This window comes from Argopecten irradians, chromosome 8, assembly GCF_041381155.1.
Source record: "Argopecten irradians isolate NY chromosome 8, Ai_NY, whole genome shotgun sequence".
Taxonomy (NCBI): Eukaryota; Metazoa; Mollusca; class Bivalvia; order Pectinida; family Pectinidae; genus Argopecten; species Argopecten irradians.
The window spans coordinates 5,983,632-6,271,439 of NC_091141.1; the positions used below are offsets into that span (position 1 = coordinate 5,983,632).

The window sequence follows — 287,808 nt, forward strand, 5'->3', positions numbered from 1 at the left end:
AGGTAGATGGAAGATATTGTCTCTCTTTTCCATTAAAACCTTTGATAACATAGGGTATGTCAGTCAATACTTTAATTCTGAGAAATAGCGGTAACCAGAATTTATGGAAGGACGGATGGACAAACCACGGATTACAAGGGATTTTAATTGTCACTAAGTACAATTTAGCACAACTGTCTTCTTTCTTTCGTTGAAGTGTCAAGAGCTCTAAGGAGAGAGTCAATTGACACTGTGATATCTCAAAATACATACAGTAGTTTTCTGCCAAATAAGGGGCCGCGGTGGCAGAATGGTGAAGATATCCCAATATATAACACAAGCCCTCTACCTCTGGTCCGTGAGTTCGAATATCATGTAGAGCAGTTGCTAGGTACTGACCGCTGGTCTGTGGTTATTCTCCGGGTACTCCGGTTTCCCTCCGCCGATATATCTGGCACGTTCTTAAATGTACATGGTTGTTAGAGAACTAAGAAAACTTTTAGCTAATCATAACGGCATATATCAAAGAATAGATAATGAAATTGTTCTTTTTAGCAAACACTATATTTATAAAACAAGATGTTTACATGGTTCTTTAAATGTGATGGCTTTTTAAAACTGTATTAAAGATTATTATTATGTTCAAAGATATATAGCTTATGGAAAAGGAGAAAAAACTTTTAATTTTTTTTTTACTAAAGATTGGAAAAAATGGATAAAGCTAGCAGAACTTACGAATCCCTGACAGTTGTACATATATTTTATTGAAATAGAATATATATTTATTTGTTGTCATACATACATGTGTCATGCTTGCTTTTGATCGGGATGTTGAACAGTAACTTTCAATTATCACCATCAAAAATAAAATGTCTATCTAGATTATTGCCTCCTTTTTTCTCTTTTTTTTTTCTTTCTTTATTTATCTATTTATTTATAATTTACTCGTGTTTTCATTGGTTTGTTCATTAGTTTTCATATAAGATTATAACTACAGTTAATTCTTACTCTTCACAATCTCTCCTTTCTAGTTCATCCCATTATCCATTCTTTCCTTCCCAATTCTTCGTTCTTTATTTTAATTTTTTCCCTCCTCCCTCTCTATAAAAAACCCAAACAATGTAATTATACTGATGAATGAAAGAATGGCAGAGTGAAAGATGTGCATGGAAGATAACTATATTCATGATTATTTGATTATTTGTAAAATTGATATATTGTTTGGCTAAAAAATATTAAAAAAATATAAAAAATAAAATTTTTAGCTGATTGCCCTATCACAACAATTTGATATCAATTTAGAAACCCGTGTCAGTTGGCCACTTACTGCGATGACGACGGACGGGATATTTCTAAGAGATGGGCTGCAGGGAACTAGTGGAGGCAGGGTATGATTATTCGTTCTAACTGGCCAACAGACCATATGTTACAATAGCACATTATCTCCCACTAGTTTGAGAAACGTAGAGACAAAATTTATCAATCCAAAATTTAGTGATGTTTTTAATAATCTAGAGACTGGTTACAGGGATCCGAGAAATGTACTGTAACGAGTTCTCAGATCCCTGTAACCAGTCTTTAGATTATTAAAAATAAAACTAAAATTTGATAAATTTTGTCTCTGGTGGGTCCATGATTATACAAACTGTAACCAATTCTCTGATCCCTGTGACACTGGTAGCCAGTCTAGATTTGCACCAAAACTTTCACCAACGCGGACGCCAGGGTGATTTTATAAGCCTAGTTTGATAAGATCCCAACCCCGCGCATTCTGTTTTCCTCATTCTACATATGTCAGAGTTAAATTGTAATACTTTCCATATACAATAAAATATTGCATCTAAATGAGTTTCATGTTCAAATTTCAGTGGCAACTTTGTTTGACCAATGAAACGCCTCGCCGAATGCTCGTTAACATATGATGTACTTATTTGGACATCCCCACTTTGAGATCATTTTACAATGGAAACTGTTACTTTATATTCAGAGATTTTAATACGATTTCAACAATTTATTTCCTATTGTTAATAATGTATTGCTTAAAATAAAAACACTGTGTTATGCGACCACCTGTGTATGCCGACTGTATATTCTTATTGCCGAAATCGACCCATATTGAACAGCAATAATTACGGAAAGTGTTAGACCCGTAAAGTACTACGGCACCAGCGACTTGTATAACGTACACGTATGTGATATAAGTTTACGGACGAATGGATTGATATTCCGATATCATTCACCGACAGACAATACAGTCATACGGTACAGTAGATTTTGGTTGATTTTATCATTGGAAACTATTCTATTTAAAACGGTACGTAGAGCTTACGAAGACACTCTATCGATCCGGGTCGAGATGGCACCGGTGTAAAAATTGCCCGCACACAGTTAATATTAAAGCTGCTTTTGACGTCAGGAACATCAATTATGCTAAAATCAGGCACTGGAATATTCTGCGTGCTAGCACATACACAACGCCCTGTCGGATCCCTCGCTGTTGGACGGTTTACAATGAGAGACATGTGTGGATCTATCCCATTGTATAACAGACAACGAGGGGTTCATTCCGGCCAGGTTTCGACCACAGCTGGTCACTAAGCAGATATACTGAACAGTTACACAATATCCGGAATAGTGTGTTGACATGAACATACCAAAATTAATTTTTCATGAAGATGTAGTGTATGACTCAACAGTGCTTTGTCAGTGAAGCGTGAAGTTGGATGTTTGTTGTTGACAAGTACAGTGATACTGTATATTGATTCAGCACAAGACTGGCCAGTACCCTTCTAAATTACAACATATGAGCTGCCGTTCTGTATTTTTTATAAAATATGTATGCCAGGCTGTCGTAGACTGGGAAAGCTTGATATACTATGATATCTGCCAGAGAATATACGGTGTAATAGACTTCAACCTCCATGTAATAACTATTGTAAAGTATATAGTGGATTAGGCCATAGTGTGAGAACAGTTACTGAAGCACTCTATACTGAAAGTAAAGTACAGATAAAGTGTGGAACGGCTACTATAGAATTACACCTATTGTAAAGTAAAGTCGGTTAGTCCATAGTGTGGGAACAGTTACTGAAGCACTCTAAAGTGTGGAGCTGTTACTGTGAAGTACAGATAAAGTGTGGAACTACTACTGTGGGAGTAAAGCTTTTGTGAAGTGGAACTGGTACTGTGGGAGTAAAGCTATTGTGAAGTGGAACTGGTACTGTGGGAGTAAAGCTTTTGTGAAGTGGAACTGGTACTGTGGGAGTAAAGCTTTTGTGAAGTGGAACTGGTACTGTGGGAGTAAAGCTTTTGTGAAGTGGAACTGGTACTGTGGGAGTAAAGCTTTTGTGAAGTGGAACTGGTACTGTGGGAGTAAAGCTTTTGTGAAGTGGAACTGGTACTGTGGGAGTAAAGCTTTTGTGAAGTGGAACTAGTACTGTGGGAGTAAAGCTTTTGTGAAGTGGAACTACTACTGTGGGAGTAAAGCTTTTGTGAAGTGGAACTACTACTGTGGGAGTAAAGCTTTTGTGAAGTGGAACTGGTACTGTGGGAGTAAAGCTATTGTGAAGTGGAACTGGTACTGTGGGAGTAAAGCTTTTGTGAAGTGGAACTGGTACTGTGGGAGTAAAGCTTTTGTGAAGTGGAACTGGTACTGTGGGAGTAAAGCTTTTGTGAAGTGGAACTGGTACTGTGGGGAGTAAAGCTATTGTGAAGTGGAACTGGTACTGTGGGAGTAAAGCTTTTGTGAAGTGGAACTGGTACTGTGGGAGTAAAGCTTTTGTGAAGTGGAACTGGTACTGTGGGAGTAAAGCTTTTGTGAAGTGGAACTGGTACTGTGGGAGTAAAGCTTTTGTGAAGTGGAACTAGTACTGTGGGAGTAAAGCTTTTGTGAAGTGGAACTGGTACTGTGGGAGTAAAGCTATTGTGAAGTGGAACTGGTACTGTGGGAGTAAACCTTTTGTGAAGTGGAGCTGGTACTGTGGAACTAAATCCATTGTGAAGTGGAATTGCTACTGTGGAATTAAACCTATTATGAAATACAGATAAAGTGTGGAATAGCTGAATCCCACTTCTTGTACATTACAATATATAATATATATATAACATTTAAAGTCTCAGTTACATAGTCTCCACATAGAGCTACTGACAGATTATCAGACATTTTCTAGAATATTGTTAATAATTGATAAATATCACCTGGATATAAAGTGCCTGAAGGGAGAATTATTGGATAGAAGATTGAATCTTTAACACAACAATCATGATGATACTTCAGTGGTACAGTGTGGTCAGTTATGTTGTACTTATACTCGTCTTCTTCATCCAGATGGTCAGTTTGGCCATTCTGTGTAAATGCTCCAGGCGCCTTATTGGCTTTCGATACCAACAGATGAAAATCCTGTTTGTATGGACATTACTGCAGTACCTTTTCCGTCTTATTTACGAAATCTGCTTCCATTTCCCGATTGAGGACCAGAATGTCCTGTGTTGGACTCTCCGGCTCTTTATAGAGGTGACAACATGTTTAGCCTGGATCAGGATTGCTATTATAGCTGGATATTATTACACAGTGCTGAAGACCAAATCGGACGGTTTAGGAGGACGATGCATAAGTTGTCTTTGTTTAATCAACTGGAGCGCTCCTGTTATGCCAATTCTTTTTTATGCTGTGTCATTTTATTCCCCTGACTTTTACAAATCCGATGAATGTTGGCGCGGAGGAACAGCACACATCCTTAATATATTTGAATTTGTGGATCATTCCTTCCTCTTGGTGGGGACAATATTCTTCCTAGGGGCAAATTACATGTACATGTGGTGGGAGCGTCCAGAGACCCTACTCATCCTCTCTGGACACGTGCCTAACATTAAAGAGAAAAATAATCTTGTAACTGGATTCATCGTTGTTGCACTGCTAGCACAAATTCCCATTTCAATTCGTGAATTCCAGCACAAGAGCCATGATCTTTTAGTGGTATCGTCTTGGGGTATGATTGGACTTGCAGCATCTATGTGTTTCTGCTTCCTTGACTCCGAGATTCAAAGAGCTTTTTTCGCCAAAGGTGACGGCAGTTTAGCAAGCTCAGCTGGTTCACAGGGCTCCGACATAAACCTTACCCAAGACGATGTCCTTGCTAACACAAAACCATCACCGATTGAATTTCCGGGAAAGTCAAGAAGGCATCCAGATTATTCCGGAGCAGGAACATTATCTCTTCGATCCTGGAGTTCTGATGAGGAAAGTTATGATAAATCTTATTAGTAAATTGACCAAACTCACAAATGACAACCAGTGACACTGTTTTGTATATGGCTACATTATTCCATCTTTGCATATCATAAAGTTATCTGCCCTTGGGAGTAGTCATCAGTTTGAATATCGTTTGTTAGGTTGCGAGTGAAATTACATCATTTTCTCTGCAATACCCAGGTATATGACATTATGCTCACGAACACAAGACGTAGCAATCAATACCTCTCCACAAGGACAGATAACTCTGTAATATTCATATACAGAATATAAATTTGGAGTAGCTTTGAATTTCCGTAAAGACCCAGTGTCTGACTGTTTGGACATGGTAGATTGGTCAAGCAAATTGCAGATCAACATCAGATGTAAATTATCAATAACAAAATGCTTATGCTTCGGCAATGTGGATGATTCTTTTCAATATGTACTTTTATACATGTAATATCTAGCCACAGTCATGAAAAATCAAAGTTCATCTGTAATGTAACTTATCAAGTTCTGGTACATTATATAAGCAGCTGAAGTTTATTAAAAGGAAAGATAATATTCACCACCAGTCTCTAACATCTTAGTATAAATTAAGTATGGCATGGAGATCTATGTTTATAAAATACTACATCCAGATTCAAACCAGGAGAGATAATAAATAATGTTATCAAAAACTTGGGATATAAAGAAAATTTATGTATTTTCTGTATACAAGTTGTAAAGTCTTTGAATTCTGTACTATATTTTGCCATTTTTCATATTATTAAAAAATACCATATTATGTAACCAAGAAAATTATTCCATCAATTCTCGCAGAAATAATGTAATATAATGTGAAGACCTCTAAAATGCTTGTTGAAGCTTGTTAATCAATAAAATATACTAAATACTTGCATTACAAATCACATTTAACATATGTAGATTGTAAAATCATTTAATCAAGAAAACCAATATCACAGTGTATGAAAGAAATTAGGAAATGTGTGTTTTCATATTCAATACTAATGCTTGCTCAAACTTTAATATTACTTGAAATTGTAGTTGTATGTACAATTTATGGGACAGACATGTTATAGAAGAAATTTTTTGTATAAAGCTTCTAAAGTTATATTGAAATTTGAAAAAAAATATGCATCTCTTCCCCTTCCAAATGGTAATGCTCTATTTCTAGAATTTTATACAGTTTGGAAAGTATGGTTGATGTGGAGACATTTGTTACTCAGCCACTGAATATTTTATGTATGACATTTCACTGACTAGTATGATATCATCCTCAATATTCAAGGGGTAACTAGCTCCTTGGTAACCTAGACGATATATATACACTGACGTTAATGTCAACATCCACCTCTGGAATTTGTCATAGTAAAACTGAATATTGAGGATAGTATGATATGTACTATCACCATCTGATAAAGTGACAGTTCATATATCATACTAGTTATGGAAACGTCACACAAAATATTTACTGGTTGTGTTAAAAATATCACTACAATAATGATTATGCTGGTGTTTATATATCCTCAATATATAGTATCAAATCTGCATCAGACGTTTGATTCTGTGAAGATCAATTTAATATAAAAGGGGGCTTATTTTGCTACTAAATGTTTCTAATTGTTGACTTATTTGTAGTCGGATGCTTATTTGTGTGTTTAAAAATTCTTTATGGTAAAGGAAATGTTTATGAAGCTAAAGCATCTGTATTCATGAATTAAAATTTTCATTCCTTCCCATTCCAGGATTATTCCCTTCAAACTTTTGTATAATTTTAAGACTTTAATACTACTACATGTATACCATTTCTAAGATTATCTCTTTTATTTAAGCAGAGAAGTTTTTACCATCATTCCCCGGATAAGCTACTTAATGGTGTCAGGCGGACAAAATTTTACAAAATATTGTCTACATTTTACAAGTTTTTATCATCCAAGAAAACTCCTGATTTTGATGTACATTCCTCTGAACGTTATTGTTCATTTACTTCTGTGTGTTTTGATGATCACCATTACTAGTAACATTGAAGTTTCATTATTTGCTCATACATGTTGTTTAAATATTCCTGATATTATGTATTCCGCCTTTGCATATTACATAGTTATCTCCCTTGCAAGAAGTATCATGATAGTGATGTCATTAATTTGCGAGTAAAACGTGAAAAATAGCGATGGCAGATAACTCTTGAATATGTAAATACAGAATACAATATACAAATGTATCATGATATACAGAGCCTCTCGATGTCAACTAATTACATTGTATTTTGTATTTGCATATTACATGAAGTTATCTGCCCTTGTGGGTAGTGATTATGATGTTATGTTTGTTGCAAGTGTAACATCATGCTTTCTGAGAAAATTATGTTAGTTCTGCTAAAATATAATGACATCACAATTATTACCTACCCGCAAGGGCAAATAACTGTAATATGCAACAACAAAAATAATCTGGTATCTTTTTTTCTAGACATATTGAACAAAGGGCTATAATAAGATAATGGTGTTGGATGGGTAAAAAGCATTTCTATATCCTATGAGACCTCTACTTCCTATAAGGTTTATTATATATCCTACGAGACCTCTACTACCTATAAGGTTTATTATAGATCCTATGAGACCTCTACTACCTATGAGGTATATTATATATCCTATGAGACCTCTACTTCCAATAAGGTATATTATATATCTTATGAAACCTCTACTTCCTATAAGGTTTATTATATATCCTATGAGACCTCTACTACCTATAAGGTTTATTATATATCCTATGAGACCTCTACTTCCTATAAGGTTTATTATATATCCTATGAGACCTCTCTACTACCTATAAGGTTTATTATATATCCTATGAGACCTCTACTTCCTATAAGGTTTATTATAGATCCTATGAGACCTCTACTACCTATAAGGTTTATTATATATCCTACGAGACCTCTACTACCTATAAGGTTTATTATAGATCCTATGAGACCTCTACTACCTATAAGGTTTATTATATATCCTATGAGACCTCTACTTCCAATAAGGTATATTATATATCCTATGAGACCTCTACTTCCTATAAGGTTTATTATATATCCTATGAGACCTCTACTACCTATAAGGTTTATTATATATCCTATGAGACCTCTACTTCCTATAAGGTTTATTATATATCCTATGAGACCTCTACTACCTATAAGGTTTATTATATATCCTATGAGACCTCTACTTCCTATAAGGTTTATTATAGATCCTATGAGACCTCTACTACCTATAAGGTTTATTATATATCCTACGAGACCTCTACTACCTATAAGGTTTATTATAGATCCTATGAGACCTCTACTACCTATGAGGTATATTATATATATCCTATGAGACCTCTACTTCCAATAAGGTATATATATATCCTATGAGACCTCTACTTCCTATAAGGTTTATTATATATCCTATGAGACCTCTACTACCTATAAGGTTTATTATATATCCTATGAGACCTCTACTTCCAATAAGGTATATTATATATCTTATGAGACCTCTACTTCCTATAAGGTTTATTATATATCCTTTGAGACACCTGCTACCTATAAGGTTTATTATATATCGTATGAGACACCTACTACCTACAAGGTTTATTATATATCCTATGAGAAGAAAATCTTACCACATCAGCCATCTAATTGAAAACAAAGTGCCTCCCAATCTTCACTAGTAGATAAATACATTATAGCCCCCAATACCTCTGGTTTTACTTCCAATGATTTAGGATCAGATAACAGCTGTGGTTATTCATCAGGTTTTGGTAATGGAGGAAAGCCAGAGAACCTTGAGAAAAACAATCAACCTATACAATCTTGCCATTGTCCCATATTTTGGCCTCAAACTCGAGACCCGGCCCGTGACCAGTAGAATAACCCAACACCATAACAACATTGCTGTACATATAATTATCAATTCAACATTTTTAAAAGTTATACATGTACTGTTTATATTATTTATATTTGTTAACCATGACTTTCAGTGTTTTTTACGTTGGATCAATATTGTTCCTGATGATGATGTATCAAGTATAATACTACAGCATGTAAACGTCCGCTCATACCCAGCAACAAAGTTTGGAGTGGTGACAGTTATTTCAAAATTAAACTGAATTTGATGTCAGAAATGTTTTGTTTTCATTTAGTTAATATTTGAATTAAATCATTGTTGTATTTAAAAACCTAAAAATTTTACCCGGACATTATAGTACACTAAAATACATACCTACATTTCTCATTTGCAGTCAATTTAGAAGTGGTAAAATTTTATACTCTTGGCAATCAATACACATAGTAGTCTCTATACATTAAACAAAACAATATAAAAACAGCAGAAGCCATATACAGTGACATGATTACATCATTTATTATAGGTCCTCGCTTATTATTACAGTAGATAAAAAGTTACCAGCAGTAACTGTAAAACCTGAAATGTATACAGGATATCTCCACCTCCATACCATATGTATCATGAAATGCTTGTTGTATACTAGTAGAAACCTTTGTTGTTTCCTTGGTAACCACAAAAATAAAAATATAATTACTCCTCAACACTATTTATATATTGTATCACTGTTTCATAGGAATATTTCTATCAAGAAAAACTGCTCTAACAAACATTTATGTTATACAGTACTGGTATATGGAAGCAGAACAGAACAAGATACAATGGGATGGCATACGGCTTTCATCCCTCTCTCCGTATTTCATGGCAGAGGCATAAAAAAGAACATTATCACTTCTAATATATCACTTCTAACATTGTACATTAGAAAATATAATTTTGTCTCATGACAATAACATCGCAGTCACTAATATTAACATTCAAATCTCACACTGGTTGAGAATAACACTTCCATTTATACATTTATAAAGTAGACTTGCAATCATCCAAATGCCAATTGTCAAGAAACATAACAACTCGGACAGAAATGTCAGAGAGCGAAATTTGGCATTTTGGAAATTTCACAATCCAGATGGTTCAAAGGCTGTGAACAAGTGGTGATTTTATATCAAGGGTTCACTACACCAACCTACCAAGTAGCAGCACAACAGGTTTACACTGTGGCTAGCTCAATCTGGTACTCAACATCTAATACTTTATCACAAAAATAAATATACATGTAATTATCATTCATGTCATCAATTTATAGGTTGAACAGAATGCTGATCACTCAAATGAAGGTCTATTATTCAACATAGATATTATGATTTTTATTAAAGATGCTCCACTGCCATCAGAGCATAAATTATATTAATAATTTGAACAATAATTGGTGTTTAATCGTGTATATATATGCCTGATTAACACAAAAAATATTATAAAATAATTTGTTTAGCCTTTGATGCATGCACAATCAGTACTTGATTCCATATAGGATATAGTGTCACGGAATTTTTTCGGGATGCAATTAATTATTTTTCATATTTTTAACTTGAAGTAAAATAAGAAGCTCAAACTTTTCAATGGTGGTAATGTTGTAAAGTAAGTAACTTTTGTAACTCAAGAAAAATCCTAAATCGTCTGCTCCTGTTTTTGATAGTGAAAAAATACCATTTGTCAGTGGTGGAGCATCTTTAAGGATCAATAATTAATCAAATATTTCTGATCACCCAGTGGTAACAAAATGACAAAAAACCATGCTTCTGAAAACAATTATCTCACATTGTGTACAACAACGCTATAATTTGAGATTTTTAACATGATTATTGGGATTACTTCAAAGTAAAATAAAATTTATCAAATATTCTGCATTTGCAATTTACAGGGTAACCTGCCTTTGCAGTGGGTACTACATTGTTACATGCTTTTGTGAGTGCAACTTCACATTTTGTCAGAAAACGTCGTAATATCACTAAGAAATTGATGACATCACAGTCAATACCTATCCACAAGGGCAGATAACTCTGTAATATGCAAAAACAATATGTCCCTGATTTACTGGCAAAAGTTTTTCAGGCCATGAAGTCGTATTTTTTGTACATTTTCTAATAACAGAACAGTGTAACTGTATTTACGATGAAAAATTTACAGGTCTTTAAAATGTCACAGCCTTATATCACCTAAAGGATCAGATTTCACCAGGGGTCAAGAAAGAAGAGAGGGTGCCTGATATTCCTCTAGTTTTTCAAACATCCGTTCTGTGGATAACAGTTTCATCTCAAACTTATCGGCACCTTCATCCAAATATCCATTCTGAACAATTTTCACATTTTCTGTATTTGCCTGTGAAAAAAATAAATAATTAAACATAGTTTTTATAAAATTGAACCAGAAACATTTTCCCCCAAAATTTTAATTGACTCATTTGCTTATGCCATGTCACATCCATTATAAGACACATGTGTACAACAATATTGTAACATCACCCATATTTCAAAGTAAGGGGCAGTAGTGGCCTAGTGTTTAAGATGTCCCTACATAGTACCACTAGCCCACCACTGCTGGGTCGTGAGTTTGAATCTAATATGGGGCTGTTGCCAGATACTGACCATTGGCCGGTCAGTTTTTTGTGGATATTCTAGGTTTTCTCTGCCCCCTAAATCTGGCATACCCTTAAATGATGCTGGCTGTTAATATGTGTGACATTTCCTAAATGTCATTCTATCAAAGCAATATTTGGCTTTTCATATAATACAGGATCTTAAATGATTGTTGATCTTATATGAAATTTTATGAAAGAAGAGTAAAAATCTTCCAGACAAGCTTCCCTTCACATTCCGTTTTCCTCGTGTATAAGATCCTACACACACTTCATCCGTACACGTATTCAATTAAAAAACAAATGCTGTAGATTTTTCACTCCACATATATAAAACATAAAAAGAAAATAACTCCTATAGATCTTACCAACATCAGAGAGGATAAAAATAATCTGCATATTTCAAATGATGGTTTTCCCTCAGCAATAGATTTAAACGGCACTTTCTTTTCTCTATTGAGATTGTCCAACACCTTCGTCCCGTATCTGTTAATGTCAAAAGCTTCATGGGAGTCCTGTAGGGAAACAATTACACTAATGACAACCAAAAGGAAAATCTTATGAATTTTGAATCACAAAACTGCACAAAGGATATATCTAAGTGTAGAGAGTGCAATGGAATCACAGCTATTAATTTAACCACTGAAATTTTACAGTTTTACACTGTATTTCCATTATTATATACTATAATTCGCTGGGAAGATTAAATCCCTCTGATAAATCAGATGTTAAACTGATTAACTGACAACTCACTGACATGACTGCATTCTTCTGTTTAAATCTCAATAAAATCTCAGGTTAACCAAAAGTAGGGTTTATTTGTGCGATAGAGTAACATGGAAACTCACTGAAATGTAAATGAGTTTTTCATACTACTCGTCAATGAGCGAGTACTCTTTAGTCAGACTTGTCAATCAGGTTTTTAATCTGAATTGTCAATGAATATGCAGTCTGACTTATCAATGAGTGGTTAGTCTAAATTTTCAAAGAGTTTGAGGTCTGAATTTTCAATGCCAACTTTTTTCAAAGAGCTATGAGTCTATGCAAGCAGATATCTATGGAAATGATACTGACCCCCTCCTGAAGTTTTGGTATAACTTTCTCTTCCCATTCTTGCACACGTTGTGACAGATCTGTTATCTGGGCATACTCCTGGGCACTAGCCATGTACTGCTCCTGAAATCAGATAAAAAGTTCATCACATTCAGACAGATATATAAACCAAAATGTTTCAGGTATAAGTACGAGTTATCAAAAATGTTATTATGATGAGACATGCTGAATACATTTGTATTAATGGATACAGAGGATCCTACATGAATGGCGATGTAATATGAAATAAAGGAGTTCAATTATTTGATATACCATGAACCTTTAGGCGAGTTTATTTAACTAGATTAATAATCTTATATTACATAGTCACGAGTGTAAGATTCTATTTATAACATAGCTATGGTGTTTATGGAAATATATATACAAAACATTAAATTTCATTTCTATGTAAAAGCGACAAAATCAGGCTTGAATTTGACATTTCTATCCACTGAGACAATCACATGATGTCATATTTCCGTTATAAGGTCATTATTACTTGTGACATCACAAAAAAGTTATTATTAGTATGTCTTAAGATATTTATGACATGGCTGAACGGGATAAAAATATTTCCCTTTAGAAGAAATTAGTTTAGCATAATTTTGCCAAGCAGAAAGGCATATCTCAATCTGAGTTTAAAGATTTCTGGCCTAACTTTTCCCTGAATCAACATGTCAGAAAACTGATGTTTTCGATATAAGTCTGTTTGACTTACCACATGGCGCCTGACAAGCTCTTCATAATCAGTAACTATTTCTCCAACCTCATATCCTTCTGAAATGTAAGTAGAGTAAAATATTTGTAGTGAAGGCTAACTCAATTTGCGCTCTTCTTATAAGAGAAGCCTCTTCTCATTGATGTTCTAGCTTATAGATGTAGGTAAAGCTATAACTGATCAGAAGTGATAGTCAAGTAGAGGAGGGCAAATCAAGTTAATAGGCTCAGTAGCCATTTGATCTCAACCACAAATGTGAAAAGGTCTCGTCATGAGGGTTTTCTCCAGGCCCTCTGGTTTTCTCTTATTCTAAATCCAATCCTGGACATTGGAAGTGCTTTGTATAAGTTTTGTATAACTTTTATTTTGCAATGAATGATCTATTTAAGGATTGTTCAAGGATGTTGAAGCCAACATGAAGTGTGTTGTGGTGAAATGGATACTTTACCTGATCGAGTAGGTGACATGTCTACAGGATGATCTGAAAAGGCTGATTCAATGGCATTAAAAAGGTTATCATCTACCAATGGTGCATCATTGTCCAAATCATCGTCACCATCATCTAACTGGTTTGTCCCTATATCTGAAAAGGAAACAAAACATTGTAAACTGGTTGTATAACTTAAAAAGTATACCTGGAAGATGTTTCCCTTTCCATATCAATTATCTAGTAAATGTTTCCAAGGTTTCAGGCTTTTGATCTCCACCATGAATAACAGAGCACCAAATATAGTTTTTACATCATATTTTCCTCTCTAAATACCAAACTTGGCATGATATTCCTCCAATAACTATATCGAAAATAAACATTTTAGATTAATGAAAATATGACCAAACGGTGAATATATTCAACATTTAGTAACACTAATCATTAACCTTCAGGCATCAAGTTTGAGGTCTGGTACTCTTTACGATTTTAGTATTGGCCTTTAGCAAAGTTCTAATAGTGTGATTTAGGAATATGAGAGCTGCCTCCAGTGGTCAACTGAATTTAGCTTACATTTGTATTTTCTTTAATATGTAACCAAGTAAAAGGTCTTTGAGCGAAGTCTGTTTTTATTTAATTTGTTTTTCAAAAACACAATTTGATCTATGCATAAAGACCACTTGGCTATAATTGGCTACCAATATGTATACTTTTTTTTATCCTTGCGTGGTCTTTATAGACAGATTAAACTGTAAGGAATTTAACACTGACCATCATTATCTGGCTGGTTCATGTCCTCTTCCTGTTCATCCTCCTCCAACACCTCACGGCTCTGTGTAACACACATATAGTACATTAAAGATGCTCCACCGCCGACATAGCATAAATGATATTCATTATTTGAATAATAATTGGTGTATTATAGTATATATATATGTCTAATTAACACAAAAAATAATATGATATAATTTATTTTGCCTTTGGTGCATACGCAATCAGTACTTCATTCCATATAGGATATAGTGCCACGGAATTTTTTCGGGATGCAATTAATAATTTTTCATATTTTTAACTTGAAGTAAAATTAGAAGCTCATTTTTTTAATGTTGTTAATGGTGTAAAATGAGTTACTTTTATAACTGAAGAAAAATACTAAATTGTCTTCTCCTGTTTTTGATAGTGAAAAAATACCATTTGTCAGCGGTGGAGCATCTTTAAGTAAAGTGTTGAAATTCTTATCATAAGAACCTTTATTTCAAATGTTATAAATAATCAGAAACAGTAAAAATACAAAATGGTACAGGAAGTGTGGTATAAACAAGTAGAGTCTGTTTTTCTTATGGATTATTTGCAGTAATTAGTAATACATGTTGGGTCAATTGAAAACTCATCCTGAAAAACTTCCTTTGAAATTTTGAAAATATTATCTCCAAATATTAAATCAGCTAAAAAGTATGTAAACATTATATTTGACTTTTCAGTGTTTAAGAATAATTCATATTTCCCATCAAGTTTATTTTTGGCCCCCTTTAAATGAAGGAATATATATTTAACCCTGGAAAATGCAAATTTGATAACCGTTTAGGTAACTAATGGCATTCAGTATGCTACATGTAAATGTAAAGAGATTCAGATACCCGTGTACCCAATAAGTACTGGAATAGGACTAGTTGCTAGGGACATGATCTTACCATAGCTTTTTTCTGTTCCCTTAGCAGTGATTGTCTCTTCTTGTACTCAATCCAATACTGCTGCTCAAATTCCACAAGCACTGGCACCTTCCTTGGATTCTTTGGAAACTTACTTTTATGCGAAACTATAATAAACACAACATATGTTTTGATTTAAAATGTACAGTTAGCAAATCAAAATCATAAAAGTAGATTTTCCTAAATTTCAAACCAGATGATTTATTTTATTCCTTCATACTTTTTAAAGATGCTCCACCGCCAACATAGCATAAATGATATTCATCATTTGAACAATAATTGGTGTTTACTCGTGTATATATATGTCTAATTAACACAAAAAATAATATAAAATAATTTATTTTGCCTTTGGTGCATGCGCAATCAGTACTTTATTCCATATAGGATATAGTGACACAGAATTTTTTCGGGATGCAATTAATTATTTTTCATATTTTTAACTTGAAGTAAAATTAGAAGCTGAAACTTTTCAATGGTGGTAATGGTGTAAAGTAAGTAACTTTTGTACCTGAAGAAAAATACTAAATCGTCTGCTCATGTTTTTGATAGTGAAAAAATACCATTTGTCAGCGGTGGAGCATCTTTAAATTTTGTTATCACATCTAATTGGAGAGATCTACATGTTTTGCATGTAGTTCTCGAATTAAGACAAATGGCTGCAGATGGTTTTCTTTTCAAAATTATTTCTTGACTCTTAATGTTGATTATCTACTACATCAGAAAATGCTACTTTTACATTGTTAAAACAAAAAATTTCAACAGAGTAATGATACACACTATTCAACATAGCATTTGGTCAACATCATCTGTCAACAACAAAAATTATTCCATGTGAACAACTATGATATAGACTAGTGTATGCTATACTAATACTAAATAACAGCACACAACACAATATATACAGATATTTGTACTATCGTAGGAATCAATTAAATTCATACACTACAAATATGCAATAAAGTTTTCAGAATCTACAACATTTTCTCTTACATGTGCCTATAATGAACTCTGACAAAGGTTGAAGTTTTTGTTTTTTCACGGATGACTTTCTTTTTCTTTTCTTGGAGACAGCATCTTGTACACTTTCTGGAACCTTGAATGTTTTACCTTAGAAAAAAAATCAGTATGATACTGAATATCAAAATATTGTTAAAACATCATCTTAGTTTACAAACTGTTGTAAAAGAAATATGGTCTGTATGAAATAAATGCCCCTACTATCTGATGTCAATGCAGGATAGAATGGAAATGAGGTAAAATGGATAACACCACATGAATATGCCCCCAATTTCATGGGTGGGGCATAAAAATGCATCATTAAGCAATACAATTGAATTTATATCAAAATGAACTGGTAGCTACTAAATTGGTCAAGATTCCAACAAATGATTACCCAGAAATCCTACTCAAAAAGTCATGTCTGTGATAAGCACATCATGTAAATAGTGAAACAATACATCAGAAAATCTTTGTACATTGACCTACTTTTCTTTAAAGGTTTTCCTGTCTGTGGGCCAGCTTCATGCGGGTCAAGTAACTCCCAGGCATTCACATCCTGTCAAAGATACAAGATACGTTTGAGCTCACATAGATACAATTCATCATGTTTCTATTGCCAATAGCCAATACAAGTTATATAGTAGAACTATACTAGTTTCTCATAAATACTAGTTACCCGGGTATATCATAAATACTAGTTACCCGAGTATGTCATAAATACTAGTTACCCAGGTATATCATAAATACTAGTTACCCAGGTATATCATAAATAGAATCTTACACTAGCAGCAATGTTACAGGAAATTTTATCACGCCATTGAATGATTTTTAAAAATGCTACAAGGTTTTCAGATAGTTGAACTTTATTCATGAAGTGAACTAAACTATGCCTAAACCATTAAGATTTCCTATTTCCCTGACTAATCTTCTTACAACCTGTATTAAGTTGTTCTGAACAGAAGCTACCTGTTTAGGAGGTACAGTCTTCACTGCCTTGGCTTGTCTCTCTGATCTTCGGACCTCCTCAGGTTCTGTAACCTATAATATACCCAACTCAAAGATTATAGTCAATGTACAAAAATGTGAAGTATAGAAAATAATTGAATTTGTATCATTTACAAAAGAGAACAATTCAAATATTTAAACCCTAAATTAGTGTAGTGGCCATGGAATTGAAAAATACAAAAAAAATTCCATGGAGATGTGCATATGCCAGATTCCTACTCAATTTGCACTCTTCCAAGAAAAATATCTTCCAGCTCATAGATAGAAGCTGATGGAAGTAGAAGAGAAGCAAATTGAGTGGTCAGAAATTATATTCTAGAAGCAGAGGAGGGCAAATCGAGTTAGGCACAGAGTAATCATGTTAAGTTTTCAAGCACAAAAATTACAACACCAGTAAACTATCGAAGGTAAGAGGAAAGTTCTCATTCGTGTCTAACAAACAACATCATCAAACATACTACGAGAGAAACAAAATCAGGGTCAATACCGTGGGTTCTGTTGGTAATGGAGGATCATCATTCTCTGGTAGGTCATCAAACATCGGCTCAACGTTGTCATCTAAATACAAATAAATGGTCAACAATAACTCGTTACATATCCACATCAAAATAATATAAACCGTGATAATCAACCATGCATAGTGACAAATCTGCTAGTACTTGTCTTATCATATCATGCCTGCACAGAATTTCTTGAAATGATTATCATTTTTTTTTTTTTTTTTTTTGAATAACAGATAAAAATAACCAATGAAAAATTATGGAAGACAGATAACTGTGCATATTCAGCTAAATTAAAATTGGTAGAATATCAATTTGATTCTGAAAAGTACAAAGATTCAACACATTTTTAGAAGAAATACCATCTTTACACCACATAGTGTACTATATCGTTATAAGCCAACATTCTTTTGCATGGAATTCAATTTTGTGATTTTTGCTATCAAAGTAATTCTGTGAAAAATTCACTTCCAAGAATTATTATCTAACTTAATTTCCATTGCAAAGTAATCAATCCAATTCAAATCTAATTTTGCAAAAGTTTTAGTAGGTCGGGTACGTATATATATATTCGTTCTATAGTTTTACTAATAAAATATATCTGCATATCCGAATTTGTATCATAGGCTCTCAACAAAGTTGATTGAAAACCAGAATATTACGAAAATCTGTTTTGTACAGTTTTGATCTTCGACCTTTCGACAATACTACTGCCATTTTTTTTTTTTGTATATCCACAATCCAGGCCAAAAGTTCCCGGTCAAAGGACAAGCTACATGGTAAAGCTTGTCTGCCCGACTATAAAGTTGCCGGTTACGGGCAAAAGGACAGGCATTAATTTCGAACGTGTCCTTGAGACCTTTCTATCCATGAAGAGTATTCGATTCTACCTCATCTGTGATTGGAGAAGAAGATCTTTGAAGTTTTAGCCTATTTGACCCCTTTGGCCCCTTCCACAGCCCTCTGGGGGTTGATGACCATATAATTGACAATTTTGATTGGCCTTATGCCTCAGAAGGTTTGTGCAAAATTTCATTGAAATTGCTTTAGTGGTTTTGGAGAAGAAGTCGAAAATGTAAATTGTTTATCGTCACACGACGGACGACAGAGGACAAAAGGCGATGATAATAGGTCACCATGAGACTTCGTTTCAGGTGACCTAATAAGTCGGTTTTAAAAAGTAGTAAAGAGGGGAAATATAGAACTACATGTACTGATCATAATATAGAAGTAAATTTAGTTTATAGAACAAACCTTCAACCGGATCATCCATAGCGACATCTTCAGTGACAGGTGATTCTGATTCTTCAGCAATATCTGCAAGGGGTGCTGTATCTGTAGGAGCAACAGTAAATATTACTATGGCATATTCACAGCAGTTTTCAAATTCTGTTCATAATGTTTAATCGCTATCTCTCAAACTGATAGTTCTTACTAGTCTGACTCATTCCCAAAAAAAACCATAGTGAAAATGGTCATCTTTCCTAGAACAAATCACAAAATACCAGGATTATGTAATTCACAATTTCTATGAAAATTGTTTGATTCTATATCTGCGAGTCAAGAAGATTTGATGTTACATTCCTGTACAAAATTAACTTTGACCATGCCTTCCTGTACAACATTAACATTTGACCATACCTACCTGTACAACATTAACATTTGACAACATTAACTGACCCTACCTGTACAACATTAACTCTGACCTTGCCTATCTGTACAACATTAACTTTGACCTTTCCTCCGACCTTACCTACCTGTACAACATTAACTTTGACATTGCCTACCTGTACAACATTAACTTTGACCTTGCCTACCTGTACAACATTAACTTTGACCTTGCCTACCTGTACAACATTAACTTTGACCTTGCCTACCTGTACAACATTAACTTTGACCTTGCCTACCTGTACAACATTAACTTTGACCTTGCCTACCTGTACAACATTAACTTTGACCTTGCCTACCTGTACAACATTAACTTTGACCTTGCCTACCTGTACAACATTAACTTTGACCTTGCCTACCTGTACAAAATTAACTCCAACCTTGCCTGCCTGTACAAAATTAACTCTGACCTTGCCTACCTGTACAACATTAACTTTGACCTTGCCTACCTGTACAACATTAACTTTGGCATTGCCTACCTGTACAACATTAACTTTGACATTGCCTACCTGTAAAACATTAACTTTGACCTTGCCTACCTGTACAACATTAACTTTGACCTTGCCTATCTGTACAACATTAACTTTGACCTTGCCTACCTGTACAACATTAACTTTGACCTTGCCTACCTGTACAACATTAGCTGTGACCTTGCCTACCTGTACAACATTAGCTCTGACCTTGCCTACCTGTACAACATTAACTTTGACCTTGCCTACCTGTACAACATTAATTTTGACCTTGCCTACCTGTACAAGATTAACTTTGACCTTGCCTACCTGTACAACATTAACTTTGACATTGCCTACCTGTACAACATTAACTTTGATCTTGCATACCGGTGCAACATTAGCTGTGACATTGCCTACCTGTACAACATTAACTTTGACCTTGCCTACTTTTACAACAATAATTTTGCCCTTGCCTACCTGTACTAAGACCTTGGCTCTGGAATGACTCGACGGCCATATTGATGGACTTGTCTATCAGAGTGAGGTGGTACATATCCAGTAACAATGTCCCGGACTGGTGGAGCGAACATGTGTTCATCCTGAAGTCGTTCCTACTGGCAAGGACTTCACCTGTTTTACTGTTCAAAAAAAGAAATACCGTATGTAATTAATTTTCAGTACTGCTGATAGTAGACAAAGGACTTCAAAAGCACACCAACTAATGTTCCAACCATTCTTTACCTACTTCATTTTGTTGTTTATTTATCAGGAATAAAATATGAATTCACATTGCTCAAATAGTCTAAATATTCAGGTACTGTGGGAAAAAAATAAGCAATTAAGGCAGCTATTTATGGTTTTAATACTGCTGAATAGTGAATAGGTCTTGTTAGATAATAAACAACAAGATATGATATCCCTGCGCTATTTTGACAGAAGTGTTGGTAAAACACACATATTGGTCATACCATGCTTTCGAGCTGAACTGACATGACGTAAGCAACTATTACTGAATGGTCATTACCAAGGGTAAAAACTATCCTCAAGAGTGAGTTACTTCTCTGAATCTCAGACAGACGTACCTTAGGAGTGGGTTATCTCCCTTCTCCCCATCCTCTAGGGGTATTAGACAAAGAGGCATATGGGGCATGGCCTGAACAAACTGTAACAAAACATTTGATATTGATGTAAGATAACCATCTTCAACCATTGTTCCTTTTATATAGGATATAGAGAGTTAAATGCAGTAATTCAATTCTTTTACATGTCTGTTTTGGTAATTGTCAATGAAATATCAGCAATGATTTAATTTGGCATTCTAATGATTAATTTAATATCAAAAAAGAATTAACAAACATCAGCACTTTATCAATTGTATCATTTTCAATTGTATTCTTGGTTAAAGTAAACAGAGTAACCAAGGATATAAAACAAGGTAGGGAGGAGAAGCACTGAGATGGTGGCACTATGATCAAGTTACATGTTCCACATGACAGGTATATAATCCGTCGATATCTAGACACCCGTCCAAGCAGAACTCCACATGACAGGTATATAATACTTAACTTTTTTCGTCGATATCTAGACACCCATCCAAGCAGAACTGCTTGTTTATTGACTTTTAATTATATACTGACAAGTATTACATTTCCATGCTTTTTGAAACGTTAAAAAGTGTAACACACAATCGTTAAGGAGTTTACCTTACCTTACAGCCATAATTGTCTTCCTTGAACTTGGTGTTGTTATGTTCCTGGATGTCATCAAGGTTAAGGAACTGTTCAAAATAACATGAAATAAATTACATTTCTCTGTTGTTTTCAATATTTGTTAAAGAAATAAAAGATACCATAAAGTTTTTAGATTTAAACTTTTATATAACTATTACAAAATCACAATTAGAAATTCATTCAACTTCCTGAATAATAATAATTTTGTTGTTGGGCTGATTCATTCACCATTGAAAATTCAAAATGAAATGTACCAGCTCCTTATGTATGAGGGATCAAATGTGTCTTCAAGGGTGAATGAGTTATTAAATTATGTGTTAAACAGAATACCTCCTCATTTCTCTCATTAAATTATATGTAAACAGAATACCTCCTCATTTCTCTCATTAAATTATGTGTAAACAGAATACCTCCTCATTTCTCTCATTAAATTATGTGTAAACAGAATACCTCCTCATTCCTCTCATTCTTATTAAAATTATGTGTGTTAAACAGAATACCTCCTCATTTCTCTCATTAAATTATGTGTTAAACAGAATACCTCCTCATTTCTCTCATTAAATTATGTGTAAACAGAATACCTCCTCATTTCTCTCATTAAATTATGTGTAAACAGAATACCTCCTCATTTCTCTCATTAAATTATGTGTAAACAGAATACCTCCTCATTTCTCTCATTAAATTATGTGTTAAACAGAATACCTCCTCATTTCTCTCATTAAATTATGTGTAAACAGAATACCTCCTCATTTCTCTCATTAAATTATGTGTAAACAGAATACCTCCTCATTTCTCTCATTAAATTATGTGTTAAACAGAATACCTCCTCATTTCTCTCATTAAATTATGTGTAAACAGAATACCTCCTCATTTCTCTCATTAAATTATGTGTAAACAGAATACCTCCTCATTTCTCTCATTAAATTATGTGTTAAACAGAATACCTCCTCATTTCTCTCATTAAATTATGTGTGTAAACAGAATACCTCCTCATTTCTCTCATTAAATTATTGTGTAAACAGAATACCTCCTCATTTCTCTCATTAATTTATGTGTTAAGCAGAATACCTCCTCATTTCTCTCATTAAAATCGCATCTCCTCATCATTCCCATCCTCATCAACTGAGGAAGCTTTAGCTTGCTTTCTGAGAACATAAAAATGATAAGCCATCATTGAACAACTTTATGCAGCACACATAATTTTTTTATATAAGGATTATGAAGGATTATGCTTATAAAGTAATTCTATTTGAGAAAAATGGAAATAACACATAAGTGAAAATGGTTATGATTGGTTACTATTTCGTTTTTACCTTGAACATTTTTGGTTATTTATGGATAACATTGGGCCATCTTTTAGTTTGTTTCTCCTCTATTGACCCATATTACGGGTAGGGTAGCCTCCCCTCCAATAAATAAGGCTATTTCATTGTGGGGGAATAAAAATCAGAATGATCAGCTATATAAAACATGCTCTTTGGTTCACAATAGTGGTAAAACATGTAAAGTATTAAACCCTCAAAGAACTTCACGACGGTGTGCAATAATGATCCATAATTTAATCAAAATGAAAATCAAACTATGATATGACTTCACTCTCATACTTACTTTTTATTGGCCATAAGGTCAAGAATCTGGTGTACTAACGTATACAGATATTCCACCTGAAATGATAATCACACAACATATATATATACATACATGACATAAAAGAAAACAGAAATTTTATTTTCTAGACAACCTATAACTATAACAAGAGGCCAGAGGGTGTATCAGTCATCTGACACATTTTCAAAATTCTCTACTTCCTGCAAGATATGCTTTTAAGTAAGTTTTCGTGTATATGGTAAATACATTATCAATGTAACATGGCAGACTAAATAAAATTGGCTGTAATCAGTAAGTTTAGCATAAAAAAATTGTATTGTTGTGTAAAAATTGGATCTAGAAATTAAAATTTCAGCAAAGTTCTCATTTTTAATAGAGCTCACCATTGTAGTGTTTTGTGTTTATTCAAAGATATTTTCTCATCTCAAATATATATATATTAACATATCAAATTAACATAATACCATTGCACATCTTCATCAGTTACCTTTTTACTGTACACACAGGCAGAGCCTTGGATAACCAAGGCAGCCTCTGCAAAGTTCATTGTGACAAGCCCTCCATCAAAGGTCACGATGACATTGTCCAGCTATACCAAACAACAAAAACAGGTACAAACTGACGCAGAAGAAAACTACACAGATACTTAAATGGGACAGAGCTATAATTTCCATTTTGGAAATGAAAGGAAAATGGTATATTAGTAGAATTTTAGGTCCCCCCCCTAAAATTTCTGGAAAATATATGATAAATTTCTAATGGAAACTGAGTCCATTATATATATACCAGCCCTCGTCATTATTAATAGCCCCTTGAAAAATTCCCATTCCTTTCCAAGACAATTTTGATGTATTAGCTACTTGCACATATAACAACATTTTGCTATAACGGCTGTTCCAGTAAAACTTATATGGCACCCAGGGAAGGCACTTAAAAAAAATTGTATGTGCCATGGTGGGTTCAAAATAAAATCCCTGCTATGCCACGGTGGTGGTTTGATAAAATCACTTCTGTGGGTGGGTCTATCTGAAGCATTTGTAACCTTTTGGCATGGAGAAACAATTGATTAGTTTTGGCAAAATATTGTTGTCATCATAATCAGCAGATCTTTATTTAAATTCAATGGTATTAAGTCAAGGAAAGAGTGGCAGTTCACAAGCAAATTTAGTAATAGATGCAATACACCAAACAATAGTTCACTGCACCATATACAATACAATTTTTGTCCTAGGACTCTTCAGTGATACTAGAAATCAAAAGATGTAAACCCAAAAAGGCTAAAATGTTGGAGCAAAATGAAAAATAAAATTATTTCTATGCCACAGTGTTGTTCACAAAAAACTAAACATGTGGGGACTCAACTGAACTAAATTGAAAATCACTTCTATCGGTGGGTCTCCCAATTTCAAAGTGCCTTCCGGATCCCCCCTACCGTATATGTTTTGCTGGAACAGCCCTAAGAAAATATGAATGTTATATAGTTGTAACTTGTTGTATATTTGTAAATTGATAAAATACTTCATCTAGGTAGTCCTCTAGGTTGCCTGCGATATCTACATCCCAATTCTTGGCGAGATCTCTAATAGGCTGCAGCATGGAACAGAACTTTGCATCCATGTTCTGGGCTTGAGATTGTTGGGTAGCCATGGTTGATTCTGAAGTAAAATATCACTGTGATGTTCAAAATTCAAAATATCACGCATCATTTTGCATACATATTCAATGCTATAAAAGTATTAAGAAGTCTAAAATTCATTAACAATTGGTGTTGGGAACTTGGAATGCTTGTCTATATCATTGTTACAACTGTAGCAGGATTGGACTGGAACTATCATAGCTGACCAGGTAGTTCAGTCGGTAGAGTACTTGGCTAGTGTTCAGAGCGTCCCAGGTTAGAATCCCGATCTGGCCGCTACATTTTCTACCCAAGTGCTTTACCGACTGCGCTATCTGGTCACCGATGATCGACCCAGTCCAATCCTGCTACACAAGGCACATATTTCCAACGTAGCCCTTACGGATTAGTTCTGCACACCCCTTTTATCTATATGATAGAAGAAAAATCACAAATCTAATCCCTTCACACCCTTGCACCCCTACAGATCACCGTGACATAATCGTCATTTTTTGACGGCGTTCATGTAAAGGGAAGAAGAGAAGGGTCCCGGGTTCGAATCCCGGCTTTGCTGCTACACTTAAAACCACCATGATGATCACAGTGTTAATTGCACACTAATTCTGAATATACGGAAGGAAATGATAGGTTACATTGAAATGCCTAACGTTACCTTGTGCAGTGTTCAATTCAGCTGGTGATACTGTCTAACGGTAAAACAATGTGATAATGCGATTCAGTTCATGTTCGAGCTTTCTATGAAAAGATGAAGTTATCATTATGGGCAACAATAGTTATTTGGTAATGAAGATTTTTTTATCATCAGAAGAGTAACATGAAGCATTAAATAAATATATGAAGGAGCGATGTACGTTTCTCCATCCCGATGTATCTGAATCTCGCGCGTTTTGTAAACAAACTTCTCTGAGTGCGAAAGGACAGTTGATTGGATAATTTCAACAAGAAAGTAGTCCCTTAACGAATTTACGCCAATCGAAAGAAGTGTAACAATCTGTAAAATTGAAATAAATTTTATATATCACTACGCCTTTTATCCATTCATTAAACTTTTTGAAACAGTCGTGTGTATTTTGAAAAAAAATAAAAATATTTTTTATTGGAAATGTGTTTGCAAAATAAGTGTTTTATATGTAGTTAATGTTGAAATAAAAATATTTTTTTTTATAGAACTACATGGCGTATTCATTTCCTGTCTAGGTGTTCCAAGGCACTTTTCACTCGGGGAGTTGGAGTGTTGAAAATGACTAGTGGAGTAGGCTATACAAGAGATGTGTTCCTCTGGGGCATATCTGGAATTTATCTCATGGCATTTGCATCTTTATATGTACAGATACCTGGTATGAAAAACACAATATTGAAAATTATCCACAAAAATAGTGTGCTACATCGGCCTCTTACGTGTAATGTTTGCTTGCAGCCTAGCACAGGTTGGGGACATGTGAATTTATTGTTATTATAGAGATATATAGCTAATATGAATTTAAGGCAAAGCCTCAGAAGAGCGCAGCTACATGTAAAAGATTATTACATCATAACTTTATATTGTCTATATTTTTCAACGAGATTAACAATAAAATATTTCTCTGACATGCACTTATTATCGATAGTTAGAAAGAATTCAAAATAATCCAAATGGAATAGTTCAATATAGATGTCTACTTCAATCTTGTTTTTATCAGATGCAGATGCTATCAAAAATATGCGCAAATCTGTGCCGTCATCTTTGGCGTCAGGTTTTGTGACGTCAATGCTGACAGTGCCGTTGGCTTGAGAACATACACAGTATATATTGGACCAGTACATTTGTTGCGTTGTTCTTGTATATATGTAAATTAAAACTACTTACAGCAATTTCAAAGTGTATCCCAATGACACATTTCGTCTAGTGCAGAAAATTTTAAATCTCGTCATGCTGATAACGAGAATTAAAACATGGCTGCCTACATGGAGGTGCGAGACTTTTCCCGCGGGACACAATTTCAAAGTCCAATGGGTACTGGATTGTATTGGAATCTATATGCTCACCCACATGTTATGGTTAGTAGAGCTTTGCTCTACGCGGCATTCGGCCGTGCAGAGAGCTACGCTCTTATAATAGCTATTTATACCTATACAAAACTGACGGTAAACAATATTTTTGAAGATAAAAATGCTTCCGCTCAAAACCGACTCCTGCAACTTGCAGTGGTTGTTTATAACAATCATTCAAACATATTGAAAGCAGGGACCTGTTTTCGTCATGTTTACAATTTTGCTTATATCTCATGAACTATCGCGTGATTTCATAAAAAAAAGTGTCGTCTGCCAAGGCAGATTTGATCAAGGAAGATTTGTCCTGCTTAAAAAAGATTGTGTGCTATAACCAAGTGATTTTATAAAACGATGTAGCAATATACCCCAAAATGAAGGTATTTTAAATGAAACTTTAAAAACCTACCGTCAGCGTTTGACTGTCAATGTGCACTGATCAGCAGTATGTCAACAAATTACCGGAAGTCATGTGTCTGATCATGTGATTCATAGCCCAGATTTTGGGTTATTACAAATAATTTTGGCGATTCAACTTACCCGAAATTTTCAGTGCAGTTCTGGTGAAAACATAACAATATTCTATGTAAACAGAGGTGTTCGCCACTTTCAATGACAAATAGGTTTAAAGATTTAAAATCGATGTAACTACAAGAAATTTTCAGCTAAAACACAATCTTGCAAATGCCTGCTGCTCATCATTTATTTGTAATGATCTCAATTTTCGTAATAAGTGAAACAGCCCCCCTGACGAAAACAGGTCCCTTTTGGGTCGGCCGTCACCCAGCGACCGATTTTAAGAAATCTTCCGTATTGCGATAGATAAATAACAAATTGATAGACAATTTATTGTACAAGTAAGACAAAATATTATATATTTATGTTGATAAAATTGGTACATTTTATTTCTAGCTGGTTTGTTGATATCCGAGGTTATTTAATTACCCTGACGAATATTGGTCCCCAAAGGGTATAATTAAGCTAATTAAGTTAAGTATTGCTCTTTTGTTTCGAACGAAAAGTGGTTGCATAGTGGTCAAATAATCCTTATACACATTCCCTGCAAGTTTCAGGATTCGGTTTTGAGCGGAAGCATTTTTATATCCAGAAATGTTGTTTTTCGCTAGTTTTGTATAGCTATAATTAGCTATTATAGTTATATATCTTTACAATAGCAATAAATTTACATGTGCCCAACCTGTAGCATGTTATACAGTTATAGTGTATCTTGAAAGAGGGAGAGAAATAGCTACTAGACCTATCAAATAAAGGCTGATCCTTTGAAACTAGTAATTACATGGTCATACATGATAAAACCAGACTATTACTGGTCTTGTTGCACTCATTCCTCTATTCTCAACACAAAAGAATACAAAAACCTGCATTATATACCTTCACCTTTGGCTTTCAGTTTCCTGTATTAAAAGATAAATGAGAAAATACTGTAAACTAAAAACCTGGTCACAATATGTAATGTAGGTAGTAAAAGGGAATAAGTTTGCATATAATGTACCGGTATGTGCAGACTTAGATGGGGTATTAGGTCTATGATGACACCAAATTCTCAATTCACATTATCAAGGAATTACATAGCCACATTAGCTGTATTAATGGATTCAGTTTTATTTGTAACTTAGCCTAGATTAAAATTTCATTTCAAAAATCAATAACAAAATTTTTAATGCATATGCAATGTATTTTAATAAGTTTATCTTTATCTGAAATTTCACTATTATTCAAATTAATTTAATTCTTTATTTATGTTCGCCTGTCGAAAATTGAAGCTCTGTTCCGGTAACATGTATGTAAGCAAAAGTACATACTGAGATCAATGACCTGCATGCATGGATGGTTAAAAATTTTCCGTACTTCCGGTTTAACCTGTTCCGGTTGTGCGTTGCTCCGGTACTGCTCTCCACAGTAAATATATTTAACTAATGCAAATGCATTAACAGGAATAATTATACAAATTTTTATTTCTTTTTATATATTAATAATAACGCTTTTGAAAATTAAAAGCTATAGAATACAGTTAAAATATCCACCAGGCGAAAGATGAGCACAAGGAATCATGACGTCACATCACGTCAACAAATGGCGCGAAATCATAGGATTTGCATACGCGGTACCGCAGGCCTGTGGCACTGCATGTGCACAGAAAATCAACGTTCAAATCCAAATCGTTGATCTCTGTTTAAATTGAAAGTTTTATTATGCTTGACAATCATTATGTCACATACTACTACAGGTCTACTTTAAAGTACGTCTTTTTATTTCTAAATTGTGTCCTCTAATATATTGAAATAAGAAAGAAAAAAGCAAGGAGAGCTTCGCTCTTCCCATGCCGTGCATGATTCATATTAGAGGGTTATATTAAGCCTACAGGCTACATGTTGTACAAATTGCTTTATTAATCAATTTTAACATTTTATATGGATGACAAGTCCAATACTGTCTGCTTCTTTACCTTAGCAAATAAATTTATCTACCAATCACATTTACCATAATCGACCTAATGAGTGACCATCTAAGGCTGTTTAAAAAAAATTTGAAAATATGAACAGGTGCTTACTGGTGATAAGACCAAATTTCAGCTAACATTTCAAAAAACTATTGCACAGAGTAAGACATTGATCAATATGCAAAAGGAAACTAAGTTGAGGTAAATGAAATTGAGGGCTCAAAAAGAAGGTAGAGTGCTAAAAGGGACAGGGGTTGCCTATTGGGTTGGATATGAATATATTAAAGCTATACTGTTGTGACTAACTACTTACTGAGATGAGATCCATTACATAAATATGGTCCGTTTTAAATATTTACAAACATTTTATTTGAGTTTTTGTTATGTCATGGCGCGGCGTCCGTCGTCCATCCGTCCGTCCGTCCGTCGTCCGTCTGTCCGTCAACATTTCCTTTAAATCGCTACTAGTCATAGAGTTCTGCATGGATTTTAACCAAATTTGGCCAGAAACATCCTTGGGGGGAGGGGAACAGAACTTGTATAAATTTTTGCTCTGACCCCCCGGGGACAGGAGGGGCGGGGCCCAATAGGGGAAATTGAGGTAAATCCTATAAATCGCTACTTGTCCTAGAGTTCTGCATGGATTGAAACCAAATTTGGCCAGAAACATCCTTGGGGGAAGGGGAATAGAACTTGTATAAATTTTGGCTCTGACCCCCCGGGGACAGGAGGGGCGGGGCCCAATAAGGGAAATTTAGGTAAATCCTATAAATCGCTACTTGTCCTAGAGTTCTGCATGGATTGTAACCAAATTTGGCCAGAAACATCCTTGGGGGAAGGGGATCAGAACTTGTATAAATTTTGGCTCTGACCCCCCGAGGACAGGAGGGGTGGGGCCCAATAGGGGAAATTAAGGTAAATCCTATAAATCACTACTTGTCCTAGAGTTCTGCATGGAATGTAACCAAATTTGGCCACAAACATCCTTGGGAGAAGGGGAACAGAACTTGTATAAATTTTGGCTTTGACCCCCAAGGGCAGGAGGGGCGGGGCCCAATAGGGGAAATAGAGGTAAATCCTTTAAATCGCTACTTGTCCAAGAGTTCTGCATGGATTGTAACCAAAATTAGCCACAAACATCCTTGGGGGAAGGGGAACAGAACTTGTATAAATTTTGGCTCTGATCCCCCAGGGGCAGGAGGGGCGGGGCCCAATAGGGGATATAGAGGTAAATACTATAAATCGCTACTAGTCATAGTGTATTGAATGGAATGTAACCAAATTTGGCCACAAACATCCTTGGGGGAAAGGGAACAGAACTTGTATAAATTTTGGCTCTGGTCCCCCACGGGCAGGAGGGGCGGGGCCCAATAGGGGAAATAGAGGTAAATCCTTTAAATCGCTACTAGTCATAGAGTTCTGAATGGAATGTAACCAAATTTGGCCACAAACATCCTTGGGGGAAGGGGAACAGAACTTGTATAAAGTTTGGCTCTGGCCCCCCAGGGGCAGGAGGGGCGGGGCCCAATAGGGGAAATAGAGGTAAATCCTATAAATCGCTACTTGTCATAGAGTTCTGCCTGGAATGTAACCAAATTTGGCCACAAACATCCTTGAGGAAAGGAGAACATAACTTGTGTAAATTTTGGCTCTGACCCCCTGGGGGCAGGAGGGGTGGGGCCCAATAGGGGATTTAGAGGTTAATATTAAAATTCCCTCAGAAAGGAAACAATGAACCTGTATTCAGAACATTACTTGGCATTACAAACCAGGTGAGCAATACAGGCCCTCTGGGCCTCTTGTTGTTTGCATGTTACAAATTACCATATATTTTCTTTTCTTTTTCCAGGTCTGTATGGAGAAAATGGTATACTACCAGCAAAACTTGTTCTTCAAGAAAGTATGTACAATTAATGTACCGATATTTTACTCGTTTAATTGTTGATGCTATTTTATGAAATATTAACTATGAAAATATAATATTAAAATATGATGGATTGATCAGATTTATGCTACAGGTAACACTAATAATACTGCCAAATTCAGAACAAAACTATAGTTTGTAATATTTTCTTTTCCCTAAATCTTTCTGATTTTGGATTATAGCTTTGTTATTGTGTCTGAATATTTGTTGTTTGATACGGCTGAGCTCAATTTGTTTTATTTGTAGAGATAGATTCAATTGAAGAACTCCTGGATGGAGCTCCAACTTTGATGAAGTTAACACCACGTCTTGGATTGAATGCTCAGGGAGGGATGGATCTGCTGTGTTTGACTGGAATGTTAGTTTCATTCCTCAGTCTGATATTTAGTGGGGCGCGCGACACTGTGGCCTACACACTGCTGTGGATGTTATACCTCTCTTTGTACCAGGTATGTATGGATATCTCTTTGTACCAGGTATGTATGGATATCTCTTTGTACCAGGTATGTATGGATATCTCTTTGTACCAGGTATGTATGGATATCTCTTTGTACCAGGTATGTATGGATATAGATGGTTATGTGACATGATACTTATATCTGTATAAAGTGTTTGAGAATGTGCTTCTTTTATGTAAACCTTGAAGATGCTCTACAAGACATAAACGATACCTATCATTTGAACAATAACAGATGTATAATAAAATAAGTGTTTATATGTGTCTAATTAACACAAAAATTCATATAGAATAATCTATTTTGCTTTTGGTGCATGCACAATCAGTACTTCATTCCATACAGGGCATTGTGCCATGGAGTTTTTTTCGGGACGCAATGAATTATTTTTAATATTTTTATCTTCAATTAAAATAAGAAGCTCAAACTTTTCATTGGTGGTAATGGTTAAAGTAAGTAACTTTTGTAACTGAAGAAAAATACTTATTCGTCTGCTTCTGTTTTTGATAGAGAAAAAATACCATTTGTCGATAGTGGAGCATATTTAAGTCTTTCCATCTCTACTCCATCTGCTGGAGGCCTTCAGTCCATTTACCTTGAATTTGAATAATTAATCAGGATATGACACATTAAGCTTACCATACTTCAGTTGATGAGTTTAACCATACTGTAACCATACTATTATATTCAATATTCATTTTATTTGTAAACATCGAACAAAGTCATACATATTACTGCAGTAAACACAAATTCTCTAGTAAAAAATCTGCCACAGAGAGTTATAAACAAAGTAAATATTTTGTATTTTTATTTTTTCATTCTAGGTTGGACAAACATTTTTGTGGTTCCAATGGTGAGTCTATCTTTTCCATAACTTTTTTTCTCCTCATATCCTTTTCATTCATATTTCATTTTCAGTTTTGAATTACAGGTCTGTTTCAAATCACAGGGACCTGGCACAATTTTTTTAACCAACATTATACATATATATATATATTATAGTATCATTCAAGGGTATGAACTTTGCGGTCAAGAAAAACGGACCTATTTTTTTTTAAAACAGTGATTATTTTAATAAACGGGCTCTATACACCATTGACGCATATCTTACCTTAAAGAAAAATAATTTATCGTTCCAGTGAGTGCTTGATGAACAAAATTGTCCAAGTATTGACAAAGTTATGGCTTGATGAATCATGAAATTTACGAAAATTATGCTAGGTAGACATTTCCCTGTCCAGTTGAAATGTTGTCTCGTCTCAAATGGGAACCTCAAAAACCAAGCCAAAATCACAAAACCTATGCTTGTGGTGGTAAACAGTACCCATAACTGTGTTCATCCACAATCTCCTTTGGAGGTGTCATGACCCGTACTTTGTAGAAACTCCTTTTAAACATCATGTAGCTCACTTACTTGAACCATCACCGCCATGTTTCATTTGTTCTTCGGTATGCTTCTCTATTTTACCTACAAGCACACCATTACATAATTTGCATACTGCAGTCACGATATGTAAAATAATATTTTATTCAAATATAGATATTTTATCTACTAGCAAGATGGATGAACCTCAGGAACTTGTAGAAAAATCGTTACCAAGTATAATTCTACTGAAATCCACCAAAAGAATAAGACACTACCTCTGGAGAACAGTTTCTATAAATTACCTGGATTTAGATGCTTCACTAACAATACTGAAGGTCGTGGAGTAGCCATTTATATTTCGGAACAAATGACAATTCAGCAAGTAAAATTTACAACAACCTTTGAAGAGTACCTAGTTGTTGAACTCAAGTTAAGTAATGGTGACAAGCTACTTATTGCAAATATCTACCGTAGCCCCAAAAGTACAGCTGAAAATTTCACCTACCTAACAAACTTAATGAGAGAAGTGTTCGCCAGAAACGCAAAAGACATTTTGATCACCGGAGATTTCAACTGAAAATAAATTGGACTGACTGGACAACATGTACGTCAGAAAATCATATATCTACTCGTAGGCAATTTAGAACAAGACACACATTATTCCTTCCCATGAAATGAACAAATAGAGAAGGTACAATGTGAGAAAGATTTAGGTGTACTTTTCGACAACAAACTTAAATTTAGTCAGCATGTTAGTCAAGCAGTTAACAAAGGAAATCGCCTACTGGGGCTAATATTCAGGACTTTTGTCTATATAGATAGTTAACAAAGGAAATCGCCTACTGGGGCTAATATTCAGGACTTTTGTCTATATAGATATAACTATGTTCTTAACCCTATACAAAAGCCTAATTAGACCTAATCTAGAATATGCAACAAATGTATGGTCTCCATTGCTAAAAAAGATCAGATCGCTCTTGAAAATGTCCAACAAAAAGCCACTAAAAGAGTTCACTCTATTGAAAATCTACCCTACCATTCAAGACTTAAAAAGTTGGGACTTCCCACCTTAGAATACAGACGTAAACGAAACGATGTGATCGAAGTCTATAAAATTCTGAATGGAATAGATAAAACAGATAAAGACAAGTTATTTACAATGTCTTCAGCTAGTACTAGAGGTAATAGTTTAAAACTCTTTAAGAAACAGAGCAGGACTAAAGTCACACAAAGTATATTTATTTAGTCGGCGAGTGGTAGATTCGTGGAACTCCCTTTCAAACTTTGTAGTAAAAGCCCCTACTCTAAACTCATTTAAAAACCGACTGAACACTCAATGGAAATCAGTACCATGCAAGTTTTATCCCAGTTTTTTATGGCACAACCGGACAACAACAACAATCTAGTAAATGAACAAAACGCGCCACAACTAGCTGGAACCAGCTAACTACAGTGTCTAAGAAGAGGTAAGAGGTAACAAAAAAGGAAGATAAATGAAAAGTGAATTTTCCACCAGTTAAATGTTATACTTATGATCAATGACCATGAAACATTATATTTATGTATGAAACCATTGTTCACAAACATTTAGCTTTGTACCATACTATCTTTCTAAATATTCATTTACAGGGATATCTTGCTGCTGGAAACCGGTTTTCTGGCCATCATAGTGGCTCCCTTTAATCTTCAGTTACCAAAGAAATGGAGGATGTCACCCTACCACCAACATGATAGTATTACGCTGTGGTTGGTACGCTGGCTTCTGTTTCGTCTTATGTTTGCTTCAGGAGTGGTCAAACTGACCAGTAAATGCCCAACATGGTGGGGACTTACAGGTTTGTATATGTAGTGAATACTAGTGATATATATAATTACTGTATAAAACTATAAATAAAATAGTAACCATGCATATATGGTAGTTGAATAATAAAGATGTCACAACACATTTCCACTAGCCCTCCACCTCTGGGCTGTAAGTTTGAATACCATGTGAGGCAGTTGCCAACTTACCGGTAACCTTGGACAGCTGACCCAAAAACACACAATGATTTCAATATGTCTATAATAATTGTCTCCTTTTCTGAACAGAAATACCGTACTTCATGATTTGATGAATGTCTATTGTACTTATTGAAGAGAATGTACACCTTGATTTTGAAATTATTTAGATATTGTTTTGATAAGAAATATATTCAATTTGTACTATCAATGAAACTAAGATAAAAAGTTGAAAGCCTGGGTAGAACTGTCTCCCTTCCACCTATTACTAGATTAAAGTATTACATTATTTGTTTTTCAGCTTTAACAGTACATTTTGAATCTCAGGTAAGTTGTAATGTTTAATTTCACCTTCAATCTAAGATTACAAAAATCAATAATTGATTTGATTAAATAACCTTTCCATATTTGCTACCATGAAATTTTGTCCTGATTTTTAATTCACCATAATCCTTATGTTATTTCACCCTGTATGTATTGTTTTAAGTAATCATAATATTTACTGGTTCATTACTTACATTACTGATTAATTACTACCTACATTATTACATATACTGCCATTACATTTCAGTGTATCCCGACACCTCTAGCCTGGTGGTGGCACCAGCTTCCTGTGTGGTTCCTCAAGCTCAGCTGTGTGGCTACCTATGTGATAGAAATTCCTATACCCTTCCTCTTCTTCTCTCCATTCAGATCCATGAGGATATTTGCATTTTACAGTCAGGTAAGTGATTCAGTTAGTGTTGATATCTGAAAGACAGCTCATATTGATAATCAGATGGTCCGGCGGTGAAGTGGTTCAATCATTCACTTTTCACCTATAGCTAGCAGGTCAGGATTTGATTCCTAGCCGAAATATAAAAAGGTCAAGGTCACCTGTTTGATCATTTGAGTTTTCTGTGGACTCTCGGGTTTCCTCCCACTCTGAGAGCCCTCATACACTAAATACGGGACATGGAAAGAGATACGTGGAAGATGTATATCTTATTTCACTTTAGATGGGAATACAATTAAGTTTTGTGGTTTTGAGCAGTATTATGTGTTTGTCATGAAGCCGTCAAAGTGTTGTAAAATGCTCAACAAAAAACATTCCCGATCTTCACAGCCATTTTGCCTAAATCTTTAATATCACTATGGATGTATTAAAGTCACGAACTCGAAAGTACCCGATAGTATTATTTCATTATTTGTTTGTACCCGATAGTATTTTTGTTATTCTTGTCTTGTTTACCCGATAGTATTTTATTCTTGTTTGTACCCGATAGTATTTTATTCTTGTTTGTACCCGATAGTATTTTATTCTTGTTTGTACCCGATAGTATTTTATTCTTGTTTGTACCCGATAGTATTTTCATTCTTGTTTGTACCCGATAGTATTTCATTCTTGTTTGTACCCGATAGTATTTTATTCTTGTTTGTACCCGATAGTATTTTATTCTTGTTTGTACCCGATAGTATTTTATTCTTGTTTGTACCCGATAGTATTTTATTCTTGTTTGTACCCGATAGTATTTTATTCTTGTTTGTACCCGATAGTATTTTATTCTTGTTTGTACCCGATAGTATTTTATTCTTGTTTGTTGAATATTAACATTTGTTGCAACTGTTACTACTTTGTATGAAGTAAAATATAATATAACCTTGTAGATCTTTTGACAGAATGTAAATTCGTCCAACATACTAGATCAACTTACATAGCAGTTGATTTTTATCAACAAAGTGATTTGTACAATTCAATAAAAGCAGCCTAGTCTTTTGTAATATCCAGGATCTTCTAAGGAATTGAAATTAATTATTTTTTTTCATTGTTGTTTTACCCGATTCATATTAATAATACAATTTTACCTTGTTGATCTACTTGAATACCACTGTAACATTACATTAATTGTTTCTTTCTCTTGTCAATTCAACAAACGTAGATAACAATAAATATTAAAGAAGAACACCAATGTTGACATTTCAAATCTTTTAATTTACTAGTTTAACATATATTCTACTATAAAACAGATCTACATTGTATAAAAAAGTTTCTCTATACAGTACTAATAAAAACAATAAAATGCACACTATGCACATAAGAAATTCTTTGTAAATGTAATCATTTACATGTATCACAGATATTAAAAAAGATAAATAAATCGTTATCTTAAAAGATATACCAGTCAGAAGTTTGATTTGCCATTAAATGGATTTATTAAATAAATAATACATTAGATATTGGAACTGACTATTATTCATTGTGAAATATCAAGATAGTGAATATTGATCAGCAATTCTATTTGCATCTTCAATAATCCAGGAGTTACTATCACTGTCATTATATCCACCCTTGGGATGTTACATAGTAATTGGTGAAGCATGTCATTGAAATAAGATATTATGTACATCAGACTTTCAATATCATGACACTGTGTAGCTTCATTGTATTAAAACAAGACATTACTATTCTCAAAACAAACTCGAAAGTACAAATTATATAGACTGAAGTTTTGAGTTCAGCCGTACATTTTTGTTTTGAGAAATCAAGGCCAGTTGGTATGATACACACAATTTGGCCATGAAAACAACAAATCAGCACTTTTTTAATCCTTCTTGTATAAATGCATCATTCTCCAGTTTTCCTAGGAATATTTTACAATGAAAAGAGAGATTTCGAAATTGATCATTATCTCTGTATCTAGTAAAAAGTTACACATCTGAATCTCTCATCGTATTACAACAGTAATTTAGTTTGTAGACCTTTGAGCATTACTTTTGTATAGCTATTCAAAGGCGCAAAATAGAATATCTTACATCAAACACTTGAGCAAATATATTAAATAAAATAGCTATGAATAAAAGAAAATAATTGCAATTATTGAAGCTAAATGCCTCATGGAAATATTTTGCATCTCAAAGTCTTTTAGACCTCTCTTAAATGTAGACATTTGTAGGCATTTAAAGCTTCTTTCTACCATATTTCTCTCTCAGATACACATGTTATAAGAACATTTTTAACATAGCTTTATTTTTAGTTCTTCACAAAGAAAGGAAAAGATATAGTCAGCCTCATTTCCAGATATTACTGTAACCAATGGATACACAGGCTAATGTACAATACTGTAACATCACGCTCAGTGAAATTTGCCAGACGATGGAACAAGGTCAAAATTATTATGAGAGACATAGTCGACTGATCAAGATTCCTAAAATTTCCAGAATTTTTCAGAATTAATATGAAATTTAAAAATAAGGTCAAAAGACAGAAAACAAGATCACTGAAAAAATGATGTTTAGGATGGGTATCTCTTAGGAATCTTTTTCAGTGAAAAGTCCACCATCAGATTTAGGAACATAAGAGAACAAGAATTAGAGATGTTTTATAATAAATGTTATAGACGAAAACTTCAGGCGAATTTCATAGGACTGAATAAAACATTATGTTAAACTTTAATCTTGTTGTTATAATATAAAAACAGTTAAATTAAGGTTAAACTCCGGTTTTGAATTGTGTTTACAAAGTAGTATGGTAAGCAAAAATTTGGGAGTAGGACAGAAAAATTAAATTTTGTTGAAAAAAGATTGGTACCTGCATATTAAATATATTTTAAAATGGATAACAAGTTTTAGTTGATGTCACTCAAGTTGCATTTCTCATAAATTCACTGAAAATATTTTATCCACACTTCTCATAATTTAATATCTCATACTTGCAAAAGAAATGAAACTTTGCCATACTTTCACAAGGATCAAAATAAAAGTAGTTTTCAAATACGATGTATTCTGTATTGCTTGTTACAAAATGATCTGTTCCTCATGGTAGGTATTGTTTGTTACATTGTAATCGTAACATCATATTTCTCAGAGAAAATATGTTATTATCACATGCGAACTAAATGTATTGACATAACAATCAATATCTCCTCTCAAGAGCAGATAACTCTGCAATATGCAAAGTCAGAATACTTCAGAAAGTCATACATCTGGGTACTTCTAATAGTACTTCAGATTATGTCCTCTCACTTATTATGATATACTGGGACTTGCACTTTAGGGTTCCTTTGGAAAGAGAGTGCCAGCAAGTATCAACGAGTGTCTCATGGTAGTTTCTCCAAGAAGACTTTTGAAAATAAAAAGTGTATGAAATGTGTGATTAAAAGTTTACAGTTTAAGTTACTTTTGACAACTTATTCTGAAATAGAGGTGTTTGTCCTTTTTAAATATTAAAAAATCAGTATTATCCAACAAATGAATAACAGTATAATTAAGGACATATCAACAAATGACGTTACCTTTGTATAGAACATTTTCAGAAAATATCTAGTACACTTGCTGTCACTTGTCCACACTTGAGAATTGATATAAAAAGAACCAACAAAGGTTCAAGGACAGACATGTATCATAGAGTTGTCTACCATTGCAAGTAGGTAATAATTGTGATGTCATGTGTTTGCAAGCGTAACACCATACAAAAAGTGACATGAATTTTGTTCACAAAATAATAACGTCACAATTGATACCCAACCATAAGGGAGGTAACTCCAATGATACAAAGATAGAATAGTGATAAAACAGATGAATAATGAATAATAAGCTTAGTAGTGAGTACAATAAATAAAAGTCACATAGTATGGATATCAATCTAGAAGAGCATGATTTCATATACATGCTACCATATTCACTTTGCATTAAGCCCAACGTAGAAACATACTTTGGATTTCTAAAGAATTCTGGCAATACCCATGTATTCATTTTATCTTTAAAATTGTTTATTTTAGATGAAGTTTCTTGTTGTCTTATTCTGTATTTGCATATTACGGAGTAATCTGTCCTTGCGGGTAGGTATTGATTGTGACATCATGTGTTTGCGAGCGTAATGTCACACGTTTCGGAGAAAACAATGTGAATTGTGCCCACAAAATAATGATGTCACAATTGATACCTACCTGCAAGGGAGATAACTCTGCAATATGCAAAGATGGAATAGTATTTGAAGTAATAACACAAAATTTCTGAATGTATGAGAAGGTTTGAGCTGGTAATTAGAACATTAGATGGATCACATGATGAATTGATACCAGACATGGGCTTTACTGCTGTATAAATTAGGTAGTCACAGAAAGACTGTTGATAAATTCACTTAACTGATGACCAAACAGATATTACAGGTATTATTTACTAAATTAGAAACTAAAAGAAAACAAAGTCAAAGTATCTTAAGTCTTATTTTTGAACACTTTCTCCAATCTGTGCTACGTATGTTTTGTACCGGTACATAGATACAGACTGCATTAGTTACTAGAAGAGGCATGAAGTGCCTGTGTGTGCGACGTAATCAGAAAAAGATATTTAATTTGACATCAGATTTAAATTAGTGTTCCTATTTTGATTTGTAAGGAAAAATTCTTTTGAATAATTCAGGTTAAAGTTTACTGACAAATCTGAATTTTGGAGAAAGATAAGTATTTTACAGTACATATTAATTACCATAAATCAAGGATAATTCACTATCACACATTGTGACCTAATACTATAAACAAAGAAGTTACCTCTGATCCAAACCTCCCTACACCATACTATGGAAGAATCCATATAGGAATTGCCTACGGTAGATATACATACTTACCTTACCTAGTCAGTCCCTGTCATGATTGGTTTACTTTTTGTCACCTAAGAATTAATCTCCAGGGACAGGTACATTATAATATCACTGATTTATGTTTTGACTATCTTTGACTTTGATTTCTTTGTGTAACAGATGTTATGGTGGTCCCACAGGTGTTGCTGAGCCCTGATTTTCCATGACAAACCCCGAATCCGTGACACAACATCCGTAATGGTTTGTGTTAAATCCCTAATGACCGATTCTACGCCATCAGAGTCATTTCCTTGGACGGTGACAGACAAAATGTCTGCTTCGGTTTTGTTGTCTGATCCAAGACTCAACAAAATCTTGTCATTTTCTGTAGTACACAAAATAGCATCCCGCCAGTCCGCTCGCGTAATTACGACTTCCTGCAATGCTGCAGATATCCGTTCAAATGTACCTTCAGGGAGCTGGCCTGGGAATTCATATGCAAATGACATGACCTTTGACCCCTGTGGGAGCATGTCTTGCCAGTGGTTGTCCAGGTCCTGGCCGGCCCATTTCTGGCTGTACCAGGGTACAACCAGGAGCGGGGTACAGGCATTGCTCCCCAAGGGGACCGGAGGTTCAGGCACGCTGTAGCATATGTCTAGGAGAGGCATCAGGACCAGGATGTCGTGGAACTGTTCATAGTCCAGCTGATGGTAGAACCAGAAACAGTTCAACATTGGTCGTGACACCTGTCCATGATTCAGAAATATCTCGACAGAAGCCTCAAAATGTTTCCTGTCAAAGTTTCCTTTGCTCATGAACACTTTGTTCCTATGGTAGTTAAAAAATGCGTCAAAGTCGTGGCGGTAGATAGTGGTAATAAAGTCGACGAGGAGTCGGGGTTTGTGGAAGAGAATCAGAGACATGCCAGGAATATCATGGAACCACAATACTTCTCCTATATCGTGTAAGTACATTAGACACTCTTCAAGGCTTTCACCTTTGATGTCAAAGGTCAAAGCCATGTCCTTGACCTCCTTCAAACGAAGGTAGTAGGACTTCTCCTGCTTGAGTTTGACCTTGAACTTGTTCCAATGGTCCGGTATGCGTCGCTGAGCATGAGGGAACAGTTTGGTATCGATGGCCATGAGTTCTATCTGGTTGATGAGACTGCTGACTCCGGGAAGTCCTTCCACAGAACTAATTACAGAAACTTCCCTGTCAATCTGTATAGGATGTTTGATTAAACCTTCTAGTTTCTTTTTCTCAGATTCTAGATGCTGCATAAGGTCATTTGACCCATTTTCCCCAATTTTGGATTTCTGGTTTTCAATTTCTGTCTGAATTTGTGCTAGCTGCTTTTGAAGATTTTCAAGGTGGCACTTCTGTTGTTTTTCCACCTCTCTTTGAACAATGTCACAAGTTGCCTCCTTAATTTCATCGTCCTCACAAAGGTCAGCCTTTGTACCCACGAGTTTGACCACTGCCCCTGGTGTGTGGGTGTTTAATAGCTCTAGCCACTGACCGACCATCTCGTGATGGCTGTCACTTGTATATGCACTATGATCATACATCACAATCACCATGGACTTAGAGTCCAGAAATATTGGAAAGCACATCTTGTAGGTAGGATCTCCCCCAAAATCGTTGATCACAAACTCCACCGAATTCTCTGTCCGCCATATTGTTTGTTCTATAAATCTGGTCTTGTCAAGCGTCACAGACACCTCACCATTTTGTACAACAAGTTCGTCTTCTTGCACTTCTTCTTTGCTTTTTTCAACAGGTGTAAAATCATCCAGGTGATCATGAATTGTAACATCCTTCTCATCGTTCTCGTTGATCTTCACCAGAGTTTTCCCATCACTGTTGATTTCCCTGATCTTTTCAGCTTTCTCTTTTGGTTGACCGTCTTGGTCCATTTTGTCCTTGATTTCTTTAATCTCTTTTAGAACTTTCTTATTCTTTATTTTTTCTTTTTCTTTCTTTTCCTCCTTCAGTTTTTGCATTTTCTTCCGTATTTTATCTCTCTCTTTCTCAGCCATGAGAGATTTCCCTTGGACAAGACCCCATACAAAGTCTGTCTTTCCACATTGAGATTCGCCCAGCACCAGCATTTTTTGCCTCTGTAGATTTTCTGTTTTGATGATAGCAAGTTTCTTCAGATATTCAAATATTTTTGCTGGCTTTTCTGTCCTCCATACTTCTGGCGGTGGCTGGACTAGCGGGTTGTTGTACAACCACAGGCCGCATTTTCTGAACTTGTCGTAGCTGTGAGCACAGGTGAGACCTTTGAGTTGGTGTAGCTTCATTGGTAGAACAGCGATGCTGTTACTTGTTGCGTCCAGAGTTTCCAATCCTGACAAGTCACAGATCTCATCGGGGAGTGTGGTCAGTTTGTTCTCACAAATAATTAGAGTTTTTAGAGTCTGAAGATAGCTGATTGACGACGGGAGGGTCTGCAGCTGATTTGCCCCAAGGTCAAGTTCAATGAGATTGAGCAACTGACCAATTGTTGATGGGATTTGTTGCAGCTTGTTGTTGCTAGCTCGGAGCTTGATAAGACTTTTAACGTTACCAAGTTCATCAGGAAGAGATGAAATCTGGTTGAATGACAGATCCAGAAAGACAAGATGGTTGAGTGTGTATAAACTCATGGGCAGTGTCTGTATGAAGTTATGGCTGAGATTAAACTCCCGGAGACTGATATTGTAAATCTCCATCAAATTGTTGATCTTTGTGTTCTCCAAGTCCAGACACCGCATGGCGGGAAGTTCAAACACAACCATTGGTATATGTTTAGACTTAATTTGTCCGGTACTAAGATAGTTCTCCATGTATGTTTGATCGACCAGCTTACAGAAATGTCTATAATCAAATGCCAATGTGTGTAGTTTGGGCATTTCTGGAAGGGTCTCGGGTAGTGTTTCAATTTCATTTCCCCACATTAGAATTTCTTCCAAGTCCTGACAGTAAGCAATCTCAGGAGGCAGAGTTGCAAGATTTGTGTGCTTCAGGTTTAGACTGATCAGGTTTCCAAGGTTACCAATTTCTGATGGAAGCATATTTATTTTATTACGACTAATATCCAAGACTTTCAGACTTGTTAAACGCCAAATCACCGGAGGAATATATGGCAGATTACACTCAGATATGTTCAAATCTTCTAGATTTGTGAGTTCTTTCATTTCCATTGGAAGTCCTGAGAAATCGTTTGGCCGAGCACACCGGATACCGTTCTTGCTTATGTCTAGTTTCTGTAGACTTTTCCATCTTTTGATATCTGGTGGTAGTGTCCTTAGATTGTTGTTGTTGAGGTAAAGCTCCCCGATGTTGGCTTCTGTTAGAGAAAAAAAACATTTGTGAGTACATTATGACAGATTTAGAATTACTAAGTTTATCTTTAGTGGTTGTGATATTTTCCAAATTTGGAAAGATATGATTATGATTTCTAAAATTTGATATCTGAAATAATAAGAAGTTGACAAAATATGTTGGATACTTGTTTTAGGTTAAAATCACCATTTTCTTACTCTCAAAATATTCTGCTGAATAGTATGTTTTTGGAAAAATTCCAACAAACAGACTTTTATGTACTTTGGCTAAGTATGTGCACATTGTAGTGTACCATATAAATTAATATACCTGATTAACAATGAGTTTAACAGTATAGAAAGTTTTGAATAGGCACAGATCCTTGTAAGTTCTATGTTTGCGATTGTTCAAATACCAGTCGACATTTTAATTTACCTCAAGGAACACAATTGTTCTTTATATAGATGGCCATTCAAACATTGAATCAATTGGAGAAACGTTCAAATCAGTTAATAATAAGAAATTCACAATTGTTAGAAATACATGTAATAAGTATCTGACATGCAGAGGAACAAAAATAAAGCTTAGGAGGATATGCAATCCTCGGTCATCGATCTTAGCTGTCTTGATTTAAAGTGATTAGTCAAACCTTCATTTCTGATAACTTCATACACATTCAGCGGTTCAACAATGGTAGCACAAGCATCATGTTTAAAGCTTTTAAGAACATCAATAGAAAATATCTCAAAACATTTTACATTTCTCAATAATCAATAGAAGGTAACATTTGACCTTATTTCATGCAGATTTCAGATATTACAGGTCAAGATCAGAAGAAAATGACATTGAATGAGGTCAAGGTTAGACAACTTGGAATTTGTTTTATAAATGTTTGTTACCAATAACAACATGCAGTCAGGATGATATTTGTTTGGTGTTTTATTCCAATGATGAACTGTTTTAATCTGAAGCCATTTCCATGCAGCATTTCTGTCAGTATGAATTACCTACCCTCTCCCAAAACATCAGTTGCAAAGGAGTTTTCTTTGGGAAGTAAATTTACAGGAAAAACATCATTCCAACAATGTATAGACAAATTTACAGGAAAAACATTATTCCAATAATGTATAGATAAATATTCTAAATTTGAATCCAGGTAAATTTACAGGAAAAACATCATTCAAACAATGTATAGATAAATACTCTAAATTTGAATTCAGATAAATTTACAGGAAAAACATTATTCCAACTAGGTATGAATAAATACTCTAAATTTGAATTCAGGTACAATTTTCTAGCACAATAACAACTTTAATAGTAAATACAGTTAAATCTATTTCACTCAAAGATGGATGTCCTATGATAATACTTTGAGTTATCTTAGTATTTTAATTAACTTTACTTTAATGAATATAGTGTGAAATTTTTATCGGGACCAACAAAACATCTTTAATAAATGGGACATTTGAATCGTAAGTTAATTCCCGTTACGGTTAAAAAACATTGTCAAATGAATTTGATTCGAAAAAGTATAACGGTGAATTCACTGTTTCTTGAGTAAAAGTCTAATGATTTCTCACATTATATCTCCATGGAGTTTAACAACTATAGCTGTTGATCTCTTTCTCTGAAGCTATTAAATTTCATATTTTCCATTACTCAGATAATAATATATTACAGTATATTTTGACTGTGTTCATTTGTTGATTACATTACTGAAGTTTAATTATTTACAGAGAAGTCTGCATTTCAATCAACATTGGTCTTAACATGCTCACCCCTAAAGACACATTTAGACTCTTCTAAGTCAAAGACAAGACAAGTCCATTATGAACTTTCAGGGGTGAAGGAGTTAATTTGTTCAATGCTTGGTCAAAAGATTTGGGGTAAAGCTTAAACCACTGCCCATGGTAGATATATTTGGCATATCTTTGTAATCTAATTTGAATCTTACTGGTATTTTTTTTAAAATAATCTAGCAGTTTCATAACAATTATACTGGATACCCACCGTGTAGAAGACTAACGGGGACTACAGTAAGTCCCTCGCCAGTGAACACCCTTTTCTTCAGTCCCGACTCGGTCAGGTCTGGCACCTTCATGGTGACAGCCTTCTTTTTCTTGGCTGACTTAGCTGAATGGTCTGAGGATGCACTCTTTTTGCTGCGTGATGGTGATGGTGATTTGTCGTTGCTCTTTTTAGAGCGACCTGATTTAGGGGGTGAGCCATGCCGTGCTGACCGTGGTGGAGAGATGCTATCTGAAGTTCTTACTTTGGCTCTCCTAGGCGAGTCTTTTCGTGGAGTGTCAGACTCGAAATCTGACATCTTTTTTGCTTTCTGCAAAGACAGAAATATATGGATTTTAGTAGATTGTTGTGAAAATGTTCTAAAAATGCATTTCAGACTAGTCTTAAGTTCAATCATAATCAAATAAGTCATATTTCAAAATCTGTACTTGATTTTGTGTGGATATACATGTATTTGCAAGAATTTAATGGAAGCAAATTAAGCAAAGGTGTCAGCACCACAAATAATTCCACTTTTACAGTATGCATGTACCTCATTTTCTCATATTTGGAGATTTCAATATGATATGGAAGAATGGTGATCTTGCCTCAGGTGTGTATGATTAAATATTTTTAGTGAACAAAAATCTCTTTGTTAAATATTGAAAAAAAAAATACTTAATCCATGCAACTTATCAAAGATATCTAATGTGTTCTGGCATTAAATGTTTTTCTTTTATGTAAAGCCAATCTGGTAAACTTGTATGGGACTGCAGTTCTACACAATAAAACACTTGTACATATTATGGTTTGGTGCACTGTACCTGCAAAAGTGTACTTTATATATTCCGAATATTAAAAAAAAAAAAAAATTGACACCTGAAGCAGACCTGAAATTTGCTGTACATGTATATTGTACCATACCCACAATGGGTCATGTAACCTTGTTTCACTAAATGGCAATGGCAGAAGATACTTTAAACACGCTTATTTTAGCGATAGTTTTATTTCAGCGATAGTTTTATTTAGCGAAAGTTTTATTACAGTTTACAGTGCTAATTCATGTACAGCACTGAATTTTGTAAAAGGATATTTCCAGTACTGAAGCACTGAATTGTGCTATTTTATATTCTCACTTATAAATCATAATTTACAGTTTTTCACATTTGACTGAACTAAAATAAGTACATTTACTGTAATCATTTGTGCCCCTTTTCCCTAGATCTTGGTCATATTTAAACTTAGATTACTAAAGATGGAAATCAGAGGGAAAAACTATTGTAGTACCTGTTGGTTGATGCCACTTGATCAACATATTAGAAACCCTGTATATAATGTACCACTGTATGGTGTCTATTTACTTGTGATATAGATTTTCAGGCACACACACCTGCCAAAACATTTCTGTATATTATAATAACTGTTTTGTATAATGAAGAATTGTTCACAGTTTATAAAATTTATACATGTAACTGTATCCATACTAAAATAATATATTTTTGTCTGGCTCCTGTATGGTTACATCTGCCATGCTATGAATTTTCTCTGCTGTTAAGAACCTCTCTACATGTACCTGTAATTATTTTATGTACCATATACATATCATATTGAATGTTATATTTGTACTTCATACAAGTTGGTAAACTCAATATCTCGAGTATGTATGATTCTTAAGGTTCTGTTAAAAGCATTCCAGTCTTTGATTACAATACAATAGTTCTGTGTTTGCCAATCCTAAGTAAGCAGATAAATTCATTTCACCTGCAGTTCAAGGTGTATATCAATATGCAAAAATAAATTCAGTTAATCTTGACTGGATTTCTTTAATCCTGTGCAGTTCTAGTTCTGTTGTGACAGTGTTATAAATGGATTACTTACTTCTTATAACTGTGCAATTAAAATGAAGAATTGATAAGAATACAACAAAAAGTACACATCCAAAGTGCTATTCAAATGTTAAGTTTGTTTAGTTTAACATCCTATTAACAACCAGGGTCATGTAAGGACGTGCCAGGTTTGATGTTGGATGAATACTTGAGTACCCGGAAAAAATCCACTGACCAGCGGTCAGTACCTGACAACTGCCTCAGATTGGATTCGAAATTTGTGACCCAGAGATAGAAGGCTTGTGGTAAATGTTGGGACATCTTAACCACTTGGCCACCACGGTCTGTTATTATTTGATTTTAACCTTTTTACTATAGCAAATATTGAAGACAACATGGGTAGGAAAACTACGTCCATATTGCATGTTTGGTGCTAAATGTCTCTGTCTTGCACTTTACTACTTTGGGCTTAATAAATACGCACGGACACATACCGGTAGATTATATTTTGAACATTCATTTGATACTTTGTGTTTACAGATACTGTCACATTTATCATTTATTCAATAAGCAGCTATACAGGTATGGATAGTATTAAAAGCAATGTTTCCCTGTAGCTTACTCTCAATGAAATGAGATTTCAACCTTCAGCTTCATAAATCAGCATATTGACAAATTGTCATGCATAACAGGGGGCAAATCCTCGTCTCCTGGGATTCACTGGTGAGAAGACGCAGCCCGTACAGAGCAGGGTCGGTTATTTATTCAGTGTGAAGTATAGAGATAAAGTCTAATGCTTTGGTGTGTCCTCACCCACGTCAATGCTGAGGTATAAATGGTTTTCTTAAATTTATTACTGCCAAACTAATATATCTGGCAAATAGATGGCATCATTTGGCATTATATGAGCAGTAACAGAAGTACAGTGTACCTGTACTGTATGTATGTTAACTCTGTGGTTATTAACACAAGGCAATATATCTTTTGCTTGGTTTATTAATCTAATGTTCTATTTACAGGAAGGGTCATTTAAGATTGTGCCAGGTTTGTTGGTGGAGGAAAGCCAGAGTACCCAGAGAAAAACTACTGGCCAGCTGTCAGTATCTAGCAACTGCCCCACATGGGATTCAAAATAACAACCCAGAGGTGGAAGGCTTGTTGTAATATATCCTGGCATCTTAAACACTCTGCCACTGTGACCTCATATATATCTTTTGTATTACCGTCTGTCACAATTTATTTTCAAATACAACCACCTCCACAAGTACTCGTCCTGTATTGGTTAATTTTACTTACTCCTATATTACTCATTCTATTCCCCTATCATTTTCACATTCTCCAGAAGTACCCATATTATACCCCTATCATTTTCAAATTCTCCAGAAGTACCCATATTATGCCCCTATCATTTTCACATTCTCCAGAAGTACCCATATTATACCCCTATCATTTTCAAATTCTCCAGAAGTACCCATATTATACCCCTATCATTTTCAAATTCTCCAGAAGTACCCATATTATACCCCTATCATTTTCACAAACGAAGCAACAAAATCTGATTGCAGGGATGTTTAAGAGAAATGTACAAATGACACCTTAATGTATCTTTTGGCTTAGTTTGGCTAATGTTCTATTAATACCCAGGGCCATCTAAGGATATGCCATGTTTAGGAATTAGAGGAAAATTGCAGGGTACTTGAGGAAAACCACCAACATGTCGTTTCAAACCCACTGCCCAGATGTGGATGACTAAGTAGGCCACCACAGCCCATTTGACATTTTATTGGTTGTTGTGACATATTGTTGTCATATCACATCTTGTGCTATACAACATACTTCTAACATTCTGAGGTCCATCAAGAATAAAACTTATAAACAGCTGTGTGATTATTCACTATCCTCCAATGTAATTAGTGGTGTATATTGTGACTGGGTGGGGTATGCTGTTCTATGTCTTTGGTGGTAGGCTACAGTGATATAACACTATACAGTACTGTGTGATTGTTCACTATCCTCCAATAGAGAAGGAATTGAAGTACACTGCTGTAATTAGTGGTGTATATTGTGACTGGGTGGGGTGTGCTGTTCTATGTCTTTGGTGGTAGGCTACAGTGATATAACACTATACAGTACTGTGTGATTGTTCACTATCCTCCAATAGAGAAGGAATTGAAGTACACTGCTGTAATCAGTGATGTATAATGTGACTGGGTGGGGTGTGCTGTTCTATGTCTTTGGTGGTAGGCTACAGTGATATAACACTATACAGTACTGTGTGATTGTTCACTATCCTCCAATAGAGAAGGAATTGAAGTACACTGCTGTAATCAGTGATGTATATTGTGACTGGGTGGGGTGTGCTGTTCTATGTCTTTGGTGGTAGGCTACAGTGATATAACACTATACAGTACTGTGTGATTGTTCACTATCCTCCAATAGAGAAGGAATTGAAGTACACTGCTGTAATCAGTGATGTATATTGTGACTGGGTGGGGTGTGCTGTTCTATGTCTTTGGTGGTAGGCTACAGTGATATAACACTATACAGTACTGTGTGATTGTTCACTATCCTCCAATAGAGAAGGAATTGAAGTACACTGCTGTAATTAGTGATGTATAATGTGACTGGGTGGGGTGTGCTGTTCTATGTCTTTGGTGGTAGGCTACAGTGATATAACACTATACAGTACTGTGTGATTGTTCACTATCCTCCAATAGAGAAGGAATTGAAGTACACTGCTGTAATTAGTGATGTATAATGTGACTGGGTGGGGTGTGCTGTTCTATGTCTTTGGTGGTAGGCTACAGTGATATAACACTATACAGTACTGTGTGATTGTTCACTATCCTCCAATGGAGAAGGAATTGAAGTACACTGCTGTAATTAGTGATGTATATTGTGACTGGGTGGGGTGTGCTGTTCTATGTCTTTGGTGGTAGGCTACAGTGATATAACACTATACAGTACTGTGTGATTGTTCACTATCCTCCAATAGAGAAGGAATTGAAGTACACTGCTGTAATCAGTGATGTATAATGTGACTGGGTGGGGTGTGCTGTTCTATGTCTTTGGTGGTAGGCTACAGTGATATAACACTATACAGTACTGTGTGATTGTTCACTATCCTCCAATAGAGAAGGAATTGAAGTACACTGCTGTAATCAGTGATGTATAATGTGACTGGGTGGGGTGTGCTGTTCTATGTCTTTGGTGGTAGGCTACAGTGATATAACACTATACAGTACTGTGTGATTGTTCACTATCCTCCAATAGAGAAGGAATTGAAGTACACTGCTGTAATTAGTGATGTATATTGTGACTGGGTGGGGTGTGCTGTTCTATGTCTTTGGTGGTAGGCTACAGTGATATAACACTATACAGTACTGTGTGATTGTTCACTATCCTCCAATAGAGAAGGAATTGATGTACACTGCTGTAATTAGTGATGTATATTGTGACTGGGTGGGGTGTGCTGTTCTATGTCTTTGGTGGTAGGCTACAGTGATATAACACTATACAGTACTGTGTGATTGTTCACTATCCTCCAATAGAGAAGGAATTGATGTACACTGCTGTAATTAGTGATGTATATTGTGACTGGGTGGGGTGTGCTGTTCTATGTCTTTGGTGGTAGGCTACAGTGATATAACACTATACAGTACTGTGTGATTGTTCACTATCCTCCAATAGAGAAGGAATTGAAGTACACTGCTGTAATCAGTGATGTATAATGTGACTGGGTGGGGTGTGCTGTTCTATGTCTTTGGTGGTAGGCTACAGTGATATAACACTATACAGTACTGTGTGATTGTTCACTATCCTCCAATAGAGAAGGAATTGAAGTACACTGCTGTAATTAGTGGTGTATAATGTGACTGGGTGGGGTGTGCTGTTCTATGTCTTTGGTGGTAGGCTACAGTGATATAACACTATACAGTACTGTGTGATTGTTCACTATCCTCCAATAGAGAAGGAATTGAAGTACACTGCTGTAATCAGTGATGTATATTGTGACTGGGTGGGGTGTGCTGTTCTATGTCTTTGGTGGTAGGCTACAGTGATATAACACTATACAGTACTGTGTGATTGTTCACTATCCTCCAATAGAGAAGGAATTGAAGTACACTGCTGTAATCAGTGATGTATAATGTGACTGGGTGGGGTGTGCTGTTCTATGTCTTTGGTGGTAGGCTACAGTGATATAACACTATACAGTACTGTGTGATTGTTCACTATCCTCCAATAGAGAAGGAATTGAAGTACTCTGCTGTAATCAGTGATGTATATTGTGACTGGGTGGGGTGTGCTGTTCTATGTCTTTGGTGGTAGGCTACAGTGATATAACACTATACAGTACTGTGTGATTGTTCACTATCCTCCAATAGAGAAGGAATTGAAGTACACTGCTGTAATCAGTGATGTATAATGTGACTGGGTGGGGTGTGCTGTTCTATGTCTTTGGTGGTAGGCTACAGTGATATAACACTATACAGTACTGTGTGATTGTTCACTATCCTCCAATAGAGAAGGAATTGAAGTACACTGCTGTAATTAGTGATGTATAATTGTGACTGGGTGGGGTGTGCTGTTCTATGTCTTTGGTGGTAGGCTACAGTGATATAACACTATACAGTACTGTGTGATTGTTCACTATCCTCCAATAGAGAAGGAATTGAAGTACACTGCTGTAATCAGTGATGTATAATGTGACTGGGTGGGGTGTGCTGTTCTATGTCTTTGGTGGTAGGCTACAGTGATATAACACTATACAGTACTGTGTGATTGTTCACTATCCTCCAATAGAGAAGGAATTGAAGTACACTGCTGTAATTAGTGATGTATAATGTGACTGGGTGGGGTGTGCTGTTCTATGTCTTTGGTGGTAGGCTACAGTGATATAACACTATACAGTACTGTGTGATTGTTCACTATCCTCCAATAGAGAAGGAATTGAAGTACACTGCTGTAATCAGTGATGTATAATGTGACTGGGTGGGGTGTGCTGTTCTATGTCTTTGGTGGTAGGCTACAGTGATATAACACTATACAGTACTGTGTGATTGTTCACTATCCTCCAATAAAGGAATGAAGTAACTGCTGAATTGTAAGTACTGGGTGGTGTGCGTTTATGTCTTTGTAGGCTGTAACACTTAGTACTGTGTGATTGTTCACTATCCAATAGAGAAGGTGAAGTACCTGCTGGTGTATAATGTGACTGGGTGGGGTGTGCTGTTCTATGTCTTTGGTGGTAGGCTACAATAAGATAATACTGTAAAATGGACAAGAGTTCTATTTATTACAGCCCTTCAAAATATACACACACTGGAACAGGCCACCACATAGAGGAAAGACTATCCCTAATGACTTGATCTGTTCATTGGACAGTAAAACACAACCAACCTAACTATAGAAAAATAATTTAAGTCAGTTGTGTGATAAAGAAACAAGCAACACAACCATGGCTAATATAGAGGTTTTTCTCCCCTTTTTTGTTTGGTTGTTTACAAAGTTTCCCTTGGTAATGTAAGATATAAACTAGTGCTGTTGGCTAAAGGCTTGATTTAAATCCGAGAAAACAGTAATACATTCTTTCTATAATTATTATGTGTGGATGTAGTTTCTATAGTGTCACATTACAATGAAGCACAGGTGTGTAGAGGATTTAATCAGCAGGTAGAAATCAGGCAAAACTGTCCTTCTTGTTCAGTTGTACTGTTAGGAAAATGTTTTGCTTTGTACAAAAAAAAAATTCCATATTGAAAAAGGTAGATTTTGCTTCTAAGGTAGCTGAAGGTACATTTAACTCAGAAGCGTTTATTTAGTCAAAAGTTGTACCCATATATGCATGGACATGATTTCTGATGATGTAGGTAAATTTTGAAGAATTTGGAGTGATTTTGTTGTATCAGATATCACTTAAAACAGGTCCTAGGGTATCATACTGGAACAATATATTCAAGATAAAAAAATTGTTTTAAATCCATCACAATACACGTACCAAAACTTTTATCAGAGTAAATGTCACATTAATCACAGTGTTACAGTTTTGAAAGTCATGATTGAATATTACTTGCAATACAATGTATGCAAATATTACCCAGAATGGTATTATATTGCAAATTCTGTGTTGCTATCATTATGAGATGAATTGAAACTGAAGTGTCAGTCCTGCTGAGAGTATGGTTTGAGATACTGATCATATTGTCAACACAAAAGTTTTTTTTACATACCTGAGATTTAGGACCTCCATTCTGGCTATCCTCATGTTTAAATGTAACATGAGGAGGTCTTTTAAACTTAGCACCTTTTATCATGTTTTCTGTTTTGTTAATCCTAAAAGGTTCCAAAGCATTAGGATACTATATTCCGTCTTCAAAAGTAATTTTCAACTTCCACGACAATTGAAGACACTAGGGAGGTCTAAGACACACCATGTGTTAGACAGAAGGTTCAGAATCATTCCCAGGCATCAATATTTTATCACTCTGATCACAATGTTATCTCCTCGGTGAAAATGACACAATGCTATTATGACCAGCTCTTGGCATGGATCATCAGCCAAATAGATGTAAAGTCCTGGCCGAGACTCCTTTTTGTATACTTAAACACAAAATCCATGTTTGAATGAACGTGTATTGGACGAAGGTATTGCAGGGTACTTTTACAAGATTAAGGCACAAGACTAGGAGAGGTCGCTCAGGTGAAATAAATCCTGCCCACCCCTATATTGAACATAGATCGGCCAATATATAATGATGGAGGTCAGCATTTAAAAGATAAGGGGTGAAAATTTGAAATTTGAAAGCTACTTATATATACAATGTATAGCAGTTTATTGTCGTGATTCATTAGTTAAATTGTAGATTGGTCTTGGCAAAGTGACATTATTTATGATTTAAATGTCTCAGGTAAATAATATCTTAAAAGGTTTTAAAGTATACTTAAATTTGAATTTCTACTGAATTCTGTTAACAAACTCCACATGTGTTTTATTAACATATCGCATGCTTGTTCAGCTGGTATTTTATATACAGAGCACAACGGTTTTTTTGATTAAATATTTTCTCAATATAACATCTGTTAGTTGTTGAGGTATGACTTGGAACATAAGTACAGAGTGGGTTTTGGATTTCATACCATGTAGATGTCAGTCATTCAGACAATAAGAGAATTATGCTTACTGTTAATCAGTTATATTCAAGGCTAAGGTATAGAGGAGACCTTATAATCTTCAGATGGTCACCATTTATTGTTCTTATAATAATAATTCCTGTACAACATACATTTGAGTAAAGAAAATAAATTACACTAAAAAAAATGCTATGTCATTAATAAATATAAACTCCGCTTCTATTTTAAACATAACTCACACCTTTTTTTAACATGTAGTAAAACCTGCCTTAGTGGTCAACTCTGTATAAAAACCACCACTTTTCTAGGGTCCCAAATGACCAGTTTTAATTTGTGTATAAAGACCACCTGTTTAATAAGATGATCTGTATATATACAGGTCAATTGTTGTCGAAATAAGCTCTTTGTGAACTCATGGAAATGGTCTTATTAAGGAGGGGATCATTTCACTGTCAATGACAACTCCTCTGAACTAAACCACTCCTAGCTTTAAGTTACTTTCTTCAAGGCTGTCACTGGTAAGTAAACAAATTATCATTGATGTATATGATTTGTGTTGTTTCACTCTGCATAGTTGAATATTTTTCTTTGATCACATACAACTTCACCATTTGCACCCCCTCTAGAGATTTTACATTGTATTCAGTGCCAGAGTTAGTATATGTACTTGTTCATATTACACGAGTGCATAGATTATAACTACTTCTAACAGTATTATTTTTTCCTAATTAATCCGACACAATAAAGGTCAGAATGGCTGGCCTAAACCTACCTGGTCTATTTCCTTGTATATGGCCTTGTACCAGGTGCCTGTCCCAGATCCCACAGTAGATATTATACCATTGTCATTAGTAATTATTATGTTGTGAATGAGAACTCATTAGAGGTATTGTAAGGGGCTCTTGTCACAGTGTAATTAATGATCTGGGGACATACAAGATGGGACACGAAACTGTACACTATACAAGTAACATTATATATATATATACTGGTGACATAGAGTTTACACTATTCACACCTAATTACAATTCAATTTAAATCTTTTAATATTTATTTTTCCAATTAGTTATTTTGTTTTCTTCATCCAAGCTTTTATGGTTTTTAGACAAAATGAATTCCATATTTATTAATGAAATGTGTGTCAAACTAGAAGTTGATTTTACTTTATGTACTTTCAATTCAGATGTTGTTACTTTGTACGGAATAGTTTATTTATTTTATGAAAGTTTGGGTTACTTTTGTGTCTGACTGTCTTGGAGGATTATAAACAACTTACTACCGTACTTATGTTGGCCATATCCCCCTCATGCATTGAAGACCTGTCTCAAATGTCCTTATCTTTTTACTGCCAATAACTCCATTATACCAATAGGAAACTAAAAAAATAGAGGTCAGGAGCGTAGCCAGGGTTCAAACAATGTGGATACAATGACATAGATAATTCCTTGCCTATAATTCTGGCACCCCCACCATAGGTACCATTACCAAAGATACCTAACAAAACAGGTAACAGATATAAATCCTCACTGTAAAGATTTCTGTGTAGGCTAAGATTAAAGTTACTTTCATTTGTTTGGAAAATATATTTTGTTTTAAATTTGGAAAATTCCAAATGAAGACATCAACATTTAAGCATTGATGTTTCTATTTTTTAACTTCATAGAGGTATGAAAGAAATTTACGTGAATTCACACAAAAGTTTGCAAACACAGTTTATTTCATAACCCTATGAAGTTTCAAAAATAGTTACATAATACTTAAGGATTAATTTTACATACTACTTGATAACATAAAATACGTATAAACGTATGATTCTATGGATTTTCCAATGGATTCTTTTATCTAAATCAATACACAACGTCAATGTCTCTATTGTGGAATGAGGAAAATGATTTGAATGCACAGGAGTCTATGGTAGCCCCTGGAAGTACTAGATATGAAAGGGACCCTAAGGACTGAAATATCTATAGAGAAATGGCAAACACAAAGATCAGTTTTAGCCTAGTTTGTACTTGGATAAGATTAGGATAGACTGTCGCAGACAAATGTTGTCCTAAGCTAGGCTGAGGGGATTTGTTTGTTAGGTTTATGTAACCAATACATAGCTATGATATTGACACTTTGTCTCTCTTTAAAATTTAATCTTGTGTAGCATTAGAGTATACCAACAAACTGTTTCAACTTCAGCTTTAATCTTGTTTGAAGTTCAGAGCGATCAAGTTCGTACATGGTAGATCTCCAGAAATCTCTCTCTGATTGCCTTTTGGATATATTTTTTTTTTCTGTTGTCCTTAAAACATTTGATGGAGAAGTATAAAGATTGATATGAATATAGATAAAACTACCTAGCTGTGAATATAGGGCTAGTTACAGGATCCAATTTGGACAATGTGTCAAAAATTTTGGTGCATGGATTTCGTTTGTGTTTTTACCACCGTGATCAGGTGTGTTGGAATTCCTACCTGTGGTATTTGGTCACACCTGATTAAACATTCTCTAGGTCGATCGAAGATTTAATAATACCAGACATTTTATGTGAGAATGATCCATTCAATAAGATATTTCAATTTCTATATCTGTACATGTGGATCGTGAGATATTGAGCCACGTTAGACTTGGCCAGGTACATGTTGTTGAGTTTATTGTGTGTACTACACTAGGCAAGCTATATTGATTCTGATGTTAATATCATACACAGCTAATCTCATTGATATATGAGTTTTATTTCATACCTCTCGGTTATTAATGTCGGAGTAGATTCTATCATAAATAAAGTCTCCTGGAGTATGGAAAGCACAGAATATTAATGTAAGGGAAGTGTGCCATTGATTTACAAGATATCTAATATACGGTAAACCAAGTTAATTGTATGATTTTTAATGCCCTTGTTATGACATGTAGGATGGGGAGAGGGGGATGTGTGTCTGTCCCATACTCTCCTGTCCTCTCCTGCACGTCTTGTACCATCCTGATTCAATAGGGGGAGGGGATTTATATCGTAGGTAGGTGTTAGGTTTTTTTTTTAATGCTGTTTCATTAAATGAAAAATGAAATAAGAAACTTTGAAATTTAAAAGATAGCAAAACAACCTATGCTTTAAAAAAGTCATTTTAACTGAAAAAGAAGGATAAGTAGTGGTGTTCCGATTAATCAAGTTCGTCGAGTATGATTGGTTTAAGGTGTTTGATCAATTCACTGAGTAAGAAATCTAATCGAGTTTTGTCGGATAAACCAAAGTATAAAGTTAGCTGATCAGTAAAACATGCCAAAAAATCATAGCCAACTTGTTAAAATCATTCCCTTGCATGTCACTCATATCATTTCAAATTTTAAGTGTCTAGACGAATTGAAAAGCGCATTCAGATGAGCATGATTTGTGAAGAAAATAAGCAACATAAAAACACACACACAGCAGAGAGAGAGGCCTCACGATTGTGAGCCTATGAAGGAAATTTTTTATATGAGACTTGTTTATACATCAAGGGATAAAATAATTGATTTTAATTGATCATTGTTTGGTAAAATAAAACTGATGATCGACCATGAAATTTCAACCGATTCCCAATACTAAGGATAAGTTTGATGGTTATACATGTACAAGTATCAGGTTTTGACAAGACATCTTATAAATTTGATTGGATCCATAAAACTTTTAGATTAATTTGTTTTATGTGTAGGCATGTAACTGAGTTTTAAGCCTAACAAGGTTTCTGCAACTTTTTGTGTGGCGTTATTTACTATCTCTAGCTGTATATACCTAGCTGTTCATACACATTGATTTATACTTTGTGTGGGGACTGGGGTTTGAAGTATATTGATTTATAAAGAGCTGTGCTGAAGGGGCCCCTTAGTAGGTTATCAATACCTGTAGGCCGGGTTAAGTGGAATTGACAGGTAGAAAGCTATTTTTTGGTCGACAGAAGACAAAATGTCTGGAAAATCAATGAATGTTGTCTGTCAATACGAAGGTCATTTCTATAGATACCCATTTGTTGTGAGTAATGATGACTATAGGTAGAACTTAATTGTTTTGCCATAAACAGTTATTCATCTAGGTATATACGACCAGTTGTTCTACTATAAACAATTTCTCTACTAGGTAATCAATCAACTGTTCTACTTTAAACAATTTCTCTACTAGGTATCCGGCCAACTATTCTACCATAAACAATATCTCAACTAGGTATTCGACCAGTTGTTCTACTATAAACAATTTCTCTACTAGGTAATCAATCAACTGTTCTACTTTAAACAATTTCTCTACTAGGTATCCGGCCAACCATTCTACCATAAACAATATCTCAACTAGGTATTCGACCAGTTGTTCTACTATAAACAATTTCTCTACTAGGTAATCAATCAACTGTTCTACTTAAAAAAAATTCTCTAGTAGGTATTTGACCAGTTGTTCTACTTTAAACAATTTCTCAACTATGTATTCGACCAGTTGTTCTACTATAAACAATTTCTCTACTGGGTAATCGATCAACTGTTGTTCTACTTTAAACAATTTCTCTACTAGGTATTGACCAGTTGTTTTACTAAAAACAATTTCTATTAGGTACCGGTATTTGATCAACTGTTTTACCTTTAACAATTTCTCTACTAGCTATTCAACCAACTGTTTTACCATAAACAATTTTTCTACTGGTTATTCGACCAACTGGTCTCCCATAATCTATTTCTACACTAGGTATTCGTTACCAACTGGTCTACCATAAACAATTAAACCCAATTTATTCCAAGAATTTAATTTGACTTGCCAAATGACTATCAAAACCTAAATTGAAATTTATTCAATTAATGCCAGTTTTCACTGATTGTTTAATTAAGAAACAATGAATTTTAGTTTTCACTTGCCTTACAGCCGAAGAATTTAAGGGTTTATAAAAAAAGTTACGATTGAATCTTGTTAAAGTAGAATCGGCTCAACTCAAAGACCATGTTTAATTAACTTCAAATTGTTTTGTTGGCCCTAACCAAACTTTTCACTTTACATGTACTTTTAACATGAGTAGATGTAATGAGATATTTTGAAGTTTTATAATAGTCTGCTGACGTCAAGTTTGAAAATCAATGGGGTTTGGCTGTACATGATTATTTTGATTTTATAGAGAAATCTGTTTTAGCAGACACCTCTATCTGTTTAGACCTGCCTAAAATGAGCCATAAACCATCTTTGCATCCAATTAACCAATTGTAACATAATTTGACCTGTGTATAAAGACCAACTGGCTATAAGGACAATTATGTTCTTTACTCATGGACGAAGTCTTAATAGGCATGTTTGACTTAGGAGTGAATTGAGAATTCACTTTCAATGGCTAGTATTTATATGTTCCATTGATATTTTCTTTATATCCTCTCAAGCAAACAACAAGAACTTCATTATCATCAGCGTAACTACATGGCTCAAAAAATGGAAGGATTCTGGTTACTATTAGTAACCATATATTATGACTCTTTGATTTTAGTACTTAATTGATATCACTGGATATTTCATAAGATATCTTTGTGTATTTCAAAGTAAAAAGTAGTTTTGTGGTAGTCAATCAGGTTTGGTTATGATTTTCTTCGGGGTCAACCAAAAATTTCTGTCATAATGTGTTGAAATGAGAAGTCATGATTATTTTGTTATGGCAAAGTAGATATGTTGCCACTTTCAGTAAATTCTTAGAATAGTCCCTACTCACAATGTAATATACATGTCAACCAAAATTAGAAGTAGCTGTGTTTTAATAATTTCCTCTTTTAAGTTTTTAATTGCTTTACCTTGAAAACAAGTAATTGACTTACCTCTTTAATCTGCTGAAAGGCAGCTGATTACAGGCTGATTACAGAGTAATTCCGGGTTAATCCGATTGTCCATTCATGTCCGTGGGTACGATGTCCACAGTCAGTTTGATACAATCACACACTAAGTTTCTCCAATAGAGAATCACAATCAATCATCCGAAATTCCATTCCCTGAAAAACTTGGTAACATTTTGATTTGAGTTCACAGTTTTGCTATAAATATCTCAACCACAATGGTAAAAACCTGGAATTCTGATCCCTGATTGTTCGTTAATGGACATTGTTTGGTGCCAGTGTATTAACCTCTTGGGTAGTTTGTGTACTATGTACTATCAGTAGTCAAGTCGCGACCACTCGCGGACACAATACATTAGCCGTTCTAATCTTAACTAATCCAATAGGTGTGTGTTGGATGTGAGGGTTTCCACACAAACTTTCCACCTTAGCTTCCTTTACTTTTGTTGACTAGTGCTCAGATAACCATCAAAGCTATATAACCATATCTGTTATTCATACCTAAACTGCCATGAACATTACAAAATATTACATCAATTTATTTACCTGTGGGTAGGCTATTCATGTATACAAGATCATGAGTGTATTATGTACTGACAGTGCAATGTGCCTCCTTTATAAAAATATGGATTTTATTACGGTATTTCTTTGTAATACCGACCTGTCAGAAGTTTTAAAGTAGAGGTGTCAATGTCTTAGACAATTAAAGTTATTTCAGTGAGTGGAACTTTAAAACTGGTTTGTACTCTATCTATTGATCTGACAGTGGCTTTCTATTGACAGTTAGGGTTATTGATAGTCGGGGTACTGTATGGGGGAAATTGTGTGTTTCTAGGGGGGTTGGGGTGGGAGAGGGGGTTGTACACTTAATGAGGCTTTCAAGGGGGTATGGAGGTTTTCTGAATTAGTTGGGGAATCTAAAAGAAAAATCAGGAAGTTTTCTTATTCCTCTGTAAAAGGAGAGTAGAAATGTAACCGAGATTCAAACCCAGGACCACTGAACACTAGCCGAATGATATATTGCTGAACTACCTGGTCACCAATGATTGACCTTGAGACTTCCCTCCTTATTCAAAGTGTTTACCCTTGAAGACATACCAGACCCTTATACCACCACTAGGGGTATTTTAGTATTTAGTTTATTTGTAACTGGAGAGGAGAAAATGTAGTCGCCAGATGGGGATTCAAACTGGGGACCCTCCGAACACTAACCAAGTGCTCTCTCTATAGAGCAGAGTATTCTCCTAAGATTATTTGACGATGATTGTATAAGTGAATTGTACAAGGGAGAAATCAGATGTTTTCTATAATAGGACTAACAATAGAGGAGGACATATTCCCCACAATCATCAAGACAAGAAATGTTCTGAATACAAAACCCATCCCCTAGCCAGAGATACATTAAAATTTGAATTTTCATATCATATATATATAACATGAAATAATATTATAATCAAAATTTTATCATATTTACACCTGTTCCATGTTACCTTATACAGCACCTACAAGATAAAACATGAACATTTACACAATCAAAGTACAGCTGTTTACAGTACAGCTGTGATACAGTATACCTGTTACAGTACAGCCATGTTACCTATTCCAGCTGTGTACAGCAGTACAGCTGTGATACAGTATAGCTGTGACACAGTACAGCTGTGATTTATACGTGATACAGCAGCTGTGATACAGTAAGCTGTGATACAGTAAGCTGTGATACATATATAGCTGTGATACAGTAAGCTGTGATACAATAGCTGTGATCAGTATAGCTGTGAAACAGTCTAGCTGTGATACAGTATAGCTGTGATACAGTACAAGCTGTGATACAGTGTATATAGCTGTGATACAGTATAGCTGTGATACAGTTAGCTGTGATAGCTGTGATACAGTACAGCTGTGATACAGATACAGTATAGCTGTGATACAGTATACAGTATAGATACTGTGTGAGTACACTGTGTATAGCTGTGATACAGTAGCGTGAACAGTATAGCGTGATACAGTATAGCTGTTTTAACCATTTTTTTTTTGTAAATTTACTCTGATTGTGAAATCTAGAAAGTAAATCACACACAAAAGAAAGCTTGTTTCCAGTAATGTTTTCAATTCTGATACATTGGCACCATCTAAATGATCTACTGCATTTCATTTCAACAAAATTTTATTTCAAATAAATTGAAATGGGATCAAACACCAGGCAGTGCCTATGTAAGTTCTCTCTACTGCATGTATGTAACAGTTAATGATATCAGTTTTTCTTGTCACCAGAAATTCTTTATGAAAGTTTTATAGTAAGATAATAAGAATGCAAGAAAAAAGCTGTCCAATTGAAACTTGATGTTGGTTTTCTAGTAAGTAATTAAAATGTACTTGGGACAGAGAATCCCTCGTCATGCCTCAGACTTATCTATATATATGTGTTCATAGAGGATATTTGTCCAGTAATTATACTGTAGAATTGACTGGCTATGATAGGAGATATAGGTAAGACAGGTGGTTCTGATAGTCTCCGAAGGTATGTGAGACGGGGGATGTTTACTCATGTCACTCCAACAGACGACAGTAAACACAACAAGTTTGTGTGGTGTTATTAAGGATGCCAGTCAAATCTGTCAAATATTCAGCCAAACCTGTCTAAAGAGGGCACCAAGGGGATAAATAAATAGCCAAACCTGTCTATAGAGGGCACCAAGGGGATAAATATACAGCCAAAACCTGTCTATAGAGAGCACCAAGGGATAAATAAACATCAAACCTGTCTATAGGGTCACCAAGGGGATAAATAAACAGCCAAACCTGTCTATAGACGACACCAAGGGGATAAATAAACAGCCAAACCTGTCTATAGAGGACACCAAGGGGTAAATAAACAGCCAAACCTGTCTATAGAGGACACCAAGGGGATAAATAAACACAGCCAAACCTGTCTATAGAGGGCACCAAGGGATAAATAAACAGCCAAACCTGTCTATAGAGACACCAAGGGGATAAATAAACAGCCAAACCTGTCTATAGAGGGCACCAAGGGGATAAATAAACAGCCAAACCTGTCTATAGAGGACACCAAGGGGATAAATAAACAGCCAAACCTGTCTATAGAGGGCACCAAGGGATAAATAAACAGCCAAACCTGTCTATAGAGGGCACCAAGGGGATAAATAAACAGCCAAACCTGTCTATAGAGGGCACCAAGGGGATAAATAAACAGCCAAACCTGTCTATAGAGGGCACCAAGGGGATAAATAAACAGCCAAACCTGTCTATAGAGGGCACCAAGGGGATAAATAAACAGCCAAACCTGTCTATAGAGGGCACCAAGGGGATAAATAAACAGCCAAACCTGTCTATAGAGAGCACCAAGGGATAAATAAACAGCCCAAACCTGTCTATAGACGACACCAAGGGGATAAATAAACAGCCAAACCTGTCTATAGAGGGCACCAAGGGATAAATAAACAGCCAAACCTGTCTATAGAGGGCACCAAGGGGATAAATAAACAGCCAAACCTGTCTATAGACGACACCAAGGGGATAAATAAACAGCCAAACCTGTCTATAGAGAGCACCAAGGGATAAATAAACAGTCAAACCTGTCTATAGAGGGCACCAAGGGGATAAATATACAGCCAAACATGTCTATAGAGGACACAAGGGGATAAATATACAGCCAACTGTCTATAGAGGGCACCCGGGATAAATATACAGCCAAACCTGTCTATAGGGGTCACCAAGGGGATAAATAAACAGCCAAACCTGTCTATAGACGACACCAAGGGGATAAATAAACAGCCAAACCTGTCTATAGAGGACACCAAGGGGGTAAATAAACAGCCAAACCTGTCTATAGAGGACACCAAGGGGATAAATAAACAGCCAAACCTGTCTATAGAGGGCACCAAGGGGATAAATAAACAGCCAAACCTGTCTATAGAGGGCACCAAGGGGATAAATAAACAGCCAAACCTGTCTATAGAGGGACACCAAGGGGATAAATAAACAGCCAAACCTGTCTATAGAGGGCACCAAGGGATAAATAAACAGCCAAACCTGTCTATAGAGGGCACCAAGGGGATAAATAAACAGCCAAACCTGTCTATAGAGGGCACCAAGGGATAAATAAACAGCCAAACCTGTCTATAGAGGGCACAAAGGGATAAATAAACAGCCAAACCTGTCTATAGAGGGCACCAAGGGATAAATAAACAGCCAAACCTGTCTATAGAGGGCACCAAGGGATAAATATACAGCCAAACCTGTCTATAGAGGGCACCAATGGGGATAAATAAACAGCCAAACCTGTCTATAGAGGGCACCAAGGGGATAAATAAACAGCCAAACCTGTCTATAGAGGGCACCAAGGGGATAATATACAGCCAAACAGGCCCAAGGAATATAAACAGCCAAACTGTCTATAAAGGGCACCAAGGGGACAAAAAAGTCTGGATTTGCAAGTGGTTTTTTATGTGCAGGTTAAGTATGATGAATTTGACCATTTGGGACCACAGAAAGTGATCTTATTAAGCAGGAGGCTGATATAGAGAGATGGTCATTAAGATGGGAGTTCCTGTATTTGTTTCCATAAATTTTTAGCCCACCATCATCAGATGGTGGGCTATTCAAATCGCCTTTCGTCCGTGGTCCGTCGTCCGTCCGTCCTTCCGTCCGTCCGTCCGTCCTTCCGTCCGTCGTCCGTCGTCCGTCCGTCCGTTAACAATTCTTGTTACCGCTATTTCTCAGAAAGTACAGAAGGGAGCTTTCTCAAATTTCACATGTAGGTTCCCCTAGGGCCCTAGTTGTGCATATTGCATTTTGGACCAAATCGTCAACAAGATGGCCCGACTGGCGGCCATCTTGGATTTTGATAGTTAAAGTTTGTTACCGCTATTTCTCAGAAAGTTTTTGAAGGGATCTTTCTCAAATTTCACATGTAGGTTCCCCTAGGGCCCTAGTTGTGCATATTGCATTTTGGGACCAATCGGTCAACAAGATGGCCGACTGGCGGCCATCTTGGATTTTGATAGTTAAAGTTTGTTACCGCTATTTCTCAGAAAGTACTTAAGGGATCTGTCCCTCAAATTTTCACATGTAGGTTCCCCTAGGGCCCCTAGTTGTGCATATTGCATTTTGGGACCAATCGGTCAACAAAGATGGCCGACTGGCGGCCATCTTGGATTTTGATAGTTAAAGTTTGTTACCGCTATTTCTCAGAAAGTTTTGAAGGGATCTTTCTCAAAATTTCATATGTTGGTTCTCCTAGGGCCCTAGTTGTGCATATTGCATTTTGGGACCAATCGGTCAACAAGATGGGCCGACTGGCGGCCATCTTGGATTTTGATAGTTAAAGTTTGTTACCGCTATTTCTCAGAAAGTTATGAAGGGATCTTTCTCAAATTTCATATGTTGGTTCTCCTAGGGCCCTAGTTAGTGCATATTGCATTTGGGACAGATCGGTCAACAAAATGGTCGACTGGCGGCCATCATGGATTTTGATAGTTAAAGTTTGTTACCGCTATTTCTCAAGAAGTTTTGAAGGATCTTTCTCAAATTTCATATGTTGGTTCTCCTAGGGCCCTAGTTGTGCATATTGCATTTTGGACAGAATCGGTCAACAAGATGCCGACTGGCGGCCATCTTGGATTTTGCACCAACAGCTATAAGTGGTTTGTGGTAATATGTTGAGACAGCATTACCATCTCGGCAACCATGGCCTCTCTTTCCTATATACATGTAGACCACCTTTCACCATTCTCTTGATGGGAAATTTTTTGTCTTAATATTTAAGTAAAAACCCAGCTATGTTCTTATGATAATGAGTCACAAAACACACGTCTTTGGCACTTCTAAACAAAGCAATATCCTAAAACATGTAGGACAAGTTGAAGAAATCAAATTGATTTATATATGAGGCATGGGTCTTGGTTTCAACTTGTACCTCAGTTTGATATGAAATTATCCTTCTGCACAATTGTGCAAGCTTGAATTATTTGACATATTACATGACCCCAGGTTGTGGGGCAAAATCTGCACTATGAATGGTCCAAGGGAGGTAACCATCCAGACAAATAAATACATTTAGCATAGTATAAAGGGAGGTAACTGCGTAATACCTATCTAGCTGTGTATTGTTCTTCGTACCTGTTGATGCTCAAATCCTCTGCACTATAGACACTGGTAAGGTCCTTGCTTAAATCCTTCTCTGAAATTCATATTTTCGATGTGAAATCAAAATAATGTACTAAGTAAAGACTCTAGTTCAGAAATAGTCTGTAGAACTCAATAATGACATTCAAAATATATGCTTCAAATGACACATTAAGTGATGTTCCCAGTATAGAGGTTAATGTAAGCATCTTGCCTAACTGATTACAAGAAAATAAAATAAAAATTAATAATTTCTTAGTAATTAGTCTAAAAAACAAAATGCATATATATGTTATTGCTTACTTACATAGTTAGCTCACATTACCAAATACAAATTGTGTATCCAGTACATTTGTGTAGTGTTGTTCACTCTGCTGTTCCGTCTAGTTTCAATCAAACACACGATATGGAGGTTTAAATCGCAGGATTATTGACATTTTACCACTATTGATATGATAATTTCTATTTCATTCAATTTGTAATCCACTTGCCTTTTGTAAATAAAAAAGATGTTTGAACATTGTCTGTTCATCTTTACCTAGATGTTCAGTGACGTAAAAGGGTCTTGTGTATTTATGTAAATAGTGGAAAATATAGACAGTTCAGGTAAAATGGCCACTTTTTTGTGTACCTTAACGAGAAATATTGAAACATTGTCAATGATCACTGATTTAGATTTTTGGATTTAGATTTTTGGAATTAATTAGTTTTCATATGCTGCACTGTATATGTATAGAAATGATATATAATCCTTTACACACAATACTGCTATATGTCACTTTAGATATTTCATTGCAATTTTTTCCATCTCACCCAATATCTAAATCATTCATAACATCTTTTTGTCAAAATTTCGCTGAATGTCTATTCAATCTGTCAAGTTAGGTTTACAATTTCATTTTATCAGATAGATACAACAGCTCATACTTACAATGTTTAATTTAGATTTATTTTGTTATCTGTTCTATAAGGTTATAGTAGGAAACTAGAGGTGGAATACCCCCCCTCCTCCAAAAAAAAAATTAATTGATCTTAATTAGCAATTACTTGAAAGTTTAATCATTTAAATGGATCCAATTATTCTAAGATAAAAAAATCCGATAGAGGCAATCACTCCTACAAATGATAAAATATATCCTTTGATTTATTGTACTATAGTTCTTTAGAATCTGTTTCATCATTTGATTAAGACATTGTAACTTGTAAGGTAAGCGAGTCTGTAACACATACTTACTGTTAAATACTCAATTAAAATGGTCTCTATAACTATCAGATATTTGGGTTCTTGGGTATGCAGTTGTACTATAGATACAATGTGTATAGTGGTCTGTGTATAGTACTGAACAGGTGTTTGGTGTCAAATTGGTTTGGTATGATATTGCTTTGATGTATTTAATAACCTATGAACAGCCAGTGTTAGTTAAGGCCATGCCAGGTTTAGGAGATAGAGGAAAGCCAGAGTACTTGGAGAAAAACTACTAGTATGAGGTCAGTACCTGGCAACTTGCCCCTCATGGGATTCAAACTTGTGACCCCAAATTAAAGCTAAGGGCTTGTGGTAAGAATTATACTGGACCACTCTGACACTACAACCTCACCTTAACTTTCTAATAATAGTTATGGTCATTTTAGGACGATGACCTACATGCGTATTTTTGGGAACTTTTTAACGGATCAAAATTCAATATGTCGTCTGAAGTTTTAAGAAATGTTTGTTATACGTAGTTTGTAAAGTACAGATGTTATAACAGTTTTAGATGGCTGCCTAGATTATCTGGGCTGCCAGCACTACAGCTCTGACTCAACACTTCAAACACTTGTATCATAAAGGAACTTATCAAAAGTTTGCACATACCTCTGCATGCTGTAATAGATTTGTAATTCCTCAACTCTTTAGTGCTACATTTATCAAGTTAAACCACAGATGTTACAGTTCTGCTGGTATACAATTCAACCTATCGCTCCTAGTGAGATAAATTTCAAATAACTATTTTTCTCTGCATTATACAGAAGATCCAATAGCAAAAAGAGAAATCTATATGTGAATGTATTTTGTTTCATTTTTTGGTGCTTGATTTATGACAATGCTTCAGATATTTTTTATGTTTCAGTAATCAAAAGCCTATTTCTTTATATGAGATTTCTTCTTGAGAAAGAATTTATCAGATTTCAATAAAACCTTATTTTATGAAAATCAGGACTCTGCTTGGAATTGTAACTTCTACATATATTTCCGAAAATGTGCCCCCAAAATAAGTTTGAAAATATACATGTACATGTAGTTTCAAAATGATTTAAACCTTAATTATATCCGCAAAATAAAAAAAAGGAGAGTTCTGTTGAATGAGAATTTTACCAGAAAAGATGAAGAAAAAAAATTGTATTGCGAGAATTTTTCGTCTGGAATGTAAGAAATACACGAAATTATAGGAGAGTTTGTAATGTAAGAGATCAAACCTTTTGATCTAAAGGTATTTTACCTGAATTGGAAACCATGGTAACATTTATCCTAAACTTGATGGTTAACATTCACCTGATGATAATAAACTGATGACACTGATGTTAATCCATGAGAATATTTCTGCTTTTACCAGAAAGTTATTCACATTCGATATACTGGCGGACAATCAAGTTATGTGGCACCATTATAAACGAACACAAATCTCTGTTTAGTACTATAGTACCACTTGTGGGTGAACACTTCTTGCTGAAATTTGGCTCTGTGAGTGAGTGATTATTTCCCATGTACCTATAGATGCTTATAGAGATTATGTACCACATAAAGATAGTGCCTCGACAAAAATCCTTGACTATATAAACTAGCCTACCTGTACACAAATGACTTATTCATATTTTGTTAAGTGCTGTATACAAATAGTTAATAAATAAACTTACCAGAGTTATTGAATAAAGCCAAATATCATACACAATCCTTGTTTGTACTTGGGTGAGTACCACTAACGGGTAATAATACAGAATTGGCAGAAGTCATTGAATCTACCTCCAGTCCAAACACTTTTTTGTTTGTTGTTTTTAAAATACCACCATGTGATTTATTTACTGAAGACAATATTTGTTTTGGGCTACTTAACGGTCTTTACTGGTAATTCCAACTTGTCTGAGAAGCGATTTTGAATTTTGACACATTAGAAAATTTATACTAAATCCAACCTTCTGTTCTGACTTCTTGACGTTGTTTTTTTATCCAATGTTATGGAAGCCAGTTTATCAAGAAAACAGCATTGAATCTGCCATTTTATAGAAGCAGTAGTAATTCAATATGGTCAGGGAATAAAATTTTTATTACAGCTTTTTGAAGCGTAGAAATCCTGACTCATGGGAAAATAAATCTTATTCCACCTTTTTGAAGCATAGAAATCCTGACTCATATATGAAGCTTAGAAATCCTGACTCATAAATGAATCTTAATTCCAATCTGTGGGAAAACAAATCTTATTTCTGATCCATAAGAAAACAAGTCTTAATACTGGTCCATGGGAATACCAATCTAACTAAAATTAGACTTGTAATTCCGCTCCCACTATGATACTCTAAGCGATGCTCCATTCCAATACAAGTCAAAATACAAACTTAATTTTGGTTCTTTGGGAAAAAAAATATCAATTTCAATTCATTGTAAATCAGTTCTTAAATTTGATCCATGGGAAATCAAATTCTGGTCCATCAGAAATATACCATTAAAATGTCCATTCTTGGAAGAAGTTCGAAAAAACCTTAATTCCAACAACCAATCAGAGAAGTAATCCAAAATCATCAATTTTACCAGCATATTGGCCTGTAAGATTATCACATGAAAGACTTGTTACAGTCGTACACATTTTACATGATAACCTCTGGTTATCAGAACACACCTTTTAAACAGTGTAGTTAAATAGTCAATATACTATTTATAATACCTTTAAAACATGCAAGCCAGTGTAAAATAGTCAATACTATTTATATGTATATATATATATATAGTGTTCCTCTGTGAGTATCGTTCTCACATCTCCAATCTGATTCTACGCACCCAGTGACGGAGTTGAATAGATACCCTTCTTATGTTACTACTTTAAACGATTTATATGGTCCTGAAAGGTGTGTGTATTTCTAAATTGATTTTTATCAATTGTAGAATTTCAGATTGGAAGATACCTTTCAAATTTTCAAATAAAATGACTTGGGTATCATGTTTAGTTATTAAATGTGTATGGTTTTGAAGGTTAAATTTAATTTGATTATCGTACCGGTCATGGGAATAGTCACATTACTTCAAAAGCATTTACGTAGACATCAAGATTGAAGTTCTTTCTGACTTTAAACATTTGTAAATGTTATAATGTATACTTTGTAGATTGTGTATCAAATAACATCAATTAGTGGTACATATGTAATTATAACTGTTATGTAATATTCTGTCACTAAATATCCCTTATTAGTGACAACTGATACTATCATTATACGGTATATATCCCATTACGATACAGACATGTCTTCGTTAATAATGTCCCTGCATGCTAATTTTACAAAGACATTGTAACTTTTTGTATAAGAATTTCTCAGTAGAAGTTGTCAGTCCAGATTGCTTTTCATATCATTTTAACTACAGTCGAACCTGTCTTATAAAGATCTACCAAGGGACATGAAAAGTGGTCTCTATAGTCAAGTGGTCCTTATACACAGGTCAAATTGTGTTAGAAGTGACCATTTGGGACTTTAAAACTGTGATCTTAATAAACAGTGAAATGTTCTTTACAGCCAATTGGCCTTTATACACAGGTGAAATTGTGTTGAAATTGACCATTTGGTACCCTAAAAAAGTGGTCTTATTAAGCATGTAGTAAAGTTGTCTGATTAAGCAGGTGGTCTTTATACAGAGGTTGTTGCTAAGGCAGGATTGTATTTTGTTGTGCGTATCAACAAGTCAGCCCTCTCCATGAAATACTTGGTTTCAATTGTACTGAGTATGTCATAAGTAAAATCTGTTACAAGATTTAGTTGGTAGAAGTCAAACTTTCTTCAGAAAAATTGACTTGGCCACTATTGGCCCATGAAAAAGAATGGGGTCAAAGGTTGATACTGTATCTGTTTTGTAGAATCAGTTATAATCCCAATATTACCAACAGGATTATCAGATTATCCTGAATCCATTAAATATTGAATTCTACCTTGCTAAGCTTATAATAATCATGAAATATCTTGAAAATGCAGCTTGTATCTAGGTATTGCTGTAAAATATATCAGATATATTTCAACATTGATATGTAATGAGTGTGTGTTTCTCAGTATGCTTCTTTCTTCTGATTGTTGTCTTCTAAATAAAGATACCAGAATTCAGTGATTTAGCCAAGCTACTACACAAAAGATGAAAGGTCATGGCAGGTTGTTCTTCTATTATATTAGTGGAGATATATTGGTAATATTAAAGCCACACTATATGTAACTATCAACAAAAAGTCAAGTTAGATTTGACCCCAATATTTTAGTATTTGTAGTAAAAATTAAGTTATATCAAGAATATTTACAATTATTTCTTAATAACTTTGGTACAGCAGTTGTTGAAATTTGATACTTATAAACATGGCTTCATTTCAAACTGGTCGCCATAGAAGTTATGATTATTGCCGAACAGAAGTCGGAAAGTTCATGACCCGTTTTCGAAAGAGTTTGGACAGACACAATAGTCACATGATATTCTCAGCAGTGACATTACAATGTCGTCTAACTTCAGTTTGTTTGACTAAATGGGACCCACCTAGCGATGTTCAATATTTATTTGATCTTTATCAAAAGTGTCCGAATCATTATCGCTCATCTTGACTACGATTTAGTCCTGTCTCTGCATTATTTACAACGGGATTTTTTTCAACATTCTTCTAAATCATGAAAAAATAAGGCAGATACGAATATTGCGACTTGAAGAAATAGGTGTACAGTATAGATCTATCAGTAAAACACTTGGCAGAAGTTATTATAAATATTTAATAAAAAAAAATGTATGGTTGGTACTTTTATATTGTTTCTTTTGTTGTTAGCACAACTGAATTAATAGTATCAACTGACACTATTTCAAATAAAACATTTTCATATTTGCCTGATTTGTGTGACCTTGACCTCATTTCTGTTTAAGTTGACTGAATTGGTCATTATGATGGGGTAACATAAACACATATTATACAAAAGGTTCAGTGTTGTGTGAAATATGTCTCCCACACAATCTGTCCTGATCTGTTCTGACTTAATGTAGCCTATGGGTGATAACACAGACTTCGTGAATGCATGTTTTGTTAGACTTACTGCTATAAGCTATGAACCTATAGATCTACATTCATAAGTATGTACATCTTAGATGATCTACATTCATAAGTAATATGGTCAAACTTTGTACCTATATATGTACATCTTAGATGATCTACATTTATAAGTAATAAGATTGTGGCAGACGTGGGGTGTCTTCCGAGGCCTAGAACTATAACGGGTTGATGTTGTGATAGTGTGTCATCAGATCTACTCTGCAAATACCACAACCGCAAGATTATTAAAACAATTATTATTACTTCAATAATGAAAAAACTATTGTCCGCTTACTATTTTTGTTGTTGTCCATTTCATCCTGTTTTGTTCAATCTGATATTCAGGACACATAGATTTCCAGTTCATAACCATCAAGTTTAGGAAATAATACCTATCTCCCCAAACCAATTCTCTTTTGTTGCTGTCATTCCTAAAAAATCTAAATGTTTGTCTGTCTTTTTAAATCAATAATAGTAATTGTGTAGCGAAATTTGACTTAATCTATCTTTGGTGACAAGGTAGATTAATCAGTTGAGCATCAGGCTATTGTTCAAAGGTCTCGGATTCCAACCCCAGTTTGGTCGCTACATTTCTCCTCTCTGTTACATCTGTAAATTTGTAAGTAAGATTTGATGTCTATAACATATGGTAAGAAGACAGAATGAACTGGTACTCAGATATTCTTGTAAATAACCAGTAGTTGTATTTGTCTGTTGTAGCTGATTCTCCAGATCCTAATTATACTGACAGGGAACTACAACTTCTTTAACTTGCTCACGATTGTCCTCTGTATATCCCTCCTGGACGACGAACACTTCAAATACAAAACAGGTACGGTTCATTCGAATTCTTTATCTTAGGCAAAAAAAAATGTCTGTTTAGGGTTACATTGGCAAAAAATAGAGTTGGTCGGTCAGGAGGATTGTTTTTTTAGTGTCTTTCTCTCTAAAATAATGGCCGGAACCGGAGTCTGAGATCGAAATCCTGACTTTTAATTTTTTTCCTTAAAAAAGTGAAGAAAAGAAATAAGGGTCAGGCGTAAAAAATTAGGGTCGGTTGGGTAACTCTAAACAGACATATTTTGTTGTCTTGCCTTACTCACGATTGTCTTCTGTCTATCTTTCCTGGGCAACGAACATTTCAAATACAAAACAGGTATGGTTCATTCTGAATCTTACTCACAATTGTCCTATGTATATCTCTCCTATACGACGAGCACTTCAAATACGAAACAGGTATAGTTCATTTTGTATCTTACTGACAAATTGTCTTCTGTCTATCTCTCCTGGACGACGAACATAACAAATACAAAACAGGAATGGTTCATTCTTTATCTTGTTCACAATTGTCTTCTGTCTATCTCTCCTGGAAGACGAACACTTCAAATACAAAACAGATATGGTTCATTCTCTATCTTAATTATGATTGTTCTATGTATATCTCTCCTGGACGACAATCACTTTAGATACAAAACACCTATGGTTCATTCTTTATCTTGTTCACAATTGTCCTCTCCCTATCCCTTCAATCAAATTATTTCACATGGACTGAAATATCCCTTCTAAGTTTTGACAATGTTTAATGTGTATTTTACAGAAAGACAATCATCATGGCTGGTCAGAATAATAAACACACTAGCATCAGCACTAGTGTATGGTTATATCGGGTACCAAACATGTCATCTGTTCTCCCTCAAAATCAACCTGTCGCCCAGCTTCTCTGTGACCTCTAGTACAGGTAAGTATGTAAAACCTGCCATAGTAACCACCTCTGTATAAGGAACACCTGTTAAACAAGACTGCGTTCTTAGGGTTCTAAGTTTGGCCTTTTATATGATGACCACTGGACTATAAAGACCTTTGTTTCTGTGACTTTATAATCAGGCTGATATTATAGGTCCAGATTCGGTATTTTACCATCTTTGCTTACCAAGAGGTACCTGGTAGGTTTCAATCCTAAATTTGAAAAGAAAAGCACCACTAGTAATCAAAGATTTCAGGTATCTGATTGTAGAAGGTTTTTATCAACAAAGTTAAGATTGCAGTCACAACAGGTGCTGAATACATTGTCAGAAAAATGTGACCTGGTGTCTACATCTCCAGCTGTACGCTCCAGTGAGTCAGCACCATACCAAATCATACACAAACCTACTATGTGCATTCTTCAGAAACATGGATAGCTGTCCCTGTTTGATGATGGGGCATTTAACAATCTAAACTAAAATTAATAGATAAGTTAATATGGTGAGCACCAAACCAAAAAGTACATGTAGATATAAAGCTAAGCTTAAGATAATTATCTTAACAGTATATTGTCTGAAAAGCTGGACAGTGGCAATTTTTGCCTTGCCAAATTCTCCTTCATTATAATAATATATGATTTTAACTTTATCAAATTCTGTTTCTTTTATACATTCTGTACATGCATCTATCACTGTTTTATTGTTTTGTTTCAGCGTTTTCCCAGCCCCAGTTTACAGCCTGGTTAGACTGGGTAGTCCCCTGGACCATGACACTGGGGGCCGTCTCCCTTGGTTACGAGGTCATCATGGCAGTTTATCGGTAAAAACATCAGTTCATTGTACAATTCCTTACATTTGAAAAGATAGAAATCATTTTTTATCCATCAGAATAAAAGCTAAGACTTCAAAGCAGGTCAACTGAAAATAAGGACATTACATTGTACTTTAAAAGTCAGTTATTTATGCAAATTCATATTTCGAAAATTACACTAAAAACGAAAAAGTCCAAGTGTAATTACCAGCAATTATTTTAAAGCATTTAAGCTATCAGGTTAGAGATAATTAATACATCATATTCTGTTTTGTGGATTAGCTTTTGTGACCAAGTTAAGATCCTTTAAAATCACAATATATAGTGTCGTCCTACAGAAGTAACTGGCTGTACAATATAAAAAAAAAAAATCAATTTTTGATAAGGATAAGTTTAACAAGCAACTCCCAAGCTGCCAAGCATTCTATGAAATGGATGATACTGATAAATGTATAATGATTGACAGGTGTATGATGGAGAAGAAAGCCATGCAGTGGAGACTGGTATCTGTGGTCCAGTGTGTCCTGTTTGGGGCTGTATCAGCTGGGATGTTAGGCATCAGTATGGTCAGGAAGTATTCTCTATTCTATTTCATTCTCTGCTAAAATTCTCTACCCATTTTTCTACTTTTATGAAAAAAATTGCCATAAATCTATACAAGATACTGTCTATATATGTATTGGTATAGAGTATGATGACTCTATCTGGTTAATGAGTTATCTCCCCTTAGTTCATATTTTCATTGTATTGCCGAAATATCATTTCATTTATTTGAACCATATTATAACTTTAGAAGTCTGTTTCAATAGATTATGTTAACAACAGAAGTCAGTTTTTGAAACTAAGTAAATGTAAATTGTCTGTCTAAAGTATTCTCTATCAAAAATGACCAAAAAAAAAGATTATCTTAATAGATGTCTGCTGGCTTGGTGGTTACATATGTATTGTTGATTTTAAAAATGGTATCCACGTTATCAGAGTCTATGAACAATGCCTTAAAAATCTAAAATACATGTACTTACAGAAGCTAGATCATTTCTGAAACTCAGACTGCAGCATGTGCTAACCGTGGCTAATATACTTGTACCTATCTCTGGTGTCTTTGTTGCGCTGAGTGTAATGTATATGAACTTTTGAATTTGTTGTGAAGTACTGTATTTATGTTGATTTCTGTCTTAATGTCATATCTTCTGACACATAGTTGCTTCCAGAATACTCTTAGGAGGTTCTTTGAACCTTCCACATCAATATCTCTCTAAAGACTTATCCACAATATTCATGTGCATGAAGAAAAAACTGATATTTTCACACTAAAGCTTAATTCTGCTTTAAGCCAGAGAGCTGTATTCTTTATAACAAAATGTCACAAAATTACTTGAACTGAAGTTAGAACATTAATGGTAATCAAGCATGATTTTAACTGTAATTTTGTTATAACTATTACTTTATAAATACTTTACAAGAAGCCCATTGTTGCTACACAGAAATAACATACATTGGGCTGAGTAGATACAATTCGGCACAGTATAGTAGCAATGTAAAAAAGTAACAAGATTTTATACACATGATATGCATCAAATGGATTAAACATCAGGCTACACCTATTTAAGTCCTTTCCAATTTAATTTTAACATATATACATTCTGCTTTCATAAAAAATATCAGATATATATACAGACAAATAAGATTATTTATATGGTTAATAGTTAAAAGGGAAATAACTCCAACTTGATTATTCATAATGATAAAGAATTAACAAAGCGCTCTGTTTTGCCTGTAGGTTCCTCATACAGTGATCAGTAAGCCAGCCCAGCAGTATCTCCCTAGGGCTATCTTTTCCTATAGGTCTACACTACAGCCGTTCCATCTCACCAACTCCTATGGCCTTTTCAGAAGGTACCACTAACTCTTACTAACAAAGCTAGTTGCATCTGAAGGAATACAGCTCTAATACTTGCTATCGCGATTCAGCAAGAGTTACTCCCCTTGTTTGTTACTTGCTCAATAGAGTTGAAAATCTCGAATCTTGTAGCTGTAATTATGATCTGTCCACAAGGATCTCACTTTTCCTAAGATCTTTATAAGATATCTCCAGTATGGAGATTTTGTTTTAAACTTTATGTCTGCAAATACTATTAACCAAATTACTTTTACAGCAACTTAATTAATTTCGCATTTTCTTCCCCAACAGTGTTTTCATGTCAATTTTGTTTCATGATTTACAGATAAAACATTGTATTGTACTTGTATTTGAATTGTTGAATTGCGGCAACTAAATTTCGCAAAATTCTAATCAGTTGTGAAATACCACACACAAAATTAATTGATAACAAATTCTTTTGGAAAATGATGAAGAGAGAAATGTTTTCTTCAGATGCAGCCATAAGCTACATATATATACATGTACACATACTTATCTTATTAGACTTGCTTGCCTTGCAAATTATTTAGTATTTCTTCTTGATCTTGCAATGGTGTGCTTTCCATTATTTTCAATGATTTTGTGGTGATGTGTGTGGATACGTTTTAATGTTGTAGTTAAAATAGAATTTTACATTCCGGTGAAGTAAAGCAAAAAGTTCATTCCTCAAGACACAAATACTGGGATTGACTTGAAATATTTGAAATACTTATAATCTACAAAATTAGAGCATCATCTAAATGGATGGTTGAAAACAAAAACTATGTGACAACAATTCATCAATATATCTTAGTTTATGTGATCCCGAGCAATTTCACTTTCTATTTAGGAATCAAACCATTGGATAGCTAATTGACTACATTTTGTTAACGTGATTGTGCATCATTGTACAATTTAGTGTCCATATCTTCATCTTCTGTAACACAGAGTCTGTTTAGTGCTTTGTCAATGTAAATTCAATGTTGTAATGCTTTTGGTAGCTTTGATGTTTATGCCAGCACAGAAATGAATTAATAAACTGATCTTTTAGGTGTCCCATTGATAAATTATCCATGCATGCTGTGACAAAAGGAAGCCAACCCAAAAATTATTATCTTTAACAAAATCACTTTGATCTACATGCCTTTAAAGGCCCAATATCCGTATCTTTCTTATTTTTTCATGATTAAGAAGAATGTTGAAAAAAATCCTGTTGTAAATCATGCAGAGACAGGTTTAAATTGAAGTCAAGATGAGCGATTATGATTCGGAATGTTTTGATAAAAATCAAATAAATATTGAACATCAATCGCTAGGTGGGTCCCACTTAGTCAAACAAACCGAAGTTAGACGACATTGTAACATCGTTGCCAAGAACGTCGTGTGACTACGGTAACTACATAACGTCTGTCCGAACTCTTCTGAAATCGGGTCATGAACTTTCCAACTTCCGTTCAACAATAATCATAACTTCTATGGCGACCACTTTAAAATGAAGGCATGTTTACATGTATCAACTTTCAACAACTGCTGTACCAAAGATATTAAAAACATTATAGATGTTCTTTAATTTATCTTAATTTCAACTACATCTACAAATACTAACAATATCGGAGTCAAATTTAACTTGAATTTTTGTTGATAGTTACATATAGTGTGGCTTTAAAGTCACATTATTTATCAAGGCTCGATGAACCAAGTAACAGCAATGTCTTGCATTTGAAATGGAAAACTTTAGTGGTAATCCTCAAATTGATGTTTTTTGATAAAAAAAAAATTCTTTCTTACAAAAATGAGATATTTGCACAACTGAAGTTAGGACAGTCATCAACATATTGTAGCCACCAGCCATGTTTTTTTACAGCATATAAACATGTTTAATAAACAAATATATCTTTTGTTTGAAGTTCCAATGTCATGATCACTTTCTGGTTTGACCTTTAGATAAGGGACTACAGTGTGTTTAACCTTTGACCTGATTGGTGTGACATGATATCATTGCAGGTTCCCTTATCCTACCTATCCAATTCCTCCTACTCTAGTGTTCCCACCGTCTTCAGGAATGTGCACGCAAAGTTTGAGCCTTTCCAGATGACTAGCTCTTATGGATTGTTTAGGGTGTAAGGATCCATGTGTTATGTTTTGATTTTAATAATTTTTGTACTGTCACAGCAAATCACTTGAATTTATATTAGAACTATGAAATTCTAATTATACTTCTGGTGGTACTGCCAATTCACAGGAAAGTAAAAAGCTATAAAAATGTTTTCATAAATTTTTGGCCTTTTAGCTTTAAGTCAGGTACAGAAAATCAACAATCAAGTAAAATACATCTTGAAATTCCAATTGCTATGACACCAATGTTTGATAAAGCTTATTATACATGGATTCTACAAAAGAAAAAGTGATTTGCAGTAACAGCAGTTAAAGTTATATGTGTTTGGACTGGCTTGATCATTGGTAGCTCAGCGGTAGAGCATCCGGCTAGTATTCAGAGGTTCCAAGTTCGAGCCCAGTCTTACCATGACATTTCCTCCTCTCCTGTTACATATGAGATTTATTAAGAAAGCTTGGGAATGGGATTATGCATTAATATAAAGTTTTTATGGTAAGAAGTAGATGCAGGATGTTCTGCTCCCCTATAACAATTAGCTTAACATGCTCTCTAACCCCATTTTCCATAAATACAACTATCTTACCATACATATTATTAACACTGAAAATTCACACCTAAACAACAGCATCAAAAATACATGCTACTGTTTATTTGAATTGAATATTAAAACAAATAGCACAATCCCTTTTACACCAATGTTATTTATTACGTGTTGGACTAATTAACGTTTTCATTAAAAAAATGATATAATTGAACTCATCAAAGACCTGGCTTCTTATGTAATGTGTTGTTGGTTGTTCTACTATAGTAATTTCAGCCTAGCCATTGTAAGAAATCACTTACAGCCTAGCCATTGTAAGAAATCACTTACAGCCTAGCCAATGTAAGAAATCACTTACAGCCTAGCCATTGTAAGAAATCACTTACAGCCTAGCCAATGTAAGAAATCACTTACAGCCTAGCCAATGTAAGAAATCACTTACAGCCTAGCCATTGTAAGAAATCACTTACAGCCTAGCCATTGTAAGAAATCACTTACAGCCTAGCCAATGTAAGAAATCACTTACAGCCTAGCCAATGTAAGAAATCACTTACAGCCTAGCCAATGTAAGAAATCACTTACAGCCTAGCAAATGTAAGAAATTACTTACAGCCTAGCCAATGTAAGAAATTACTTACAATATCCATGTTCTATGGTATACCACTGTACTTACCTTGTATTTGCTAGTCATTTTGGTTTGCTTCAGTAAATATAAAGTGTACATAAACTATTACAATTGGTTCCATTTTCTGTAGACAATGAACATTAGACAATGATCATTAAGTTATTTTCAGGTTCTGATTTTGATTTCTTTTTACGAGGTCTACATTAACATTTATTTTATGAAACATTAATATTACAACACTATACTGAAATATAAATCAAATGCAGAATCATAACCATTTTGAAAACACAATGGATGCATGTACATTTATAACATTTTAGAATGACAGGAGTTGGAGGTCGACCAGAGGTCGTTGTCGAGGGCAGTGACAGCCTGGAGGGAGACTGGCAGGAGTACGAGTTCATGTACAAACCAGGGAACCTCTCCCGTACACCCCCTGTAGTCGGTGAGAATTTTGTCCTATTCTGTATTTGCATATAATACAGTTAATCATATTAGATATTAGACATAGTAGATGACTTTATGATATATAGGAAGATAAGATATTCCAGTTACCAGTAGTAAAATCTGACCTTTGACCTCTTCTCAATAGTCAAGGTCAGTTTTGTTCTTTGTAGCTGATATGACTTTGCAGAGTTATTCCCCTTTGCTGCACTTAATCAGATGATTTAGAAATGTGTTTGGCGGCAAATGGGACAGAAAATGCCATAATTCTTGATTGACAGTAAAATTTCTTTCGGTAATCGACAACTTGTGTGAAAGCTAACAGGTACAGTAATGTATTTAAATGTTAGTAACCAAGTAAAAAGCTCTTATTTGTATTTTGCCAGCCCCTCATCAGCCACGCCTGGACTGGCAGATGTGGTTTGCAGCCTTAGGAAGCTATCAACATAACACATGGTTTGTCAACATGGCATACAGACTCCTTCAAGGTCAACCAGAGGTCTTACAGCTACTCCAACACAACCCGTTTCCAGGGCAACCACCAAAATATATCCGAGCCACATTGTATCATTATCACTACACACAAAACAATGGGTAGGTTTAGGTTTATAACATTTTAATAATATCTTTTTTATTTTTTGTTTATTGTATTCAAAAAATCCTGTACAAGTTTGAGTATCATGTCAATTGATAGCATGCATGTTTTACATTTGTTTATAAAAATTCGAAAATGAAATGAAAATCAGAATAAAAGAGATCGTGATTATTTAAGAAGCTTTGTCAGACAAGAAGAGATGTTGTAGTTTGGTACAACTAAAATTAACACAACTACTACCTGTGTAAATGTGCCTAAATCGGTAATTAAAAAATTTCAAGAGTCTAGATAAGATTTCTTTGCTCCAATGAAACATTTACTAAATCCTTTACAGACAGGAGTGGTGGGTGAGAGAGAAAAAGAATGAATACTTCCCACCTGTGGAGAAAGATAACCCCTCCCTGGTACAATATCTCAAACATGCAAAAATCCTAGAGGATGATGAAGATACAAAGGTGAGTTTAATAGAGTTATCTCCCTTCAATTGCCTCATCTCTGATATTTCTAAGTGCAATGACTTCACTTTATGGCATGAAATATGATGAAATGAATTAAACATTGTTTTGTAAAATTATTCACCAAATGAAAGAAAAGAAAGAGAAAAAGAAAAAGATTTGAAAATATCTATACATTTGAAAAGATATTGAATTAGTGTTCAGTTTTATGGTTAATCATACATGTCCTACTTTGTACAGGTTCATGTAAAGATCAGGCAGGAGGTGATATATAATAGTCACCAAAATTACTCATTTTAACACCCAAAAAAACAACTCGCATAGGTGAATGAAAAACACAAAAGTTTTCTTGATAATCAGTTTACTTCATGTACACGGTGCATTTGAAATACAAATGCATATCACCAAGGGTGACGGCTGACCTAATCAAGTAATTAGGTTTACATCAATAAGATAATTAATTTGTGGTCAATAAAACAAGTGTTAAGTATCAACAAATACCCGGTATTTATAAAACTGTTCTTTGTGGTTTTTAATGTGTTTTAAACGATTTTTTGATGCTGTGAAACCGCATTCTTCGGTACGCTCGGCGAGCCTGTGCACATCAAAACAATGAAACCACTCCGCGATGAAAATTAAAAGTTGTTTTGTTCATTTCACTTAATACTTGATGGTATGAAAAATAAAACCCCAATATTCAAAACCACACACATTGAATTTGTACATACATATACACCATGGATGGAGTGTTTTAAGTGTTCAGTTGGGACTCTATGATATTGGTATTACTCTGAGATTGTAGTCTCCCGAAAATCACGAACAACACCTTCTTCGCTGTCCTCCTCCGTGGCAGACTTTCGGTGGATTTTGGATTGTGTATGTTTATTTAAATTTTACGTAATTCATGCTACTGATCAATTATTGTAATCAAATGTTAGGAAGGTTAATACAAAAGAAAGTTCTTATAACGCTTATAAAGATTTTTTTGTGTTGGTTGCATTGACGAACTATGTCCGATGATACACTGTATTATTGCGCAGTAAAAGTTAATAGTTTTGAGTATGTGTCTGTCACCGGGAGTTGTGTCTTTTGTTTATCGACAACTGCGTCATATTGAAAGGGGAAAGGTACCAAATTTATCAACATAAACTTACAAAATATAATGATGATATAGATCTATATATGTACAAACATTTTAAAGTGACAAATAAACTGATATTGCCGTATAATGTACGGTAGCCTTATGAATACTTTCTAAAGTCCGATGTATTGTATGAAGTTTTCTTGATGTTAGCGTTATGAATTCAAAAGAAATTTGAGTGTTATAAGTAACCAAATAATGTACCTTTTACTTGGCAAAAGTATATGGCCATGTTTTATTATGAGTATTATGAGAACCAGTTATTGTTAGGCTTACGAAGACTTGCTAAAGTCCGGTAGCCTACATTACATGAAGTTTTCTTGATGTTAACGGCTAGCGATCTTGTGAATTTAAAAGAAATCCGAGTGATATACGTAATGGAATAATGTACCTTTTATTCGGCAAAAGTATCTGGCCATGATTTATTAGTCAAAAGTTGTCAAAGCAACGTTAACCCATGTAAGTTTTCTAAAAAGGAAACCAAAACTTGTCCAGAAATGGTAATATTTCTAATGTTATATTTTTCCGAAAATATTCTTCAATGTTAAGTGGATATTAAGATACGGATATGATTACTTATTATTTTTTGTCTTTGAAGAGACATTGATGAAATTGATAATTTAGTAATTAAAAAAGAATTATTCAAAATGATACTCAGATTCTGAACGGTTACATTGGTGTCGAAATCGTTATTTCAGAAATAATTTAGATACAAAATTTATTACAGTTATTTCAGGAAAATGAGTTATTCAACTTATTATTCTTGAAAAACTTTGAATATCATAAAATAAATACGGTATACTGTAAATATATTTTGTTAAACTCTGAAATTCAACACTGCACACTTAAAGTATACTAAATTCAATATTTAAATGAAAAACCAATTTCTTTATTATTTGGTTTGGATCCTTCAATCACAGCATCTATGAGTGGCCTTGGCACTTTGATTTATAGTAAATGTTTGTGGTTCACCTTGGTGACAATGATTCAACTATTGTAACAGAGGATTCCGCTTATTAGCATAGGACATTTTTCCAAAGAAAATATGCAAATAAACCCGGAGTATTCGAAATAGCGGAGATGACATTTTACTTTTACACATGTGCATATGAATTTGTACCTTATTTAACTTAAAAACGAACCACAAGTAATTATTTTGGCGGCAGGTGATGAAGCCTAAATGCGTTCACTCGACCTAAACAGGAAATGTCTTTTGAGAATCATTCTCCCTGTATTGTTGATCTATGCTAGTAGTGTTTACTTACACCTGGCGAATAGCTAGTGATAACATTCGTTCACTCGACGCTAAATTAATGCATATTCAAGTATGCGAAATAATGCATATTCAAGTCGCAATTAAACAATATTAACGTTGCAAGTATCTTTTGTATCCTAAGCTTACATATTGTAACTAAACTTGCGGTAGAACATTGCACTCCGACTTTGCATGCTTTTATGTCCTCGTCAACGAGACGCTTGATACGCACATAGTAGTATCTGTCGTAGTCACAAGACTCTGGTTCAACGAGACTTACTCATGAATGGCGATTTTTGTAAGGAAGCATGGTTTCTCCAACCGATCGCGAACTAAGGTACGTTACGTTAATCAAGGAGCGTATATGAGAAAGGTAGGTCTCACTGGTTTTGGGCAAAGACAGCGCAGGCAGCTTTTGTGTATTGTGCACTGACACGTGACGTTGGACGACGACTGAATGCCATATAGATATCCTGCCGACGTCAGCCTTTGAAGAATCATGGAGGGGGGAGGGGTGCCGAGGGGTTACCAGCTCTTTTTTTCTGAAGCGTTGCTGCCATTTCATGAGCGAGTCGTGTATTCTTAACGGATAGATAGTTTAAGATCATTTCTTCTAAATCTTTCATCTTTAAAGCAAGTTTATAAACGTTGTAAAATTTTATTTACTTACATTGGTGTTTCGTTTGACTCGATGGAGACAAAGTATTCTGTTGGGTAGTGGGGGTGGGGGGAGGACGTGGGGTGGAGAAAAACGTGTATTTCCGGTTAATAAGCGTCTCGCCGTTGGTGCTTTTAGTAATGTAAAGAGACAGAACACGAATCCTTCTTCACATTTAAATCCTTGCGTAATGATAATAAACATATTTGAAAGTACAAATGTTTTAATTAGATGTTTGAGTATATAAAAAATTCATTCATTAGGCCATACTATAATGATTTTTGTATATCCGTAGTTACACAACAACAACCGTAGTTACACAACAACAATGGAAAACAAAGCTACAGAATAGAATGTTATAATTTTTGTTTTAATTCCTACAGGGCAAGCTAGAAGGGAAAAAGAGACCCAGACAGTCGTCCTACACTCACCGATTTGTGACGTTTATACGAATGTTTATAGGTCAGCCAGACGGATTTAGATTTATAATGTCATTACTGGCAGCCGCATTACTCATTAAGATATACAACAAGTACTTTTGGTAAAGTACTTCTGATAAGTACTCATCAGAGTTATTTCTGAAAGTTAGATTACTAAAATGTAAGTCGGGTGGTTATAATGTACAGTGTAACCTGTTTACACCAGATATCACAGGGACCAGCATATTTGGTTGGTAGAGACAGGTTCAGGATTATACAGGTTTGAACAACTATGGTAATAACCTATAAATCAAGTTGTAATGAACACTGGATTAGACTGGTTATACTGTAATAAGAATATTGAGACTATTTTAACACCTCTACTGATTAATCTGATGGTAGCTCACATTTGCTCAATGTAAACTATCTGTTGCTGGGGCATCATGCTTGGTTGAAGTGGTTTCACATATCGTAGAATAATAATATTTAAGTATTGACTGTTTGGGGATATGGGTTTTTCCTTTGGATAAAGTTTTGATTTTTTTTTATGAAAAATTAGCCATTTTCATTCAAATTATACTGCTGTATATATTTTTTCACAGTAAAAAATATATATTGCTTTAGTGATACAAAGAGAAAATCATATTTTTGATTGTTTTAGGAATTTGAGTTCTGTTTAAATATAAGCAAAACCAATCAAGATAATAACTTAAATGTATTCTAATCCAGGGGAAGTAATTATCTTGATGATACTTACAAACTCACTTTTGTTTTAATTTGAAATCCTAATGAAAGGGGCCTCTAGTTAATGGAGTTACCTCCCCTCTGATAGTGTAAGAATGTTTATTATGAAATATCTGTTAAGTCTATGTGTTATATGTTGTATCCTCTGTTTATTTTTTGAGAGTTTTGTGAAATACTTTTAACAGCAAGCATTAGTACGTCACTTGATACTGGTCAAGGTTTTCAAAAGTTTTTTGTTTCATCTTAACTCATCTCAATCTGATTAAAACCAGATTTTTTTTATTAAACTCTGATACTCTACGCTCCGGTACGATGATGAATAAGTTTACCTGAACGGCATGGGAATCAAAATGTGATTTAAATCAGATTAAAATCATATGAGTGAAATATTATCAATACCAGAGATAATCTACTTCATTGATTTCTGTTTTTAGGGGCACACAACATTCCTGGCTTTGTCATTTTTATTGTTAGCTCACCTGGTCCGAAGGGAAAAAGAAGAAAGGGGGGGGGGGGGAGGACCGAGGTGAGCTTTATGGGATACCGCAGCGTTCCGGACGTCCGTCGTCCGGCACCGGACTCCCGTCAACATTCGACTTCTTCTCCATAACCGCTGGTCGGATTTCACAAAATTTGACTGGTAGCATCCTTATGGACTACTAACTGAAAATTGTACAAATGATGGGCCTGATCCCCCGGGGGCCTGAGGGGCGGGCCAAAAGGGGTCAAATTTGGCTATTACCATAATATACGGGACTCTCTTCACTGAAAACTCAAGCATGGGATATCACCCATAATGCAATGGTAGCAACCTTATAGGGTATGGTATTCAAAATTGTACAAATTCATGGGGTCTTGACCCCCCGGGGACCTGAGGTGGCGGAGTCAAATGTGGGTCAATTTGGCTATTTCCATATAAATGACTTCTTCTCTGAAACCAATCATGGGATAGCCCTCATCAATGCAATGGTAGCATCCTTATAGGGTGGGGATTCAAAATTGTACAAATGATGGGGCTGACCTCCCGGGGACCTGAGGGGCGGGGTCAAAAGGGGCCAATTTTGGCTATTTCCATATAAACAACTTTCTTCTCTAAAACTAAGCATGGTATAACGCAACCATAATACAATGGTAGCATCCTTATAGTGTGGGGATTCAAAATTGTTGTCCAATGATAGTGGCTGACCCCCCGGGGGCCTGAGGGGCGGGGTCAAAAGGGTCAATTTGGCTATTTCCATATAAATGACTTTTTCTCTGCAACTAAGCATGGTATAGCACCCATAAATGCAATGGTAGCATACCTGATAGGATGGGGATTCAAAATTGTGCAAATGATAGGTCTGACCCCCCCCCCCCCGGGGGGCTTGAGGGTTGGGGTCAAAAGGGCCATTATTTGGATATTTCCATAAACAATACGACTTCTTCTCTGAAACTAAGCATAGTATTAGCACCCATAATACAATGGTAGCATCCTTATAGTGTTGGGATTCAAAATTTGTGCAAATGATAGGGCAGACCCCCCGGGGGCCTGAGGGGCGGGGTCAAAGGGGTCAATTTGGCTATTTCAGATATAAATGACTTTTTCTCTGCAACTAATGCAACTTTTAGCAAAGTTTTGTCTGTAATGGGGTTCAAGTTTCCATATAAATGACTTTTTTCTCTGCAAATTAACATGGGATTCATGCAAACAATTTGGGTGACCCCCCAGGGGGCGTGACAGGGTTGGGGTCTAAAGGGGTTAATTTAGTTATATTTACATATCAACGACTTCTTCTCTGCAACTAAGAATGAAGAGCACTTTTAAAAGCATGGTAGCATCCTTATAGGGTTGGGGATTTGAAATTGTACAAATGATCATAGGCAAATAATGTTGTTGCAGAGGCAAAAAGGTCAACATATAAATTACTTTGTCTCTGACCCATATGTTAGCTTCATTGTATGGTTTTTGGGAAAAGTCCATTTTTGCCTTTTTTTCTAATTTGTAAGAGTCTTGTGATGATAATTACTAAAAAAATATTTAATTTGATAGGATTTATCCTGATTTTCCTTCAATACTACCTTACTAAGTCGTGGGACTATTTCAGTGTTGAATGATGTCTAGATATTGGATACACTACTGATACTGATTCTACTTACAACTTTTATATAGCAAAGTTTTGTATGTTCATAAAGCTAAGAAATGTACTTTCATTATCCCTCTATTTAACCCCCTCCTCCATCACTGTTGCCCTTCAAAACCCCCTCCCCTCCTATTACCTCCCATTTAGATTAAAGTGTGTATGTCTGCTGCGGGCTTACAAGTTGAATGGTATGATATATAGTTTAGTAAGCATAAATGGCCATTTTAGGCTGAATTCTGTTTGAGAGATCTGTAGCTCATGTTTTAGTGATTTATAATGGTAGTGGAATGTTTGAGAGTCCGTCAGATTTTGGAATATTCCTCAGTAATATACTAATGTCCTCAGTATAGTACATTGACGGAATTGATATTTGCCAAATGAATTTTTACGCTATATATCTTTAGTATATGTTTACTGCATGCATTTACGTTACAAGTCCTGTAACATACAATGTAACATTATATAAATGAGTTTTATGAGACAATGTTTACCTGTGTGCAATCACAATTTTTATTTTTCTCTCGTGTTCCTTGGTAGATAGGAATGCACTTTATAGAATGAGGTACTGAGTGTGCGGACAATAACAGCAAAATGAATTATTTCATATATTTGTGTTAATTAGACACAATATAGTAACACACAATTAAACAATTTAAAGGATGTTTTAATTCTGCTTAAAATGTTTAAAGGTTCATTGCCAGACTGAGTGACCTTTTCCACTGGCATACTATATCTATTCATATTTACATGGCAGCTATTTATGGCCTCCCTCAGTTATATAGCTTACCGTATACATGTGCTGTTAGTTTTATATCCAGTTTAGTTAGCTGTGATAACTTGTATATGAAGAGCATTGTGTCTTTTCATGTTTGCACTGCTTATTTTGCTTTAATGCTAGTCAGAAAATAAGTTGTCTCTGTCCATATATAGACACAAGGAATTTATATCTTCTCAATTTATACATATACCAAAATCAAGACTTTCTTATTAGCTTTCAGTGTTACGTGATGAAAATATTTTATGTTCATATTTTCATTATTCTGAGTTTTACCAGCTGTTGCAAGTAAATATTGATTGTAATATTGGATTCAAAATACCTGGTAATGATATACATGTATTGACTAGAATGTATAAACAAGAGTAGACAACTCTTTCGTGTTTCCCCTACAATGCAGCTCTGCTTAGCAATTTGTCATTTGACTTCCAATTTTTTTAAGTAATTTCATATTGTACTAAGTACATTGAGATATATGTAACGACTTTGTGTTTTTGAATCAGGCAAGAATATAGCAGTTTTTTGGAGAGGAAAGCAAATGTCCAATCAACTTGATCAATACATGTACCTTGAACTCACAATCCAGTTATTTCATAAAGTGAACTTGTTAAAGATAACATGTGTTAGTTCTTTGATGTAGAAGCTTTGCTCAGTTCCTGACCTGTTGTTACATACCTTCTCCAGTGTTATCTGAGGTATGGTGCTTTCAGGTGTGGAGATTTGGAGGATTAGAGGGGGTGTACTTTAAAGTTGTATTGCTGCTAATTTCACTGTAACGATATGTAACTTAAACATTTGATATTTAAACATTGACATGTAACTTGATGATTTCGCTCCCCAAAAGCATATGTCGGCCTATAAGAGAGCCGAAATCTAGGAATCATATATTCCTGGTTTTGAATAAAGCGCCTTCAGTCACCGCCATGTTCAGTGACTTCGGGTTTTGTCGGATTCCTAATCGTATCACGTGACTGACGTTCGACACCACCTGTACGTGGTGAGCCAGGTAACTAGCGTAAGCACACATGTGTTTGTTTACGTTTTCTTTCTGGCCTTTATGAGCAAATCATGCTTGTATATGTCCACAGATTGAGTATTTGAAACATCCAATTTACATATTACCGTAAAATGTTGTGTGTATCAAATATTGTAATGTGCAAGCATTATTTTCTTTGTAGATAGAGTCTGATGAGGTCGACCACATATTTTGTTTATGAAAAATTATTGATATTTTCTCTTGGTTTCACAACTCTCGTTTTACTTCGAGATTGTCGCGACGATGTTCGGAAGAGTTCGGAATGATTCGGCATCTTTCGAGCCTATTTTTCACGTGTACACGTTCAAAAGATTTTTTACTTTTATAATTAAAGATACTTTCAGTGCCGCAACTTTATAAAAAGTGGTAAAATTAGAAAGTTTAAACCTCAGACAGACGGAATAAAATATGTATAACACTTAAACAGTTTTCACTATGACAAAAAGAGCGAAAGTTATAGACCATACAACTTTAAACTTCATCCTTATACATCTGCAGTTATGTCATTTGTTTTTAACAATCATTGAAATAATTTTGCAGCAGTATAAAAATACCTCTGCCCCTTCCCTTTCACCTTCCTCTAGATCTGCCTCGTGGTAACCATCCATTTTTTTGGAAATTGAGTGAGTGTGTTTACAGAAATTGATCTATTCTATTATACATGTATGTAGTTGTTAGGTCAAATGTGGCTACCTGTTAAACAGATTGAAATGTTTTACTAAAAGGGTAATCATGTTGATTAGAACCCTGTTAAGCAGATTCATTTGTTAATTAGAACCCTGTTGAAGAAACTCATAGACCATTCTCATGTGTGTAACTGCCTTTGATATTTAGTTGATTTATTGTAATACTTCATAATTCAAGTGTCTTATTCATTAATAAGGTGTGAGTGATCTTAGTTTGGTGTTAAACCTGGTTTTAAATCATGTACAATGTATCTTTAAAAAATAACCCACTCATCCCTGAAGATTTAGATTCTTCTAGTTGATCAAAGGCAGGAATAGTCCATTTTGTATTTTCAGGGGTAAATAAGTTAACAATAAATGAGAGATGACATAAAATTTCAACATTACATTGTGTATTTATTTTATATAGTCAATACGTGTTGTATACATGTATTTAAGTTATGTACACTACTTCAGAAGAAGGTGATATACATGTACTTAATTCAAGCTATATTGTACCATACACTTATGTCATACTAGAGATACAATACTGGTTTATCCTATGCTACTATGCAATACACAAATTATGTCGTCTGAAGCTGTATTACTTAGCTACCTATGTAATACTATACAACTTCCTGACGTCATGGAGACAACAATAAAACTTTCTCGAAAAAATTTGAAAGCCAATTTTAGGAATAATAATAACATTGAGATATGAGAGAAAAATACCCTTGCACATGTAGATATGAATATATAGGGATAATCTACCCTCGGGATCACAAAATGTTGTAAAACAATCAGGAAGCCTATGATATTACTACATACATTGTATTTTGAACCTGATAGAATAACCCTATTTCCTTTTTACACATGAAAGATTCAATTATCATTGCATGTGATGTGTCATGGAAGATCAAAGTTCTTTTGTGGATGGATTATGTATTTGAGATAAAAGTTTATGAAACATACTTATTTATCTCTGTGAATTATAGATGACATCCTCATTCTATGATGTGTACGAATGTCCCCGTATTTGTTGTGTTAGCTGATGTGTGTGAGTGTCCCCGTTTTGTTGTGTTAGCTGATGTGTGTGAGTGTCCCCGTATTTGTTGTGTTAGCTGTTGTGTTTTGTATGTGAAGTGATGACAAGGTCATCCTTAAAACTGCTGCATGCATTGTGTGTATCTAATCCATGGTATTTAAGCTTTTATCTTTTAGGATGCATGGTAATTTCTACAAGAAAATGAAAATAAACACCTTTGATAACTTCTGTATTTGTTTCCATTTATTTGAGAAGCCTGATATGCTTATCTTTCTGGTACTCTCTGAAGAAGGGAGCCGAGTGGTTTAAATGTCCCTACATATTACCAGAAGCCCTCCACCTCTGGGATGTGGGTTCAAATCCCATGTGGGACAGTTGCCAGTTGACCACTGGTCGGTGGTTTTTCTCTGGGTACTCTGGCTTTCCTCCACCAAACACCTGGCACATCCTTACATGACCAGGCTGTTAATAGGACGTTAAACTAATAAAACCAAAAACAGAAACTGATGTCCAGGTATCAGCAACATAATGGTCCTTAGGTAAATCAAACGAAAACTTAAATGACACAACATATTTTACCAATTTGCAACTTGCTTTAATCATATGTCATAACATCAGCAGATTTGAATAGCAAAAGATCACAGGGATCTGAGAATAAGCTATATACAGGTGATATATTATTAGACCTATTCATAAATGGCCGGTGGTTTTTCTCCCGGTACTCCGGCTTTCCTCCACCAACAAACCTGGCACGTCCTTACATGGCCCTGGCTGTTAATAGGACGTAAAACTAAACAAACATTGGGTTACTAACCCAACTCGCTTTAGCGGCTAAAAAACATTTCTAACGCATCTTCATAATAAGCAAGACCTCTACTATTGTTGGAAAACCTGAGCCGGCGATGATTTTCCTTTCAAAATCATCCTACACATCTATACAAAGTGCCGTCACTAAGACGATTGCAGCCCCATTGACAAACATTACTCAAAATTCTTCACAGTGTTAGAAATGCGGGTTTTTTAGTCGCTCATTAGGCGGGGTATGTATACGTTTTGTGTCTGGGAACTTTCCACCTTTTGTAGGATTTGAAGATCTACATTTATGATTTTACCAATTTTTAATCTTGACCCTAAAATGGCCTTAGGGCACTCTGGTGGGTCTATAATTATATAATATGTAACTAATTCTCATATACTATGTGGGTCCAGGTATATCATATAGATTCTAGGACAAAAAAATGAGTTATTCACTTTCTTGTGGCATAAGCTTGAAATGAGATAGAGTTTTACCATCGGCCATTTGAGGCATTGCATTACATTGATGAATGGAAGTTCTACAGCCAACCTTTGTGTAAAACCGGAAACGGGTTCCACAAGATATAGATATATCTATATAGATCTATACAGATCGAGATTTCCACATGATGGATTTAGGTGTCTGCTCTCTGCAGTAGACTAGATCTATAACATTTTCAACAGAGTTTAACATTTTGTTTTTTCGATTGACTTTATTGGAATTACATCTATTTGCAGAAAACATTTGGTCTTTAAAAATCTTTGCACAATTTCAGTACTCCAAACTAAAAGAGCACCCTACCGCAATATCACTTAGGCCTAATAAAATATGCCTACGGTTGTGCTGCAGACCCAGTGATGTAATCCTAATATTCCCGCCAATTTTCTTTGTTTCGGACTATATAAATGTATTCGTACGCACGCCTCAATTAAGTAACCCAGTGAAAGAGAACACCAGAAATGATTATTATTGGTTTTGGTGTTTTGTTATGTAAATCTGATGCATCCATGCCAAATCCAAAGTATTAAAACTGCTAGGTTATTTAATTACTGGTGGACCTATTTCTTTTATTTCCGAGTATAGTCGTTTCCGGAAGTGGATATTTCGTCTGCTAACTTCGCGTCCGGGTAAAATTTGATAAGTGAACTATGCCTCCTTCACGGGCTCAAAAGAAGAATCACAGTGCTTCTCCTATTCAACAAAAGCAACAGCAAAAGTCGAAAATTGGATTAGAAGATCATGATGATGACGACGATATAGAATCTAGAGAACACAGTGTAGACAGCAGCCCTGCAAGAGGTTAGGTAGTCAGAAGCACAAATTACAACAAGTAACATCTTGAAAATATCTAGGAATCACAATACAAAATAACGATAAACTCACAACATATAAAAGAACATGCTTACAAATCCATAGTCAGAATTTTTTCCTTGTGAAAATGACATGGACCTTATTGACTCAACTGCTATTAAAATTTCAAGTTAAGATAAAATATTGTTGGATTTGGTGAGAACCAGTAAGACATGCTAATCAGTGCCAAGGACGTATATCTCACTTATAAATCCTTGTCAGTGCTAACAGCCTAACATACTACCAGTACCAAATTGACCATCCTCGTTACTCGAGGACAGTAGGTCTATCTCGTAGTAAAACTGGAGGTAAGTTGCTTGCCTATGATTGGTTCAGATTTTTTCTTCTGAGCTGCCTTCAGTTTTACTATGAAATAACTCAGGGTTGTGGAGATTGTAAGTGATCAAAACCCTTTGAGTATATTGAGGATGGTCGCTAAGATGTTTTACTAAAGCTTTATTGAAAATGCTAAGTATGCCTACACTAGGCAATAGTATACATGTTTTTTTCTTTAGATGAAACTCCAATGATTCCTAGACAAGGGAAGAAAAGAGCTGCAGAAGATCATGGAGAGTTCAAGTAAGCTAATGGAGTCATTGTTTTCTTTTAAAAAGTGCCTTCTGTAATTATAGTCAGTATAATAATAAATTAATATAATATATAACATTTAATATTATAAGGGCACAGCCTTTCGCACCCTAAGGGCACAAAACGCGAAGCACTTCTAAGGTAACACACACATGAAAATATAAGAAAAAACACAATCTTTCAAATTCAATCCTACACAATGACAGCTTCAGTTTGCGGCCGCCATTTTTCCCCACTGTTAAAAATCCAATCAGCGTGAATGTGATGCTTTGAAGTCAGCTCATTATATAATCAAGCAGTTCAAACGCTTTTATGATTTGATCCAACAAACGTATCCTTCATCTGGCAGAAGCTCAGTGCTATTGCTCTTTATTTGCATAATTTTGCAAGCACTCAAGTGATAAACCATCTTCCAATATAATCAGCTGGCCAAAAACGGAATATCTCTTCTTCCTTTTCTTATGTGGATTTCCTTCTCAAATAAGAGTTTGAGGTGTGAATATATGAATATATGAATAAAAAATAAACAGAAAATTCAGCTCGGTTATTTTCATTAATTGAACTTTTAACATTGCATAATTAATGGTTACCGAAACATCTGGCTGCGCCCTTTAAGGCCTTGCCCTCAGTCATATTACAGTATAATTTTGATGGTGTTTGTCACATAAGCACCCCGCCTCCCATGTCCCCACAAGAACTAAAGTATAGCCTGGCATCCCTTTCCTTTTGTTTTTATGTCCATACAATGATTATAGTGGAGTGGGATGAGGCAATGTTACATTTCTGTGGAATACTACAGAAGTACATTCCTGGTGTCCCAACAAAGACTCCAAAGTAATGCCACTTTGTCCTTTGACATCACTTTCATAATTCAGACTCTAATCGTTTAATGCTCTGTTTTATTCAGTTTTGTGACTTTTATCTTTTTCCTTTGCAGTTCTGAGATGCAAAAGATGTTGGAGTGTTTTGGAGGTAATGACTACATGTGATTGAAATTGAAGCACGTAGCTTGACTTCTTTCTATATATATGATACTGTGAATTAATTATAAATATTATAATTATATACATTACTGCTTATATAGCATCAACAACACAAAAGTTGATTTATTAGACTTAAATAAAAAACAAGGGATCCCAGAGGGATCTTGGCGCCCACCAAAGAATGATCTATGTCTGACAATGGAAAGATGGATCTTTTCTCTGCTTTTCAAACTTTTGCAAACATACTACATATAAAATTTGAGACAGATCGCTTCAGTGCTTTCAGAGAAATAGCAGCAACAAACTTCAACTATCAAAATCCAAGATGGCTCCTTGGTGGCCATCTTGTTGATCGATCGGTCCCAAATCGAAATATGCATAACTATGGCCATAGGGGAACCTATATATGAAATTTGAGACAGATTCATTCAATACTTTCTGAGAAATAGCGATAACAAACTTTAACAATCTGGCGGCCATCTTGTTGACCGATTGGTCCCAAAATGCAATATGCACAACTAGAGCCATAGGGGAACCTACATATGAAATGTGAGACAGATCCCTTCAGTACTTTCTGAGAAATAGCGATAACAAGAATTGTTAACGGACGGACGGACGAAAGGACTGACAAAAAGCGATTTGAATAGCCCACCATCTGATGATGGTGGGCTAAAAATTTAAGGAATTATTTCTCTCAATCTCTATGTTAACAAACTTTCATAATTGTTTAATTGAAGTCTGAAAAAAATGAAAGATGTTCCACCTCTGACAATTGTAAAAAAACAAAACAGGAGCAGACAAATTGGTATTTTTCTTCAGTTAACAAAAGCTACTTACTTTACACCATTACCACCATTAAAATTTTTGAGCTTCTAATTTTACTTCAAGATAGAAATATTAAAAATAATTGTACCACAAAAAAAATCTGTGGCTTTATGTCCTATATCACTATGTCTATGGAATGAAGTACTGATTGCGCGTGCATTAAAAGCAAATTAATCATTGTAAAAAAAATGTTTGTGTTACATAATCATCAAACACCACTTCTTGTTCAAATGAAGAGTATTTTTATGCTCAGTTGGCAATGGAGCATCTTTAAATCTTGTTTAATACCTGCCTATGTCTAAGTTTCAAATTACTTTTTTATAGCTGATATTACAAAGACATTAGTTAACAAAAGAAAGCGTCTGGAACAATTCACACAAAATTCTCTAAAGGCCAGTAATAAGAAAGTTGAAGACATCTGGAAAATGCAGCAACAGGAAAGGTGATTTTTCCCCCCCAACAAGACCTATTGACTATTAATTTGATAATGTCGAGTCCGTTCTATCTGTATCAGTCTATCACATCCTCGATACTCCAGCGGATACTATCATTGTCGTTATGACAGTGATAGTAACATCAGGAATATTGAGGACTGGTCTAGCTATCACGACATGATCACAATAAAATGCTCTTCTATCAATGAAATCAGTTCAAATGTGTCGGGTGAGGATATTCAATTCACAAAAACATTTAAACGTGCTGGTATTAAAATTAACTGGTCAAATTTCCCATTTTCAAATAGATATTTGATTGAATGTTAAATTCAAACATCAAATTTTGATTCATATCACATATCACTCTGAAGCATAACTGTTATGTCAGACATAGAGCTAGAATGATAATTTTTAGTGAATCTTTTTTTTTTTGTTTTTTTTGTAAACCATAATTTCAAATGGTGTCGATGGAGTTTAATCTAACACCAGGTCATATGACTCGTATCATTGTCCTGTGTAGACCTATAATAACATTTTGTTCGTTACAGAAACTGTGATACAATAAAATAGTTAATGAGTGACTGTAATAAAACCTGAGTGAGGTGAGTCACTGATACCTATAATATCTGACTTTTACTTTTCATTTCATCTAACCACATTTAGAGGCAAGCTGCATACTGAATACTGCAGACAGGTGAACACTGTTTTCAATCAATGGGAAGCAGATCTTGAAAAGACAAAAGAACAAGAGGAAAAACTTGTTGTAAGTAAATTGAAAAGTGAAACAGCCATAATCAGAATCTAGTGTCATAAACTCTTATACTCATTATATGTGTTGGTTCATAAAATTTATTGAATTTTACTGACTTTACATATGAATAAAAAGAAAAATTTATCTCTTTATTTAAACTATAGCCAGTATTGATAGTAAAAAAAAGAAAAGAAAATCAAAGCTTCCTGGTATAGTCTTACAAATCTTAATTACGTTCAACATATTGTTGTCTCACTCAGAAAGTTAAATTAGGATGAACCATAAGTTGAGTGTGTACTTTAACTTAAATATGTGCGTTTTTTATTTCCAGACACTTTTCAAACAGCAACAAAAGCTTTTCCAGCAGGCACGGGTGGTCCAAAGTCAGAGACTAAAGACTATCAGACAACTCCATGAACAGTATACAAAGGTAAAATTATATAAATTGAAAAATTTTGTTCACTCAAATTTCACTTTATTTAGTTTTAAGGTCACCTGCCTGAGACAAATTCTCATATGTCTTGTTCTAATCGCCTTTTTTCTTTCATCTTTTGTTTGTCTGTAAACAATCTATATTTTCTATATTCTATTCAAATCGTATTTTGTCCATGGTCTGTCCGTCCGTCCGTCCGTTAACAATTCTTGTTACCGCTATTTCTCAGAAAGTACTGAAGGGATGTTTCTCAAATTTCATATGTAGGTTCCCCTAGGGCCCTAGTTGTGCATATTGTATTTTGGGACCAATCGGTCAACAAAATGGCCGCCAGGCAGCCATCTTGGATTTTGATAGTTAAAGTTTGTTACCGCTATTTCTCAGAATGTATTGAAGGGATCTTTCTCAAATTTCACATGTAAGTTCCCCTAGGGGCCTAGTTGTGCATATTGCATTTTGGGACCAATCGGTTAACAAGATGGCCGCCAGGCCGCCATCTTGGATTTTGATAGTTTAAAGTTTGTTACCGCTATTTCTCAGAAAGTACCGAAAGAATTCTTCTCAAATTTCATGTACAGGTTTGCCTAGGGCCCTAGTTGTGCATATTGCATTTTGGGACCGATCGATAAACAAGATGGCCGACAGGCCGCCATCTTGGATTTTGACAATTGAAGATTGTTACAGCTATTTCTCAGAAAGCACTGAAGGGATCTGTCTCAAATTGCATGTGCAGGTTTCCCTAGGGGCCTAGTTGAGCATATTGTATTTTGGGACCGATTGATGAATAAGATGGCCGACAGGACGCCATCTTGGATTTTGACAATTGAAGTTTTTTTCCACTATGTCTAAGAATGTACTGAAGGGATCTGTCTCAAATTGTATGTGCAGGTCCTTCTAGGGGTCTAGTTGTGCATATTGCATTTTAGGAACGATTGGTGAATAAGATGGCCGACAGGTAGCCATCTTGGATTTTGATAATTGAAGTTTGTTACTGTTATATATCTCAGAAAGTAGTCAAAGGATCTTTCTCAAATTTCATGTGTAGTTATATGTAGTAAAAGCTTGAAAAGCAGAGAAAAGATCCCTCTTTCCTTTGTCAGACAAAGATTGTTGTTAGGTGGGCGCCAAGATCCCTCTGGGATCTCTTGTTGACTTCTCCAAAACTACTGTCAAGCAAAATTCAATAAAATTTAACAGAAACTTTCTATGGCATAGACCAAACAAAATTCCCACCCCAGCAGGTTGTGAGAAGGAGCAAAAGCCTAGGGACTAATGAACTCACAGATATGTGATTGAATCAAATACTTTACATAAAACTTGGGCAAAACTGTCTGTAGTTGTCAAAGGAAGCCTCTGTGACTGGTCAGTTATTTCTTCTGAACTGCCTTCAGTTTGACTATAGCATAATCCATGGGTAGATATAATGACAGTGATTATAACCTCCTTGAGTAACAAAGATGATTTGTAAGTGTGATTATTGTTTATGACGTATTCACTTAAACTTTAGATCTGCTTTCAACTTTATATCATGATACAATGTACCCCCCTTATTTTGTTTCTCTAAATAGCAATTAATTTTGTGATTTTACGACATAGTCATTGTTTTAACAAGAAACAGAGTGCATGATATACATGTAATTTTCAACAGGGAATGGAGGATCTTGGGACATGTCACAACTCTCAGCAATCTAATGTTCAATCAGAATTGAAGAAAGAGATGACACTTCTGCAGAAGAAAATACTGATGGACACAGTAAGTTTTTTTTACAATGATTATTGTAGTAGTCATAGGTTTCTTCAATTAGTCTGTGGATTTTATACCAGAAGCAGAAATAACTATCTTATTGTAACCTTCATCTATACTTTCAATTATTTTCAATAAACATATATTTTCAAACTTTAGGAATAAGTTCATAGATATGGTATATAATTAAATTTCAAGTGTCAAAAATATGCAGTATAGTTATATATCATTGACAGGCAACATTTAATCATATTAATATTGTTAATATTTAACTGGAAAATTTTCATGAAAATTTGTGGATAAATATTAAATTACTTTATCTTATTATGTATCAAGATACCTTGTGTATCATGACCTAATATAGTAATAGTACTAATATGTATCATATTACCGGTATGACACTTTTTTTTTTTTTTTTTTTTTTTGCGATATTCAGCCCCTAAATGTAGATAAAGAGAAGCAAATTATTTGTCTCATGTATTATGTTATGCTTTTAATATGAGAATTGTAGCAATTTCTTTCTTAATTCTTCTTACAGCAACAACAGGAGATGGCCAATGTTAGAAAATCCCTACAGACAATGCTATTTTAGAATCATACATTATGGAACATTTACATGGACAATATTACTTTGATACAAGGTACATACAAAATCATGTTGGTTGAGTGTCTTCTAATCAGACATGTGGTTGAAAAACATTAAGTAACATTTATTTATTATATTTATGAATTTGATAACTAACACTAGTGCATTGACTACATTCAAATAAAGAATGTAATGATATGATACTTTGACTAGAAATTAATTTTTTTTCATCAACTTTAAAGTCCTCAAGAATTCTCAAATAGTTATTCCAAAAGGGAAAGTTTTCCTAAACACAATTGGCAAAAGAGATGGTAAATATAATTAAGATCAGTATATATTATAAAGAAAGCAAGCTTTAGTCTTTAACCATTAGATATGCTTTTGGCCAAATACCATGTTAATAAAGACTCAAGTTTTTAGTAAAAATAATTACATTGAAAGTATGTTAATAGAGCATTATCAAAACAAGAGCTAGTTACTGTTGTGTGTGCTATCTTTTCTGATATATCATGATCAGTAGCTAAGTAATGGCTCGATTCACTGTGATGGGGCCCAAGTATGAAGAATTTGATAAGTTTGCCCTAGTGAATGTCCTTGATTACTATTATATGATCCAAAATTTTAGAAAGCTAGCTGCTCTATTTCAGCTAGGATTTGTGCGGCGATAGTGGCATATTTTGCTTCAGCAAAGTGCAATACTCAGTTTGGTTGTTTAAATCTTGTATATCCACCCCGGGACTATGTCTTTAAGGCATTTCGGGGGGGGGGGGGGGGGGGGAACGACCAATCACAGGCTAACAGAGACTTTACACAAAGAGTGATGCCCAAATTAAAGCCATACAGTGAAGTCTGTGCCTGGAGTTCAAGGTACCAAAATGGCGTCATCATGCTGAGGGACACTACATACAACAAGGTCAAAGAACCGAGGTTTACTACAGGGATGGAAAGGAAGTGGGTCTCCAAGCAGGCCTTTGTAGGAAGCAGAGTCAAGACTCGACACAGGGATATAATTGGGACATTGGCATCAGGGTGTCTTGGCTCAGAAATACTCACAAAGCCAATATGGGTAAGTGTGAACCAATAGACACAGGGCCATGGCACATATATAGATGATTTGATCAGATCAATAAATGAGATGAGGGGCTAGGCAGATGAAGGCAGTGAGTATCAGACAGCAGGGTAGCTTGATTCACTGAGAGTAAGGAAGCGAAGGATATTCTGGATTGACATGGCAGATGAAGGACCATACATGTACCAAGTTCAGTTTCTTGCCCAAGTCAACATATGATCTACTGCCAAGAAAAGCCCAACCAACTTGTTAACCTTTGGCATCAAGGGCATCGCAAACTTGCATGTACATGTCCTCACGTTTTGCTACGTTGCACTCTCAGACGAGATTTACAAATGGCGCCATGACCAGGTCCTTAGAGAGATTGCATCAAGCCTTGACTGCGCAAGAAAGAAGAAGTAGACATTATCCAAGGGGCCAAGATTGGTCACCTTGGTGAAATCCAGAATTCGTGCTGGGTTTTTCTACAGAAGTGGCATCAACACCACTCTGTCCACACATCGTGTTGTGATCACACATGACTTAACTGTGCTGTGGGAAGGCTCGATGGTGGAAGCAACAGGAATGCCAACAGCTGCTCAATAAACGTCACAAATGGGATAGAAGACATGTTGCCTACCTAATTATCCCCCGCTTTCTCCGAAACGGGGGATATTAATTTGGGTTTGTCGTTCTGTCTGTCTGTCCGTCTGTCTGTAACACTTCGTTTCCATGCAATAACTGTAACAAATGTAAACCGATTTTCTTCAAACTTGGTGACAAGGTTAAATGCCTCAAGATCTCAGCCAAGTTTGATCGCGACTGTCAATGGACCTTCTTTAGCGAAGTTATTGCCCTTTGAATTACTAAAAACTTAATTTTCTGCCATTTCCATGCAATAAGTTTAACAAATGTAAGCCAATTTTCTTCAAAGTTAGTAACAAGGTTAAATGCCTTAAGAACTAGGTCAAGTTTGATCGCGACTTTCAATGGACCTTATTTAGCCAAGTTATGGCCTTTGCTTAAATAAAACAAGAGATCCCAGAGGGATCTTGGCGCCCACCAAAGAATGATCAATGTCTGACAAACGAAAGAGGGATCTTTTCTCTGCTTTTCAAACTTTTACTACATATTACTACATATGAAATTTGAGAATGATCCTTTGAGTGCTTTCTGAGATATATAACAGTAACAAACTTCAATAATAAAAATCCAAGAACTTTATGAGAAATAGCGGTAACCAACATTACGATCTCTACACCCCTGGACTATCTCATAGTAAAACTGGAGGCAACAGAACAGGTAATTTAGTCGTTTAATGTACATCAAAAGAGCCTTATAACGATACATTGTAGTTGACTGTGTGGCTTTGAAGTTGGGCGTCGCTCTTTCTAGTCTTCAGAGGAAATCTTTGCTGGTCTGTGATTGGTCAAATGTTTTCCGCTGAGCTGCCTTCAATTTCACTATGAGATAGTCCAGGAGTGTAGAGATCGTAAGTGATCGGAACCCCTGGAGTATCGAGGATGGGTCAAACCGTATAATCAAAAACAGCCAACGTTACACCGGACCAACCTAGTCGGCACATCTCTGGAAGACGTCGTGAAAACCGCCGAATCGTCTAAAGGAGGATCCACCTGATGAGGGGATCGGCAAGCACCGGAAACATCTATCATGTTAAGGTACGTGTTAGTAAAATTCAAAATTTGTTTATGTACATCAAATAAGTAAATTACATCTACCATCTGTTGTTGGACACAGCCTTCAGTTTTGCTATGACATTCAGACATTGTCCAAGAGTTGACATAACAGTGAAAACTAACCTCTAGAATATCGAGGATGGCTTCTCAATTTATTAAAAAGAATTTGTTTAAATGTTTTTGTTCTTTCAATTCCGTAAAGGCCCATTACCTTTCCGAGACAAAAAAAATCTTCATAACAATAACATTTAATTTATGTAAATTAAAGTGTTCTGAAGGCAATGATAAGGTTTGTATAATCGGTAAGGTAATAACTTTTGCAACTATACAAAATTACCAATTTCTTTATACATTTCCATTGTAAAACATAAAAGCTGTTCGGGCATTTAAGACTTTTAATGAATGTCAAAGATATCCATTTGAACAAATCTGGTAGCCATTCACCAAGGTATACTACTGGCCAATCTCCAGGTATAAAGCTTCCGGCGGGCTGGAGAACTTAACTTGGTGCCACTTCCTGTGTGGGCAGATCAAGAGCTTTTGAAAATTGCATGGGTTAAATTAAGCAACTTCTTTTCAGTAATAATAACCACAGATAACTGATTTCATTCAGGAAATAAAAAAGAGACAAATGTCAAAAGTATAAAGTTATTTACTTATTCTTACTTTAAATAAATAGATACAAATGTTACAAAATACAATTTTACACGTAAAAAAATTAAACGATAATTTCACCAAACAAAGTGCGGCAGTATCGCTTTTAATACTGATATTTTATGAGCAACTCTAACAATCAACATTAACACTGTATCATGACAGTGCACTATATATATATATACAAACAGCATACACTTTATAAGATTGAAAGCATGACGTCTGTAGTTAAAATAATTTAAAGACCACAAGATTAAAATAAAGTTATGCAAAGCTTATCTGTCCAATTTCCGCGGGCCATGTTCATGTGGAATCACAGACATGTATTTCAGATTAAACATTATTTAGAAAAAAGTTTCATTATTAAAACTATTAGCCTCGTAGGACTAGTTCCAGCTGTCTTAAACTGATTCTTTTTAAATCCATATTCCATGTAAAAACTAATTTTCATTTCGTGATCACCAGAAAGCAGGTGTTGTGTTGTTGAACCATGTGCGAGTGTCTAAAACGATTTTCTCAAAACCAATGTAATGAATATAACCACTTTAGAAATGTTAAGTAATGGCTGGAAGGCTTATCAATGTGACAGACCTTGTACACATGTCAGTTAAATATAGGCTGACGTTTGACAGATAAGACAAGTCGGCGAAAGGACGTTTTAAATCTGAAGTTAACAAAGTCGTTACTTCAACATTTCTGACACATTTCCATTTTATGACATATTTTGTTTTGTTTTCAAAATTCAAAAAGATAAATATATTTGATACAGATTTGTATTACCTTTGTTCTTTCTACGCGAAATATAGTGAAGTCAAAATAAATGATCATTATTCAACTTTCATACACTCATATCACAAACCAGCTTTATAGAGAACTTCGTCAGAAATGTTTATTTTGACGAAAAAAGAAAGTCATGAAAAATATATAACATCAAAACTATTAATGTAGTCTAAATTCACAACATACAAAGTGAAATATGTCTCACAAAAACGTCGTCAGTCAGTATAACACTTGACGAATTTTTAATGGCCACCAATGCAATGTCAACACGAAACATAGTTAGACAACATTAAACGATTCGTTTCATCGTTATGGTAACTTTGTTTTCATTAAACGGTTCATCATTGTGATAAATAAACATAAAAATAACGCAATAGAAACAGATAGAAAACAACAAAACACGGGCAAAACAATTCAATGATCATCTAGAATTATCATTACTTAAGAAATACTGATATTTTCACATACAATTCAATTAGTGATTAAGTAAAATGCAACACCCTGACCAGTTCAAGTTTTCAAGAGCAATCCTTCTATCAAAAGTGATGGACCAATTTCAGCTGCACATACTTAAATTGAGAATTTCATGGGGCCATTACTTTCTAAAATTTCCTACTCATGAGGGCCAAGTATGTACTGTCCAGAATACGTAGGAACTACGTCCCTATTCCCTCTTTCAATATACGATAAAGATTAAATGGAGAAAAATGCAACGGAGAGCGAAAGTAATAATAATTCACGATGACCAAAATTGTATATTTCTAAAAGACTTGGTTTCGTAGTGAGATGGTGGAAATGTAGAAAAAGTAATTACTACATTGTCCAAAAAACTAGATTAACAAAACGCCGAGAAACACAATAAAGCAGAATAATCATTGACTGAATGGAAGAAGATATATTGATACAACTACAGGGACCTGGCACTATTTTTTAAACAAACAGTATACATATGTATATATTATAGTATCATACTATTGGTTAAACCTTTTCGTGCCAGGTCCCTGTGGATACAACAACCTAATATTGGAGAATTCCAGAAGGAATGTAAGATTTTATTTCGATCTTCGAGATTTGTTGTTCGCAAATAAACAATAATTATGGATATAGGCAGATATATACCTACGTGTAAATAATTAATTTTGAAGTCTATAAAACAGTGATAGGAAAATCACATTCATTCTATACTTCAGGTTAACAATACACGATATGTCGATATGTAGTTTTCGGAAGGTTTATCATGTAGTGGAATATATATTTACAATCTACCTTCATTTATAAAATATCCCGTTCTTGTTTGCGTGAAATGTCTTATATGCTGACGTTTTGATCTATAAGCTAAAATTGAGCAGGATCAGTTATACACAGTGGGACTTCCATTTGCGTCCATATATGCTGAATTGTGTCCATAACAATACAGACTTGGGGGGTACTTAGGGACTGGTTCATAGCTATTCTCCTGTACCTGACATTTAGTACCATTCTCAGTTTTATTTGCTTGTTCGGTCCCGTTTCTATCCGTCTTAGTGCTTGCCTCGTTGTTGCCATTTAGTTGTGATAACTTGATATTCTGACGATATTTTGGCTGCTCCCATGGCCAGGGAGGGCGGTTCATGGGACGTGACAGTGGAGGGTCCACATTCTCGGACAACCACTCGGGATGCACGATAAAATTAGACCTCGACGAAAAGGCATTCTGAAAAAAAGTGTTTGGTGTTAGCTTTAGTAGATAATATCAAAATAATAGGATTCAAAAGTTTTCTTTATCGTCAAAAGGTGTTGGTAAGCAATTTTATATGACCGGCTTATTATACAGACAAAGCTGTGTTCATTGATTATCGTTACTGAAGCGTAAAGACGCTTATCCTTCTAGCACACATGGTATATGAACACCGTGTTACTCCGAAATATATTGTTTTGTTCATGTGTTCAGTTTGATTAAATTACCAAGACATGTAACCAGTTTTAACGCATAGTTCCATGAAGTAATTCCGGATCGTTTTTAATACCGAAACTGCTAACGTTTGTCGTGATCAATTTTGTCGTTGTAGTATCAAGAGCCACTGAATAAGCTGAAATTTCTCTATAGGTACTTAGCTCGTTGTAACAAATATATGGATATATTAGTATAATAAAATGAAATAAATATCAAAGACACCCAACTTAACAAAGCATGACAAGTTATTGACTCGTGCCCTATCCGGGCCTCGAACTCACGATCTACGGCACCCAATCGCCTAGCCAAACATACCTGCGCCTAGCTGCAATATTGTAGCTCAAAAAACTTTTTGACAGAAAATCGTGTCGCCTTTTGCTAATGGAGCAAAGTAATGATTATGCAAACAATTATAAAACGTTTGTTTGCATTTTTATCGTACTTGTTTGATATCGCTTACCTACAAGGTAATAAAACTGAACCACATAAAATATCAAATTCTTATCGAGGCATTATTTTTTCACATAATACATATGAACGTCTTTCTGAAGGGAATTTATACGGCAAGTCCACACATTGTGAGTGAGTTTGACGTCTTGTGAGCGGTACGGTAGATATTAAGAATGGTAGTAATGTTTGTTTTGGACAAAAATAATATGTAAATGCATGTATACGCATAAAATAATTGGAAACCTACAAAAAGTGTATAGAAAACTATGCCCGAGTGATTTTCGGAGGCACTGCTCCACTACGACACATAGGGACCAATTCGTACCCGGCCTACTAACCTGCGCCTTCTACCACTGCGCCACATCCACGTCCCAAAAAAAGGCGTTTCTATGACGAAGTGATAGTCGGTTCGATATGCGGACATGATCACTGTGGAAATTGTCAAATTAAATCTTTGGATCAACAACACATAGTGTATATGATACATAGTGTTTAGTAAATATTAAATATCAAATAAACACATTTTAACAAAGCATGACAATTTATTGACTCGTGCCCTATCCGGGCCTCGAACTCACGAACATATTTTGTTAGTCCGCTAAAGCTGCCTATATTATTAGGTTTATTTTATTTTTATTTTAATGCCTTATGTATATATATATATAGGCAAAAATTTTTTAAAAAGCCCAATAATATAGGTAGGTTTAGCGGTTGGTAGGTTTAGCGGACTAATATTTTGTCAGTGAGCTAAAATGTACACCTGTGATATTTGACCACATCCAAAACATCTCAATTTACGTCCAAAATGTCCCAATCTACGTTACTATGTTGTTATACTCTATCGGTCTTGTATTGATTCTGACCGATGTGGACAATGACAAATTATATAGTTGTTGTTGTTTTATCTCTAATGTTATTACCAATAAAAATGAATGCTATCAACACTTGTCGTTTGTAAAGTACAAAACGGACGAAGGATAAGCTAAATCTCGTACAGGTTGTTTGGGGAAAGTCCAACAAATAAACTAAGTCTTTCAATATGGCTATCACCAAATATTTCGATAACAACTGTGATTAATAGATTAAGCAGACCAAAGGTCGAAGTACTTTAGTTAGGGACCGACGACAATGGGATAGATTACTTATATACTTGGGTATAGGGAACCAACGTAACGCATAGAGTACCAAGTACGAACGGTTTATATATTGGAATTAAGTGTAATCAAATTGACGAGTTAGTCTTTTGCTTTCCATACCTTCCATACTGTCATTCAGATAAACAAACGAACCAATGTTTTACTTTATTAATATGTTATATAATTAAATATTCAGAAAAGGCCAACAACAAAGAATATGGAAAATGCCATAGATGATTTTCATTCGACATTTTATATTTTGTACATAACAGATGCATTTTGCATTGATATCAGATGTTATACATGCTATAGCAAACGTTAAGATAAATGTGTGAACAATACAATAGTATGGCATATAAAGGCCTTCAATGGAATAAACTCTAGTAACATTTTGTTTTACAATTATGAATACTATAGGACAAATATGGAGTTAGGAAACCTTTGTTCTAATAATTCTCAAGTAATTACGTGGATGTAGCTTATATCATATCGCAAGTTCATCAAAATGCTCAGAGAAATAGTTTTCTCCGTTACACATTTTTTTTCAATAATTAATCTTATTATACAATATAAAATCCACTAGCTTCAAAATATTTACTCAGTGAAAATGAGATAAGATAATCGACCATTTGGTTAAGTGTATCGCATTAAGAAAGCTAGATTAGTACAGGTTTTAAATAAATTCTTTAAGTGTTTATAGCAATGATTGTGGGGTTAAGCTTAGTCGTAATGTAGATTTCAAGTAATTCTTTGCATCTGACATCCGAATTTCACATTTGGTTGGGACAGTGTGTACATACAAAGATTTAAAGTAAACAAAAGTTAAGACCTATTATAGAATGCCGATGGGTTTGGTGAATGAAATGTTTAATACCCTAGTTCGGTTGATTGTGTTTTAATGGCACTATTTAATATAAGTGTACACTCACCCCGAATAAACTGTCTTGGTGACTGTAGTCCTGTGTCGGTGGACGGAGCTCCCTACAAATAATAAACAATTCTAAAATAATTCAGCCATCAAAGTCAATATGGAATAAATACATGACGCCATTATCGGATATCTGCGACTGATTATGATCACTGCAGCGTATCGTAGTGCAATCAGTTGTGGATCTACAACATTGTCTTTATTTCCTCCAATATTGAAGATTACATAAAGAATGACATGAAATCATTAAACAAACAGCAAATATATATTTACAGCATATGTACAAATCATTTCCTAATTTGAAGCTTTCTAGACTAAAACTATTTGAAAAATAGAATAATATAGAATTCTTTACCCAACAAAGTGTAACATTTATAAATCCTTTGATCCTGTCATCACAGTTTTGATGGCTGACAGAGCTCTAAAAGATATTTACAAATGTTTGAGAACATTTTATAAAAGACTTGATATTCGTATGAATGTTTAGGTATGCAACAGGCATCCTGTATCATCAAACGGCATAATGAAGGTGCCCCGTGCGATCCAAAGGTGTAGAAAATGCGAACGTACATTATTGAACCCAGAATCCTTAGAAACTACTCTTCAATCGTAACAACAAACCAGCCATGTCTGCAAAGTCTGGGTAATTATCCCCATACAGTACATGCAATAATTATAACCCTATAGCCATATTCATGCTGAATGGGAACTAGTTAACATCCCTGGCTTATATCGTGTAACGTGTAATTACTCTATACAGCATTAAAGATACATTGACCAATCACAAAACACTATTCAGCATTAAAGATACATTGACCAATCACAAAACACTATTCAGCATTAAAGATACATTATCACAAAACACGTGTTGTCTGGCACACAGGGACCTGGCACGATTTTTTTAAACTAACAGTATACATATATATATATATATTAAACTATAATATATATATGTATACTATTGGTTAAAAATTTTCGTGCCAGGTCCCTGTGGTCTGGCATAAAACCAACACCATGCCACGTGGTTCAGGTTTCGTAATTGATGCATTAACAATTCATCTTAGGCATAACTTTACACCTGCTTCTATTTATATATATATCTCAATCACATCTTAGCTGATATTTCTGCCAATATTATATTGCAACACCTGCTTTCTTAATAATTCCATCCTATGTGGCTGATAGATACTAATGTCTAGTGCAATTTTGTTATTGGGTCACCTTCATTCTGTGTCCGAGCTAAGGTGACCATAGGCCTCTTGTTTTATTTTTGTGTGAAAAAGACGTCGTTTAATAAGGCGAAGAACATAACAAGAACAAGGGTATGAGATTACATATATCATCATACTTTCTTTTTTGTCATATTTTTAGTTATTGCAATATAATATATATATATACATATAATATTTTAGGTACAGCTTCACGCTAGCGGTAATCTGAAACTCCAAATAATCAACATCACACCGAAATACAATGCGGTCACACACCTGAACAAATATGTCTAAAATTGGTCGTTCATCATACGTAAACAAACTGAAATCGTTATGGAATTTCAACTTTCACATATCGGATCAACACAGCGTGAGCATCGATTGAAATATGTTCCTAGCGCGTCAGTACTAATGCGATATAATGGTCAGAATAGTACAGGGCTATAAGCAGTGACTAATTTTGTGACTTTCCTCTATTTCTGTCATCGACAGCTCTGATTTCATGGTAAAATTAGTAAATTTCCTTCAAAAGCTGAAGTGTTAAACTTCGAAATAACCAAACAGCGAATTCACGTTGAAATAGCAGATTTGTGCTCATCCGATAAAAATGTTATTCATTTAAATGTTGCTATCTAAGTAAGCCAGAAAACAAAAATAGCTCAGTGAATAATTGGTTGTGAACTCAACGTATAGCTCAGTTGCTTTCTCGACTTTTGAAAACAAAGTTACCCTATTTGTTTTGGCAGTTCCTTATGGTAACCTTGATTAAGGAAAATGATGTGCTCTTTCTCACTTCTGGTCTGAATGTTAGTCAAATAATAAAGATGAACATATTTTGTGCTTTACTCCCTTATGACCGATTGGATGGAGTTGATCTTGTTGGGTTCGTTTTCGTTCCTTTCTAAGATTTCATTTTCATTTGTTTACATCATGAACTCGCTAGGTAGATCTCTGTATATGGGTTGGTCAAACATGGCACTAAATTGCAAAGGGCTTATTGTCATACTAACTTAGTAAGTACAGTATTGTTAAATAAGTCAACTACAGGCATAAAACGAATTCCTTTGGGACTGATGTTGCACGTACCCCAAGTGCTTACATTCAGATGATCCCATAACATGGCTTGCTATTTGCAGGAAAGCATTTGACCACTTTTGAAAAAACGCATTTTTTTGTTGAAGTACTTTCATGTCTTAGATAAAGTAAAGAGTCGCTGAAACAGATCATCTTGATAATTTCTCTTAGACTGTATATGTGTATATTATATCAGGTAAACTTATCTTCATTGTATCACCAGTGTTGGTGAAGTAGGATGAAAATCACAAGTACAACAGCAAGTTTTCAACTACCCTCTAAACTGAGTAACCTCCAGTACCAGAATATAGTCTTCATTGGCGATTAACAACGATAGTGATGATAGTATCGAGTCTGTGTTACCAGGAATAACTTTAAACACGAATGCTTGATATATCTCGTACCCGTGAGAATTTTTTTCCTGTTACCATTAACCAACTGATCCAGAGAAGGCTAACAATACCGACTGGGTCGATATGACACATATGTAATATATCGACTGTTTTGTTTTTACCAGACGATCTGCACTGCTGCTCACAATACACGATAAGAGGCCTTGTTTCAAGGGGAAATACGTACCTAAAATTCGTTTTGAGTAAAGTTTGAAATATTATGACCTAAAATGCTGCTATTTGCAAAAACCAGCAGTGTAGTGAATTTGAATGTATTCACGAACTCCAGATTGTACCTGCATTGTATTAGGTTACATTTTTCAATGGTATTGAAATGGTATTGTATTCGGGACATGTTTTGTATTTGCTTATGAGACCCCTACTGTGTCCATGGCATAGTGACCCCGTATATCACTTTAACTCCAACCCATCGAAAGTTTTGACACTTGTTACTCATGAGCCCAAAATACAACAAATGTCAGATATGAAATAGATCGTAAATATTTTCAGTTCAATTCAAAATTTATATACTTGTTCCAATAGACTATTGTCTGAATGTCTTTATTTAAGGCAGAGGAAGCTTAACTTTCATCACCCAAATCTCCGTTTCATTAAATACTAGGATGTCTGGTATGAGCTGAATATTACCACAATATTGTAGTGTGACTCAGCAAGCATGTTCAGTCGTTCAATATCAACTCCACAATTATTACATAGTCGAATAGCATTACTTTTATGTCAAAATTAGGGAAAAAATTAAAGTTATATGTGCCGTATTTTTCATACTCCCGAATCAAGATAAGATTTTAATATGTTATCCATCACCAAAAGTTACTAAAATATTGAAAATAACAATACTTTCAAAACATTGGTTTTAATTTTACAACTACAAATTAGAGCAGAAAATGATTTTTAGCAGTTCTGCCAAAAATCATTGTATGTACATCTATAGTGAATCGAAACGAGTACCCACAGTCAGACCATGAAGCCAAATTGTGGTCTACAATTTCATGGCACATTTTTACCGTGTTATTAGTAATTGTAAAGTGATTTCTGCAGGAAAGATTCCATCTAAACATGCATAAGGTATAAAAAAACAATAATTTTAACTACACTATCATTTCTGTGATGTTTACTAGCGTTTATAAGGCATCTGAAGCCATTTGAATGATTTTCACTACTTAATTTATCAAACCTTATGGTTTTCAATAGATTAATGAAGTAGAATTAACATGCAAAAATTTTCGCCCAGTTACGACACATATAGCTTTATAGAACAGGAGGATGAGAAGAAGGAAGAAGACGAAGCTAATGTCAATAACAACATACAATAGGTGAAATTTATGTTATAGAGAGAATGGTTACAAACTTTGGATAATAACATATAATCCTAACATGGTTCTTTGTATAGGTTTCCCCCGTCGGAGGGAGCCGGAACCGGTTTGGGATTTGGTAGTTTACATTTACAAAATAGCAGTTTTGTCGTCTCTCGTAACGTAAAGGTTACAGACTTTAAAACAAAATAAGTTTTGGCAGCATACTTGATAAGGAAAATGATCCAATGTTTCTGAATAGTCATAATATTTGTGCTTATATTACATTTTTTTTAATTTAGCGGTATTTTCATCATAAAATTGTTAATGTAAATATAAGGATAAATTGCAAAGGGCTTATTGTTATCTTAGTAAAATTTTGTTGTCTTGCATTGACTGATGAAAGTAAAGTTAATCAGATGATCCCATAACGTGTGCAGGAAAGCATTTGAAACGCATTTTTGTTGAAAATGTAGTTCGCTGAAAACAGATCATCTTGATAATTTTGAAGTACATGAAATTTACTTCATTTGCACGAGATATTAATTTCTTCAATTCAATATTAACAACGATAGTGTACCAGAATATAGTCTTCATTGGCGATTAACAACGATATGATGATAGTATCGAGTCTGTGTTACCAGGAATAACTTTAAACACGAATGCTTGATTTATATCTCGTACCCGTGAGAATTTTTTTCCTGTTACCATTAACCAACTGATCCAGAGAAGGCTAACAATACCGACTGGGTCGATATGACACATATGTAATATATCGACTGTTTTGTTTTTACCAGACGATCTGCACTGCTGCTCACAATACACGATAAGAGGCCTTGTTTCAAGGGAAATACGTACCTAAAATTCGTTTTGAGTAAAGTTTGAAATATTATGACCTAAAATGCTGCTCTTTGCAAAAACCAGCAGTGTGGTGAATTTACCTGCATTGTATTAGGTTACATTTTTCAATGGTATTGAAATGGTATTGTATTCGGGACATGTTTTGTATTTGCTTATGAGACCTCTACTGTGTCCATGGCATAGTGACCCCGTATATCATTTTAACTACAACCCATCGAAAAGTTTTGACACTTGTTACTCATGAGCCCAAAATACAACAAATGTCCGATATGAAATAGATCGTAATACTTCCCTTTGATTTTCAGTTCAATTCGAAATTTATATACTTGTACCAATAGACTATAGTCTGAATGTCTTTATTTTAGGCAGAGGAAGCTTAACTTTCATAACCCAAATCTCCGTTTGATTAAATACTAGGATGTCTGGTATGAGCTGAATATTACCAATATATTGCAGTGTGACTCAGCAAGCATGTTCAGTCGTTAAATATCAACTCCACAATTATTACATAGTCGAATAGCATTACTTTTATGTCAAAATTAGGGAAAAAATTAAAGTTATATGTGCCGTATTTTTCATACTCCCGAATCAAGATAAGATTTTAATATGTTATCCATCACCAAAAGTTACTAAAATATTGAAAATAACAATACTTTCAAAACATTGGTTTTAATTTTACAAATACAAATAAGAGCAGAAAATGATTTTTAGCAGTACTGCAAAAAATCATTGTATGTACATCTATAGTGAAGCGAAATGAGTACCCACAGTCAGACCATGAAGCCAAATTGTGGTCTACAATTTCATGGCACATTTTTACCGTGTTATTAGTAATTGTAAAGTGATTTCTGCAGGAAAGATTCCATCTAAACATGCATAAGGTATAAAAAAACAATAATTTTACACTACACTATCATTTCTGTGATGTTACTAGCGTTTATAAGGCATCTGAAGCCATTTGAATGATTTTCACTACTTAATTTATCAAACCTTATGGTTTTCAATAGATTAATGAAGTAGAATTAACATGCAAAAATTTTCGCCCAGTTACGGCACATATAGCTTTACGAAGGCCTAATATATTGGCAGGTTTCATGAGCTAATGTCAATAACAACATACAATAGGTGAAATTATGTTATAGAGAGAATGGTTACAAACTTTGGATAATAACATATAATCCTAACATGGTTCTTTGTATAGGTTTCCCCCGTCGGAGAGAGCCGGAACCGGTTTGGGATTTGGTGTTACATTACATAAGCTTTTGTCGTCTCTCGAGAAAGGATACTAATATGTAAGGCCTGTACTGTCTCTTAGATCCCTATCTAACGACATAAAGACGTGTAAGCCCTAGACCGAGATTGTCACTTCAATATCATTTAGATTATCATTAATGTCTAGTCATCGATACCAATATATAAAAGATATTAGTGACCCGAACTCGTCTATTATATTCTTCGAATGCGATGTAAATATATACTGTATGAAAATATATATCTGTAAGTATGATGGTCGGATTGTACTTATATATTACCTATATAGTATATAGAGAAACGTCCAACAATAAATAGGACTAAGACCCGTAGTAATAAAATCGCGGGACCGAGTCCTTTTTTAATCAGTTTGACATCTGTTGAATATATTGCCAATACAAGTGTCAGATTAAATAGATAACATCAAATCGATTAAATGTCCAATTTTTATCTACTGTGTATTGCGTAATACTAACAAAAGGATGGCCCCGAATAATCAACGGTAGACTGCTTCATTGTAAATCATTTGAACAGAGGTGTATAGCCCTGTAAAACCTTACTGTCTGTGTCTTTCGATCGAAGGAATACTTTAGTAAAAATCGATGGTATTAAACTTTCATGACAGGGGCTGAAATGTACGTACGTTTCCTTGTTATATTGCATTAAGAGGAAATAAAGCTTTATAAAGAGGTTAAAAAAACAACGGTTTTGAATTCATTTATTCCTATACCAAAAATTTGTATATTCTTTCCCAAATTATATCTTGCAAAACTTTGAATAAATAAATTCAATCGATCAATACGGGCGTAACCCGTTTGCCTTCTTATTATTTGACTTCCACAACTATCAAAAGTCCGATGCAATTCCAACGTTTCATCGTAGTAATCCACTCCAATATGCATACACCAAGGCAAAATAGACATATTACACCCTCTCCCATGTCACCCTTAAAACCTATTACATCCCCCTAACGACACCATTAGACATATTACACCCTCCCTCATGTCACCATTGGACATATCATACCCTCCCTCACGTCACCATTAGACATATTACATCCTCCCTCACAACACCATTAGACATATTACATCCTCCCTCACGTCAGCATTAGACATATTGCACCACCTCACAACACCATTGGACATATCATACCCTCCCTCACGTCAGCATTAGACATATTACACCCCCTCACAACACCATTAGACATATTACATCTTTCCTCACGACACCATTAGACATATTACATCTTCCCTCACGGCACTATCGACATATTACACCCTCCCACATGTTAACATTAGACATATCATACCCTCCCTCACGTCACCATTAGACATATTACACCCTCCCTCATGTCACCATTAGACATATTACACCCTCCCTCACGACACCATTAGACATATTACACCCTCCCTCACGACACCATTAGACAAATTACACCCTCCCTCACGTTACCTTTATACATATAACAACCTCCCTCATGTCACCATTGGACATATTACACCCTCCGTCACGACACCATTAGACATATTACACCCTCCCTCACGTTACCTTTATACATATAACAACCTCCCTCATGTCACCATTAGACATATTACACCCTCCGTCACGACACCATTAGACATATTACACCCTCCCTCACGACACCATTAGACATATTACACCCTCCCTCATGTTACCTTTATACATATAACAACCTCCCTCACGACACCATAGACATATTACACTTGTCCTCACGACACCATTAGAAATATTAAACCCGCCCTCTCGACATCATAGACATATTACACCCGTCCACACGACACCATTAGACATATTACATCCTCCCTCACGACACCATTACACATATTACACCCTCCATCATGTCACCACTAGACATATTACACCCTCCCTCATGTCACCACTAGACATATTACACCCTCCCTCATGTCACCACTAGACATATTACACCCTCCCTCATGTCACCACTAGACATAATACACCCTCCCTCACGATACCATTAGATATATTACACCCTCCGTCACGACACCATTAGACATATTACATCCTCCCTCACGACACCATTACACATATTACACCCTCCATCATGTCACCACTAGACATATTACACCCTCCCTCATGTCACCACTAGACATATTACATCCTCCCTCACGATACCATTAGATATATTACACCCTCCCTCACGACACCATTAGACATATTACACCCTCCCTCATGTCACCATTAGACATATTACACCCTCCCTCATGTCACCATTAGACATATTACACCCTCCCTCACGACACCATTAGACATATTACACCCTCCCTCACGACACCATTAGACATATTACACCCTCCCTCACGTTACCTTTATACATATAACAACCTCCCTCACGACACCATAGACATATTACACCCGTCCTCACGACACCATTAGACATATTACACCCTCCCTCTCGACATCATAGACATATTACACCCGTCCACACGACACCATTAGACATATTACACCCTCCCTCATGACACCATTAGACATATTACACCCTCCATCATGTCACCACTAGACATATTACACCCTCCCTCACGATACCATTAGATATATTACATCCTCCCTCATGTAAACAATGGCCATATTACACCCTCCCTCATGTCACCATTAGACATATAACACCCTCACCCATGCCACCATTAGACATATTACACCTTCCCCCAAGACAGCATTAGACATATTACACCTTCCCTCACGTCACCATTAGACATATTACACCCTCCCTCACGTCAGCATTAGACATATTACATCCTCCCTCACGACACCATTAGACATATTACACCCTCCCTCACGTTACCTTTATACATATAACAACCTCCCTCATGTCACCATTAGACATATTACACCCTCTCTCATGTCACCATTAGACATATTACACCCTCCCTCACGTTACCTTTATACATATAACAACCTCCCTCATGTCACCATTAGACATATAACACCCTCCCTCACGTCACCATTGAACATATAACCTCCCTCAAGTGACCATTAGACATATTACACCCTCCCTCATGTCACCATTAGACATATTACATCCTCCCTCACGACACCATTAGACATATTACACCTTCCCTCATGTCACCATTAGACATATTACACCCTCCCTCATGTCACCATTAGACATATAACACCCTCCCTCATGTCACCATTAGACATATTACACCCTCCCTCACGTCACCATTAGACATATTACACCCTCCCTCACGTCACCATTAGACATATTACATCCTCCCTCACGACACCATTAGACATATTACATCCTCCCTCACGACACCATTAGACATATTACACCATCCCTCACGACACCATTAGACATATTCACCCTCCCTCACGACAACATTAGACATATTACACCTTCCCTCATGCCTCCATTAGACATATTACAACCTCTCTCATGTCACCATTAGATATATTACATCCTCCCTCACGTCACCATTAGACATATCACATACTCCCTTACGACACCATTAGACATATTACATCCTCCCTCACGTCACCATTAGACATATTCACCCTCCCTCACGACACCATTAGACATATTCACCCTCCCTCACGACACCATTAGACATATTACATCCTCTCTCACGACACCATTAGACATATTAAACCCTCCCTCACGACACCATTAGACATATTACACCTTCCCTCATGTAACCATTAGGCATATTACATCCTCCCTAATGTTACCATTAGACATATAACACCCTTCCTCACGTTACCTTTATACATATAACAACCTCCCTCATGTCACCATTAGACATATAACACCCTCCCTCACGTCACCATTGAACATATAACATCCCTCAAGTGACCATTAGACATATTCCACCCTCACTCATGTCACCATTAGACATATTACATCCTCCCTCACGACACCATTAGACATATTACACCTTCCCTCATGTAACCATTAGGCATATTACATCCTCCCTAATGTTACCATTAGACATATAACACCCTCCCTCATGTCACCATTAGACATATTACACCTTCCCTCACGACACCATTAGACATATTACACCATCCCTCACGACACCATTAGACATATTACATCCTCCCTCAGGTCACCATTAGACATATTACACCATCCCTCACGTCACCATTAGACATATTACATCCTCCCTCACGACACCATAGACATATTACATCCTCCCTCACGACACCATTAGACATATTACACCATCCCTCACGACACCATTAGACATATTCACCCTCCCTCACGACAACATTAGACATATTACATCCTCCCTCACGACACCATAGACATATTACATCCTCCCTCACGACACCATTAGACATATTACACCTTCCCTCACGACACCATTAGACATATTCACCCTCCCTCACGACAACATTAGACATATTACATCCTCCCTCACGACACCATAGACATATTACACCCTTCCTCACGACACCATTATACATATTACATCTTCCCTCACGACACCATTAGACATATTACACCCTCCCTCACGACACCATTATACATATAACACCCTCACCCATGTCACCATAAGACATATTACACCTTCCCTCACGACACCATTATACATATAACACCCTCACCCATGTCACCATTAGACATATTACACCCCCTCACAACACCATTAGACATATTACACCATCCCTCACGTCACCATTAGACATATTACACACCATCCCTCACGACACCATTAAACATATTACACCTTCCCTCATGTAACCATTAGACATATTACACCATCCCTCACGACAGCATTAGACATATTCACCCTCCCTCACGACATCATTAGATATTACACCTTCCCTCATGCCTCCATTAGACATATTACAACCTCTCTCATGTCACCATTAGATATATTACATCCTCCCTCACGTCACCATTAGACATATCACATACTCCCTTACGACACCATTAGACATATTACATCCTCCCTCACGTCACCATTAGACATATTCACCCTCCCTCACGACACCATTAGACATATTCACCCTCCCTCACGACACCATTAGACATATTACATCCTCCCTCACGACACCATTAGACATATTACACCCTCCCTCACGACACCATTAGACATATTACACCCTCCCTCATGTTACCTTTATACATATAACAACCTCCCTCACGACACCATAGACATATTACACCCGTCCTCACGACACCATTAGAAATATTAAACCCGCCCTCTCGACATCATAGACATATTACACCCGTCCACACGACACCATTAGACATATTACATCCTCCCTCACGACACCATTACACATATTACACCCTCCATCATGTCACCACTAGACATATTACACCCTCCCTCACGATACCATTAGATATATTACATCCTCCCTCATGTAAACAATGGCCATATTACACCCTCCCTCATGTCACCATTAGACATATAACACCCTCACCCATGCCACCATTAGACATATTACACCTTCCCCCAAGACAGCATTAGACATATTACACCTTCCCTCACGTCACCATTAGACATATTACACCCTCCCTCAGATCAGCATTAGACATATTACATCCTCCCTCACGACACCATTAGACATATTACACCCTCCCTCACGTTACCTTTATACATATAACAACCTCCCTCATGTCACCATTAGACATATTACACCCTCTCTCATGTCACCATTAGACATATTACACCCTCCCTCACGTTACCTTTATACATATAACAACCTCCCTCATGTCACCATTAGACATATAACACCCTCCCTCACGTCACCATTGAACATATAACCTCCCTCAAGTGACCATTAGACATATTCCACCCTCCCTCATGTCACCATTAGACATATTACATCCTCCCTCACGACACCATTAGACATATTACACCTTCCCTCATGTCACCATTAGACATATTACACCCTCCCTCATGTCACCATTAGACATATAACACCCTCCCTCATGTCACCATTAGACATATTACACCCTCCCTCACGACACCATTAGACATATTACACCCTCCCTCACGACACCATTAGACATATTACATCCTCCCTCACGACACCATTAGACATATTACATCCTCCCTCACGACACCATTAGACATATTACACCATCCCTCACGACACCATTAGACATATTCACCCTCCCTCACGACACCATTAGACATATTACACCTTCCCTCATGCCTCCATTAGACATATTACAACCTCTCTCATGTCACCATTAGATATATTACATCCTCCCTCACGTCACCATTAGACATATCACATACTCCCTTACGACACCATTAGACATATTACATCCTCCCTCACGTCACCATTAGACATATTCACCCTCCCTCACGACACCATTAGACATATTCACCCTCCCTCACGACACCATTAGACATATTACATCCTCCCTCACGACACCATTAGACATATTAAACCCTCCCTCACGACACCATTAGACATATTACACCTTCCCTCATGTAACCATTAGGCATATTACATCCTCCCTAATGTTACCATTAGACATATAACACCCTCCCTCACGTTACCTTTATACATATAACAACCTCCCTCATGTCACCATTAGACATATAACACCCTCCCTCACGTCACCATTGAACATATAACATCCCTCAAGTGACCATTAGACATATTCCACCCTCCCTCATGTCACCATTAGACATATTACATCCACCCTCACGACACCATTAGACATATTACACCATCCCTCATGTAACCATTAGGCATATTACATCCTCCCTAATGTTACCATTAGACATATAACACCCTCCCTCATGTCACCATTAGACATATTACACCTTCCCTCACGACACCATTAGACATATTACACCATCCCTCACGACACCATTAGACATATTACATCCTCCCCCAGGTCACCATTAGACATATTACACCATCCCTCACGACAACATTAGACATATTACATCCTCCCTCACGACACCATAGACATATTACATCCTCCCTCACGACACCATTAGACATATTACACCATCCCTCACGACACCATTAGACATATTCACCCTCCCTCACGACAACATTAGACATATTACATCCTCCCTCACGACACCATAGACATATTACATCCTCCCTCACGACACCATTAGACATATTACACCTTCCCTCACGACACCATTAGACATATTCACCCTCCCTCACGACAACATTAGACATATTACATCCTCCCTCACGACACCATTAGACATATTACACCCTCCCTCACGACACCATTAGACATATTACATCTTCCCTCACGACACCATTAGACATATTACACCCTCCCTCACGTCACCATTAGACATATAACACCCTCACCCATGTCACCATTAGACATATTACACCTTCCCTCACGACACCATTATACATATAACACCCTCACCCATGTCACCATTAGACATATTACACCCCCTCACAACACCATTAGACATATTACACCATCCCTCACGTCACCATTAGACATATTACACCATCCCTCACGACACCATTAGACATATTACACCTTCCCTCATGTCACCATTAGACATATTACACCATCCCTCACGACAGCATTAGACATATTCACCCTCCCTCACGACATCATTAGACATATTACACCTTCCCTCATGCCTCCATTAGACATATTACAACCTCTCTCATGTCACCATTAGATATATTACATCCTCCCTCACGTCACCATTAGACATATCACATACTCCCTTACGACACCATTAGACATATTACATCCTCCCTCACGTCACCATTAGACATATTCACCCTCCCTCACGACACCATTAGACATATTCACCCTCCCTCACGACACCATTAGACATATTACATCCTCCCTCACGACACCATTAGACATATTAAACCCTCCCTCACGACAGCCTTAAAACTTAATACACACTCCCTCATGTCACCATTAGATATATTACACCCTCCCTCACGACACCATTAGACATATTACATCCTCCCTCACGACACCATTAGACATATTACATCCTCCCGTATGTCACCATTAGACATATAACATCCTCCCTTATGTCACCATTAGACATATTACACCCTCCCTCACGGCACTATCGACATATTACACCCTCCCTCTCGACACCATTAGACATATTACACCCTCTCTCATGTCACCATTAGACATATTACTCTTTCCCTCACGACACCCTTACCATACACCATTTCTCCGTCTCCTTTTAAACAGTATAGTTATGTAATCATTTCATTTATAGAACTGTTTCTAATTTTGAAACTTAATGACACAATAGCACATACATGTCACCCTCCTGTCCACGCCCCACGGGCTCGGGCTCAATCTCCTCCATTCTCTTACTAGACACTGGCACACACGAAAACTAATATTTCTAATATCTGATTGAAATGTGAAAATTGTGATATATGAAAATGTCATTACGGTACTTGATATTAGTTAGAAATTCCATTGTGATATGGATTTAAATGTCTGTACAGTATAGCCATATCCAGTCTGGTTGTTAGGACTTTAATTACATACATGGTATTTGTATACACACTCGTGTAAAGTAACTGTGCACCAGTTAAATAGATACGACCTGTCACACAATACACACACGTATAGAATTAGCAAAACAGATATAGTAAATAGAATTGGTCAGTGACAAAAGAATTCGATACTTACTCGACAGTTTTCTGTTTTTCGTCCAGAGTGGTCATTTTTGAGCATCTGACGGGCTGTTTGGTGTTAATTCCCTGGTGAACAGGACACTTGCCAATGTACGACTGCAGTCGACCGCCTCCTAATCAGATCTGGCGCAAAAACCAAGTATAAGCAGATCAGGTCTGTCGACATGGTATCGTACCGTAATAGTGGCGCTTACCATTACCGTAAAGAACTAAAATAGTATTATCGCCACTGGGTAGCTAACACTGTTGGTACTACCGTATTTACCACCCATTTATAGCATAGACCCCATCCACTATTGTTATATAGCCGGATTAACTGTCTCCATTGCGGTTATTTTGATTCCAGTTCACACCTTACTGATGTTACTTCATCCCTTTTTTGTCATTTGGGGACATGTCAGGTTTAGGAGGTGGAGAGAAGGCTGAGGTTTCCGAGAAAATTCACTGCCCACAGTTAGTACATTTAGTAACCAGTTTCTCATTAAGGATTTTATAGGAGTTATCGCCCTCTCAAGATGTTACCGCCTTGTCCCGGCGTAATCAGTCTCTCCTCCCCAAGTAAGCTCTCATGATCATTGGGGTACTGTCCTCTCAGACTTGTGTTACTATGGTAAATAGTCGCTCCTCTCATTGTTGTGGTACCGTCCTCTCAGACTTGTTTTACTACGGTAACCAGTTTCTCATCTCATTTCTCCGCCTTGTGTTACTATGGTTACCAGTCTCTCCCCTTATTATTGGGTTACCGTCATCTCCGCCTTGTGTTACTATGGTTACCAGTCTCTCCCCTTATTATTGGGTTACCGTCATCTCCGCCTTGTGTTACTATGGTTACCAGTCTCTCCCCTTATTATTGGGTTACCGTCATCTCCGCCTTGTGTTACCATCATCAGATGGTGGGCTATTCAAATCGCCCTGCGTCCGTGGTCCGTCGTCCGTCGTCCGTCGTCCGCCATCCGTCGTCCGTCCGTAAACAATGCTTGTTATCACTATTTCTTAAAAACTGCTGCAGGGATTTTGTTCAAACTTCACATGGAGGGTCTCCTTGGTCCATATTTGTGCCATACAGATTTTGAGGCTGATCAGAAAAACAAGATGGCCGCCAGGCAGCCATCTTTGATTTTGGCAGTTGAAGTTTGTTATCGATATTTCTTGAGAACTACTGAAGGGATTTTGTTCAAACTTCACATGGAGGTTACCCTTGGTCCCTAGTTGTGCCATACAGATTTTGAGGCTGATCGGAAAAACAAGATGGCCGCCAGGCAGCAATCTTTGATTTTGGCAGTTGAAGTTTGTTATCAATATTTCTTGAAAACTGTTGAAGGGATTTTATTCAAACTTCACATGGAGGGTACCCTTGGTCCCTAGTTGTGCCATACAGATTTTGCGGCTGATCGGAAAAACAAGATGGCCGCCAGGCAGCCATCTTTGATTTTGGCAGTTGAAGTTTGTTATCGATATTTCTTGAGAACTACTGAAGAAATTTTGTTCAAACTTCACATGGAGGTTACCCTTGGTCCCTAGTTGTGCCATACAGATTTTGCGGCTGATCGGAAAAACAAGATGGCCGCCAGGCAGCCATCTTTGATTTTGGCAGTTGAAGTTTGTTATCGATATTTCTTGAGAACTACTGAAGAAATTTTGTTCAAACTTCACATGGAGGGTACCCTTGGTCCCTAGTTGTGCCATACAGATTTTGCGGCTGATCAGAAAAACAAGATGGCCGCCAGGCAGCCATCTTTGATTTTGGCAGTTGAAGTTTGTTATCGATATTTCTTGAGAACTACTGAAGGGATTTTGTTCAAACTTCACATGGAGGTTACCCTTGGTCCCTAGTTGTGCCATACAGATTTTGAGGCTGATCGGAAAAACAAGATGGCCGCCAGGCAGCCATCTTTGATTTTGGCAGTTGAAGTTTGTTATCGATATTTCTTGAGAACTACTGAAGGGATTTTGTTCAAACTTCACATGGAGGTTACCCTTTGTCCCTAGTTGTGCCATACAGATTTTGAGGCTGATCGGAAAAACAAGATGGCCGCCAGGCAGCCATCTTTGATTTTGGCAGTTGAAGTTTGTTATCGATATTTCTTGAGAACTAATAAAGGGATTTTGTTCAAACTTCACATGGAGGTTACCCTTGGTCCCTAGTTGTGCCATACAGATTTTGAGGCTGATCGGAAAAACAAGATGGCCGCCAGGCAGCCATCTTTGATTTTGGCAGTTGAAGTTTGTTATCGATATTTCTTGAGAACTACTAAAGGGATTTTGTTCAAACTTCACATGGAGGTTACCCTTGGTCCCTAGTTGTGCCATACAGATTTTGAGGCTGATCGGAAAAACAAGATGGCCGCCAGGCAGCCATCTTTAATTTTGGCAGTTGAAGTTTGTTATCGATATTTCTTGAGAACTAATAAGGATTTTGTTCAAACTTCACATGGGGTACCCTGGTCCCTTTTGTGCCATACAGATTGACTGATCACAAGATGGCCGAGCAGCCATCTTATTTGCCCTTGAAGTTGTTATCGATTCTTGAGACTATAAAGGATTTGTTCAAATCACATGGAGGTTACCTTGGTCCCTAGTTGTGCCATACAGATTTTGAGGCTGATCGGAAAAACAAGATGGCCGCCAGGCAGCCATCTTTGATTTTGGCAGTTGAAGTTTGTTATCGATATTTCTTGAGAACTACTGAAGGAATTTTGTTCAAACTTCACATGGAGGGTACCCTTGGTCCTTATTTGTGCCATACAGATTTTGCGGCTGATCGGAAAAACAAGATGGCCGCCAGGCAGCCATCTTTGATTTTGGCAGTTGAAGTTTGTTATCGATATTTCTTGAGAACTACTGAAGGAATTTTGTTCAAACTTCACATGGATGGTACCCTTGGTCCCTATTTGTGCCATACAGATTTTGCGGCTGATCGGAAAAACAAGATGGCCGCCAGGCAGCCATCTTTGATTTTGGCAGTTGAAGTTTGTTATCGATATTTCTTGAGAACTACTGAAGGGATTTTGTTCAAACTTCACATGGAGGTTACCCTTGGTCCCTATTTGTGCCATAAAGATTTTGAGGCTGATAGGAAAAACAAGATGGCCGCCAGGCGGCCATCTTGGATTTTGATAGTTAAGGTTTGATATCCCCATTTCTCAAAAAGTGCTGAAGGGATCTTTCTCAAATTTAATATGTAGGTTCACCTAGGGCCCTTGTTGTGCATATTGCATTTTTGGACCAATCGGTGAACAAGATGGCCGCCAGGCCGCTATCTTGGATTTCGATAGTTAAAGTTTGTTATGGCTATTTCTCAGATAGTACTGAAGGAATCTTGGATTTTTTATATTCAAAGTTTGTTATCGCTATTTCTCAGAAAGTATTGAATGGATCTTTCTCAAATTTCACATGTAGGTTCCCCTAGGGCCCTAGTTGTGCATATTGTGATTTGGAACCGATTGATCAACAAGATGGCCGCCAAGGAGTCATCTTGGATTTTGATAGTTGAAGTTTGTTACCGCTATTTCTCAAAAGGTACTGAAGCGATCTGTCTCAAATTTTATATGTAGTATGTTTGAAAAAGTTTAAAAAGTAGAGAAAAGATCCATCATTCCTTTGTCAGATATAGATCATTCTTTGGTGGGCGCCAAGATCCCTCTGGGATCTCTTGTTATTGGGTTACCGTCATCTCCGCCTTGTGTTACTATGGTAACCAGTTTCTCATCTCATTACTGGGGTACCGTTCTCTCCTACTCAAGTAAGCTTATTATATTTTTCAATATAACCCCTTTAAAATCCATAACTTTTGAAGACAAATGTTAATACAACATAGATATGAAAAATCAACACTATACATACAGGTTTAAAGGTTTAAAGCCGCAAGGTCAAATAAAACTAAAATTTCGATTTTTGATGTGCTACATCTCCGCCATTTTGAATCATATGACCTTGAAATTGGTCATTTTATGTGCCTGAGAGCATGCTCTGGCATATGCGCCCTCTAAAACTTTTCTGTGACAAATTTCGTTTTTGACTTTTGCTTGATCCCGTTGCGACTCTTGACCTTGACATAATCTCTGATAACATGGCATGAGAAAAACACGCGCAATGTCTGAATAACTAAACGTGGACGATGTAAAACTAGTTATGAAGTTATGAGCGTTTAACGTTCGTTCAAAAAATTTTTTTTTACGTCTGTAATCTTGACCTTGAACGTTATTGTACAAAATCGAACGTACCTTTCAAGCACTCATGTACGTACATAACATGTCCAAATTTGAGCGTCGTACCTTGTTCCGTTCGTGAGAAAAAGTGTTAAGAAGGTTTTGTGGAAATAATAATAATAAGAAGAAGAAAAAACAGAACAAAAACAATAGGGATTTCCATCCGTATGGAAATCCCTAATAAGAAAAAAAACAGAACATAAACAATAGGGATTTCCGTCCGTATGGAAATCCCTAATAAAAAGCACGTTCAGCTGCATTAAGTAGTTATATACCTCGACTTTAAACATTGAAAAATTTGAAGAAGAAAAATCGGAGCGTTGGCGAATTTTGCAACCCCACCTTTGGATTGATTATTTTGTCTCTACTACATATCTGATTTAAACTAGGGGGTGATAATCTTGTAAAGAACTCTGCTGAGAAAATCTTATCAGCAACTTAGGGTCTGGTAGTCAGTCTAGTCAGTCTAGCCAGTCTACAACGAGTAATATAATGTATATATATATATATATTTATTTAAAGCGACATAATAGAGTCTGTTATGTGTTATCAAAATATTGGCAAAAAATATTGGCAAAATACAATGTAAATGAAAGATTCAAATTGAATAAATGTTCGGAGCGCGAGAAAAGTGACACAAAATCCGACTCATTTCGACTAGACTTTATGCTAATTGTATACTAGTGGTTACAAACCATGTTCAGACATTTTTTGGGCCTAAATAAAAAAACGATTAACAAAATATTGAATACTTCACAAACATGCTATGTTCAATTTACTAAACACGTTAAAAAAATAATATGATATAATCCAAATTTGTGTAAACTGTAACTTATTCTCGCGTCCCTGTGAGAGCGATATTGTCGAACCGTGCATGGCTACTGCGGAGTTAGTACAGAGGCAAGTATAAATTGAGGTCAGGCGAGAAGGTGGTGTTGGTGGAGAGGGGGAGGGAGGGGGGATAGCATTTAAAAGGTGCCTTTTAGTCTACGGTGTCAATCTGTCAAGGAAGATCTGGACTGGCTACACTTTTCAATTTCACTTTTGACTACATTTAGTTGACAGCTTTTGTTGGCGTTGTGTACCAACAGCCAATCGTATTGATTTTAGAGGTTGTACGTACGAGGTCGTATAAGATGACCGTTCCTGGTTTTACAGAATGCCATAACAGGTGACGATGCGATGGGTCAACGTTTACTCATGTAGTAAATGTGCTAGAGAAATGAATCTAAAAACACATGAACAAATAGTCTCGTGCGTAAAAGTTTGGCCAATGATAAGTATATGCGACACTGGTGGGGAATCGAGGTTCAAGTACTCCTGGTAAGATTGTCCAAATTTTGGAAGTTATGTTTCGGTTGTTGTATCCAACGCAGAAAATTGTGTATCAGTTTGATATATGGATAAAATTAATGAATTCTACTTTAACTTTTTTATCTTTTGGTGCCTTGCTCTATTTAGAGATTTAGATGTAGTACTGTCTAAATGCTTGATCTAAAACTGTTTATATCGGTCTGTTGTCATCGGAATTTCGGGAGACTTTTTTTTTATTAAATGGTGCGGTGTATAACTTTAATATACGATCTCCCTAAAAAGGTCGACTGATTTGTTACTTTTTCTTTTTTTTTCTCGTTCTTTTATTTTCTTTTAATCAATTGCCAAATATCTAATTATTGCAATATACACAGAAAACTGTCAGTGATGTCTGTGTCGAAATCAGACAATTTTAGAAGTTCTAGACTAACCATATTTAGTATCCTGCTAGCTGAGGATCTGTTGTCAGAGCTATATATTATTCATGTTGTAATGTATGACCAATTTAAAGTTTTGGCTTGCTGCTGACTACTGCCGCTACCCTACTCTCTACACCCGTGTTGGTGCAGCGTACCGCGGAGGTTACCATGGAGGTCATGTATATTTCATCGCGTAATCGATATAATTCGCCATAGTTTTTATCTCCCATTGTGACCATAGAGAAATCTATATATTGACTGTTAGGGTTCTACACACCCCTTACACTACTAAAGCTACACATAAACCGAAATGGATGTTAAATTTCAAAAATGTAAATGTAAAATGATTGGAAATTTTATACGGAGTCCTAAAAGTTGTCAATGAAAACATTCTCAATCAATTAAAAAATATGCTATTTAATATAGTCTGATCTTTCTTGGCATCATAATATGTCGTGAAGCAGATTACACCGTGCGACAAAGCAACAAAACATATTTTAGGTTTTCGATGAACTTTTTTTTTTATTTTTTTTTCAATTCATTTGGAAATATAGCACTTTGATTGTACCGATCTTGATTTCATTAGATATCACTTGATTTCAGAACTACTAAATGTTCCTGGTGAAATATTTCACCCAATCATAACGTAGAACTTATCATTTGGTGAGACCGAACTGCGAATATTAGATAAAAAAAAACCTGGCATTTCAGTTGTTATCTTCTTTATCCTTATTATTATAATGTAACTTTAATCTTTTTAACCAATATACTATGCTAATAATTTTCTTTTTTAGTAGTCCTACTATGATACACGTATCTAATTTTTAGTTCTTCAGTGATATTTGCATAATGTTGATCATACAAATAGAATTGCATACACTTAGGCATTTAGAGTACGATTTTCACCGAGGACTCTGGATGACCCGGACTAGGTGTGGTATGTCGTCGTGGCCGAGTGGTTAAGGCGATAGACTAGAAATCTATTGGGGTCTCCCCGCGCAGGTTCGAATCCTGCCGACGACGCTTGTCTTTTCCATTTTATCGTACCGAAATGAATTTCAGATATAAAACACTAATTTCAGACGATTCCAAGTTTGTTTTATTTGATTATAAATGATATTTTATTGAAAATTGACCATTAATATTAACACAAAAAGGAAAAAAAAATATAAAACGTCGTCGGCAGGATTCGAACCTGCGCGGGGAGACCCCAATAGATTTCTAGTCTATCGCCTTAACCACTCGGCCACGACGACTACGCCTTTCCTGACAAAAAGATCGACCAGAATTTAATTTAAAGCGGTCGTTTACAAATTAACATGTTTTAGGACGCTGCTAAAACTTTTTTACTTTAAAATCATTCATTTGTACTGTTAGTGATGCATAGTCCAAATACCGACGCGCTCTCCCCTTATATGGCCTCAAAGACATGTTACCGAGCATGCTTTTAGCTGAGCATGTATGAAGGGGGACAACTCTAAATAACATTCCGGATTTCTACATGTTTTTACACACTGAAAATCTATATTGAAGTTTTTGTAATACATACAAGAACTTTTCGGAAAGTGTTAAAGTACTCTGAAAGTTTATTTACATACCCCTTTCTTTTACAAAAATGGATTATTTCTTCCTGCTATAATTGGTGGCAGCGGTGGGATTACAGTAAGCACTCGGCAAATCGGCAGACCTGCTGAGGCTTCTCTAGATGACTATGTCCACACGATGTTCTGTTTCTCTTATCTGAGTAGGGGTCGCCAAGACTATGGTGTATGGACTGGCGTTTTCAGCGACACCGGACTCGATATAGAGGCACCCTGCTGCGACACTGAGCGGGACCGAAAGAGAATGTACACAGGAAAGACAAAGTCGATGAACGAAGGCCAGATCGACCCAAAGAAATACAAAGGCTTACCGTTACTTATCTTCTTAAAAATCTTATGTTAATTTCCGTCGTCCTAGCTGGTAAAGAATCATAAAGTTCTCATGATGTGCGCGGTCGACGGTAATAACCACGTGTTCGCGGAATCGCCCATGGAAGGTCAACAATTACATAATTAATATAGAAAATGGTGTTCGTGTAGTTTGCGCACACAAACTTTTGACGAAACAATCTGCACCTACTTGGCCTCAAGACATTTCAATAGACAATTAAACGATTTGAAGTTCAAAATTTATTAATGTTATGTGTCCACTAAGAACGCCATAGATATTTCGTTCCCTCACTGAAAATGCCTAATGTTCTAGTTGTCTTCCCGCATAACGATTTTGTTCGAACATTCTATTCCCGTAAATTAATTGCTTTTGGTCGCAGTATTTTACGCTCCCATTTGCGTTTCAAGCATTTTTCTTCAATGTCCACGACTTTTATCAGAAACATATATACATATATATGTTTCTGCTTTTATGTGCTGATTAAGTTTGCATTTTTGCATTTTCGATCATCGTCAGGAAATAAACATGCCAACGAAGGTCTTCTGTAAGTTCTGGATGAAACGCTGTCGCCATGACGTCACCTTGTTGCACGGCAACGATGACGGAGTCTTTCTGTTCTGTACGTTCTAACACTGCAAGCACTGTCACTTCGGAGCTCGTTGTTTTCAGTACGGCAGGTGCCCGTATGAAGACGCCATGGCACTCTGTGCCGGAGGTAGAGAGCGATGGCGATTTGATTGTCACTTGTGCCTCAAAGCTGTGAACCTGGCGTCCAAAAAAGTTCCTAGATACGACTGTGTCAAGCATTCCAAGCTGGAAAAGATAATATAATTACATTTTTTACTTACACTAAATTATAAATACATATCAGTTGTGGACCATTGTTGAGGTTCATATGGTATTATATTACCGAAGTAGAGAAATATCAAATGTCCGGGACAATGTCATTATTTCAAATTCTACAAGGATGATATAACAACATTAGAACCGAAACAAATGTCCTTAATTTCAATATCAGATATTTCGTTTCCTTGACAAATGTCAAAAAACAATTTCTAATATGAAAATGAATTATAAGAAAAGCGTTGGTCAAAGAACGGCACCCTGAAGAATACAGCGTCTTTGCAATGACGTTCACAAATAGGTTATAACCTACAGGGTGGCAGGGGAGTAGCTCCGACAGCTCGTTTGACGTAGTGGTAACATTAAATTAATATTGTAAAAATCTGCAGCGAGATCTGTCTCCACATTAAATTTTTTAGGTGAATCTAAATGACTGATCTAGGGATAGCAAAACTAGTTTTAATTTTTCTAACCTACTATCAATTATAATAAGAATTTAGCAACATATGTTTCCTGTTACAAAGAACCACATAACGTGAAAGTTACACGCGTGTATCATATATCAATAGCATATTCACTGACGATATAAAAATTACTATAACCTGAATATATACTTTTTTTTAATCTCAATTTCATTTTACATGTGTAGGTTTCAAGTGGCATAAAAAAACTTATTCATACATGTAGAAAGAAGACAATTGCACAAATAAATAGTTTGTATTCTGAATTACATACATGTTCATGAATATATAGTTATGGAAGCTGAATAATAAATGTTGGCTCTCTACATTTGCATGCGAGATGGCCGTTGATATTAAGATACGTGACTTACTTAATTCTAATACAATATCGTTAGAAAAAGAACCACAAGTATGCTTACCAGACCCTAAACAGAACATTATCATAACGAAACATCGATTTGCGTCGCAAACACGTGTTCAATATTTGGCTTGAAACCGCGGAATAGAGATGAGAAGTTTCAGATAAGATGTGTTATAAACACTAAATTGGTGTAAAATTTATAGTATATATCACCGTTCTAGCTAGTTAGCGAAATGCTCATGCCGTAAGTCCTAATAGTCATTAATAAATTCGGTCAAACACCGCCTACTCGAAGTGTAATACGTCTATCAAACGTTTGTTATCAAACTTGAAATTACATATCACTAATTGGTCAACCAATCTTAAAAAAAATTGCCGCCGACCAATGTGGAACATCAAAGGGATAGAAACTAAGTATCGTTAATGGGGTTGTATACTCTGACAATCTTTCCTATCCTAGCTATGTATAGTCATAAGTCGGTTATCTGTTAATTATGATCCGTGTACTTTTAAATCATTTTTATGATATTACAAGCTGTAGCAATGTTTGTCAAACATCATATTAAAATTGATATTCAATTATATACCGACATTTCGATATCATGGTAGTTCACTTTACAGTTTGTACGTCTTCACTCTAAAATTACAGTAGTCCACGTGACAATGCCCTAGTTCGCGTGTAACCCTGTGTTTTGTCACACGGTTAACTCTAAAATTACAGTAGTCCATGTGACAATGCCCTAGTTCGCGTGTAACCCTGTGTTTTGTCACACGTTTCACGCATAGGGATTTGAGAATTAGTTACAGTTTATATCGACATAGACACACCAGAGTGTCCGTCGACCATTTTTAGACGTTTTCAGAGTCTTACATAGTACTGTTCACCAGATGGAAAGCTCCATGAGACAAAACATATGGTGTATAGTACTATGTAGAATACGAATTTTTAATACTAATTTTTGATCGAGACTCCTAAATCTTCTAAAAATGGTAAATATGTACTCGGGTGGGTCAAAAGTGATATAAACTGAAACTAATTCTCAGATTCCAGCGGTTTCACATAGCATTGAGTTTTGGCACACTATTGTTCCGTTTCACTTGGCCCTGTGTTTTGTCACTGTTCTGTTTCACGTGGCCCTGTGTTTTGTCACTGTTCTGTTTCACGTGGCCCTGTGTTTTATCACTGTTCCGTTTCACGTGGCCCTGTGTTTTGTCACTGTTCTGTTTCACGTGGCCCTGTGTTTTATCACTGTTCCGTTTCACGTGGCCCTGTGTTTTATCACTGTTCTGTATCACGTGGCCCTGTGTTTTGTCACTGGTCTGTTTCACGTGGCCCTGTGTTTTATCACTGTTCTGTTTCACGTGGCCCTGTGTTTTATCACTGTCTCATTTCACGTGGCCCTGTGTTTTATCACTGTTCTGTTTCACATGGCCCCGTGTTTTGTCACTTTTCTGTTTCACGTGGCCCTGTGTTTTATCACTGTCTCATTTCACGTGGCCCTGTGTTTTGTCACTGTTCTGTTTCCCGTGACCCTGTGTTTTATCACTGTCCTTTTTCCCGTGACCCTATGTTTTGTCACTGTCTCATTTCACGTGACCCTGTGTTTTGTCACTGTCTAATTTCCCATGACCCTGTGTTCTGTCACTGTCCTTTTTCCCGTGACCCTGTGTTTTATCACTGTCTTTTTTCCCGTGACCCTGTGTTTTGTCACTATTTAACGTGGCCGTGTGTTTTGTAACCACCTGTTACACTAACTAATGTACAAGATAGAATCTTCAATATTATTAATGTTAATGTTATAAATGTAATACACGTATGTCGTTTTAGAAACAACGATATCATATATTGTTAGGCGTTCTAATTTAAACAAATCGATATCTAGTTTGCAATGAAACCCGCCTGTGCACTATAATAAAAAAAGCTTATCAATATACAGATCGGATGGATTCAGCGGACATGAAATGTGGTGTACATGTATGTATATCATTTTGATTGCGTTAAAGGTGTTGTAAACGCATTTGGATACAGACAAATTCAATGTAGCGCGTTATACACTTACTGTTGGTTGTCCGCCGTCCTTTTGATTTTCGGTAAACTTTGATAAAAGGATCATTCCCGCGCATGTCCCCCACACTGCATGGCCTTTTGTTTGTATCCAGGTCCGGAGAGGTTCTTCCATTTTGTTTCTCTTCAGGAACAAGCTGATGGTGGTACTCTCTCCTCCCGGTATAATGAGACCGTCCATGTCTGACACAAGATGGTCAGGGTGTCGAACTTCCATCACTTCAAGTTCTATTATCACATCCAAACATGCCTTGGCCTTCATCAGAGCTACCTTGTGTTCCTGAAAGGCACCTTGAACCTCCAGAATCCCAATTTTACGGAGGCTGGGTTGGTTTCCCGTGGGTGGCATATTTGTATCCTATTTACCTTAAATTAATGTAAAAATTCCATGTATCAAAATGGATTTCACCTAGCTTTTCTTGTGTGTCTATGTAGCTGAAGATGGCCAAGAGGCCGAAAATTTGTGCAAGAGAATTTAAACTGTTTCAATTACGAAAAACATAGATTATTTATCTTTCGCGTTTATCCAACATTAATTTCATACAAATGTACATTATACTGTAAACATACTAATTTTCGCGGTGAATTGATTTCGCGTTTTTGACTCATTATATTCTAACGTGCCTATGTTCACGGATTTTCGCGTTGATGCCTTTTTGCGATTTCTAGTTGTCCGTGAGATACGTGTCCGCGAGAGCCGCGATTTACGTGTCTGTAAAATACATGTCCGTGAGAGCCGCGAGATACGCATCCTCGATACTCCAGGGGTTCCGATCACTTACGATCTCTACACTCCTGGACTATCTCATAGTGAAAATGAAGGCAGCTCAGCGGAAAACATTTGACCAATCACAGACCAGCAAATGTTTCCTTTGAAGACTACAGAGAGAGCGACGCCCAACTTCAAAGCCACACAGTCAACCACAGTGTATCGTTATATACGGCTCTTTTGATATACATCAAACGACTCTATTACCTGTTCTGTTCTGTTGCCTCCAGTTTTACTATGAGATAGTCCAGGGGTGTAGAGATCGTGAGTGATCGGAACCCCTAGAGTATCGAGGATGCGAGATACGTGGTGTGATATGAGTCCGCGACAGCCGCTATAAACGTGTCCGTGATATACGTGTCCGCGAGAGCCACGAGATACGTGTCCGCGAGCTCGAGATACGCGAGATGATACGAGTCCGCGAGTGTTCGTATCAAGGGCATGAACTCGGCGGTCGAGAAAAACGGACCTATTTTTTAAAAACCGTGATTATTTTAATAAAAAGGTTCTATACAACATTGACGGATATCTTACCTTAAAGAGAAATAATTAATCTTTCCATTGAGTGCTTGATGAACAAAATTGGCCAAGTATTGACGAAGTTATGGCTTGATGAATCTGGAAATTTACGACAAATATGCTAGGTAGACATTTCCCTGTCCGGTCGAAATGTCGTCTCGGCTCTAATGGGTACCTCAAAAACCAAGCCAAAATCACAAAATCTACGCTTGTGGTGGTAAACAGTACCCATAACTGTCTACATCCACAATCTCCTTTGGAGGTGTCATGACCCGTACTTTGCAGAAACTCCATTTAAACATCGTGTAGCTCACTTACTTTAGCCGTCACCGCCATGTTCATTTTTCTCTCGGAACGCAAATTTTTTTTCGTAAATTTCCCGATTCATCGTCAATACTTGGCCAATTTTGTTCACCAAGCACTCAATGGAAACTGAGATAAATTATTTTTCTTTAGGGTAAGATATCCGTCAATGTTGCATAGAACCCATTTATTAAAATAATCATGGTTTTTAAAAAATAGGTCCGTTTTTCTCGACCGCCGAGTTCATACCCTTGATACTATAATATATATATGTATGTATACTGTTTGTTTAAAAAAAATTGTGCCATGTCCCTGTGGTCCGTGAGATACGTGTCCGTGAGAGCCGCGAGATACGTGTCCGTGAGAAACGCGAATTTTGATTCATCAAAAGTTGCAGTAATGATTTGAAGCTTGCATGTACCCATCCTCGATACTCCAGGGGTTCCGATCACTTACGATCTCTACACCTGGAATATCGAGGATGGCTTGTACCGTCCCTTGCACTGATCATGAGTTCTCCGCAAAAATACATAATTTTTCCTTTATAACAAATTACTATGAGCTCTGTATGTAAATCCAAATGAAACATGTTTTTAACCACTTACAGCCAAGATTAAGTCACAGATCTACATTTTTTTTTCAAAATATTTTTTGTAGCTCGAACGCACCCAAAAAAAAATCAACGTTACATGCATAATTTAGGCTATAGTACACTTGCAGGTATAGATTATATTCATAATGAACAATACTTGAAAGTTTTACGATACTACAGCTAGATTACCTTGAAATCCGAATGATACAAGTTCCCCATTACAAATATTTGAAGCTTTTACTCACCAATTGTCTCCCTTTTGAAGCTCTTTCGTCAGATTACAAAAATGAAACTAACATTACCTCAATATGCACGTGGTTAAGCTATGTTTCATCACTTCCATGAAGCTTAGCAATAAAACATTGTGATTACATCAAAAAATGATATGTTAGCCTAATTCGGTCACCGAGATGACATTTCCATCTCTTCGCTACTGCAATGATTTCAAACAAAATCAACAAGTCTAAACGTATAGCGCTTATTACAGACTTAAGTACACTATTGAGAATTAAGTGTTTTATATACACATATATACATATAATGAACACATGTACTGTATATATCCTAAATATAATGAACCACACATAGTGTCAACAAAGTCAAATCCAAGCGTCGAAATCATGAATTATGAAAGACAGAAAACTTGAATTATGTAATTTACAATATATTGTTATAAAACATACGTTACGAAACTTCCCAGAGTCGCCAAACAAACAGGTCCGCTATACGTACGTTGCCCTTAAAAGCCCTAAAGGTCACCGTCATTCGACTAGGTTGCACTCGTGGAGAAGAGACAGTTGGAGTACTAATATAACATTGCGTCAGAAATCTACTCAAGCAAAGGCCATTTATGAGGTTGACAGTATAAAAACTAGTGTGCAGCCGTGTTTTGTTTAGAACGCTGTCTGACTGACACCGTATATAGAAATTCAACACATGATTAGTAAGTTCCGGTGATTGACTTCACATCAACAGACTTACCAGTACAACGGGATCTACACATATACCGTGTAGTCATACATTAGCACACAGAAGAATGGCAGGGACGGCCAAGCTTGCAAACGGTGAGTAAATAATACTTAACAAACAGTAATAACAGTACTTCGGGCACCACGTGCACCCCAGACACACTTAAATTACTACATGCTAAAAGTTATTACCGTCAGCCATATTTTGATGATGGTTATTTTATACTTATATAACCAGACTGCATATTGTATAGCTTATGTAACATATTCAATGCTTCATATTAACAGTGAAACAAGTAGGCATGAAAAAGACAACTGATAAAATAAGGTTAGAATGTGATTTATAGGTATACAAATTCTAACGTAGTATCATGTAGTCACAAAACCTCATAACTACATGCATATCACATCACAATCCTCAACCAGAAAAGTCGCATCACATCACAAACAATGTAGTCACATCACAACCAATGTAGTCACATCATATCACAAACAATGTAGTCACATCTTAAGCAATGTAGTCACTTCACATCACACCCAATGTAGTCACATCACAAACAATGTAGTCACATCACAAATAATGTAGTCACATCACAAACAATGTAGTTACATCACAACCCATGTAGTTACATCACAACCGATGTTGTCACATCACAAACAATGTAGTCACATCACAAACAATGTAGTTACATCAGAACCGATATAGTTACATCACAACCGATGTAGTTACATCACAACCACTGTAGTCACATCACAAATAATGTAGTCACATCACAAACAATGTAGTCACATCTCAAACAATGTAGTTACATCACAACTGATGTAGTTACATCACAACTGATGTAGTCACATCACAAACAATTTAGTCACATTGCAACCGATGTAGTCACATCACAACCAATATAGTCACATAACAAACAATATAGTCACATAACAAACAATGTAGTCACATAAACAAACAATGTAGTCACATAACAAACAATGTAGTCACATCATATCACAAACAATGTAGTCATATCACAAACAATGTAGTCACATCATATCACAAACAACGTAGTCATATCACAAACAATGTAGTCACATAACAAACAATGTAGTCACATAACAAACAATGTAGTCACATCACAAACAATGTAGTCACATCATCACAAACAATGTAGTCACATCACAAACAATGTAGTCACATCACAAACAATGTAGTCACATCACAACCAATATAGTCACATAACAAACAATGTAGTTACATCACATCACAACTAATGTAGTCACATCACAAACAATGTAGTCACATCATATCACAAACAATGTAGTCACATCATATCACAAACAATGTAGTCACATCATATCACAAACAATGTAGTCACATCACATCACAACTAATGTAGTCACATCACAAACAATGTAGTTACATCACATCACACCCAATATAGTCACATAACAAACAATGTAGTCACATCACAACCAATGTAGTCACATCACAACCAATGTAGTCACATCACAAACAATATAGTCACATCACAAACAATGTAGTCACATCACAACCAATGTAGTCACATCACAAACAATATAGTCACATCACAAACAATGTAGTCACATCACACCCAATATAGTCACATAACAAACAATGTAGTCACATCACAACCGATGTAGTCACATCACAACCAATGCAGTCACATAACAAACAATGTAGTCACATCACAAACAATGTAGTTACATCACAAACAATGTAATCACATAACAAACAATGTATCACATCACAAACAATGTAGTCCATCACAACAATGTTCACATCACATCACAAACAATGTAGTCACATACAAACAATTAGTCACATACAAACAATGTAGTCACATCACAACCAATGTAGTCACATCACAAACAATGTAGTCACATCACAAACAATTAGTCACATCACAAACAATTAGTCACATCACAAACAATGTAGTCACATCACAAACAATTAGTCACATCACAAACAATGTAGTCACATAACAAACAATGTAGTCACATCACAAACAATGTAGTCACATCACAAACAATGTAGTCACATCACAAACAATATAGTCACATAACAAACAATGTAGTCACATCACAAACAATGTAGTCGCATCACAAACAATGTAGTTGCATCACAAACAATGTAGTCACATCACAAACAATGTAGTCACATCACAAACAATGTAGTCACATAACAAACAATGTAGTCACATCACAAACAATGTAGTCACTCACATCACACAATGTAGTCACATCACAAACAATGTAGTCACATCACAAACAATGTAGTCACATCACAAACAATATAGTCACATAACAAACAATGTAGTCACATAACAAACAATGTAGTCACATCACAAACAATGTAGTCGCATCACAAACAATGTAGTCACATCACAAACAATGTAGTCACATCACAAACAATGTAGTCACATCACAAACAATGTAGTCACATCACAAACAATGTAGTCACATCACAAACAATGTAGTCACATCACAAACAATGTAGTCACATCACAAACAATGTAGTCACATCACAAACAATGTAGTCACATCACAAACAATGTAGTCCATCACAAACAATGTAGTCACATCACAAACAATGTAGTCACATCACAAACAATGTAGTCACATCACAAACAATGTAGTCACATACAAACAATGTAGTCACATCACAACAATGTAGTCACAAACATCACATACAAACAATGTAGTCACATCACAAACAATGTAGTCATCACATCACACCAATGTAGTCAATCACAAACAATGTAGTCACATCACAAAAATGTAGTCACATCACAAACAATGTAGTTACATCATATCACAAACAATGTAGTCACATCACAAACAATGTAGTTACATCACAAACAATGTAGTCACATAACAAACAATGTAGTCACATCACAAACAATGTAGTCACTTCACATCACACCTAATGTAGTCACATCACAAACAATGTAGTCACATCACAAACAATGTAGTCACATCACAAACAATGTAGTCACATCACAAACAATGTAGTCACATCACAAATAATGTAGTCACATCACACCCAATGTAGTCACATCACAAATAATGTAGTCACATCACAAACAATGTAGTCACATCACAAACAATGTAGTCACATCACAAACAATGTAGTCACATCACAAACAATGTAGTCACATCACAAACAATGTCATCACATCACAACTTGATGTCATTTTAACCATTTGTCCCATAAAGCTAGGTTGTTATTGATATAAGTGGTGATCTTTGTTTCATATTAATTTGATATTTACCAGGTGTGACCTGTGACGTCACTAATCTCACAATGAAGGATGCTGTATCAAAACAGACAGGTATGTTCAGGTGTGAAGACCAGGCCCCGATTTCTCGAAACAAACTTAAGTCAAAAACTCACTTAAGTCATACATTTTCATATAAGTTACATAAGGAGAAAAACTTAAGTTTTGACTTAAGTCTGCACTTCAGAAACTTCAAGAAACTGAGGCCAGGTAGGTAATATAGGTAATTAGGAAAAGCATACTCCTGCAAAGTCTTTGTTTTAAACTTTCTAAAGTGTTTTGAAATATAAATTGAAGAAAATGTTTAGTTAATCAATATGACCATATATACAACATGCCGAAAGGGCCTGTGTTACTTCCCTTGCATTTCTGAATCTAATTTATCATTTTTGAATTTTTAACTGCATAAATCCTTAAAGTAAAAGCAATGTTGTGACTACAGATTAAGTGTTTATTTCCTGAAGGATTTTACAAATTACATCTACTTCCCATTATAGGGCCCTCCTCTCCTGTCCAAATGAAAGGGCATCTGAGCTGGGATCTAAGCCAAGATTCTCTGAGGATTCTCTGACCAAATTTGGTTACAAATCATGCATAACTTTATGACAAGTAGTTATTTTAAGGAATTTACATTTATTTTCCCCTATTGGGTCCAGCACCACCTGCCTCTTGGGGTCAGCTAGTGTAGACTAGATTTATTCAAACTCTGTTGGAACCCTTCCCTCAAAGATGTTTCTGGCAAAATTTGGTTACAATCCATGCAGAATACCTTGACTAATAGTAAATTAAAGGAATTGCCTCATTTCCCCCTCTGTTGGGTTCCGGCCCTTCCTGTCCCTTGGGGTCAGAGCAAATGTTTATACCAACTATAAATGTATATTTCTGTTTGCAGGCACATTTAAAGTTAAGGCCGGTCTAGCTCAGATGGCCAAAGGTGGCATTATAATGGATGTCACTACACCAGAGGAGGCTAGGATCGCTGAGGAAGCAGGGGCAAGTACAGCCAGTTACCCCCCCCCCCTTATTTCACTCCAGCTATAACAATTCCGTATTTCCAAACTACAGAGTTATCTGCCCTTGTGGCATCCTAGAAACTCCAGGGGTTCCCATTACATATGATCTCAACACCCCTGGACTATTTCATAGTAAAACTGGAGGCAACATACAGAACATGCAATTTTGTCATTTGACATATACCGATGGTTGGTACAGGATGGTTGACTGTTGCTTTGAAGTCTCTGTATTTCAAAGAAAATTTTTAGTCCAGGGGTGTAGCAATCTGATTAAAATACAGATTCTTTTTATCACTACGTTGGATAAGAGGATCTGAGAACATCCCATTGGGGGTCACGTCATGATGACCTTTTGAAAAGGCCAATCATATTGGCACTGCCAGAATCTTGACTGGGGACGAAAGAGTTTGAAAAAGCTGTCCAAATTATTTTCGTTTATGTAGTCATCTTGCCTGAAATGCACAACAAAGCTAATTGCATATGTATACTGGGGTGAAAAGACGAGTACACGTGGTATAAAGGTCATCTGGACGTGACCCCTTATGGGATATTGTCAGATCCTCTATTGAACGGAGTGGTTATAAGGATCTGTGTTATAATCAGATTGGGGGTGTAGAGATCGTAAGTGATTGGAACCCCTGGAGTATCGAGGATGCACTTGCGGGTAGGTATATTGATTGTGATGTGTTTCAGAGGACAACATCTTACTTTCAGAAAGAAAACAACTTTAGTTTCGCTCACCTAATAATTATGTCACAATGGATACCTACCCGAAAGTGAGGCAACTCTGTAATATGGAAAGATGGAATAGTTTACATGGGAAAGCTATTTGATATTATTTTGCATCTACAAAGTGAAAATTTTGCTATACATGTACCTTTATTGTAGTATAGTCAAACTATATGATTACCTGCACATACATACTGTATTTCATAATTTTTAGTTATATAGTAATGCATCAATGAAGTACCTGATGTAATTTTTTAATCGATTTAGGATGTTGTAATGCATCAATAAAGTGCCTGATGTCATTTTTTAATCAATTTAGGATGTTGTTATGCGTCAATGAATTGCCTGATGTCATTTTTAATCGATTCAGGAAGTTGTTATGTTTCATTGTCTGATGTTGTTTTTTGAATCGTGATCATTACGAGTTTCCTTCCTGCCATATTGGAATATAATGTACATGTATAGATATTATTATAAACAGGTACATTATATTAATTATATGACAACACACTATACTATACACATGACACAGACATTTCCTACATCATGGGTGCATACAAATAGCCAGACAACCAATTCCTGTCAGGATGTTTCAAATAGGGCTAAATGGTCCTAGTCATTATTCTATAAATAGAAGCCTTCATAATTACATGTGTATTACAACAGCACAGTATACAAAACAACAATACAAAAACAGAACAACAAATCAAAATAATAATACCAACTTAATTCTGTGGCCACTGAATTTTTATTATGTAAAAGGCCATTTTCATGCTGATTAGGTACATGCATTATTTCGTCAAGTGTGTTGTATTTAATGTCCGGCATAATTGTTAGACATCTGTGTGAAGGCAATGATGTAGTATTAGGAGTTCATTAAATTAAAGCACACTTAAAATTGTCTCAAAAACCTTTTTAAAAAATATTTTGTTTGAATTAAAAAGTTAGATTCTAACTTCCATATTCCCACAATCTTTTCAGGCTTGTGCAGTCATGGCACTAGAGCGTGTCCCTGCTGATATTCGAAGAGAAGGAGGCGTGGCTAGAATGACGGATCCAATGAAAATTAAAGGAATTATTGCTGCAGTGACCATCCCTGTTATGGCTAAATCAAGGATCGGCCATTTTGCAGAGGCCCAGATTCTGCAAGCTCTTGGAGTGGACATGGTAGACGAATCAGAAGGTAGAGGATCAGAGGTTTAGTCATCCTTGATACTCCATGGGTTCTTATCACTTACTATCTCTACACCCCTGGACTATCTCATAGTCATCCTTGATACTCCAGGGGTTCTAATCACTTACTATCTCTACTCCCTTGGACCATCCTCGATACTCCAGGGGTTCTGATCACTTACATTCTCTACACCCCAGGACTATCTCATAGACATCCTCGATACTCCTGAGGCTCTGATCACTTACGATCTCTACACCCCTGGACCATCCTCGATACTCCAGGGGTTCCAATCACTTACGATCTCTACACCCCTGAACTGTCTCATAGTCATCCTTAATATTCCAGGGGTTCCTATCACTTACGATTTCTACACCCTTGGACTATCTCATAGTTGGACTGTCCTACTATATAACAGTTAGATTTGATTAGACTGTAGTACTGTATAACAGTTACAATTGATTGGACTGTAGTACTGTATAACAGTAAGATTTGATTGGACTGTAGCTAGTACTGTATAACCGTTAGAATTGATTGAACTGTAGTACTGTATAACAGTTAGATTTGATTGGACTTTAGTACTGTTTTACAGTTAAATTTGATTGGACTGTCGTACTGTATAATAGTTAGAATTGATTGGACTGTTGTACTGTATAACAATTATAAGGACAATGGAGTTCAGATATCCAGACATATTACCACAAGCTCTCCACCTCTGGGTCATGGGTTTGAATCCCGGGTGTGACAGTTGCTGTCAGTGGTTTTTCTCCAGGTACTCTAGGTTTCCTCCAGCATCTATACCTGACACATCTTTATAAGACCTTGGCTGCTGATAGGGCTTTTAAACTAATCAAACCAAACCAAATCACACCCAGGACAAATTTTTTGTTGTAGTTTTAACGCCAGCAGATGAAGTTAACCATATCAACAAACATGATTTTGATGTTCCATTTGTGTGTGGAGCTCGTGATCTCGGTGAAGCGTTGCGGAGAATCTCTGAGGGCGCTGCTATGATAAGGACAAAGGGAGAGGCAGGTACAGGTAAGGATCTCTATTTTAAACATATTTCATTGCCATAATTGTAAGAGGATCGGACAAGTTACTAGTAATTCTTGGTACAAACTCCATTAAAATTATAATACACATAATAAAGGATGTTTATCTTATGGTTTCACAGGAATAGAAAATGTTATTATGTTTTAAATCTTTATTGGGAACATTTTATTTTTAAAGGAATTGCTATTTATAGCCACTATTTCTATTTATAGTAAATATTTCAGTGTTGATTATGTCACAAGGAATCTAAACAGTCTTTATCAAATCAAAATTTGTAATTATGGAGATGTTATTATGCTTCATTGCCAACAGAGCATGAAAAATAATTATTTAGACAAACTTAGATGTTAATCAATGTTTAATCATGAATATTATATATGTCTATATAAACACAAATTTACATGAAAATAATTTGGTTTGCTGTTGTTGTCTATGCAATCAGTACCTCATTCCATATAGGGCTTAGTTTCGTTGAATTTAATCGCTTTTTGTCCGTGGTGCGTCTTCCGTCCTTCCGTCTGTTAACAATTCTTGTTATCGCTATTTCTCAGAAAGTACTGAAGGGATCTTTCTTAAATTTCATATGTAGGTTCCCCTAGGTCCCTTGTTGTGCATATTGCATTTTGGGAACAATCGGTCAACAAGATGGCCACCAGACAGCCATCTTGGATTTTGATAGTTAAAGATTGTTATCACTATTTCTCAGAAAGGACTGAAGGGGTCTTTCTTAAATTTCATATGTAGATTTCCCTAGGACCCTAAAGTTTGTTATCACTATTTCTCAGAAAGGACTGAATGGATCATTTTCAAATTTCATATTTCATATGCCCTAGGGCCCTAGTTGTGCACATATTTCGATTTGGGACAGATCGATCAACAAGATGGCCGCCAAGGAGCCATCTTGGATTTTGATAGTTGAAGTTTGCTACTGCTATTTCTCAGAAAGTACTGAAGCGATCTGTCTCAAATTTTATATGTAGTATTTTTGAAAAAGTTTGAAAAGCAGAGAAAAGATCCCTCTTTCCATTGTCAGACATAGATCATTCTTTGGTGGGTGCCAAGATCCCTCTGGGATCTCTTGTTTTGAATGCAATTGTAATTGTTTTAAATATTTTTATTCTGAATTAAAAAAAAACTTAGTTTTTAAAGATGGTAGGCCTAATAGTGTTAAGTAAGTAACTTTTTTCACTGAGGAAAAATATGAATTTGTCTGTTCCTGTTTTTAATTGATGAAAATTACCATTTGTCAGCGGTGGAGCATCTTTACAATCGTACATATATGGTGTTGTACATTCTCACTTAGCCATCTCACCCATTCACCTCTACTGGTACTGATTTATTGTTAATATTCTGGAACTCCAGCTTTCCTCTGTCAACAAAATCAGAGTCACCATAAAGATGTTACTAGTATTTAGAACTAACTTAAAACAACAGCCAATGTATCTGTAATTGAAGTAACCTTTCGTCTGAACAGGGGATGTTTCTGAAGCTGTCAAACATGCCAGAACCATCAACAAACAAATAAAGATGGCGAGTGCCTTGGACTCAACGGAATTATACAACTACGCCAAGGAGCTCAGAGTACCACATGACCTACTCAAAAAGACAGCGGAGCTAGGGAGACTTCCTGTTGTCAACTTCGCAGCAGGTGGACTAGGTAAATAAGTTGTAAAAGTCCATTAAAATCATCTCTGTATCTTGTTATACTTTTTTGGTAGTAATTGAAGTGGTTAGGAAATGGAGGGCATTTAAAAATACAGAAGAGATTGTGTTTAGTTTACAATTGAAAGAATTAAGCATTTTGAAGAATTTTGTTTTGAATTGGAAATTTCTATCCGAAATAGAGGAGGGAGTGTTAGTTATATTATGACCATATATATATATAGTTAAATGTTTGTGAATATGGTCATAAGACAACCCCTGTCCACAAGCATGTATTTTGTGATAGTACCTTGTGATCCAAAGACTCTTGGTTTCATTATGTAGGTACCATCTCTAAGGATTTTATTTCATATGTAAATTAGGAGATCACATCCTGTGTAGAAATGTATTTAAGAGTTCTAAAATCAGTGATGGAATAACTCTGATGATGGATTGCAAGTTTTCAGTGTGTTAAAGAAAACGTGTGTCTTATTACAGCGACTCCAGCTGATGTATCCTTACTGATGCAGCTAGGTGTTGACGGTGTCTTCGTGGGCTCAGGAATTTTCAAAAGTTCAAATCCAGCAAAACGTGCTGTTGCCATGGCACAAGCTGTAACACACTACAAAGACCCTAAGATATTGGCCGAGTTGAGCTCGGACCTCGGCGACGCCATGTTTGGCGTTCCCCATGGCGATAAATCGGCTGATAAATGGGCAAAAACACAGAAGTCTGTCGGCGTGGACAAAATGAAAATCTGGGACGCAACACTGGGTGATCCAGCCAAAATCAATGGAAAGAAGTAAAGTGTGAACTTTGACCCCTCTTAACAAATTTTTACTCTTCCAATTTTAAAGCTGGAAATACTCTTTTAAGTGATTTTTTTTTTCTGTGATAGTTTAAATCACTGGCTGCTTGCTTGTGTTTCCAGAATATTAAACCTATGAATAATTCAAAGGATAATTATCATGTGTGTGATGGGATTGTCCAGTTTCAAAATGGAGAAAAAATTGTACCCGATCTTTGATTGTACTGTATACATGAACAGATGTTTATATGGAAGTGTAAGTTTGTAAGACAAAAGTCATAATTTGTTATACTCTGCAGTATCTACAGCTGTTGTATTCCCAGTTGTAGCATACATACATTAATTAACATTTTAAATGAATTGTTAATTAGCATAATATTGATCCACTGTTGAGCAAAAGAAAAAGTAGACATAGGAATTTAATAGTGGACCACTTTAAGTCATAGAATAGAATGATCTTGTGACTGATACAAAATAAGAATAAAATCACAGCAATAGTAAAACTGACTTGGTTTTCTCTTGTTGTATTGATTTATTGAAAACAAGGACAATTCAAGATAATTTTCTTTGGTTTTATTCAACAAGCATACAAAAATTTAATGACATGAAAATAATGTACACATAAACAGTTTATCAAACAACATCTTTTTGGTTGACTCTGTGCTGGTTAATTGTGCAGATGTTAATATATGTTTAAAGATGCTCCACCGCCGACAAAGCATAAATGATACCCATCAGTTGAACAATAATTGGTGTTTGATCATGAATATATATGTCTAATTAACACAAAAAAAATATATGAAATAATTTATTTTACCTTTGGTGCATGCGCAATCTGTTCTCCAGTCCATATAGGATATAGTGACTTGAAATTTTTTCGGGATGCAATTAATTATTTTTCATATCTTTAACTTGAAGTAAAATCAGAAGCTCAAACTTTTCAATGGTGGTAATGGTGTATAGTAAGTATCTTTTGTAACTGAAGAAAAATACTACATTGTCTGCTCCTGTTTTCGATAGTGAAAAAATACCATTTGTCAGCGGTGGAGCATCTTTAACAAAAGATCGTTCAATATCTGTTTTAAGTCTGATCTGGTAAAACTAAATGCACAATGTTATTGAGATATCAAATTACAGACTAAAGGACACAATAGAGTTTAATAACACACAACCTTACACACTAATTAATTAACACCTCCCATATCACATATTAGTGAGTGAAACATGCAGAAATAGACATACAAATGTACAAAAATAACAAAAATATGACTAGATTTTTATTTTAATAAATAAATATAGTGTACTACAGATACCAAAATGTTGGCTATTTTTGTTTATTTGGAATAACCGGATCCACCGTTTGTTAAACTATTATTTCAAGTATAAATCCTGATGGACCTGCAATTTTGGAAACAGGCTTGTGAAGGCTTCGACAAGGCTGGTCTGAAAACAATATAAAATCACCATCACCAGATACGCCTTTAATTCATAAACGAACGACTAGGTCTATTTTGGATACAGGCTTGTGAAGGCTTCGACAAGGCTGGTTTGAAAACAATATAAAATCACCATCACCAGATACATCTTTAATTCATAAACAAACGACAAGGTCAAGCCATATAAAACAAACGGCCCTAGTAAATAGACAGAATGTGGAACACTCTAACAACTTAGTTTGTCTAGTTTCATTGTAGTCCATTTTCAAAAATGATAAAGAAATACACCCTGCTACAAACCGATAGGGCATGGTAAAAAAAAATCTATGTGCGAAGGGCAATAACTCCAACAAAAACATTGACGAATAGGTGTTGCAATACATTTGTGACAGAAAAACAAACTAGTGACATCTTTTTCACTAATTATAAGTTACTCATTTGAAACAGAAATTGTTTATTTTTTTTATTGGTCTGAGGGTTTTTTTCTCCTTTCCCTGAGGTCGACTCTGATTTACATGTACATACATCCAAGTACATTGTAATTACATTGTATTTATGAAAACAAATTTATATTTGCAGAAACTTATTAATTTTGCATTTTCATGTTTAACAATTTTTTCATAGTGCTTTAATTCAGCTCTATTAAACTAATCATTTTTCTTCTCGTAATTTCTAATCTTTCATGAAATACACAAAATTTTGTCCCTTACAAAAATAGATGGGTTTTACAATACATATTGTACATGCATTTCTTTTAATCAATTCACTCTCATTTGACCTTTGGCATTTGAGTACATGTATTTACAGTGCTTTACTCACAGTGCACTGTACACCAGCTTTACATGTACCTGATACAATTACACAAGTTTCCTCAAAGTAATTCAATATGTGGGAAGCTTTGACCATAACAAGAAGGACCATGCAGGGCCTAGTTTTACAAACGATCTTAAACTTTAAAGAATTCTTAAACTTAAAATTTCCCATAGGAAAGCATTACAGAAGTAAATCTTGGTAAAAGATCCTTCCTTAAAATCTGTAATGTTTTCCTATGGAGAATTTTAAGTTAAAGAATTTCATAAAGTCAAGGATTGTTCATGAAACTGGACCTTGAATTAGCTGCACTAATTCAGTATGTATTCTTTGATCTGAGATTAGACTGTAATCATACACTCAAATCAGAAACTTGACCCTTGTGTCTGAGGCTACTGACAAGGTTTTAGAAGGACTTGGTATTTCCTGTTTCATCTGTAAGACAGTTGTTTCCTGTTTAACATTTGTTTTTTGGTCTAAATCTGTGCCAGAATTGGCTGGAAACGGAATTGGAATGATGGAGAATCCGTGGTCAACAAGAGTTTGAGCAGTCACATATTTTACACTTTGTCGACTCCGCAAGCCATGAAGACTCCAGTGATCAGTCATTTTGTTTGTAGAACGCTTCTTGATGACTTTGCCTACCTTTGTGGTGGCCATGAGGTATTGTCCTGAAGTATGAAACACAAGTAATTGTATTACTGATGTAAACAGGAAATTTCTATTGTGCAGAAATTTTCATGGTTTTCCTGGTTGCTATGTAATCGTGAACATAACAAGAGGTCCATGGGCCTTAACGGTCATCTGACTATTAGCACAATACAGCATAGTCTTTAAAGATTTTAGCATCTTTGACCTCTGTGACCTTGAATCAAGATCAAGGTCATTCATTTGAACAAACTTGGTAGCCCTTCATCCCAGCATGTCACAGGCCCAATATCAGGTCTCTAGTCCTCCTAGTTATTCTCAAGAAGTCATTCAAAGATTTTAACCTATTTGACCCCTGTGACCTTGAATGAAGGTCAAGGTCATTCATTTGACCAAACTTGATAGCCCTTCATCTCAGCACGCTGCAGGCCCAATATGAGTATCCCTGGCATTTCGGTTCTTGAGAAGAAGTTGTTTAAAGATTTCAGCCTATTTGACCTCTGTGACCTTGAATGAAGATCAAGGTCTTTCATTTGAACAAATTTGGTAGCCCTTCATCCGAGCATGTTACAGGCCCAATATCAGGTCTCTAGGCCTCCTTGTTATTTTTAAGAAGTCGTTGAAAGATTTTAGACTATTTGACCCCATGACCTTGAATGAAGGTCAAGGTCATTCATTTGATCAAACTTGGTAGCCCTTCATCCCAGCATGCTGCAGGCCCAATATGAGTATCCGGGGCCTTTTGGTTCTTTGGTTCTTGAGAAGAAGTTGTTTTAAGATTTAAGCCTATTTGACCCCTGAGACCTTGAATGAAGATCAAGGTCATTCATTTGAACAAACTTGGTAGCCCTTCATCCAAGCATGTCACCGGCCCTATATCAGGTCTCTAGACCTCCTAGTTATTCTCAAGAAGTCGTTTAAAATATTTTAACCAATTTGACCTCTGTGCCCTTCAATGAAGATCAAGGTAATTCATTTGAACAAACTTGATAGCCCTTCTTCCAAGCATGTCACAGGCCTAATATCAGGTCTCTAGGCCTCTTAGTTATTCAAAAGAAGTTTGTTTAAAGGATTTTTAGCCTATTTGACCCCTGTGACCTTAAATGAAGGTCAAGGTCATTTATTTGAACAAATTTGGTAGCATTTCATCCCAGCATGCTGCAGGCCCAATATGAGTATCCTGGGCCTTTCGGTTCTTGAGAAGAAGTCGTTTAACATCATTTTTTGTAAAAAAACTAATGAGGTAACAATCAAAATAATATGTTCACTGTCAGTGCTGCATTCCGATTGATCAAAAGCAAGTGAGTGAGCATAATGAAGTGAAGTACTATATCACTTTTATGTTCATCGTAAAACTTTATATCTCACTGCGGAAAAGGCCCTATAGGCCAGGATCACACGCCTGCTATCTGATTACGGATATTACTTTTCTGCTGTGTGTTGACAATGCTACACTCATCTTCTATCACATATTTGAAGGACATTTCAAAATGCAACTTTTCAACAATTGGATGGGACAAACTCGCTGAAAATGTGGCAAATAAGGCAAGAATTATGAATACAGTAGACTGTAGTATTTGATGATCAGAATCTATATACCTTGTGTTACACCCAGACAGTCATTCTTGTTGGCCTGATCAAATTCAAGATTCCTCTTTCTCCTTGTTACAAAAGAAGCCTTCTTTTCTGCATTGTAGCACTCTACCTCAATGAGTCCAACCCGAGACATCAGATCGGTGGCCAGCTTATCACTCTATAGCAGCAAAACAAACATAAACTAAATAGTCAAAGCATAAATGAAAATTTTCTGAAAGTAAATCTCGCACGAAAGCAAGGTGGATAAGGATTTAGAGTAGCCAAAAATTTCTGTTAAAATGGAGAATTTCATCTTACTTATAACATAGTTCAAGGTCAATCCACTTTTATTCTTTTATCAGAGCAAAGAAAATTGGCCAAATGATATAACTATGAGTACTAGAAGGTTAATTATAATACACATGTGTGGGGGGACTGGGCTGGATTGATCATTAACGACCAAGTAGCTAAATCTGTAGATCATCTTGCTAGTGTTTGGATAAGGACATGGCCCCGACTTCTCGAAAAAAAGCGACTTAAGTCATAAATTTTCATATAAGTTACATAAGGAGAAAAACTTAAGTTTTGACTTAAGTCTGCACTTTTGTTTCCAGAAATTAGGGCCTGGGTTTAAACCCCATTCTGGTTGTTACATTTTCTCTACACTTGTCACAGACTTTGGGCCCAACAAAGTACCCATGGTTGTGGTATAAGGGTCTCATATGTCTTTGAGGATGAAGACTTTGAGAATGAAAGGACAAGTGTGGAGGGACTGGATTTAGTGAATCATATCAGTGAACAGGTAGCTCAATATGTTAAGCATCCAGCAAGTGTTTAATGGTCCAAGGTATGAGTCCCAGTCTGCTACTCTTTCCCCTTTCCTCTGGTACACATGTATGCAGTGTAGTTTAGATATGGCAAATTCTTTAATACAACAAAGCAGATAGAATTAATATGTAGCATACAAACCTCTCCGTGACAGAATCTTGGCAGAGAAAACAGGAATTCTAAACAATTATTTCTATCTCGGAATCCTGACACAAGCCTGAAAAACAATACATACAAATAAATCTAAACAAATATGAAAACATATATATAGAAAATAATAATGGTTGCCAGTCTGCGATTTTAAGTTCTAGTCCGATGCCCACAACTAGTAATTTTGCAGCCGAACTAGTGCTCATTGTAATGATCTAGTCTGATTGGACGAGTAGCTTCCCTCCCAATTAAAATCATTTTAAAACACTATATCTGCAGTGGTCAATTGCATTTTCAACATATTTTGAGTGCAATCTGTATACGATTACTTCAGTCTGGATGCATCTTTTTGTTAGAATTTGCCTTCAGACTTTACTTTGGGTAACAAATAGTAAACTGATGATGACCGAAGTGCTGAATCAAAATGGCTGTATATTTATTTTGGACTAGTGTTTAAATAGCCAGACTAGTAAAATTTTGGGGTTTATTGGTCCGAAGGACTAGCAGTGAAAAAAGCTAATGTCACAGACTGGGTTGCTTACTAAACAAAATGAGAAGATTTAGAGATTTAAGATACATTGATCAGGTTGATCCTGTAAGCTTTTATACAGAGTTGTGTGCCAATTTGATCACAGAATCCACTACCATACGTATGATGTATACAAAGTCACATATACTGAATGTATAGACGGTTATTACCACAAGTCACAAGTCAAACTTTTTCCATTCTGAACTAAAAACTAGAAAATTAAATTTCATTGGTTTTGAATTTTTTGGCTTTACCTGTAACAAGGTTACAAAGAGCTTTAACGGTCATCTGACTATTGGCACAATACAACATAGTCGTTTAAAGATTTTAGCCATATTTGACCCCTGTGAATGAAGATCGAGGTAATTTTTTTTTTAAAACAAATATGGTAGCCCTTCATCCCAGCATATGTCAAAGGCCCAATATCAGGTCTTTAGGGAAGGCGGTCAAGGTCATTAATTTGAACAAACTTGGTAGCCCTTCATCAAAGCATGCTGCAGGCTCAATATGAGTATCCTGGGCCTTTCAGACTTGAGAAGAGTCGTTAAAAGATTTTAGCTTTTTTGACCTCTGTGACCTTGAATGAAGGTCAAGGTCATATATTTGAACAAACTTGGTAGTCCGTTATCCCAGCATGCTGCAGACCCAATATGGATATCCTGGGCTTTTTGGTTCTTGAGAAGTCGTTTAAAGATTTAAGCCTATTTGACCCCTGTGACCTTGAATGAAGGTCAAGGTCATTTATCCCAGCATGCTGTAGACCCAATATGGGTATCCTTGGCTTTTTGGTTCTTGAGAAGTCGTTTAAAGATTTAAGCCTATATGACCCCTGTGACCTTGAATGAAGGTCAAGGTCATTTATTTGAACAAATTTGGTAGTCAATCATCCCAGCATGCTGCAGGCCCAATATGGGTATGCTGGGTCTTTCCGTTCTTGAGAAGAAGTCGTTTAAAAGGTTTTAGCCTATATAACCCCTGTGAACTTGAATGAAGATCAAGGTCATTCATTTGAACAAACTTGGTAGTCTTTCATCCCAGCATGTCACGGGCCCAATATCAGGTCTCTAGGCCTCTTAGATATTCACAAGAAGTTGTTAAAGGGATTTTAACCTATTTGACCCCTGTGACCTTAAATGAAGGTCAAGGTCATTCATTTGAACAAACTTGCTAGGCCTTCATCCAAGCATGTTAGAGGCCCAATATCAGTACCCTGGGCCTTCTGGTTCTTGAGAAAAAGTTGTTTAAAGATTTTAGCCTTTTTTACCCTTGTGACCTTGAATGAAGGTCAAGGTCATTCATTTGATCAAACTTGGTAGCCCTTCATCCCAGCATGCTACAGGCCAAATATCAGAACCATGGGCTTTTCGGTTATTGCGAAGAAGTCGTTTGAATGAAAAGTCTACGCACGGCGCACAGCGACAGACAGTCCATGATGACAATAGGTCATCCTGACTCTTTGGGTAAGATGACCTAAAAATGTAATCCATCCTTTTTTCATGATCATAACAATGTCCTGCAAAAAAGCAAAATGATCCTGCGAAAACAACTGGCTACATTATGGTATTAGGCTATTTCATTCAGGATAGAGCAAGATGATATTATGAGTCAGGATGAACATGCTAATACAATCAGGTGAATAACTTCATTAAGGGGTCTAGAGGCTGTTGGTTTCAGTTCATACCTGGTTTTACCCGGTGGAACACTCATCTTTTTTACCACCTGTCCATCAACGTAAACCCGATAATATGAATGTGGAGTGGCAGGATTTCCACGAACAGCAATTGTAAATGGTGTCACAGGCCATTTCTGGATTCCAAAAAATAAAAATTGGTATAAATTTTGCGTAAATACTGAGTACAAAAAAGCTCTGATTTGAGATATAACAGATATAAAACATGTTGTTGTCTTCATATTTAGAATTTCTTACTTGCCCCATATTAACTATTTGAAGTTTTTTTGCTGTTCTCTTAATTTCATAACTATAACAAGAGGAACAGCTCATTTTATATAGATGTGTATGTGTGACCCACCATTTCATACTAACTGTGTGGATACTTTATTCTAATTTAGATTTCTTTATCAGGTTTAGCACAATTCAAATCAGAACAAGAAAATTTATTTGATCAGAAGTACAGTTGAAGGTCATCTGAACATGACCCCTTACGTGATGTTGTCAGATCCTCTAAGGAACAGAGTGGTTGTAATGATATGTATTTCAATAAGATTGCAATATACTAGATTTAATTTCAAACATATCATGATAATTATTTTATATAATTAAGTATTTTATGATTTGGTAATGTAAAATTATCATGGTCTGTTACTCATACTCAGTCACTAAAACCAAGTTCAAAGAATTTTTATCTACTTTTCCTTTTTTCACAGCTTGCATATCTTCTACAGAAATTGGGTTAATTTATACCGGGCTCAGAGTGGTTACATGTTTTGACACAAACATCATCAATTGTTAGCCTCTACCTTTGGGTTTCAAGTTTGAATCCCACATGGACCACTTGCCAGGCCCTGACTGTCGATTGGGTTTTTTTTCTTTAGTACTCCAGCTATCCAACACATCCTTTTTACGTCAGTTTTGAGAGACCAAAGGTCATGTGTAAAGTAAGATTTACTTTTAATTGACCTGATTTTTGTGACGTCACTTTAACTGGAAGGTGGGACTAGGTACTCAATGGTAAATTGAAATTTACCCACGCTGTTTTGGTATCTTGAAACCCAGTACTGTCCTTGGCTGTTAATAGAATGTAAAACATAAACCCAAATTAATAAATGCGAACAAATCAATAATTTGTCATACCTGTTTTTCATGTTCCCCTTGAATGACCTCAGTATATTCCTGCTTATAACTAAATGGTGTGAACAAGTTGCTCTCCACATAATGGACTCCATCTTTGTTGTATTCTGGCAGTGTGGTGTCCCCAACACGAACCGATAGGGTAAAATGTTCGTTTGTTGGCATGCTATATACTGGCTGGTGTACTGTTAAACCACCTTAATGTCCCTTAATGAACAAAAATTACCAATTAAATACCTTAATTATACACTCTTTGTATAAGAAAAAAACTTCTAATTAAGGTCACTCAAAAAAAAATTGTGTTTCCGGTAACCCGATCGACCCTATATCTATAAAATCAGTGCCTACTCAAAAAGTTTTTATCAGTTTTGTCCTCAAGCAAACAAAAAAAAAACCTTAATTTTTGCCGGTTTTGCACAAGATCTTGAATTTTTGTACAAACTCTATAGATTTTAAATTTTTAAAATTTTATTTGGCCTAAGTGTATGAACAAAAATTACAAATTAAACAACCTTTTTTTTTTAGGAAAAAGCTTTCTTATACTTAAGAAAATATCTACCTGGTAATCGACCTATTTCATCGTGTTGAACTTCATCTCGGTTTATATATGTTTATGCTACATGTAGAATATATATACTATGATAAATAGTCCGCTAAACCTGCTCATATTGAAGGATTGATCAGACAGAACTTCAAACTCCTGTGACAGAAACGCGGGAAACTTGTATCTCTGTATTAACTGTATTATCCTCGTCGTTCTGAAAAAAAACAGTGTCATTGATGAACTCACAATTTGAGACTTTTAAAAAACTGACTTACCGTAAATACCGTAATAAGTAATTATATAAATGTAGATTCTATCTGAGTGAGTACGAACGTACCATAGGCTTACTTCAAATTTCCAATCAAACCGAAAGTAGTTCGGAACGAATCCCAGTTAAAACGGCCCCACTGTAAAAACGGCCCCAGGTCAGAACGGCCCCACTGCAATAACGGCCCCAGTCAAAACGGCCCCGTTACAAAAAAAATGTTTAAAAAAGGAACATATGTTTATTTCAACTTATATTCAGCGTTGATTTTGTTTATTTTATTTATAAGAATTTATATATTGTCTTGTACATTATAATGATAGAAAAATACGAAATACGGCACCAAGGACTTATATGAGACATATAAATCCTTGACGGCACTAATTTGTAACTAATCATTTCATTATACATGTAGAATTTATGCCTAGATATTCTACAATGCTTGTTACAGTGAAATTGTTTAATATCTCAGATAGGTTTTCTTGCTGTGTTTTGTTCTTTCTTTTGTACAACGTATTTTTTTTCAAATTGGAAACTGTTTATTTTAACAAAACTACATTGTAAATTATACACCTCTGTAAAACATTTCTTTGGCAGAATAAATGTTAAATTATGGATACTTTTGTTTCTGATATTTCATTATTAGATCAACGAATGATCAAATTGGACGCAAATAGCCGTGAAATTGGTCACGGTTCTAGCGATGTACATTTATATAGTCTTTTAATATAGTCAATGAAATATACATGTTTATCACGGAGACTAAGAACGGACTGTGGGTCATAGACACAATCATATTTCATTCGAAAGATTTAATTTTATTTTTCCATAGCCTCGGTAAGAAAACAAAAACTTTAATACAGATGGCTTTTGCTGGAAATACTTTCGAATTAACTTCATACAAACATCTTATTATTGCATACATCTCGGTTATCTGCATAAGGTGTAAATATATATAGAAAGGAGAAGAAATCAGAGAATATTGAATTTTGCAATAACGATAGTGAGGGTGAATTTTATTTCCTTAAAAGTGCAAAGTGTATGAAGATTTCATATTAGAAAACCATTTTTTGTCCGATATTCCAACGTGTTTAAGTTGGTTCAATTACTTAATGCACAAAATATGAAAGAATAAAATAATCTTTGTAACTATATTTCATTAGCCCTAGAAAAGAACATTACTGTAATTAAGATTAAGACCAAGTTTTGTGCTCTCTTTCTCTACTACAATACATTTCAATTTTATCAAGAATGTATGTTTTTATCAAAGTTGTGTGAGTGTGGCGTATATCGTCACTGTAAACCCAAAGCAAATAGAGAATCTGAACCCATAACAAGTTATGATTGACAGTTGTCACCACAAGAGGAATTAGCCGTGGTCAGTGTATACCTAATTATATGGTAATTATATAGTGTATACGGTGTAATTGTAAAGGCGCTGTACGGGAAAGAACAAATCAAATCATGAATATAAGTAAAACAATACATGTCTATATATAAAGGATACAATTCAATTCTGCCTCATACATTCTGTTGGTCTCATGTAAAACTCAAGCCGTTCTCTTCGAAATTTCAGTGCATGTTATCATAATTCACATAATTAAAACTTATTTTAACGTCTTTCATAACTAAGAACAATACAATTGCTCAAATTCACTAAATTTTTGACACTTGTGCATTTGATTTCTAATAGTTTAACAAAATGTTTCACATACTATTATTTGGACGTTTTCTATTTAATTAATGAGAAAGATAATCTATTTCTTGTAATTTCTTAGATACTGATATGTGAGCTACATGTAATTCGTTTTGTAAGATAATGTTACAAGCAAAACTTACCACATATTTTACAGTGAACATTTAGAAGACAAATGTATATAATCAACACACTGAACATATTGAAAAATTTTGCAACAATTAAAGATTTGAACATATTTATTACTTTAACTGCATTCTCAATATTTTCCGTTTGTCAAAATATCAAAAACTCCTACCTAAACAAGTACAAGTAATTTCCGAGTTAAATGCTAGCACTTCCCTTTTCAACAATATCTTCGTCTCAACCATACATGAATCGATGAGAAATCAATACTAAAAGTATTTTGAAGACATTTCAAATTGATTTCTTACTTGAATATTAGATCTATCAAACGCTGCTAGAGATCGTGAACGTAAAAAAAAAAAAATCAGTCATCATTTGCAACCTCATTTACTTGTAAATGTAGGTATACATTATTAACCTAACCAACCATCTTTAATAAGATAGACAACAAACATGTTCATTCATTTCAATTTACTTTTAATTAATCTCAATGTGTTCCGTCATAAGCTTTGTCTTATATCTGCCTATATAAAAGTGAGGCCGTTCCGACTGGGGCCGTTTTAACTGGGGCCGTTATTGCAGTGTGACCGTTTTAACCGTACTCCGTTCGGAACACATCGGCATTTGAGATATTAAGCGAAACAACATGCACATGTACGGTGTGTTCCGAGTAGATATTTAATAAAAGTACTGAAAGTACTGTTAATGTTATACCTGGCTATAATATAGGACACATGTGTGGTATTAATCAATAAGTGACCGTCCTCTTCTTGTTAATTGCAAACTTTCAAAATTATGTTAATATGCCATGCGCTGTTTTTAAAAACTGTTCTGTCTTCTGCTCAAATCATACTGTCTGTCTTCTGCTCAAATCACACTGTCTGTCTTCTGCTCAAATCACACTGTCTGTCTTCTGCGCAAATTACACTGGTTTGGTTTGTGAATATTTATCATAATATTAACAACCAGGGCCGTTTTCGATTATACGGTTTGACTGGTTGGAACTAGTTGTTCGTTTATTAATCAAAGACGGACTTGGTGATTTTATATTGTTTTCAGGCGAGCCTTGACACACTGTCTGTCTTCTGCTCAAATTACACTGGTTTGGTTTGTGAATATTTATCATAATATTAACAACCAGGCCCGTTTTCGATTATACGGTTTGACTGGTTGGACCTAGTTGTTCGTTTATTAATCAAAGAAGGACTTGGTGATTTTATATTGTTTTCAGGCGAGCCTTGACAAAGCCCTCATAGGCCTGTATCAAAAACTGCAGGTCCGTCTGGATTTATACTTGAAATAATGACTTTAACCATTGGTCGAACCGGTTGTTCCGAATAAACGAAAACGGCCCTCGATCTCGAAAAGTTCTCTCACCTCTTCTCAAATTACACTGGTTTGGGGTGTTTAGCTTAACGTCCTATCATTTATAGAGGTGTCAGCGTTTAAAGGTAGTGGAAATTAAGAGTGCCCATGCAGAGAAAAACCACCGATGTGTGGTCTGAGTACCTGGTAATTGCCGGTACCCCATGGGGCCACATGGAACTCTGGAGCCAGAGGTGGATAGCATGTGGTAATATGACAGGTTAAAATTATTCCGACTTACTACCACAAGCCCTCCACCTCTGGGTCCAGTTTGAATCCTATGTGGGAAGATGCCAGGTACTGACCACTGGTTGGTGATTTTTGTCTGGCACCACTTAACCAGGCACATCCTTGACAGTTAATAGGACGTTAAACTAATCAGACCAAACCAGCTTTTGTATAACTGTTAGTTTATGAAATGTTCATATAACCATATTTTCAAATGGCAGTGTTTAACACTTTTAAAAGGATAAATGTATCATCCTTGGTAACCCACTGTCAGCAATGTATCGTTTATTAACGTTAGTGTATATATCGTCTGGGTTACTGAGGATGAAAAGTATGAGCTTTAATGGAAACAGCATAACAAACAAAAGATATGCACTTTCAGACGTGACTTTATTTGGATTTTATATGACCACATTCTCACAATAAATTATAATTGAAGCTAACATAAGATGTCTTAAACTATCACTTCTTTAAAATAAATGCCGACACATCAAGGAACTGTATAGTTCTTTAATTCACTAGGGATTAACTTTCGCTATATTCCCAGTTAAGTTTATTAACTTGTTATGCCTGTGAATAAATATGAAAGCATGAGATAACCTGTAAAGCATATATCACTGTCACTTACCGTAAATTGGGATATTTTGGATGTGGTTATATTTTGGTGTTTGGCATGAAAGCGCCAAAATTTAACACACCAAAATTTTGTTACGTATTTATTTGTTTGTATATAATAATACATCTAAATGCCATTTATTAGGTATGTGAACACATACTCTCGGATAAATTGCTTGATCCTGTTACATAAACATACATTTAAGGTATGTGCTGTCAACCGGAAAAATAATGTTACCTGCACGAGTCTTTCTCTTGTGTAAACATGTATATAATTAGATGTGTGACTTTTCATCATTTCCAATATTTCAAAGGGTTGTCTATGTATCGAAAAGGCTTCAAAACTAATAACAATGGGTTTTTTCATTATCACAAAATCTATGTGGATAGACAAAGTAAATCTTCAGACCTTTTTTTATTTTATCAAATCAAGTTAATGCCAAAATTATATATGGCAAAGAGAAACGCCAAATTTAAATGCATCAAAATTTAACCACCCTATTTTGATACAATAAAGGCCAAATTTTCCTGAAGCCAAAATATCCTAATTTACGGTATTCACAAACTCGCAAACATTTCTCCCTGCAGATTACAGGGTAACATCAAAGAGGAGACAATCTATTCAAAAATAAGACTTGTAATTCCGCTAAACTATGATACTCTTCATTATGCATGAATACAAGAGCATATCGTAGAACATCATAGTGGAGTGGAATTATATACAAGTCTGGTTTTAATTAGTTTTTCCACTGCAAATCAAAACAACTATAGAGTACAGTATATGACAATATTAGCCTATTAGCTCCCATAACACTATCTTGACATACTTCACTCACAGGCACCAAGGAGCATGTTTTTTATGATTTTTTTTTTTTTTCTGATAAACTTTACTTCTTAACACAATAGTGACAACTTCACAGAAATAATATCTAGCTACTTTTTACATTACATGTCCTTTTAAAGTCAAAGTTCAACACAAAATAAATCTTTAAGCCACAAGCAGATGTTAAGTTAGTGGAACAAACATTTGAAGCACCATGTTTAAATACTGGGTTTGATTTCAAAGGAGAACTTTTGTTAGCATAATAATTAATTTTTCTTTGTTTTCATACCAAATCTGGCTTTCTGATTGGCCAATATTTTTTTTGCATACCACTATGAAAAAAAAAATCCGAGAATGGAGCGAAACCCCGACGTTATTGTGAAGTCACAATAGAGACATTGATGTTGCGTATTGATTCGGAAAAAAGAACCCTTGAAAAACCACTGTAATGTTACATTTAAACATACTTCATTTGATCAAATAGAGTATAAAATTAATTATAAGTATTGATGTCACTATTTTTTAATTTTATCGGGGTATGAAAAAAAAAATTGTTTGCAAACTTTCGTGAGAATCCGCTACGCGGATTCACACAGTTTGCAAACAATTTTTTTTTCATACCCCGATAAAATTAAAAAATAGTGACATCAATGCTTAGATGTTTTTAAAAGTTGAAAGTTTTCATTTTTAGTTACATATATACCCTGTTGTAAACATAGCATGCAGAAACCTTTCCATGAAACACTTCTTTCGAAGTTACATTTTGAATTCATGAACTTGTACATTATGCAATTGTATACATACCCGGTAATAGTAATGCCTACCTAGCTCAGATGTGTGATCTGAACTAGTCACAATAATATATACCATAACATAAATATATTCCATTTCTCTGACAACTATTATACTGCACTTTAAGCAATACAGTAAAATAGCTTTTAATTTTTGAGGACAAAAATGTACAAATTTGTTGCCCTCTGAAAAAAAGGCTTAATGTATTTCACTTTGAAACCGTTACTTTACAATGAAAAATATTATGCATCAAAAAGATGATTGATATTGACATACTGTCTAACCTCGTTAATTTCAAAATAGATGGGACTACAGTAATGCTTCAAGTTATTCAAGTTTTCATATCAAGCTCACTTAAATATAAAATGAAAATTTAAGTTGAGGCCAACGTAATATGTTGAACGCAGGGTCTATAAGATCTCCTACTTTCAGCCAGGCTGACAAGCCGACGATTAGGTTTGTATGAGTTAATTTATTTTTTTTTCAGTTTCATAGCCTATCAACAGGTCATTTAGGGCTAAACTATTTCATTTGTATCTTCAAAAAGTAAAATAGATTGAATTAATAAGGTTTGACAGTATTTAAGAATTCTTATGGTCCATAGATCATTGCTCCACTTTCACATCTTCCTTATACTCATGACATATACTAGTCCATTCATACAGGCTCATGGATAAAATACCACTAAATGCACTTATATAACAGAGCTAATAAAACAGCGATCCAGCATGTGATTACCCTTCCCATGACCTTGATTTGTGAGTAAATAATGTCTTCTCATGAACTTCGAACAAAACCATTGAACATCTTCTGATTTATCCGAGGTACTTTCCTTTGTTTAATACCATTACCTGGTAGTTCTGTAACGACGCAAGATGAAGGGAAGTACAATGTCACTCTGATAGATCAGAATGCACATTTTTTACTGGCCTTTAATCAGGGGGAAAAATCAAAATAATTTTTTAGTTGAATAAATGATTAAGTGTTGTTATTAATATGCAATCAAAGTATAGAGAATTTTAGAATGGAAGAAATTCATTATGACTTGTGCTAGTCAATGGTTTGACTTGATGACACTTTGAATACTGGTAGAGTTAATTGGTAATTAATTGGCGATCGGTAAATCAAAGTCTCCCCACATCACAGTATGGACCCTATACACCAATATATATGTATAACACTAACAACAAGTAGCATATCTTATAGATGAAACATTAACACATCAAGAAGTAAAAATGGAGATCTAAATCATCAATGGTCTTCAACAAAAATATTGAATATTGTAACCTAGGACAGGAAAACATGTTCACAGACATTTTGGAGATGTCTATGTGACATGTATCCACAAGTTGTGAAAATGTATATATAGAAGGATTTTTTCTACAAATTTCTACATGAAATCACATATCAACATAAAGTAATAGCGATATCTTAATCAAATCCTCATGAATAGGTTTTATAAAGCTTACATATAGCTACTATGTGTATGGCATCATAGCTACATTTATATTCTGTGGTCATAAACATGTATACATCTACACAACAATATATATACAATTGTCTACATGCTCTAGCAACGGCCAGCCATAGCAACAGCAGGTAGTCATAGCAACAGTAAATGATCATAGCAACAGCCAGTAGTCATAGCAACAGCCAGAAGGCATAGCAACAATTAGAAGACTCAACAACATTCAGTTGAAGAAATGGCCAGTAATTGTAGTAATATGTCACAAGTCCTAGCAACTGTCAATGAAAGCAACCCAATATATATGTAAGGTTGACCAATATAAATCTAGAGATAACTTAACAAGAAGGACAATATTATCAATACATTCACAGTACAGAAAACCTGTGCAATAAGACAATCTTCCATAATTGTGTTAAGTGGTACCTTATCATAACGACTCTCACTGCTACAACATAAATCCTTCATATCTGTACAGTTACAATTACTTCAGAGGAAAAACAAACAGAAACAATAAAGATTATGGGGGCTAAGACAGATCGGGAAGGGATGTACATACTGGTACTTCGAAAATAGATGTATCCTTCAATTCGTAGAGATCCAACATCAACAAAGTACATAAAGATTCAAGTACCTGCTACTAGTAATATTTTTTCAAAATACATTAATCATGAATTTCCACACTATTCTTTGAAATTTCTCTAGCATCTTTCACTGACGGTCTAGTCCGAGCATACACACTGGACATACTACAGTACTGTTACTATGCTTCGGGTCTGAATCTTTTCCCTTTGCTATTCTTTTGACTAGTTCAATCCATGATAGAAATATTGATGTAAAGTGTTTGGTTCCTAATCATATTCTTGACTATACACAGGCACTCAATAGAAAGTCTCATTTCAAAAAAGTCATATATTTTCTTTGCAGGATGTTTCATGTAGATACATGCTCCTACTTCAGAAGTGATGCTGAGAAAATTCTGTTCAGATTGTGTGTTAGCACTGAACAGAAAATACAAACATTTTGTTGGTTTGTGACATCACATCAGCATAACGAGAATAATATGAGAATTCAAAATTCTCAATAAGTTCAGTCTTATGAGACTGGAGCCTGAGACCGGTAGGTAAGAAAGTACTGTACTAAATAAGGTTTTTCTGCTTGACTTATCAAAAATACTTTGTGATAAAAATACCTTGGTGATTTAGACAGTCCATCCTAAAATCAAGACTCTGAGTGTACATTGTTAGAACAAAATAGATCGGGCGATAGTCCTATCGTATCGTTTCCCTATCTCACACATCCTGTGACAATGTCACATACTGATTCTGGTATTAAGACCTTTTACCACACCTTAACATGGTGATTGAGTGACAGACAATGTTTTCTAATTGAGATTAAACTGCAAATGAAAATATACTGAAAATTAATTGCTGGATCTTTTTTTTTTAAATCAATTTCATATTCATTTTTTGAAAATCAATTTCCGTCAAAATTTGTATGTATACCAAGGTAAATTTTAAAGTCCAGAAATAAACTGCTACAAGTACTTTGATTTTATTAGCATTTACCATATTTCTTTTGTTAAAAATACAGTATACCTGTATCTATAATATAATTTTGAGTCAAACTCATAAACATCAGAATATATACCGTATTAAATTTTAATATGTTGATTTCAATATGTTTTTATTATTGTCAACCAAATTTTGTTGATTGGTTCAATTTCAATAAATTGAAATACAATTGAACAACTTGCTATCCCTATGTAAGTTCTCACCAATTAGTTAGATCCGTATCATCCAATTGTCTTCCTATTCTAATTAATTTACACATTTCAGGTAGTGTTTACAGTATTCATCAGTTCTGGATGTTCCAAGAGCAGAAATGAACATGAGTTTGCAGCATTTTAATTCTTGTGAACCAAGATCAGATCTCCGGGTTGTCAGATCTAAACACAACACAATGTAGACTATATATATATATACTTCATACAGAATATCCATCCCACAGACATAGTGGATTTCCTCGTACATAACCTGCAAACAGATATTCCGTATCTGCCAATCTGCGTAGTTACAGTTTCTGACAAATCTTTGCCATAAGATACAGGACAAGTTCGTCATCAGGTTCTGAATTCCAGCTTCAAACCGTCAACACCAAAATTGGCAAGATTGTGACCTTGGTATATAAGGAGATATACCAGTCATCTGTCTTAAGAGAGAGCAGATGATAAAATACCCGTCATGGGCCTCTCATATCAGGTAACCTGTGGGGGCCCCCTAATCCAGATCTTCCTGTTCCCCAGTTGCTCCGCTGGGGTTGGTCATATTCTCCATCAGTTCCAGGACATGTTCGACCGGCTGAGGACGTCCAGACTCATCGACACGACTCGGCTGTATGATTCCCTGGCTGTGAAGAGTCAAAGAAAACATTTCAAAGTATGAAAGGTATCTATGGTGGCACATTCAGTATACGCATTTTACAGAATTATCTGCTCTTGTGGGTAGGTATTAATTGTGACTTCACATGTTTGCTAGTATTAAGTTGTACTTTTCAGAGAAAATGATGTGAGTTGTACTTACAAAATAATAATGTCACAATAGATACCTACCCTCAAGGGGGGAATTTTTGTAATGTGCAAAGATGAAATTAATACATGCATGATAAATATATTTTGAAATTGAATTAATTAATGTGTCTTACAAAATGTATGACATGGCTAAACAGGCCAGTTATATGACCAATTTAATTTATAGTCAAACTGTCACATAAGAGCAGACATTGTAGTCATTACACACTGAAATCTGTCTATAAAGAAAACCCATGGAACACGAAAGATATGGTCTATTATAGCAATGTGTTTATAATTTAATTTGTATAATCTCTGGCTAGGAGAGGACTTATGTAGGCCTAGCCTGTTGCCCAATCCTATTGATTTATCAATACAAGAGGCCCAGAGGGCCTGTATCGCTCACCTGGTTTGTAATGCCAAGTAATGTTCTGAATACAGGTTTATTGTTTCTTTTCTGAAGGAATTTTAATATTAACCCCCTATTGGGTCCCACCCCTCCTGCCCCCAGGGGGTCAGAGCCAAAGTTCTGTTCTCCTTACCCTAAAGATGTTTATGGCCAAATTTGGTCACAATCCAAGCAAAACTCTAGGACAAGTAGCGATTTTTAGGATTTACCTCTATTTCACCTATTGGGCACCACCCGTCCTGCCCCCGGGGGGCCAGAGCCAAAATTTATACAAGTTCTGTTCCCCTTCCGCCAAGGATGTTTGTGGCCAATTTTGGTTACATTCCATGCAGAACTCTATGACTAGTATCAATTTAAAGGATTTACTTCTATTTCCCCCTTTTGGGCCCTGCCCCTCCTGCCCCCAGGGGATCAGAGCCAAAACTTATACAAGTTCTGTTTCCCTTCCCTCAAGGATGTTTGTGGCCAAATTTGGTTACAATACGTGCAGAACTCTATGACTAGAAGCGATTTAAAGGATTTACCTCTATTTCCCCTATTGGGCCCCGCCCCTCCTGCCCCCGGGGATCAGAGCCTAAATTTATACAAGTTCTGTTCCCCTTTCCCCAAGGATGTTTGTGGCCAAATTTGGTTACAATCCATGCAGAACTCTAGGACAAGTAGCGATTAATAGAATTTACCTCTATTTCCCCTATTGGGCCCCGCCCCTTCTGCCCCCTGGGACCAGTGCCAAAATTTATACAAACTCAGTTCTTATTCTCCCAAGGATATTTCTGACCAAATTTGGTTACATTCCATGCAGAACTCTATGACTAGTAGCGATTTAAAGGATTTTACCCCTATTGGGCCCCACCCCTCCAGCCCCCGGGGGCTAAGAGCCAAAATTTATACAAGTTCTGTTCCCCTTCCCCCAAGGATGTTTGTGGCCAAATTTGGTTACAATCCATGCAGAACTCTATGACTAGTAGCGATTTAAAGGATTTACCTCTATTTCCCCTATTGGGCCCCGCCTCTCCTGCCCACAGGGGGTCAGAGCCAAAATTTATACAAGTTCTGTTCCGCTTCCAAAAAGAATGTTTGTGGCCAAATTTGGTTACAATCCATGCAGAACTCTATGACTAGTAGCGATTTAAAGGATTTACCTCTATTTCCCCTATTGGGCCCCGCCCCTCCTGCCCCCAGGGGGTCAGAGCCAAAATTTATACAAGTTCTGTTCCGCTTCCAAAAAGAATGTTTGTGGCCAAATTTGGTTACATTCCATTCAGAACTCTATGACTAGTAGCGATTTAAAGGATTTACCTCTATTTCCCCTATTGGGCCCCGCCCCTCCTGCCCCTGGGGGATCAGAGCCTAAATTTATACAAGTTCTGTTCCCCTTCCCCCAAGGATGTTTGTGGCCAAATTTGGTTACAATCCATGCAGAACTCTAGGACAAGTAGCGATTAATAGAATTTACCTCTATTTCCCCTATTGGGCCCCGCCCCTTCTGCCCCCTGGGACCAGTGCCAAAATTTATACAAACTCAGTTCTTATTCTCCCAAGGATATTTCTGACCAAATTTGGTTACATTCCATGCAGAACTCTATGACTAGTAGCGATTTAAAGGATTTTACCCCTATTGGGCCCCACCCCTCCAGCCCCCGGGGGCTAAGAGCCAAAATTTATACAAGTTCTGTTCCCCTTCCCCCAAGGATGTTTGTGGCCAAATTTGGTTACAATCCATGCAGAACTCTATGACTAGTAGCGATTTAAAGGATTTACCTCTATTTCCCCTATTGGGCCCCGCCTCTCCTGCCCACAGGGGGTCAGAGCCAAAATTTATACAAGTTCTGTTCCGCTTCCAAAAAGAATGTTTGTGGCCAAATTTGGTTACAATTCATGTAGAACTCTCTGACTAGTAGCGATTTAAAGGATTTACCTCTATTTCCCCTATTGGGCCCCGCCCCTCCTGCCCCCAGGGGACCAGAACCAAAATTTCAACAAGTTCTGTTCCCCTTCCCCTAAGGATATTTGTGGCCAAATTTGGTAACATTCCATTCAGAACTCTATGACTAGTAGCGATTTAAAGAATTTACCTCTATTTCCCCTATTGGGCCCTGCCCCTCCTGCCCCTGGGGGATCAGAGCCAAAATTTATACAAGTTCTGTTCCCCTTCCCCCAAGGATGTTTGTGGCCAAATTTGGTTACAATCCATGCAGAACTCTATGACTAGTAGCGATTTAAAGGATTTACCTCTATTTCCCCTATTGGGCCCCGCCTCTCCTGCCCCCAGGGGGTCAGAGCCAAAATTTATACAAGTTCTGTTCCGCTTCCAAAAAGAATGTTTGTGGCCAAATTTGGTTACAATTCATGTAGAACTCTCTGACTAGTAGCGATTTAAAGGATTTACCTCTATTTCCCCTATTGGGCCCCGCCCCTCCTGCCCCCAGGGGACCAGAACCAAAATTTCAACAAGTTCTGTTCCCCTTCCCCTAAGGATATTTGTGGCCAAATTTGGTAACATTCCATTCAGAACTCTATGACTAGTAGCGATTTAAAGAATTTACCTCTATTTCCCCTATTGGGCCCTGCCCCTCCTGCCCCTGGGGGATCAGAGCCAAAATTTCAACAAGTTCTGTTCCCCTTCCCCCAAGGATGTTTGTGGCTAATTTTGGTTACAATCCATGCAGAACTCTAGGACAAGTAGCGATTTAAAGAATTTACCTCTATTTCCCCTATTGGGCCCCGTCCTCCTGCCCCCGGGGGTCAGAGCCAAAATTTATACAAGTTCTGTTCCCCCTCCCCCAAGGATGTTTGTGGCTAAATTTGGTTACATTCCATGCAGAACTCTAGGACAAGTAGCGATTTAAAGGATTTACCTCTATTTCCCCTATTGGGCCCCGCCCCTCCTGCCCCCGGGGGGTCAGAGCCAAAATTTATACAAGTTCTGTTCCCCCTCCCCCAAGGATGTTTGTGGCCAAATTTGGTTACAATCCATGCAAAACTCTATGACTAGTAGCGATTTAAAGAAAATGTTGACGGACGGACGGACGGACGGACGGACGGACGGACGACGGACGCCGCGCCATGACATAAGCTCACCGGCCCTTCGGGCCAGGTGAGCTGAAAATTGGTCAAAATCTCTAACACTCTTTCTTTTTTCTTCTAATCCTGTCTTTGACTCCTTTCCTTAATATTCAGTACAATATAATTTTTCTCCTCATCTCCAAACTCCTAATTCGTATAATTTTTTTCTACGTATGTACTAGAAATTTAAGCTTCGTATTTGTATGTATGTGAATGTATACTGTATGCATGTGTTAAATATATGAGTGTATTTTTTTTTAAAGAAAGTATGTATGTGTTTGAGAGTCTATTGAGTGTATTTGTATATTTAATTGTACTGAATGAAAATCATGAATAAAAAGATAATTATAAAAAAAAAAAAATTGGTCAAAATGAAAATGTGGTCTTTACATATATGTCAAACTGTATTAAAATTGCCATTTTGGGACCCTAAGAAAGTGGTCTTTTCCAGCAGGTGGTCTTTTTACAGAGGTGGTCACTAAGACAGGTTTGAACACCTTTAAATACATACCACTGAAGTTTGTGCATCATGTTGACTAGCTTCATGGCCTCAAATTCTTTTTGTTCTTCACTCATTCCTTCAAATGGATCTGGTTTGTCTTGCTCCCATCTTCCTGTCACAGGATTAACCCTAAAACAACAACAGACACTATTTATATTCATTATCAACAAAATCCTTATATATTCTGTTTACTTTTTTCTATTGTCTTTTTTTTAGGATTTTTTTAAATCTTAAACTTGATTTTTAATCTTGGTATCCTTTAGATCATGAAACTTGAGTTCACTACTACAAAAGGTTTGTTGTGTGGAATGGATCCATTGGAACTGGACTAATTGCTGCTCACTATATAACCATAATATTCTTATAATAAAGATAATGTTTTTGCCATTTTGCAGGACAATATTGAGGTTGTGAAAAAGATATTATGGGGAGGGGGGGGAAGTAAATTCATATGTACTCTTATAGAAGACTGAGAAATTCTAGTTTGTGAAAATTTAATTTTCTTGCAAATAGTCAAAATTATAAAAGTTTTGACCATGGAAAATAATTTACAGCATTGTATGACACAATGTATGAGGTATTCTAAGCTTGTTGAGCAGTTCTGTACTTACTGTACATATCAACATTAACAGAATTTCCTCACATATGTCCCAAAGCATAAATCTTTAAGTTTTCATCTTAGTTGCCAATGAATTTTCACTTACTCAAAGAATATTTCACATAGTAAATAAGAAATTATTTATTTACATGTCTTTCGCATGACTACTGACATTTCAATCTTAATTGCCCCAAATTCTTTATTTACTCAAAGATTATTTCCAATTGTATCAAAGAAATGACTTATTTACATGTCTCTCAGCTGACTATACTCCTCTGTGTCCGAGTCATCAGAGTTACTGGAGTAATCTCCCCCTGTCTTCCCTCCAAGCAGCAGACCTCTGTTGGCTAACAAGCCTGCACTGTTCCCATAGCCTGTGTACTTCACCATTCTATTAACTGAGGGGATATAACAGACAAGCATTAGACATCACAACAAGAAGAGGGAGGGGGAATTATTGCTACATTTGTTTCATAGCTTGATAAAGTTTAAAAATGTCAAATCTTACATTCGGAGTCATTTTATCCTAAAAATACAAACTGGTAAAGTTATGACTAGGAAAACATTTAAAGTTCAGAGAAACTAGCAACATTTTCTTGTGTTTCTGAGTTGTCATTTTGTCCTTATCTGTCAATATCATATTAACATTACACTTCTGATACTGTATAATAGGATTTGTGACACTTCACGCATTAATCTATGTTCTCAGTAAAATAGATCCTTACCACTCTCTTTGCACAAGACGAACAAGAAGTCAGCAGCCAACTCCTTTACATCTGTGACTGGTGATGTGAGCAGCTTACATAGCCTATAAACACACAGGACAAAGTTTATAATACTAAATATAGATACAAACTTTATAATCCCTGTAAGTATGCAATTTTTATTACAAATATTTCACCCATCCAATTACATACATTTCATTGTGATTTTGTTGTTGTGGTTCTTCTTTCTTTTCTGAATTCACAAGTGATGGAAAAAGAGAAGTGTTGTAAGGGAGATCACTCACATATTTCTAAAGCAGAACTCACTTTTTTCTTTTCTAAAGTAGAAGTGATGGATAGGAGATAAAGTAGAAATGATGGATGGAAGAAAACTCACATATTTTCATAGCAAAAGTGATGGAAGGGAGATCTAGATAACTTACTTGTTTCTTTTCTAAAGTAGAAGTGATGAAAAGGAGATAACTCACCTGTTTCTAAGTGTATCACCATCCTCTGGCAATTTCTTCACTTCATCTTTCAGAGGTGGCAGCACCTGTAATGGATATTTAAATTGATTTTTAAAATGAAAATGTTCTTAAAACAACTACATAAAAAGTTAAGTAAAACCTCAGAAGGATGATCTTGTGTTTAAGATACATTGGACTGTAAGCATCATGATCATATAAGTGGTGAATAAAATCATGATAAACACAAAACAGTTCTTGATTTGGCAACAAATACTATTAAAAAGTTTAAAAGTTTTTGTATCTAATAAGTTGCAATCAACATGATAAAACATTAACTTGATATTTAATTTTGTTGTGCGTCTGGTGAAAGGATACCAAGTTTGTCTGAACAGGGAAAGACTTGCATAAGATGTCTACTGATGATATGAGTATCTAAAGCTTAAGTTCTGTAATTTGGAAAAAATAACAGTTGAAATTGTTTCTGAAAATGTCAAAAAACCATCCTAATTTCACTATACCTTGGAGCGACAGAACTTGCGGATAGCTCTGTTAGCTCTACACGTCTCACACAGGCAGTGTAGAATGGGAGCCAGACTTTCTTTCAGGGATTTCATCGGCTGCAACACAAATATAGAAACTAAAGCATTTACAGGTACATTTCAGGTATGAAAATCTTTAAGTTATTATAATTCAATTTCGCTTGTTAGGAGCTTTTTTATTGGCTTAAAAATTTACTTTATCAGCCCATCCAAGAAAAAATGGCATCGCCGTTTGTAACGTTGCTTCTGATTGGCTGAGATGACAGCGTAATGATTTCATAGACAAAAGAGTCCCAAAATGAATTTTGAATATTGAAGAGATTATCTTTAGTAAATTGAATTATAAGGATTAATTTGAAAAGATTTTTTATCTTATGGAGATATCTCACAAAAATCTGAGTGTACTCTCATGATAAACTGCTGAGAACACTCAGATTTTTGTGTTATATCTCCATAACATAAAAAATCTATTCAATTTAATCCTTAAACAAAGCCCTACTACATTTCCAAAGTTAATCAATATTTATCATAAGATAAATTTACAGCACCAAATAAATGCCAGATTCCCTTTATAAATAAACTGTAGGCTAATAACCCTAATTTGTTTTGTGCCATAGTGATAGTCAATTACTGGGTGTAACTATGACGATGCTAGGAAAGACAACTCACCCTATCGGAATTAACATTTATATATATTTCTTAAAGTTTTGGTGAAGCAATGACAGCATTAATATTAATAACGTTTGGGACATTATGTAAGCTTAAAGATGCTCCACCGCCAACAGAGAATAAACAATACTCATCCTTTGAACAATAATTGGTGTTTAATCGTTTATATACATGTCTAATTAACTAGAAAAAAATAATAATATTTAAGGTATTTAATTTTGCTTTTGGTTCATGTGCAATCTGTACTTCATTCCATTTAGGACATAGTGTCGAAGAATATTTCGAGATGCAATGAATTTTTTTAATATTCATCTGCCCTTGTTTGGATAGAGAAAAAATACCATTTGTTAGCGGTGGAGTATCTTTCAGGCTATCTGTGATCATTATTTATCCATTGTTGAACCAAATCAACATTAAAGTTCTCGAAGATCCAATTATTATTACCACATCTAGCCTGTTGTAGAGGAAATCGAGAAGAACGATGACTGCCTCCATGTTTTTCCCATCAAACTCGACATCTTTGTTCTCCATGCCGCTGACATCTATCTCATTGAGAGGGATGAGCAGCTCTTCGTAACAGTCTCGTGGGATGTTTGTCAGTAAGTTAACTGTGTGACTAAAGAACAATACAAAATAGTCAGTAATGGAGCCTTCACATTGTATTAAAATTGGTTTTAATAATTTGACTTTTATTTGTATATTAAAAGATCTATAGTTTCATTAAATATTATGACAATAAAGACTTACCGTATTCGACCCAATAAGCGCCCATGTCCCTATAAGCGCCCCTCCCCTTTTTTGAGGGCTCAATTTCAATTACCCAGGCATAAATAAAGACCCAAACTACACAAAACTGTATAGATTTGCAATAATTTCGTCTGATTAGCACCTTTCCATTTTTTTTCAATTTTTTAAACGCCCTGGGCGCTTATTGGGTCGAATACGGTACTCATATTTAAGTTATCATTAATATTTTCACAAAAGACCACCCCAATTTTTTTCTCTTTATAACTAAGTGGTTTCTATTAATTGTGCTGAAATTTGCCATTTGGAACCCTAAGCAAAGTGGTCTTTATAAGCAGGAGAGGTGATCCCTACAGGAAGTTTTGACAGTAAAGATGTAACAACCACCTCTAATCTTTTATATGTCAAAATTATAAAATCCTATGGGCCACAGTGGCCGGGTGATTTACATAATATGACATATCACCACTAGTCCTGCACCTCTGGATTTCCAGTTTAATTCACACATAGGGCAGCACCACAGGTTGTGTGTTTTCTCATGGTACAGCAGCATTCCTGGTACATCCTGAATAACGCTAGCTGTCAAAATAATGTAGGACATAAAACAAAACAACCAATGATTACCTGGTATTATTAACACAAGACAGGATAACAGGTCTTACCTCTGAAGTTCCTCCTGACGGTCCTTACTCTGTGTCCTACACATCAGTAGGTCTCGCAGGACGCTGACCAGCCGCATAAAGTGGGCCTCCTCTTCCTGTAGGGATATCACAGTAGTTTTATCATCTACGCACTACATCACTTTAGAGAATTACACAATCAAGAGATTAGAAGCTAATTTTCAGAACAATTTACATTGCATCAATAATATTTTGTCATTCCTATTTTATAATATTTTACTTGCCTTACCACATTTAGTTTATCATTTTATTGTGCATCCTCTTTTTATATTTTATATATAATCTATCAATAGTTTACAATTCAATCAACGTTAAGTTTTCAAAGGAAGTAACTGAAATGGTTCCTTACAAGTTTGTCAATATAACGGTATCATATAACATTGGGACTTAAAAAAAGTAAATTCATAACCGATGACAATGGAATTGGCCAAAAACCATCGTTGAGATACTTTGAAGTTAAACAAGAGCTCTCTTTTTTATGAAATTTGGCTTCCTCACCTCGTCTAAAGCATTTTTATCGATTGGGACTGTGATGTTGAAGAGAATTTTGAGGATTTCACAACAGAGGTCAACCTCCTGCTCTGTCAGTCCAGACTGACGAGCATCGGCATCACGGAGAATTAAATCAACAACCTCCATCAGGTATGTGAATCCATGTAACTCGTAACGTATCAAGGGTCTGAAAGGTAAATAGAAAACTATGAACAGTATATCCAAAGGTTGAAAATAACACTGTACATAGAAAATTAGAAATGTGAATGTATGAAAAGTTTCTGATGCTTTGTAGGAAATTTTCACAACACTAGTGTCACACAAAAATCGTGAAAATATCATATCCAAAAAATTACCAGATTTTTAATATTTTGTTACCTTGTCTCAGCACACAGGGCGGTCAAGAGGAATAGCATCCGCATATCAAAGAACTGTCAACAAAAAAATCACAATTTATAATTATATTACTGTATTGTTAAAGGGATAATTTAGTCTAAAAGAACATTAAAATTAGCATATATATCCAAAACAAACCAGTTCTAATGGAAATTAGATTAGTTGGTTTTACTGTGATATGCCAGAAAAGCCCATGGTAGTGAAATGTACCGGTATACGAAATGTTCAAACTCGCTTGTTTTCTGCCATTACACATTGTGGTCGGACGTCTTGTATGCCGAACCCTGGCCCTTGCCAGTGTAGTCAAGATTTTCTTTCTCAAATACTTGACAGGGTTAACGTTATCCCGCGGATGCTAGGGAAAAGATAATTCTGTCTTTTACTGGGGTAGGGAAAAGACAGCTCATAGGTGCTAGACAATGATGTGACGTCATGATTACATGCGGGGACTATTGTCGGCGACGTCATTACTTTTGACGCATTGCAACTTTCCTATGATGGCAGCGCTTTTGAAATGTTTCTTTATGACTGCATTTTCATCATGTTTCATTAAAGTATGGGAGAAAATAAATCAAACATGGGTCTGTCAGGTGGACAGGGATATCTCAACCCTCCTGAAAGATTTTGGTTGTCAACCCTCGGCAAGCCTAGGGTTGACCAGCCAAAATATTTCACTCGGGTTGAGATATCCCTGTTCACCTGACAGACACATGTAAGATTCTATTAGTCTAGAACTATACTCAAATCGCTCTTACAGTAGTGTGTTTACGCATGTTCTTGTCTAAATATAACTTCACCAACTCCTCAGTGGTTATGTATTGTATGATTAACGTACGTAACTTTGGCTCAGTAAGGATTATGACTACAGCATACATTTTATGTATTGATCAACCATTTGGAATTTCAACTGTGTCAACTAAAATCCTTAACATTGTCCTGGAATTTGTCAATACAGTCAAACTCGGTTAATACGAACTCGAAGGGACCACGGAAAAACTTCGAGTTATCCGAGTGTTCGAATTAAGCGAGTTCTCAAGTCAAACTGTCAATCTCTTCACTAAGTATACACACATGTACTAGTCTCACGTCGTAAGCAAGGACGGTGTCAAAATCTTATATGTACAGTGGAAACCGCTTATATTGAAGTCCTTGGGGAATGGGGAATATTTTCAAAATTATTGAGATTTCAATATAAACCAAAGAAAAAGACGATGGAATATTGTGAATATGGAATAAACAGTATTTCAATATTGAATTCACCGGTAATCGATTTCAATATAAGTGGGTTCCACTGGGTCGCAAAGTTATAACTATAAAACAGAAATATATCTTAATATTTTTTAATGAAATCACAACAAATTATTCAAACATACAAAAAGAATGTAACAGAATCATATAAATAGCAGAAAACTTACGTTTACCGAGACACATGTGTTGACAGGAAGTTACAATGTACAGGAAGTAAATCTACGCATGTCAGCTTAACATATCAGTGTTTTATCACTATGGTGGATGGTGAACAGCGCAAAGTCTATTTTGCTGAGTAACACGTTCAAAGCACTAACATTGATACAATTGTAATCGCACTATTCGGTTTCACAAGAATAAAGTCTTTGAATAAAATTTTAAACATCTGTCTCGCGTTCACACACAAAGTCACTGAAATAGTCTGCTATCTTTGTCTGAGTCTTGGCGTTGCACTGTGCGACGAGATCTTCGCGGATGAGTTCATCGGAAATCCGGAGGAGAGTCTCAATCTGTGTCGACTTGTTGGGGCGGGTTTCCAATACACGGATAAGTAGGGCACACGCATCAGTAGCCATGTCGGTAGTTGGTAGTGGTGGTACAGGTACAGTCTCAGAAGTACTGTCAACATCAGTATCTTCGTCCGTGGTGGCGTTTCTGCGTTGAATGATGTCGTCGACAATGTCATCGTCTGTCATGGTAGCGCTGGTGGGGAGGTCAGAATCAACGGAGGCGTACGTATCAAAAGGAACGGGGAGGTTGATGAGATGAGCGAGGGGAATGTCATCGTCGTCTTCGCTGTCGCTGCTGGGGGTAGGACTGCTGTCGGTCTTAAAGCCTGCGTGGTGGAAACAGTTCCTAATTGTTGTCGCTGTCACACATCGCCAGGATACGGCTAGAAGTTTCATCGCATCAAGAACAGTGATCTCTGCTGTCTGCTGTCGGTCGATTGCTTTAATGTGACGCAGTAGTAGACGCTTTCTGTAGTGAACTTTGAGGTTTTGAATCACACCTTGGTCCATCGGCTGTGTGTTGCTGGTGGTGTTCGGAGGCAGGAATATGAGTTTGATGGCTCGGAGATCATGGATTTGTGGATGGGCGGGACAATTATCAATCACCATAGCAATGCGGCGTTGCTGGTTGGCGAACTTCCGGTCAGCTTTGCGGATCCATTCTCTGAAAATATCACTGGTCATCCATGCCTTGCGGTTTGCTGTGTATTCAGTCGGGAGGGTGTGCACGTTCTTGAAACATCTTGGCTTTGCTGACTTTCCAATGATGAATAGAGGGAGTTTCTCGGTACCAGTCATGTTGGCGCAAACCAGGGCGGTGAGTCTCTCTTTGCTGCGTTTTCCTCCGTGGCAGTCGGTACCTTTGAAGTCCAGGGTACGGTCAGGCAGCATTCGATAAAATATACCAGTCTCATCAGCATTGAAGATATCGCTGTGGTTGTACTGTGATAGGAGAGTATGGAGGTCGTCGGCCCACTGCACCATTGCGTCACTGGATTTGTCTACGGACTTTGCTTCACCACAGATTTTCTTGAAGCAGATACCATGTCTGTCTTTAAATCGATCAATCCAGCCAGTACTGCAGTCGAAGCTAGGCTCTCCAATTCTTGCGGCAAGTTCGTTCGCTTTTACTTTAAGCATCGGGCCGGAAATAGGGAGATTTTGATCTCTGGCATGGGCGAACCACTTCAGAAGGGCTGCTTCAATGTCTTCAAATTTCGCTGTACGCATCTTCTTTCTTGCTGGGCTCGTTCCGTCACTGCTAAAAGCGGTCTTGATTTTTTCTTTTGACTTCAGCCATGTCGACAGGGTATTTGGTGGTATGCCGAATTCTTTAGCAATCGCCGACTTTGACCTGTCTCCCCTTTCAACAGCTAAGATGGCCTTGTATTTCGTCTCAATTGTCTGGGCCGTCATCTTCCTCTTCACTCCGGTCTTCACCCTATCAACTGATCCAATTATCCCCCCGGTTGTACCGGGTCCTTCGTTGGATTGCTCAGTTGACTTCGACATTTCCGAAACGGGTATGATATTGCTGTGAAACTGCAGTGAATTTATTATACACGTACATGACACCTCCTCAGTTACTGAGCTACTCTTAATGAGTACCTCGGGACTAATTACACCATTGCGTCTTTCATATTTTCCGACTCTGACACGATAATTAACTAACGTATACACCTGTAAAAACAGTAAGCGTGTACCGGCTCCAGGTTGTGATTTTAACACGGTGCCAGGTGGTAGAGCTTAGTTCTGCTTGAGTGATCACACTAGTGACAGGCGGCCGGGACCACATGTTTTGTATCATATCGCTGTACCAGTCGGGATAATGTTTACGTAAGTGCAGCGTACATGTGGCCCAATTTTAAATTTGATGATCACTGATTATTGTTGATACAAAGAATTAACGATATTGCTAAACATTTAACAGTTATCTCCGTGTTTACGTAGTTGAAAACGGCTTTTTTAATTGTCGTTTTTTTAAATCGGCATTTTCGGCAATCTTTTACTCACAAAAAAATCTCACTTCGTATTATACGAACATTTTATGTAGGATTTTTGTCATTCGGACCAAACATATACTTCGTATCAAGCGAGTTTTTCGAGTTTTCCGAATTCGAATTTTCCGAGTTTTTTTAACATAGATAAAGAGGGAATTTGGCCGGGACCGGCCAAGTACTTCGTATTAAGCCGGGTTGTCGTATTATCCGAGTTCGTATCAACCAAGTTCTACTGTATTTCTAGTTATGTTTCATAAGGAATACAGAACAATACATTTATATCATATTTTGCTTCACGGATATGTAACAGAATTAGCCTCACTGAATTGTTTCTTTAATATCAAATAACTATTAAACAGAAAAATCTATTGTTAATATCATTGCTAATATCAAAACTGCAAAAATGTTGAAATAAAATCCTACCAATACTATATATAAATTGCTTTACCTTTATTTCAAATTTGAGATCTGGGTCTTTGTATGTCTTCAGTCTTTGTATTATCCCTTCCACACATCCATTTTTACTGAAAGTAGAAAAAAAATTATTGATAATCATCTTGATGAAAAGATATGCATATTGACCTACATAAAACCAAATAAATACATAATTTAACAAAATATAAACACAATTTAATCAAATAAAAACACAATTTGATCAAATAAATACACAATTTATCATATACAGCAGACCCTCCTTTATGTGACCACCAATGGACAGTCATCTACTTGTCTTATAATTGAGGTGTATAAATCAAACCTTAAATGTCAAATTTTAATCTTAAAAAGCAATATTTGTGATACATGTACATACATTGTATTAATATTGTTGCCATTTTCAGGATCACTAAACTGTATATAAATGTTTTTTTTTTTTAAATGTTTTTTTTTTCACACCTATTTCATAATTTACTTTTTTTCTTTTCTTTTAGCAGTGTTCAATATACCTGAAATCCTAAATCAAAGACTAACAAGATAATAACCTGGTCTATCTAATGTTTGGGCTAAAACCAAATCTGTGTCTATACATTAATAAACCAAAATATGATATTGTTTAAATTTTACAGAGTTAAACTGTTGACTTACTCTGTTTGAGCACCATTTTATCTACATGAACACTTACCTACAAACTCTCTGGACTTGCACATTGTTGAAAATTAAATTACACAGACATTTCTGTGCCTCCACCATCACTGCAAAATAATTCAGAAAAATTAGATGTATTTCATTAAATCTTTGACACATCAAAAATGTTATCTTTGATATCAAAATTAGAACAAACACATTGGGTGAAGTGGGGGTGTTATAACAATACATGGGACTATCGATATATTGTGACTGTATGCCTCTCAACTCGATCAATTGATAGCAATTTCAAAAAGTCGATAACAATCGCAGATAGTACGCCAAACTATGGATAGTTTCAATAGTCAGGTATTTTTCTGTAACTTGGACTAAAATCATGTACTCACAGAGGTTTCATACAGTAATAGACTAACAGTCACGATAAATTGTCACTTTCACATGCTTTTCAATCCAAACGCAAACACTGACAATGCTCTAAATCACGATATTCATTGCGTTTGAGTTGGTACTGAGGCTAGCAGGTAAAGGGAAGTAACTCTAAACCAATACTGCACTAAATGTATGTCATGGCAGCCAATTCATCAACCGGATTGTAATCGGATTCAGAGTGCAATACTATCACAATACTATTACAATTGTATTCTGCAATAGGTCAACTATCGCAATAGTGTTTCCGTCGATAGCAATAGTATTGCAATAGTTAAAATTGTAGGCGATAGTCAACTCTAGGGTGAAGCAACCTTTCCTTTAATTTTCTTTATCTATACTGGTAATTGTCATATGTTTATGAAGGAAGAGGTTACCTAGCCAAGAGGCCTAGATGGCCTGTATCACACAGTTAATTAAGTACCCTGTATATAATAAAGACTATTGCAGTTATAAATGCCAAATATTATCATAAAATACACCTGATTATCCATCAAACAAAAACATGTCTCATTTGGAAGAAAAATTATTATAGCAAATTGATTTTTATTTAACTGAATACAATGTATATAAACACGTTATGAAATATAACAGAATTGACCCTTTTTTCATTTGCTCACCTTGAACTTATGGACCTGGTGAGCTTAAATTGACAAATTATCTATCATAAATTGTTAATACTATATTTATGTCTTCATCCCTAGCTACTTAACCTCTGACCCCTGACCTCCCATCTGGAAACACTAACCATCAGGGTCACCGTTCTGTATGGTGACACACTCCCCCGCCTCCTCCGAGTAGTGTTGGAGACCCGCCATCTTTATCATCAGATTTATAGCCACCTCCGAGATCATGCCAGCCAACTTCTCCTTCTCACGGCTGAACAGCCGCAAGGTTTCTAAACACAGGATGTGGCACTTTGCAGCACTCTGCACACGCAGACGGTCCAGGATGGCCTCCACACATTTCTAAAACATTTGATTCAAATTATTTACTGGTAATTATAACCAGCTGGGTTATGAAAATTATTTTTAAGTCTATTAGAAATTATGTAGTTCTATACATGTGTACAGTTAACCCTTGATGTCTGTAGCCCAAACTGTTTGGATTGCTAATTTTCCGGATTGCTGGATTCAGTTTACAAAGACAATACTGGAATATGTTCCCTGATATTTCTGTCCGGATTCTGAGTTTTCTAGACTATCAGACTATTATCTAAACATCTGAGTTCAGTAAATTTACTTGAATACATTTTTTCAAATTTTATTTTTAGAATTTTCCAGATATTTTATTTGAATAACAGGAAGTAAACAAAGGTAAAGAAGTAAACAAGAGGCCCAAGTGCCTTAACGGTCATCTGACTATCTTGGCAATAGCTGTATAGGAAAATAATTAGATATGGTGTCATGGTAGCCATCTTCAATCTGGGATCAACCAGAGATATAACAACACTTTGACAATATCATATCAGTCGCATTTCATGTTTCAAGTTTCAGTTAAATTGCACTGGTAGAACTTGAGAAGAAGTTCAAATGTGTTTTCAAGATGGCATCTGTGGCAGCCATCTTGGATCATCTGTGGCAGCCATCTTGGATTTTGGATCGACATAAAATATAACAACACTTGGTCGGGACCATGTCAGGATCATTTCATGCAGGTTTCAGCTTAATCACACTGGTAGAACTTGAGAAGAAGTTCAAAATTCAAGATTTTGGAATATTTGACTCTCGTGACCTTGAAAGAAGGTCAAGGTCATTCATTTCCACTATTTTGATAGCCCTTTATCTCAACATGCTATTGACTAAATATGAATACCCTGGACCTTTCGGCTAATTAAAAGGTGTAGTTAAAAGACTTAAGCTTAATTGACCCTTGTGACCTTGAAAGAAGGTCAAGGTCATTCATTTTTATAATTATGGTAACCCTTCATCCCAGCATGCCACCAGCAAAATATGAGTATCCTGGACTTTTGGGTAAGTTAACAAAAATTGTTCAAAGAATTTAGCCTATTTGACCCCTGTGACCTTGACAATAGCCCTTCATCCCAGCATGCTACAGGCAAAATATGAGTACCATGAACCTTTCGGTTAGTTAGAAAAAGTCATTCAAAGATTTTAGTCTATTTGACTCCTATATCTATGACCTTGAAAGTAGGTCAAGGTCATTTATTTTCACAACTTTGGTAGCCCTTCATCCCAGCATGCTACAGGCTAAATATGAGTACCCTGGACCTTTCGGTTAGTTAGAAGAAGTCGTTCAAAGATTTTAGCCTATTTGACCCCCGGTGACCTTGTCAGTACGTCAAGGTCATTAATTTTCACACCTTTTGTAGCCCTTCATCCCAGCATGCTACAGGCCAAATATGAGTACCCTGGACGTTTCGGTTAGTTAGAAGAAGTCGTTCAAAGATTTTAGCCTATTTGACCCCTGTGACCTTGAAAGTAGGTCAAGGTCATTTATTTTCACAACTTTGGTAGCCCTTCATCCCAGCATGTTACAGGCCAAATATGAGTACCTTGGACCTTTCGGTTAGTTAGAAGAAGTCGTTCAAAGATTTTAGCCTATTTGACCCCTGTGACCTTGAAAGTAGGTCAAGGTCATTTATTTTCATAACTTTGGTAGCCCTTCATCCCAGCATGCTACAGGCCAAATATGAGTACCCTGGACCTTTCGGTTAGTTAGAAGAAGTTGTTCAAAGATTTTAGCCTATTTGACCCCCGGTGACCTTGTCAGTACGTCAAGGTCATTAATTTTCACACCTTTTGTAGCCCTTCATCCCAGCATGCTACAGGCCAAATATGAGTACCCTGGACGTTTCGGTTAGTTAGAAGAAGTCGTTCAAAGATTTTAGCCTATTTGACCCCTGTGACCTTGAAAGTAGGTCAAGGTCATTTATTTTCACAACTTTGGTAGCCCTTCATCCCAGCATGTTACAGGCCAAATATGAGTACCCTGGACCTTTTGGTTAGTTAGAAGAAGTCGTTCAAAGATTTTAGCCTATTTGACCCCTGTGACCTTGAAAGTAGGTCAAGGTCATTTATTTTCATAACTTTGGTAGCCCTTCATCCCAGCATGCTTCAGGCCAAATATGAGTACCCTGGACCTTTCGGTTAGTTTGAAGAAGTCGTTCAAAGATTTTAGCCTATTTGACCCCTGGTGACCTTGACAGTATATGTACGTCAAGGTCATTAATTTTCACAACTTTTGTAGCCCTTCATCCCAGCATGCTACAGGCCAAATATGAGTACCCTGGACCTTTTGGTTAGTTAGAAGAAGTCGTTCAAACATTTTAGCCTATTTGACCCCTGTGACCTTGAAAGTAGGTCAAGGTCATTAATTTTCACTACTTTGATAGCCCTTCATCCCAGTATGCTACAGGCCAAATATGAGTACTTTGGGCCTTACAGTTATTGAGAAGAAGTTGTTTGAATGAAAAGTTTATGCACGCCTAAAAATAGGGACTGCAGAATTTATTTGAATAACTGTTATTTCATTAGGTGGAGTCCTCTGTATATAGTGAAACATTCAGTCCACACCAACAGAATACTTTGATCTTCATGCCTTACTTGAAGTTTGAGTAAACAAGGTTTAAATGTATTTATGTATCTGTTTTAACATCTGTATATGTCCTTATAGTATATTACACATCCATCAATTCTAAATCTAAAGATTGTCACAGATACCTTATAGTATATTACACATCCATCGATTCTAAATCTAAAGATTGTCACAGTTACCTTATAGTATATTACACATCCATCGATTCTAAATCTAATGATTGTCACAGTTACCTTATAGTATATTACACATCCATCGATTCTAAATCTAAAGATTGTCACAGATACCTTATAGTATATTACACATCCATCGATTCTAAATCTAAAGATTGTCACCGATACCTTATAGTATATTACACATCCATCTATTCTAAATCTAAAGATTGTCACAGATACCTTATAGTATATTACACATCCATCTATTCTAAATCTAAAGATTGTCACCGTTACCTTATAGTATATTACACATCCATCGATTCTAAATCTAAAGATTGTCACAGATACCTTATAGTATATTACACATCCATCAATTCTAAATCTAAAGATTGTCACAGTTAGCTAATAGTATATTACACATCCATTAATTCTAAATCTAAAGATTGTCACCGTTACCTTATAGTATATTACACATCCATCGATTCTAAATCTTAAGATTGTCACAGTAACCTTATAGTATATTACACATCCATCAATTCTAAATCTATTGATTGTCACAGTTACCTTATAGTATATTACACATCCATCGATTCTAAATCTAAAGATTGTCACAGTTACCTTATAGTATATTACACATCCATCAATTCTAAATCTATTGATTGTCACAGTTACCTTATAGTATATTACACATCCATCTATTGTAAATCTAAAGATTGTCACAGATACCTTATAGTATATTACACATCCATCGATTGTAAATCTAAAGATTGTCACAGTTACCTTATAGTATATTACACATCCATCGATTCTAAATCTATTGATTGTCACAGTTACCTTATAGTATATTACACATCCATCAATTCTAAATCTAAAGATTGTCACAGTTACCTTATAGTATATTACACATCCATCAATTCTAAATCTAAAGATTGTCACAGATACCTTATAGTATATTACACATCCATCGATTCTAAATCTAAAGATTGTCACAGTTACCTTATAGTATATTACACATCCATCAATTCTAAATCTAAAGATTGTCACAGATACCTTATAGTATATTACACATCCATCGATTCTAAATCTAAAGATTGTCACAGTTACCTTATAGTATATTACACATCCATCAATTCTAAATCTAAAGATTGTCACAGTTACCTTATAGTATATTACACATCCATCGATTCTAAATCTAAAGATTGTCACAGTTACCTTATAGTATATTACACATCCATCAATTCTAAATCTATTGATTGTCACAGTTACCTTATAGTATATTACACATCCATCAATTCTAAATCTAAAGATTGTCACAGTTACCTTATAGTATATTACACATCCATCAATTCTAAATCTATTGATTGTCACCGATACCTTATAGTATATCACACATCCATCGATTGTAAATCTAAAGATTGTCACAGTTACCTTATAGTATATTACACATCCATCGATTCTAAATCTATTGATTGTCACAGATACCTTATAGTATATTACACATCCATCGATTCTAAATCTAAAGATTGTCACAGTTACCTTATAGTATATTACACATCCATCAATTCTAAATCTAAAGATTGTCACAGTTACCTTATAGTATATTACACATCCATTGATTCTAAATCTATTGATTGTCACCGATACCTTATAGTATATTACACATCCATCGATTCTAAATCTAAAGATTGTCACAGTTAGCTAATAGTATATTACACATCCATCAATTCTAAATCTAAAGATTGTCACAGTTACCTTATAGTATATTACACATCCATCGATTGTAAATCTAAAGATTGTCACAGATACCTTATAGTATATTACACATCCATCAATTCTAAATCTATTGATTGTCAAGTTACCTTATAGTATATTACACATCTATCTATTGTAAATCTAAAGATTGTCACAGATACCTTATAGTATATTACACATCCATCGATTCCAAATCTAAAGATTGTCACAGTTAGCTAATAGTATATTACACATCCATCGATTGTAAATCTAAAGATTGTCACAGTTACCTTATAGTATATTACACATCCATCGATTCTAAATCTAAAGATTGTCACAGATACCTTATAGTATATTACACATCCATCGATTGTAAATCTAAAGATTGTCACAGTTACCTTATAGTATATTACACATCCATCGATTCTAAATCTAAAGATTGTCACAGTTAGCTAATAGTATATTACACATCCATCGATTCTAAATCTAAAGATTGTCACAGATACCTTATAGTATATTACACATCCATCGATTCTAAATCTAAAGATTGTCACAGATACCTTATAGTATATTAAACATCCATCAATTCTAAATTTAAAGATTGTCACAGTTAGCTAATAGTACTTACATGTATAGAAAGCATGACTGCTCATAGTTATTCTTACAAACTTGTGATCAACAAAACAAATAAAGGTCTTGTAAAAGACAGCAAAAACTAGTGATTCTAATGTCATTAAAATTAACAGACCATGCAGATGAATATCATATAGTTGTCATACCTGTTTAACATCCAAAGTCAGTTCAGGAAAACTGAAGGTTTGTGCATTCTGGAAAATAAAAATTAAAAAAGGAAATAATGATAATAAACTAATCCATTAAAATCAGTTCAGGAAAACCAAACATTTTTGTTTATTAAAGTAGTAATTTAACTTCAGTACTCTTTATTTATAAACCAACAGCTTAAAACACATCAACAAGCATTAATATTTCATTCGAACTTTATGGTTTAACCACATGCATGATTAATGGTTGGCTCATTCTATAATCTACCATGGCCAGAGTTACATCCTTCATTACACTCCATCAGTAACTCCGCAGCTGGTAGCTATATAGCTATATATATATAAATCAGAATGTCATGAGAATGGTCTTTGTATAGGTTCTTCAAATAAAATTACTGATTGAGATTAATTAGATTTAGTATGTCGTTTAAGATTTCAACATCGATAATTAGGATATATATATATGAACCGATTGATTTTCTAGACTAAATGGTTAGTATATACAAATGTACAATCCAATCTGTAATAAGAGACCACCCTAGGGAAATTCAAAAGTGGTCTCTAATAGAGAGTGGTCTCTTAATGGAATAACTCGTACTGATCAGACTTGAGATGACCAGTCACCCATGTTTTGATATTGATGACTTTCACAATAATCTTGCATGTGTTCTAACTTCTAAAATAAATCAAAATATAATAAAATTAAAAAGTGCATTTTTTCATCGTTTTAATTCGTTTTAAAATTTATAATACAATACATTTTGAAATCCTCCAATTATTAAGTTTGTATATGGTAAAATAATGATAAACTGATAATTTATAGTCTATGATTAAGCCACTTGCTTTTATTTTTAATTATAGTTATATCTGAAACTGGTTCTTCATCTCTTCTTAGTGTCTCGATATTGCCATGTCAATATTGATGATTTTGGCACAGTGACATGTGACATTTATATAGTGAGATATTGATTATTCTTGTTATAGTTTTTTTTAGTATAGTCTGAAATGAATGAATGTATATGTAAACAGATTTGAGATGGAACCTTTTCATGCCCATCAGTCAAACTTGCTACATCTGTCACTATATCAATTTATAATTATGATCAATAATATTTACATTTATACTTTTTGTTAAAAGGACAATCAATTTATAGCCAACACATGCTTTGAAATTCAAATTTATATTGGAAATAAACTGCTGCAGCTGGTTAAACTTCTAATGAAAGTTGGGTACCGGTAGATGGTATCTACTGACATGTACATACGCAAATGTCCCATGAGGTCATTTAAATAGCTCAATCTCCACTATACTAGCTAGTTGAACTATTGTGGTAAAAAAATATCAATAATTACCGGTCAGCGAATCTTTCGAAATTTATTATTTTTGCAACTAAGAGAAGGCCAGAAGCACTAATTTGATTATTCGTGCGCGTATATGAAACTCCTCACACTTACATGATTTCTCTGTACACTTATCTTATGTCATAATGCTGTGTTTTGTTGCATTATTATGTATGTAAATGTAAGGGTGCACAAGTGTGTGTGTGTGTTTGTCAACATTTCACATATATATATTTTGTTTTTGTATCTGAAACTGATGAGCTAATAAACTCACAGTAATAAAGACCTGGAACTTGAACTACACATTGTTCTATTTTCCATGTACATTGTATATAAACATCCATGCTGGTTAATTATAAACGTACATCAGTTGTATTCAAATTAAAATATAAATTATTACAGTGGTCACACTGAAAGCCTGTAGTAAAAGGAATACATGCATCTACAATAGACATACATTACGAATTTCACAAATGTTTGCAAAATGTGTAAATCAAATGATGATGAAACCATGAAGTGATGTTAAATACTTTTATATTTTTTCTTCTCCCTTTTCAAAATGATTAATAGGCTGCAATTGTTCAAAATTCTATATTTCACGTGGACAGTTTTGAATACAGGATCAATAAACCTATAAACCTACAAAATCATGAATAACTCTGCATAGTAGAAGAAAATGAACCTTATGCGTAATTATGAGATATATACAGATATAAATGGACCTCATTATAAATATTTAGATCGATTCTGGGCCAAGATTTTGTCTCACCTTCGTAGTAAAACCCTCGAGCACCGTGCACACTTCCTGTTCATTTCCAGACTGAAGTGTTTTTAAAATATTTGTGTCAACACTCATGTTTGTTGTAAATCACAAAGATCGTGTTGAAATACGTTAATTTGGTGGATATGTTGTTGACATTTCCATCTTTTCCTGGACCAACAACTGCTTCCTCCTTGTACTCAAACACGTATATCAACGTTCGGTAGATGAACCAATGCATAGCCACCAAACTGAGTTACTTCCCTTAGTTTGAATCGCTTTAAGAACAACACAGGGACACGAGATTATAATATAAATTATATACCTTTATATATATATAGATTATTATATGGAATAAATACAATATATTTAATATCTGCATATACATTTCTGATTTTGTATTGACGTCCTTTAGAAAAGCATACCTTTATGAAGTGATAAATGATTTTTAAAACTGATAAGGGCCAAAATTAATTTAAAGTAAAATAAAAAATCTCTATATATCTCTATGGAATATATGTTCAGCCACTAGATGGCCTTCTTCAGTCCAAAAAAAACCCCATTTCATTCCTAAACTGATGATATATACAGTATTTATATATGTTACAGACATACAGGTAACATTGCTACATTGAAATTAAAAAAATGTTTCGTCTCCGCAGAGGTCTGTGTTATTTGCCTGTCAGACCACAATTAGGACATATCTCCACACCATAAAAGAAAAGACGACGGTTTCCACACCGAATGAACTAATTCGGCCATTATCACTTTCTTGTATTTCTCATTCAAATATATATTAATCTACTCGTCTAGTGATACAACTTCCACACAGATGGAGTTGCCGAGACATCTCCTTGGCTGTATTCCAAATAATCGATGTAAATTAATCTTTACTGTTTCTGTTTTGTTTTTATTTGTCCCACACATCCATCCCCACCCCTAGATTTTGATTAACAGTTTTATATATATTTTTTTTCTATATGATTATGTAGAAGGAAGTTCTGTATTAAGCAAGTCCTAATGTCAAAAAAAGTCCATTTTCTCCAAATGTTATGTACATGTATTAAAAGAATCAATCACGACTGTTAGCTTTGAATAAATATATACTAAAGACATGCGCTTAACAACATCTTAAATATTCATGTATATCTTTATATGCTATATAATCTCATTTCTAAATATCAAATTTTAGTAGAGGTTCCCCAGGGATCTATTTTTGACCCCCGTTTATTTCGAATTTATGTAGTCACGAATAAAACTAAGGAATTTTTAATTTTTGAACTCTTTAAAATTGACGCCTATTTAGAATAGAAATATGACGGAAATTTTACCTTTATTGTTATTAGCACCTGGGAGTTATTTTCAATTATAATGCCAAGTGGGGATACCATCTAAGTCAAAACATCAGTAATGTATAAAAAAAACCTGTGATAATTAAAATATATTTCAAATATACTGATGTTGGAATGATGGAATTGAAGCCCTGTGAATCTGAAATGTTATAGGAAGTCAAAAGAGAAGCAGTCCATATTTAATAAGTCTCCATTTTCCTTCATATGGTATCACGAGTTTCTTTTCCTCAATATTCCGGTGTCGTGACATCCACCCTTGGAATATGTAAAAGCAAAACTGAAGATTCTACATGCAACGTCAGATGAGACAGATTAGTTTTGTAATCTTCCAAAGAAGTCTCTGTACTGGGGGAGGGGGGTGTTGGGTGTTAAAACGAGAGTAGTAGTAACCCCCGCAGCATCGAAGATGAAGTTCCTTAAATGATTTTCTTTTCAGAGCTAGTGTCTTCGATTCAGATATGCATGTGTCACTGTTTCTCCGGGTACGTGTAAATATAAAACAGTTTCTCGTATCTGATAGTGAACTTTCTATAAATCAAACATTAATCAATTTAACTGATTTCATTCTCTCTTTCTACACTGTACTTATCCCTCAATCACTCTCACTCTCTCATTTAAAAAAAATGGCACGTTGATATAACAAGTATTTTATTATGGTTGTATAATAATCTATTTTAATTTGTATAACCATAGAATGCATTTGTTATTTAACAATACAATATTTACAATTTAAAAAAAAGAAGAAGAAATAAATTAAAAAAAAAAAACAAGAATGGAGAAATAAATCTTATAAAGTTAAAAAATTATTTTTCCTGTTTGATTAAACTAATAAGACTCCTAGTTAAATTCTAAGATATAACACACAATGCATGATACAAAATTCCATAGAAGTAGCCTACATATCAAAATTTTACTTTAATTTGGATACATTTCTAAAAACATTTCAAAAGTTAAAAATTCGTTTTCGTCATTTATTATATAACATGTTTTTAATCTAAGATTTAAATTGATGTATGTCTTCTAAAGGACATAACATTAGAAAGGAGATTTATGAATACGTAAATTTAAGTTATTTATTCTTACTAAACGAAATTGGTTCGTTTATTCGTTCATTAGTTCAAGTAATATCTGTAATTTATTACTGACCAATCACAGCGTCGGTAACATTAGCAGAATTCGGTCAGTCACGAAAAGAAAGTGTGTCAGGTGGAGCTGCTGTTGACAATTTCAACGAAGTATTACACCGAAAATGTGATAACTTGGACGAAAAATTCTGCTTTAAAATAGCACACAGATTGCAAAACGTTAGTATGAACTATACACGTACCGAGACAACATGCTGTTTGTCTGGAATGAGGCCAAACATCAGTTACATTTACTGTCTGCTGCGTGACTGAGATCGGGGATCCGGATCGATTTCTATCGTGTCTCAATGTTTATACATCTACATCTTGATCTTGACGATTGACGAAGCTGTTTATTTAGACGCGTTTTAACGAATAGCTTTGCCAAGTTCACTTGGTTATGACTCTTTACTTAAATTGCATGTTTTGTTTCGATTATTATATTACTGATGAGCTGATGAGAACTGACAAAGGGGAATAAGTGTGTGTGTGGGTGGGGGGGGGGGGGGGGGGGGGGGGGGGGGGGGGGGGGGTTAGACTATCGTGACCTAATATGCCAAATATGAGAGTTGATAAGGAGGGTAATGGCCCCATTTCCATATGCAGAAAATCGTCTGTGATATTGAGTTACAGAAAAATGACAAGTGTTAAAATGATATAGGTGAAAACCTACTCTTTATTTCTCGTTTTAGGTTCCCTGTGATCACTGGTTGAAACTTCTTCTAAATATCAAATTTATAAAGGATTCCGAGATAATTATTCACAATATAAAATTGAACACTAGGCCTATGTCATAGTACCAAAGACCACTATTTCTTTTATATTGTTACTATTATATTTTTAGCCCACCATCATCAGATGGTGGGCTATTCAAATCGCCTTTCGTCCGTCCGTCCGTCCTTCCGTCCGTCCGTCCGTTAACAATTCTTGTTAACGCTATTTCTCAGAAAGTACAGAAGGGATCTTTCTCAAATTTCACATGTAGGTTCCCCTAGGGCCCTAGTTGTGCATATTGCATTTTTGGACCAATCGGTCAACAAGATGGCCGACTGGCGGCCATCTTGGATTTTGATAGTTAAAGTTTGTTACCGCTATTTCTCAGAAAGTTGTGAAGGGATCTTTCTCAAATTTCACATGTAGGTTCCCCTAGGGCCCTAGTTGTGCATATTGCATTTTGGGACCAATCGGTCAACAAGATGGCCGACTGGCGGCCAGCTTGGATTTTGATAGTTAAAGTTTGTTACCGCTATTTCTCAGAAAGTTTTGAAGGGATCTTTCTCAAATTTCATATGTAGGTTTCCCTAGGGCCCTAGTTGTGCATATTGCATTTTGGGACCAATCGGTCAACAAGATGGCCGACCGGCGGCCATCTTGGATTTTGATAGTTAAAGTTTGTTACCGCTATTTCTCAGAAAGTTTTGAAGGGATCTTTCTCAAATTTCATATGTTGGTTCTCCTAGGGCCCTAGTTGTGCATATTGCATTTTGGGACCAATCAGTCAACAAGATGGCCGACTGGCGGCCATCTTGGATTTTGATAGTTAAAGTTTGTTACCGCTATTTCTCAGAAAGTACTTAAGGGATCTTTCTCAAATATAATATGTAGGTTTCCCTAGGGCCCTAGTTGTGCATATTGCATTTTGGGACCAATCGGTCAACAATGATGACCGACCGGCGGCCATCTTGGATTTTGATAGTTAAAGTTTGTTACCGCTATTTCCCAGAAAGTACTGAAGGGATCTTTCTCAAATTTCATATATAGGTTCCCCTAGGGCCCTAGTTGTGCATATTGCATTTTGGGACCAATCAGTCAACAAGATGGCCGACCGACTGACGGCCATCTTGGATTTTGATAGTTAAAGTTTGTTACCGCTATTTCTCAGAAAGTACTGAAGGGATCTCTCTCAAATTTCATATGCATGTTCCCCTTGAACCCTAGTTGTGCATATTGCATTTTGGGAGTGATCGGTCAACAAGATAGCCGACCGGCGGCCATCTTGGATTTTGATAGTTAAAGTTTGTTAACACTATTTCCCAGAAAGTACTGAAGGAATCTTTCTCAAATTTCATATGTAGGTTCCCCTACGACCCTAGTTGTGCATATTGCATTTTGGGACAGATCGGTCAGCAAGATGATCGACAGGTAGCCATCTTGAATTTTGATAATTGAAGTTTGTTACTGCTACATATCTCAGAAAGTACTGAAAGGATCTTTCTCAAGGTTCATATATAGTATGTAGTAAAAGTTTGAAAAGCAGGGAAAAGATCCCTCTTTCTGTTGTCAGACATAGATCATTCTTTGGTGGGCGCCAAGATCCCTCCGGGATCTCTTGTATTAATATACGTGTAACCCTGGTTAATACTAGCCGCAATATCGCTTGGTAGAGAGAACTTCTCTTTAGCTCGATCGGTTGAGTGTCAGACTAGTAATCCAGAGGTCCCGAGTTCGATCCTTGGCAGAGGCAGGTAATAAATTTATTGTAAATCCTGCACCCTGTTACAGGGGTTTCATTATCTTTCAGGAGAGGCGGTACAATTGCAATTTCAGGGGGTACTTTTCTATACCATTTATTTGCTATCTAATGTAATTTAACCCCTACTGTTACATACATATACTGTATTAATAGTTTATTTCATTTGATTACTAGGTATAATGGGAAAACAGCGAGGGAAGAGGAGGACCGTACTACAACTGAGTGATAATAAGGACAGCTTTCTAGGTACCCATGATGAAAAATGCAATATACAGTCAAACCTGTGTTAGTGACTACCTCTGTATAAAGACCACCTGCTTAATAAGACCACTTTCTCAGGGTCCCAAATGGTTAATTTCATCACAATTTGCCCTTTGTGTAAAGACCATTTGGTTATAAAAAAAACATTTTTTGGTCCCTTGGGCGGTCTTTGTATATATCTATACAGGTTTGACTAGGGTGGATGACAGATGGTACATATCAATTAAATTACTCTTAAAACACTGAACATAGCTTTGATGAATAGATTTTATAAAAATGTAGTTTTTAGCCCACCATCATCAGATGGTGGGCTATTCAAATCGCTTTTTGTCCGTGGTCCGTCCGTCCTTCCGTCCGTCCTCCGTCCGTCCGTCCGTCCGTTAACAATTCTTGTTATCGCTATTTCTCAGAAAGTACTGAAGGGATCTGTCTCGTATTTCATATGTAGGTTCCCCTAGGGCCCTAGTTGTGCATATTGAATTTTGGGACCAATCGGTCAACAAGATGGCCGCCAGGCAGCCATCTTGGATTTTGATAGTTAAAGTTTGTTATCGCTATTTCTCAGAAAGTACTGACGGGATCTGTCTCAAATTTCATATATAGGTTCCCCTAGGGTCCTAGTTGTGCATGTTGTGTTTTGGGACCGATCGGTCAACAAGATGGCCGCCAGGCAGCCATCTTGGATTTTGATAGTTAAAATTTGTTGTCGCTATTTCTCAGAAAGTACTGAAGGGATCTGTCTCAAATTTTATATATAGGTTCCCCTAGGGTCCTAGTTGTGCATGTTGCGTTTTGGGACCGATCGGTCAACAGGATGGCCGCCAGGCAGCCATCTTGGATTTTGATAGTTAAAGATTGTTATCGCTATATCTCACAAAGTACTGAAGGGATCTTTCTCAAATTTCATATGTAGGTGCCCCTAGGGCTCTATTTGTACATAATGCGTTTTTGGATCGATCGGTCAACAAAATGGCCGCCAGGCTGCCATCTTGGATTTTGATAGTTAAGATTGTTATCGCTATTTCTCAGAAAGTATTGAATGAATCTGTCTCAAATTTCATATATAGGTTCCCCTAGGGCCCTAGTTGTGCATATTTCGATTTGGGACCGATCAATCATCAAGATGGCCGCCAAGGAGCCATCTTGGATTTTGATAGTTGAAGTTTGTTACTGCTGTTTCTCAGGAAGTACTGAAGCGATCTGTGACCTGTCTCAAATTTTATATATAGTATGTTTGCAAAAGTTTGAAAAGCAGAGAAAAGATCCCTCTTTCCATTGTCAGACATAGATCATTCTTTGGTGGGCGCCAAGATCCCTCTGGGATCTCTTGTTATATATAGAGACAATTTATTTGGGAATTTTCTTGTTACTGCAGATTTCATTAAAAAATAACCAAACACATTTTTTTGTAATAAAAATACATTTATATCAACAGCAGTGATTACATTCATCCAATTAAAGACAAGGTTATGGAATGCATTAGTGTACAACTGAAATACTTATGCATCTTGGTGTTCTAAAGAAAGAAAGTGAAAAAATTATACCCAACACAAGAAAAAACAAAATTTAAATTCACAGATTAAGGATACTAGTTTCATCACATTTTTGTTTTTTTTTATATAGCACGCTATGGTTATGGTAGACAAAATGACGAAGATGAGGATTCAAGAGGTAATGTTTTCAGGTTTATAGTTACAATTGTTTTGGAAAGAAATTTTTCGAAGGTACAAGGCTCATGTCATAGACCTGGGAATATAAAATTTTGAAATTTGTTTTTAGATCTTCAAACATATGATTATCTTTTCAGTTTCTTATTAATGAAAATTAATACATTTATATTAAAGTAAATTCAGTCAAGGGGTACAGCCAACAAATTTTGTTTTGAGTTGAATTTATGGTCACTGAATGGAAGTATGAAATATAACAATTGAGTATTACTTGATAGTCACACTTGTTACAAAAGGAAATTATCCTTTATCATGCTGAGTTGTAAAAGTCTGTTGTGGTCTTTTTGATGCAGTATTTTATATCAAAGACTAATGATAGATGTTTTTTCTGTAGGTGCTTTTGTAGAAGGTGGATATGATGAAGGTGATGATCAGCCAACTGATGAAGAACTTGATGAAGGTTAGTCATTGTATTGTAAACACTAGGCATGATATTATTAAGAAAAAACATTGTCAGTCATGAAAACAAACTGACTCGGAACCTAAATATCACTTATATATCACATTTGTGACGTCCTGTTACCAAAACTAATGTCTAGAATGTGTAAAGGAGTATATTTTCAAAACCGTCAAGATTTTGTTATTTCATTCTAAAATTATTTTATCTATGTATGGAAAACTAAAATTCAGTGAATTTCGGAGCCAAAAAGGTCCAATATTGCATATAGTCCTTTTCAAGGCAGTCTGCCCCTTTATCTAGACACATAAAACAAACACGATCACATGATATAGAATTAAAAATAAAATATATGAACAAGAATACAAAGGAAACAGAATTCTGTAATATTATCATCACTGAAGTTCTGAAAAAAAACCCTTATTAAGATAAATAATTACATATCCAGTATTCCTCGGACACCACCCATTTGTCGAACTGATCTCATGGTCCCGACCATGTCCATATATATTTCATGTAACGAAACCCCAGATAGCTCGTACGTACAGCTATTGGTCAAATACCTCTTATTCCTCGAACAGAAATATATCCCTATTTCATTAAATACATAAACCATGTATCCCTGGAACAGGTGTTCAGTCCTTGAAAACATGTTCAAACTGTCATTTTTATGTAAGACATATTTTTTTCAATTTGATGTTGCTATCAAAAACTCCATTAAAATTCATAAAAATCCAAACTGTGGAAAATCATGGTAATAAATTGTCATTGACATGCATTGTTCGTCATAGTTTGAGACCAGACATTTTGACTGTTTATGATCGACTGTGACCAACGTCGGATGAGTCGAATACACTGTGTTACACGAACTATTGATCTGGTCCCCTGCTGTTCCAAGTTATAGAGGTTATACTGTAGCTGGTAATGATAAGAATATAAATGTAAAAGTTTCCATTACAGGTTCATCGGTAAAGGAGGGTGCCTCGGTATCTCAAGTCAACGGTGGTAAAACTGACATTGACGACAAAGTAGCAGACTTCTTGGCTGTAAGTCATCACCACTTGATGAAGAATAATTAATACATCAAGCTATTTGTTTTAGCGCTGGAAACATCAAAACTTATTGTTTTATGTTTCTGAAGTGATCCTCAATACCAGGGACCATTTTGTTATTGTTTTTTTTTATTTAAATAGACTATGTTCAAAATTTTCCTTGAGGCATTTAAACTGAATTGAAGGAATGTTAGTTCTTCATTTTCAATAACTGAATATTATTTAAATGTATTAATCAGCTTAACCTAATCTTGGATTAACTTCTGATATAAGAACTAGACCATGATGTTACTTTTTCAGCATTGTCACTGCTGCCATATTTTACATTTACATCGGTTTCTTATCAATTTATCTTGACTTCAACACTCATGTGCTGTGAGATTCAGCCCTTGGTGTAGGATTCAGAGGTTTTAATACATATAGATGCTGATAACTGCAATATTTTGAATTTTGAATTTAGAACCATATATCAAAATGTATATTCATCACATTTGGAATAGAGTTACAGGACAGCATGAAGAACTCATTCTTTTTTTAACACATAAGAATCTTTGACTGAGTTGATGCTGCAATCAATTGAATGGTAACACAATTACCACACATCCTTTTTTTAATTACCCCTACCAAATTCTGGTAATTAACCTATCAGTATCTCAAACATACTATGATAAGAATGGAATAATGACAAAGACAGATAATTACATGTAATTCTTCTTTAAACAATGAAAGGAGTTTAACAAGTGAGCTATTGTTGAATGCTTTTCATATTTTGTATTGAAAAGTTGATGTTTATTTCTTTAGGAAATTGATGCCTTGCCTGCCCCTGATGATGATGAGGATGAGAATGAAGAGGAGGCTCGTCCTAGCTTTAAAGTAGAAATTCCTCCCCCAAGCTTCAAGCTCAATTCTAATCCTCAGACCAGCAATGATCAGGAAGATGCACCTGTACGTAGCTTCAAGAATAAAAAGGAAGAGGCAGCAAGAGAATCAGAATCTAGATCCAAGTACAAGAGTATGTTTGTAAAGGGTGCATCTGAGTTTATGTCTAAGAAGGAAAACACTGAGGCAGCCACAAAGGAATCTCGGGAAGAAGAGTGGCCAGAAGGTAGCGATTGAGATTGTTATACACAATACACGGTATACTGGGGGTTGTCTGTCTGTCTGTAAAAACAACTTTGTCCAGCAAACTCTTCCTAAACTACTGAACAGATTTTGATAAAATTTGTTACACAGAACCCCAACATAAAGGGGAGTTGAATAAGCTATAAAGATTTCTTCCATGTCCCCAATTATTGGAGTTATTACTAAATTCATGCAGCAGGGATATTAGTCGGCCAATCTGGCGACAGTTCTAGTTTGGTTTGTTGCAGAGAAGTAGCATTTTAATGATAAGCTACACAAAAGCTTGTGTTAGTGATCACTTCTGTATAATGACCACCTGCCCAATAAGACAACTTCTGTTGGCTCCTGAATGGATTGATATCAACACAGTATGACCAGTGTATAACAACCTGTTGTTAGACATTTTTTCTTTACGTTTGGAGTGGTCTTTTAATAGGTTTAACTTTATATATATGGAACAATTTGAAATATCTGTATATGCACAGGGGTGAACAGTTCCATTAGCTTAAAAAAGAAGAATTTAGTAAAGTTCTGGTCAGGGTTAGTGAAAAGATGTTGCTAGTGGGCTAGTGCATATATTCAGAATGGTACACTCCTGATATGCATAGTAAATAATACAATTACTTTTCTTTAGATTCTCATTAAAAATATTTCTCTACTCAAGGTTAATTTTCAGTTCGGATTAAAAACAAATGAGTTGTAAATATTAATTTATTTAGAAATATTTGGTCTTTAGGTCAATGTTTTGGAAAAAAATACATTTAGAAAATCTATGTTAACGAGGTGTAAGAAGTACTGACTTGTGATTTACAAACCTTTCAGAGCCAGTGTCTGTCTGGCAACAGACGCTTGATGATCACACCCAGTGTTTCTACTACTGGAACACCATCAGTAACGAGGTCACCTGGGAGATCCCTGCTGAATTCACACAGTACCTGTTACTGCGCAAGGAGTACGACGAGAAAGTTGACCGACTTACTAAGGAAGGACGAGTCAAACCAACAAAGCCAAAACAAGACAAGTGAGTAAAGTATAGTGGTGTCAATTCTCATGCTAATCCTGAAAAACATGTACTATTATATAAATGTATAGGCTGTTTATTGGAGAAACACTACAATTTAAAATGCATTGTCTCAAATTTGGCCAGGTTGATTGTAGTATTTAAAAAAAAGTTTGATATTTGATCAATCAGAGAGTCTTCAAAACTTTTTAAATAGAAGACATGCAAGTTTATGTTTTGTAGAGATGAACATGCCATTTTTCATTTTGACAAAATTGTTTCTCTGGTAGAAGATGATATTGACAGTCATTGCTGAATGTCTCTTCCTTCACTAACGTTAGATGCATTTTCTTTTCAGTCCTGACAGTGTGAGTTCTGCAAAGAGTGGACTGTTTGGTCCTGAACTGCCATCTGGTGGTGCGTCTTCTGTAGAAGGGGGAGACAACTCTGGTGTATCCTCAACTTCTAGTATTCTGGCCCAGAAAAAGAGTGGTGGAATTCTTAAGAATGCTGACCACCAGGCCTCTTCAAAGCCAGACAGCACCAAGTCGTCAAAAGCCTCCCTAGTTGATGCCACTTACTTCGACAACAGTGAAGACGATAGTAGCAGTAGTGAGTATGAAAGTGACGATGCTAAAAAAACCAAAAAGAAAAAGGAGGAGTCCGACAGTGCAGAGGTAGACATGGATCTGGACGACATTGATGCAGCCCTCGATATGGCATTGGACAATAAAGATACTAAAAAGGTAAATCGTGGAATGCCTGAACAAAAAAATGTTCTTTTACCGGTACTACAGAGGATTCCGCTTGTTTGAATAAGTCATTTTCCAGAAGAAAATATGCAAATAACCGGAGTATTCGAATAGGCGGAGATGACATTTTGCACCTTCGTTTGACCCCACACATTTGTATGTGAACAGGCAGATAGATATCGTTTCGTTTACTTGATAAATACGTAAATTATTTACACTTAAAAACGAACAACAAGTAATTATTTTCGAAGTTGTAAATGTTTAATAACAAAAAATATTCCAATATTAGTTTTTTGTTTACGTTAGATCGATACGTGAATCTTAGAGACACAGCTAAACGATCGATATCAAATGCAATAACTAGGCCTATACAGGATTGAATTTGTGTCAATAATTCTGAACCTAAATAATAAACAAATTTACGTACATTTGCTTGGCAAAATGAGCTTACGATTGTGATTAAACTTCAAAGTGTCGATCAACTAGTAGTGTTGTTTTTACACATGTGTATGAATTCGAAAATGGCGGCAGGTGATGAAGCCATGCGTTCACTGGACCTAAATGTGTTTTGAGAATTCTCCCTGTATTGTTGATCTATACGGCGAATTGCTTGATAACATTTCAGAAATTAATGCATATTCAAGAAGCAATGAAACAACGTAGAAAGTATCTTTTGTATCCATTATGTTACATACGAAACTTGCGGTAGTCATTGCACGCCGACTTTGCATGCTTTTATGTCTCATTCAACGAGACGCTTGATACGCACATGTCTGTCGTAGTCAACAAGACTCTGGTTGAACGAGACTACTCATGCATGGCAATTGTTGTAAGGAAGCATGGTTTCTCCAAACGATCGCGAACTAAGGTACGGTACGTTAATAAATAAACATATTTTAAACTGCAAATGCTTTAATTAGATGTTTGAGTCAGTGCTAAAGTAATGATCAACCGCTGCTGATGTAATTCGTAACAGCGTCGAATACCTTTGCAGATTCATACATAAAATAACAAGCCATACGATAACGTTAATCTGTCACCATGATGATTTCTAGTAAAAGCGAAGTATCTTGAAACATATATCGGCGAATTACGCTAAAAATATATTGCAAAATTGAACAAAATTCGATTTTATTTTTAGAATTTCCAAAATATTTTATTCAAATAACCGGAGGTCGTGTAAAAGTCTATTCAAATACACGGAGTTGAAAAACAAAGATAAAGAAGGAAAAAATCGGGACCGCAGAATTTTATGCAAATAACCGAAATATTCAAATAACCGTTATTCGATTATGTGGAGTCCTCTGTATATACCAATTTTCTTTTGCATGTGATTTAATTTCACGAATTTCGTGATCCACATGAACTCATGAAAGTTTATCTCCGTGAATTAATGTGTATGCCACTCATACTCTTATCGATTTTTATTCAATTTTAGAATATGCGAAAGTTAATATTCATGAATTTGTTTTGAAATGGAAATTGGGAAATTCAGAAGTCCCGAAAGAAAGTTGGTTTAAAGTAGTCCAAAATGAAATTAAAAATAAATTAATGAGTTATGGAGAAGATCTTGGTGACACAATACAAATTATTTGTTTGTATTATTCCTGTATCTGGACCAAAGTTATTCACAAAATATCAGAATTGAAGAGTCATGAACACAAGATTTTGCGTTGTCTGCTTACCAATCAAACAGTCGCAATATTAAAAGTATTTGATCAGATATTTTTTTTTTTTTTAGCCTGAACCTAAGAAAACATCAAAAGAGGAACCCAAAACTAGTGTTGTTGAGAAAAAGAAAGAAAACGTAGGATTGAAGCAGAGAAGTTTGGTCGAGGAAATGAAAGAACAGGTATTTAAAAAATGTTTTGCTGCAAACCAGTGTCTGCTTGGATAAAACTTCTTAGTACTGAGATTTTCTTTTATCACAGAAAGTTTTTCGTAACCTTCTATATTGCTTTCCTATGGAGAATTAAAAGTTAAAGACATACATAAGTTAGGAATTTTAATCAAATTATGGCCAAAGGAATAAGATATTCCAATATTATAAGGCTGTTTCATTTTTACCCTGCACAGGTCCAGAAGCGGCAGGAGATGGAGGCTCGGAATGCAGCTAGACGGAAAGCAGCCATTGAGGAGATGATGGCAAGAGAACTAGAGAGACGAGTCGGACCTCCACGGAAACGGTCAAGTGAGGACGACCTTCCACAGACAGTGTGGGATAGCAAGAGGTCGAAGAGCTCCGACTCCAGAAGGAGGGACCATGATCATGGTAAATGTTCTATCTTTATATCCAGAATTATGACAGTTTACACTGCGTACAGTAGTATTATGTTTTACTATTTCAGTATCTAAATTATTGTATTTGTTAAGAAACATTAATTCAGGACTACAGGAAATCACATTTAAAACGAACATGCATACAAAGAACTAATACTTATAACGTAGCAATTACCATTATTATGATTCCTATAAGATTATATGTCTGCACTGTATGTATAACAAACTATGATTAAAACAAAGCGATTTCGTTGGTCCCAAAAAGTTTGTTATAACCATGTTTTACTGTGGTACTAGAGCAGGTATCATACCAATATATTGGTTTTTGCGATAAATCACGATTATATCGAGGAGGCAACTACTGTAGAATATTTCAATCTACAATATTCCTGTTGACTCAAAAACAATCTTGTTTTTGTTTAAAAAGCACCGGAAAACTGATGTGGTTCTTAAAACACAGTTAAAAAATATTTTGAATTATAATAGTTAAAAAATATTTTGAATTATACATTAGTACATAGTTATAAATGTTGAAATATCTTCATTTTAATTTGTACAACTTAATTGCGCTTGCATCCAATGAGATTACAACTAAGAAACCTAGAAAAGAATCAGCAGCTATAATTGGTTTCGTCTACATTGATCAAGTGCCGGTAACTACCGATGCTGATACCCTGTAAAATACAGATTGGTTTGTTGCAATTTGCTATTTCAATCATAGCCATTGTTCTCGGGGACAAGAAAAACTGTCATCTAATTATTCTGTTGTACTGTTTTTTGTTGAAATTGAAGACATTGTGTATTTCTTTATCTAGCTGGTATAAGAAACATTCACATGTTAAAAATAAAAGTATTAATCTATGAACAAAATAATTTTTGCTGCCTCTCTAGTAAAATGAAAGATAATTCTTGCATTATGAAATAGTTCACAAAGTTTGATGTAAACGATACTACTAACCTGTCTGTTCTCAGGATCACATAGGTCATCGAGCGAGAGGGATCATGACAGGGATTCAAAACGGAAACATGATGACAGAAAGGACAAGAAAAAGAAAAAGGACGACAGACATTCAAAGGATCGAGATGAAAAAAGAAAGGATAAGGATAAAGATAGAGAGGAAAGAAAGAAGGATAAACATAGAGACCGTGATGAGAAAAAGAAAGACAAAGATGGAAAGAAAGACAAAGAGAAAAGTAAAGAAAGTAAGAAGGAAGAAAAAAAGGAAGAAAAGAAGGAAAAGAAAGAGGCTGAGGTTGTTGAAGAAGTAAAAGAGAAAGAAGTTGTGCAGGAAGAGAAAGAAATTGTGGAGAAAGCTCCTGTAGTGGAGGAACTACCTCCAGAAACCGAGAAGTTCCTGGAGAAAGCGATGGTCAAGTCTGAGGATAGGATGAAGGAGGTACAACTGGCAAATCTCAAGGTATGACACATTCTTATTTAAAACTTATCCAAACTAGACATTATATGATGATCAAGACGCTTCAAGTGAATTTCTGAAATAACTTTTACCACAGTCTCACCAACAAGGTTTAACTGCATTATTGCATAAAAAATGTATATTTGTTGATAATTTAAAGAAAAACACGAGGATAAACATTCTGAAGGATTTGAGTAATTATTTTCACAACCTATGTAAAAACTAAAATTGGTTACAGATGCAGGCATCAGAGTTAGCTGACTTGGCCCTCAGTAAGCTGGAGTTTCTGGAGGTGACAAAGAAAGGTCTTTCAAAGCTGCAGATCCTTCTTATTGAGCTGGAGGTAAGGCTAGGATTAAATAAATTATTAAAATTGCTATTTCTCAAACATAAATCTTGACATATCTCCAAACATTTAATATATACCAAATGACAAATACTGTAGATAATCTTCCTCCTCGTCAGTTTGTACAAAGGTTAGAAAATATCTTTTGGGCCATCACAAAAATATGAAATATCTGTTGGGCCATCACAAAAATATAAAATATCTGTTGGACCATCACAAAAATATAAAATATCTGTTGGGCCATCACAAAAATATAAAATATCTGTTGGGCCATCACAAAAATATAAAATATCTGTTGGGCCATCACAAAAATATAAAATATCTGTTGGGCCATCACAAAAATATGAAATATCTGTTGGGCCATCACAAAAATATGAAATATCTGTTGGGCCATCACAAAAATATGAAATATCTGTTGGGCCATCATAAAAATATAAAATATCTGTTGGACCGCACAAAAATATAAAATATCTGTTGGGCCGTCACAAAAAATATAAAATATCTGTTGGGCCATCACAAAAATATAAAATATCTGTTGGGCCATCACAAAAATATAAAATATCTGTTGGGCCATCACAAAAATATAAAATATCTGTTGGGCCATCACAAAAATATAAAATATCTGTTGGGCCATCACAAAAATATAAAATATCTGTTGGGCCATCACAAAAATATAAAATATCTGTTGGGCCATCACAAAAATATAAAATATCTGTTGGGCCATCACAAAAATATAAAATATCTGTTGGGCCATCACAAAAATATAAAATATCTGTTGGGCCATCACAAAAATATGAAATATCTGTTGGGCCATCACAAAAATATAAAATATCTGTTGGACCATCACAAAAATATAAAATATCTGTTGGGCCGTCACAAAAATATAAAATATCTGTTGGGCCATCACAAAAATATAAAATATCTGTTGGGCCATCACAAAAATATAAAATATCTGTTGGGCCATCACAAAAATATAAAATATCTGTTGGGCCATCACAAAAATATAAAATATCTGTTGGGCCATCACAAAAATATAAAATATCTGTTGGGCCATCACAAAAATATAAAATATCTGTTGGGCCATCACAAAAATATAAAATATCTGTTGGGCCATCACAAAAATATAAAATATCTGTTGGGCCATCACAAAAATAAAAAATATCTGTTGGGCCATCATAAAAATATAAAATATCTGTTGGGCCATCACAAAAATATAATTACTTAATACTTGACTGAATTTTGTTAAAATCACAGGATTACAATTATCGATGGACTCAAAAATGTGTTGAATACTGTTTTATATTGATTAAGGGTGACTATCACCTGCAATTTTAACTATTGCAATTCTATTGCTATCTGGGAAAACACTATTGCGATAGTTTAACTATTGCAGACTACAATCGATGAATTGGTTGTCATGACGTACATCAAGTGCAGTATTGGTTTAGATTTACTTCCCTTTTCCTGCTAGCATCAGTACCAACTCAAACGCAATGAAGATCATGATTGAAAACATTGTCGGTGTTTGCGATTTGATTAAATTGCGTGGAAAAAGTGACATTACATTGTGACTGCTAGTCAGTTTATCAATCCTCTGTTAGTCTGTTTATCAATCCTCTGTGGGTCTGTTTATCAATCCTCTGTGGGTACATGATTTTAGACCATGTTACAGAAAAATATATGACAATTGAAACTACCAATAGTTATGCATACAAGCGGCGGTTGTTATCGATTTGAGATTGCCATCGATTGATCGAGTTCGGAGACATGCAATCGCAATATATCAATAGTCAGATGTCTTGTTACACCCTAAGTATTGATATTCCTTAATGTTCATTGTAAAAGTTGCACAAAACGTTTTTATTTCCAGACGAGACATCAAGATTGGCAGGCAGGTGGACTAAATACAGAATTCTTTGTGGCTAAACTTGAGGAGGCAAACTGGCAACTACAGCAGTACGAGCAGAGTGCAGCGCCCCCTGGCTGGACATGTCACTGGGACAGGTACGGCCATCTTGTTTTCTCTACTGTCATCTACATCTTCATTGGTGCTACTAAGTATGGACCTGTTACATATCCCGGGAAACAAAAACCTCCACTAAAGATTAAACAACTTCTATATTACGAAAAAATATTTTTTAAAGTCTAAGTTGTAATTGCCTGTTTGCTATCAGAACAATCACGCAGTGAAAACTGGGACAGAACGATATTTAAACAGAAATAGAAATATGAATATATTCTAAAATTGAAAAAAAAAATCTCTGATGCAGGTCCATACTTTACTGCATTGTGTCAGCATTTGGACAGATTAACTTTCTGCCATTTTGTGTTAGCACCTGAGACAGTGTAAAAAAACTGTCCTTTGCTGCAGTTCAAAGGTCACTGACTTTTGTGAAATGTGTGTGACCTTGGTTTACATGACAACTGATCATCTGACTGTCAGATATGGTTCAATGGCAGCAAAATCATCTTATACCAAGAGGACAAAGAGAGAAGAAATTGATACTGTATTGTAAGGATTAGAGGTGAGTAAAACTGGTTTATATTTGTTACCTATGGTAAAGATGAAGAAATTTTGAATCATGGCTGGGAGTTGTCGTAATATTAGTCCTAATTTATGCTGATGTCATTCACAATTCCTAAGATTCATGGAGGAAAAAATTGGTTTTCTTAACGATTTACTAAATACTGAAAGTTTAAACTGTTATTTAATACTTAATAAATTAAAGAATACATACAGAGAAATTAGAAAAGGGAATTCCTTGATTTGTTTGATAGAAACAGAAGGTACATGCAATAATGTTGTCCAAATACAAATTACTTGAATTAAATGATGAATTAAATATTAACAGAAAAAAAAACTGGTTGCAGTTTATTTACTTGTTTTGAAAGTACTGTTATTAAACAATAAGGGTCTTTTAAGGATGTGCCAGGCTTTCAATGCTGAGAAAAGCCACCCACAGTACCTAGAGACTAACCTATTCCTGGCCATTTTCCACATGGATTTCAATCATGGGACCCGGTGGCTTAACCACTTGGCAATTGTAGCCCGCAAGTCATTACATTTAGCTTTGTTAAGATGTAATGAAAAATAAGTTTGTATTGTATTTTCCACATAAGCTTTCAAAAAGACATATAGTTGGGCTTTACATAGTTAACATCAGTTTGTGTTGATATTTGATATTTAACAAAAGTGACTGACATTAGCATACAAAAGGTTACATTAAATATTAATTTGGTTTCATTTCACTTCCTTTGTTGCTTTTCTCCTCATTTCTCTATTTGTTTTTAGTCCCTTTTTGGTTAATTCTGTAAGTATCTTGTAAAATTCTGATCTAAATTTTCATTCTTTAATATATCTTCGACTCTGTCTTGTTTGCAAGATAAACAACAGAACATAGTTTATCATCATAATCTTATGTGGCTAAAAATTGCTGCTGTATTCAGAATTATCAATACTTTCTTGTGTGATAAAACTGGATGAAAACGTGTATGGTTTTGTAGGTTAGGTGAACCTACATCTTCCCATGTCTTACCTGCCGGTATTGGTAATATGACAATTAAACTCAGTCACAAGTCTCCATTCTAGGTGGTTAGCCACATCAGCCCATAAATTCCTGTTTTATGTAATTATGTCTTCTCATGCTTCAGACTTACCTAGCCATATATTGGTAAAAAACTTCAAGCCCTGTCACAAGTCTCCATTCTTGGTAGTTAGCTATAGCCACATCTGTTCCGATCTTTGGTCAGCAAGTCTTACAGACAAAATTCATTTACCTGGTAACAGTAGTGTGTTTTCTAAGGTAGAATCAGAGGCCGTTTGACAAGACATCTTTCCATGTTTGGCTATAGTCAGGTCACTTATGAACTCTGCATGTGCTGGTCAGTTATCTTTCCCCTGGCCCCGACTCTCTCTATACATGTATATATGTCCAGTTCATTGTGTGACATCTCAGTTTTCTGGAGCACTTTTATCTTTTTATTTACTTCCAATCCAAATAATTGTATGGATGGGAAATAAAAGAATCAGAAAAAATATAGGAAGTTTAACATGTTTTTTTTTCTTTTGAATTTTACATTTGCTTCTCAAATAATCAGTAACAGTTCCTATAACTATAACACATTTTGTATATATGTTATTATCATATTTTGTTTCTGAATTTTCTGTTTGCCCAAAAATTTGTTTCTGTCCTTTCTATTTCTTCTCCTCAGACTTTCAATGAAGTGAAATGAAGCCATGTATTGTGTAAAAGTTTGTAATTTGCTAATATGTTGTTCTTTTTCAGGGCTAATTAATGATTTTGAATTTCAGAGAAAAAATGTTATTCATTCTACAGAAATAAAGGAAACTTGATTATGACATTACTTTGACTTTTCTTTGAACTGCTGGACTGCATTTTCATTGCTAATACCGAATAATCCATACTACGATTTAAATTTGATAGATATTTTTTTAATCAAATACAATTGAAATCATGCTGTGGTGCCTCATCTGCAATCGTCTTTTCGGTGTTAACTTTCTCTTCACACTTGTTCTTCTCAAAAACTAAGAGCTGTGGTGTTTTGCCTGTAGCATGCTGAGGTAAATAACTATCAAGTTTGTTTAAATAAATGACCTTGAACTTCATTCAAGGCTTCAGGAATCAGAAAGGTTATGATCTTAAATGAATCTTTCTCAATACTATAAGGCTTAGATTCCTGATATTTGACCCCAGGGTGTAATATCCTGGCATTAAAGGTTCCATAAAATAACCATTATAAATTATTTAATGAAAATTTACCCATTATCAAAAGGGAATTTACATTTGGGCATGTAGCTTGCATCAGGATCATCAGAGAGCAGGTGACTGATTCTGACCCATGGGACCAAGGTCAAAAGGTTAAAGGTTATTTTTAATTTAAAAATTCACAATTAGGAACATACACCTATGAATGTCAGTAATCAGGTTGAAAAGTAGGTCAGTTTTGGTTCGATGACAGAAGTATGGAAGATATGAATGGTGTAAAATGTAAGTACATGATATTATTTAATCAGGACCTTATCATAACTGAGCAAGAGTGACAAACTAGAAGGCTATACTATATCACTAGGTTAGCAATTTTTCATGATTTGTAGCCCATCAAACAAATTAACTTATCTTCTGCTGGTTAAGTAGAACATGAAAACAAAATTGATGATCATGAAAGCGTTTACACAACAAGAATACATATATATCATTGTATATGAAGTCCAGTCGTCGTCCGAAGACTTTTCTTCGCAACACAGAGATCAGAAGATATTTTTGCCAGTGGCAGTGCCAATGCTGATGTTTGTTTGGCCCTAAATGACACTGGCTGTCGATGGGTCATTAAATAAAAACAAACAAAAAACAAGAATTTCGGAAGGCTTAGAATAAAAGTGTGTGGAGTTCAAGAACTAGGACACTGAGAAAAAATAACTGGAATGACATCTCAAACCATTTTCATGTTGAAAGACTTTACAGAATTCTGTTGGATATTGCTTGTGGAACTGTAGACAGTGTTGATTACTGTGTTTGTGGAAAGACGTTTTGATCAATTGATAACAAACATTTGTGGTGTGGACTTTGTAAACTGAATAGTTTACCATGAAGTGTATCTGAGCTTAGTATTTTACCATGAAGTGTACCTGACTCAAAGACTGCTTTCAAAGGACTGATGTCACTTTTACAGGACAAGTACTGAAACTTTTATATTGCTGTGACTTTTCACTGGAGTGATTCCATCAAGTCTACAAAAGCCATTGAAAGATTAAAATTTTAACCACTTTGCTAATTTCTTGCAAAAGAAGAGAAGCAAATTTATTTACTTTTTTCAAGTATTATTCAACAAAAAATGGCCAAAGAAGATTTGATGAGGCAAGAAGAAAGAAACACACAAGGCAAGAAGAAAGTCCAAGGGAATGACAAAGTAAAGCAAAAATGGGAAATGACAAAAAATACAGAAAAAATTTGAAGATGACTGAAGTATTAAAAATTCTAATGATTGCTGGATTCCATCTGAACATGACAACATTGAAGTCATTTGATGATGCTGATTTGTAAAGATCTCCGGAATGTAGAGTCTGCTTAAATTGATTGGTAAATGTATTAAGCACATGGCAGCGTAAGTTTACCATGTAAGTAATCAGGAGAGAGATAATCATTTAATTTTCTGTAAATTTTTACGAGGGTACTTATTAAAGTGTATAAATCATAATTTGTAATAATTTGGTGAATGTAAAAGTTTAGTTTTACACCTAACATTTCATCTGTTTCACTTTAAAAGACTCATTCTAATTAAACCATCAAGTTATTTTAGTACTTAATAATACAGCTATATGGGAGTTCAAATATTGAACTTTCGGTGACATTTCAATGTCACCTTTTTCAATTTATTCTTTTACTTTTATGATTTTGATGTATGAAGCTTAATCATTAAGTTTCACATCCTAGCTGCACTCGGAGTCATTTAAGGATATGGAAAGTTTAGTAGGAAATCCAGAGTACCCAGCGAGAAATTAGCAGTAGTTTATGGTCAGTACCTGGTACTGCCACATGTAGGTTTCAAACGGGCTACCCAGAGGTTTAGGGCTAGTGATTTAAACCTTCACCACACGGGCACTGGCCCCCTTGCAATGTGACCATATCTTGTTTTAACAGTGAAAATACAATGTAACATTATTATTGGTCAAAAGTGAAAGTGTAATGAAAATAGATTTTTCCTGAAAATGTCCTGTAGGCAGTGTTGGGCTTATTTATTGTTACCTAGTAGATATCATCTCTTCGTAGACACTGGACAGGACAAATTATTTGATAATGGTCACTCTTAGGTCATTGAGCGTGAAGCATGCCCATAATTAGCTTGATAGATCAAGTTGGAAAGAGCAGATACTACATTGTATACCACAGAAGCGATGAAGAGTTTTTGTCCTCAAAATAAAATGAAAAATAATAACATCTCAGAAAAAAAAACGTTTAGTTGTTTGAATTTTAGAAATACACTTTTTAAATTAGTCTCAATTTTCAAAATTTAATTCTACAACTCCAGGCTAATTTTCCAAAATTGAAAATCTGATTATGTAATATATTGTATAAACTTGCATGTTTTTTCTAGTTAAATAAATGAAAGTAAAATATCTCTCTCCGTCCGTCAGTTGCTTCAGATAGTATGTTCAGATTGATGCATTTATAAGGGTTTAAAGAAGTCTTCAACCAGAATTAAATGTTTTGTAATACAGTATATTAATTATGACTTATTTTTCGATCTTTGCTTTTGTTTTGAGATTGGTAAGGAGAGTATTTTAATTAATAGGTATACAACTTGATTAGAATTGAGAGAGCACTATTACTATGTTATGGAGACTATAAAAACAAGAAAGATAACTGTTTACATTATGTTTACATTAGTTTAATTAATTATTAAATATCGCCATAATTTCTCAATGAACTGTTCCAGTTTGAGAAGTAAGAGAGTTCAAATTCGTATTTAGGGATGAATGAACTAGTGTCTACAATTACATTTGTGCTTATATTATATTGGTTCAAAGAAAGTTTCCAAATTAATGCAAATAAATTTATCTGGTATCTTCTCTGAAATGTTCTTTTAAATGTATAAAGAATAGGAAACTGTGATAAGTAAGAAGTAAATTCTCAAATCTTGGATTTGATATACAATATAAGTGGGAGGAAAATCTCTTAATAACTTTTTACAACCTTTTATTGACTGTGAGCATACTTCAGATATTATAGAATCTGTGTCCAGGAAAAAAAGAAATTGTCCTCATTTTTTGCCGTTTCATTGCTGTTGTAAGTTGAGCTGTTTATGTCACCTTCTGTCCTTTACTTGGCAGCGGTTTAGTTTCATGACTTCCGTAGTTCATCAACCGAAATGATGACTTGTAGAAAGAAGAAATTTGAAAATTAGTCGTAAAGGTTTTGATATATACATTTAAAATCTCATCAATGAAATCAATATTTTAAAACAAGACATTCTTCATATTTTTCTTTGAAAATAATTACATTAATATTGATTGATTTTTAATGCATGAACTCTCCGTCTATGCAATCTTGTATATAATTTATCAAGTTTACACAAGCAGGGGATGCCCTAATGTGTTATGTTATTTTTTTTTCTTTCATCTCATTATTTTTACTGCTGAATGATGTAAATGAACTTGAAAACACTAATAAAAGGATGTTGAAATGATTTAGTTGACTAGCCCTGTCAGTAAATCATATCAATTTATACTGTAATGCACTGCTATGGAAACAAAATGGGGTTTTACCATTAGCTTACTGTAAATGTGACCTCTGTCAAGGTGATCTTAGCATAACGTGTATTGTTATTTGGGATCCCCAGTGTCAACAAGAAAACTTTTCATTATTTTTTGCATTTTAGGAATTTGTGATTTGATTGAATGAAGTAGACTCAGATAACTTTTATTATTGTTATGATAGCAATAATCAATATTGTTTAAAGCATTTATTTTTACTGTTAACTTTTCATTAAAGATCCCAACTATATCATGTCAAAATAATTTACTCAAGGATAACCCTTTTTAGTTATGCAGGGGAGATAACCATTCTTAGTTATATAAGGGAGATAACCTATTCAGTTCCCAGAGAGCTGGTATTATCTGTTACAGTATAAATTGAGATTTGTACAGGTGAAATTTAACTATACAGAGTTGAAGTTCAAGTAATGGGTAGAAAGTTCATCTCTTTTATTTTCTTCTCTCATGGGTGTTTTCCTGTGTAGAGCTTACAGGCGATACTTTTACATGGGCAAGAAGAGCAAGCGCACACAATGGGACTATCCAGATGACGAGGATGAAGAGGAGGAGGAAAATGATGAGAGCAGCAATGCCATGGTGGAAAAGGATAGCTCTGAAAAGTTTGTCCCCAAGCCACCGGAAAGGCATCCAGATGGAGAGCTTTCACGCTCGCCCGAGTCTCATTCTGTGACCTCAGCATCTTCCGAGCCAACCAGTCTGTCGTCAAGTATGAGGGACATTGACTTGGTTACTTCGACAACGGTTGTGAGTGGAGGGTCAAGGCCAGAGGTTGGAGCTCTAGCAGACACCACGGTTTCTTCAAAATCGGCAGTCATTTCTTCTAGCATCCTAAGACAGTCAGAGGTAAGGCTTTCTGTCCGTAATTCACCTAGGCTATCCATATATAAACATCAGATGTTATAACACACACAAAACCCTGTCCATAATTCACCTAAGCTATCCATATATAAACATCAGATGTTATAACATACACAAAACCCTGTCCATAATTCACCTAAGCTATCCATATATAAACATCAGATGTTATAACATACACAAAACCCTGTCCATAATTCACCTAAGCTATCCATATATAAACATCAGATGTTATAACATACACAAAACCCTGTCCATAATTCACCTAAGCTATCCATATATAAACATCAGATGTTATAACATACACAAAACCCTGTCCATAATTCACCTAAGCTATCCATATATAAACATCAGATGTTATAACATACACAAAACCCTGTCCATAATTCACCTAAGCTATCCATATATAAACATCAGATGTTATAACATACACAAAACCCTGTCCATAATTCACCTAAGCTATCCATATATAAACATCAGATGTTATAACATACACAAAACCCTGTCCATAATTCACCTAAGCTATCCATATATAAACATCAGATGTTATAACATACACAAAACCCTGTCCATAATTCACCTAAGCTATCCATATATAAACATCAGATGTTATAACATACACAAAACCCTGTCCATAATTCACCTAAGCTATCCATATATAAACATCAGATGTTATAACATACACAAAACCCTGTCCATAATTCACCTAAGCTATCCATATATAAACATCAGATGTTATAACATACACAAAACCCTGTCCATAATTCACCTAAGCTATCCATATATAAACATCAGATGTTATAACATACACAAAACCCTGTCCATAATTCACCTAAGCTATCCATATATAAACATCAGATGTTATAACATACACAAAACCCTGTCCATAATTCACCTAAGCTATCCATATATAAACATCAGATGTTATAACATACACAAAACCCTGTCCATAATTCACCTAAGCTATCCATATATAAACATCAGATGTTATAACATACACAAAACCCTGTCCATAATTCACCTAAGCTATCCATATATAAACATCAGATGTTATAACATACACAAAACCCTGTCCATAATTCACCTAAGCTATCCATATATAAACATCAGATGTTATAACATACACAAAACCCTGTCCATAATTCACCTAAGCTATCCATATATAAACATCAGATGTTATAACATACACAAAACCTGTCCATAATTCACCTAAGCTATCCATATATAAACATCAGATGTTATAACATACACAAAACCCTGTCCATAATTCACCTAAGCTATCCATATATAAACATCTGATGTTATAACATACACAAAACCCTGTCCATAATTCACCTAAGCTATCCATATATAAACATCAGATGTTATAACATACACAAAACCCTGTCCATAATTCACCTAAGCTATCCATATATATAAACATCTGATGTTATAACATACACAAAACCCTGTCCATAATTCACCTAAGCTATCCATATATAAACATCAGATGTTATAACATACACAAAACCCTGTCCATAATTCACCTAAGCTATCCATATATAAACATCAGATGTTATAACATACACAAAACCCTGTCCATAATTCACCTAAGCTATCCATATATAAACATCTGATGTTATAACATACACAAAACCCTGTCCATAATTCACCTAAGCTATCCATATATAAACATCAGATGTTATAACATACACAAAACCCTGTCCATAATTCACCTAAGCTATCCATATATAAACATCAGATGTTATAACATACACAAAACCCTGTCCATAATTCACCTAAGCTATCCATATATAAACATCAGATGTTATAACATACACAAAACCCTGTCCATAATTCACCTAAGCTATCCATATATAAACATCAGATGTTATAACATACACAAAACCCTGTCCATAATTCACCTAAGCTATCCATATATAAACATCAGATGTTATAACATACACAAAACCCTGTCCATAATTCACCTAAGCTATCCATATATAAACATCAGATGTTATAACATACACAAAACCCTGTCCATAATTCACCTAAGCTATCCATATATAAACATCAGATGTTATAACATACACAAAACCCTGTCCATAATTCACCTAAGCTATCCATATATAAACATCAGATGTTATAACATACACAAAACCCTGTCCATAATTCACCTAAGCTATCCATATATAAACATCAGATGTTATAACATACACAAAACCCTGTCCATAATTCACCTAAGCTATCCATATATAAACATCAGATGTTATAACATACACAAAACCCTGTCCATAATTCACCTAAGCTATCCATATATAAACATCAGATGTTATAACATACACAAAACCCTGTCCATAATTCACCTAAGCTATCCATATATAAACATCAGATGTTATAACATACACAAAACCCTGTCCATAATTCACCTAAGCTATCCATATATAAACATCAGATGTTATAACATACACAAAACCCTGTCCATAATTCACCTAAGCTATCCATATATAAACATCAGATGTTATAACATACACAAAACCCTGTCCATAATTCACCTAAGCTATCCATATATAAACATCAGATGTTATAACATACACAAAACCCTGTCCATAATTCACCTAAGCTATCCATATATAAACATCAGATGTTATAACATACACAAAACCCTGTCCATAATTCACCTAAGCTATCCATATATAAACATCAGATGTTATAACATACACAAAACCCTGTCCATAATTCACCTAAGCTATCCATATATAAACATCAGATGTTATAACATACACAAAACCCTGTCCATAATTCACCTAAGCTATCCATATATAAACATCAGATGTTATAACATACACAAAACCCTGTCCATAATTCACCTGAGCTATCCATATATAAACATCAGATGTTATAACATACACAAAACCCTGTCCATAATTCACCTAAGCTATCCATATATAAACATCAGATGTTATAACATACACAAAACCCTGTCCATAATTCACCTAAGCTATCCATATATAAACATCAGATGTTATAACATACACAAAACCCTGTCCATAATTCACCTAAGCTATATATATAAACATCAGATGTTATAACATACACAAAACCCTGTCCATAATTCACCTAGCTATCCATATATAAACATCAGATGTTATAACTACACAAAACCTGTCCATAATTCACCTAAGCTATCCATATATAAACATCAGATGTTATAACATACACAAAACCCTGTCCATAATTCACCTAAGCTATCCATATATAAACATCAGATGTTATAACATACACAAAACCCTGTCCATAATTCACCTAAGCTATCCATATATAAACATCAGATGTTATAACATACACAAAACCCTGTCCATAATTCACCTAAGCTATCCATATATAAACATCAGATGTTATAACATACACAAAACCCTGTCCATAATTCACCTGAGCTATCCATATATAAACATCAGATGTTATAACATACACAAAACCCTGTCCATAATTCACCTAAGCTATCCATATATAAACATCAGATGTTATAACATACACAAAACCCTGTCCATAATTCACCTAAGCTATCCATATATAAACATCAGATGTTATAACATACACAAAACCCTGTCCATAATTCACCTAGGCTATCCATATATAAACATCAGATGTTATAACATACACAAAACCCTGTCCATAATTCACCTAAGCTATCCATATATAAACATCAGATGTTATAACATACACAAAACCCTGTCCATAATTCACCTAAGCTATCCATATATAAACATCAGATGTTATAACATACACAAAACCCTGTCCATAATTCACCTAAGCTATCCATATATAAACATCAGATGTTATAACATACACAAAACCCTGTCCATAATTCACCTACCTAAGCTATATATATATAAACATCAGATGTTATAACATACACAAAACCCTGTCCATAATTCACCTAAGCTATCCATATATAAACATCAGATGTTATAACATACACAAAACCCTTTCCATAATTCACCTAGGCTATCCATATATAAACATCAGATGTTATAACATACACAAAACCCTGTCCATAATTCACCTAAGCTATCCATATATAAACATCAGATGTTATAACTTACACAAAACCCTGTCCATAATTCACCTAAGCTATCCATATATAAACATCAGATGTTATAACACACACAAAAATGTTGTAAAATATAAAAAGGAGGAGAAAAGAAAGTATTAAAGTAAGTTAGAAAAATGTGGAGGAAATAAAAAGGTGTTTCAAACAGAAGTGTAATATAATCGCTTAAAACGTAACATTCAATACATCTCTCTCAGTTCTTAAATCAATGTTAGGGTCTGTTTGAAATAAATTGAATTATTTATGTTATGTTATTTATGATCTACAAATTCTAAATAAGGTTTCTGAATTAAGTCATTAAGAATTTAAGATGTTGATTTCTGGTGTTTTCTCATTCACATCTTTATATGGTGTAACCATTAAATGGACATTTTCTTGCAGACAACATCAAAAGAAACTGTTCAAGAAAACCAAAGTGGTAAGTGTAAATAATTTATGTTAAAGATTAAATTTTACCATATTTTCCAGAGTATAAGCTGCAGAGACCTTCTTCAGTTTTAGTAGTACACTATATCACTAAACATCTGATCTATAGAGTGGATTCTCAGATAACCATGTAGAATGTAATCTCCATCATTTTCATGATTCTAAAGCTGCTTTCGGTTCTGAGTAAGGAGTTGAGATGCACATCATTCACGTTTGATTGTCTAAGAAATCAAAGTGTGCATCTATCTCTCTACCCTATTTGTAAGGTTAAATGTCAAATGTGACCACTTTTATGAGTTACAGGGATATAGTCTGTAAAAGCTGAATTATTCACAATGTGGAATTTTTTTCCGCTTTATTGATTCTCTGTAGTTATGTATCCCCAGCAAACAAGAACTTGCATTCGGTGATGCCAGAATATTTTGCTAAATAAACAGTATTGAGAAAGATATTGTTCTTAAGATTCTGGACTGTTTTTAGGATGATCATAGACTGATTAGTGAATTTTTATAATCATTTCTCACTAAAAACTGTGTAAAATTTCCAGATGTGAAAATATCTACTAATATAGTACATGATTTAATTAGTTCTTATGTGTGTTAAACTATTAACTCATCTCGCAGGTCATGCTGAGGAAGGTGGTCAGCAGAGAGGTTTTAACTACCTAAGTAATAATGAAATGGGGATCTACAGAGGAGAACCTCCACCGCCGGGCACCGACCTGGAGTTGTTACTTACCGCCCCACCCCCACCTCCTCCTCCGGACGATCAAAGACAAGAGTACAGAGGTCTGAGTGATGATGATGAGGAGGAGCCCGACCAAGGCAGACGTGACGTCCAGAACGGAGACAGTGATATGGATGTGGACAGTAATGAGGCATTGCCTTCTAGTGTTCAAACTTACAGTCCGCAGTCGGACGGGGCACTATCCTTCAGTCAGGCCAGCAGGCTAGGTGAACAAATGTTCTCTCAAAATATGGAACAACCTAGTACCATAATTACTCGTGGACCTCAGATCTTCTCTTCGGATGCTGTGATGCCTCCGACACAGGGAATGGGAGACGGGTACTACCCAGCGTCATCAATTGGGGACATTGTAGAGAGCAGTGGATCCTTCGCTGCAGCAGCCTCCAGTACACAGGACTTTGTGGAAGGATCAGCAGACAGTCTCTCTACTGGTCATCCATCCTCTCCTTATCCTGTCGACAAAGAGAAGAAGAAAAAGAAAAAAGATAAGGTGATATTATTGCATCTGCAATAACCCCTGATATCCAATAATAAAGCTGTAATGTTTAGGCGGATTTCAAATTTGAAGTATTAGGATTTTTCTAAAAGTTTCTTCTACATAATTCCATGCACCTGTTAGCTAGTCTGATGAACAGTTCCAATCATTATATTGGAAATGTTACATTATATGAGGGATAATGTTCAGACAGTTATTTTTTTAGGAATATGCTTGTAAAGTTGTATAGTCTGTGACTTGCTGTAATTTTGGCATAGAACAAAGTATTTAAAGTGTAGATGTTTAAAATAGCTCGGAAATGTCAAAACTGTTTCAATCTGTACGGATATTGCCGTTGTTGACCATGTGATACGATTCGGGAGGTTCCGATCTATACTGGTATGGCTGATGTCGGTCACGTGATGCAATTTGGTTTTCCCATATTACCTGAAACTTTGAAACATAATGTTTGTGATTGGGAAAATTACGAGAAATACAATTTAATCTGTATGAAGAAGGGTATAGTAATATAGGGTGATCAGTGATTGTCAATTTTCACATTATTGTTATCTTGAGGGTATCTTGGATTCAGCTGTGGGGGGAGCTAGAACATATGCTAACATAGTTTCAGAATTGGGAAACTGAATACGAGATATAATGTTTTTTTTGTTGTAATTCAGACCATGAGTAGTACCAGTCTAAATCTCAAGAAAAAGAATGTGTCCTCAATGGTCCTGAAGTGGCAGAAAGTGAAAAAGGAAGTGGAGATAGAAGAGCGTAACCGGGAGGAACGAGAGATGGCCATACGTCAACAATTAGAGGAACTCAAACAGGAATACAGCTGATCTATCTTCCTTACAGTGGGTAAGTTTTCTTCTTCAGTAATTTGGACATTACTGACCATAAATTTTATTGAGGTCCTGTATTATCTGACCATATTCGTCAGAACTGTGAACTGATCCACTGTCATTTTCTGTTCCAATATTCATTGATTAACGGAAAAAAATGTTATCTGTTGTTTTCATTGCAAATCATTTCTAATCAAGCGAAATTCTAAGTTAACCTATAATATGTCCTGAAAACTGCGGATCATTATTGCAGCCCTTTGCTGGTGGAATACTGCATGGAAGTGTATTGATCGCTACTTTCTTTGTAGGTATGGAATACAGTTGTGGAGTAAAGGTCATTTGCCAAGACAATCAGGAATTGGCCCAAGATTTTGTGACTTTTCACATGCTCAAACTTGTTATTTTTCTGGTGACTTGATACTTTTTTGTGACCATGAAGTTGTCTCTGCTATTGTGACCATGAAGTTGTCTCTGCTAATGTCTCGCCTCTCCAAACGATTGACAGAGAGCAAGGATACATTTATTTGCTAATGAATCGAAGTACACTGATGCCTAAAGCCTACAGGTTGATTAACATGAACTGCTGAGGTACCGGTAACTGGCTATATATCCGTAATGACCTGGTTAATGGAAGTATACCTGTTAGATGACTAGATGAGTGTTTCTTGATATAGCATCAAGCAGTATTGTTATGCAATACACCAGAAATGTTTTGCATGGGGAAAACTGTGGTCATTTTAACACTATTCTCTATATGGGAATGAATGTGCTTAGGTAATGGAGTAATGCCTGATTTGGCAGATTCAGATTGGCTGTTATATAATAGTACATATCTAAGTTGTGTCAAATTATAGATTGTCACGTAGGACTACTTCTGGCTTAAACTGACGAATGTTAGTATTTTATCTTTAAATATGGTGGTGTATTTGTGAATGTGTGTTCTGTATGGAATTAAAAGAGACTTGTACTTTTCAAAAATGTTTTAAAATTGAATCCTGATTCCTGTTGCCAGATATCTGAAAAAGGAATTTGACATGAGTTGTGAATGTAATCGATTTTATTATTAAATTTTATAACTGTACATGGGAAAGAAAAAAAATGTGATAATTGGAAGCATGAAATGTCTTTTAATTAAAAAAACATAAACAAAATTAGTAAAAATATGATTTTTACATACTGCTTTATAAATACAATGCTGTCTACATTATAATTTTAGTGTGAAGCTTGAAGATAGATTCAGGGTAGTCTATGTAAATCATAGTACTAGTGTATCTTGGTTATAATTAATGAAATATTGTTAAATCTCGATACAATCATATTTATTTCAGTTCTGGTGCTATTGCTTTAAAGCCAAGAACATATGTTTTGGTATTTTGTCTGTCCCTTTGCTTATTATCCTGTCTGCACTATTATTCTTTACTGTACTCGACACTGCAGCTTCATACTTACTTCACCTATATAAATGTTTTGTGTATGTGTATCAAAAATAGGTTACTGTGATCTATATTTTGACTTATATTTGACCTCTGTATCAGAGAAACACTACTGTATGTCTTTGCCTAGATACTGAACACTGGATCATGCTATAAGTAATAACGTGTTTATCAAGGTAGAAAAATGTATCATTCACTGTGATTTGTACTTTGACCAGCACAAACAAAATGCTTTGTCAGGTGCTAAATTCAGATGTTGGATGGGAGAATAGAATTAACTATTTTCACCTACAGACGCAACTGATTTCTTTTTTTTTCTTTGAGACAAGTGGTTGAGTATGAGTGGTTTACCAAATGTAGTAGAGGAGTATTAAGAGGAGATCTACAACTGTTGTATGATTACTGGATATACCAGTACATGGTTTTACTGAGTGTGTCCCGCTACACAGCAGATATCTTGTTAATGGTACGGATGAAATGACTTATGAAATAAAAATCATTTCATTTCAAACAATTCAGTTTGAGTTGTGTTTTATGTCTTAGTTACATCTAATGTTTGGGTGAGTTAGGTGTAGGTCCATCCTTGATACTCCAGGGGTTCCGATCACATACTATCTCTACACCTCTGGACTATCTCATTGTAAAATTGGAGACAGCTCGGCGGAAAACATTTGACCTATCACAGGCCAGCAAAGATTTCCTTTGAAGACTACAGAGAGAGCAAAACCCAACTTCAAAGCCACACAGTCAACCACAGTGTATCTTTTGATGTACATTAAAGAAATAAATTACCTGTTCTGTTGACTTCAATTTTACTATGAAATAGTCCATGGATGTTGAGATCTATGTGATTGGAACCTCTGGATTATCGAGTGTGGTGTAGCTATAGGTCATGTAATGGAGAAGAAGACAAACTTGAATTTGGTGTAGGTCATGTTATGGAGAAGAAAAACTTTGGTTACAAAGAAACTTTACCACAAATGGCATATAGTAGGCATTTCAACTATTATACTGTACATGTATATGATTTTGAACTCGAAACGTGAAAAGAACAATTTATTTTGAAAATATTATTCTTGTTATGTACATGGGTATCAACTGAAACGCCTCAATGTATTCTATACACGGTTTTTGTGAAGTCAAATCATGTGAAACATTGTGGAGGTTCCTGCTTTCAGGCAATAATGAGCATTTAAAAGTATAGTTTGGACTACAGAATAGTCTTGAAAAGGACAACTAATTTGAGGAACCATATTATCTCACCTAATGAAAGTCAAATGTTATAACTGTAAAGTCTTTTATCAATCATCCTTTATTCCAAAAACTTGCACCGAATGACACTTTCAATGGTATTGTTAATTATCACCATTTCTTGTCTTAACAATCCAACAAAGCCTATTTGACTGTGACAGAAACATAAATATGCAATCTCCATGTTGGAATTTAAAAGTTATATTGCATGATATTTTCAATAAAACGATATGTCACTTAAACATTTGATTATTGAATGTTGACATGTAACTTGATGATTTAGCTCACAAAAAGCACATGTCGGCATATAAGAGAGCCGAAATCTAGGGATCATATATTCCTGGTTTTGAATAAAGCGCCTTCAATATCGTCATGTTCATGTGTACACGTTATAAAGATTTTTACTTTTATAATTAAAAATACTTCCAGAGCTGCAACTTTATAAAAAGTGGTTAAATTAGAAAGTGTAAAATTCAGACATACGGAGAAAAATATGTTTAACACACAAACAGTTCTCACTATGAAAAAAAAGAGTGAAAGAAAATCCTTGCATTTTAATTGAATTTATATATTCTAATAAGCATAATATAATCAATCGAGTGATTCGTAAGTGTTTCCATGGAAATACAAGGGAATCTTGACAATTGTTGGTACGCTAATCTAATTGTGTCGTGACATCTGCGTGAACGACACCTGCCTTGGCGGAGGACTGTGAAAAGGCTAAATACACTCTAATGTGATGCAAGAAAATAAAGATATTCCGTGAACATGATCCAATTAGTTATTGTAATGTCCATGGCGTCGTTGTCATAGAAACAGCCCAGGTGTTGATTGTGACGTACAATGTATGTTTCACACTTGGTGACGTATGCCCTTTTTGAGCTGAGATAGCAGGTATATCTGTCTGTTTAGCGAGGTGTATTGTGTTATGATAATTAATGATCAGTTTGTGCGTCCGACATCTAATTAGTGCTTTCATCGTGTTCCGCAGCTTACTTGTCGTCAGTACATCAGTACAGTATTTTACTGCAATAGATTACATACGGAGATCAAAATTTTGGGCTATATTTTCCGTTATGTTAGGCTAAACTTTACAATTAACACAGTTGATAACTACTCGACATTTCTCGATTTTTAAAGATTAAAGTCTCTTTCTGGTGTTTCTATCGAAGGATAAAGTTGAGTAGGGTATCGATATTTGGAATGGACCGCGTTCGGTACTGAAAACACCAAAAGTTTCTGATTTGGACCATCATAAATTCATCCGCGCGGCTCCAAATTGCGCGTGACATACTCAATCTATCGAGAAATAAAGTTGAGTAGCCTTTGGTTGAAATCTACGGGGTTTATACTATCAATTCACCACTGACTGTGAATATTTAATGATAAACAGGTTATTGAAAAACCCACCCTGCCCCCTTCATAGTCACAGCTTGAACATAACGGAAATAGATGTATGTACATGTACAGTGACAATATAGGCTACCTAACGTGTAATTCCGTAAATTCAAAAAGCACGGGAAATCACAGTAGAACTTCAAAACGATAGTTACAACATATAACGTGTGGTTTGAGTGTTTTGTTACATTTCTAACGTTTTTAAATAAATTGTACATGTATCCTGCAAGTTCTACCTAGCATTTTTTGTGCAAACACCGATGTTAACCTGGTATGGGCAATTGAAACAAAATATTTTCAATAAGTCCAATTTGGATAGAAACAGTAATATTCCTATAATAAAACAATCGATGCCCCCGTGATGGAGGGTGACATAACGACTCTCGGGTGGTCAAATCGTCATGTCGCTCCATCACAGGGGCATCACTTGTATAATGATGACCGGGTAAGGAATATATATCACTATGCGATATGTTCGAAAACACTTGTTGTACGTGTACCTCCAAAGGTGGAAAACTAAATGATTGTGCATGCATCTCAATATTGTTAGTCCATTATTTGTAACAGGTGAGTGAACACCTGTGCAATACCTGAAGTGGGATGTCCCATTTCTCTTACAGGGTACGCAAGGTAGTGGGTACTGGTATGATGGGTTTTAAGTTGGATAAATTCCTCAACCTGTCCATTATTAGAGAGAATGGATCGTACCTCGCCCTGCCGACTCGGTACTATCCATTCTCTTTAATAATGGACAGGTTTTCGGAAATTATCCATTTCATACTGAGTTTTGTATGGGTAAAAACGTTACACTGATATGCATCATAATTATTTTTTATTTTTGATCGTGATCAGCTTTTTAAATCTCGTTTTTCATATTTTGTAAGTTTATTTTGTAAATGTGTTGTACTCAGACAATCCGGTAAACTTTCCGGGGAATCCTTGATTGTATATTTGTTCATTTATCTGAATACTTCGCGTGAAAAAAACATCAAAACAAGTCTACACACGAGAACATTTGAAATGAAAGTGGCAGTTCTCCGTGTGTACAGAAGTGGTGTTCAGGGATAGAGCGCAACGATGATAAACTGTAACAGAATGTTATTGTGTTAATTTTCTTTATTTTTCTGCATTGATAAGTTGTTTTTTTGCTCTGTAAATCAGAAAAAATGGTTCCAATGGTAGCAAATGATGTAATACACATATGCATAAGAACGGAAATTCCTTTGAAACGTATTGTTTGATAGGTCGCATATTGAATCTAAATTTTCCGAATGATACAATCAAAAGATTGTCCGTGGGCAGACTCCTTTAACGCTCGGCTATTTTATCTTAGCAAATTGCTTGTTGGTTGTCTTTTCTTCAGAAAATGTAATAAATGAATACATCCTGATACTTAGCTTATAGTTTCACAAGTCAAATATCTAAAGGTTAGCTGTTTCTATCATGTTACCGTGGTGCTGATTGTGTACAGTTTATGCTGATTACATGCAGTTTATGCAGATTATGTACAGTTTATGCTGATTATGAATTTATATGAGTAAACATAACGGTTGGAAATGCCTCAATTACCAATACAACTCTCATATCATGTGTAGCTCGCCACCTCAGTATACAGCAGTTTTGTCAAGGTAATGTGACCGGTGATGTGCTCTGTAGTTCATTGGCAGTATGCTTCAGTGAATTCAGCACAATGTTCTCATTGGAATGCATCAGAAAGTGCAGGATAATTAAAAACTGGTTAAATCTAATTTAAACGAACAATTATCTACTGAATACGTCTTATTATGATATAACTTCGGTAAACACAGCAGATGATTCAGTGCGGGAACTTCAATGTTGAGGTGAGATCCACTTATAGTATACCCTTGGCCTGGGAAAATGTTACCCAGGCAAGGTACAAAGGAGACATTTTTTTAGTTTTATTCTGATCAAATACTTAAAATATTATAAATCACACACACTAACGCTGTAGTACACTGTAACGTAATACGATAAACCTACAGGGAGGACTATAAGGAACATTTGTTACACTGAACACAGGAACCAAGATAAACCTACAGGGGAGGACGATAAGGAACCTTTGTTACACTGATAAACAGGAACCAAAATAAACATACAGGGAGGACTATAAGGAACACTTTGTTACACTGATAAACAGGAACCAAGATAAACATACAGGGAGGACTATAAGGAACACTTGTTACACTGATAAACAGGAACCAAGATAAACCTACGGGGAGGATTATAAGGAACCTTTGATACACTGATAAACAGGAACCAAGATAAACCTACAGGGAGGACTATAAGGAACCTTTGTTACACTGATAAACAGGAACCAAGATAAACCTACAGGGAGGACTATAAGGAACCTTTGTTACACTGATAAACAGGAACCAAGATAAACCTACAGGGAGGACTATAAGGAACCTTTGTTACACTGATAAACAGGAACCAAGATAAACCTACAGGGAGGACTATAAGGAACCTTTGTTACACTGATAAACAGGAACCAAGATAAACCTACAGGGAGGACTATAAGGACCCTTTGTTACACTGATAAACAGGAACCAAGATAAACCTACAGGGAGGACTATAAGGAACCTTTGTTACACTGATAAACAGGAACCAAGATAAACCTACAGGGAGGACTATAAGGAACCTTTGTTACACTGATAAACAGGAACCAAGATAAACCTACAGGGAGGACTATAAGGAACCTTTGTTACACTGATAAACAGGAACCAAGATAAACCTACAGGGAGGACTATAAGGAACCTTTGTTACACTGATAAACAGGAACCAAGATAAACCTACAGGGAGGACTATAAGGACCCTTTGTTACACTGATACACAGGAACCAAGATAAACCTACAGGGAGGACTATAAGGAACCTTTGTTACTCTGATAAACAGGAACCAAGATAAACTTACAGGGATGACTATAAGGACTCTTTTGTTACACTGATACACAGGAACCAAGATAAACCTACAGGGAGGACTATAAGGAACCTTTGTTACACTGATAAACAGGAACCAAGATAAACCTACAGGAAGGACTATAAGGACCCTTTGTTACACTGATAAACAGGAACCAAGATAAACCTACAGGGAGACTATAAGAACCTTGTTACACTGATAAACAGGAACCAAGATAAACCTACAGGGAGGACTATAAGGAACCTTTGTTACACTGATAAACAGGAACCAAGATAAACCTACAGGGAGGACTATAAGGAACCTTTGTTACACTGATAAACAGGAACCAAGATAAACCTACAGGGAGGACTATAAGGAACCTTTGTTACACTGATAAACAGGAACCAAGATAAACCTACAGGGAGGACTATAAGGAACACTTGTTACACTGATAAACAGGAACCAAGATAAACCTACAGGGAGGACTATAAGGAACATTTGTTACACTGATAAACAGGAACCAAGATAAACCTACAGGGATGACTATAAGGAACCTTTGTTACACTGATAAACAGGAACCAAGATAAACTACAGGGGACTACAGGAACTTGTTACACTGATAACAGAACAATAAACCTACAGGAGACTATAAGGAACCTTTGTTACACTGATAAACAGGAACCAAGATAAACCTACAGGGAGGACTATAAGGAACCTTTGTTACACTGATAAACAGGAACCAAGATAAACCTACAGGGAGGACTATAAGGAACCTTTGTTACACTGATAAACAGGAACCAAGATAAACCTACAGGGAGGACTATAAGGAACCTTTGTTACACTGATAAACAGGAACCAAGATAAACCTACAGGGAGGACTATAAGGAACCTTTGTTACACTGATAAACAGGAACCAAGATAAACCTACAGGGAGGACTATAAGGAACCTTTGTTACACTGATAAACAGGAACCAAGATAAACCTACAGGGAGGACTATAAGGAACTTTGTTACACTGATAAACAGGAACCAAGATAAACCTACAGGGAGGACTATAAGGACCTTTGTTACACTGATAAACAGGAACCAAGATAAACCTACAGGGAGGACTATAAGGAACCTTTGTTTACACTGATAAACAGGAACCAAGATAAACCTACAGGGAGGACTATAAGGACCCTTTGTTACACTGATAAACAGGAACCAAGATAAACCTACAGGGAGGACTATAAGGAACCTTTGTTACACTGATAAACAGGAACCAAGATAAACCTACAGGGAGGACTATAAGGAACCTTTGTTACACTGATAAACAGGAACCAAGATAAACCTACAGGGAGGACTATAAGGAACCTTTGTTACACTGATAAACAGGAACCAAGATAAACCTACAGGGAGGACTATAAGGAACCTTTGTTACACTGATAAACAGGAACCAAGATAAACCTACAGGGAGGACTATAAGGAACCTTTGTTACACTGATAAACAGGAACCAAGATAAACCTACAGGGAGGACTATAAGGAACCTTTGTTACACTGATAAACAGGAACCAAGATAAACCTACAGGGAGGACTATAAGGAACCTTTGTTACACTGATAAACAGGAACCAAGATAAACCTACAGGGAGGACTATAAGGAACCTTTGTTACACTGATAAACAGGAACCAAGATAAACCTACAGGGAGGACTATAAGGAACCTTTGTTACACTGATAAACAGGAACCAAGATAAACCTACAGGGAGGACTATAAGGAACCTTTGTTACACTGATAAACAGGAACCAAGATAAACCTACAGGGAGGACTATAAGGACCCTTTGTTACACTGATAAACAGGAACCAAGATAAACCTACAGGGAGGACTATAAGGAACCTTTGTTACACTGATAAACAGGAACCAAGATAAACCTACAGGGAGGACTATAAGGAACCTTTGTTACACTGATAAACAGGAACCAAGATAAACCTACAGGGAGGACTATAAGGAACCTTTGTTACACTGATAAACAGGAACCAAGATAAACCTACAGGGAGGACTATAAGGAACCTTTGTTACACTGATAAACAGGAACCAAGATAAACCTACAGGGAGGACTATAAGGAACCTTTGTTACACTGATAAACAGGAACCAAGATAAACCTACAGGGAGGACTATAAGGAACCTTTGTTACACTGATAAACAGGAACCAAGATAAACCTACAGGGAGGACTATAAGGAACCTTTGTTACACTGATAAACAGGAACCAAGATAAACCTACAGGGAGGACTATAAGGAACCTTTGTTACACTGATAAACAGGAACCAAGATAAACCTACAGGGAGGACTATAAGGAACCTTTGTTACACTGATAAACAGGAACCAAGATAAACCTACAGGGAGGACTATAAGGAACCTTTGTTACACTGATAAACAGGAACCAAGATAAACCTACAGGGAGGACTATAAGGAACCTTTGTTACACTGATAAACAGGAACCAAGATAAACCTACAGGGAGGACTATAAGGAACCTTTGTTACACTGATAAACAGGAACCAAGATAAACCTACAGGGAGGACTATAAGGACCCTTTGTTACACTGATAAACAGGAACCAAGATAAACCTACAGGGAGGACTATAAGGACCTTTGTTACACTGATAAACAGGAACCAAGATAAACCTACAGGGAGGACTATAAGGAACCTTTGTTACACTGATAAACAGGAACCAAGATAAACCTACAGGGAGGACTATAAGGAACCTTTGTTACACTGATAAACAGGAACCAAGATAAACCTACAGGGAGGACTATAAGGAACCTTTGTTACACTGATAAACAGGAACCAAGATAAACCTACAGGGAGGACTATAAGGACCCTTTGTTACACTGATAAACAGGAACCAAGATAAACCTACAGGGAGGAGACTATAAGGAACCTTTGTTACACTGATAAACAGGAACCAAAATAAACCTACAGGGAGGACTATAAGGACCCTTTGTTACACTGATAAACAGGAACCAAGATAAACCTACAGGGAGGACTATAAGGACCCTTTGTTACACTGATAAACAGGAACCAAGATAAACCTACAGGGAGGACTATAAGGAACCTTTGTTACACTGATAAACAGGAACCAAAATAAACCTACAGGGAGGACTATAAGGAACCTTTGTTACACTGATAAACAGGAACCAAGATAAACCTACAGGGAGGACTATAAGGACCCTTTGTTACACTGATAAACAGGAACCAAGATAAACCTACAGGGAGGACTATAAGGAACCTTTGTTACACTGATAAACAGGAACCAAAATAAACCTACAGGGAGGACTATAAGGAACCTTTGTTACACTGATAAACAGGAACCAAGATAAACCTACAGGGAGGACTATAAGGAACCTTTGTTACACTGATAAACAGGAACCAAGATAAACCTACAGGGAGGACTATAAGGAACCTTTGTTACACTGATAAACAGGAACCAAGATAAACCTACAGGGAGGACTATAAGGAACCTTTGTTACACTGATAAACAGGAACCAAGATAAACCTACAGGGAGGACTATAAGGAACCTTTGTTACACTGATAAACAGGAACCAAGATAAACCTACAGGGATGACTATAAGGAACCTTTGTTACACTGATAAACAGGAACCAAGATAAACCTACAGGGAGGACTATAAGGAACATTTGTTACACTGATAAACAGGAACCAAGATAAACCTACAGGGAGGACTATAAGGAACCTTTGTTACACTGATAAACAGGAACCAAGATAAACCTACAGGGAGGACTATAAGGAACCTTTGTTACACTGATAAACAGGAACCAAGATAAACCTACAGGGAGGACTATAAGGAACCTTTGTTACACTGATAAACAGGAACCAAGATAAACCTACAGGGAGGACTATAAGGAACCTTTGTTACACTGATAAACAGGAACCAAGATAAACCTACAGGGAGGACTATAAGGAACCTTTGTTACACTGATAAACAGGAACCAAGATAAACCTACAGGGAGGACTATAAGGAACCTTTGTTACACTGATAAACAGGAACCAAGATAAACCTACAGGGAGGACTATAAGGAACCTTTGTTACACTGATAAACAGGAACCAAGATAAACCTACAGGGAGGACTATAAGGAACCTTTGTTACACTGATAAACAGGAACCAAGATAAACCTACAGGGAGGACTATAAGGAACCTTTGTTACACTGATAAACAGGAACCAAGATAAACCTACAGGGAGGACTATAAGGAACCTTTGTTACACTGATAAACAGGAACCAAGATAAACCTACAGGGAGGACTATAAGGAACCTTTGTTACACTGATAAACAGGAACCAAGATAAACCTACAGGGAGGACTATAAGGAACCTTTGTTACACTGATAAACAGGAACCAAGATAAACCTACAGGGAGGACTATAAGGAACCTTTGTTACACTGATAAACAGGAACCAAGATAAACCTACAGGGAGGACTATAAGGAACCTTTGTTACACTGATAAACAGGAACCAAGATAAACCTACAGGGAGGACTATAAGGAACCTTTGTTACACTGATAAACAGGAACCAAGATAAACCTACAGGGAGGACTATAAGGAACCTTTGTTACACTGATAAACAGGAACCAAGATAAACCTACAGGGAGGACTATAAGGAACCTTTGTTACACTGATAAACAGGAACCAAGATAAACCTACAGGGAGGACTATAAGGACCCTTTGTTACACTGATAAACAGGAACCAAGATAAACCTACAGGGAGGACTATAAGGAACCTTTGTTACACTGATAAACAGGAACCAAGATAAACCTACAGGGAGGACTATAAGGAACCTTTGTTACACTGATAAACAGGAACCAAGATAAACCTACAGGGAGGACTATAAGGAACCCTTTGTTACACTGATAAACAGGAACCAAGATAAACCTACAGGGAGGACTATAAGGAACCTTTGTTACACTGATACACAGGAACCAAGATAAACCTACGGGGAGGACTATAAGGAACCTTTGTTACACTGATAAACAGGAACCAAGATAAACCTACAGGGAGGACTATAAGGAACCTTTGTTACACTGATAAACAGGAACCAAGATAAACCTACAGGGAGGACTATAAGGAACCTTTGTTACACTGATAAACAGGAACCAAGATAAACCTACAGGGAGGACTATAAGGAACCTTTGTTACACTGATAAACAGGAACCAAGATAAACCTACAGGGAGGACTATAAGGAACCTTTGTTACACTGATAAACAGGAACCAAGATAAACCTACAGGGAGGACTATAAGGAACCTTTGTTACACTGATAAACAGGAACCAAGATAAACCTACAGGGAGGACTATAAGGAACCTTTGTTACACTGATAAACAGGAACCAAGATAAACCTACAGGGAGGACTATAAGGAACCTTTGTTACACTGATAAACAGGAACCAAGATAAACCTACAGGGAGGACTATAAGGAACCTTTGTTACACTGATAAACAGGAACCAAGATAAACCTACAGGGAGGACTATAAGGAACCTTTGTTACACTGATAAACAGGAACCAAGATAAACCTACAGGGAGGACTATAAGGAACCTTTGTTACACTGATAAACAGGAACCAAGATAAACCTACAGGGAGGACTATAAGGAACCTTTGTTACACTGATAAACAGGAACCAAGATAAACCTACAGGGAGGACTATAAGGAACCTTTGTTACACTGATAAACAGGAACCAAGATAAACCTACAGGGAGGACTATAAGGAACCTTTGTTACACTGATAAACAGGAACCAAGATAAACCTACAGGGAGACTATAAGGAACATTTGTTACACTGAACACAGGAACCAAGATAAACCTACAGGGAGGACGATAAGGAACCTTTGTTACACTGATAAACAGGAACCAAGATAAACCTACAGGGAGGACTATAAGGAACCTTTGTTACACTGATAAACAGGAACCAAGATAAACCTACAGGGAGGACTATAAGGAACCTTTGTTACACTGATAAACAGGAACCAAGATAAACCTACAGGGAGGACTATAAGGAACCTTTGTTACACTGATACACAGAACAGGAACCAAGATAAAACCTACAGGGAGGACTATAAGGAACCTTTGTTACACTGATAAACAGGAACCAAGATAAACCTACAGGGAGGACTATAAGGAACCTTTGTTACACTGATAAACAGGAACCAAGATAAACCTACAGGGAGGACTATAAGGAACTTTGTTACACTGATAAACAGGAACCAAGATAAACCTACAGGGAGGACTATAAGGAACCTTTGTTACACTGATAAACAGGAACCAAGATAAACCTACAGGGAGGACTATAAGGAACCTTTGTTACACTGATAAACAGGAACCAAGATAAACCTACAGGGAGGACTATAAGGAACCCTTTGTTACACTGATAAACAGGAACCAAGATAAACCTACAGGGAGGACTATAAGGAACCTTTGTTACACTGATAAACAGGAACCAAGATAAACCTACAGGGAGGACTATAAGGAACCTTTGTTACACTGATAAACAGGAACCAAGATAAACCTACAGGGAGGACTATAAGGAACCTTTGTTACACTGATAAACAGGAACCAAGATAAACCTACAGGGAGGACTATAAGGAACCTTTGTTACACTGATAAACAGGAACCAAGATAAACCTACAGGGAGGACTATAAGGAACCTTTGTTACACTGATAAACAGGAACCAAGATAAACCTACAGGGAGGACTATAAGGAACCTTTGTTACACTGATAAACAGGAACCAAAATAAACCTACAGGGAGGACTATAAGGAACCTTTGTTACACTGATAAACAGGAACCAAAATAAACCTACAGGGAGGACTATAAGGAACCTTTGTTACACTGATAAACAGGAACCAAGATAAACCTACAGGGAGGACTATAAGGAACCTTTGTTACACTGATAAACAGGAACCAAGATAAACCTACAGGGAGGACTATAAGGAACCTTTGTTACACTGATAAACAGGAACCAAGATAAACCTACAGGGAGGACTATAAGGAACCTTTGTTACACTGATAAACAGGAACCAAGATAAACCTACGGGAGGATATAAGGAAACAGAACTAACAGGGAGGACTATAAGGAACCTTTGTTACACTGATAAACAGGAACCAAGATAAACCTACAGGGAGGACTATAAGGAACCTTTGTTACACTGATAAACAGGAACCAAGATAAACCTACAGGGAGGACTATAAGGAACAATTGTTACACTGATAAACAGGAACCAAATAAACCTACAGGGAGGACTATAAGGAACTTTGTTACACTGATAAACAGGAACCAAGATAAACCTACAGGGAGGACTATAAGGAACCTTTGTTACACTGATAAACAGGAACCAAATAAACCTACAGGGAGGACTATAAGGAACCTTTGTTACACTGATAAACAGGAACCAAGATAAACCTACAGGGAGGACTATAAGGACCCTTTGTTACACTGATAAACAGGAACCAAGATAAACCTACAGGGAGGACTATAAGGAACCTTGTTACACTGATAAACAGGAACCAAGATAAACCTACAGGGAGGACTATAAGGAACCTTTGTTACACTGATAAACAGGAACCAAGATAAACCTACAGGGAGGACTATAAGGACCCTTTGTTACACTGATAAACAGGAACCAAGATAAACCTACAGGGAGGACTATAAGGAACCTTTGTTACACTGATAAACAGGAACCAAGATAAACCTACAGGGAGGACTATAAGGAACCTTTGTTACACTGATAAACAGGAACCAAGATAAACTACAGTGAGGACTATAAGGAACCTTTGTTACACTGATAAACAGGAACCAAGATAAACCTACAGGGAGCACTATAAGGAACCTTTGTTACACTGATAAACAGGAACCAAGATAAACCTACAGGGAGGACTATAAGGAACCTTTGTTACACTGATAAACAGGAACCAAGATAAACTACAGGGATGACTATAAGGACCCTTTGTTACACTGATAAACAGGAACCAAGATAAACCTACAGGGAGGACTATAAGGAACACTTGTTACACTGATAAACAGGAACCAAGATAAACCTACAGGGAGGACTATAAGGAACCTTTGTTACACTGATAAACAGGAACCAAGATAAACCTACAGGGAGGACTATAAGGAACCTTTGTTACACTGATAAACAGGAACCAAGATAAACCTACAGGGAGGACTATAAGGAACCTTTGTTACACTGATAAACAGGAACCAAGATAAACCTACAGGGAGGACTATAAGGAACCTTTGTTACACTGATAAACAGGAACCAAGATAAACCTACAGGGAGGACTATAAGGAACATTTGTTACACTGATAAACAGGAACCAAGATAAACCTAAAGGGATGACTATAAGGACCCTTTGTTACACTGATAAACATGAACCAAGATAAACCTACAGGGAGGACTATAAGGAACCTTTGTTACACTGATAAACAGGAACCAAGATAAACCTACAGGGAGGACTATAAGGAACCTTTGTTACACTGATAAACAGGAACCAAGATAAACCTACAGGGATGACTATAAGGAACCTTTGTTACACTGATAAACAGGAACCAAGATAAACCTACAGGAAGGACTATAAGGACCCTTTGTTACACTGATAAACAGGAACCAAGATAAACCTACAGGGAGGACTATAAGGAACCTTTGTTACACTGATAAACAGGAACCAAAATAAACCTACAGGGAGGACTATAAGGACCCTTTGTTACACTGATAAACAGGAACCAAGATAAACCTACAGGGAGGACTATAAGGAACACTTGTTACACTGATACACAGGAACCAAGATAAACCTACAGGGAGGACTATAAGGAACCTTTGTTACACTGATAAACAGGAACCAAAATAAACCTACAGGGAGGACTATAAGGAACCTTTGTTACACTGATAAACAGGAACCAAAATAAACCTACAGGGAGGACTATAAGGACCCTTTGTTACACTGATAAACAGGAACCAAGATAAACCTACAGGGAGGACTATAAGGAACATTTGTTACACTGATAAACAGGAACCAAGATAAACCTACAGGGAGGACTATAAGGAACCTTTGTTACACTGATACACAGGAACCAAGATAAACCTACAGGGAGGACTATAAGGAACCTTTGTTACACTGATAAACAGGAACCAAGATAAACCTACAGGGAGGACTATAAGGAACCTTTGTTACACTGATAAACAGGAACCAAGATAAACCTACAGGGAGGACTATAAGGACCCTTTGTTACACTGATAAACAGGAACCAAGATAAACCTACGGGGAGGATATAAGGAACCTTTGTTACTCTGATAAACAGGAACCAAGATAAACCTACAGGGAGGACTATAAGGACCCTTTGTTACACTGATAAACAGGAACCAAGATAAACCTACAGGGAGGACTATAAGGAACACTTGTTACACTGATACACAGGAACCAAGATAAACCTACAGGGAGGACTATAAGGAACACTTGTTACACTGATACACAGGAACTAAGATAAACCTACAGGAAGGACTATAAGGAACACTTGTTACACTGATACACAGAAACCAAAATAAACCTACAGGAAGGACTATACGGACCCTTTGTTACACTGATACACAGGAACCAAGATAAACCTACAGGGAGGACTATAAGGACCCTTTGTTACACTGATACACAGGAACCAAGATAAACCTACAGGGAGGACTATAAGGAACCTTTGTTACACTGATAAACAGGAACCAAGATAAACCTACAGGGAGGACTATAAGGAACCTTTGTTACACTGATAAACAGGAACCAAGATAAACCTACAGGGAGCACTATAAGGAACCTTTGTTACACTGATAAACAGGAACCAAGATAAACCTACGGGGAGGATTATAAGGAACACTTGTTACACTGATAAACAGGAACCAAGATAAACCTACAGGGAGGACTATAAGGAACCTTTGTTACACTGATAAACAGGAACCAAGATAAACCTACAGGGAGGACTATAAGGACCCTTTGTTACACTGATACACAGGAACCAAGATAAACCTACAGGGAGGACGATAAGGAACCTTTGTTACACTGATAAACAGGAACCAAAATAAACTTACAGGGAGGACGATAAGGAACCTTTGTTACACTGATAAACAGGAACCAAAATAAACCTACAGGGAGGACGATAAGGAACCTTTGTTACACTGATAAACAGGAACCAAGATAAACCTACAGGGAGGACTATAAGGAACCTTTGCTACACTGATACACAGGAACCAACGAGGAACTGTCATGAATGACTAAGTTAGGAGTCATCTCAGCAGTGGACGAGGCAACTGACTGGTGTGCTGGACTTGTAGTTGTCCCAAAGAAAAACAATTCAGTGATACTTTGTGTGGACCTCACTCAGTTCAACAAGTCGGTTCCATGTGAGGACATCCAACTTTCAAGTGTCGAAGATACGCTTTATCGACTTACTGGAGCTCGAGTTTTCTCGAAACTCGATTACAATTCTGGGTTCTGGCAGATACCATTGAAAGGGACTTCTCGACCCATGACTATATTCATGACGCCGTTTTGGAGATTACGCTTTAACCGGCTACCTTTCGGTATTCCTTGCCCAGAGCATTTCCAAAAGCGCACGACCAAACTTCTGGAAGGAGTCAGAGGAGTCGTATGTCAGAGGAATGATGTCTTGGTATTCGTTTCTAATCGAGAGGAATACGACAAACATTTGGATGAAGACCTTAGCAGAGTAGCTAAAGCAGGTCTAACACTAAATCGCGAGAAGTATAAGTTCAACAAGTCGAGTGTCACATTTGTGGGACAAGTGATTGATGAGAATAGTATTCGACCGGACCCCAAAAGCTCCAGGCTATTATCGACTATGAAGAGCCAGAAAATATCAGTGGAGTACGTTGATTCCTTGGTATGGTGAACCAACTTGGTCGTTTCACTCCAAATATGGCCGAGCCTCAAAGCCAATTCGCGATCTGTAACACAAGGATAATTCGTGGATTTGGGAGGATTTGCAAGCTTTGGCATTCGAAGCAATTAAGAAGGAATTAAGGTCTACACCTGTCCTTTCCTTGTACGGTCCGAACGCGAAAACGAAAGTTTCATCGAATGCGTCGTCACACGGATTGGGCGCCGTGTGTACTACAGAACAAGGAAAGTGATGACACAGGAAAAGAATCCTGAAAGCCAGTGGCTTATGCTTCGCGATCAACGAACTCAACAGAGCAACGCTACGCACAAATTGAAAAGAAAGCACTAGCTGTCACCTGGGTTACAGAGAAATTCTCTGACTTTCTGATTTGAAAACATTTTTCAGTAGAGACTGACTGACCATAGACCACTTGTGTCACTGTTGGGTATGAAGGCTATCAATGATCTTCCTCCTAGAAAAAAAGTTTCAGGAACCATACCTGGAAAATTCCTCTACGCCGCAGATGTATTTTCGCAGTCAACTCTACCACTACGCCAAACTTAAGATATAGAACTTCAGGCAGAGGTAGTGTTAGAATAACAGAAATGAGAAACAAGCAGCTTAATTCAAAACACAATTTAATTAAATACAATATTATATAGAGATGGTTTACAATATCGAAATTAATTGCTGGTGGTACAAGAGTAATACGAGAATTTAAAGTGTTACTTATCTGTATGCGAATGTCCTGGTATAATCTCCCAATAGAATCTAATATGGCGCTGTACAATTCCTGATATGTCTAATTACAGGTCTCATTACAGTTCTGATTAGCCTTGGGCAGCTGGAGTATATATAGCTAAACCCTTACTTCAAGAATATTGGAGAACCCTCTATTTCTAGAAATATCTAACTAAACACAGTAAACAAATAAACACACAGAACGCTCTGGAAATAGATCATTCTAGATCCCTACTTATAATCAACATGTTTACAAACATGTATGTTTATACATGATAAAAATACGGGTTGTTCGAATATGTAAAAATGCCGTTTGGACTCTGCAACGCCCCTGCGACCTTCTCGCATGCTATCAACTTGGTGCTGAGAGGAATGACATGACGAACCGTGCTAGCCTTCCTCGATGACATCCGGTGTTAAGAAAGGATTTCAAGGAGCACGTGCAAAATCTCAGGGAAGCATTGCTCAGTTTCCGCCAATATGGGCTCAAATTGATGCCTAAAAATGCACGTTCTGCCAGCGGAAAGTAGAATTCCTTGGACGGATTGTAGGCCCCGAGTCCCTAGAAATGTTGGGGAACGACATTAGAGCCGTAAGCCAGAGGAAAACTCCCCAGACTTCGAAGGATGTGGAAAGATTTCTTGGGTTGGCCAATTACCACTGCAATTTCATAAGAAATTTTGCTGCGTTGGCCACTCCTTTATATAAAGTGACGGGCAAACAGCCGCTCGTAAGCCTTTTATGCCTTACGACTTAAGCTAACTACTCCACCTGTACAAGCCCTCCTCAACACAGAAGATGAGTTTGTCTTCGACACAGATGCATCTGACGAGGCCATTGGAGGGAAGTTACTCCAGATACATGAGAGACAGGAGAGGGTAATTGCATATGCTAGTTATGCTCTTACGCCGGAGCATAGGCGTTACTGGACTACTCGCAAAGAGCTTCTGGCGGTGGTCCGACTAACTCGACAGTTTCGACACTATCTCCTGGGTACACCTTTTGTGATCCGAACAGCTTATAGTAGCTTGACCTGGTTATTACGGTTTCGTGAACCACAGGGCCAGCTAGCCCGGTGGATGGAGGAGTTGAGTCAGTACAATATTGTAGTTCGTCATCGGAAGGGTAAGCTCCATGGCAACGCCGACCCACTGTCCCGGTCTACTAGTAACCCAAGCCATTATATTCATAGATCACGTAAATCTGATTAACCATATGGGAGCTGCAACTACTGCCAAAGGGCGCACGACCAATGGGCCGCATTCATGGAGGAAGTGGACAATGTAGTTCCTTTATTGCAGGTTCCTTCGCGAGACAAAGAAACCGGGGAATACGCCTCGACGGTCGAAATTGCTACTAGCACAGCGCGGGTCTCCATCCTCTCCGAGGCCGGAGAGGAAATTAATTTGGAACGGATGGGGACGGATCCGTTTCCAAGCTGCTGGAGTTTTTCCTAAGAAACGCTAAAGGAGAAGCAAAGGGAAGGTCCCGACATAACGCTGATCCGAGGATGGCTCACATCTGGATTGGAACCACCAAAAGAGACCATTTTTCTGTCCAGTGAAGCGACAAAATATTACAGGATAACTACTCTTGGTCTTCTTCATATGTTTGTTGTCATTGTCAGCAGTTCATTCATGTTTCGCAATTCTGAGTACGGGACAAAGCAAAAGGTCTCTATTCAAAATCATGCAATCATAATCCAGAGACAGGTGTGAAAGCTTGCCGCTTGGCTAACGATTCAATTAAATTCAAATTCATAAAATTACATTTCGTTTCATTGAAATTTAGAAGCAAAACTCATAACAGTTACATATTTTTTTCACATTTTATTTCCAAAACATCGTCATTTCTATTCATCGTTGAAATTTTATAAAACCTTAGCCTTCTTTGTTCTTGTCCAAAGGTTGATAAAATAAAAAGGAAAACAACATGGAAGAACTTTTCCAGAAAAAACCGGCAAGACGCTATGATATCTTCTAAGAGACTACAGACATACAATTCTATTCACTACACTCATGGTCCTAACCCGCTATGACTACTGAGTCAAGTATACCCGAAATATACATGAAGCTTGCTGAACTGGTAAAATTATCATACCGTTATGAGAAAAACACAGTGACATGTAAAATATGTAAGAAAGAAACTGATAATATAACAGTTCATTTTCTAGTCCAGTGTCCGGCACTATTCAAAAGTCTCGATGTACTGTTAGAGTTTTTAGTAAACTTATTAGACGTATCGGACTACGTAAAATTCGACCATTTAACAGACGAAAGACAATGTAACTTTATACTTGGAAGTTTAAAGGACACATATTTGGACCACGAAGAGTGGGCTTTGATGATGGTGAATTTTGCTGATCTGGTGCCTGCAATGATCTCCGAGATGAACACTCGTCTATGATTTTGTATAAAATTTGTTGTTTTGATTTGATGTAAACAAAAGATGTGATTGATGTAAAGTTCTAACCAGAGGAAATAAATAAATTCTATCTTTCTATATATTTAGATGAAAGAATAAATCCAGTAAAATGAGGTTTTTGATGGTAAATTGTAAACAATACATACAATTTATACGCAGGAAGTTTTTGAATGCCAAAAGTGTAAAACAAATTGGTAACAATATTCACCATTTTCGTATATCTTTCAACAGCAAGAACTAAGCTGAATAAGTTAAACTTGGACGTGACATAGCATTGTGTTGCCACCTGTCCGACCGGCCATTCTGCTGTCAGAATACTGAGCAGTTTTGAAGTTCATTTATTCAGCTCATTGTGCCTCATGGCCACGAAGCACAATATCAATTATGAAAAATAAATGAAAAAGATGTATAGTTTGGCGAAATTTACAAGGAACACAACATTCAACGAGTCCACAGTAATACTTTAGGTTAGGCCCGATGCTTAGACACATTTTTATCAAATTAGTTATGTTCAAGTATACCTAAAAAGTTATACATATGTACGGCATACAGAATATCAAGTGATTTCATTTGGCAACTACATCAATTAAAAGTTTATTTTCACCTTTTTTCGTTATATTTGTAAGACAAAGATCTTATAAATATATGATGATATCATTCCCTATATCTGGAGATAATTGTTTAATTTCTATACTTTTATTTCTAATTCTAATTTGATTATCCTGCCAAAACAGGCGACACCACACAATTGGAACAGTTTATTATGGATTTTTTTTTTAGTTTGAGAATTATTTGTGTGATTTGGATAAATTCTAGATCTGGTTAAATCGCCCGGGCCCGGTCTATTGACCACAGTTGTTAGCGGTAAACACGCATAATGAAGAGGTTTAACGATGAAATTTGCTGTGACCGCCAATTAAATAAAATGTGGGTTTGTAATTCATCATGTTATATACATTATTCAATCTATTTTCCCCTTTTTGTCTGTGTATCGCGATTTTTTAGGAACGATAACTCAATACAAACTTTTAGTTTGGTTTGTTTAGTTTTATGTCCTATTAACAGCCAGGGTCATGTAAGGACGTGCTAGGTTTGATGGTGGAGGAAACCCGAAGTACCCGGAGAAAAAAACCCGACCAGCGGTCAATACCTGGCAACTGCCCCACATGGGATTGAACTCGCGACCCAGAGGTGGAGGGCTTGTGGTAATATATCTGGACTACTTCACCACTCAGCCACCGGGGCCCCCAATTCAAATTTCACGAACTTACAACTTCGTAAAGACAAAGGAAACATGCATGGCTACCAAGTTTGTTCAAAAGAATGACAATCAATATCAATTAATTATAAACTGAAAACGAAATCACATTTTTAAGAAAACACGAACTCTCTGTCGATAGTCTAGTGGAGAAATGAAACATTTTTAACTACGTCTGAGCTGCAAAAACAAAGATGTAATGATTAGAGCGGTGCTTGTATTTAGATAGTTTTAAATAGTACAAATAACAGAAAATAGTATGTATTTACAGCATTTAATAAAACAATATTTAATCACATTTATATCATAACAAATAACCATATATAAATTCACACTATTATTATACACAATCATGACGGTAGAACATATATGTAAATATGTATACTAAAATGGTTTGGCATCTTTGGAGTAGACTCAACCTGACATTTCTACATGTAAGTCCATACCTCCTCTCGGTTTAGGCAGTGGGTAAATTTGCAGCTGTGCAGGCTAAGTTTCACAGATTGTGACTGTGCGGACTTTGCGGCGACAGATTACCACAATACTACAAGCATATCGTAATTCGTGTAATCAAGCTTCACGTTGGGCTTGTCACCGGATGTCAGCAGAGTAGTAAGAAGAATTATCAGTACACAATAGAATCATAAGGTAATGAGGAATTTGATGAGGAATAATCAGCTATTCATTATTCCGAATAAAATTAATCCAAAGGCTCAGACATAATGTTAATGGATATTTAAATAATATGGAGGAGTACCTCAAAATGCCATTAAAAGTCCTGGTTCCGATGGCTTCACTGCAGAATTTTTTAAATGTTTTTGGGGAAAATTTAGGACACTTCATTGTTAGGTCTATTAATTATGGTTTTATAAAAGGGGAATTATCTATAACTCAAAGGCAGGGAATTGTAACATGTATACCAAAGGGAGATAAACCTAGACAGTTTTTAAAAAAAACTGGAGACCAATCTCATTGCTTAATATTGTGTATAAAATTGCATCTGGCTCAATTGCATGTAGGTTGAAATTTTTTCTAAACAAATTGATAAGTAGAGATCAGACAGGTTTTATTGCAGGTAGGTATATAGGTGAAAATACTAGATTGATCTATGACATTATGGAATTTGCAGAAGATATTAATATACCTGGTATGCTTTTAATTATAGATTTTGAAAAGGCTTTTGATTCTGTTATTTGGAAATTTATTAACAGGGTTCTCTCTTTTTTTTTAATTTTGGTCCCGATATTTGTAAATGGATAAAAGTTTTGCACTCTAATGCACTTTCTTATATAAATCAAGGTGGAAATCTTTCAAACTTCTTTGAAGTCAAAAGAGGCTGTCGTCAGGGTGACCCTATTGCTCCCTATATATTTATTTTATGTGTCGAAATACTTGCGATTAGAATTAGAAAGAATAAGAATATCAAAGGTATAAATATAGAGAGTATTCCAATAGTTCTTTCCCAATATGCGGATTATACTCCCTTATTTTAGACGGTAGGAAAATATCTTTGAAGGAATCTGTGAACGAGCTTAATAACTTTGCAAAAAATATCTGGTCTGAAAATAAACAAAAGCAAAACACAAGTTGTGTGGATTGGTAGTAAAAAATATAGTGATGATATATGTTTCAGTTTTAGGTATAGACTTTAGTGTTAGAATCCCCAGACTAAACTATGATAAAAAATTAGTTAAACTTAAATCTTTGATAAATACCTGGAAGAGAAGAAATCTCACACCTGTTGGCAAAATACATATTATCAAGTCTCTTCTGATATCTCAATTTAATCACCTATTCATAGCATTGCCAAATCCGGATAGCCTATTTAAAAAAAATGAATACAGAACTCTATAACTTTTTATGGAATGGTAAATCTGAGAAGATAAAAAGAGATATAACTATTAAAAGTTTTCATGAGGGTGGACTTAAAATGATTCATTTAGAATCCTTTATTGACTCTCTGAAACTAACATGGATACGTAGGTTGTTTACATCAGAGGGAAAATGGAGCTTGTATTTTAAAAGGTTTGGTAATGAAAACATATTAGCGCATTGTGGTAGTGATTATATTTCAAAATATCAACAAAACTGTAAAAACCTGTTTTGGAAAGATGTTTTCAAAAGTTGGTGTAAACTTACTTTAAAGTCTGAAAATATTAAAAAGAAAAATGATAATGTTCTGAAAGTTCCTATTTGGCATAATAAATCAATAAAAATTAACAATAAAAGATTTTTTTATAAAGAATGGTTTCAGAAGGGTGTTGTAGTCCTGAATGATATGATAAAAAATAGTGAAAATGTTGTGTTTTACAGTCTATATGAGTTTAATCAGAAATTTGATATGCACACAGATTTTCTTACATATCAAGATGTAATCAATGCCATTAAAAAAACTCTCTCATCAGATGAAATTTCCAATAGGATTTTAAATTATCCATTCATCCCAAAAAACTTAGAAATATTTGTTAAGCATAAAAAAGAAGCAAGTGATTTTTATAAGGCACTTTGCTAGAATACTACTGTTGCTACATGAAGAAAACAATGGGATGATATTTTTGGTTTTGACAATCAAAAATGGAGACAAAAATACATTATTCCTTTTATCAGTACCAGAAGCACAAAATTGCAGTGGCTTCAGTTTAGAATTAATCAGTATATTTTAACCACAAATTCATATCTGTTTAAAATAGGCCTTGTAGACACTCCTTACATCAGTGTAAAACTGAAATTGAGACTATAGTTCATACATTATGGGACTGTGAAAATGTTCAGTTATTCCTATCAAATTTTAAATCCATATTAGAGATGCTTTTAATTCCATTTTCGTTTAATAAGGAATCATTCATTTTTGGACTCTCCAATTGTAAAAATTATACAGATAATTTTGTCATTTTAGTAGTAAAGCAATATATTTGTAGTGCTAGATGTCTCCAAATTGGTTTATCAATGAATGCGTTTAAAAAATCTTTTGAAGGATATGTACAGGATTGAAAAATACATTGCAACCACCAAGGGTAAAACACATATTATGAAATTTGTCAATGAGTGGAGAAAATGGGAAAGTTTTTTAGAATAATGTCACTTTTTAAACATTTTCTCTTAATATACTTTAATTTCTTTTTTGCATGATCTTGGTGTGGTATCTAATCTTTTTACATATGATTTTATAAATCTTATTGAGAATAATGAGCCTTGTCAGTACATTGCCACTTCTTCCTTCTCTCAGTTCGTTCTACTATTCTTCTTTTTCACTTAATCTCTTCTTTTGCTTTTCTTAAAGGGTGCAACTTGCAAATTTCTGTCATTAATCGTTCAATTAAAACTCAAGAAAATTACTATCACATTGTATAGGGAATACCTGATACTGTAAACCACTTTGTCTATATGGCAAATTTTTTTTCCCTTTTCAGATTTGATATAATCCAGTCGAGTATTATATATATGTGTAAACACATAATAACTAATTAACATATATAATACATTTATACATATCTACAGAGAGAGTAAACTTTGTTTTTTCAATGAACACCTTGAGAGTGCATTATATTTAGCAGCCCTTGTAAATAACTTGGTTTACAGTATTAGAGAAGTTCAAAGTTTATAAATGAATATTACGATTTAAATAATGAATATTGAATATCATATGTAAATGCTTTTTGTACCCATGTAAAATCTCTTCAAAAATAAAAATAAAAAATAAAAAAATAAAAATATAAAAAAATGCCATTTAGTATTGTTGTAATTTATACATAAACATTTGACTTAAACTAGGTGTATATGATAATCTTAGCATATGACTCGAAAATAATGTGCCCATCAACATATATACCAACATCAAATATTGATCTTTGCCTGTTGTTTAGGTTTTGTAAGTGCGATTTGATCGTCCTTAATGGAAGATTTCGGTGTACGTATATACCGACAATACGCATCTGATGACCATCTTCCTTAGATGAGATGAGATGATCTACAACTTAGATGAGATGATCTACAATATGTGCTGCTGCTGCGGATGTAGCAGCACCAATACGAAATGAGTGGCCGTTGTAACCATCTCAGTCTATACCCAAACAATCAAGCACCTAAATCTTCTAATCAACACTGTCCTACTAAGAGGTTGTCCACCTGTAATGTCTGTGACAAACAGAGAGTCATCTAATGACGGTGTTTTTGCAGTCTAGTTTTCAAATATCTACAACTTATATAATATGGACAAAATACTTGGTCCGTTTAAACAATTTTAATGTTACTCCGTCACGGTATGGGTCAGTCCTGGATTTCTTAAGATGTTATTACACATAGGCATCCGTTATTGTCATGTCACCCACGCATAAATTAGGATCTGAATTGAAAACTGATGTGACTGTAAACTTTCCACATGGAAGGAAACCGAAGAAAGCCACTGAGCATGCTGTTTCTAGCATTAGATTGACCAATGACTAAGCTTTAATTCTAAAAACTTTCTTTAGAACCTCCAATGTGACTGGGTGACTATGATTCACCCGTTTAACACCTGATAGAACTATTTGCACACAGCTTAGATTTGTAGCACACGGATATGGAATATTGTTCCTTATGCACATAAATCGAAATACAAATACAATTAAGTGGTAGAATATGATACACCACTATTGTGACAGTTTCTTACAAACCACACCAGCTTATCCTCTGTCACAGATATTACACTAAAATTCACACTTGCAATGAAACTCATTATCAAGAGAAATTGGAGGAGAGTTCTGAAGGTAGTATGGTAGGCCGTTGTAGTACTTTGGGCAATGGCATTGTTCCCCAAAGCTTGTCTAAGACATCACTGAGGACCACAGGACAACCTGGGGATTCGGCACTTGACATGGAATTAAGCCTGTCCCTGGAGCTAGTTGGCGAAATCTGTACATCTGTAAACGAGACAGAGTCAGCAATAGAATAGTATCTTCCTGGTACGTGATCAACTAAGATAGCAAGCATATTTCTTGCTGCACAAATAGTAATACGGCCCGGTATAATGACCGTACTGGCGAAATTTAGATGTCCCAACAATTGAAGTAGATGCCTTTTTGCACGCGATGGCCTGTCTTGAAAAGATGTTAGAATGCCTGTATCACATTGAAGTTTATCATCAGGTAACATGGCCTCCATGTTATGGGAATCTAGGATGATACCCAAGTACTCAATCACCGTTGAAGGTCCGCAACTCTTATGAAGAGCCATCGGTATTCAGAGGCTTTCAAATATGTGGTACGATATAGAAATGTTCTTGTGCCGGTTCTTTCCTGGTTTTCAAAAGTGATAAAATCATAAAATAGATGAAGAATGTAAGAAATACAATAATTGTTTTTGGCAAGCTTGGTTGGATAAGAAAATTGATGAAAAACCCGGCATGAGCATGGGCACATGTCCTGTTAGGGAACAATGAGCATGAAGTTGAACTTCATCTCTCTAGTGCTGGTGATGGATTCTATAAATTGATGTCAAAAAGAACAAATAATTTATTTTGGAAGGAGGTTTTCTTGATGCTTTCAGAGGTTAAAAAATATTTCCTCTCGATGACATGTATATATTAGCAGAACCTTTGTGGTTCAACTCTCTCTTTACCATTGATAAAAAAACAGTTTACTGGAAAGACTGGTATGAGAGAGGAATAATAACAGTTCAAGATATGATTGACAAAAATGAGACAATTTTCCTTATCCAAACTTTTGCCAATTTTATCATTTTCAACCTCCTTTCACTTTATTTGAAGGATTAAAGAATGTATAAATAGAATCTTTTCCAAGTTTGAAGGAGAAGTCGAATATCATGGATCCCCCAAATTTTCCTCATTTCTTAGAAATCCTAGTCTCAGATGTACCTAGAAAAAGAATAATATACAAAACTTTAACTCAATCATATGGATTATCAATTAATAACTCTTACAAGGTGAAATGGGCATGTGACTTAGGACTGGATGATGATGACGAGTTCTGGTGGACAAAAACCCACAGGAATATTTTTAAACAAACACAGGATACCAAGTCAAGGTGGCTGCAAAATCGTCTGGTCCTTAGAATTTTACCAACTAAATTTTTTCTATTCAGAATTAAGGTAGTGGATTCTCCGCTTTGTACATTCTGTAGTGATGAAAATGAAACAAATATACATTTGTTTTACGAATGTTCAAGGATAGCAAAACTTCTTAAGGAGTTTGAGAAATGGTTACTTGAGAAAACCACTTTTAATGTTAGTTTATCACCCTTATCAATACTGCTTGGTCTACATGGTCGACATAACAATATGTTTAATGCAATGTCACTACTTTTCAAATAATATGTATATATTTTGTGCTTATTTGACCAGATGTGCATTATTTTACAGTGCAGTCTACAATAATTCCATATATAATGAATTATAGTAAAAGAAAATGTAAATTTAAAGACATATTTATGTATTTATTAAGGCAAGTAAAAGAGATTCACTGATAACAAATAAGGGGAGATAATTCCTTCTACAAAGAGGATTATATAAGGGAGACAAATCGTACAAACAAACATACAAATGATATTTTTCCTTCCTCTCATTTTTCATTCACTCTATACTCATACAGTAAATGAAGTTCTGTACATAGTATTATATTCACATTCTGAGTGTTTCGTCACTATATGAATCAACCAACTGACGAAAAACGCCCATCTCCTATGAAAACACTATAAACACACTATGAATAATGCAACGATTCTCGTGTATCGATCGCCTGATTTCAAACAATGCGCCAGCTTCATATCAATAAAAGATAGTCCCCAACAATATTTTAATATTTATTATCTGATGTGTTGTTTCTTGATATAGAATTAACTAAGGTTTGCTGTAATAAGTCAATCAAATCTTATTTTAACTATATTTCTTGTTTATCGTTTGTCATTTGCAGAAAAAAGGTCGACCGGAAGGCGGGAGCTTGAAAACGCGACGTTGTGGAACGACTTTGTCATCCAGCCGTTCCTTTAATCTCGTTTCTCGTCGTATATGGGTGTCATGATTTTAAATATTATATAAGAACCTTTCAATTTTTTTTTATTTTCATAAATTATTTTAATGTAAATAAATGAATTGAATGTGTTTTTCTTATTTTCATAGCGGCTATGAATAGCAGAAGCTATCTACATATCTTCCGAGGAGCGCTAACGCGCTCCACGGGATATTTTCCATACTGTAAATTTAGTGCTGGTAACAATTGTTTCGAATAAATCTTTCTCTTCATCTTTATAATTTAATACCTAACAGAAAATTTACTTCATCGCTAAATATATCAATATTTTTCTGCTTCCAAGAGATTTGATTAGAAATATTGTGTTTTACACAAGACAAGAAATTTTGAACATATTTATATGTGAAAAATAAATGACACAGTGTTTCAGCATTTTCACAGAAATGACATTTTCCATCCGATCTATTCATTAACTGTAATTTTGTTTTTGTAAAAATGATTCTATGTAAAAAATTCCACTCAAATTGTTTAATTTTTGTGAGATAGCAAGGTAAAGAAAATTGGTCCATATTATTTGCCATTTCATTTTTTTCTAAATTACTGTTTTGGAAGTGTTTGTTTGTTTGAGTTTTACGGCCCATCGACAACCAAGGTCATTTAGGGCCAAACTACAAGTCATGCATTAATATCAGGATAAAAGTTCAGGGTAAGAAAAAACAAGTAAGGACTAAAACACAGATTGTAAACGTTTATTTGATAAAAAAAAGGTTTGCATGGGATAAAATAAATTTGGCTAAAACACATGAGAAATCTCATGCACAATGTTGATGAAACGATGAAATGTTGAGTTGATAAGATGTATGATGAGAAAACGTTCATATTTTGCTTAAAATACCGATCTCTTTGAGATAATTAAAAATACGATTATGTCTCACGGCATGAAACAAAGTGTACATGTCGGAGACATCGTAGTATTTATCTCGTATGTGTTTAAAATCAATACAATGCAATAAAATATGATCCACTGTGAGAGGAGAATCACATGCATGGCATGTAGGAGGATCCTCCCCTCTCAATAGATAGGAATGTGTAAAATATGTGTGTCCAGTTCGGAGCCGAGAGAGAGCAACTTCCTTTCTGCGGTCTCTCCGATTGGACAGTTTAGGATTAAGTGTAGGTTGAATTTTAAACAGTTTATTGTTTGTTTCGGTAGACCACTTTTGTTGCCAATGGTGTTTGATGGCTGAGTGAATTGAAGGTTTGATGTTGGTGTATGGTAGTTTCAAATATGTTTGTGCTAGGCGAAGAGCAGTCTTAGCTGCTTTATCAGCCTGTTCATTCCCCTTTATACCCACATGACTGGGTATCCAGAGTTAAGTCATTTGAGTTTTAGAAGATAATCGAAATGTTCGGATTAAAAAAATTTGGATTATAGTATTTCTAGGGCTTCTTGAGTTCAAAGCCTGAGGAACCGAAAGAGAGTCTGAACAGATGATTGCCTTTTCAATGCGGTGTTCTTCGATATGGTCAAGCGCCAGACCGATAGCACATGCTTCCGCAGAGAAAATGGAGGCAACATCCGGGAGTCGGATAGAGGAGCAGTGATTAGATGTACAGCATGCTGGCGCAACATTATCCCCATCTTTTGATCAGTCAGTGTAGATCTGAACATGGTCAGGGAAAGCCCTAATGCACTCCCGAAAGGAGGATTTGTGTTCTTCGGGTAATGCACTGGATTTTGCCCTCTCATGTAGAGATAAATTGATATCAGGTGTTTGAATGAGCCATGGTGGTACATCCGATACGGTGTACTCGTCAATGGTGTCGAAATTTATATCTAGTTCCAGCAAATATTTTGAAATTCTGATGCCAAATGTTGGTATGAGCTTTTGATTTTGTGTAAATATTTCTTGATGTTGTGGATTGAATACAAGGTTAAATGCGGGATTTTTGGGGTTGGATTTCAGTTGAGCAGCATACTGTAAGGATAATTTCTTTCGTCGATCGTCTAGAGATGGCTCATTAGCTTCCACATGGAGACTCTTCACAGGTGTTGTTCGAAAAGCTCCAAGTGCGAGACGCAGTCCCTGATTCTGTATAGGGTCAAGCATCTGTAGATAGGAGCTGCGAGCCGATCCATAGACAATAGAGCCGTAGTCAAGTTTTGATCTAATAAGTTCCCGATAGATACGTAGAACCATTTCACGGTCTGCACCCCAATCAGAATGGGAAAGAACTCGTAGAATGTTCAGCGCCTTCGAGCACTTATCCTTCAGATGTTTGATATGAGGAACAAAGGACAGTTTCGAATCAAATATTAGTCCAAGACATTTAGTTTGTTCAACTACTGGAATTTTAATTCCATTGAGTGTGAGGTCAGGATCATTGTGTGGTTTTCGTTTTTGACAGAAGTGCATACAGACAGTTTTTGATCTTGAAAATCTAAAGCCATTTTCGTCAGCCCAATTTTGTAATTTGCCTAAACATTGTTGTAATTGTCGTTCTATAGTGAGCATGTTTTTTTTATCTGTAACAGATCAAGAAATCATCCACAAATAGAGACCCTTCCGTAGATTGGCCAAGACATTTAGTTATGCTGTGTATTTTTAGTCCAAAAAGTGTGACGGACAGGATACCACCCTGAGGGACGCCCATCTCCTGTGTTTCTGTTTCTGAATAAGTTGAACCCGTTCGAACTTTGAAATGCCTGTCAGATATAAAATTTGATATAAACTTTGGCAAATTACCACGTATACCGTATACTTTTGGAAGTAATCTTTCCTTTCATCTTTAATGGGTTCACAATCCGGCATCAGAATTTTTTTGTATATATTTCTCTTTTAGCTTTTCAGAAGTTCAGAAATTAGTGTTTCTTTATTCAATTTGTTGTTTTTGATAACTATTTTTAAATCAGAATTAATATACTGTTCAGTATCTTGAACACAATTTTCTCTGAGTATTTGTAAAAAAAATGCGGAATTGAATTTTTAATAACAGTAAATTCTGCTATCCAGTTATTTTTTTGTATTAACTTTCTCAGAAGTAACTCACTATCAATGTTTTTGTTTTCTTCTTCATTCCAAATATCTTTAATTTTTGTCAACTGTGACTTTGAAAAAATTTAAAACATTGTGATTTACCATTTACCATTAAATCGGTATTTCTAAAAAGGTTTTGGTTCATAATTTCACTTTTAATAGTGGCAGGAACTTTAGTTCTAAATGTTGACCAAGCTTCGATACATTTTTGATAAAAAACAGGTATTACACTTAAATCTAGTTCTTGTTGATTGGAGCAATTACAAATAAAATATCTTGTGTAATGTGTTTCATCAAACTTTTGTAGGAAGTATTTCGCAAATGCATTCCAATTATCCAATTCCGAATGCCGTATCCTGTATGTAGTCTTGACATATTTACTTATTATAAAAACATCAATATCTACCATATTAATTCCTCTTTTTCTATCAACGAGATCTACTTTACTATCCCATATGAAATTCTATACAATCAAGTTAATTTCATTTTTTGTACTTTTCTGGTGTACCTCTAGCTTCAATTTCGAAACTCATTGTAGATAATATTAGAGACCTGATAATCAATACTTTACCTCCAATGCTAAGGTTTCTGGTTTTCCATATTTGCACACAGTTTTTGATTTTTTGAACTTTATCCTTCCAAATTGTCTACATCAATGTTGTATCCATGATGTATACCTAAAGTTTTGACAGAATTTTTTGTCTATTTTATCTTATCAAATACTGGTTTCTTATTTTTCCATTTCCCTAGATATATAGCTTCTGTTTTATCATAATTTATCTTTGAGCCTGATGCTCTCTCATATATTTTAAATAGTTCAAAAGATTGTGTGATAGATTCTTCAGTTCTGTGAAAGTGTTGTAGGTCATCAGCAAATCCATTTAATTTTACTTCTGAGGTATTGGTATTTGGTAATTTGATTCCTTTAATTTCTGAAGTTGCTCGTACAGTACATGCCGGTGGTTCTGCTTGTAAAATGTACGTTATTGGCGCCATCGGGCAACCCTGTCCTGCTGATCTAGATAACTGAAAATATCTTGAAGTAAAACCATTTGTTTCTATACATGTTGTAGCATAACCTACAAGTATTTTTATCCAATTACAATATTTAGGTCCAAAATTAAATTTTTGAAGCAATGAAATATCCAATCCCATTCTGTCCTATCGAAGGTTTTTTGTTGATCAATAAATACAATGACTCCATTTTCCTCCTCCATATCACAATTATGTCCTGTAGTTGTCTATTGGCATTCATGATATTTCTTATTGGCACAAAACCCTTTTGGTCTTTGTGTATAATTTTAGCAAGGAGTTGTTTAATTCTATTACTGATAACCTTTGCAATAATTTTATAGTCTGTATTCAGAAGTGTTAGAGGCCGTCAATTTTTTTTATATCTTCTCTTTCACCCTTTTTAATAGTAGCTTCAGTATTCCCTTCCCCTGAGATTTAGACAGAGAATTATATTTAAACACATATTTTATAACATCCAGAAATTCCTGCTAAATTATTCCCCAGTATTTTTTGGAAAATTTTGCAATAATTCCATCCTCTCATGGAGATATATTTGTTTTCTTATAGCTGTAAATATTTCTTCATCTTATTCATTCTATATCCCTGTCTGTTTTCTCTTTATCATCTTCACATATTTTATTTTCAATCAATTATGTTAAATATTCTGCATTCTCTTTATCCCATCCTTCTGTTTAAAAAAAGTTTTTCATAGAAATTTACTTGTTCTCGTAGAATATTTTTATTCCAGTTTTATAGTTTCCATCTGCAGACTTTATTCTATATCACTGCTTCTTCTGTGCATTATTTTTCTCTAAACTAAAGAAATAAGCTGTTGATTTTTCGTTTTCTTCAAAGTTTGTATTGTTGACCTTATCCGTGCAGCATTAGCTTTGTTAGTGTGGTGTTCTTTAATGTTTTTTTCTAACTTTTGAATGTCTTCTCTGAACCTATCTTCTTCCCTTAACTTTTCTAATGTTTTCTCGTCCTCTTTTATTATCTTACCTCTAGTACTTAAAAGTTTACCAATTTCCATAGACATCTCCTTTATCTGAACTTTGGTCACTTCCCCCACCATATGTCTGTATATTTATTAATATTAGAAACCCAGGATCGCCAACAGTTTTTGAAAGCTTGTGTGTGTGTTCTTATAAATTTAATACTCATCTTCCAGTTTCCTTGTCCACGCTCTATTTCTTGTGGCAATAATTTAACTGAAATCATATTATGGTCACTGTATGGACAAAATCTTATACACGGGTCACTGAAAAGGTGTCGTATCTTAGAAGGAGTGAACATATTGTCAATTCTTGATTCTGAATGACATCTCTTAAACGTAAATTTCTTCTTACCAACATATTGAGAACGCCATATGTCCTCAAGGTTTTTGTCACTAATCAGTATGCTTAATCCTCTTTGTCCTATATCTTGTTTGCTAAGTGTTGGTTTTCTATCTATGATATTATTTAGATTGCAATTAAAATCTCCCACTAAAATGCATTCTGTTAATTAATCTTTGTTGTTCTCAATTATCTTAATTTATTTGTGTGAAAAAAATCTTTACGTTCAATGCCATGGCTAGGTGCATACACATTATACAGTTCAAAAAGTTTATCTTCAGATTCTATCTTGGGCGATATAATTCTGCCATTACCACATTTGTGTTTTTCTGAGACTTTTGCTGTAAAAATGATTTTTTCATAAAATTGCTACCCCCTTTGATGAATTAGTGCCATTTTTCCACATCCACATGCTTCCACCTCCCTTAGTTATGTTTGCTCAATTGTTTGCTCCATGAGATTTGGTCTGTGTCTGTGCAGTGCATTTCTTGTAGACATATTATAATCGATTTTGGCTCTGTAACCAATACATCATCTTTATTATGATCATTTTAATATTTACTTATTCAATTTCTGGTAATACATCCTGAAATTAAAATGTACCGCTCGATTTTACACTAGACTGTTGTACATGTACATTGTATGTCTTTTTATTTATTGTTTGTAAACCAAAAAACAAGTCAAATAACAAAACAATTGTAGCATTTTGAATTCGGTCGGTGCATGTTTTCATTGTCCAAAGAAAAAATTATCAACCTCGGACTACGTCCTAAGTCGATATTTTTCTTTGGTCAATAAAAACATGCATCGACCTCATCAAAATGCTATAATTGTATAGAGACAGAGACTCGTCTTCCAAGTGGTCAATATATGATATATAATATACAATAGTTACAACATGGAATATACAACAATATATAATATCGTTATTATCATGTTGAAATATCACAGTCACCTTATCACAGAACATTAATGATGAAGTACTCAAATAGCACAATAACCTTCATGGTTCATATATATATAAATGTAGTGTCTAATATACATAAATGTCAATATGACAAAAAACTTCAGAATTATGCTACTCAAGGATTTATAAGTGAGAAGGATTCGTGACTGTCTCTTTACATTACTAAACACCACGCGAGACGCCGATGAACCGGGAATGAAAACCGTTTTTCTCAACAAATACTTGTCTTATCGAGTCAAACGAAACACCAATGTAAAGTTTATTAAATATCACAACGTTTATAACTTGATTTAAGGACAGAAGATTTAGAGGATATGTCTTAAATTTTCGTTAAAAAAATATGACAGCTCATGAAATGACGGCCCGCTTCAGAAAGTAAGACGATAACCCTCGCACCCGCAAGCTACATCAAAGGCTGCACCGGCGGATATCAAAGGAAAATCAGCCGTCGCCCAACGTCACGGTCAGTGCACAAACACAAAAGCTCCTGCCTTGTACTCCCCCAAAACCCAGTGTGACTTATCCTTCTCATATACGTCCTTGTGCTACTATAGCAGAAATAAAAATGAATTTAGTCTGAATAATTAACGGTAGTTTTCTAAGTCGCTCGGGGAGATGTACAAGGACACAACATCCTTTTGAATACTTGACGGAATTTCCTTATCCTCCAAACATACAGAAATGGATTAAATGTAGAGTTGACAAGTGTCATAATAGTGGATGCCATCCTTACGCCTCTGTTGATGGGCAGTATGTCCATGCCCTCTAGAAAGAGCACGCTAACAAAAGGACCGGTAAAGACTAGGAGAGCCATGACAATAAGTCCAATCGTAACTATGACGTACTGTTCGTATTTCTGGCTAAGTGTCTGTTGCCGTTTACTAGCCGTGGGTGAGGATGTTGACGTTGGGTTCCTGACCACGTACAGTGGCACATCTGAACAGTGCTGGGTCTGTTTCAGGCGTTTCCTAAATATAACCATACTGTAGATGTAAATGCATGGTACAAAGAGGAAAAGTGGCATGAACAGCAGATTTGCGCCATTCATCAACACTTTATAGGTTGGAAAACTCTCCAAAGCGCAGTAGCTAATGCTTTCAGCGCGCATTCCGATTACGACCAGAGTTCCAACATAACAATGGATGAAAAGCCAGGTTCCAAATATGACCATGTAGCGGTATTTTTTAGTGAATCGTTTATATCTAATGTTTTTGACAATAGCCATATAGCGATCGATACAAATCAGAAAGGTATGCGCAATAGATTGACCGATTCCAGCGGCAATAAAATGGTACATCAATCTACAATAATTTGCATTGGTTGATAAATCCTTGATGATATAGTTAAGTCCAAACATCCAGCCAGAAATTCCAACGACGATATCACTAAGACATTGCCACAGAATGAATTCTATTCTGTAATTCTTCTTGATGTCTGACTTCCAGATTAAAATAACAAGGACAAGAACATTGGAGGCGGTCACGAATGACGTCATCACAAAAACGATGGTCAATTGGATTATTTTCACCTCAATGAACTCACTGACTGTTTCTGTAGAGTTGTCCATGGTAATATTCCAGAGAGAACTGTCGCTTTCATCCATCGTTTAACCGACCTGTTTGAGCGATAAAGGACAAAACATCATATAAGTAAACATTTAATTAGCTTTAGCTTAAGTGTGTTTTTAATACAGGAAACACATTATGACATGTTAAAAAGGGAAGAAAAAGGTGCGAAATAAAAAAGTATATAACAATATACTGGGGAAGTAAAATGTTTTCTGTGTTAAATTAAAAAATAAAAGAAAAAGATAACTTGCACATGACATGAAACACAAGATACATATCAAAAGCTAACTTTTAAATAACAGGAGTAACCTAATCAATTGATTTAAGTATCGTCGTATTATTTTTGTTAAGAAACGAATGTGATTCAGTTCAAAGATTAATGTGGACGGTATTACAATAAGAATGAGTAGCTTGAGGAGAAAGTATATACTTGATATGATGGTTTAATTTCTAAAAATCAAAAAATGGGTAACTAAGAATATTTTAAAATTCAAATACAAGTGTAATGTTTACAATTATATGTGCCGCGCTTTTCATACTCATGAATCATGAATATATGTTATTCACGACAAAAACTTACCAATATTTGAGAATTACAATCTTTTAAGTGGATACGTTTCAATTTTACAAGTACAAATAAGCTCTGAAAATGATTTTTAGCAGTTTATGTACAGTGTTATTAGTGATTATAAAGTGGTTTATGCAGGCATGTTTCTATCTAAACATACATAAAGGCATAAAACAAGAATTTTACGGTGTATAAATACTGTGTTTTAACTAAAGTTTATAGGGCATTATATACGGATGTCTGTCCATTCGAATGATTTTCACAGCTTAATTCGCGAAAGCTAATGATTTTCAATGGATCAGTGGGATCTGTCCTTAAGTGTCCAGGCTCTCCGCCTTTACACATTAGTGGGTTATGTTACAGGTCGAACCCGAACCTGTACCATTGCATTGGAGTAAAGTAATAGTTGTCTGCCCAATCGCTTTTACACTAGCGTGTTTTTCATTTTTAGATGCATGATCATCTTTGAAAACAAGCAATTAGCAAATTCAGGTAACTGTTTGTGTTGCATTCACGAACCTTATTGGAGTACGACTTGGTTTCATTAAACGTTAAGTATTCAAATAAATTAAACTCTGGTTTTAAAAAAAAAGTTATACGATTGTTGGAACAGCCGGTCAATTGATGGAATCCCGGAACAGATGGCTTCAATTTGGTGGAAATGTCAAATTCAGAGAGTACACAAAATATAGGTCTACATTAACTTTACATTTTATCCCGTTTATACAATATTTGTTAGATATTTTATTTGCAGATATATAATTCAAGATTTACATTTTCAATAACACAATTCCTTTTGAAATGTCTGGAATGAGTGATTCATTCAGAGCTTATTTATCTATAAAACAACATTTTCAGTTATACCAAAGAGGGGCATATTTGAGGACTTGTAGAAAAAATAATTAAACAGACTCGTTCATACGTTTAATGACCTTTTATATACAAAAGGCTTGATGATTGTTCCTATAAAGAACTAGGACTGACATCCACCTCATTTTAGTGTTTTATCTGAAACCATTTGGAATGTTTTCTCTGATAATATACGAATAGTAAAGTTTCAAAAAAGATTTGAAATAAATCTTCAATACTGCCCCGATGCTTTCATACAAAATTAGGTTTAGTTAGCGTTTTTCTTCTTCATCCAACTCATGTTTTAAAGCAAAAGTTATGCTACTGAATAAAGTATATCCTACTTTTTTCCAGCACTAAGCTAAAACTGTAAGCAAATAAAGGGATTAGTACTCACCGAAGCTATAGCCGTGTTTGTCTGTAACGGTAATCCCGAGCTCGTTTGTTGGTGTTTGTCTCAGGTAATCCAGAGTTGTGCTGTCGATATACCAGCCGGGTGATCGGATCCATTGTGTGTGACGTGTGATGATATAGATCAATATTGTGACACGATACATCAATCGTGGACAAGTAATGGGATATATTAACATCTTAGTGTTAATTCTGTATTGCGATACCCTAACGGAAGCTCCACCGTCACACGTTCTCACACAATGTATCAAGGTATATGGAGCCGTCATATTGCTTTGGTAAATACTCCAATGACTGTCATCCTGATGTGTATTAACATTGGTCAATGCTTGATAATCTCATCCTAAAGTCGCGGCATTTCGACACTCTGTAAACCTGACTCGATAAAGTGGTGTAAATACTCAAGATTTAATACAAATCCGCGAACAATCTATCTAAATAGAGCATTGCGTTTGTTTCATGGATTTTATACGATAAACGTTTTATTTATTCTGTTGTTCAAAGACTTGATGAAATATTACATTACATGATCTTATAACAGAAAATCAATAATGAAAAACTAAAATATCACCATAAAACTTCATAGTGCATATATAGTATAGTGTCTAATATACATATATTTCAAAATAAAAACAAAAATTGACAGAATTAATTCTACTATAACATTTCAATTTCAGAAATATTAATTAACTTAATTATATTGAAGGATTAACTTGAATAGATTGTTTATGTTATGGATATATAACACAAAAGCTTAGTGTACCCTAAATAAACCGCGAAGCGGTTGATGATGAGAGTACACTCAGATTTTTGTGTTATTTAAGGATTAACTTGAATAGATTTTTTATGTTATGGAGATATAACACAAAAATATGAATGTACTCTCATCACAAACCGCTTGAATTTATAATTCAATTTACTAAATATAATCTCTTCAATATTCAAAATTCATTTCGGGACTCTTTTGTGTATGAAATCATTACGCCGTCATCTCAGCCAATCAGAAGCAACGTTACAAACGGCGACGCCATTTTTTCCTTTATGGGCTGATAAAGTAATTTTCTAAGCCAATGAAAATGCTCGTAACAAGCAAAATTGAATTATATCTCCATAACATAAAAAATATATTCAAATTAATCCTTATAATTCAATTTACTAAAAAGATAATCTCTTCAATATTCAAAATTCATTTTGGGACTCTTTTGTCTATGAAATCATTACGCCGTCATCTCAGCCAATCAGAAGAAACTTTATAAACGGCGACGCCATTTTTTCCTTTATGGGCTGATAAAGTAAATTTTTAAGCCAATGAAAATGCTCGTAACAAGCAAAATTTAATTATGTAATAATAATAATAATAATAAAAATATTGTAAGAGGTATCTTCATAATTCAAATTGTTCTTAAATCAGAACGATTTTTGTAGTGTTCCAGCAAAATAAATGTAGTGTAACTTACTTACTTTTAGAGAAATCGACTTTTTGTGTCTCGTTGAAAGCAAGCGTTCTGACGCCCATTGCGGTTTAAGTCCATTTTACGAATTTAAAGTCAACAAAAGAAGCGGGAAAATATTAAGAAACAATGCATTTTCCGCACTAATATCGACATTAGTCTGGCACAGAACTCGATATCGGAGAAATAGAATTTCCTGTAATAGTTGCAATAGGAAAATGTTACGATGTCAGTAAATAAATGTTTAATTTCTTTCGTTTGATTCAACTTCTAAATTTGATGACTTGATCCCGAACATTCCAGTGACGTCACTTTTAGTAGGAGTAAATGAAACGGCAGTCAGTTCCGTTAAACAGTGATGTCACAATCACCGGAATGACGTCGCTTACATATTTCCCACGGTAGTAAAAAGGAATACACACTCAATCGGTTTAGTGAATGCATCTTTTCTTGATCATCAAAGAAGCGTTTCGCTTTGAGCGAAATCGTGTAAATAACAGGCAATTTGCTTTTGTTTTGAATACCATCTTCTGTACGTATAATGGAAAAGTTACAGGATAAGCAAAATACACGGTCACTATCTTGCAATTCAAGTTTTATTTTGGTGTCGACAGGGAAAACCGAGATGACTCGGCAAAACCTCCTCATGTCATCTCATCGCACAATCGATAGCAGCATCGATATTAATTATAGCAAAATAAAAATGTCCAAGGTTGGAAATATTGCAAGTACGTAACATTCATTATTTACATAAACCAGTAATTAGAATAATCATTTATTTCATCTAGACTAAATAATTTGCATATCCCATACACCGCCTGCAAGGAGACATCCTTGGCCTATCGCTACCCACGATGCTCTCGATCGTGGTATTATATTATGTAACTTTTTATATGATATTAAATCTAGATATATCTGTTATCGACAGTTTAATTTCTATGAACATGTGTAAATTAAGCAGTCTCAACTGCTATTCTGAGTCCTTAAAATACAATCTTGGTCACCTCAGCCAAAACACAGGGGCACGCAAATTATGACAGAAACGTTTACTAGTAATTTAATACGTATGTCATTTTAAAGTATTGGAGACCTTTTGATATGCACGTGTATATCATGACGTTTCAAGTGGCTACCCGTATTATATTTTGTGAAAAATGAGTTAGACATATATGTTATAAAATTCGGTTAGTTTTTTCATCGTAATTGTTGTTATATACACTGTATGTGATATTTAAACGAGAACACATATTTTACCTAAGAAGCCAATGATATATATAATGTAAGTATCGGTTAGCTTGTAATGTTAATAATAATGATAAACATCGGTAACAGAATAGAGCAATGCAATGGACCTAATATCGATTACAGCAACATATACTTCCATTGAATAATTAACCAAAAATCGATCAATATTTCCGAAAAGAATATCTGTAATACAAATATTTTTACCATATGTATTTATTCGTATTGTCAAAAATGCTAATTTAACAATATTGTTGAATAAGAGGCAAGCAATACTCTTTGGCGAGTCAGAATATTTTTCAATACGGCTTAAAGGGCCACTACCTTTCCGGAGCAAAATTTATAGGTTTCTTAAAAACATTAATAACAAAAGAAAATATATATCGATGGCTTAAGATGAGGTTACAACACCAAACATATGCAAGATTTCCTGTCTAATGTACGATAACAGTGGAAATTCATTTCGCTGTTTTGCCGTCTGGCGCAGTGATAGTCAACTACCGCGCGGCATTTAAGACGACGGCGGGAAACATAAAACGACCCGCGTTATGAAAATTAACATTTTATTTATTCTAATTAAACAGTTCTGAAGGTGGTGATAAGTGTGCTAGTAAACGTATAGTTAATAACTTCTGCAACTCTACAAAATTATTGATCTCGTTTCACATTCCTATTTTAAAAATTAAAAGCCGTTTCGGAAAGGTAGTGGCCCTTTAAATCTATTATTCTTTATATAAAGTTAATATTTTTGCTTCTTGTTTATACCAAAGATGAAGTGATCAGGCCATACTGGCTGTCGAGAAGTAGTGCCGCTTGTGTAACTGTGAGAAGTTGAAGTGGAAAAATTAGTCGCTATTAAAGAAAATTGGTTAACAGTTGATCCACAGCCAAGAAAACATTGAAAGTATCATCTGCCAGGGACGAATACCCCAAGGTAATCATTATAAACCCCTCAGTACAAGAAATCCCAAGTTCCAAAAATGGACATAAAAAGAATGAAGTCCATAAATAAAAAGAACAAACGGTCAAAAGATGTATTCAGAACATACGATTTCGCTGAGACTTCAAACAGTCAACCAGCATATACCAAATCTGATCCGATCACTCAATGAACGCCATCACTGATGACAGACTACGCATCAAAGAAAAGGAAGTTGGTGAATGATGATGATTCCCCCAAGTACATTTGGAAAAATAAAAAAAAAATAAATGATAAAAGCATAGGAAAATTATGAGTACACTTTATTAATGGCAACAACTATGGCACATGTCAAAGTAGATCGATGTCAATCCTTAACCAACGACGCTAAATCTGATGGTCTGATGAAAATGGGCGATGTATCATGATATAATCAATACATGGTCTGATGAAAATGGGCGATGTATCATCATATAATCAATACATGGTCTGATGAAAATGGGCGATGTATCATGATATAATCAATACATGGTCTGATGAAAATGGGCGATGTATCATGATATATTCAGTACATGGTCTGATGAAAATGGGCGACGAATCATGAGATAATCAATACATGGTCTGATGAAAATGGGTCATATATCATCATATAATCAATACATGGTCTGATGAAAATGGGCGATATATCATCATATAATCAATACATGGTCTGATGAAAATGGGCGATGTATCATGATATAATCAATACATGGTCTGATGAAAATGGGCGATGTATCATCATATAATCAATACATGGTCTGATGAAAATGGGCGATGTATCATGATATAATCAATACATGGTCTGATGAAAATGGGCGATGTATCATCATATAATCAGTACATGGTCTGATGAAAATGGGTCATATATCATCATATAATCAATACATGGTCTGATGAAAATGGGCGATATATCATCATATAATCAATACATGGTCTGATGAAAATGGGCGATGTATCATGATATAATCAATACATGGTCTGATGAAAATGGGCGACGAATCATGAGATAATCAATACATGGTCTGATGAAAATGGGCGATGTATCATCATATAATCAATACATGGTCTGATGAAAATGGGCGATGTATCATGATATAATCAGTACATGGTCTGATGAAAATGGGTCATATATCATCATATAATCAATACATGGTCTGATGAAAATGGGCGATATATCATCATATAATCAATACATGGTCTGATGAAAATGGGCGATGTATCATGATATAATCAATACATGGTCTGATGAAAATGGGCGATGTATCATCATATAATCAATACATGGTCTGATGAAAATGGACGATGAATCATGATATATTCAATACATGGTCTGATGAAAATGGGCGACGAATCATGAGATAATCAATACATGGTCTGATGAAAATGGGCGATATATCATCATACAATCAATACATGGTCTGATGAAAATGGGCGATGTATCATGATAAAATCAATACATGGTCTGATGAAAATGGGCGATGAATCATGATATAATCAATACATGGCCTGATGAAAATGGGCGAAATTATACAAATATAGCATTTTGATGAGGTCGATACATGGTTATATCGACTAAAGAAAAAACATTAACCGAGGACGTAGTCCGAGGTAGATATTTTTTTCTGTGGTTGATATAACCATGTATTGACCGAAATCAAAATGCTATAATTGTTTTATTATTTTTCAATTCTGCTTCGTGATGACAGTTACAATCTTATGATTTTGTAACAAGTTTAATTTAAAAACAACATGTGAAAACTACAGCGACGCAGAAGTGACAAGAAAAAAAATTTTTTTTAATGTAGAACAAAAAATATATATTTTGTGTAGGGTGAAAAATGTTTTTTTTTTCCTTTTACGTGCTCACGTAAAACTTATAACGTGAGCACGTGAAACGTTTACGTGCTCACGTAAAACAGTTTGTGTAACACAAGAAATATTTTTTTGTTATGTTTGGTGAAAAATATTTCTTTTATGTAGGACGAAAAATGTTTTTTAATGTAAGACAAAAAATATTTTTTTCTTTTACGTGCTCACGTAATAAGTATTACGTGAGCACGTCGTAAGTTTTACGTGAGCACTTAAAAGAAAAAAATATATTTCACCTTACATAAAAAAATATTTTTTTGTCTTACATTAAAGATGCTCCACCGCTGACAAATGGTATTTTTTCACTATCAAAAACAGTAGCAGACGATTTAGTATTTTTCTTCAGTTACAAAAGTTACTAACTTTAAACCATTACCACCATTGAAAAATTTGAGCTTCTAATTTTATTTCAAGTTAAAATTACAAAAAATAATTAATTGCATCCCGAAAAAATTCTGTGACACTATATTCTATATGGAATGAAGTACTGATTGCCCATGCACCAAAGGCAAAAATATGTTATTTTGTATTATTTTGTGTGTTAATTTGACATATATATACATGATTAAACACCAATTATTGTTCAAATAATGAATATCATTTATGCTCTGTCGGCGGTGGAGCATCTTTAAAAAAATATTTTTCACCATACATAAAAAATATTTCTTGTCTTAAGCAAACTGTTTTACGTGAGCACGTAAACGTTTTACGTGCTCACGTAATTAGTTTTACGTGAGCACTTAAAAAAATTTCACCCTACATAAAATCTTTTTTTTGTGTCCTACATTAAAAAAAATATTTTTCGTGTCACTTCTGTGCCGCCGTAGAAAACAGTATCAATTGATGCACTTCAAGCTTTTATTACATGCACCCGGTGCATGCGTGTTTGTAAATTGCATACATGTACATGTACTGCATTATAGCTGTAGCTCCATGTCTTAAGGACACAGTCAATTACATGTGTAGTTTGTTCTCCGTTGAAATAATCCACTTCGACGTCAACCATATATTAACAGATTCAGATTTACATTAAGATACATTCTCTAATGCTTAGTACTCCATTCCGTGAAATGAAAATCGTATACATACAATAGGATTAGCCTAGGCCTTATGTTGTAACTAGCCTACAGTGTAGGTGGAATTTTAAAAATAAACATCAAACGTATTCACTATTCAATGGCTCCAGACGCTTAATGAATGTTATTCGATTATTTTCTACTCTCCTACCGTGTTTATGTTGAAAATTTAAAAGCTTAAACTGTAGTAATCAGTTGGAAGTCATCATCAGCTTTGAAAGAAACCGAAACAATCAACGTCGTCTGTCACATTTTGTGTTACGCTTCACACTCAGGTCATCAAAGCGTTTAATTTGTTTCAAAGCGGCAGGAATACGAAGTGTTTTGGTAACGTAGACGATAACGTTATCTAAAATTAACCGTGCGATATACTTTTTCTATAAACTGCTTCCGGAAAAATCGTGCAATATACAATAGTTTTTTATCGGTGATCACGTGGCGTGTTTTTGACCAATGGGAAGTGACAAAAAATCCAGAAAAATAATAAATCATCATATAATCAATACATGGTCTGATGAAAATGGGCGATTTATCATCATATAATCAATACATGGTCTGATGAAAATGGGCGATGTATCATGATATAATTAATACATGGTCTGATGAAAATGGACGATGTATCATGATTTCTACCACAATAGGGGGTTTTATTCAACCCTCAGGACATTGAATAAACACTGCAGCTGTCGATTAACAATTTGTTTATACCACACGTGGTATAAACTCTGTACGCATTCTGATTGGCTGACACGGTGAACTTTGACCGAACTACTTCTTTCGCAGTGTCACGTCATCATTTTCAACGTCATCAATAATCAAATGACGCCATTCTATGTTCTGATGGCCGCTTGACGTCCAAAACTGCTGTTGGAAAGCGTATGCGCCATGGTCATTGTGTCAAAATACGTGATGTTTTCATACATGTTAAATTGACCTTTAGTACTAATTATACATCTTAACGGACAAGAATTTTACTGATGAGTTTCGTAGTTTTAACGTGTATGAAACAAACTTGATCTTGACGGTAATGGCTTGATGATTATCTGGCGGGAAATAGACGATGCCCCTGTCGTGCGAATGCTTTTACATGTATACATGTAGTCCGACATTGAGTTTTATTTTCTGGAAGCAATTTTGAAGATTTGAACTCAATAAGACGTTAAATGAGCATTATTTGACCCTAAAGATGTTCCCAATTAGAAGAATTTGATATCGACTGATTTTTTATCAAACGATGACTTTTGAATACTAATTAGAGTCTTTTTGGTGATGAAAATATTACTACACCGTATTTGCATATTTCGGTAAATACACGTTACCGTATCCCTGCCGTATTTCTATCGGCTAAAACCGAATATTATTGTGGTAAAAACAGGTCACACTACTCGTGGTTACTGAATATCGAATTTATTCCACACTCGTTAGTTATTTTTAAAAGTTACAAAAGACACGAGCTTTTGTAACTTTTAAAAAAATAACTCACTCGTGTGGAATAAATTCAATATTCAACAACCACTCATTGTGTAACCTCTATATAATCAACACATGGTCTGATGAAAATGGGCGATGTATCATCATTTAATCAACACATGGTCTGATGAAAATGGGCGATGTATCATCATTTAATCAACACATGGTCTGATGAAAATGGGCGATGTATCATCATTTAATCAACACATGGTCTGATGAAAATGGGCGATGTATCATTATATAATCAATACATGGTCATTATTAAAAAGGCTCTCACACACTCTAAAATTTAATACATAGATAAAACATACGAAGTGATAACAGGGACACTTGGAATATCAAATGCCCAATAACACAAAACATATATTTTTAATCCAAAAAAAGAATAAATACAATAATTTTTAATGAAATGTATTCTCCTTTTTACGAAAACAAAATATGTAATACTCGTAGCTCCATCTTTTGACTTCATTATATTATAAAAATAGGCGTTGCTTTAGGATAGAATGATGGAAAGAAATGTCTTACTTATCAAGGCACCATCTGACAATTCATGTCTTATTATTAGGATAAAAATGAAATAACACTTCTATTCTATTCTCATGTCAACAGGCCAATTATCACGAGTGAGTTGGTTAACAACAAATATCACGATAATTGACAGTTGGTTTTTATATGTATCAAGTGTTTATATTTGACGGCTGTGGACGGTAGCCGCCCTAACGATGACGAAGAAAAACATTGTCGATATCACTCGATATTTTTATATTTGAAGCAGGGCGACAGAATAAGATTACAATCTGTTACCTATCTAGTAAGGCCAGGCAAAGCGAATTATTGGTTAAATAGTCAATATGTAGCCATTGCATTTTCTTTTCAATTAATTATGTGTAATTGATAGTTGTTTTGAGTATTTTTTGTTATAATATGCATGAAATGAAAACGATTGTTAGTTACAATATCATGTACGCTTAATGGAAACTATAATGTATTTAGTTTTCCTAATATTGAGATTTTCTAAAAGTTAACAAAAAATATTAAATGAATATAAATTACACTCAATTAAACGGAATTGATTTTTCATGCTTTAACAGACTCACAAAAAAATCGTTTTGATAGAGATTTGCTACTTCTGATAATAATGTTACTCGTTCTAGACATTAAATACACGTGGCCTCAAATATGGACATCAGACAAGCGTTTGTTCGATTTTCTAACGATAATTTCTGAACCTGCACATAATGTTGGATTAAAGCTTGTGAGTGAACCTCACCCGTTAGTACATGACAGCCAACATGTACAAAATATGTCGGGGAGTGCAGTGCCGTACACACACTTAAACAGTAGTTATACAGTGTGGTAATTGGATACCTAATTAGGAAGCAATACAGTTTTATTATCCGGAACAGACCCTCGAACATGTCACTTCATATATAGAGGACTATGTCATCGAAACGACACAATAACATTGAACTTTCAATAAGTTTTGGTTCCCCCGTCCGGCATAGCCTTCAGTAGTTCCTGCAGTTTCTAATCTGGACCATCAAACCAAAGTATGAGACACGGGAGAAAATATCTGGTTTTAGGAGTATTTTTACTAACAGTTGGAGGTAGGTACTGTTTAATGATTTAAAGTTTGATCAAGGATATCTAACAGATTACATGGTATGACAATAAATAATTAGTCCGATGGCAGAATCGTACTTGCATATAAGCAAACTGGCCAATCTTAGATTGCATAGCAGACGTATGAAGGTAGGGATACAGGTACACCTCCTTGTTCTCCACCAGGGTCAACAACGGTGATTTATATATTATGTTAATGTAACTCATTTCACCATTGCAAAAAATGGGAGAAATGGAGCCATAAAATGTAAAGCATGGTACAAATCATACTTCCATCCCTCAAAGCCAAATCGAATCAACCGGGGCATGTAACACCATAAGTTGAGAATACAGGAATAAAACTCTCTAGAAATGGAAATTTTACGATTGAGATATTATACTCATGATTATTATCATCCTCGATACTCTAGGAGTTACTTTCTCTATCGTTATATCTACCCTTGGACTATATCATAGTATAACTGAAGGCAATTTACCAATAACAGGCCAGTAAAGATTCCATTGGACGATTACAGGGAGGACGACGCCAAACGTCAAAGCAAGGTAGTCAACTAGAGCGTTTTGGTGTACACCAACGGATTGTGTTATACCCCTATAAAATAGTTTCTATTAGACAAGACAAGACAATGTCCCACACGGGGCATTTACATACAAAACATTTATGATTACATAAAGTAAACATCATACAGGACAACTTTTAAAGTGAAAACGCACTTATGACTAGAGATTCATGACAAGAAAACTCTATATAAACCATAGGTATTTAGCACGCTGATAAGTCAAAGACCCACTATAGACTAATATATAGAGAAAGGTAAGGAACTCCTCCGTGACGCAAAATTGGGTAATTTAGTTCAAAGTGTTGTAAAAAAAATATCCAGAGCAGATATTTCAACGGCTTTGGTCTTAATTGAAAGTTAAGATGTTACACTTCACGATGATAACAAGAAATCCTACTGAACTTATCTACTTTTTTCACAAACAGCCTCGAAACTTGAAAAATTGACGAATTTCCGTTAGTCGGACACGATCGAGAACATTTTTGCAAACGAAAATGTCTATTCGCTACACTGAAAACACGACAGCCTACAATAACAGGCTTTGACATAAACAAACAACAGGTGAAAACAAATGTATTTACTTGTTTGACGGTTCGTCCAAATCCCCCTTTCGTGGTCCTTATGTCGTTTTTCAGCGTTAATAGTTATCCGGGTCAGGTTGACTGCCATTTTGCCACTATCTTGAAAGTTATGTATAGCCTAATCTGATTGGTCGGTTGGTTTTAGCTTAAATAGCTTAAATTAATTTAGCTTAAAATCATAAGGACCACGAGAGGGGGATTTGGACGAACCGTCAAACAAGTACACGTAAATACATTTGTTTTCACCTGTTGTTTGTTTATGTCAAAGCCTGTTATTATAGGCTGTCGTGTTTTCAGTGTAGCGAACAGACATTTTCGTTTGCAAAAATGTTCTCGATCGTGTCCGACTAACGGAAATTCGTCAATTTTTCAAGTTTCAAGGCTGTATAATTGTGAAAAAAGTAGTTAAGTTCAGTAGGATTTCTTGTTATCATCGTGAAGTGTAACATCTTAACTTTCAATTAAGACCAAAGCCGTTGAAATATCTGCTCTGGATATTTTTTTACAACACTTTGTATCAGCGTGCTAAATACCTATGTATAAACTCTATTGATGAAAATGCCAAAAATTAACTGTTCCGTCGAGCGGTAAAAATAACTGTTAAAATGTGCTGTTGGACCGGATTGACGTCACACCTACAATTTGTGACGCCAATGCATTGTTTTGAATCAATGGGTAAAACAAAATAGTAATCGATTAGGTTTTCGGGCATCAGATGATTTGTTGGACCCTCAAACAAACTGATGCCTTCGGCTTCGGGCAACAGTTTGTCTTCGGGTCTAACAAATCATCTGTTGCCCTAAATCCTAGTCAACAACTGTATAATACTACCTTCTCATTTGTTGTCAAACATAAAGCCTTCAGATTTACAATGACATAGGCCAGCGGTGAATATAACGAAAATGATAGTAACCCCTGGATTATCGATGATGAATATTTATCAGAAAAGTGTAATCATGTTAAAACCGACATTAGCAGAGAATATTGCCAGTTGATGTGATCGTATCATAGTATTGCATGTGTCATTTTTTAATTCCAATCAAATGCAATTTAAAATTCTTTTCAGTGGTATTTGCGAGTGTGGATAAATCGTCTTTTCAGTCGGATATTGTTACCAACAGAGTGCCAACATCTAAATCTTACCAATGTACGGTCATATACCAAACGTCCTTAACTCCGACGCTTAGTGTCGCACCTTCATCTATATTTGTCGACCCCCTTCCTGTACTTTCCACCTTCAAGGACATGATAATCTCTTATACCACCACAGGTATACTTAAAACTGTGAATCCTTCAAAGTCGTACTCGACAGAAACTCTAAATCAAAACTTCTTAGAAAATACAAGTATCAAATCAAAAACAGTTTCCCACCTTTTGAATCATGTCGGATCAGCGACAAATGAAAATGAGTTTTCTAATCTACCTACCACTACGCATCATAGCTTTACAACTGTTGACAATAATATAGAAACCCAAAATCAAAACATTATGAATCCATCAAAATTATTGTTATCGTTCAATTCTGTGGAATTTAATCTCCAAACAACAAACTATATCTCTGAAGCAGTTGATGTCATCATATCTGTCAACGATAGTCTCGTTGTTGTGACGTCATCATCACCTCTCAGCCTGCCAAGCAGCGATGAACATAACAACATCCGATCTTCATTTCTAGGTAAGAGAATTGGTTTGTTCTAATAATTTTCATTTCCATTTTTGAACCTGTAAAATATTTCTATATTTAATTTTGTTTGTCTACTTTTATCACTTAGTCAAATCATTTTTAAAGTCAAGTATTTTTAATTAGGAAACATAACAGGCTCCGATTTCTCGAAACAAAAGTGCAGACTTTAGCTAAACATTATTTTTCTTATAAAGACAGTTTTTGACTTAAGATTTTTCCAGAAATCAGAGCCAGGCGCCAAGATCATGTAACAGTCTTCGTCTAACGTTTTTGTTAAGCCACTAAAGATGACTTAAAGTTTTGTCACGTCATCTGTGATTGGCAAAATCTAAACTTATACTGTTCTATGATACCAGATGTTGTGTTTACGCCTTTCCTAAAATTAAAATAATTGATTTTTTTTCTTAAATGCAAATCAACAAGTGAATTCGTATTTGTTATTCTGTATTTGTAATTTCGACTTTTGACTTGAAAACTGTAAATATATTTTATCATATGACTGTCTTCTATAACTGTGTCCGACAGTGTAATGTGCCGTCGTTATTATTACCGCTCATTAAAGGCTGACGTCACACAAAGGTACATCCGGGCGCTCAAAGGTACAACTCCGTATATAGTGGGAACACAGCCGCTTGCGATGTTTTGTTTACATTTTAATTGTAACAAATAGTACGACAATCTGAGAACTAATTGCGTTATTTTAATTTTAAAAAGTGTAAATAAAAATATTTAACAATAATATTTAGATATAAACATCTGATATTCACATATTTTACTCTGTTTATACTCCATTTTCGACCGCCACGAAAAAAACACGGTCGCCATTAGACCTACGTATAAACATTGACAGGACAGAAATTACACATTAAATTCCAAGTTTCCCAAAATATTTATACTGACATTTTAATAAGCGATTACTGTTTGCTACGTCTCACTTGGTAAAAAACACCTTACGATTTGTGATTATGACCAAATTAAAATTTCCCTTCTTAGATTACCCAAGCACACACGGCAGCCATTACGTACAGTACTGCCGACATCCCGAATTTCGTCAATTTTTTCAGAGTCACAAAATTATGTATTCTGGATTCCTTTTGCGTCAGAAATATTGTTAATTTACTTTAATGACATTCAGAGAGTCATTTTTGGTATTTTACTTTTTATCATATTTTTAACACCAAACTTCGAGTATTTTTTAGGATTCTCGAAGCCGTGCCGCAATTGTGTCCTGGTCGGCATTGACAGTAGATATACTAACTACGATCTAGCTATATATGTATATTCATAAATCTAAATGTAGTCTATCTTACATGTATTCAAATTATTTAAAAGTAATATCACTTCAATTTGGGGACTTAACATAGCGGCACATGAATAAAAAAATGACCGAAAAAAAAGCTCTCTAACAGCATTTTGTTTGTCTACTTTTATCACTTAGTCAAATCATTTTTAAAGTCAAGTATTTTTAATTAGGAAACATAACAGGCTCCGATTTCTCGAAACAAAAGTGCAGACTTTAGCTAAACATTATTTTTCTTATAAAGACAGTTTTTGACTTAAGATTTTTCCAGAAATCAGAGCCAGGCTGCCAAGATCATGTAACAGTCTTCGTCTAACGTTTTTGTTAAGCCACTAAAGATGACTTAAAGTTTTGTCACGTCATCTGTGATTGGCAAAATCTAAACTTATACTGTTCTATGATACCAGATGTTGTGTTTACGCCTTTCCTAAAATTAAAATAATTGATTTTTTTTCTTAAATGCAAATCAACAAGTGAATTCGTATTTGTTATTCTGTATTTGTAATTTCGACTTTTGACTTGAAAACTGTAAATATATTTTATCATATGACTGTCTTCTATAACTGTGTCCGACAGTGTAATGTGCCGTCGTTATTATTACCGCTCATTAAAGGCTGACGTCATATTTAACAAACCCAGTAAATGGTAAAATATTACAATCTCTCCCAGGGTTCATTGCGGTCTCCACAATCACCTCTGAAAATTGTGAGGACCGCAATGCACCCTGGGAAAGATTGAACTTAGTGATTTACAAAGTGGCTTTGTGTATACTAACTGATAAATGAATGGCAGAGTGACGTAATATATACCAATCAATGATTCTCACGATGACGTCATTCGTAACTAATGTCGTATTGAATAACTTAGTAACGGTATACGTTTAACACAGTATCCAACTGGGTGTGGTGATATCTACAGTACACACATGGATGATGTTTCACAACACAATAGCGGTTTATTTGTTTAGTATGATAAAAGGAACAGATGCTACATTTCTGACGTATTGATTTGTAAATTTGTAAACTGTAACTGTCATTTGGTTTCCTGATTTATATGTAAATTTAAAATCAATATGAGGAACAATAATGTAACACCTTAGCGGAATATGTCATTTCTAAAATTTATAGACAAAGTTATCCTTCCAGGAATCCCGTTAATATAGGTAATGACGATCGTATTTCATGTAAACAAAAACCTCAAACGAGTAATAGGGAAGACAACAAAATGCAGGAATATTGATTTCAAGAAACCGAAAACAACAGACACTATCACTGAAATGAACCTGTAACCGTACTGAAAATATTCCTTCCGGTATATCTGCCTATACGGCAACATGAAGTTAGCACCTTATTCGTCATTTAAAAATAAACAAACAAAACAAATTGTAAAATTGTAATGATAAAAAAAAATTGTAAAATTGTTTTGATATGGTTTTTTATGTTTTTAAATCTTTATTTATTTGTTTATTTTTTAATAACGAATACGATGCTGGCACCGGATTCGTTATTTAAAGATCTAAGGAGGTATTGTACGATTTTCAAGTCTTGAATTGGTGTCTATGCAAGTTTTACTCAATAATGAATAATGTGCTGGCACCGGATTCGTTATTCGGAGCCCGAATCCCGAATCCGGTGCTAACTTCACGTTGCATCTAGGGCTATTGTCACATTTTGATAAGAGTCAGTGAATGTCTCATTACTATAGAAGCAAGCAAAAAACCTGTGTCAAAAACATAGAACATGCCTGACAAGTGATGTTATCAAGTGGTTCTAACACTTCCAGATCATTATCAAATAGTTGTTACATAAATCAGTGAACACTGACATACAGCGCTTTATGTTTTGTCAGTGTCATAGTTAGAGGATCTTAACACTTAACACTTTTTGTGACTATTATATCGTCCTGACATGACTGAAGAAAAACAAAAAACATAGCTCAATGTTTCATAATATCCTACAAATTGACCGATTCTGTACTAGAATTGCCAGAGTCAGTAAACCTGAAAGATCTAAATATATACATAATGGTTTTGATAAGAAACCATCATTTGTAAGATAATGTATATTCCACAATCTTCTAAAACTAGAAACGTAGTATCTGTGTCATTTACGTAATTTAGTTCAATCGTTTATAGTTCTTATTGGAGGAATATTTCAAGTGTTTATTGGGGCGATTGGATTTTCATTAATAAAACGACTCCCTTTGAACGAAAACAGATCATACCCATTGGAACTCATTCTAAACACATGAACAGCATTTTTATATTGATTAATACTTCCCGAGGTGCATATCGTTGTCTGTAGGAGAATTAATTCTAAAACAACCGCCAAAAGAACTAGATCTAATACCACTTATGAAAACGCACTGTAAAATTTACTCATGTGCATAAATAAATCTTGGTTTATCAACGCGAAACATGCGTTTAGTTTAGTTACATATCCATATTCTATTGACTCCAAAAGAATGCTATTGATTTGGCTCCTAAGTATTACACATTCTGGGCTGAAAGATACCTATTAATTGAAAATACTTCTTTTACTATTCTAATTAATAAAATACGTGATAATTGATAAAGAATGTTACAAGAAAAAATATAGAATAATAATTGTCTAGCTGTTTCTAATGCAAACACTCAAGACAAAGGAGTCTAAGTGGAATGGTGTTGTCGGTGTCGACACGTGGTCACAAGTTGATGGATTATCGCTATAGATCCATAGCAATATGTCGCCCTATTATCAGTACATAACAGTATGTCGCCGTTACTAATCAGCACACATCACAAGTCAGACCAATACCTGTGTTGTATTTCAGCTGTTCGACTCGTTTTACCTTGTTGTTGTCCACACCTTAGGTTTACAGGTGTACACTGCTATTGATATGCAGTTATTATTTATATTCTTGTTTTTTTATATACATGTAGTAAATTTGCAATGAATTAAAACTTTCTTTTATACCCATGTAAATTCTGATAAAAGGGATTTACACACATTGCTGATATTTATTTTCATATTGTTTCTTTTTTTTAATATAATAAAAAATTTTGGTATTAAACTAAACATTTTATACGCATGTATAAATCCTGATAAAACACAAATAATTTACATTGTTGGCGATTACATTTGAGTTCACAAAGTATTTTTCCCCTTTTTTGGATGACTGCGCGATAGTAATTTACGTTATTTATATGCCCACTACCTTTCCTAAACCAAAATGTTAAGTATATGGAAATATATATGGATGGCCTAAGATGAGGTTATTTAACCATATAAATGCAAGATTCCCTCCATATTAAATCTATGTTAATAATGAATATTCTTTTTGCTGTTTTGCCGTGTGGCGTATTGATAGTCAACTAACGCGCGGTAATTAGGAAGACGGCGGGAAACATAAAACGACCCGCGTTACCAAAATTAAACTTGAATTTATTTTAATTAGATTGTTCATAAGTAGATGCTAAGTATAGTATTAATGGTAAGCTAATTTGCGTCTCTACAAACTTATCAATCTCGTTTAACAATTCCATTTTAAAATTAAAAGCCGTTTCGGAATGGCAGTGGGTCTTTAAAGCATGCAAGTAACAAACGCAAATAGATTCTTCATATCAGAAGGTAATACTTTAATTTCTGACATAAATTGGAAGCTCATTATTACCTGACACTATATCACGTACTTAGCCTGGGATTATGTCACAATGATGTAAGTGAACTGTGTATTATGGTGTCACTATTTCGCCGTTTTCTGTTCTTATCTCTGACTGTGAATTATGGTGTCACTATTTCGCCGTTTTCTGTTCCTATCTCTGACTGTGAATTATGGTGTCACTATTTCGCCATTTTCTGTTCCTATCTCTAACTGTGAATTATGGTATCACTATTTCGCCGTTTTCTGTTCCGATCTCTGACTGTGAATTATGGTATCACTATTTCGCCGTTTTCTTATTTTTATGAACCAACAATCTCTCTGAAAATTGTCCTCATATTTCTCATAAAATCTAATTGTTTGAAATAAGTTTTTTTTGTATGAATTGGACAACAATAGTTTACATTTATGTATGATTTCCCATATTTCATCATTTTGGTAGAGAGACAGCAATCAAAATGTACATATTAATATACTTATATCAATACTAAATCACTGTCATGTGATTAACGAACTGACCATTCATTCAGCATTGTGTTAACTCGGACACAATGGACATTTATCACTATCAGATCAATAGCTTTACCACTACATAAAAACTGTATAGGGGTCACCCTTCCCTATGGACTGTCTTTAAATCAGGATATGTTTGCTGGTGCGGAATGAAATTTATTTAGAATATCATTATGAATATTTTCGTCATTTTTACTGATACTTTGTTGCTCACCTAACCGTATGGTTATCAATATGTCCCTTGTTATCAGAAATATGGCGAAATTCGGTCCACGGCGAAAACATAGAAACAACTATTGTCACAAACATGCATACTTATTATATTTCTTATTCATTCGATTAAAAAAAGTACTTTCTAATATCATCCAAATACAAAACCAATGACTTTATAAAACCAAATAAGGCAATAAATCTATAATCGTTTAGACAGATGCGTTTGTACTGAAAATCCCCTAATATTTAATCTCCACGTGAAATATTAGAGTCTCCCGTACCAATGACACGTTGTTTAACAGGTGTTATAGTAAAGGGAATATCATTTTACAAAGTGAACGATTTATAAACGTATGCTATTTTAGTAATGATATTTAACTTGGTGGACATCCTATGCATATGTGTTAATTACCAGTAGTGTTTTACCATGTTAACATTTATTACACAATGGCTAGTTTAGCAATGATATTTTACTTGATTGCAACTTTATATACATATGGTAATTAAGCAATACTATGGTACTAGATTGACAATTTATATATATCATTGTTAATTTAAAAATGTACTTTACTATGCTGACGTTTTAGATTAGCTATTTAGTGTAGTGTAGTTAGACATAGTACACTAATAGAGGTATGACATTGCTACGTCTCTAATACCTTCAAACATATTTTGTTTGTACAAGAAGTGATTCATGTGCTGTAACTATGATTTCAGAAAATATTGAGTTGGTGTAAGTACCATTAAAAGGACAATTCAGTCAAAGAGTATATTAAAATTTGCACATATTTCGGAAACAAACCAGTTCTAATAGAAATTAGATTAGTTGGTTTTACTGTGATATACCAGAAAAGCCCACTGTATTGAAATGTATGTGAAATGTTCAAACTCGCTTACTGTCCGCAATTACGCATAGTGGTAGGATGTCTTGTATGGCGAACCCTGGCCCTTGCCAGTGTAGTAAGTACTTTTTAGCCTAGAACTTCTCAAATCGCTCTTACAGTAGTGTGATAACCTTATTAGATGCTTATTAATGTTTTTGTCTAAAATAAGTTCATCAACTCCTCAGTGGTTATGTATTGCATTTGATTAACGTTCGTGACTTTGGCTCGGGTAAGGGTACAGCGTTCATGTTGCACCTGCTTAATCGTATGGATCAACGATTTTGGAATTTCAACTGTATCAATCAAAATACTTACAATGTCGTGAATATTGTCAATATTTCTTGCCATATGTTTCATAAGGAATGTAGAACAATTTGCTTCGTGTAGCAGACTTAGCCTCACTGATTTGTCCCTTTAATATGTAAATGATAAATATAGTCAAACATGTTTTAGTGAACGCCTTTATATAAAGTCCACCTGTTTTATAAATAGCCAGCTTTCTTAGGGTCCCACATGGCTACCTTCAACACAATTTGACATGTCTATAAAGACCACCTGGCTATAAAGACCACTAGGCTGTAAAGACCACTTGGCCATAAAGACCACTTGGCTATAAAGACCACCTGGCTATAAAGACCACCTGGCTATAAAGACCACTAGGCTATAAAGACCACCTGGCTATAAAGACCACTAGGCTATAAAGACCACCTGGCTATAAAGACCACTAGGCTATAAAGACCACTAGGCTATAAAGACCACCTGGCTATAAAGACCACTAGGCTATAAAGACCACCTGGCTATAAAGACCACCTGGCTATAAAGACCACCTGGCTATAAAGACCACCTGGCTATAAAGACCACCTGGCTATAAAGACCACCTGGCTATAAAGACCACCTGGCTATAAAGACCACTAGGCTATAAAGACCACTGCTATAAAGACCACTAGGCTATAAAGACCACTAGGCTATAAAGACCACTAGGCTATAAGACCCGGCTATAAAGACCACCTGGCTATTAAGACCACCTGGCTATAAAGACCACCTGGCTGGCTATAAAGACCACTAGGCTATAAAGACCACCTGGCTATAAAGACCACTAGGCTATAAAGACCACTAGGCTATAAAGACCACCTGGCTATAAAGACCACTAGGCTATAAAGAACACCTGGCTATAAAGTCCACCTGGCCATAATGACCACTAGGCTATAAAGACCACCTGGCTATAAAGACCACCTGGCTATAAAGACCACTAGGCTATTAAGACCACCTGGCTATAAAGACCACTAGGCTATAAAGACCACTAGGCTATAAAGACCACTAGGCAAGACCACTAGGCTATAAAGACCACTAGGCTATGACCATTTGTTTTTGCTTGGTATATTGGGCGGTATTTATAGATAGTAATGTACTGAATGAATATCCGGCTTGGTTTGTAGGTATAGACGTTAATTATGTCATGAGATTTTCCATTATGTAAACGATCTTGCTATGTAGGTATATGATACTTTGTTTTTATTAAAGGTAATTCCATCCAAAATGGTTATACAACACGTCGTATGGAAGATGCTAAATCATTTACTGATTTCCAGGAAAGGGAGTTGTCATCGACGAGCAGTGTGAAAGGAGAAATTAAATCGATCAGTTACATTTCTGATTGGACCTACATGTACACTACGAGAATTCGATCTCGAGATTCCACTGGTACGTCTTTTATTGCACAGATATCGTCATCGGCATTAGGCCACGGACAGTCGTCCTCAGGAATGGATAGTCTAAGTGTGAAACCTTACACAGGGGTTATACCGCCATTACAAACATCATCAACACCTGTTAGTGCTCACCTGCCCTTACAGAATATGGGAACAAAGACATCACACCCGACAAAGACTATGACGTCACCATTTCAATCGGACACATCACTAAAGGAGATAGCTCCATCGCATTTACTTGATACACAATTGTCTAGAACTACCATATCGCACCTGCAGCACGTGACCGATTCACTAACTAGATTATTGCCAGTTAGCATTATGACGTCACAACCACCAACGACGCAATCATCGACATATTTCATGTCCTCGACTAAAACCCTCCTTTCATTTGCTTATCAGTCCCCAGATGCCATTGTATCGTCAACGGAAGAAACTTTTCAATCCATTTCGTTACAACCACAATCCACCATTTCCGATACTAATCGATCATACATAGATACTGTCACAGCACCTGTATCACAATCTATAGAGCAGCCTATCGCCTATCAATCAAAGGACATGACATCACAAGCTGCTGAACAAGACACCAGTAGGTGGTACTCACCTACTTCCTCCTTGTCTGGCCAACTAAGATCAAGCCTTACAGATGTATCATCTATTTTCACATCTACATCTCAGTCTCAAGTAATTAGAATCTCAACTAGCTTCTCAGAAGATACACTGACGGACGTATTTTCTCAGTATCCCAACTCCTTCACTAATCAGTCGACGACACGGGGAACAGATGTATCAACTTCTCAGTTAACACTTTACAACGCTACATCAACCTCTTTATCTATCAATGATAACGGTACGTCGGTATTAAGAAGTACCGACGAAAAAACATCATATATTAAATCTGACATAACATCAACCGTAACGCGGCCTGACTTCACAACCACCATAACAAAGTCTGACATACCATCAACATTATTGCAGTCTGACGTCACAACCACCGTATCACAGTCTGATGTCATACCAACCTCAAAACAGACTAATGTCAAATCAACCTTAATACAGTCTGACGTCACACCAACATTAACACAGTCTGACGTCACGCCAACATTACCACAGTCTGACGTCACATCAACATTAACACAGTCTGACGTCACACCAACATTAACACAGTCTGACGTCACACCAACATTAACACAGTCTGACGTCACATCAACATTAACACAGTCTGACGTCACATCAACATTAACACAGTCTGACGTCACACCAACATTAACACAGTCTGACGTCACATCAACATTAACACAGTCTGACGTCACATCAACATTAACACAGTCTGACGTCACACCAACATTAACACAGTCGTCTGACGTCACATCAACATTAACACAGTCTGACGTCACATCAACATTAACACAGTCTGACGTCACATCAACATTAACAGTCAGTCTGACACAGTCTGAGCACATCAACATTAACACAGTCTGACGTCACATCAACATTAACACAGTCTGACGTCACATCAACATTAACACAGTCTGACGTCACATCAACATTAACACAGTCTGACGTCACATCAACATTAACACAGTCTGACGTCACATCAACATTAACACAGTCTGACGTCACATCAACATTAACACAGTCTGACGTCACATCAACATTAACACATCTGACATCTCTGACGTCACATCAACATTAACACAGTCTGACGTCACATCAACATTAACACAGTCTGACGTCACAATCAACATTAACACAGTCTGACGTCACATCAACATTAACACAGTCTGACGTCACATCAACATTAACACAGTCTGACGTCACATCAACATTAACACAGTCTGACGTCACATCAACATTAAAACAGTCTGACATCACATCAACATTAACACAGTCTGACGTCACACCAACATTAACACAGTCTGACGTCACATCAACATTAACACAGTCTGACGTCACATCAACATTAACACAGTCTGACGTCACACCAACATTAACACAGTCTGACGTCACATCAACATTAACACAGTCTGACGCACCACATCAACATTAACACAGTCTGACGTCACATCAACATTAACACAGTCTGACGTCACACCAACATTAACACAGTCTGACGTCACATCAAATTAACACAGTCTGACGTCACATCAACATTAACACAGTCTGACGTCACATCAACATTAACACAGTCTGACGTCACATCAACATTAACACAGTCTGACGTCACACAAACATTAACACAGTCTACATCACATCAACATTAACACAGTCTGACGTCACATCAACATTAACACAGTCTGACGTCACACCAACATTAACACAGTCTGACGTCACATCAACATTAACACAGTCTGACGTCACATCATCATTAACACAGTCTGACGCACATCAACATTTACACATCGACGTCACATCAACATTAACACAGTCTGACGTCACATCAACATTCAGTCTGACGTCCATCAACTTAACACAGTCTGACGTCACATCAACATTAACACAGTCTGACGTCACATCACATTAAACAGTCTGACATCACACAACATTAACACAGTCTGACGTCACATCAACATTAACACAGTCTGACGTCACATCACAACATTAACACAGTCTGACGTCACATCAACATTAACACAGTCTGACGTCACATCAACATTAACACAGTCTGACGTCACATCAAATTTACACAGTCTGACGTCACATCAACATTAACACAGTCTGACGTCACATCAACATTAACACAGTCTGACGTCACATCAACACAGTTACGTCACACAACATTAACACAGTCTGACGTCACATCAACATTAACACAGTCTGACGTCACATCAACATTAACACAGTCTGACGTCACATCAACATTAACACAGTCTGACATCACATCAACATTAACACAGTCTGACGTCACATCAACATTAACACAGTCTGACGTCACATCACATTAACACAGTCTGACGTCACACAGTCATTAACACGTCTGACGTCACATCAACATTTACACAGTCTGACGTCACATCAACATTTAACACAGTCTGACGTCACATCAACATTAACACAGTCTGACGTCACATCAACATTAACACAGTCTGACGTCACATCAACATTAACACATTCTGACGTCACATCAACATTAACACAGTCTGACGTCACATCAACATTAACACAGTCTGACGTCACACCAACATTAACACAGTCTGACGTCACATCAACATTAACACAGTCTGACGTCATCAACATTAACACAGTCTGACGTCACATCAACATTAACACAGTCTGACGTCACATCAACATTAACACAGTCTGACGTCACATCAACATTAACACAGTCTGACGTCACACCAACATTAACACAGTCTGACGTCACATCAACATTAACACAGTCTGACGTCACATCAACATAACACAGTCTGACCACATCAACATTAACACAGTCTGACGTTACATCAACATTAACACAGTCTGACGTCACATCAACATTAACACAGTCTGACGTCACATCAACATTAACACAGTCTGACGTCACACATCAACATTAACACAGTCTGACGTCACATTAACATCATTCACACATCCACACCAACTTAACATTTGACGTCACAACATCATCACGTACATCACATTAACACAGTCTGACGTCACATCAACATTAACACATCTGACTCACATCAACATTAACACAGTCTGACGTCACACCAACATTAACACAGTCTGACGTCACACAACATTAACACAGTCTGACGTCACATCAACATTAACACAGTCTGACGTCACATCAACATTAACACAGTCTGACGTCACATCAACATTAACACAGTCTGACGTCACATCAACATTAACACAGTCTGACGTCACATCAACATTAACACAGTCTGACGTCACATCAACATTACACATCTGACGCACATACAGTCTGACGTCACATCAACATTAACACAGTCTGACGTCACATCAACATTAACACAGTCTGACGTCACATCAACATTAACACAGTCTGACGTCACATCAACATTAACACAGTCTGACGTCACATCAACATTAACACAGTCTGACGTCACATCAACATTAACACAGTCTGACGTCACATCAACATTAACACAGTCTGACGTCACACCAACATTAACACAGTCTGACGTCACATCAACATTAACACAGTCTGACGTCACATCACACACATCTGACACATCAACATTAACACAGTCTGACGTCACATCAACATTAACACAGTCTGACGTCACATCAACATTAACACAGTCTGACATCACACACATTAACACAGTCTGACGTCACATCAACATTAACACAGTCTGACGTCACACAACACTTACACAGTCTGACGTCACATCAACATTAACACAGTCTGACGTCACATCAACATTAACACAGTCTGACGTCACATCAACATTAACACAGTCTGACGTCACATCAACATTAACACAGTCTGACGTCACATCAACATTAACACAGTCTGACGTCACATCAACATTAACACAGTCTGACGTCACATCAACATTAACACAGTCTGACGTCACATCAACATTTAACACAGTCTGACGTCACATCAACATTAACACAGTCTGACGTCACATCAACATTAACACAGTCTGACGTCACATCAACATTAACACAGTCTGACGTCACATCAACATTAACACAGTCTGACGTCACATCAACATTAACACAGTCTGACATCACATCAACATTAACACAGTCTGACGTCACATCAACATTAACACAGTCTGACGTCACATCAACATTAACACAGTCTGACGTCACATCAACATTAACACAGTCTGACGTCACATCAACATTAACACAGTCTGACGTCACACAACATTAACACAGTCTGACGTCACATCAACATTAACACAGTCTGACGTCACATCAACATTAACACAGTCTGACGTCACATCAACATTTACACAGTCTGACGTCACATCAACATTAACACAGTCTGACGTCACATCAACATTAACACAGTCTGACGTCACATCAACATTAACACAGTCTGACGTCACATCAACATTAACACAGTCTGACGTCACATCAACATTAACACAGTCTGACGTCACATCAACATTAACACAGTTGACGTCACATCAACATTAACACAGTCTGACGTCACACATCAACATTAACACAGTCTGACGTCACACCAACATTAACACAGTCTGACGTCACATCAACATTAACACAGTCTGACGTCACACCAACATTAACACAGTCTGACGTCACATCAACATTAACACAGTCTGACGTCACATCAACATTAACACAGTCTGACGTCACATCAACATTAACACAGTCTGACGTCACATCAACATTAACACAGTCTGACGTCACATCAACATTAACACAGTCTGACGTCACATCAACATTAACACAGTCTGACGTCACATCAACATTAACACAGTCTGACGTCACATCAACATTAACACAGTCTGACGTCACATCAACATTAACACAGTCTGACTCACAAACATTAACACAGTCTGACTCACATCAACATTAACACAGTCTGACGTCACATCAACATTAACACAGTCTGACGTCACACCAACATTAACACAGTCTGACTCACATCAACATTAACACAGTCTGACGTCACATCAACATTAACACATCTGACGTCACATCACATTAACACAGTCTGCACTACATCAACATTACACATTACGTCACATCATTAACACAGTCTGACGTCACAACAACATTAACACAGTCTGACTCACATCACACATCAACATTAACACAGTCTGACGTCACATCAACATTAACACAGTCTGACGTCACATCAACATTAACACAGTCTGACGTCACATCAACATTAACA

At 35.6% G+C, this 287,808-nt stretch overlaps 11 protein-coding genes, 1 long non-coding RNA gene, 2 other non-coding genes and 1 pseudogene across 24 annotated transcripts; 7 read left to right on the plus strand and 8 right to left on the minus strand.

Annotated features, from left to right (window-relative positions):
- The first annotated feature begins 2,062 nt into the window (after positions 1-2,062).
- On the plus strand, positions 2,063-9,364 carry LOC138329188 (uncharacterized). Its single transcript, XR_011209421.1, has 2 exons — positions 2,063-8,712; positions 8,830-9,364. It is a non-coding gene; the product is annotated as an uncharacterized lncRNA (long non-coding RNA).
- Positions 9,365-9,579: 215 nt separating this feature from the next.
- Positions 9,580-26,156, minus strand: LOC138329187 (condensin-2 complex subunit H2-like). The gene is made up of 21 exons (XM_069275994.1): positions 25,916-26,156; positions 25,146-25,282; positions 24,115-24,216; positions 23,628-23,683; positions 23,116-23,164; positions 22,470-22,505; positions 21,998-22,066; positions 21,372-21,451; positions 20,767-20,927; positions 19,424-19,504; positions 18,157-18,227; positions 17,631-17,702; positions 17,151-17,220; positions 16,656-16,772; positions 15,648-15,772; positions 14,728-14,788; positions 13,978-14,112; positions 13,530-13,588; positions 12,794-12,895; positions 12,088-12,234; positions 9,580-11,463 (listed from the first exon to the last, which is right to left on the minus strand). The coding sequence occupies exons 2-21, from the start codon at positions 25,272-25,274 to the stop codon at positions 11,326-11,328; spliced, it is 1,860 nt and encodes a 619-aa protein (XP_069132095.1). The 5' UTR covers positions 25,275-25,282; positions 25,916-26,156; the 3' UTR covers positions 9,580-11,325.
- A 310-nt stretch (positions 26,157-26,466) lies between these two features.
- On the plus strand, positions 26,467-87,492 carry LOC138329191 (lipase maturation factor 2-like). Of its 2 annotated transcripts, none has more exons than XM_069275999.1 (16): positions 26,467-26,600; positions 31,602-31,652; positions 31,923-32,125; positions 32,956-32,984; positions 35,127-35,332; positions 35,797-35,822; positions 36,067-36,219; positions 74,300-74,411; positions 75,177-75,317; positions 76,036-76,141; positions 76,599-76,698; positions 77,913-78,028; positions 81,635-81,759; positions 82,145-82,352; positions 82,688-82,808; positions 86,246-87,492. In XM_069275999.1, the coding sequence occupies exons 1-16, from the start codon at positions 26,504-26,506 to the stop codon at positions 86,405-86,407; spliced, it is 1,956 nt and encodes a 651-aa protein (XP_069132100.1). In that variant the 5' UTR covers positions 26,467-26,503; the 3' UTR covers positions 86,408-87,492. The 2 variants fall into 2 exon arrangements, with proteins under 2 accessions (XP_069132100.1, XP_069132099.1); XM_069275998.1 differs by lacking the exon at positions 77,913-78,028 and adding an exon at positions 80,037-80,152.
- LOC138329189 (malignant fibrous histiocytoma-amplified sequence 1 homolog) lies at positions 37,447-62,572 on the minus strand. Of its 3 annotated transcripts, none has more exons than XM_069275997.1 (4): positions 61,128-62,572; positions 46,378-46,705; positions 45,379-45,411; positions 37,447-44,392 (listed from the first exon to the last, which is right to left on the minus strand). In XM_069275997.1, exons 2-4 carry the CDS (start codon positions 46,691-46,693, stop codon positions 41,190-41,192), a joined length of 3,552 nt encoding a protein of 1,183 aa, XP_069132098.1. In that variant the 5' UTR covers positions 46,694-46,705; positions 61,128-62,572; the 3' UTR covers positions 37,447-41,189. The 3 variants fall into 3 exon arrangements, with proteins under 3 accessions (XP_069132098.1, XP_069132096.1, XP_069132097.1); XM_069275995.1 differs by lacking the exon at positions 61,128-62,572 and adding an exon at positions 54,431-54,878; XM_069275996.1 differs by lacking the exons at positions 45,379-45,411; positions 61,128-62,572 and adding an exon at positions 54,431-54,876.
- A 7,039-nt stretch (positions 87,493-94,531) lies between the features above and the next one.
- LOC138329192 (synaptonemal complex protein 3-like) lies at positions 94,532-101,359 on the plus strand. Its single transcript, XM_069276000.1, has 8 exons — positions 94,532-94,761; positions 95,328-95,391; positions 96,338-96,372; positions 97,533-97,650; positions 98,306-98,405; positions 98,725-98,823; positions 100,475-100,579; positions 101,109-101,359. The coding sequence occupies exons 1-8, from the start codon at positions 94,611-94,613 to the stop codon at positions 101,160-101,162; spliced, it is 726 nt and encodes a 241-aa protein (XP_069132101.1). The 5' UTR covers positions 94,532-94,610; the 3' UTR covers positions 101,163-101,359.
- Positions 101,360-104,537: 3,178 nt separating this feature from the next.
- LOC138329193 (uncharacterized) lies at positions 104,538-124,652 on the minus strand. Its single transcript, XM_069276001.1, has 3 exons — positions 124,505-124,652; positions 109,784-109,835; positions 104,538-107,028 (listed from the first exon to the last, which is right to left on the minus strand). The coding sequence occupies exons 1-3, from the start codon at positions 124,537-124,539 to the stop codon at positions 106,687-106,689; spliced, it is 429 nt and encodes a 142-aa protein (XP_069132102.1). The 5' UTR covers positions 124,540-124,652; the 3' UTR covers positions 104,538-106,686.
- Positions 124,653-131,391: 6,739 nt separating this feature from the next.
- Positions 131,392-131,473, plus strand: Trnas-aga (transfer RNA serine (anticodon AGA)). Its single transcript has one exon. It is a non-coding gene; the product is annotated as a tRNA-Ser (tRNA).
- A 151-nt stretch (positions 131,474-131,624) lies between these two features.
- On the minus strand, positions 131,625-131,706 carry Trnas-aga (transfer RNA serine (anticodon AGA)). The gene has a single exon. It is a non-coding gene; the product is annotated as a tRNA-Ser (tRNA).
- Positions 131,707-132,018: 312 nt separating this feature from the next.
- On the minus strand, positions 132,019-139,154 carry LOC138329197 (pyridoxal 5'-phosphate synthase subunit PdxT-like). Of its 5 annotated transcripts, none has more exons than XM_069276011.1 (3): positions 139,028-139,154; positions 136,108-136,478; positions 132,019-133,195 (listed from the first exon to the last, which is right to left on the minus strand). In XM_069276011.1, the coding sequence occupies exons 2-3, from the start codon at positions 136,459-136,461 to the stop codon at positions 132,863-132,865; spliced, it is 687 nt and encodes a 228-aa protein (XP_069132112.1). In that variant the 5' UTR covers positions 136,462-136,478; positions 139,028-139,154; the 3' UTR covers positions 132,019-132,862. The 5 variants fall into 5 exon arrangements, with proteins under 5 accessions (XP_069132112.1, XP_069132113.1, XP_069132108.1 ...); XM_069276012.1 differs by having other exon boundaries at positions 136,108-136,470; positions 138,979-139,116; XM_069276007.1 differs by having other exon boundaries at positions 138,979-139,115.
- Positions 139,155-139,221: 67 nt separating this feature from the next.
- LOC138329194 (pyridoxal 5'-phosphate synthase subunit SNZERR-like) lies at positions 139,222-149,475 on the plus strand. The gene is made up of 7 exons (XM_069276002.1): positions 139,222-139,359; positions 142,548-142,604; positions 143,443-143,543; positions 145,274-145,475; positions 146,358-146,504; positions 147,994-148,176; positions 148,659-149,475. Exons 1-7 carry the CDS (start codon positions 139,332-139,334, stop codon positions 148,964-148,966), a joined length of 1,026 nt encoding a protein of 341 aa, XP_069132103.1. The 5' UTR covers positions 139,222-139,331; the 3' UTR covers positions 148,967-149,475.
- On the plus strand, positions 139,381-140,919 carry LOC138328829 (uncharacterized; annotated as a pseudogene).
- Positions 149,476-149,526: 51 nt separating the features above from the next.
- Positions 149,527-158,717, minus strand: LOC138329195 (uncharacterized). Of its 4 annotated transcripts, none has more exons than XM_069276005.1 (6): positions 158,635-158,717; positions 157,757-157,960; positions 156,626-156,750; positions 154,407-154,482; positions 153,462-153,615; positions 149,527-151,885 (listed from the first exon to the last, which is right to left on the minus strand). In XM_069276005.1, the coding sequence occupies exons 2-6, from the start codon at positions 157,916-157,918 to the stop codon at positions 151,575-151,577; spliced, it is 828 nt and encodes a 275-aa protein (XP_069132106.1). In that variant the 5' UTR covers positions 157,919-157,960; positions 158,635-158,717; the 3' UTR covers positions 149,527-151,574. The 4 variants fall into 4 exon arrangements, with proteins under 4 accessions (XP_069132106.1, XP_069132104.1, XP_069132105.1 ...); XM_069276003.1 differs by having other exon boundaries at positions 158,573-158,714; XM_069276004.1 differs by lacking the exon at positions 158,635-158,717 and adding an exon at positions 158,313-158,531.
- Positions 158,718-162,348: 3,631 nt separating this feature from the next.
- Positions 162,349-191,296, minus strand: LOC138329199 (synembryn-A-like). Its single transcript, XM_069276013.1, has 15 exons — positions 191,110-191,296; positions 188,997-189,044; positions 183,522-183,741; positions 182,385-182,454; positions 181,713-181,788; positions 177,490-177,542; positions 177,118-177,298; positions 176,602-176,696; positions 175,640-175,811; positions 174,506-174,604; positions 174,009-174,073; positions 173,542-173,624; positions 173,067-173,214; positions 172,228-172,347; positions 162,349-168,081 (listed from the first exon to the last, which is right to left on the minus strand). Exons 1-15 carry the CDS (start codon positions 191,194-191,196, stop codon positions 167,952-167,954), a joined length of 1,647 nt encoding a protein of 548 aa, XP_069132114.1. The 5' UTR covers positions 191,197-191,296; the 3' UTR covers positions 162,349-167,951.
- A 2,322-nt stretch (positions 191,297-193,618) lies between these two features.
- LOC138329200 (formin-binding protein 4-like) lies at positions 193,619-224,075 on the plus strand. The gene is made up of 18 exons (XM_069276014.1): positions 193,619-193,756; positions 196,224-196,295; positions 197,934-197,981; positions 198,372-198,437; positions 199,395-199,480; positions 200,288-200,591; positions 201,431-201,629; positions 201,967-202,354; positions 204,102-204,212; positions 204,437-204,632; positions 205,613-206,058; positions 206,294-206,398; positions 208,272-208,405; positions 215,159-215,537; positions 220,024-220,060; positions 220,692-221,305; positions 221,971-222,154; positions 222,447-224,075. The coding sequence occupies exons 2-17, from the start codon at positions 196,229-196,231 to the stop codon at positions 222,133-222,135; spliced, it is 3,345 nt and encodes a 1,114-aa protein (XP_069132115.1). The 5' UTR covers positions 193,619-193,756; positions 196,224-196,228; the 3' UTR covers positions 222,136-222,154; positions 222,447-224,075.
- A 32,848-nt stretch (positions 224,076-256,923) lies between these two features.
- LOC138328755 (cannabinoid receptor 1-like) lies at positions 256,924-259,407 on the minus strand. The gene has a single exon (XM_069275504.1). The coding sequence runs from the start codon at positions 259,405-259,407 to the stop codon at positions 258,403-258,405; it is 1,005 nt and encodes a 334-aa protein (XP_069131605.1). The 3' UTR covers positions 256,924-258,402.
- Between the last annotated feature and the right edge of the window lie 28,401 nt (positions 259,408-287,808).

Coding starts and splice junctions, on each gene's coding strand:
- LOC138329187 (XM_069275994.1), bottom strand. CDS start 25,274: ATGGCTACCCAACAATCTCAAGCCCAGAACATGGATGCAAAGTTCTGT. Junction 15,773..16,655: donor AGAGTTCATTATAGGCACAT/GTAAGAGAAAAT, acceptor TGTTTATTATAG/TTTCGCATAAAAGTAAGTTT. Junction 13,589..13,977: donor CATGTCACCTACTCGATCAG/GTAAAGTATCCA, acceptor CTTACATTTCAG/AAGGATATGAGGTTGGAGAA.
- LOC138329191 (XM_069275999.1), top strand. CDS start 26,504: ATGACTAGTGGAGTAGGCTATACAAGAGATGTGTTCCTCTGGGGCATA. Junction 74,412..75,176: donor ACACTTCAAATACAAAACAG/GTACGGTTCATT, acceptor TGTATTTTACAG/AAAGACAATCATCATGGCTG. Junction 82,353..82,687: donor CACTACACACAAAACAATGG/GTAGGTTTAGGT, acceptor AATCCTTTACAG/ACAGGAGTGGTGGGTGAGAG.
- LOC138329189 (XM_069275995.1), bottom strand. CDS start 54,514: ATGATAAAAGGTGCTAAGTTTAAAAGACCTCCTCATGTTACATTTAAA. Junction 46,706..54,430: donor ATGGAGGTCCTAAATCTCAG/GTATGTAAAAAA, acceptor CTGTCTTTGCAG/AAAGCAAAAAAGATGTCAGA. Junction 45,412..46,377: donor CCCCGTTAGTCTTCTACACG/GTGGGTATCCAG, acceptor TACTTCCCAAAG/AAAACTCCTTTGCAACTGAT.
- LOC138329192 (XM_069276000.1), top strand. CDS start 94,611: ATGCCTCCTTCACGGGCTCAAAAGAAGAATCACAGTGCTTCTCCTATT. Junction 95,392..96,337: donor GAAGATCATGGAGAGTTCAA/GTAAGCTAATGG, acceptor TTTCCTTTGCAG/TTCTGAGATGCAAAAGATGT. Junction 98,406..98,724: donor AACAAGAGGAAAAACTTGTT/GTAAGTAAATTG, acceptor TTTTATTTCCAG/ACACTTTTCAAACAGCAACA.
- LOC138329193 (XM_069276001.1), bottom strand. CDS start 124,539: ATGACCACTCTGGACGAAAAACAGAAAACTGTCGA. Junction 109,836..124,504: donor GAAAAACAGAAAACTGTCGA/GTAAGTATCGAA, acceptor TATTATTTGTAG/GGAGCTCCGTCCACCGACAC. Junction 107,029..109,783: donor ACCAAGACAGTTTATTCGGG/GTGAGTGTACAC, acceptor ACTTTTTTTCAG/AATGCCTTTTCGTCGAGGTC.
- LOC138329197 (XM_069276011.1), bottom strand. CDS start 136,461: ATGCCACCCACGGGAAACCAACCCAGCCTCCGTAAAATTGGGATTCTG. Junction 133,196..136,107: donor AGGACGGCGGACAACCAACA/GTAAGTGTATAA, acceptor TATCTTTTCCAG/CTTGGAATGCTTGACACAGT.
- LOC138329194 (XM_069276002.1), top strand. CDS start 139,332: ATGGCAGGGACGGCCAAGCTTGCAAACG. Junction 143,544..145,273: donor GGATCGCTGAGGAAGCAGGG/GCAAGTACAGCC, acceptor CAATCTTTTCAG/GCTTGTGCAGTCATGGCACT. Junction 145,476..146,357: donor CATGGTAGACGAATCAGAAG/GTAGAGGATCAG, acceptor TTTTTGTTGTAG/TTTTAACGCCAGCAGATGAA.
- LOC138329195 (XM_069276005.1), bottom strand. CDS start 157,918: ATGCCAACAAACGAACATTTTACCCTATCGGTTCGTGTTGGGGACACC. Junction 154,483..156,625: donor GTTCCACCGGGTAAAACCAG/GTATGAACTGAA, acceptor ATTGTTTTTCAG/GCTTGTGTCAGGATTCCGAG. Junction 153,616..154,406: donor CAAGATTCTGTCACGGAGAG/GTTTGTATGCTA, acceptor TTGCTGCTATAG/AGTGATAAGCTGGCCACCGA.
- LOC138329199 (XM_069276013.1), bottom strand. CDS start 191,196: ATGAGTGTTGACACAAATATTTTAAAAACACTTCAGTCTGGAAATGAA. Junction 182,455..183,521: donor ACAGAACGGTGACCCTGATG/GTTAGTGTTTCC, acceptor ATTATTTTGCAG/TGATGGTGGAGGCACAGAAA. Junction 177,543..181,712: donor ATCTCAAATTTGAAATAAAG/GTAAAGCAATTT, acceptor TTTTGTTGACAG/TTCTTTGATATGCGGATGCT.
- LOC138329200 (XM_069276014.1), top strand. CDS start 196,229: ATGGGAAAACAGCGAGGGAAGAGGAGGACCGTACTACAACTGAGTGAT. Junction 198,438..199,394: donor TGATGAAGAACTTGATGAAG/GTTAGTCATTGT, acceptor TTTCCATTACAG/GTTCATCGGTAAAGGAGGGT. Junction 201,630..201,966: donor ACAAAGCCAAAACAAGACAA/GTGAGTAAAGTA, acceptor TTTTCTTTTCAG/TCCTGACAGTGTGAGTTCTG.
- LOC138328755 (XM_069275504.1), bottom strand. CDS start 259,407: ATGGATGAAAGCGACAGTTCTCTCTGGAATATTACCATGGACAACTCT.